The sequence below is a fragment of the Xenopus tropicalis genome, chromosome 5 (assembly GCF_000004195.4).
Source record: "Xenopus tropicalis strain Nigerian chromosome 5, UCB_Xtro_10.0, whole genome shotgun sequence".
In the NCBI taxonomy this organism is placed as follows: Eukaryota; Metazoa; Chordata; class Amphibia; order Anura; family Pipidae; genus Xenopus; species Xenopus tropicalis.
Genome location: NC_030681.2, coordinates 106,674,394 through 106,962,751, shown reverse-complemented (window position 1 = coordinate 106,962,751; position 288,358 = coordinate 106,674,394). Strand labels below are relative to the sequence as shown.

The 288,358-nt window shown below is 39.1% G+C and overlaps 7 protein-coding genes across 12 annotated transcripts; all 7 read right to left on the bottom strand.

Annotated features, from left to right (window-relative positions):
- Window positions 1-51,350: 51,350 nt before the first annotated feature.
- Window positions 51,351-59,322, bottom strand: LOC116410887 (leucine-rich repeat-containing protein 15-like). Its single transcript, XM_031902374.1, has 2 exons — window positions 58,889-59,322; window positions 51,351-56,644 (listed from the first exon to the last, which is right to left on the bottom strand). Exons 1-2 carry the CDS (start codon window positions 58,912-58,914, stop codon window positions 53,860-53,862), a joined length of 2,811 nt encoding a protein of 936 aa, XP_031758234.1. The 5' UTR covers window positions 58,915-59,322; the 3' UTR covers window positions 51,351-53,859.
- Window positions 59,323-67,897: 8,575 nt separating this feature from the next.
- On the bottom strand, window positions 67,898-70,244 carry cpn2.2 (carboxypeptidase N subunit 2 gene 2). Its single transcript, XM_031902376.1, has 2 exons — window positions 70,168-70,244; window positions 67,898-69,951 (listed from the first exon to the last, which is right to left on the bottom strand). The coding sequence occupies exons 1-2, from the start codon at window positions 70,240-70,242 to the stop codon at window positions 68,350-68,352; spliced, it is 1,677 nt and encodes a 558-aa protein (XP_031758236.1). The 5' UTR covers window positions 70,243-70,244; the 3' UTR covers window positions 67,898-68,349.
- Window positions 70,245-81,712: 11,468 nt separating this feature from the next.
- Window positions 81,713-97,332, bottom strand: lrrc15 (leucine rich repeat containing 15). Its single transcript, XM_031902375.1, has 2 exons — window positions 96,941-97,332; window positions 81,713-86,109 (listed from the first exon to the last, which is right to left on the bottom strand). Exon 2 carries the CDS (start codon window positions 86,102-86,104, stop codon window positions 84,338-84,340), a length of 1,767 nt encoding a protein of 588 aa, XP_031758235.1. The 5' UTR covers window positions 86,105-86,109; window positions 96,941-97,332; the 3' UTR covers window positions 81,713-84,337.
- Window positions 97,333-117,411: 20,079 nt separating this feature from the next.
- On the bottom strand, window positions 117,412-120,055 carry gp5 (glycoprotein V platelet). The gene has a single exon (XM_031903040.1). It carries the CDS (start codon window positions 119,768-119,770, stop codon window positions 117,923-117,925), a length of 1,848 nt encoding a protein of 615 aa, XP_031758900.1. The 5' UTR covers window positions 119,771-120,055; the 3' UTR covers window positions 117,412-117,922.
- Window positions 120,056-131,792: 11,737 nt separating this feature from the next.
- Window positions 131,793-209,690, bottom strand: atp13a3 (ATPase type 13A3). 3 transcript variants are annotated; one of them, XM_031902119.1, is made up of 33 exons: window positions 209,174-209,689; window positions 179,478-179,574; window positions 179,218-179,391; window positions 178,113-178,298; window positions 177,202-177,272; window positions 174,922-175,002; window positions 173,242-173,311; window positions 172,953-173,087; window positions 171,589-171,661; window positions 170,253-170,384; window positions 168,007-168,186; window positions 167,619-167,776; window positions 166,268-166,456; window positions 165,785-165,846; window positions 164,621-164,771; window positions 162,631-162,747; window positions 161,389-161,406; window positions 156,166-156,319; window positions 154,985-155,105; window positions 152,454-152,578; window positions 151,977-152,149; window positions 150,292-150,414; window positions 150,122-150,201; window positions 148,371-148,413; window positions 146,732-146,841; window positions 145,854-145,950; window positions 144,605-144,677; window positions 143,189-143,366; window positions 141,804-141,970; window positions 140,264-140,352; window positions 138,167-138,247; window positions 135,090-135,179; window positions 131,793-133,754 (listed from the first exon to the last, which is right to left on the bottom strand). In XM_031902119.1, the coding sequence occupies exons 2-33, from the start codon at window positions 179,520-179,522 to the stop codon at window positions 133,557-133,559; spliced, it is 3,744 nt and encodes a 1,247-aa protein (XP_031757979.1). In that variant the 5' UTR covers window positions 179,523-179,574; window positions 209,174-209,689; the 3' UTR covers window positions 131,793-133,556. The 3 variants fall into 3 exon arrangements, with proteins under 3 accessions (XP_031757979.1, XP_031757980.1, XP_031757981.1); XM_031902120.1 differs by lacking the exon at window positions 135,090-135,179 and having other exon boundaries at window positions 209,174-209,690; XM_031902121.1 differs by lacking the exons at window positions 177,202-177,272; window positions 179,218-179,391; window positions 179,478-179,574; window positions 209,174-209,689 and having other exon boundaries at window positions 178,113-178,225.
- A 27,825-nt stretch (window positions 209,691-237,515) lies between these two features.
- On the bottom strand, window positions 237,516-256,776 carry tmem44 (transmembrane protein 44). Of its 4 annotated transcripts, none has more exons than XM_031901524.1 (10): window positions 256,637-256,776; window positions 255,419-255,545; window positions 253,497-253,590; window positions 252,532-252,686; window positions 249,397-249,483; window positions 247,635-247,805; window positions 246,324-246,482; window positions 244,364-244,462; window positions 242,405-242,572; window positions 237,516-239,399 (listed from the first exon to the last, which is right to left on the bottom strand). In XM_031901524.1, the coding sequence occupies exons 2-10, from the start codon at window positions 255,464-255,466 to the stop codon at window positions 239,280-239,282; spliced, it is 1,101 nt and encodes a 366-aa protein (XP_031757384.1). In that variant the 5' UTR covers window positions 255,467-255,545; window positions 256,637-256,776; the 3' UTR covers window positions 237,516-239,279. The 4 variants fall into 4 exon arrangements, with proteins under 4 accessions (XP_031757384.1, XP_031757383.1, NP_001120479.1 ...); NM_001127007.1 differs by lacking the exon at window positions 256,637-256,776 and adding an exon at window positions 256,219-256,502 and having other exon boundaries at window positions 238,928-239,399; XM_031901523.1 differs by lacking the exons at window positions 242,405-242,572; window positions 256,637-256,776 and adding an exon at window positions 256,219-256,630.
- A 4,637-nt stretch (window positions 256,777-261,413) lies between these two features.
- Window positions 261,414-280,935, bottom strand: lsg1 (large 60S subunit nuclear export GTPase 1). The gene is made up of 14 exons (XM_002937834.5): window positions 280,659-280,935; window positions 279,595-279,721; window positions 276,915-277,035; window positions 275,316-275,402; window positions 274,399-274,485; window positions 274,192-274,252; window positions 270,928-271,104; window positions 269,896-270,252; window positions 268,991-269,092; window positions 268,137-268,280; window positions 267,567-267,690; window positions 267,332-267,411; window positions 265,417-265,590; window positions 261,414-264,783 (listed from the first exon to the last, which is right to left on the bottom strand). The coding sequence occupies exons 1-14, from the start codon at window positions 280,749-280,751 to the stop codon at window positions 264,604-264,606; spliced, it is 1,914 nt and encodes a 637-aa protein (XP_002937880.1). The 5' UTR covers window positions 280,752-280,935; the 3' UTR covers window positions 261,414-264,603.
- Between the last annotated feature and the right edge of the window lie 7,423 nt (window positions 280,936-288,358).

The window sequence follows — 288,358 nt, the reverse complement described above, 5'->3', positions numbered from 1 at the left end:
GCCTCTGTGCTACATGTCTCTACACCCTCATTCAGACATGCTTCCCTCACCTCTCATTCAGACATGCAAGTTATGGAGTGGTGACAGCCACAGGCCACAACAGTGTTCTGTCCTTACCGCCTGCAGTCTCCGGCACTGCACTCTGCACCTTGTACCAGATATTTCATCTGTTGCAATGTTAAAAAGTGGTTTGTGCAAGAGTACGTTGGCACTTCTGCTATAGTAAAGGCCCCCCCCCACACACAATGTTTTTGACTCACGCCACAGAATTCCTTCCCTTAAATTCAACTTAATTTGCACCAGATACTGGAGACACAATAATTCATGACAGTGTGCAATGTTGTGCAAATGGACACAAGCAGCCCTGGACTGGAAGATTGTGGATTCTGGCAAATGCCAGAGAGGCTGCTGTAAGAAGCCATAGACAGTCAATATTTATTGAGCTGGTGGGGGAGCTGTATATACAAATACAAATATGTATATGTAAGTAATGTAAGTAATGTACATGCATTGTGTCACAGATAGTTGCAATGTCACAATGTTTTACCAAAAGAGGTAATGAACATTCTCTACCTACATAAAATTCGCCAGTTAACTGTTTTAATAATGTTAATTTTTAAACATACAGTGCTTTCAGTTCTGCAGTGTATTGGTCAGAAATTATTAGAAATAGCTCAATATTCTCAGTGCTTTCTTTTTTTCATTGGCCTGTATTCAGCAAGGCATCTGTCACATAACTAGAGGATATAATGCTCTAATACAGTGCTTTCCATCTTCTGTGGTACCGAGGGCCGGAAATTTTCTGTCCTACATGGTGCAGGGCGGATAATGGAAGCCAGTTTTGACCACTCCCCTTTTTTAAACTGCACCCACTTCAAACCACACCCATGTTATCACAAGAGCTTTTAAAGGAGAAGGAAAAGCTAAGTCACTTGGGGGTGCCAAAATGTTAGGCACCCCCTAGTGACTTGAATCGCTTACCTTTTACCCCGGGCTGGTGCCCCTGTACGGAGAGAACAGCACCAGCCCGGGGTACCTGCAGCACTTCCTTCTTCGCCGTGCGCACATGCGCAGTAGAGTGAAAAGCCGAACTTTAACAGAGAAGTCGGCTTTTTCACTCTACTGTGCATGCGCCTGAGTCACAGTCAAGGCTTAACGAAGCCGGAAGGAGGAAGCGCTTTGCCCCAGGTGCCCCTGGCTGATGTGGTTTTCTCCTAATAGGGGCACCAGCCCGGGGTACAAGGTAAGCGATTCAAGTCACTTGGGGGTGCTTAACATTTTATCACCCCCAAGTGACTTAGCCTTTCCTTCCCCTTTAAGACCATAACCTCATTAATGGTGGTAGCACAGCAAACACCCAAATGGTTGGTTCATTCATATGTGAAAGAATTTTATCATGTCATATTAAGCCACATCCTTAAATCCATTTGCCTCATCTTCCCCTATGGATAGCACAGCAACCCCCAGCATATAATTACACACCTTGGGGACCATATAATGACTATTTTCAAATGCTAACAAACTTCCAGAACAAACCCCTGCTGGTTCCCCTCCCACAGGTAGCATAGGGCAGGCAGAGTATGACACACATAGGCAGGTTAGGGCAGGCAGAGTATGGCACACACAGGCAGTATAGGACAGGCAGAGTATGGCACACACAGGCAGCACAGGGCAGGCAGAGTATAGCACATACAGGCAGCATAGGACAGGCAAAGTATGGCACACACAGGCAGCACAGGGCAGGCAGAGTATAGCATACACAGGCAGCATGGGACAGGCAAAGTATGGCACACACAGGCAGCATAGGTAAGGCAAAGATCTGCCTGTGTGTGCCATCCTTTGCCTTCCCTACCCTGCCTGAATGTGCCATCCTCTGCCTGCCCTATGCTGTCAGTGTGTGCCATACTCTGCCTGTCCTACCTTGACTGTGGGTGCCATACCATGCCTGCCCTACAGCCTGTGTGTGCCATACCCTGCCTGCCATATGCTACCTGTCTATGCCATACTCTGCTTGCCCTACCTTGCCTGTGTGTGCCATACTCTGCCTGTCCTACCTTGTCTATGTGTGCCATACTCTGCCTGCCCTATGCTGCCCATGTGTGCCAAATTATGCCTGCCCTATGCTGCCTGTGTGTATGTCACACACAGGCAGCATAGGGGAGGCAGAGTATGGCACAGAGATGCAGCATACAGTGACACAATGCTGGGGGTGAACAGGTGAACAATGTGGGTGCTTACAGTCTGAGTCTGAGGTGTGAACAATGCAGGGATTAAAAAGTGTGAACAGTACAGGGTATTACATGTTTAAACAATACATGGGATTACAGTCTGAATCTGAGGTGAGAACAATGCAGGGGACCAGTTAATATAAGTACTGATACTGTTTAAAGTTTACACAAAGGTAAGCAGTCACAGCAGCCAGACAGGTGGGGGGGCCACACAGAGGGGGTCCACGGGCCACCAGTTGGACAGTCCTGCTCTAATATATGGCTTAAAGAGATACTAACACTAGAAATTAAACCTTTTTTTTATTTAATCTTTTGTAACATTGTCTCTGCATGCTCTTTATAATTGTGCCATGAAAGTACTTGCCCAAAGCTTTAACATTACCTATCTGTCACTATACCTAGTCCATTAGCATTAGAAGCATTAGAAGGATCAACATGTCTTATGTAACTTTTAATGTACTTTAATATTTTAAAAAGTCGTTTTTAGTGTCAATTTCACTTTAAAGACATTAGAAAAGGCCAACTTTGCATCACAATCTGTGTAGCTAAATCTCCCAGCTGCAAAACTGGGGCAATAATCAGTGCAAAAATAACAATTTATTTATCAAAGCACAGATTGCTCTTGAAAGCTGCAGGGGTCTCCCTTTGAACTTAAGGAAGTTATTTTTTGTGAAATGGCTGCTTCAGTTTATTTAAAGAAAATGTATGTGAAAATATCAGCATGGGTCAGGAATGATTTACAAAGTAAACCAAAGAATACAGTCAATTAAGTTCACATTTCTATGTTGCTAAACAACAGGCAATCTTAGGTTCAGTAACGCTGAAAAGAGGACAGAGTCCACCCCTTGAAATGGCCCTTTGAGACGGTTCAAAGAACCACAACAAAAAAGGTGGTCTTGGTGGTGTTTTCACTCTCCAGCCATTGTTCTCGATCCAACTTCTAAGCAACTTTGTGTAAGAGAAGGAGTGGTAAATGTGGCAAGTGGGAGTTTGTAGTTGTTCCAAGAAAACAATGCTGGCACATTTTGCCCTGACTCATTACAGAGTAATCTGAAATGCTTCAGGAACGTTCCCACTGATTATCATAAATAGCAGAAAGAGTCTTTCACAAATAAAGCAGGTTCCATCTGCCCATAGCATGTCTTTACCTTGACTTTAAATAAAGAGTCACTCCCCTTGTACAATAAAGCGACTTTGGTATCAAAACTTCAATACACTCACTCTTTCAGTGCATTGAGAGAAATATCAACAGAGAAACCTCCATGTTTATTCATTGCTCTGCCCACTTCTTTTCATCGAGACCTCATTTTATTGTATACTTCTCATTCCTCTATCACGTCAAAAAGAATGAATGAGAATAATTCTGTACCATTTTGATCAGATGGATGCACCACCTTGCACTTCCATGGATCTCCATAATTATGTTTGTTCTGCTTTAGAAACATAAGATTGTTACGTCAGAAGCCCAAATTAGATTACAAGGCCATTAATCACGAGTGCTTGTCACAGATAGATTGGTATTAAATACCCCCGCTATCCAAGTAAGAATTCTTAGAGGCTGAGAGATGATGACATGTTTGGCCAATTTCAATCCACATTCCCAAGCACTCATTATACAATGGAAATTACCATTTTGCTTTGGTACATAGTATCATATATTTCTAAAAGCTTTCATTTATCAAAGCCTGTGATTATTTCCATAACCTCACAATCCAGTAATTATTGCACCTGCTGTTACTGACTGCAGATATTTCCCACTGACATTGTTGGTCTGATGTTGCATGGTATAATACATGCTGATTGTTTGGTTACCTTTTTTAGGCCAGTCCCATGTGTGCAAATAGGTTAGTCTCTGACCAAATCTTGCTAGTTGATCCAATAGCATTGTTAAGCTGGCCATAAACTATAAGATCTGCTCGTTAGGTGCGGTCTCTGTAAGGACTGTATCAACAATACAATGCAGTCCTTGATCCTGCAGGAAAATCAAACCTCCCCAGTCAACATCTGACTGATTATTGGCCAGGTATTGGTCGGGTATGCCCATCAGCTGGCCCCATTAACAAATTGGACTGAAGATCCCCAATTGGCAGCTTAAATCTACCCCTGTATAGGCTTTTGTAGGGCAGTTGTGCAGCAGTTGATAGGACAGAATGTAATGCCAGGTTCACAAATGTATGGCCATCATTAGCCAAACCTGGACTGCAGGGCTGGTTAGATATACCGAAAGGCAAGCTTTATTTGTTAATGTAATTGCAGTTGAAGCAGCATTTGATTATCCCTTCATATTCTCTGTCCCTGTCTCTGATTCTTGAAACAAAGAAACAGAAGTCAGTTCTCCAACAGTTCTGTTAAGTGTCTGGCATCTAATACTTTTCTAGTTATGAGTGATTTTTTTCACCAGACATGGACTCGCAGCGAAATCCTGCATTTTGCCATTGGCGGGTTTTTTTGTGAAATTGCAGCATTTGCCAAGACAAAAATGATGCAGAGACAAAAAAGTTGCTTCAAAAAAAAAAAAAAAACACCCATTGACTAATGCATTTGGAGTAAGAAAAAAGGTGCACGTAAAAACTGTTGCAAAAATTTGTTGCATGTAAAAATTGTCACACATAAAAAAGTTTATGCATGACAATTTTTGCAATTTTTAGCAGTTGTGCTATTTTTTCTGAGAAGCGAAATGAAGCAGATTCGCTCATCATTATACATTGGTTTAGGAGTTACAACCTGAAGTGCAAATAATATAAACATACTGCTTTCAGTTGCAATTATATTTAATTATGCCACAGTTTTTGGGTGAAGGCCCCATTATTATTCACTGTGAAGAAAAATTCAAAGATGCCATGTAATGTACTATATCTAATAGACAGCTTTTCTACAGCACTGCCATTTATTTGTTCCTTCAGCCAACCTCGAAGGATATTGGTAATGTAACATTAAAATGGCACTTTATCTGAAAATGGTTTTTAAATTGTTCAACAATAACTTCACACAGTACTCATACAAGAGTGTCCATTCTGGGGACTTAACAATTTTTTATTATTTTTGATTGAAAGAGACTGATTTTTATAAATACATTGTTACTAACTACTAAACAGTTATGACATTATGACAGTCCCCCAAGTGCATTTTGTACAAGCTGAATACAGCATCTTGCAGTGTCATAATGTTCCCTGATTATACTTAACTTTATGTCCCACATATTTATGCAATCATAGTTGGAAGCTGATATTCAATAACATATAATAAGGGCGCACATACCCGGGCTATACCATTAGATTTGCAGAAACATGGGCTTAGTTCATGTGCATGTACTTAGTGCATGTGTTACTGACCCAAGGGCAGTTCATTGTACAGGTATGGGACCTGTTATCCAGAATGCTTGAGACCTGGGGTTTTCCAGATAAGGGGTCTTTCCATAATTTGGATCTCCTACCTTACGCAAGCTAATAAAATTGTTTAAACAGTAATTAAACCCAGTAGGATTGTTTTGGCTCCAATAAGGATTATGGGTTTCCGGATAAGGGGTCCGATACCTGTACCTTCTGGGAGAACTAGATTCTGAGCCAGCTGTCTTTTACACTACACCTAATGCGTTTAAAGGCACTATGTTTGCCCAGGAACAGTAACCCATAGCAACCAATCAGAAGATAGAAATTACTGGTCACCTGTTTGAAAGGTTGGTTGCTATGGATTACTGCTCCTGGGCAAACTTAGTGCATTTTATTACATATGGGAGTTAGTGGGTTCTTTTAGATCCTCGCTACCTTTATATTGTTATTTTTTAAAATGTGTTTTTCCATTTATGACTATTATTGCATTTTACTTTCATTATAATATTCTTTTGGGCTCAGTGGTGCAAGTTTTTCTGAAATATGGAAGTTCTGTGTTACAATTCTCCTGCCAGTTATAATATGGGTAGGTAAAGATACTTTGTACAGAGTGTGCCATGATGTGGACTGCATAAGGAGGCAGAGGTTTATTAGGGTGAAGAGAAGACACATGGAGCTACAAATTTTTGTAACACCTGTGTTTATAAGGACATGACTATACAGTCTGATATAAGAAAGTAGCCCCTCTAAAGAGGCAGTGCAGCCTATTGTGCATGTGCAAGAAAGGTACCAAGAGCACAGCCAATAATTAGTCACATATCTTCTTTTATTATCAGACTATATTAGATGGCACAAATACATGTTTGTTCTGTGAGGTATAACAAAAGCATTAGATTGGAAAACACTTATGGCTTAACGCCTTCCAAAGGCCCCAGTGTGATATTCTTGTCTCGGTCCAGAAGGTAAGTAGGGGAGACAAGTCAGTGAGGGATGAGATGAACATTATGGTTAAATAGAAGCTTTAAATGAACAACATGACTGAAAGAAAAGGGGAAGATTAATCATCTGTGCAGGAAAGTCAAATCTAATTGGTCAGGCAAAGAAATTGTGCCAAATGCTTGGAAGCAATGTGGGTCTAAACATCTGCACCTGCAAACAATTATAGAGAAGGTGCATTTTAGTAGATGATGGTGCAATAAGCACATGGAAAACATCAGTTACTGAATACATTTCAATCAAATTTTCTTTTATAATGCATTTTTGTACTTAACGGTTAGGTAGCTGAATAGTTCTCGGCAATCTTATACCTCATACCCAGCCTAAAACCTAATGCAATATGTTTGAATCCCACTTTTTTGCAATAAAGCCTTTGTCTTATTTATTTGAAATTATGTTTGCAGCCCTGCATGGGCTCTGTATATATAAAGCTAGCAGCAGCATTTGTCATCTGTCCTCTGGAGTAAGAAATCCACTTTAAATTATTTTGCTACTTGGCAAACTATGATGCTCCTGTCTCCTACCCTGACTTGTATGTCCTTGTAAAGTCCCACCTTTGTCATTGGATGGATGAGGCCTCAGATAGTATTGCAAAAGGGTGGGGTTTGCTGAGTTTCAAATATAGATAAGCTCTCTGAGTGTTTGGGGTTTGATTATTCTTTCTAAATAGTGGTTGTCTAATATTTCTATTTAAACTTCCCCACTGTTTTAGAGGTACAGTTTGAAAATATTGTGCTTTGGCTGATCACATTGAATTTGGGGGTAACCCTTACCCTGATTTATTTATTTAATGTAATTCATTCAACCCACCAAAAGTAAGTGGTGATTATCATTCATTTGGACTGCAGTCTTATTTTTTTTAATATTAGGACCCCAATCAGTAAGAAGAAATGGGCAGTTAAAGGGGCAATTTTTTATTCCCCCCAGCAGCCATAAATGCCAAATAATGTGCTGTAGGGAACATTACTAGATTTTATAAAATGTGTTTATGGAGGCGTGAGGTTTGTGAGTGCAATATTATTTTTGTCAGTTGGTTGTGATACATACTGCTAGAATACTAGGGAAATACTGTGCAATGTGCTTCAGGGGACTGTGCAGTTTATTACAGGATACTGACGGGTTGATAAATTGTTGTGGATATTGTAGGGGTATTCTGTAATATGACATAACCATTGAGAAGGATTGAACCATGTAGCTAACTTGAGGCCTGATCTGGGATTTCAAATAGGCTCTGGCATTTAAAGTACAGATCAGCCCAAATGGCAACGACTGGCATTTGCCAAACTTATCACTTCTCATTCAAGCCAAAAAGTTCTATTTTGATCTCATCTGTCCACAAAACACTCTTCCAATATTTTTTTGACTAATCCATGTGGTCTTTAGCAAACTGTAGATGGGCAGAAATGTTCTATTTGTATACTATTGGCTCTCACCTTGCAACTCCTAAATACCCAGAATCGTGCACAGTGCAGGGCCTAGGTAACTTGGCAACCTTCCCTTGCCCCCGTCGGACATGCGAACAAGTCTGTGCACATGCCTCTTTTGCCTACCAATAGTTCCGGCCCTGCATAAACACAGTTAGTTTTGTAACTTTTTGCCTAGTGAGCATCAATAACTATTATGTACAATCCATGACACAGTTCCATGAACCTATGTTGTTAAAGGAGAAGGAAAGGTAAAAACTAAGTAACCTTTATGAGACCACCATAGGCACTCACAGAAACACTGCACTGAATCCTCTATCAAAAGAAACATAGGATTTCTTGCCTCCTTTTTTGTAAACAAGTTGTTTGGGTGTCTGACTTCCTCTCTCAAAAAAATCCTTAATTTCCGTGGCTAGAGTCTGTGCATCTCTCTCCTCTCTGCCCTCTCCTGCTCCCCCCTCCCATAAGAATGCTAAGAACTCCCTCCCCCCTCCCTTAGGAATATGTGATCTGAGCTATAATGGCTAGACTGGAAACAGGAAGCTATTTAAAATGACAGCTGCTGTCTTAAAGGAACAGTAACACCAAAAAATGAAAGAGCTTTAAAGTAATAAAAATATATTGCACTGTTGCCCTGCACTGGTAAAACTGGTGTGTTTGCTACAGTAACACTACTATAATTTATATAATAAGCTGCTGTGTAGCCACGGGGGCAGCCATTCAAGCTGGAAAAAAGGAGAAAAGGCACAGGTTACATAGCAGATAACAGATAAGTTCTGTAGAATACAATAGTGTTTTATCTGTTATCTGCTATGTGCCTGTGCCTTTTCCCCTTTGAATGGCTGCCTCCATGGCTATATAGCAGCTTATTTATATAAATTATAGTAAACTTTCTGAAGTAAACACACAACTTTTACCAGTGCAGGGCAGCAGCACATTATATTTTAGTTACTTTTATACACTTTCATTTTTTGGTGTTACTGTTCCTTTAAGCAAACGGAGAAAGATTCTCAGATTTGGCAAAGCTTTCTGCAGAATAAATATATTGTGGCACTAATTTGGCGAAACTATTGGCAGTAAAATGCCAAAATGACTATCCTTCTCCTTTAAGATCAGATTTGGATAGTGAAGAGCCAGATTATATTCTTTTACACAAGGCAGGGCCTCCCACACTCACACCAGATTATCATCCCACAGATTGAAGTACCTGACTCTCATTTCCTCTTCAAATAAAGCAAGAATCCTGGAGGACTGCATAACTTTGACACACACATATATGTTACTTTGGATAGTTTATTTCTAAAGAGGATTATATTTTTGAATCATTAGTTTTAGGATTTGCATGAAAAGCAGATCACATATTTGGTCATATTCATGTAGAAATATTAAATTTGAAAGGTTTAATAACATTTCAAGCACAATTTCAAATAAAAATGCTTTGTTCAGCACAATTATCAGAGACAGACAGGGACATGGAGTATACCTCACATCACCCAAGTTTACTGGTGCAAGCCCACCAGGGGAACCATCAGACCCTGGTGTTTTATTGGGTGGACATTCATGCATCCTGTTAGTGAGATAGGGCCTCTGATACAAGTACAGAATATTAGGATTGAGATATTGATCTGGATTGTAAAAACCATGCAGTGAGATATGTGGAAGAATGCAGGGTTTATTAATTTTGTTCACTCTGCTAATCTTACATCATGGACCAAGACAGAAAAAGTAGCATTTATGGTGAGTAAGGCCTGTTCCCTTTCCAGGTATGTGTATAATAGGTGTTTCCATGTAATTATTTTCTAAGGGCATTCTGCATTGTCCTGTTACTCTCATTCTCCACAAAGAACTCATGTACCCACTTGCACTATATCTACCTAATGTCCTGCTCTAGGATGACACATACGTAAACTCAATCCCTACTGTTTACCAGCTTTCTTTAGCAATGAATGGAACTTTCAGCCAAATAGTTACATAGTTAGGTTGAGTTAAAAAAAGACTGAAATCCATCAAGTTCAGCCCTTCCAAGTGAACCCAGCACACATAAACCCATACTGACCTATCTACACACTCACATACATAAACCATATATGCCAACATCAGTACTAACTGTAGATTTTAGTATCATAATAGCTTTGGATACTATGCTTGTTCAAGAACTCATCCAGGCCCCTCTTAAAGGCATTAACAGAAAGGCACAACATAACTAGGAAGGGCATTCCACAACCTCACTGTCCTCACCGTGAAAAAAACACCCATGCTGCTTCAAATGAAAGTTTTGCTCCTATAATCCAGGGGTCCCCAACCTTTCTTACTCGTGAACTGTAGTCATATGCAAAAAGACTTGCAGAGCAAAACAAGCATCATAAAAGTTAATGGATGTGCCAAATAAGGGCTTAGATTGGCTATTAGGCAGCCTCTATGCACACTATCAACTTGCAGGAGGCTTTATTTGGTAGTAAATCTTGTTTTTATTCAACCAACTTGCCAACAAGTCAAGAATTAAAAAAATATCTGGTTTGGGGGCCCTGAGAGCAACATCCAAGGGGTGGGTGGGGCAACATGTTGCCCTTGAGCCACTGGTTGGGAATCACTGCTCTAATCTAAAGGGGTAGCCTCTGGTGTACTGATCAATTTTATGGGAAAAAAGAACACCCCCTATCTGCCTATAACCCCCCCTCTAATGTATTTGTACAGTAGTAATCATGTTCCCTTGCAAGCCCCTTTTTCCAGAGAAATCAACCTCAACCATAACAGTCTAACCTCATAGTTTAAATCTTCCATCCCCTTTACCAGTTTAGTTGCACGTCTCTGCACTCTCTCCAGCTCATTCATATCCTTCATAAGGACTGGAGGCCAAAACTGCACTGCATACTCAAGGTGAGGCCTTACCAGAGACCTATAAAGAGGCAAAATTATGTTTATATCCCTTGAGTCAATGCCCTTTTTTATGCAAGACAGCACTTTATTTACATTAGTAGCCACTGAATGACAATGCCTGTAATTAGACAACTTGTTATCTACAAAAATCCCCAGATCCTTCTCAATTAAGGATCCCCCCAACACACTACCATTTACTTTGCACTTTTCATCATTGAACCTCATTTTCTATTTTGCTGCCCAGTTTTCCAATTTTGTAAAATCACTCTGCAAAGCGGCAGCATCCTGCATGGGACTGCATGGGACAAATATTATGTTCCAGGCCAATATTCCTCAGATTTATCATTAACTTTCTTTGCAGTACTGTTTCAAATGCTTTAGCAAAGTCCAAATAAATGACATCCACTGCAATTCCAGCGTCGAGGACGCTGCTCGCCTCCTCATAAAAGGCAATTTAATTAGTCTGTTACAAAGATACTAAAGGTACCCATACACTATAAGATCCGCTCGCTTGGCGATGTCGCCAAGTGAGCGGATCTTCACCCGATATCCCCACCTACGGATTACATTTCAGCTTATGGGGCAGTCGGTTCGGGGACCGCATCAACGAGCCGATGCGGTCCCCGATTCGACCGGATTTTCTAACCTGGCCGATCGAGATCTGCCCAATTTCAGGCCAGATATCGGTCGGCCAGGCAGCTCTGTTCTGCCCATACACGGGCTGATTAGCTGCCGAATCGGTCCAAGGGACCGATATCGGCAGCTATAGTCGGCCCGTGTATGGGCACCTTTAGTCTGTGAACATGGAGCAAGTTATTGCTCAATTGCCCAATGTCAAATCCATATGCAATAAGAACTTATATGTATCTAAGTGGTAGGGAGAAGATCTTGGTTTCAGTGTATATCCAACACCATCTGTACCATGGAAAGATTTTGAATAAAAGCATCAAAAAATAAGCCCAACCAAACAGGAAGACAAAAACAAAACCTATTCTTACCCTTCACAGTCAAGGATAAAACTATTCATAAAAAAAATCTAATGTGCAAATCAGATTGCTGGCAGGTCTTTGAGCTCCAGATAAAGACATATGGGGTTTTAAAAAACGTTAAAAATGTCCGACTGATTATAGGACCAGGCATATACAAATGTGTAAGTCTTTGGAATTAGCTTGCCTGTATGAATATATATTTTTTTTTTTTGGTCATAATGTAATGGTAAAAGTGCATTTGTCAATAGCAGCAATAAGAAAATGAAAACAAAGGTGGGATTTGCTGGTTGGTATGGGTTACTGCCCTGGTGCAAATTAGCAATTTTGATTAACTAAATACTTGCTCAAATGTATAAGTCTTTTTGATGTTAGAGGAAACTATGAAAGAAAACTTACAAAACTTTTTGAAGTATCTGGGGCAGCAATCAGGACTTGGCAACGATCAATCCCCTAAATCACTCACACTTGCAAGAGATATTAATTTCATAAATATTAGAATTACGGATGTCAAATAGCAATGACACAAGGAAGTGACACATCTGTGACCTTTGAGTAGATACTTTATATCTCATGCTGCTTGGGGTCAGTTCCCAATTTAGATCATGCAAGATTAAAAGGCATGGCTCTACTGGAAGGGGTGATACTAAAGTAATAGCTGTTGAACCTACTAAACCTACAGTATCCCAGATGTGTAGGTCAAAAACACTCATTTTAAGTTCATAAGATCAAGATCAAAAGCAGCCTTTGCAAATCAAATGTAACATTTCCCACAGGCTTAAAAATTGCAATTTTATTAGAGCAGTTGTTTTTAGACATTTTAGGTTGTGAGCCTTTTGTGCAACAAACTTTGATCATAAGCTTTATGTGAAGGATACATATATACTGTATATATCACTCTACAAATGTTCCAGTGGAATAAAGGATAGAGATGTAGCGAACTGTTCGCCGGCGAACTAATTCGCGCGAACATCGGGTGTTCGCGAACGCGCAAGTTCGCGAACTTCCCGCGTATGTTCGCAATTTGGGTTCACCGCGTTTTTTTTCGCTGCGTTTTTTCTCAGCCTAAAAACAGCCTAGTACTGGTGTAAGCAAATCCCGTTTCCATGGTGCCAATAGCGCGAAATAGCAAAAAACGCAGCGTGTTTCCGCTAGGTCCTTGTAGATTGTAAGCTCTTTTGGGCAGGGCCCTCTTCACCTCTTGTATCGGTTATTGATTGCTTTATATGTTACTCTGTATGTCCAATGTATGTAACCCACTTATTGTACAGCGCTGCGGAATATGTTGGCGCTTTATAAATAAATGTTAATGTAATGTAGGTCTGCCCGTTTTTACGCAACGATTTTTCAACAAAGTATTTTTTAGAGAAATTTTTGCCCTTGATCCCCCTCCTGCATGCCCCTGTCCAGGTCGTGGCACCCTTTAAACAAATTTAAAATCAGTTTTCTGGCCAGAAATGGCTTTTCTAGGTTTTAAAGTTCGCCTTCCCATTGAAGTCTATGGGGTTCGCAAAGTTCGCGAATATTCGCTACATCCCTAATAAAGGACAACAAATAATTTTCCTGAAATATTATCCTAATCAACCCGTGGGCTGGGTCCCCCATAGTTCATACCAAGGTTACAGAATATCAAGCAGATCAAATAGGTCTTCACTTAAAATATCACAAAATATGTCCACTGCTGAGCTTCTAGGAATATCTAGAAAGCATGTAACCATTTATTCTAACTGGACCCCCACTATTCCACTGCGTTGCACCCACATAGGTAGCCAGCAACACAGTTTTCCAACCTAGGTATTACAAATTTCAAGTGTTAATAGGGATTTTTTATGTAGTGTACTGATGAGTCTCTTTTTCCTACATATAGTTAGATTTAACTTGGGAGAAAATAAAAAGAATCCATTAAACCCGTATTTCCTTGGTTTTTAATCAGGCCTCATTTCAGTGACGAAACAGAAGATTTTTTTTTAGTCATACACCATGAAGAAGCTCCATGAAGTTCTCTCTGCCACTATTCATCAGCCTTGATCTTTCCTCATGCATAATCTGTTTTTCCCAGTACATCACCCTCTGCATCTCTGCCACATAAAAGAAGTGACAGCCTTTACTGTATACTACACTTCCCACCCTCTGAGTATAGTTTGTTCTACCTTCTATCATATCTGCAAAGCTCCAATTTCACTTTCAAAATAAAATCAGTATTAACATGATTTAAGTGTCACTTTTCACTGACTATCGATAGCTAGTTTGATTTTGTGTATGTAACATGTATGCTTTAAATGATGCCCTCTGCAAATCTTACTGGCCTACAGGCCAGGAGAAGGCAACTACGTCAGAAATTTATTCATTTTGCAATCATGATGTACAAGCAAGATCCTCTCCAGCCTTGCAAGCATGCCTGGCAGGTAAGCCTCGCCCTAAGCTGTGTTTTCTATAAGATTTTGAATATTCAAATGTGTTTCTTCCCCCTATACAGACTGTATGCATTCTATAATGAAGGCTGAAGTTTTGGAAGCTCTGGAATGTACAGTATGTAGCAGGTATCCAAATGCTCATTGCCTCTAACATTTATTTTTCAATTAACATTCATTTTAATTTAACATTTAATTTTTAATGTTGTGGTCCCTTATTTTTATATCATCTTTTATTTACAGTATATAACACCAACATTATTAAGCAGCACATCAACTGAGATTATACATCATTTTCATGGGTCACTGCTGCAGTGGAGCTTACAGTCTAAGATCCCTATCAATTTCACACATTCTAGGGGCAGTTTTGGGGTCAACAGAATGATCGAATGTAAACCTAAACAGGGAACTTGATGATTAACCTCATGCTTTCTTCTGCAATAATAAACAATTAATAAAAAAAAACATTAAGCTGTCTTAAAAGCTATGTCTTGACATGTAGCAGGGGATCTTCAGCAAGATCTTCCTCACCCGCACAACCCAGCTGAATGTCCATTTTGTTTTATGGAGTGTTAAAGCTCAATGGCAGCTCCTACATACATCCAAATTATTATGTATGTATCATGCAAGCTGCAAGAAGATTCTAAATATTTGGACAACTTTTTTGTGTGCTGGAATAAATCTTTTCGGGGTGGACAGACTAATAAATCTGAAAGTACATGTATGTTTTTACCTAGCATACTGATCATTTGCCTGTCTACACCCAAATATTTTGTTCAACAAATTACAGGATATTGCTCATTAGATATTTATATTTATGTAGTGAATTCTTTACTAAGAAAATATATGTTTACTGTTTAACCAGTGTAATATAACTATAAAGACATAAACATGGAATATTTGACAGATATATTATATACAAGCAAATGAGTTAATAGCCACTCTTACATGTATTCAGTGTAGTTATTAACAGAAGGGGATGGGGAAAAAGAAAGCTGTGATTTAAATGAGAAACATGTTTCTGCAGCATTTACGAGGAATTAGGCTGGAAGCCAGACCCACCCTTTGGCCATTTGGGAAAATGATCTGGAGTTCTCTTGTCAGCTCCTGCTCAGTTGCACTAGCGGATGTGCCCTGGCTGTAGCACAGCTGGAGTTTAGCTGTTAAGCCCTCAGCAAAGACATCTGAGAAGGATGTGGAGAAGTGCAGACACAAGGCACAAGAACACATGCACAGCACAGAAAAGAACTAGGAGTATCTCAAGAACAACCCCCTGCCCTCTCCCTTACATGCAGTTTTCTTCACAAACTGGTAGACACTTGCTTTCTGAAGTTTAGAAAATTATGGATTCTAAAGTTTCTGGAATTATTATGCCTGTTCTGGATAAAACAAAAGTCCCCCCATGTTCAACAGATGCATATGTATGTAGTACTTTGTTGTCTTTGTATTTTACACTATGGTAAAAATCATTAGGGGGAAGACACACAGAGCTACTTAGTAGCAGCTATTTGTCACAGCTACTAAACCCCAGAAAATACCCTGCCATAGACAATACTGAGAATTGGCTCTAGTAAAACACATGTAGAGACTGTACTAGTAGCTCTGTGTGTCTTCACCCTTAGGAGTCAGTTAGAATTATCTGATGTATCCTTCAAGAGTGCTGGCAATACAGCTGGTGCAATAGGAGGGGGTGCGGCACTTGGCATGTTACATATATGGCATTGGCATGTTATATATATGCTACAGAGCACAGCAAAGAACATGTGTGATTATTTTTATACTCCTTTTTCAATGTTATTTTACACACACATACACCCCTTAGTTTTATACATGTTCAGTCCAAATGGAATCCAATGACATTAAAGGATTAAATGATCTATAAATATGGCCAAGAGAGGGACATACCAGCAATTATTTGCTTGGACAGTTTTACCAGTTAAACCTTATTGTCTAACCTTCAGGGCATGTGTTTGGCAATATACGAGGGAGTTTTGTCAGACCATCCTGCATTCCAAATGAAGCTCAGTTAATTGTCTTCACTAAAAATTTATCATGTTTCATACAGTATATTCATTTGAACGAGGTGTTAACAAATCTAGCAGCAATAGGGACCACAGTGAACTCTACTCAGGCATATTTGGGCCGATTCAGTCCCTTTAGACAGGTGTTAGGAGCTTATCTGCCTGTGTATGTGGCCCACCAATAGGTCTGACCAACTGATATATGGTTAAAAACATCCAGATATCAACCAACAGATCTGGCTATGTATATCCACCTTTACTTTTGTTATGATCTGCTTGTTCTGGTCCCCAGCTGAACAAACATATAAATGTAATTTATCTTTGTATTGGCAGCCAAACTGTACCAGTTCCAGCTGTCTGGCCAGCTAGTTGGATAGCAGCCAAATCAGCCTACATATGGCCAAAAGCATTCTTCTGTTAATAAACCCTATTCAACCAAGGGAATCTATGAAAACTGAAACCTGTGAAATTTGGCTAGTGTTATTAAAAAAATAAATGCATAGTCTGGTGATAGTTTTTTGACTTATGGTCCCCTGGCTTTTAACAAGCATGCATGGTAAATGATGTTCAGTATCCCTGATCTGTGATGTTCCAAAGCACGTACATAATATCTGTGTGATATTCCATATTTCAGTCTGGGTACCTGTTGAACTCCATAATCATAATCTGTGTTTATATTACACCCTGTTCGAATTGCTGACTACAAAAGGATATTTCCTGCCTTCTGATGCTATTGTTCATTACATACTTTGAAGTTTGGATTAATTACCCCATGTAAGCTCTCTTGTAATATTTTTAACTTTAAAATATAAACAAACTTTAAAAAGGTTTAAATGTTCAAGAAAATAAATGTTTTGTTTCAAATTTAAAAAAAAAGTCTCACTCACTACTACATTCTACAGAACACAAATGATTTGTATAGCACAACAGTGCATTATAGCACTACCAACCCTAACACTAATGCATCAGTGCTATTATTACACTCTCTTTAGCTCTAATCCAGTGTTTGTCCTTAACAGGATATAGTGTGGAACACATAAGTATACATTTAGGTAGATTATACTGAAAACCCCAATTTCCTGTAATCATTGTAATTAGACAAGCAGCATTTTTGATATCAATGCACTCCAACACCTTCTCTATGCCATTGGTATCTCACTGTATGTCCTTATTTAATTATCACACAAAACTCCACATATAACCCAAAAATTAAGTATTACATTTAACATTCAATATGGTTTTTGAGCAAAACAGCAGGATGGAGGTTTGGAATAAGGAATTTGGTTAATCCAGAATTTAAAATCCTAGCAGCCCTCATTCATGGCCATCACAGAAGACATGGTATTTGAAATTGGATTACATTGGTTTTACCTACTTTAGCCTTAGGAAATTGATTCACACTGAGTTAAAAGATGTATTAAAGATGGAGGGAACAGCCTGGGGAACAGAAATCCAGAGGGGAGCTGTGGGGAAACTTGCAGTGGGACATGACTGAGAATATACAGTTCTCGGGCTAGCACAAAGTTAAATAACGTGTCCTTATCTCATCTCCTTGCTTTCTTTAGAAATAGTAGTGACCTTTAATAGACTGGCCAGGTTCTCAGTGGGTTCCCTGGCTTTATTATGTGCTCTGCACTGAAAAGGGACTCACTGAGTGTCTTTAATAGCCATAATCCAAACTTGCTAACTGAAACCAGAACATTTTCTTTCTAAAGATGTGACAGTGACATTTTATGCAATGGTGTCATTCTGCACTATTGCTTAATATATGGGTTCCTAAGTGTTCCTACTCAAGGGGTCTCTGGTAACCCTAGATGGCTCTGTTATGAGTGGAGTTAAAACTTCTAGCAATCAGTATTTGGTTACTGTGTATGCAAAAGGGGTTTCCAGAAAAGTGCTGGAGCATCCTGACTTTAGACATTCAGTAGATAGTGTTATACATTTAAGCTGCAAGATAGTATTACCCTGCAGGTGTCCCATGAAAATGTGCAGAGGTTGGCAGTTTCACTGACCTCGTGCAGTGACACTAGGGTGAGATTAAGGCCTTGCCATCTGAATCTGAGTGGGCACAGTAGGGGGTTATGTTACAGCGTGAGTTATGTGAGCACATGGCATCTGCTGGGAGCAACGTGTGTGCGTGCCGTGCTGTTCTCCAGCCTGTAACTGAGAACTTTCTTCTGCAAGCTCCCCTTAACCCTGTGCCGTATAAACTCCCTTTTCTGCTAAAGGCGTGAGTAGGATTTATGCAGGCATGTAACTGGCTCATATACATTCATTTCTATATTATTGATATTATTATATAAACAGGACACCCTGGGTAGAAAAAGGTTTTTATAGGTCATATTTATTAGGATATTGATTTGTGAATTCACAGAATATTCTCTTTATATCTGCATTTTTAGGTATGGGTGGAAGCTTGCTAAGGTGGCAGTAAAACAAAATAATTTTTCATATGGAGCAATAGCAACTCTTACCACTAGGGGTCGAATGAATGTTTCTCTTTTCTGTAGACCCCAACCAACGGCTTGTGAGTAACATGTTGCTCCCCAACCCCTTGGATGTTGCTCCCTGTGGCCTCAAAGCAGGTGCTTATTATTGAATTTCTGGTTAGGAGACAAGCTTTGATTGCATAAAAACCCAGTGAAATTGCCAAACAGAGCCTTCTGTAGGCTGCCAGTCAACATAGGAGCTACCAAATAGCCAATTATAGCTTGTATTGGCACCTACAGGTTGTGTTGCTTGTGTTGCTCTCCAACACATTTTCCAATTGAATGGGGCTCACGGGTATAAAAGGTTGGGGATCCCTGCTGTAGACAGTAATCAGGGTTAGGTTATATCAAGATAAAGAATATGACAGCTCATACTCATATGTATAACAGGGGATAATGTAGAAGCAAGCTTCCATGCAAATACACTCACACTTATCCCAAATTATGAACCTGACAGTCCGATTTTTACTCCTGCCCAGTACAAAACTGCTTGAAACTGCTCAAAGCTTTAAAACTCAAACAGGACTTTTCCCTGAATGATGTGGTACCCAGCCAATCACCGGCTGCAATCAAAGCCCCACCATATGAAATCACTACCCACTCTGAAATGTCCATGTCTAGTTCCACAATGTTCTGTTCTCTACATTCACTCTGGTTTCTGACTCTTGAAACAATTTTTGTTAATCAGTCAGCTTCTTTTACATTGTTTCAGGAGTAACATTGTTACATTGGCCTGTTTTTGAGAGCGCCATAAAAGAATGGACAGATAATTCTTTTAGTAGAATAAACAACTCCTACTCCAGAAAAAAATGAATATTTTAGCCAATGTAGATTGAAAAGTTGCTTGTGAAATAATAATAGTTTTTAGTTGGGCATCCTCTGTAATTTGACTGAAATTGTATTTTGTTAATATTGTTCCTTTCATTTAGGAGCAGATTTACGAAAACTAAAAATTTGACTAAACTCGTTTACATGACAATTACAAAAAAATCTGAACTGAAAAAGTCAGTGCTGGAAAAAGTCACATAATCTGCAACTTTTTCTAATTGTTGCCCCAGAAACTCAAATTTTTCGAATTGTCGTACATAATTGTCATAAATCCAATAGATTCGAGGCAAAAGAAGGATCTTTCAGGAAAGGGAAGGGACTTCTGCCATTGACTTCTACATGAGCTTTGCAAGTTTTAGCTGGCAAATGTTGGGTTCAGATTTTTAGCTGTTTGGTTGCATAGTAAATCTTGAAGCACTAAAAATCTGAATCAGAAAAAAAAATCCAATGTTTAGTAAATGGCCCCCATAATGACAGTCTTGGACCACTCTTGACACTTATTAGGCAATTCCTCAGCCACTATACACTGAAAGAGGTATCACCCAAATGTTGCTATCTGTAAGTTATTTACCCACTTAGATTGTAAGTTCTGTGGGACACAGACCTCCTTTACTAAGCACTCAGTCTTGACTTTAGCTGTATTTTAGTATTGTTCCAATCTCTGTTTGCTTGCAGCATTATATACAGTAGATACAAATATACTGTATATACGTACATACTGCTGTGCCTTTGGGGAAAATGAGAGGATATATCAGCCACACTGTCACATTTGTAGTAAAAAATAACAGTAGCCAAAATTGCCCCATGTGACATTGCAATTAGAATCCATGCCTAGAACGTAATGTTTACTTGCTGTTTTAATTTGCTCACTCAGCTTGTACTTATTTTACTGATTATACTGGTTATTTTGCCACAACCCCCTCAATAACTTTCTTATAGTGTTATAATCCCCTTAGGGTAATGTCCCACAGAGCGATTTAGTCACCCGTGATCTGTCAGGTTAGACAGATGTGTATTATCCACATTTATTGTCCAGCACAATATTCATTCATATACATACGTTACATGACTGACATGTAACACTGAAAGATTGCCAGCCAGTCAAAACTAAAGGACTATGCCTCAAGGCACAAACTATAAATAACACATTCTAGAGTTTTAAGCACTGATTGGGAAATTACTTCTTTAGTGGGGAATGCGCCTCATGAAATATTTTTCTATACAGTATACTTGTACTGGCATTCTTTGCATTTTATTTTATTTTAATATGCTCTTATTTATTTTGTTATAATACACAAGAGCCATTAATATCCTATAAATTATATTCTTATAAATGGTGCTTGGTGATGTCATTAGTTCTAATTGGTGCTTAGTAATTTATCTCGCTGAAACCTGTGTATTATAATAAATAATATACTGTTGGATATTAGAAGTCACCTCAGAGTTCCATGGCCTGTATAAAAGCACTCAGCCTTTGGCCTTGTGTTTTATATAGTCATGGACCAAATGGTCATTAACAAGTTCTTTGGTTAATAATATTGCCAGATTGTATGGGTCCTGGCAGACTCAATTAACAACACTCATTTCTTATTTTAAGGATTTCAGGTTAGGCATGAATAAGTTCTTCCACAGAATGCTCTTAAAAATAAAGAGGACAAAGGAATAATTTGCTAAACCAAACTGATCCCATGTTATAATTCCATTGGACAGGCTGGTGTAAGTTCAGCATTGATCCTCACTGATCCCTCAATAGCGAATGAGTTTTAGAGGAAATAATGCCCTTTTATTGAATTTTCACTTGCTGGATGAAAGATTCACTTAAGAGCCGAGGACAGGAAAAGATGGCAACCTCAGATAATGACTTTTCCTTAACGACTGATAATTTGTTATCTCCTCCTTGTGGCAAATTACTTTCCACCTTTCACAAGCAGACAATCATTCCAAGACTATGCCCCGAGGGAACTGCTTTGTAATGAATCGCAGCACTACAGTACTACAATTCAAATAATGTGACTTAAGGTGGCCATACACGCACCGATATTATCGTACGAAACCTCGTTTCGTACGATAATCGGTGCGTGTATGGCATGTCGGCGAGTCGACCGATATCGCAGGAAGCTGCCGATATCGGACGACTCGCCGATCGGACAAGTTTGAAAATTTTGATCGGGCGCCATAGAAGGCGCCTGACCAAAATTCTCCCTTCAGAGCTGAATCGGCAGAAGGAGGTAGAAATCCTATTGTTTCTACCTCCTTACCTGCCGATTCAGCCCTGAATGGTGTGTGGCGGATCTTACGATGTTTCGTGCGACCGATGGTCGTACGAAACATCGTCAGATCGCCACGTGTATGGCCACCTTTACACACACTGGGTAAAGTTTATTATATTTCTGAATTCTTACAAATCTAATACCTTTTGCATTTAATGGCCTGTTTTTAAGTACAGTTTGTTTATCAGAGCCAAGCCTCAAAACTACCCTCGTGAACTGTACCCTGTAATATAATTTAAATTATTTTTAACAACTAATGTTGGTGGAAGATGCTTGGTCTGATGCAAAATGAGATGAAGTATATAAAATTCAGCATTTGGACTGACTTCTTTATAAGCACTGGTGATTTTTGGATTCTTAAAGGCAGCCACACTGCACCAGTATTTGTAGAACATTCCCATTCTTGGTGTCCATTCAGTAATTACTTTTTGTATGGATGTAATCTCATTAGCAATGCAGTTCAAAAATGCAATGGAGGCTTTACCAAAGACATGCAGGTGGTTTCACTGGCAGCTAGAATATGAAAAGGCAACACGTGCTCACCTGGCATGGAGCTGACCCCTTGCCCTCAGTCAACACTTCAGCCCTGAAGCACAAACCTTTCCACAAGCCCTTGTTTATCTTTTAACACTATGATAAAAAGGATTTAGGTATCAGGTAATGAGCACCCGCAGGCACAAGAGGCAGCCAGCCTTTCTTTGCTTGTTTAGTCTTAAAGGAAGAACTTTTTTGTTGGTTGAACTCTTGTCACTCAACACAGCTCCCAAAGCCTGGGTAGTATTACACCCTCTAACTATCTAAGCAGGCTGAAGTGTTGCCCCTTAAAAGATTTCCAGTTCAGTTCTGCTGTAACTTGGTAAAATTAGGCAATGGGAAGTGTTCCTTTTCTCAACTACTGAGCAAATTCATTGGAGTTTAGAATCAAATCTATAGATTTAGACAGAAATATCTGATTTTCAAGTACTTGGCACTCATTTGTTCTTATTTTCTTTGTCAGATTTACAAGATGCATTGTAAAACTTTAAAACAAAGCTCGTCATGTACTTTAGGACAAAGCATCATGTGATTTAGAGGCTCATGAAAACAAAGAAAAGATTGACTAATAAGCCTCATTATTTGTCTAAAAAGGGACAGATAAAGGGAATTTGGACTTTTGTGAAATAGCTTGCTAATCTAATGCAGAAGAGCCACAAAGGGCACGTTTCGGCAGGGTTTACAATGTCTTCATTAAAACTGAATTTTCTTTCTATCTATGTATCATCTATCTATCTGATTTGTAGATGTGTCACTTGGAATTTACACTAAAAAGTTCAATAAATAAAAAGAAAGTTTTATTTATCCAGTGTTTCAGATCCACACATAAAACTTTATCAAGGAAAAAATCTGTTTTACATTTGTCTTTTGCACTTTTCTTGTGTGTGGGTATATAAAGAAAATGGTGTAAAAAAACCCATATATATATATATATATAAACATGATAAAGTGGTAGTATCGAGAGGCACAGAAAACAAGGTAAGGGATTTCACAATGACTTTACAATATATGGATCTATTACATTGGCCTCTGATAAAATTATATATGTATATAATTAATCATAACCCCTAAGTACAATTTATCTTTTTTAGGATAACAACTAACATATGCATGCAGAGGAAATTACAAGAAAGTTCAATGCAAGCCTAGACCTTAATGCATGCTGTTGGTGGCTTTAACTGTTAGTAAAAATGTAAAGACCAAGCATTATTTTTATAGAAAGAAATCCAGGGACAACCCTGAAAATTAGAGTGGCTCAGCCCTATGCATGATTAGCCAAGAATGCGCCACACTTAAGTCTTGGAAAAACTACCACTGCTCCTAATTATCAGATCGCAACAAGACAATGATTTTCCACTCCCCTGATTCATTCAGATAAGAAGCTAGCTGTCTCGCTGGTTTTCTATTCACAAGTGGATCATGTAGGCAGGAACAAAAGATGTTTTAGCGAGGAGAGTACAAGTGAATGTTTAGAGAAGAGTAACCAAGCACCTACTTAGTATTTTTAGGATTTGCAGAAATTACTTTTAGATGCATCTACTAGTTTATTATTCCCAGTTTTGAAAACTAATAAATAAGATTATATCAAAACTATAAGTTCCATGCAGGATGCTGCCGCTTTGCAGAGTGATTTGACAAAATTGGAAAACTGGGCAGCAAACTGGAAAATGAGGTTCAATGTTGATAAGTGCAAAGTTATGCACTTTGGTAGAAATAATATAAACGCAAACTATCTACTGAATGGTAGTGTGTTGGGGGTTTCCTTAACCCTTTTAGTGCCATGGGACGTAGATTCTACGTCCTGGGTAGCAAAGGACCAAAGTGCCACAGGACGTAGAATCTACGTCCTACAGCACTATCAGGTTTACAAGCGCTGCGCTCGCTTTTAAAGCAGCGCAGCGCTTGTAAACCCTTCACAACCCCCTAGGCAACGAGCAGAGACAGTCATACTCACCGATCCGGTCCCACGATCGCGTCGCCAGCCAATGACAGCAGTGGACACGCGATGATGACGTGTCCACTGCTGTCCCTTTAAATAGCGCCGCCTACTGTCGGCTCCTCATTCCTGCTGCGCACTTCGGACCTGATGGAGCTCCCCTGCTGCCTTCCTGCTGCCTTCCTGCCAGATTGGTCGCCCCTGATCGCCTGCCTGCCTTGGGTAAGCTGAACTACAACTCTCTACCACTGTTTATTTTGCTTATTTCGATCTCAACTGTCTAAAAATTTTTTTTTTTTTTTTTTCAATTTTTTCTTCTATCTTTGTCATTATTACACTTTTGTACACATACACACTTATTTACAACTTTCCCAAGCACACACAGACACTCACACACACACTTACACTTACACTTTTTTTTTTTTTTTTTTTTTTTTTTTCTATCTTTCTTTTCTTTTCTTTCTTTCTTTGCTTTCTTTGGCAGTCTTTTTTTTTACTAAAACTTTATTTCTGATCTTGCTCTATAATTATCTGATTTATTTGGTTGCATTTTAGTGTTTTTTTGGCATTTTCATAATTGATTTCTGTTTTTTATTATTCTATTGCACTGTAACTTTTTTTATTGCTATTGGGTGCTGAATTTGCAGTGACGTTGGTGGATCCAGGGCTCTGACCACCAATTTCATTGCAATTATTGTTCTTCTGTTGGTTTAGGTGGTTTTATTGGATTTTACTGATTTTATGGTGTTTTATCTTTGCATTGTTCTTTATTGTGTGTTTAGTGCCCCCAAAAAGGTTGCTTTTGCAGTGACATTGGTGGATCCAGGGCTCTGACCACCGATTTCATTGCAATTATTGTTCTTTGATTGCTTTTAGTGGTTTTATTCCATTTTAACTTCATTTGATTTCAGTTGTTCTAGAAAGGCTAAGATTGTTCTGGTAGTTTCTATTGCCAAGGGTTAGGCTGATGCCACACATGGCGTAGGGCTGATTTTTTTCAGCAAGTGGAAAAACGCTTGCCGAAAATTCAGCCCTACGCCTGCTACTTGTGCCTGCACCCGAATGAATGGAATACGCTCGGGTGCAGGCACATGTAGCCGATATACGCATGAAAACGCGAGACTTTGCATTCTCACGCGTTTTCATGCGTATATCGGCTACATGTGCCTGCACCCGAGCGTATTCCATTCATTCGGGTGCAGGCAAAAAAAAAAGGGGTGCATAGAGTGCAGCCCCAATATTATGCATTTTCAGGTTTGGCGGCCATGTACTTATGTGCAACCAGACATAGGTATCGTTTTATTCAGGGGAACTTGCAGATTGATGTTTAGTAAGTTTTTGGTAGTTGCCATGGAAATTTTGGAGAGAAATCTAGGTTTGTATCTGGTTTTTCCTTGATTTCTGACCAAAGCGCTGACTTCTGCAAGGGACTGCGGCCACAATTTTCCATGTAGAAAGAGAAGAGTGGCGTCTCTGAATAGCTGAAGGTGTGCACTTTTCGTAAATATATAGTTTGCGGGGGTTATTTCACAGGTATGGGGGTGTTTAGACTAAATAACTGCAGGTAGAGCACATAGAGCACATACCCCCCTTATGCATTGCCCCTGTTTGGGGGCATTTGGTGGCCACGTCTTTATGTGCACCCATACATATGGGGTATCGTTTTATTCAGGGGAACTTGCAAATTGAGGTTTAGTAAGTTTTTGGTAGTTGCCATGGAGATTTTGGGGAGAAATCTAGGTTTTTATCTGGTTCTTCCTTGATTTCTGACCAAAATCTAGGTTTGTATCTGGTTTTTCCTTGATTTCTGACCAAAGCGCTGACTTCTGCGATGGACTGCAGCCACAATTTTCCATGTAGAAAGAGAAGAGTGGCGTCTCTGAATAGCAGAAGGTGTGCACTTTTCGTAAATATATTGATTGTGGGGGTTATCTCACAGGTAGGGGGGGTTAACACTGAAAAGCTGCAGGTAGTGCACATAGAGCGCAGCCCCCAAAATTTCAACTGAAATTGCCCTTATACATTGCCCCTGTTTTGGGGCATTTGGTGGCCACGTCTTTATGTGCACCCCTACATATGGGGTATTGTTTTATTCAGGGGAACTTGCAGATTGATGGTTAGTAAGTTTTTGGTAGTTGCCATGGAGATTTTGGGGAGAAATCTAGGTTTGTATCTGGTTTTTCCTTGATTTCTGACCAAAGCGCTGACTTCTGCAAGGGACTGCGGCCACAATTTTCCATGTAGAAAGAGAAGAGTGGTGTCTCTGAATAGCTGAAGGTGTGCACTTTTCGTAAATATATAGATTGTGGGGGTTATCTCACAGGTAGGGGGGGTTAACACTGAAAAACTGCAGGTAGTGCACATAGAGCGCAGCCCCCAAAATTTCAACTGAAATTGCCCTTATGCATTGCCCCTGTTTTGGGGCATTTGGTGGCCACGTCTTTATGTGCTCCCATACATATGGGGTATCGTTTTATTCAGGGGAACTTGCAGATTGATGGTTAGTAAGTTTTTGGTAGTTGCCATGGAGATTTTGGGGAGAAATCTAGGTTTTTTATCTGGTTTTTCCTTGATTTCTGACCAAAATCTAGGTTTGTATCTGGTTTTTCCTTGATTTCTGACCAAAGCGCTGACTACTGCAAGGGACTGCGGCCACAATTTGTCATGTAGAAAGAGAAGAGTGGTGTCTCTGAATAGCTGAAGGTGTGCACTTTTTGTAAATATATAGTTTGCGGGGGTTATTTCACAGGTATGGGGGTGTTTAGACTATATAACTGCAGGTAGAGCACATAGAGCACAGCCCCCCCTTATGTATTGCCCCTGTTTGGGGGCATTTGGTGGCCACGTCTTTATGTGCACCCATACATATGGGGTATCGTTTTATTCAGGGGAACTTGCAGATTGATGTTTAGTAAGTTTTTAGTAGTTGCCATGGAGATTTTGGGGAGAAATATAGGTTTGTATCTGGTTTTTCCTTGATTTCTGACCAAAGCGCTGACTACTGCAAGGGACTGCGGCCACAATTTGTCATGTAGAAAGAGAAGAGTGGTGTCTCTGAATAGCTGAAGGTGTGCACTTTTTGTAAATATATAGTTTGCGGGGGTTATTTCACAGGTATGGGGGTGTTTAGACTATATAACTGCAGGTAGAGCACATAGAGCACAGCCCCCCCTTATGTATTGCCCCTGTTTGGGGGCATTTGGTGGCCACGTCTTTATGTGCACCCATACATATGGGGTATCGTTTTATTCAGGGGAACTTGCAGATTGATGGTTAGTAAGTTTTTGGTAGTTGCCATGGAGATTTTGGGGAGAAATCTAGGTTTTTTATCTGGTTTTTCCTTGATTTCTGACCAAAATCTAGGTTTGTATCTGGTTTTTCCTTGATTTCTGACCAAAGCGCTGACTTCTGCAAGGGACTGCGGCCACAATTTGTCATGTAGAAAGAGAAGAGTGGTGTCTCTGAATAGCTGAAGGTGTGCACTTTTTGTAAATATATAGTTTGCGGGGGTTATTTCACAGGTATGGGGGTGTTTAGACTATATAACTGCAGGTAGAGCACATAGAGCACAGCCCCCCCTTATGCATTGCCCCTGTTTGGTGGCCACGTCTTTATGTGCACCCATACATATGGGGTATCGTTTTATTCAGGGGAACTTGCAGATTGATGTTTAGTAAGTTTTTGGTAGTTGCCATGGAGATTTTGGGGAGAAATCTAGGTTTGTATCTGGTTTTTCCTTGATTTCTGACCAAAGCGCTGACTTCTGCAAGGGACTGGGGCCACAATTTTTCATGTAGAAAGAGAAGAGTGGTGTCTCTGAATAGCTGAAGGTGTGCACTTTTTGGAAATATATAGTTTGCGGGGGTTATTTCACAGGTATGGGGGTGTTTAGACTATATAACTGCAGGTAGAGCACATAGAGCACAGCCCCCCCTTATGCATTGCCCCTGTTTGGGGGCATTTGGTGGCCACGTCTTTATGTGCACCCATACATATGGGGTATCGTTTTATTCAGGGGAACTTGCAGATTGATGTTTAGTAAGTTTTTGGTAGTTGCCATGGAGATTTTGGGGAGAAATCTAGGTTTGTATCTGGTTTTTCCTTGATTTCTGACCAAAGCGCTGACTTCTGCAAGGGACTGCGGCCACAATTTTCCATGTAGAAAGAGAAGAGTGGTGTCTCTGAATAGCTGAAGGTGTGCACTTTTCGTAAATATATAGATTTTGGGGGTTATTTCACAGGTAGGGGGGGTTAACACTGAAAAACTGCAGGTAGTGCACATAGAGCGTAGCCCCCAAAATTTCAACTGAAATTGCCCTTATGCATTGCCCCTGTTTTGGGGCATTTGGTGGCCACGTCTTTATGTGCTCCCATACATATGGGGTATCGTTTTACTCAGGGGAACTTGCAGATTGATTGTTAGTAAGATTTTGGTAGTTGCCATGGAGATTTTGGGGAGAAATCTAGGTTTGTATCTGGTTTTTCCTTGATTTCTGACCAAAGCGCTGACTTCTGCAAGGGACTGCGGCCACAATTTTCCATGTAGAAAGAGAAGAGTGGTGTCTCTGAATAGCTGAAGGTGTGCACTTTTCGTAAATATATAGATTGTGGGGGTTATCTCACAGGTAGGGGGGGTTAACACTGAAAAACTGCAGGTAGTGCACATAGAGCGCAGCCCCCAAAATTTTAGCTGTAATTGCCCTTATGCATTGCCCCTGTTTTGGGGCATTTGGTGGCCACGTCTTTATGTGCACCCATACATATGGGGTATCGTTTTATTCAGGGGAACTTGCAAATTGAGGTTTAGTAAGTTTTTGGTAGTTGCCATGGAGATTTTGGGGAGAAATCTAGGTTTTTTATCTGGTTTTTCCTTGATTTCTGACCAAAATCTAGGTTTGTATCTGGTTTTTCCTTGATTTCTGACCAAAGCGCTGACTTCTGCAAGGGACTGCAGCCACAATTTTCCATGTAGAAAGAGAAGAGTGGTGTCTCTGAATAGCTGAAGGTGTGCACTTTTCGTAAATATATAGATTTTGGGGGTTATTTCACAGGTAGGGGGGGTTAACACTGAAAAACTGCAGGTAGTGCACATAGAGCGCAGCCCCCAAAATTTCAACTGAAATTGCCCTTATGCATTGCCCCTGTTTTGGGGCATTTGGTGGCCACGTCTTTATGTGCACCCATACATATGGGGTATCGTTTTATTCAGGGGAACTTGCAGATTGATGGTTAGTAAGATTTCGGTAGTTGCCATGGGGATTTTGGGGAGAAATCTAGGTTTGTATCTGGTTTTTCCTTGATTTCTGACCAAAGCGCTGACTTCTGCAAGGGACTGCGGCCACAATTTTCCATGTAGAAAGAGAAGAGTGGTGTCTCTGAATAGCTGAAGGTGTGCACTTTTCGTAAATATATAGATTGTGGGGGTTATCTCACAGGTAGGGGGGGTTAACACTGAAAAACTGCAGGTAGTGCACATAGAGCGCAGCCCCCAAAATTTCAACTGAAATTGCCCTTATGCATTGCCCCTGTTTGGGGGCATTTGGTGGCCACGTCTTTATGTGCACCCATACATATGGGGTATCGTTTTATTCAGGGGAACTTGCAGATTGATGTTTAGTAAGTTTTTGGTAGTTGCCATGGAGATTTTGGGGAGAAATCTAGGTTTGTATCTGTTTTTTTCCTTGATTTCTGACCAAAGCGCTGACTTCTGCAAGGGACTGCATCCACAATTTTCCATGTAGAAAGAGAAGAGTGGTGTCTCTGAATAGCTGAAGGTGTGCACTTTTCAGAAATATATAGTTTGTGGGGGTTATTTCACAGGTAGGGGGGGTTAACACTGAAAAACTGCAGGTAGTGCACATAGAGCGCAGCCCCCAAATTTTTAGCTGTAATTGCCTTTATGCATTGCCCCTGCTTTGGAGTGTTTGGTGCCCATGTCTTTATGTGCACCCATACATATGGGGCATCATTTTATTCAGGAGAAGTTTGTCTTTCAAATTTGCCTTTGTTAGAAAATTTTTATGAGATTTTTTTTGTCAAATCCACATTTGATCATGCGTCCAAGTTTACGTTTTAGAAAAAAAAAAAAATGTCAAAAAAAGCTCCAAATTGCACAATGCACTGACAAAAAGTATTTGGCTTTTGAGAGAAAACTACATTGCACCTAGAAACCTGAAGGTCTGTAGTTTCTAAAGATACCGAACATGAGGGGATATTTTAGATTTACATATAAGTTATGCTGCATCAACTGTTACAAGCGCTTTTCCGCTTTGTTCTGGTGTGATATTGTACTAAGTATTGCTTTAGTTTGGGGGTTACTTCTGGACAGGAACTGTGGGGTACCACCACATATTTGGTATCGTTGGACTTGGGAGTATCAGGGCTTTTACAAACGACAAAAAAAAGTGTGTAAAATTAACTTTTCTATGGAAAAAAACCTCAAAATATACAGAAATTTTTCATAATTTTTTTTTTTTTTACATATTTCACCCAAAATACACATCATATCTCCAGAAAAGTTATAAAATTTGATATGTATGTCGAAGCCCAATTAGTGACGAAAAAAACGATATATAATTTCCCTAGTTTCATGGAGGTTTTCCTACCAAAAAACATTGTTAAAGTGAATGAGTACAAAATGCTTAAAAAACGTCTGGCACTGGGGGGAACCGAAATGACGAATTCGGCTGGCACTTAAAGGGTTAATGGAGAAGGATCTAGGGGTTTTTGTTGATAACAAGTTGTCTAATTCCAGGCAGTGTCATTCTGTGGCTACTAAAGCAAATAAAGTGCTGTCTTGTATAAAAAAGGGCATTGACTCAAGGGATGAAAACATAATTTTGCCTCTTTATAGGTCCCTGGTAAGGCCTCACCTTGAGTATGCGGTGCAGTTTTGGGCTCCAGGAGATTTAAATTATGAGGTGAGACTGTCGAGGTTGGGGTTGTTTTCTCTGGAAAAGAGGCACTTGCGAGGGGACATGATTACTCTGTACAAGTACATTAGAGGGGATTATAGGCAGTTGGGGGATGTTCTTTTTTCCCATAAAAACAATCAACGCACCAGAGGCCACCCCTTTAGATTAGAGGAACGGAGCTTCCATTTGAAGCAGCGTAGGGGGGTTTTCACGCTAAGGGCAGTGAGGTTGGGGAATGCCCTTCCTAGTGATGTGGTAATGGCAGATTCTGTTAATGCCTTTAAGAGGGGCCTGGATGAGTTCTTGAACAATCAGAATATCCAAGGCTATTGTGATACTAATATCTACAGTTAGTACTAGTGGTTGTATATATAGTTTATGTATGTAAGTGTATAGATTGGTAAGTGTGGGTTAGGTGTGCTGGGTTTACTTGGATGGGTTGAACTTGATGGACACTGGTCTTTTTTCAACCCTGTGTAACTATGTAACTATCTTTAATAAATTAAATTTACTTTAGTAAATAAGCTCTTCTTTATCTCAGCAGAACTTCTAGTAAGTGATGATACATGTGTGAATTTGCAGCACTGAAAGCAACTTTTTTGTGCTTTGGGAACTAAGACCCTGGAACCTTTCTAAACATTAAACATTTTTCTCATACACAAACATTAACACTATTTTGGATTATAGTTTCCATTAATTTGGCCTCACAATGAGTAGTTTCTGTTTAACAAGGTCACGCCTGTTATTATTAATTATAGGTACAAATGAACAGTATTATGACCTCAATGAAATAGTAACATACTGAGTAGTTTCATGATAGATACTGTACGCTATCTATGATACGCTATAGATACTCTAAGGATCCGGATAGTCCTGACTTAACAAGTAGGTAACTGTTTAGGTGTATGAGCTACTTCTCATATACTGTAGGGTTTCACTCTCAAGATCTCCCTGACTGGCCCTCGGCAAACATCTTTATTGTTGGCATTGTGCTGGCCCAGTCTGTGGCAGAAAGTTTTTTGGTGGACATATGGCCAAACATAATAAAGACAGGTAATTACAACAGTAGATTTACCCAGAGTTAATACTAACTTAAGAATTTCTCTTAGCTTTAATGTTACTATTGCTTTAAACTGATTTTTGATGGTTTTGAACAGATTGATTAGAAGTTCTTCCAGGGACCTCCTCTTAGAAACACCAGGCACATTTTACATTATGATCCGAAGGCACTTAAAAGCTTACTCAACATATGAAATAAAATTCACAATTCACCATTGCTAACCCTAACTTTCCTTTCAAACAGTCCCTCCATCACTTTGGCCCCAGGCCTGACCCACTGCCATGCCTCATACTCCCCACCCCCATGGAGCGTCTCACAAGGTTGCGTCATTTTACCAACCAATAAGCCATCTCTCTTCCCCCACTACCACCTTTTTTTGTGGGGGGGAGGTGGGCAGGAGATGTTTAAGGTGATTTTCTTCCTCTTTTAACCCCTTGTGACTCCTCCCTTCCTACCAGATTGTACAAACTGCAATACCTATAATTCCAATCTCTTAACCTAAACAATTCCCTACTTCCTAACCCCGTCATGACCCTTTTGTTCCCTAGTTCCTGGCTCACTCCCTATGGCCATATTTTATACAGAAAACCCCAGGACCCAGTGTTCTGTAATAGCGGCAAATGTAATGCATGATGCCTATAACTATTTTTTACCATACTTACTCCTCATCATTGTGTCAGGAAGTCAATTTGTAACTAACAAAGTGTATGTCTTGGGGCCCCACTGACTGCCTACTACAGCCTTTGATATATCCCTAGAGTGGCCAGACCTTCAAGTTATACTGCACTGTCTGGTGTTAGTAGGTGTGTGTCACAATTACAAGTAATGGATACTTAAATTCAGATGCATTGCTCTTCTACATCCCTTAAAGAACAGTTGCTTACTTTTTTGTATTAAAATTCTGTTTCTTATTAACAGCTATAGAAGAAAATAAAAGCAGACGGGCCTTCCTGGCCATCGTTTTGTTGAAACATGTAGACATTGGCATTAAGAGGATTACATCTACTTGAACCACGACCCATAGGAATCTAGTAGAATAAAGTCTGATTACAAAGTATGTCCTGTTCCAGCAAATTACTCTTGCTTTTGACCACCGAGTGCAGATATCTATATGCTTCTTAAGTCTGCTGTTCTTAAGAATTACTCCAAAATAATCCCTTCATGCTGTTTCTGATTTCAAAATAAAAGCAGGAGCTGGACACTAATGTTTTGTTCAAGAGCATTAGAAGAAAGAAGGGCACATGCGTAAAAAAAAATCTCTCTGCTTCCATAACAAAAATGTTCCCCTTCTATACAAATGTGAATGCCTTTTGGGGAATGTATTCATTAGCACTCTCGTTTGTTTGGATAGAAAAGTCCACAGATGTTGACATTTTTTCATTGCAAGGTTAAGATGTCTTCTAAAGGGCTTTATTCCCAGTCTGTTATTTCTTTATTATCCGAGAGCTTTTTTTCTTAAAGGCTTGAGTCAGCTGTATGAAGAGAGCAGCAGCAGAGGGACCATTATTATTTTGGCCCCTTTTATTATCTCAGGAGGCAGGCTCTGGAACTCGGCCTCATTGTATTTAGCAGCAGGTAGCTGTTGCTGGCTGGGTCAGTGACCATCTTTAGCCTGCATTGTACTTCATCCATTGCACACTGCAAGCCCATCTACCCTTGTGAAAGGTCATCCCCACACTCAGCTCCCTACCTGAGCTTTTGTTTCTAGCGGCTGGCCAACTCATACAGAAATCATTTGTTAGGAGAATAAAAGAATAGGTTTGAAACCCCAGGCAGAGTTAGGTATAACTAGTCTGGCAATGTATTTCAGTGCATAAAGCAGATTTCATTTCAATGTCTTGAACAAAATGCTGAGCATTGTTCCAAAACTTTGATATCTTTCTTGGAATGATATTTCCAAGGCTTATCTTGTATTACAGCTACACCATGGCATTTATCACTGTCCAAATATTCTCAGTTTATTTTTAAATTCATCATTTAACCATTGTAAAAACTAAATTGAAATATTTTTCACTGTATGGTATCTATTGGTCGATTCTGATAATCATTACCCCTTTGCCCCCCAATACATTTAACATTTATTTTTTTCGTTACATTAATGACCACATGACCACATTTTCTTAAAGCACCCCCTGTAGGCATTATTAAAAGGAGGTTAAGTTTTAAAAATAGGATTTTCTATTACAGTCATCTGGTGAAATTTTAACTGACCATGCAACTGAAAGATATATCATCTAACAGCAGGAGAGTGCCCTGTCAAATTAGAGGCAACAGAATCAGCCTAAGACAGATAGCTATATTGTAGTCATTGACTTCATGTATTATGTACAGACAAATAATTGACTTCTTATTCAAAGAACTGCCTAGCTTTTCCCAGGCTCATAACAGCCTCAAGAGCCAGCATGGTGCTGTGCCGCAGTGAACTCCCAGCATGACACAGAGGCAAGGTTGGAGAGAGGTTACAGGTACTCTTTATCTTGCTTCCCAGGAAAGCCTCAACTTCCTGCTGCTAGAAATTTGTCTGCAAATTTTCCTCATTGAAATGGCTGATTGAGAAGCTGAGAGATGGGCTGATATGATAACTTGATTAGTGTACATGGCGCAGAGCAGCAGCTCAAAGGATCATTAACCTCTCTTTAGGAGGCTACAAATTTTATGTAGTAATTGAGCTATTGTGCTTCTGCCAACAAATGTACAGGCCACAGTATTACCATATATCACAGGTTTAATAAAATGGTTCCAACTACAGTAGCTTTGTAATTCCTTTTGAGTGTTCAGCAAGGGAACTTTACTTATCAACCAATATCTAGAAGATACTGGTTGATAAGATACTGTTTTGTTTTATTATTACAGAGAAGGGGAATCATTTTTAATAATGCAAATTATTTGATTAAAATGAAGTCTAGGGGAGATGGCCTTCTTGTAACTCTGAGCGCTCTGGATTACAGGTTTCCAGATTAGGGACCCCATAGCTGTACTGTATACAGATGCTCTAATTATTTAGACTTGGTAGTTTTGAAGTAAACCCGTCACCAGTTTTACTTTTTGTCACTGACGCAGCTCAGAATAAAGTTTTGTCTGCTGTTGTAGGTACATAATATTCATGTTTCCATTTTTAGCATGAAAAAACTAAATATTTATATCAGTATTTTTAGAACCAATTAACAAGCAGGGATTACAGTGAATGTAAGCAACATTAACCCTATCATAGGAAACAGGAAGGCAAAGGCCATGTTAAAGATTGATTTGCTAATATGTTTTAATAGTGTCTGAAGATAAAATGCTGCATGCTATTAGTAAGTGCTTAAAAGTCGAAAAGTCTATGCAATGTTTAAACTTTTGTTTGTATGCAGTTAAACATGCAGAAACATGCAGAAATTAGGGATGTTCTCTTTCTGTCTAAGTAGGTTTCCACTCTGGAATCTTCCCACCCTCCAAAAACATACAGACTTTAGTTATTAGGATCCTGATAAGACTGACCCTTCTGAGTATGTGACAGGGACTGTGGGGTGTCCCCAACCCACCACCCCCAAACCACCATTGTGCAGAAGCAATGAATAGTTTCAAGGTATTAGGTTAGTGCCACACAGGCTGATTCTCGGTCTGAGGGAAAACGCAGCCCAAGAATCAGCACCTGTGCTGGTACAAGCCTGCTGCCTTGCCCGCACCCAGAAGCATTATCTCCACCTGGGTACAGGCAGATGTGGCAGAACCCGATATCCACCGCATCTGCCTGCACCTGGGCAGAGACAATGCTTCTGTGCACAGGAAAGGCAGCAGGCTTGTGCCAGCACTGATTCTTGGGCTGTGTTTTTCCTCAGGCCGAGAATCAGCCTGTGTGGCTCTCACCTTAGTCTGAGGGAGAGAAGGACAACCCATGGCAATGTGGTTTTTATTGGAGGAGAGCCCCAAACACTTGGAAAGAGGCAGATGGCAGAAAACCATTAAGAAAATTGTTCCCTACACACAAATTCACATCTAGGGTACTCTCTCATGTGAAAATGATTTGGCCTGACCAGATCATGTCTGAACAGTCAACACAGAAGAGAAAAAATACAGGAGTGGCAATGCAATAGTTAGAGAAGAGTTACATAACTAGTAGGAATAAACCAAGGGTTATGGGAGAATGAGCTCTAGAGAGAACAGTGGAACAAGGAAAGAGACAGTACAAAAGAATACAAAGAAGGAAATGAATACATGACTGAAGGCAGATAGGATGTAAAGTAGTGCTTAAAGATCGAAGTTAACTGGTTTGATCTTCCTCCAGCGAGTGCCACAGTAATAAGATTCATTACTGCCAAAATGTTCTGAATTACCCAGTTCAGGCCTTTTGACCAGTTGTTGGCTAACTTTTTTCATGACAAATTACATAAACGTTTCCAACCAGATTAATGCAATGCACAAAATATAGTTATACTTGGTAGTATAACCAGGCAGTCAACTGCAATCATGCATCTTATTTCTTTGTACCACAGCAAAATATAACAACATTCTGCTTTGGGCAAAAAGATATTTAAATAGGCTTAAAAGAAACAACTTTTTCAATAGGATCTTTCATTTGCCTTTCCAAATATAAATGGGCAAACTAGCTTTTGCCATAAGGAAAATTGTCGTATTCAGCAAGTCTCAGGTCCCACAAGGATTCTAGATGCAGGGTACATTACCTGTAACCATGTTTATCATTGCTCTTTGGTAGATTATTATTTCTTTGAATAAAAATAAGACAAAATTGTGTATAAAAGAATTTGTGCCCAAAATCCTTACACAGTGTTCACATCAACAACCTTGAGTGATGACTAAGTTTTATAACCCAGAAAATCACAGTTTAAAAGACCTTTAAAGACATAAGAATAGGGTATTCTCATCTGTGAATAAAAATGCTTGCTCATTGTGTCTTTTCATCTGGCAAAGCAGTGGCTCTAAAAGAAACTGGTTGCAAAGAGACAATTTTGTGGTTTGGCTAGAACAAAGCAGGCGGATTTTACACAGCTTCATTTCTCTCTCAGCCCAAATGCTTCCGAAATGACTTCTCGCTAATTATCATAAATAGCAGAAACAAATCTTTCATTCGCAAAGCAGGTTCCATCTGCCCTCAATGTTCCTAAGTTGACTTCCAAAGGCTGGATCCTCCCCTTGCACAATATAGAAAGTTTATATAGTCTGCACTTCTATAACTCCCTTCTAAAGTAATACAAACAGGACGAGGATTAACATCATTTACTTGTACCTTAAACAAACAGGCTGCATGTGACAGTGGGCCAGAATCGCTTTGTTTGATGTTTTCCAAGCAGAGCATGATTCTATTGCTAAAGACAGAAACTGTGCCAAGCTTTGGAAAGGAGGACTTATTTCTGTAGGCCAATCTTACTGCGCTAGATATGGGGGCATTCACCCTATACAGGTGTGCTGGTCATTGGGGCTGCACTTCTGGAATTATATATATAAATATTTGTATATCTGTAGCAACAAGTTACATATTTGGTGTATAAGAAATAGAATTGAACATAATCATAGATTTGAGGACATTTTTATTTGTCCTAAACAAAAAGAAACACACCTTATATATGTTTTTAAAAGTAGAATCTCACCAGTACAAACATTGGGTTTGGGTGCCAAGCCCCAAACCATCAGCCAGGGGGAGCAGAACACTGTATTCGTATATAGTCTTGAACTAAACAAAAACTTTTCCACTATTTAACTTTATTTAAATAAAATGTAACAAGACAGGCTTACGGCTAAATAACACAACACACAAAAAGGTATTTAAATGCAAAACTACCAATCAAGATGTACAATAAATTAACTAATATGGAAGTAAAAAAATAAAAACAGGTTGCATTAAAGGGCTTGTTTGCATTTAAAGTAATTTTTAGTATGATGTAGAGAGTGATATTCTGACAACTTTTGCAATTGGTATTCATTTTCTATTATTTGTAGTGTTTTAATGATTTAGCTTTTTGTTCAGCAGCTTTATAGTTTGAATTTCAGCAGCTATCTTGTTGCTAGGGTTTACAACCTAGCAACCAGGCACTAATTTGAACAAGAGACTAGAATATGAATAGGACAGTACAGGAATAGAAAGACAGAAGTAATAAAAATGACAATAACAATAGCATTGTTGTTTCACAGAGCAATAGTTTATGTGCTGCATTTGAAAGCTGGAAAGAGTCAGAAGAAGGCAAATAGTTCAAAAATTCTGTTGAAATTCTAGTTTGAAAATAGAAAATCCAGTATACTTTTGTAAAAGGAGGCAAGCCATACCTCTTCCTCTTGATCTAATGTTTACCCTTTCTACACCAGTTACTAGCAAACAATGTAGATCTCCTTTGGAGCAAACAGAAAGCTGCTTGGTTATACAGTATTTGCTGGGTTGTTTGATTTATACATCTTACACATGTCCATGTATCCATTCCTTAAAGGAGAAGGAAAGGTAAAAACTAAGTAAGCTTTATCAGAAAGGTCTATGTAAATACAGCCATAAGCACTCACAGAAATGCTGCACTGACTTCTCTGTCGAAAGATTTGTTGTGTCTGTAATTCCTGTGCCACAGACACACAGCTTTCTGTTCTCTGCTCTCTCCTGCTCCCCCCTCCCTCAAGAATGCTAAGAACTCACTCCCCCCTCCCCCTTAGGAATGTGGATCTGAGCCAATCAGCAGGAAGCTGACTCATAGTCTAACTGAGCATGTACACTTGGTCTCGGTGCAGGAGTAAGGCATTATGGGAACTTTCTTTACACAGCTCAGTGTTTTTTCTTCCTGTCTGGCTTCTGATCTTCTGAACAGGTGAAATATGGGGAGACTTAAGGGCACTATTGAGACAACTGAAGGTATGCCTGCAGCTTGAGGTTAACTCTTTACTAGCCTTTCCTTCTCCTTTAAGAATGGACATCTAGTGCTAGTTTATAGATATATAACATTTCTGTAGTTTCAGTTGTATTGTATATGAAAACAAATATTACCAGTGGTATAACAAGTAAACTAATCTGTCCTCTGTACAAATAAACATGTGATACAATATCCTGATCCTCACTTATACATGCCATTGTGGGCTAGCCAGGTGGGTTCATTATCAGTATCCTTCCTCAATAGTAAAGGCAGGCCAGGCGGGCCAGGCGCCCTAGGCCACCTCACCCCCACTGCTGCTTCCCACAGTTGCATGAACCCACACATACGTGTCATTGGGGGGGGGAACACAGCGAATAAAGCTTGCATTCGCCATGCAGAGGGTGGAGCACCATGAAATCAGCGGTGGGGGTAAGAGATCCCGGACTAGGGGTTGGTAACAGAGGTACCTGTCTAGCGCCCCCTCACTGTTGTGCCCCAGGCAAGTGCCTCTTCTGCCTACCTCTAGTTCTGGCCCTGCTCAATAGACATGGGGAAAGTATATTACCCATAGTTCTCAGTCTCCTTAAAGGGGTTGTTCATCTTTAAATTAACTTTTAGTATATTGTAGAATGTCCTATTCCTAGCAACTTTGCAGTTGGTTTTCATTATTTATTTTTTCTAGGTTTTGAATTATTTATTTTCCTCTTCTATGCTTTTCCAGCTTTCTCAAATTAGGGTCACTGACCCCGACAACCAGAATCTATTGATCTGTAACTTACATCTTTATTGTTATTGTTACTTTGTATTCCTTATCTTTCTAGTTCATCTCCTATTCATATTCCAGTCTCTCATTCAAACCACTGCCTAGTTGCTAAGGTAAGCAAGACCCTAGAAACCAGATAGCTGCTAAAACTTCAAACTGGAGAGCTGCTGAACAAAAAGCTAAGTAACTGAAAAACCACAAAAAATAAAAAATTTAAACCAATTACAAATTGCCTTAGTATATCAATGTCTATGTCTTACTAAATTTTACTTTAAAGGTGAACAGCCCTTCTAGGATAGAATAACAACCCCATTCTAAAATATTATTGAGGATTAGATCGGTCCATACAATTAAAAGCTTCCTCTGTATAATATTTCTAATATGACAAACCTGGGATATACAGTTTAGGTGTGATGTATAGGACAAGGAGTCAAAAGAAGGCTGAGTACTCCAACTTTAAAGAGATACTGACACCAAAAATGAAACCCTTTTTAAATCTATTATAACATTGTCTTTGTATGAACTTTATAATTTTGCCATAAAAGAATTTCCTGATGCTTTTACATTCCCTATCTGATCCCCCATGTTCTCCTATAAGGGGGCTGCCATATTTGTGCAGCAGGAGCCCGTTAGCATTAGAAGCTATAACTGACAGGCTGAGAGGGGACAGTCAGGTTGCTAAAACAGTCAGGTTTAAGAACTTCAAGTAACAGTTACTTACAAATGCAGCCCTATCAGCGAAAAATGATCAACATGACCTATAGGTAACTTTTTATGTAGATTCATAATTTATAAAGTAGTTTTTCGTGTTAGTATCACTTTAAGACTGCTTGTCATGGTATGAAGATCTGTACTTATTATGTGCCCCTGTTATGGAAAACATTAAACAGTTCTGAAATGGAAAACCACCTCAATCTGCATAATACCCATATAATAAAGTCAAAACTGAGCAAGTTACACAGAATACTAAGTTGCTGTTGTGGCACAAACTTTATTCTGACCTGCTACACCCTATTACCCTGTAGAACAGATATCTCTCTCATTTTGCAAATAACAATTCCAAACCTATGAATTTCTACCTGTCCATAAAAGGGGAAGGTCACCATGGCAGTGTTAACTTCTATGGCATATATTTGCCTGTTGGGGGCAGTATTTTAAATACAAGGTGTTGGGAGGACTACGGGCCTAGTAAGATGCTTTCATGTCCTACAGAACTTCAATTGCTTCCATCAAGTTGGGATAGGTTAGGATTGTAGCAAGTTTGTATTAATCTCATTGGTAAATGTACCCAATATTGACAGTCTTGCTGGTAGAGAAGAGGGTAGAGATAGAATATTTGAGAGAAAAATATTAGCACAAGCACAGAAGATGCAGAATGTAACATTGGTGTTTTTATAGCTACAGTGTGCTATATAATTTAGCTGGAAAATTACACTCCCCAGAAGGTCCATTTGCAAACAAAGAAAACCACCCACAGGATAAATAGCCAAGTAAATGCAAACAGTGCTTCGTAGGAAACCATCTGACATCCAGGCAAAGCACCACAACAGATGATAGGTTGAGTTGAAGAAGTCATACAGTGTGTGGCTACAATGTTATGGGCTGGTGATGCTTTACTCATACAGGTCAGCTGCTATTTGTCTTTATATGTTAAATATTGTTTTACTGTGAACCTGAGCCTAACCTGCCTGTTTACAATCCAAATTTAGGCTGTTCCAAAGTGTGCAGGCATTCAAACTTGAACCAAACCCGCCAGTATTATACAGAAGTCAATGCCCGCAAAAGTGTCAGCAGCTAAGTGGGACTTTTTTTTAATCTGTTCCAAGGTGGTCCAAGATCTCACCACCCTGCACACCACTTTCCCCGGTGGTGGGAATCCTAGAAAAATTCTGTTTTATACTGGTAGTTTAAATGAAAGAGAAGTTAAAGGAGAAGTTCATCTTTAAAGTTACCTTCAATATGATGTAGTAGACAATTATATTCTAAAACAATTCTACAATTGCCCATCAGTTATTATTTTTGTGTTATCTGAATGATCTTTTTAATTATTTTTGATTTGGAATTTCAGCAGCTATTTGGTTGCTGTGGTCCAATTTACCCTAGCAACCAGACAGTGGTTTGAACAAGAGACTGTAAAATGAATGAGCGGACCTTAATAGAAAGATAAGCAAAAAGAGTAGCACAATTGCAGGATCACAGAGCAAAATATTTGTGGCTGCCAGCTGACCAGCATTTGATAGTTGGAAAGAGGAAGAAGAAGAAGGCATATTATTAAAAAAAAATCTAAAAAGAAGACCAACTAAAATGTTGTTTAGAAAAGGACATTCTCTAACATATTACAATTGAAGTTAATGGTGAACTGCCTGTGTAAGAGAAATTCTGGAAATAAAAAAAGTGGTCTGGAATGATTGATTTTATCTTAAACTTATGGATTTTACTCTCCCAACATTCCCACATTTAGACCATACCCTCAATTCATTCTGATCAGACATGCCCAAATGCATTAAAATAATTATTTTTATTAGATAATCTAGATCTAATTCACATTGACTCATTTACACAGTGCTTTACAGGGATTGTTCATCATCCACATCAGTCCCTGCCCCAATGAAGCTTATAGTCTAATGTCCCTATCACACGTCGCACACACTAAGGTCAGTTGTATTGGGAGCCAGTTAACGTTCCTGTATGTTTTTGGGGTGTGGGAGGAAACCAGAGTACTAGTGCTACAAGGCAAAAGTGCTACTTACTGATCCACCCATTCAGAGATAAGGCCTGTCCCTTTGTGGGGCTTGGCAAATTGGCACCGTCCCATTTATATAGTTGCAATTGGGCCTATAGTAGTTGCTGTCTCTTTAGGCAGGGGCAATTCGCCACTTGCAGGCTGCTGCCTGAGGCAAGTTTCCCGGCTTGCCCATTGGCAGCAGTGCCCCTGTCTTTAGGTCCTCTTCATACAGCCTACTAAATCCCGTAAGGGAAAACTAGACTTTTTAGTGGAATTTCTGTGGATCGAAAACTAACTATGGATAAACAAATCTGCAGTGGTATAAAAGTTGTCATTTTGGTTATATTCATAACATCAAATGTAATTCTATGAGTAGATATTTCTCATATTATACAGTTTACACACCACAATGGGGTAAAAAAACACAGCTTGATTTCAGATGGTTGCAATAATGAACAATGGCTATTTGACTATAGGATTCCCATAGTCATAAAGTAGAAACCAACATGGTAGAACATGAAGAACTTGAAGAGCAGAACTTGAAGTAATTAGACATCTAGGCAACTGCTAATAAAATATTCAAGGCCAGCGCTAATAACAGCCTCCTACACATGCTGCACTTGGTAGGGATTCTGAGGTGCAAGGTAAGGGTGGGTAGGAGCGGGAGTGGAGGACACCTACATGCCTCCCCCGATAGGGCTGTCACTTTTTTTCGTCAACAATACCAGCCTTCAGGTTGGGGGTGGTAGTGACATCACTTGGGGGGGGTGAGGAAATAGGCAGCATGGGTGGAGGATGGGTGGATGGGGCAGGGAAATGGGCAGGTCAGCGACAGCCTTTGCTTAAAAGAGGGTGATTAGCCATGGAGAGTCTCAGGAAAGGGAGGGATTTATAGGTAGGTGTGCCAACCTTACAAATTTACTGGCAAGTATCTTGGAATCTTGGTTATTTTCATTTCTTTTTTTTTTCTATTCAAGGCTTTATTTAAGTAATATCATTACAGAAAGGCACATCATGGAAAGGCACATGTTATGCAAAGATTAAACATTCTATACATACATTTCCCATTAGTACCGGTAAACCTTGTTTTATATCGTCATAAACAAACCTTACAATTTTTATACATTTCAACTGTATATTTTCATTTCTTTACCTTTTTTTTTTTTTCTTGTGGTTTACCATTTTGTCATTTTGGGTGGCACACCCGGGGATCATGTCTACTATATTAAATTTCTGTGTTTGGGACTTATTCTATCACAAATTTCCTGGGGCAGTGGGGGCCCACCAATTAAATTTTGCCCAGGGCCTGCTGGTACCCTAAAGCAGCCCTGATGGCCACCCCCAGTTTAAGTCTATAAAGAGAATTATATGCCAACTTCCTAACCAACCAACTTTATAACCCTGTGGAATAATGTTTTCTGAGGGTAGCAACTCTGAGAATGGAGATGTGGTTATCCGAAAGCATAAGAGTCCTGTGTGTATGTAAGTTAAAGGTTTCTTCTTTAACTTTGTACTTAAACCAATAGTTTAGACGTATCGGACTTTCTGTGTACCTATTTGCAGGTGTTGCTCTTACCAGTGGCAACCACATTAAAGGCCATGCTACTCCCTCATGGTTTGGGTGTAAGAAGCCTGCAGCGGCAGGTCTGGAGCAAGCAGGATGCAGGTGTTGTAAATACATGCTGGCAGGTATTCTGCAGTCTATCTTCAGCATTAGTACAGGGCCTTTGTCTCAAACATACCCTTTGTCTGTGCCTTGTGATATGGAACGGGGAGAAGTTCAGTCCAACCACATCTATCAAACAAAACCCTGACTACATCAGTTTTCAGTGTGAAAATATGGCTGCAAGTACATCTGGGCTCGTGTCTATTAGTATTATAACATTATAACAAATTATAACAGCTTTTAGTATTGCATCTGTGCAACGCTATGTAGGATTAAAGCATGGAAGATACTTTTAAATAACAGTAGCCACCAAAATGTATTCATTTCTTTAAAAAAAAGATGTATTTATGTGCTTAGACCCAATCCTATTCAATAAACCTTCAAGTAACTTTTCTTTAACTTACTCTTTAATATCTTCCATTCATTACATAGCAAAATAGGTTTGGGCATTGGTGCTGAACAACTCTCCCTGTTTTTCATCTTTTTAAACATCACTTGTGCATACATTTATCCTCTTGTTTGGTGTCAACACTAAATAAAGGATCTTTTGCTCCACACATGGGTGGCCAAATTAGGTTCATCCGATGACTGACCCCTGGGCCTATGGGGACTCATTTACCAAGGACCATATCAAACCTGCCTGATTAATATCTACAGTAGCTTATTATAAGCCATATATTGGACAGGTAGGAATCACCCCATACATTGGTCAATAAACTACCAACATCTGGAGGGGCCAAGTGGGCATTTTAAATCAGCCCATATATGACCAGCTTTACTTAATGGACAAAAGGTGGGGGCTAAGCAAATGTTGGGTGACAATGAGGGACTTCAGACCAAGACATATGGAACCAATGCAATCAATACAGTTATGTGTCTGTTATATATATATATGATATGAAAAAAGTATATGAGAATTAAGAGGACCCAGGGGCATATGTTCATACAAACATGCTGAAGACTATGTCGTTTTATTCAATGAGCATTTCTGATCCAATAAGGCAGAATTTATTTAATGTGAAAAAAACACCATATATAATATTGCCCTTATTTATGAGCATGAATTCTGGATGGATCTTGTAAATTTTGTAGACTACAATGCCCAAAATATGTGTCTAATACATAGTACAGGTCATACATAAATAGTAGCATACATATTAGATGAGGTAAAAAAAAGACACATTATCAAGTTCAACTCCTTGAAGCATTTTCATACCTACCAAGAGTCCCTACACAGGTAGTACCGTCTCCATCTGTGGCCCAGAAAATGGCCCTGGATACCATTGAGAGGGTAGAGTTGGTTGTTATTGGGCCATTTTGGTCCTTCTGTACTGCAACGTGATATATGGATAGATAAGAACACAAATATTAGATATGTCCTTGCTGGTGTGTGCTTACAATTTAGATCAGTAGTTCCTATTCTGAGGCTCTCCAGCTGTTGCAACTATGTCACCCAGGGCTACGAGCTATAGTTCAGCAACAGCTAAAAAGCTGCAGGTTGTGAATTGTTTGTCTAGATAATTCCTCAGTAGAGTTCTCCCCTACCCTGAGAAGCCACACTATGCTATCTACATGTCTACACTGTTTAACTGCTTCTTAGATATAGTTCTAGGTATATTTAAGAGCCCCTGGACAATACTGCCTCTAAAAAGGACACAGCAGATGTTATACAGGTATGGGGCCTGTTATCCAGAATGCCCAGGGACCTGGGGTTTTCTGGATAAGTGATCATTCTTTAATTTGGATCTCCATAACTTAAGTCTACTAAAAAATCATTTAAACATTAAATAAACCCAATAGGGTTGTTTTGCCCCCAATAAGGATTAATTATATCTTTGACGGGATCAAGTACAAGGTACTGTTTTATTATTACAGAGAATCATATTTAAAAATTAGTTTTGGGAGATGGCCTTCTAGCAATTCAGAAACTTCTGGATCATGGATTGCATACCTGTATATGGCAGTAAAACTGAAGCAAGGAAACTATTTAAAAGGCAAGTTTTTCTAAGTAGTTACAGATGAAGGAAGTCAAAGCAGCTTTGCAGCTAATCTTTATTTAATTTTCATTATTATATCCCCAAAATGATGTTGTTGTTTAGTTATGTGACCATCTCAGTGTGATAGCCAGATTAGAGCTTTATAATTATTATATTTATTTATGACTATCAAACCTTTTCTAGTTAGTGTTCTGTTTAGTAAACCGGCTGTGGCTTTTTTTTGATGCAAGATATAAGGGCTGATTCACTAAGGTGCGATAAAACGAGCGCTATTTATAGCATGCGTTAAAAATGTTATCACGTCTTATTTTCCGCGACTTAACACACGATTCACTAAAAGGATACTTGTGTTAATTTAGACACGATGCTGTTTGCGTTATTTAAGTCGCGAAGACTATTTTCGTTCGGTATTTGGCGCAACGTGCGCGCTACTTGTCGCATGCAAGCTAATTAATGCACGATTTAACGCACGTAACCGTTACGTTCATAAACCTACATTGCAAATGACCATTTCCCTGCAAACTGGAGGCTGCATCACTCTAGGGCCAACACAGACTTGAATAAATCCCACTGCAAAGTCCATATTTTATTGCCAAAAGCTCATGATCTGTACTTTTCTACAGTTACCGCCTGCCCCAAGTAGGTCTTAATTTTCACACAGACTAATGCGATATTTAGCGCGTCTAAGTGTTTGTGAATTATGTTATTAGTATTATTTCTGCGCGAAAATTAAAGGAACAGTAACACCAAAAAATTTAAGTGTTCTAAAGTAATTGAAATATAACATACTGTTGCCCTGCACTGGTAAAACTGGGGTGTTTGCTTCAGGAACACTACTATAGTTTATATAAATAAGCTGCTGTGTAGCCACGGAGGCAGCCATTCAAGCTGGAAAAAAGGAGAAAGGGCACAGGTTACACAGCAGATAACAGATAAGACACCATTGTATTCTATGGGGTTTATCTGTTAGCTGCTATATAACCTGTGCCTTTTCTTCTTGGCTACACAGCAGGGTTTATATAAACTCTAGTAATGTTTCTGAAGCAAACACACAATTTTTACCAGTGCAGGGCAGCAGTACATTATAGTTTAATTTCTTTAAAATATATACATTTTTTGGTGTTACTGTTCCTTTAACACACGTGATATGCGACTTAACGCATGCGATAATACTTTAGCGAATCACGCGGGATTTTTTTGCATCAATTTTTATGCAAAAAAGCATGCGATAACTCTTTTCAACCTTTAGTGAATCAACCCCATAATCTTCATATATCACATTTTGTAAACTGATGCTCTAGCTCAGACTACAGGTTAAATGCCAAACTGGAGGTCTACAGCAGTGTTTTTCAACCTTTTTTGGGCAAAGGCACACTTGTTTCATGAAAAAAATCACGAGGCACACCACCATTAGAAAATGTTAAAAAATTTAACTCTGTGCCCAGCAGCAGTGCCCCCCTAGTACATTGGTACCAAGAGCAGTGCCCCCCTAGTACATTGGTGCCCAGCAGCAGTGCCCCCCTAGTACATTGGTGCCAAGAGCAGTGCCCCCCTAGTACATTGGTGCCAAGAGCAGTGCCCCCCTAGTACACTGGTGCCCAGCAGCAGTGCCCCCCTAGTACATTGGTGCCAAGAGCAGTGCCCCCCTAGTACACTGGTGCCTAGCAGCAGTGCCCCCCTAGTACATTGGTGCCAAGAGCAGTGCCCCCCTAGTACATTGGTGCCCAGCAGCAGTGCCCCCCTAGTACATTGGTGCCAAGAGCAGTGCCCCCCTGGTACATTGGTGCCAAGAGCAGTGCCCCCCTAATACATTGGTGCCCAGCAGCAGTGCCCCCCAGTACATTGGTGCCAAGAGCCAGCCCCCCTAGTACATTGGTGCCCCCATAAGTCAGTGTGCCCCGTGGCCCCCCTAATACATTGGTGCCCAGCAGCATTTTACTTCTGCTGTTCGGCGGCTTCAGCAGCATCTTCCCCTCACGCGCGCCGCCTCTGCACTTCTGCCTACACGCGACCGCACACAGGCCCTTTTATAACGTTGCGCCCCATGTGTACTGACGTCACCCGTACACACGGGGCGCAACCAATGACAGGGCCCGGATTTTATTAAAGGGGAAAGTAAAAATTGCGGCCCTGCCTACGGCACACCAGGCAACATCTCGCGGCACACTAGTGTGCCCCGGAACAGCGGTTGAAAAACGCTGGTCTACAGAACAAATTCTTAACTTTAAAAGCAACAAAAAGCAATGCATGTTGTTATAGGTTGCTGCAGTATAAATCATGAACACAGCTAATTAGGAAATGCAGTGAGGGTTTGTTTAGTACATAATTAGGCACCCTGGCATTTATTTAGAATTTGTGTTCCTAAATAGCCCCTGTTATCTCCCTACTCCTTACACATATAGCCCCTGCCCTGTATGGCGTGCACACAATAGCCACCTCTGTGTAATGAACAGGTGATAAACACAGGGCTTAGCGTTCCTCCAGGATGTGTGCACAGAGGGGAATCCTGCTCCCAGCATCACATGGGCACCGGGGCAAGCTGTTATTTGGCATTTTAGCACAACACCAAGCATTTATATGGGGCTAAGCACAAGCACTGAAATGTATATTTATTTTATCTAAATGATTACTTGGAAGTTGACAGTTAAAATCATTGGTAACAACCAGAGGACCTTGTTAATGCCCCAGAATCTCCCCATTCCCTGCTGTCCATGTGCCGTCCTCAGCTTGCACCTCCCTGTTTGCATACATCCTGCAAGGCATTCTGCGTTGTTCTTGAGCAGCATCTGCTGTTTTCTTATTAAGATAAGGAAAAGGAAACACTTAAATGGCTTTTACTGAGAGACAGGCATTTAAATACATCAGAATAAAAGTAAAGCCTTCCTCCAGACTATCTTGGCTGCTGTGCAGTACACACAATAGGTTCTGTGCTGGTGCTGAAATATTCATTATAAAGTGGCTCCCCTCTATCAGCTAGTAGTCATTAAGCAAGTCACCACGAGGGACCTTTGACCTTCTGAAATGAACCCTGCTGCTTCTGAAGTGCAGTGCTTAACCCAGGTTACAGAGACATGAAAGATTTCTCTAGTCCAAGGAAAACTGCAGTTTGAAATATCGGCAAAGATAAAACTGTGACAATTCCGCAGCTTTAACTGTTCCATATGTTTCCAAATACACATTAGGGATTATTTACAATTAAAACACACAATATGCAAAGTTTAAAAATAGGCCACAATCATCCATTTTTTTTGTACACTGCTTTGTGCCAGCGCAGAATGGCCACAGAGACTTATGGCTAGCCCCTTGCATAGAGCACTGCCTGCAGCTGGTCACACTATACCCAGGGCCGCTCCTGCCATGAGGCATGGTGAGAACCTTTCTTCAGGTGGCAGCAAGCAGCCAGGGGCAGCAAATATTGCTCTCTGCACTAGTGATGTGGCTCCCCCTTTACCCACTCAGATACTAACGTGGCAAGAGCAGAGTGGGTAAGTATGGGGGGGGGCTGTCTTAAGCAGCAGTGGCCCCAGAAACAGCCCTCAGGAGAAGAGGGTAAGAGGAGGCACAGAGTCACCTTGCTGCTCACTTACCAAACACTTTCCAGGATTGCTTCTCTCTGCCAAGCACCAAGCACCGGATCACAAATAAAAGCCCTTGGTATCAGAAAGTGTAGCCAAGCCCTGTACTTAGTGTCTGGATAAGTACCAGATAAATGACACACCAGTTAGAGGAGAGATTGCGGGCAGGAGAAGGCATGCCAAATGTCACCCCCACTTGGTCCCCTTGGATAGAGCAGGCAGAGTTGTATTCAAGGGGACGGCTGCAGGTTTCAGTGCTCCAGAGCAGAGGGCAGAGGACAGTGGCAATTCCATACTTTATTTTATAAATAAATGTTTATGTAATGTAATGTAAAATACTGGCAAAATGCAGTATGCAAAGTGCAAAAAATGGCTATTTGGAGCTTTCTTTGCACTTTGCACTCTGTATATTTATTGTAAGTGAATCCTAATGAAGAGAATTTCCGCTTCTCCATTTCAATAAATATGCTCCTTGCAGTGTCCTAATTAGTATATAAACTTAGCCAACTGACTATAATACAATCAGCAACTTGGCAGCTTTATGCACAAGCAATGGCACTTATTGCTAATAGGTGCAAAATGCAAAATCTGAAAAACTAGAAAACTCTAAAAGCAAGTTGCCTAAAGCTCAGCCCAGCTGTCAAATACTTGGGCAGCTTCAAGCATAAACTTTAGGGTTCATGATGATACTCGTGGGTGCTCCAAACTTGCTTTGTACTTGAATCAAAAGGTACAAAGCCAGAGTGGAAAGGGTTACACTAGTGGAAAAATGTCTAATATCCAATGTATCTGACAGTTGCATGAGACCATGTGATGTACTCTATGAAGATATCTAATTCTGTTCCGCTTTCTGTTCATATTTTGTTTTAGTAGAATTATACATGGTTTATGGTTTTTTCCAGTTTAATACACATAATACACATTTGCTTTACAGAATGCAGTGTGCAAAAAGGCCACAATTGACACTTTTTTTTTGCATTCTGAGATTTTGTGTTAGGACATTTCAGTGCTTTATACAGTAAATATATTAGGCCTCCTAACCAGAAATTCAAAAATGAGCACCTACTTTGGGGCCACTGGGAGCAACATCCAAGGGGTTGGGGAGCAACATGTTACTCACGTGCCACTGGTTGGGGATCACTGGTTTACACTATAGTATCCAATGCTTACACTGTATGTTACATAGTTACATAGGGTTGAAAAAAGACCAGTGTCCATCAAGTTCAACCCATCCAAGTAAACCCAGCACACCTAACCCACACCTACCAATCTATACACTCACATACATAAACTATAAATACAACCACTAGTACTAACTGTAGATATTAGTATCACAATAGCCTTGGATATTCTGATTGGATATTCTTGGATAGCCTTGTATGTGCTTTAAACTGGAGTGTTACTGAGAAATGTTGGCCTGTGCAACAGCGTCACCTTGTGGTAATGTTTAATAATCAAAGGAATAATAAAGCCCACACCACCATTTTTAAAGAGTTCAATTATTGTTATTAAATGTTTAAAAAATATATATTACATTCTTAAAACACAGATATATGGATAAAAAATGACATCATACTAATTACAAATACTGTCAAAATAATATGTAATGTGCTAAAAAAAAGCTTTTGCAGTGTCATTATACTGTATTATAAATATTGTTATAATCTTTCAGTCACACATGAAATATTTGCAATAGTGCTATGTTCATGCTAGGACATCCCCTGTACTAATCAATAATATGCCCGCAGATAAAGGACCTTTTTGTAATCTGGATCACCTTTAAATCTACAAAAGTACATTTAAAAAAAAAAAAAGAAAAGCAACAGGATTGTTTTGCCACCGATATAGATTTATGGAGCTTTGTTATGATCACTTACAAGGTACTGTTTTATTATTACTAAAATAATAATTACAAAACAAAAATGATTTGTTTAAAAGAACTCTACTGATATATTGACCTTCCAGTATATCTGAGCTTATGATTAACTGCCCCAATCAGGCATGAAATGCAAAAGGATTATTCCTCTTAGATTCGGGATGATGATTCCCTAAATAAAACGTTCACTTTATTAATATGTTGTGGTCCAGTTTTAAGTGCCTGATGGTTTGTTTGTTTTCTATTTTGTCTTTCAACACTTATTTTAATATTTGTTTTATCTCTGCACCAAGCTTGGGTTTCCTTGCTCTTTCTCTTTGTCAGTGCAGTTTACTCTGTCTGTCTATCTATCTGCCTGTTTGTCTTTCTAGCTGATGTTCAGGGAGATGCTCAGGGGCAGGCCAAGCCCTAGGCAACCCGGTCGGCCACCTCGCCCCTGCATCTTCCCCCCCCTCCTGTGTTTAGGCGCATGCGCAGTTCCGTCAATCGCAAGGGGGGTCATTGACAAGGTAGTGCGGACTAGGGGTAGGCAGGAGAGGTTCCTGCTTGGCACCCCCCAATCATTGAGCCCTAGGCAGCTGCCTCTTCTGCCTACCCTTAGTTCCGGCCCTGGTGATGCTACACTCCACCTTCCAGAATGTGTTTTAAATTAAAGGCGGTCACTGCTGTGTAACCACTCATGTATTTGGAGATCACTGCTACACTGGGTCTGAACATTTGCAATTATATTTTGTTCAGTGGTTCGTACTTAAAGTATATGCCCTTGTTCAACATAAGCTCAATGAATAGGGCTTGTGCTGAACATACTTTTTGCCTATTGTTTTTAGTTAAGAAAATTCTGTGGTTTGTGGTCTATGTTTTGAAATAAAGTTGAGCAGTTTTCCTTAGTAAACACCCACAGAAGGGATTTACCAAGAAATAGTTTCAATGCGAGTTTAACTTTTGTTATGGAACTTTAATAGTATGTTCCATTTATTGATACTTGAATTGTCTTAAAAAATAAAAGGGACCTTTCACTGTTCCTTTAAAGGCACTGACTTTATAAACAGGTGCAGGAGCTCTTTCCTTCAGTTTTACTTGAAAACCACAAGTAGAACCAACTTTCCTGTAATGGGCAGAGTTCCTGTTTATAATGCATAGATTAGATTTGCCTAAAAACCACAAGCACAAGAAGGGTCTGTTTTTGCAATTATTATGTGTCAGTGCCAGCACACAGAGAAACCTTTCCGCTTTCCTGTGAGAGCCTTGTTCTTTGGAGTGAAAACACGTTCAAGTGTCTCGTTTGATCCCAATTCAAAAGATTTGTTGCGTTTCAGTTTTATAGTGGTTCCATTTGTATAAATTGGACAACAGATGTGAAGAAAAGCAAATAAATGAATATGCTGAAAAGTCTTAACCACTGTTCCTTTTTATGGTCATGGAACCCATATACAAAGTTAGATATTTTATAATTCATGCTGTTTGCCATATTATCAGTTACAGAAATAACTGTGATCTATAGTACAAAAAATGCACTAGATGTATAGGTTCCCTGATTCTAAAGGAGGGAATGTTAAGCTATGGATTGGAACCGAATGTTGGGTCCCAGTGCGTTTTTAGACAGGTTTTCCCCCTTTAATCAAGCAAAATACCCTACTATAATAGGCAAGAGTAATTCTAGTAAAAATGCATAATGAATGCTAAACCATACTTAATTTTGGTCCCCTGAAAAGAAGGCTAAAACACGGAATGTCAGTAAGTTGTTAGGTAGTAAAACTGTCAGTTTTTAATTTTTATTCTGTATGAGCTGAGTGGCTCAGAGTAGCAATATGCACTAATAACTCTAGGCCAGGTCCTAATGGGTTGTGGTGCCTAGTTCTTTGGATGTTTGTTTTGGGGAAAAAAACATCACTTTCAACTAGTGAGTGATATCTGTAGTGATTGGCTAGGACGATACCCATTATTAAGAAGCTGAAAGCTGACTGGCTGAGGATTTAAGGACGTGTTATTACTGGTAGTTGCCCTGATATGTTGGCATCACTGTCCGTGTCTGGAGGGACATTCTGGCTTTGCTGTAAAGCAGAGAAATAGCAGTAGTAACCAAATAAAGTGTATGCAATAGATATATACTATACACACACATTTTACCTAGGTTTTATCTTTTTTCATGTACATATACACAAGCCTCACAGGACGTGTTGGCATTTTCACAGACTTTAAGGATTTGTGGAGCTTGTATGTAAATATCAGTAAAATGACAGTTGAGCAGATTTCTATACACATCAGAGCTAAATATGAGACAAAAAGTACACGGCAGGGATGCATCTTTGTTCCATAAAGGTTGCCTCCGACCTGAGACTGGGTTAGAATTAACAGTGAGTCTGTGGTGTTTCCTTCTTCTCTGTGTGAAGTTACTTTGGAAATGGAGGGGCTTGATATTTCCACTAAGGATTGTGCCATACTTATGGCAGATGTAGTTTGAGGTATGGAGGGCTCTGAGGAAGTCAGGAGGAGCAGGACTGTAGGGGTAGTAATCAGGACTGTAGAACTAATTGTTGGATCTGAAGGAGAAGGGGTCAGTATGGAGGTGCTGGAGCTTATTGAATCTGCTACCAGCAGCTGTGGGTCACTTGTTGTTGCTATCAGTTTAGGTGTAGTTATAATTAAAGGTGCTGTGGTTTGTGTTGTAGGTATATGAACTGTAATTTCTTGAGGTGTGGTAATGGTTGTTGCTATAAAAGTTGTCATTTGTTTTGTTGTGGTTTGTGTTGTTGTGGGTATAAGAGTTGTAATTTGTTGTGTTGGGGTATTTGTTGTAATGGGTATAAGAGTTGTAATTTTTTGTGTTGGGGTATTTGTTGTAGTGGGTATATCAGTTGTAATTTGTTGTGTTGGGGTATATGTTGTAGTGGGTATACCAGTTGTAATTTGTTGTGTTGGGGTATATGTTGTAGTGGGTATATCAGTTGTAATTTGTTGTGTTGGGGTATATGTTGTAGTGGGTATACCAGTTGTAATTTGTTGTGTTGGGGTATATGTTGTAGTGGGTATACCAGTTGTAATTTGTTGTGTTGGGGTATTTTTTGTAGTTGGTATACCAGTTGTAATTTGTTGTGTTGGGGTATTTGTTGTAGTGGGTATACCAGTGGTGATTTGTTGTGTTGGGGTATTTGTTGTAGTTGGTACACCAGTTGTAATTTGTTGTGCTGTGGCCTTAAAAGTTGTGGATTCCTTGATCGGTTGGGTTGTTAGTAGTCTAGTTGTAGCTTGCGTTGTTGTTGCAATAGTTGTCATTAGCTGACTTGTTGCTTCACTGGTGAGAGATGGAAGGAAGGTTGTTGAAATAGATGTGGTTTCTTGGGGAGTTGTAATCCATATAGTCGTTTGCTTTGTGCTCATTGCCATCATAGTGGATGTGATCTGAGTAGTGACTGCTTTGGTTGTAATGAGTGGGAGTATTGTGGGCAAAATAGTGGTCATCTTCATAGTTGTGGCTTCAAAACGTGTTGTGTGGGAGGGTGTTGTCACTGTGGGAGGGCTTGTGATACAGACAGTAGATGGCTTTACTGTGATACTGGGGGTTGTGAAACAAATTAATTTGTCTGTGGTTAAAGATGCGATCTCTGTTCCACTGAGATGACTCGGGCTAGCACATTTAACTTTATTTGTTTCTTTAGCTTTGCCTTTATTATTTTGTATCCAGTTATGAAGATTCTGTAGATGGCAGTCACACACCCATGGGTTATCTTTTAAATAAAGAGCAGAGAGCGAAGACAAGGGGTGCAGAAAGTCCACAGGCAAATTTCTAAACTGGTTGCCACCAAGTCTCAGAATCCTTAAATTCTGTATCAAGGAGAAAGTATCATCTTGCAGAGACCTGAGGTCATTCTTTTCTAAATTCAGCTCTTTTAGTTGATGAATCCCAGAAAACATTTCCTTATTGAGCGAGTCAATTCTATTGGAAGAAAGAATCAGCTTGTTTAAAGATTTCAGGTTTTTAAATGCCCCATGTGGAATTGATTTGATTGCATTATTGTTCAAATCAAGCTCAGAGAGGAGGGGCATATGATCTGTCAGCTGATCTGGAAGTGTGTGAAGTTTATTCTCAGATAGTTTTAGCTGCTTAATTCCCTTTAGACCAGAGAATGGACTGCTGGGCAATTCTTCAATTTCATTTCCATCCAAGAAGAGTTTCTCCAGGTCGAGTGATTTGGAAAGAAGTCTTTGGGGCCACAACTGTATTTTGTTTTTAGCCACATTGAATTCGGTCAGGGCAGGATTGTTGTCTAGCATACTTTCTGGGAGATCAGTAAGCTGATTCTCATACAAACGCAGGGTTTTTAGTTTGGGAAGTCTGCTGAATGCATCTTTGGATATCACACTCAATTTGTTTTTGGCAAGATGCAATACTGTAACATTAATAAGTGAATCAAACACATGTTCTGGAAGCAAAGAAATATCATTACTATTCAAGAAAAGTTCTTCTAAATTCTCCAGATCATCAAATATTCCATTTCCCACATTTTTTATCTTATTGGTTTTAAGGACAAGTTTTTTAAGCTTGTCGAGATTCCGGAAGATTCCCGGCACCAGATCCTTCAGTTCCTCATGGCCAGATATCTCCAGTTCCTTGAGGTTGTGCAAGTTATCAAAGGCCCCAATTTCAATTGATTTGATCTTATTGCCAATAAAAAATAACTTCTCCAAATTAGGCATGTATTGAAAGGCATCCTTCCTGATTACAGAGATTCCAGTTTCCACAAAGAAAATCTCGGTTGTTTTTGGTTTTACAGACTTGGGTATCTCAGTTAGACTGGGATCTGTGTAGACTTCCTGGTAATCTTTGGGGCACTTATATTTATTGTTACATGTGGTGACAGATTCAGTGGCTTTGATTAGTACCAGGAGAAATATACAGTGTACCAGCATCTTCCTAAATAGAAAACAAAAACAGTTCTTACATTTGGGTTTTTCCTTCACTACTTAATTTGCTACAGTTGATAGAGGTACAGTATGAAGGCAAGGGGGACATATAAAGTTCACCAATATAATTTATACAATGCACAGAGCTACTAAGGCAGCAGAAACTCTCTTCAAGTGGCAAAAGAGCCATTACCAAACCCAGTGGTGTTTACTTTCAACACCCCATTGTGCCCCCTGATGGGTTCTGAACGTTAGGAAAGAAACCTAAGAAAGGTACACCTATATGGATTCACAAACACTTTACGTGTAATAGCACGTTTGCAATTTACTGTATGTGATAAAATGTCTGTGTGGCAAACTAGGTCACACTACACGTATTGGCAAATTTATCAAAATGTGAGTTAAGAGTTAAATACAAAAAAAACTCACCCATGTTCTATTCATTCTTATGGGATTTTTAGAAGTGTAATTATCACTTGGTGAAAGTGAGAACACACCATTTAATAAATATGTTTCTTAAAATCCTATAGGAATGAATAGAACATGGGTAAGTTTTTATGTTTTAAGCTCCAAACTCACATTTTAATAAATCTGCCCTGTAGTGTTGCGAGACTGTATAAGGGAGCACAAATCAGCTCTGGAAAATTAGAACAGACGGTTTTAGGTCATTTTTTGGAGTACAATCATGGAGTTAATCATTTAAATTTTCAAATATTTGACACAGTGGGAAAATTTCTCTGTGGAGGAGACAGGGTTAAAGAGCTCCTACACCAAGAGGCAATGAGGATTTGGAGGCTTGAGAACCTTGTCCCCCAGAGTATAAATAAAGAATACAATTTAACGCCAATTTCTAGATAAATTATTTTTAATGATAATAAAGTAAAAGATTGTCATATATTTACTTTTAGGCGAAGAAAGCAGTAGCAAGGAAGTTCTCCTACAAGCTAAGTAGACTTTTTACAAAATATAAAAAGAGAGCTGCTGTGTGTTCTGTTAACGGCTTTTTCTATTTTTTGCTATTTGTAACCTTGCATTGACTTGTCTCTAATGAATGGCCACTAGATGGTAGTAAGTTACAGACTATAAAAAGTTGCAACACGTGTGTTAGCTTGACAAAGGGTCAATGTAGATTTGAAACATTTGCTATCCTGGTCTGTGCCAATTATGTGAATAAAAGCATTTTCAAGAAGATTGAATTTGGAGTGCTGTTCATAACTGGATGACTGATGGGTTCTGTGCCTTGCCTAGTCCAAGCATACACAGAGAATGGATTGGGTAAGGTTATAGGTACATAGCACATTAGTGAGTGTGGAGGTAAAAAGGCAAGAGCATTTGATGGCAATAAAAAAGGGAAATTTCCTGCATAATTTAACTTAACTTGCTGGGCTCATTTACTAGGAAGTGGCAACCACACACAACTGACTGCACATTAGCTGCATTTATGTTATGCTGTATTGATCATGAACAATTACAATTCTTTCACTGACCGCTTGCCTCTGAGCAGACATATAGTAGAACTACGTTCATATCATGCATGGACGCTTTAAAATTCAGCATGCTTGGGATAAGAGATGTCAACTACTAAATCTTTTGCTTTTGTTATTGGATGGAGAAAATGTGATCCTGCCATACAATTAAGCACATATATTTTTGCCTACCATTCTTTAGTCTTTTCAAGTTTGCACAGAAATTTGCTTGCATATTTTGTTGTATATGTTAAATGTAACTCAATTGTGTGTGCCAGAAAGTTATTTTTGGCTAACCTAAAGTGAAAAATGGGAACCCCGATTTCACTGTCACCACCTAAGGTAGAGGAGGTAGAGAGATTAGACTCCTTGTAGCTGCCTTATACACTAGGAGATTAGTAAATCTGCGCTTAAAAGGCCCTTAAAGTTAAAGATGAAGTTATGAACCTGTGAGAGGCCCAAGACTAACTAGGTGTCCCTAAAATAAGGTTCTGTTTGTTGTCATAGGGTCTGGGAATCAAGGATTTAAACAGAGGTTGTTGCATTATAAAGTCTGATCAGGCACAATAACTGGCATTAGGATCTGCTCTGGATAAAAGAAGGGATCTGAGAGCACCTTTAAGACTCATGGATAATGGTGGTCAGACTGGCCATTATTTTCCCCCTTCAAGATCTGAGAGAGCCCTGGGTATGAGTGCTTACTGGGAATGGATAATGAGGCATTTCTAGCAGTGGAGAAGCTTCAGGTAATCACACAATATTTTGAAGGAGCAAACCATCCCCGGTACCTTAGTGTAGGTGAAGAAAGCATCATTCTCTTGGGTTTCCCATTTGGTTGAGGAGGGATTGGTTCTGCTTAGAGCATGGAGCAGAGATCCACAATGGACAAGGAATATTGTAGAAATAACTCGATCATACATTTCAGTGTGCTCTAGGATAGAAAACAGCTCCAATGAGAAGATATTCAACAGACTACAGGTCTCAAATGGTTACCCATCTGAATACAGAAATACAGGGTTCTCAAAAGCAGAGTGGTTCCTCAAAATGCTTCTCCTCAGTGGTACCTGTCTACTAGATAAATGCCCTGTAGTGTCATGATCTAAGAGTCATCTGTACCAAAGAATTACCTTGAGTTAACTAACAATAGCCCTTAGGTAAGTACACTATATAAACTAAGGGCAAGTACTAAATGCTTACTATAAACACTGTGTGTATCCTTTCTGTGCTGTGTTATGTTTTGTATTCTTACCCTTTACTGTCAAGTGCTCCTGAATCTGTTCAACTGGCTGCTGTACTAAATAAGGTTTGTTGGCTGAAACTCTGGTGCTTAACCTATGTTTATGTATGGGTTCAGCTGAGGTTTAATGTAAAACACTGTTTCACACAATAGCACATCATAATAGCAAGTTTCAAGTACATGATGGTGCCAACTCTTCCCAGACGTCAGAGTCATTTTAAATATCACTGGCTTCTATGTCTGTACATAGAGAATGTTATGTCCATGTCCCCTGGCTCAAAACTACCGTGGTCAAAACGCCTCTGTCCTCCTAGCTATGCTCATTATGCTATTGAATGAAAAGTGCCCTGTCCAACGCCCATAGAGCAATCAAAGGCAGACCTTCACACACGACCAAGTAAACATTTTTAGCACAGAGGTCTATCTGGCTGGACACTTGTTATATAATAATGTTGCAGGGGGTGACAGGTGGACATGACGCATAAGCCTTTAGTGGAATATCCTTGTGTCTTTTGACAGAACAGTGAACAAAAGTACAAGCCTCTCACCTCAAGCTGCTCTATATGCTGCTGGGTAGTAGGCATATAGAGCAAAAGGAGAATAAAGGAGTAAATATATAAATTCTTACCTTATTCCATGCCAGTATTATTCAGCTGAGAAGCAGCAGTGATCGTACTAACACACATATTTTCCTTTAGAGCTGGTGGTGTTTCGTTTTGCTGTCTCACATGCCTGATTAACAAACTTACCTTAAAACTATGCAGAATGGCTGGGCCAAGTAGATAAGGTAGCCTGGAGTGGTCCTAGAAGCCTGGAAACATATGCATGTTGCATATCAATATTTACATTCAAAATAAAGATCCAAACATAATTATTATTTAAGTGCTTGGAGGTTATTCCCCAATTCCACTGTTCGACCCCAGTCAGGGTAACAAAATATAATACACAGGGTTATATATAAATGTAAACAAACATTATGTTGTTCTCCATGTATTGTTTGGATTGTCCACATGATGGAGCCATAGTTCATAAGATCATTTCCCCCACCCCAAATTTTTGAGCAGATGTTAGTTTTCAAATGTTAGTAGATGTATAAATGAATAAGTGACAGACTTCTGATGAAGCTGACCTTGCATGTGTGTGTGTGCAAATCAGATTAAAAGTTAAGTAGTTAGTATTTAGCTGCACCTACTCCTGTGCAATACATGGTTGTGCTGAGTCTCAGAAACCCAATTAATGTCAGCCAGTGCCATAAAGCAAGAAATAGTATTACCGCCCACTGTGCAAAAGGGCGCTTACCCTATGTTACTTTGTATGGATGCATAAAGTGAATCTTAAAATGAAGGATAACATACCAGCCAAGTCCCTCTAATTCTCAGAAATAGACCAATGCCCTTCCAATCTGTGATATCCAAGGTACAGCATGCAAAACAAGTCGCAGCAATCAAAATATAGCACATTGCTGCGCATACAAGGGGAGATAAGCTGCCAAATCAGTCTGAAAGACCTGAATCAGCAGCTGAAATCTGCCCGTGTATGGCCACCTTAAGGCAAGCAGTTACTTGGTGCTCAGAAATATTACCCATGCTGCTTGCTATGGTAGGAAGGCAGTGGGGGCTTATGAAGATTAATACATGGCTAAAAAAAACTTGGTGATGCTTTTATATCGGCTACAGGCTCCATGGCAGTGACTCAATTAATAATGGTGATTTGTGAGAGAGGATAGCTACAGGTAGATGGTTGGAGATACTCTGGTCAGTTGAAGATTTTTGCATAGTAGGGTCAATAGGTATACATTTTCAATGTATACACCAATTAGACAATGTAATCCATTTACATTGGCCAGAAAGTTATGAAACAATAGTGTAATACAAGGAAGTCTATGGGTCCCCAGACTGTGGGCAATAAGAATACTTTACAGGGCTACAGCTGGCCTGCAGCCTTCCAGATGGAAAGTCTTGCATTACTGTACCCAGTGACAGACCTCTAAATAAGGGACCAGAATTCTTAACTTGTTTATGGCATTGGCAGAGAGATGTCTTATGATGATGTTTGAATTTGTGCACATGCAGAAAGCCCAGCAAGCCTGGAGGGTTTAGATAATGTACTACAGGATGCACTGTGCGAGTTCTAGATAAGTTTCTCTTGTCTATTTCAGACAAGAGTGAAGAGTGAACTGATAATTGGTGATTATTCCCTCTAGTGTTTATGTACCCTTTCTCACGCTATGTATAAGTGCACTGCCGCTATGACTTTGCAATGTGCACTATATTTATAGTTAGTTCTGGAATGAGCCAATAATTGTGTTACAGTTCATTGTAGTATGTGCTAAATATGATCATTTGTTCTTTGCTGGCATTTGAACTTATATATGGGCAATACCAAGAGGATTATCCAAGGGTTCAACCATCTACTTCACATGTGCACATGGAATAACTGGCATTAATTAAACATTAGGCACACAGAACCATCCTTTTCTTCCCATAGGAATGAATGTTATATAGTATGTATTGTGTGAATCACTTAATAATACAGAAAGGAGCTATTCTCCTATGTCTCTTTTTACAGAATGGTATATAGATAAAGAACTAGGGTCTTTCCTGCTGAACTGAACAGGTACACTTTGCATATGTGGCACAGACCAGTGGGCATTCTCTCTTACAAGTATTTTATGTTCAGCCATATTCAGCTGGTTTCACCTACCCAGAAAATGTTAAGTGCCTACATTACATTACATTACATTAACAGTTATTTATAAAGCTCCAACATATTCCGCAGCGCTGTACAATAAGTGGGTTACATACATTGGACATACAGAGTAACATATAAAGCAATCAATAACCGATACAAGAGGTGAAGAGGGCCCTGCCCAAAGGAGCTTACAATCTACAGCTACTTTGTCCTCTGGTGACAAAGCCAGTTAGTTTTGGGGGGAAATACAGGACATCAAATACTTTAAAAATAAAAGTGTTAAAGTCCAAACTGACCTTTTTGCAGCTAAACTAGCAAAGCGGCACATTGTCACCACAAACCTCTCTGAACATGTACCAAAAAGTATAGCAATTTAAAGAAAATGAGAAAGTGGTGCAGTTCTTAAACTGTCCTTTGGGTGGAACCAGCACATAAAGAACTTTGACAAGCACCATGATTATCTTGTTACAAATTAAACTATTTTGGTTTATCAACAACTGAACACAGCCAGGCAACATCCAACATCCAAACAAAGTTTTGTTTGTTCCATTCTGTCACTTTGTTGCCCTCCATTTGTTTTTCCATTTCCATTTTCTCTTTTAGTTAACATTCTGTATCCTATCCTTGCTCCTTTGTGCCTCCATGTATTTATGGTCAAACTCTATGGTCACATTACTGTATTTTTGCATAAAAATGTGATTCCATTGACACTCCAATTCCAATTCCAAAAGGATACATGACATGTAACCTGCTTGTACTCCTTGTTTACTGGACTTCTATTCCTTGATATAGTGCAGCGTTTTTCAACCACTGTTCCGCGGCACACTAGTGTGCCGCGAGATGTTGCCTGGTGTGCCGTAGGCAGGGCACCAATGTACTAGGGGGGCACTGCTCTTGGCACCAATGTACTAGGGGGGCACTGCTGCTGGGCACCAATGTACTAGGGGGGCACTGCTCTTGGCACCAATGTACTAGGGGGGCACTGCTGCTGGGCACCAGTGTACTAGGGGGGCACTGCTGCTGGGCACAGAGTTAAATTTTTTAACATTTTCTAATGGTGGTGTGCCTCGTGATTTTTTTCATGAAACAAGTGTGCCTTTGCCCAAAAAAGGTTGAAAAACACTGATATAGTGAATTGTGTACCCCCACCCCATTGAAAAATAGGAGGAGAAGTTCAATGACCATATAAAGGTATGAGGTTGAGGGCAAAGTGCTTTTATACAGGTCAAGAAACTCTGACGTGCCTTTTAATATCCTTATATTTTACAATGTAGGGCACATTATTTATTATAATACACAAGTTTCTGTGAGTTATGTGACAGAAATTACATCACTAGGCAACAATTATAACTGATGACATGGCTAAGATATATTCATGGCTCTTGTGTATTAGATATATATATATGTATAAGGCATGTTACTAAGCCCTCTGGATGTCACATGAGATTGTGACCAAAGATATGAATTGATTGGATCATTATGCCTAGAAATAACCAACACCAGATTATGAAAGGCTGTAGCTAAAACTTTATTAATAGCATTTAACCAGTTGTCAGTATTACTCAAATTCATCATATGAAGACCAGACAATCTGTCTGGTAAATCCATACCATTACCCTGGCTCTCATAACCACTGGAGCCCACCATTGGACTTGTTCCACCTGTGCCACTGACCAGAACTGCTATCCAGCACCTCCATTTCTGAATCAGTGACATTAAATTATAACAAGTCAAGAACTTAGCTGCAATATTAGTGTGTAGGCAGCCATCGGAGTGCATTGTGCCTTATCCTGAAGGAGCCAGCACTACACAATGGAACTGCTTTCAGATAGGCTATGGATTCCCCTACTCAATGTACTTTCGATATGACAAGGGCCAGAATACCCACTACGTGGCCTAGGGCTTGCTGAGTTTTAGGGGCCCTGTCCATCGAAAAATTGTGGTGGCACTGGAACTGGCTGGCACTTGCCAGATCTAATCGCATGATCCATGATCCAGCTCTGCAGCTGCACACCATCACTCTCCCTCCCTCACAAAGGGGAACTTGGCTTGCTGGGGGAGGGACAGACACAGCAGGCCAAATAAAAGGGGCTGCTAAAGCATCAGTAAAAGCTAGCTCTGCTCTACAGTCCTACAGCGCCAGTGGTGCCACTGCTACCTATGGCCTGCATTGTCTGCCATGTGCCACTGCCAGTGCCACCCATGATCTAGTCTCATCTGCCAGTGCAGGCTGCTGTGCAAATTGCAAAAGGGGTCGTAATGTGGCCATACACATACCAATAATGATCTTTCATGTGACTAATGGATTGTTTGTTCCCTCCATTGACCTAAATGCAGATTTTGCTGAGGCTTCTTCAATGGCGCCCAATCAAAATCTTTTGGCCTGCCTGATCGATGAGTCGATATCCGAAGCTTTTGCGATATCGGCCATCTCGACGATCTGCCATACACCATACATTACACTGGATATCGTGCAAACTACATTTTGTATGATACTATTGTATGTGTCAGCCTTATCCAAGACTTGGTTTGATCTGGGAGTGGGACTGGGAGGGGAGTGAGGGCAGGCAGCAGCTGCTGGAGACAGGAGTGGATCAAGGGCCTGGCTATAGTTGAACTGAGTCTCACTTACTAGTGATAGTCTCTAGTTATCTCATTTTATCTGGGACTGTCTGACTGTGTCTGGGAAGGAGTGAGGACAGGCTGCAGGACCAAGGCTACAGCTGAGCTGAGCAAAACTTTCTTTGCTACTCTCTAGTCATCTCATCTAGCTGAAAAATAATTGTAAGAGACAGGGCTGTCTGTGTGACTGATTGGTTGTGTGGGAGCTGACTGAGACTGATCTTACAGATTTATTTAGTGATCTTACTGACTAGTCTGGGGTTAATGGAGTGTTCTTTGGCCTTTTCTGCAATGATTGGTCATGAAATGCAGGTGCCACAGTGTCATGAAATGCTTTGGGCCACAATATGTCATGAAATGGCCACTGTGTCTGTTTTCTATAGTCTGGGCTTCTAATGCTGTCATTCCAGAGAAAATGGAAATAGAAATGGATATGTTTTTTTAAACGTGCTCACATTTATAAATGCAAATGATTTCTGAATTAATTTGATCTCTACAAGGTTAAAATCTTATCCAGCATTCAGGAAACCTGCTTTTTGAAAAGGTAATGGGGTATGGGATGTCAGAAATGATTGCCTCTCATTGTATGTAATGTATTTGTGGCTGAAGTTCCCACCAATGCTCCCTATGATTCCTTCTCATCTGTGAGGGCACAAAAACTAATTTTTTAAAACTGTACAGAATAAATGCAACATTTTGTGTATTCATACAAAATTCTTTGTGTGCACCACAATTTGTTTTGTGCACTGGTCTCAAAATTTGTGTGCACGCATGAGCGCACACCTTAGAGGGAACATTGGTTCTCACTGTATTTAAAAGAGAAGTAAAGATAAAAACTAAGTAAGCTTTATGAGAAAGGTCTATGTAAATACAGCCATAAGCACTCACAGAAAAGCTGCACTGAGTTCTCTATCAAAAGAAACACAGGATTTCTTGTCTTCTTTTGTGTAAACATGTTCTTCGGTATCTGACTTCCTTTCCTTTAGGGCTCCTTCAGGTTTAGGACAGGAGTCTGCACAGCTGTCTCCTCTCTGCCTCGCCCATCCCTTTATTTGCTCCCCCTCCCATTAGAATTCATAAGAATTCACTCCCCCTCCCTACAGAATGTGTGATCTGACCTATCAGCAGCTAGAGCTGCAACAAAGAAACTACTGAGACCCAGCTAAAATGGAAGCTGCTATCTTAAACATGGAGGGAGATTCTAGGGCTCTTTACGCAGGTATGGTAAAGCTTTCTGCAGAATAAAGCATTCTAGCTTGCACTAATGTGGCAAATCTATTGGCAGTAAAATGCCAAAATGCCTTTCCTTCTCCTTTAATGTATTTGTAGCTAAAGTTCCCACTTCCTCTCACTGTATTAATTCTATGTTGGTGCCACCACCCAATGTCTCTCACTGTATTTAATTTATTTTAGGTGCCAATACTTCGGCCCCTCACTTTATAATGTATTTATGATCTGGAGTTATTGTTTATAGAAGGCAATGTACTATTATTTACTAGTGCATATTGTGTGTATATATCTGTATATCCAGTACCAGCTATTGAAGGCAGTATCACTCAGTTCAGGCAGCTGAATCCTTCAGCAGAAGTGTTAGGGAACTGTTATGATGTTACCTGCCTATTATCCTGCTCATTGGCTGCTGGGGGGTGGGGGGAATAAGGGAATGCTAGTGATATCTCTCCAACGTGCAGCGCAGCAATAAAATGTGGCTGAAGTTTGTCAGAGCATGGCTGTGGAAATGGCTCGCCTTGAGTCAAATTTCAAAATTAAATATTTAAAATTAAATTTATAATTAAGTCATTTTTAAAATTGTGTCATTTTTAAAATATGGGTATCAGTGCAGCACTATTATCTGATGCATTTTAAAAAAAAAAACCTGTTTTCATGTAACAGTATTCCTTTAAAGAAAAAGCACATTTTTGGCCAGGGGATTTATAGTTTAAATAAAAACACAGATGGGATAATTCTAAAATGTTTTCACTAAGTAGCCCTAATGCTTTTTATTTATGTTTAATATCAACCTTTTTAACAGTTATTTCTAAAAAAGCTTTCACTAAAGTTCCATTTAAGTAATGACTTTTTCTAACAGAAAATACCTATAAATGTTATGTTTCAATCTCAGTCCCTAAGCATGGGTAAAGGATATATTCTAAAAAAAATCTTTGCCTTGGCCGGTTTAGTTGCTCATCACCATGAAAAAGGATTTTTATGCGATAAAACATTTAAAAATTTACATGATGTTCCTTCCTTTAGAGCTGGACGGTCAAGCAAAGAACTGAAAAACTGAATATTGTGATTGCTTTCCCTTGTATACTGATATTCACTGTGGCAAGTCAATAGTTTCCAATTCATACCTGCTTGTTGGCAATAACAGTGCTCAGCACCATTTGTGTCTTAAGGGGGGCCCTGGGGCTGCCTTCCCCCCGGCTATCAGTCATCTGCAGGATCAGTCAGGGAGGGCAGAGCTGTAGTACCTGCTTCTGGGGCCCATGATGGAGGCCCTGTCACTGTGGCACTTACACAGATGTTTTGGCATATGCAGATAATAGTGACTTCCAGCACCTACTTGATAAGAAAAAACAGCCCATATAGAATGACATATTTTGATTCCTGAATATAATTCATGATTATTTTTTTTTAATTCATGATTAAAAATATATTTATAATGTAACTAACACATTTTTAAACTTCACTGTTTCAAATGTCCAAGTTTTATCATGCTGCCATACAATAACAGGGACAATTCCTTCTCCCCAAAACCAGGGGTGCAGGTTAAGTAGGGCCAGTTGCATAATATTTTACACCAAAAAACTTTGGGGGTGATGTCCTGTTTCTCAACGCTTGTGCTTTTTATGTTATTTTATATTTAGCTGCTATTACATTTTAATAGTTAAAAATATTCTTTCAGCCTTCAGATTTAGCACAAGATTGCTTTCAGTTTAATTGTAGCAATAGCATTACATTACAGTGCTCTTGGCAGTCGACATAAAAGGAACAAATTCTTCCTGACAGACCTAGCCGTGGAATATCGGGCCAAGCGGAGAGTATTGTTTTACTGAGAGGGTTTTTGCAAGCCAAGCATATTACTAGTAATCAAACCTGCTTTTATGATCACATATACACGCATATATTTGCGTTCAGCAAACCCTAACAGCCATAGTTATCAGAAGAGTTGAAAAAAAATGGGATTTTCTGCAAATAATAATTGCTAGTTTTGATCAAACCTTATGTCACAGATTCAAAGAAATACGATTTGGTTATTTTTATTGTTTATTCCAAAAATAACAGATTGTAATGAAGGCAGATTATATACCAAATAGCTTGCTGTTATATAAAAGATTGTTGCCATAGACAATCATACAACATTAAGCCTAAGGAAGAAAACAGACAGCAGCAGTGCATACACATGCTTATAAACTAATACACGATACAGCGCATCTTGGGCTGATGCAAGCATGTTAATAATAGTCTGCCTTATGGAGCAGTACTCTGTGACTTGGTTGTGAGTTGGCAGTAGTGATGATAAGATCACATGAGAACCCATTGGTTGAGATCCAAAAATAGTTTTCCCTGTTTATAGTACTCTTCAATAAGATTCCATTTTCAAATCCCTCTTATAAACCTTTGCTCCTCCACCTCAGAAACTCAGAAAGAGATGCAACTTTCTAGTGATCTTTAGAAAATACAGTAGAAGACCTTCTAATTAATAGTAATATTGAAAATTACGTCAGTGCAATGAGGCTGAAAGTTGCCGAAATCACGCACGAAGGTGGTTGTATTTGATTCACGCTGTAGAGAGACATGAATCCTCATACTTTTGCAAACATTGACTTTACAGGTCAAATGCAAATCACCATTAGTGGTTAGGTAACATGGGCTTAAAGGGGCGTTCTTCATGACTCTTTGGTCATTGGTGGATGGAATATCTGGTACGTGAATTCTGGTGTTTGTCGGACAACTAAGATCTTGTTTTCTCAGAAGTGACAAAGCTTTTTCCTTGAGATGCTGAGGCTTTTCACATTGCATTTCAGAGACCTGAGTAAAATCACTGTTCTCTTTTATCCATTTTAGAAGATACATAAATGAGCAGTCACATAACCATGGATTACTATGAAGGACCAAGGATGCTACGTTAAACAGTGGATCAAAAGTTCCATCCAAAATCGTTGTCAGATTGTTGTGATGGAGAGTAAGCATTTTAAGATCATTCAAATCTTTAAATACATTGTTTTCAATAAAAGTTAGGTTATTATTGTCAAGGTGAAGGTGAGTGAGGGAGTGAAGCCCTTGGAAAGTAGAATTTTGTAGCTTTTCCAAAAGGTTGCTACACAAGTCTAATTTTTTAACATGATGAAGTCTAGAAAATATGCCTTCCGGAATTGCCTGCAGTCTGTTTCCATTTATTGACAGTATATGCAAACTGGTAGTTTCATTAAAGATCCCAAAAGGAAGATATTCAAGCCGATTCCAGTCTAGTCTCAGTATGGTAAGGTTAACCAATGCGGAAAAAATGCCGTCAGACAGCATTTTAATGGAGTTTGACATAAGCATCAGTTTCTTTAAAGAAGTTAATTTCTCAAAAGTATGCCCTGGAATTGTGGTTAAACCATTTCCATTCAAATATAGCTCAGAAAGTTCTTTTAAGCAATCAAATATGCCTGGCGGGAGCTTGGATAGCTTGTTGTTGCTGAGCTTAAGAACTCTGAGTTTTTGCAGAGGTTTGAACAGGTCCACAGGAAGATGCATGATTCCATTGGAGTCAAGACTGAGTTCCACCAGGTTTTTGATGGAGGAAAACATTTCACTGCAGAGGGCTGAAATATTATTTCCTTGTAAAATTAGGATTTGTAAATTCTGTGTCTTTTGAAGAAGCTCACATGGAAGTTCCTCTATATAATTAAAGGTCACGGTGAGTTTTAGAAGTTCTGGTAAATTGTCAAATGTACCTGGGTGTATCTCCGATAAGGGATTGGCTGTTATTTCCAGGTCTGTCAGTTTAGGGAACCAGTGCAATGCTCCCACATCTATAGATTTGATCTGGTTGCTTATAAAAACCAGCTTCTTTAGCCGATCCTTCCCCATGAAAGTGGTGTTACCTATGGTGCCTATATGAGTTTCCAAAAACACAAGTTCAGTAACAGTAACAGAGATGTTGCTGGGAACCTCTTTGATTGCAGAACTGGTACAAAAAATCTTCACCCTCCTAAAGCAATCACATGAATCGGGGCAACTCCAAGCAAACCATGAATGAACTGTAAGCCACCAGGCAAAGGTAAGAACACTCCATGGGATGTTGCTCACCTAACAAATAAACAACAGCTTAGTGTAATGCATCCAGCTATTGGAAAACCCTCTTATGGACTCTTATGGACACAAAAATGTGATTTTGAATATGAAGAACAATGATGGCATGACTGGGCATTTTAATTGGTCAATGTAAACGATATGTATTGACTGTGCTGACAGTTATACTCAAATATTTCTTGTGAAAAACAGAAAAACAATAAAAACACATACCATTTTAAGTGTGAGGTCGGAATGGAATCCACACGCCTTATCAGTCAACAAGACACTGAACATCTCCAAGGACATAATATTGCTAAATACACTTGGTGTTTGGCAGGATCTGATCCAGCATTTTGCTAGGAAGGATGGGGGGGGGGGGGGGTATGGGCTTTGTTTTTTCCAAGAAGCAAAAAAATAACAGGCTACGCGTGGTAACAGAGAGTGGGGGCATCCTTTAAAAGCAATCAGCAATGAGCAATTTGAAATAATATGGTAATTTTTGAAGATACTGTATGTCAGGACCTTCTTTCTCCATGTGTAGTAACTCTGGAGTACATATTCAACTAGAAAGGGAAGTTTGAGAACAAACTTCATGTTGGGGTGAAAAATGTGAAATCACTGAATGAAATCTGATTGGCTGTTGTTGACTCTGCCCACTTTTTCTAACCTTGGACCACAGTTATACAGTAAAACCTCTGTGCAAAGTTTGGGGACCCTGGTTTTAATAGTGTCTGAATGGCAGCAATTTAAATTTGCCCACTGAAAGTCAATGAGTGAAATCTGATTGGCTGTTGGTGGCTCTGCCCACTTTTTCAGAACTAAAACTGCAGTCCCCTAGTGACCAACTCTGAAAAGTTTGGGGACCCTGGTGTTAATTCTGTGAGGCAGCAGGTTGAATTTCCGCCAAATCAATAGGTAAAATCTGATTGGCTGTTCACAGCTCCGCCACTTTTGGGCATCCAGCAATCATCATATTTTCATTCAGGCTGAGCCCATGACTATGTGATTCAAGTTTGGGGAGAGTAGCCTCAAAGCTGTAAGATTGGCAGCAGTTTCAATTTCCCCATTAGAGTCAATGGGTAAAATTTGATTGACTATTTTTGGCCCCTTCCACTTTGAGGTCATCCAACAAATGTTGCTGTTTTATTCAGGTGACCCCATGATTATGTTATTCAAGTTTGGGGGCTGTAGCTTCAAAGCTGTAAGTGCGGCAGCAGTTTGAAAATCTTCCCTGTGAAAGTCAATGGGAAAATTGGGGTGTTCGCTTAGAAAAGCACAAGCAACCTGCTCCCCTATAGGGCGAAGAAGTGTGGGGAGTTTTGGTGTTGTACCCCTGAAACTGTAGGAGGAGTAGCGTTTAGAAAATGGGGGGCGCTAAGAATAAGAAGAAAAAGCAGAAGAATAAGCCAAAGTCGAAGAACAGTAAGTTGGGTTTTTCAGCCCAACATAATAAATATATTACAGGAGTAATATGAGATCATGATATTTTTTTAAACATCTAATTGAGGCTAATGGTAATGGGCATTTTGACAAGCAACTGTGGATAATAATAATAAAGTTCTATAGACCTTAAACTTAGAGGCAGATTTATCAAAATGTGGGATTAGAGCTCACCACAGGAAAATGTACCCACTTTCTATTCATTACAATGTCCTGTCCCCAGTGCACTGTATGTCAGCAAATTGTACGTGCAGCTGGGCGGCATGCCACCCTAGGCCTCGCCACAAATCCGAGCCTGACCACTGTTCTACTGCACTCTCCTGGGACCTTCTAACTACCCCCTGTTTAGCATTCAGCTCCAGCATCATCCAGCCTTTCTTAATGAAGCATTACAGATATTTCTCCATATCTCTCATGGGAGCTGACAAAGCAGATGTAAATTTCCCTCTTTGGATCTTAGTGACCCAAAACATTGTGTAAGCCCTGATAAGGGAATACTAAAAAAACCAATCTGAGCATTGCCCTCTATTTGTTCAAGGCCTCTGCAGCATAATTCATCGCAACCAGATTAAAATATCCCTTTCATGAATACAGTGGTCATACTGTGGTTAACTGAACTGAGCTTCTTGAAAAAGTATATTTACATTATTATGTCAATCTGATTTTTTACTATTGTGTACAGTAGCTTTTTGTCTCATACATCCTTCCTAGCCCTATAACCACCGGCTTTGTTGTATTTCACTGCATTATTATTATTCTCTTCTCTATGCATTTCTGTTTAAATATCTGCATTTATATATATTGTTGGAAGTATACTACGACACACACAGCTTTGTACAGATATAAAGCCAGACAAATAAATGCTGAGAACTTGTGATAACAATGGAGAGAAAATGGCTAAAAACAGTCTAAAAACCTTACATGCCCATAGTGCTTTGAAGAGAAAAGGCTGAGAAGTGTTTTCATTTCCAAATACTGAAAGCAGGAGTTTCCCAAGTGCCATGAGGTGAGTTAAGAAATTTGCCTCAGGCAGCTCCCCTCAAGTTACCAGGGGTAACTAGGTGCCAAAAGCCCCTGATTGAAAGTTAAAGCAGCCTGATATTCCAGCTAGAATACAGTAGAAGGGACAGCAGAGAAACTACTCTGAGCTTGGCTCCCCTGCAAATAAAATCTTAGGATGGGCCCGGCTCAGAGTAGCAAACTCTACTGCATCCCCCGCCCTGCTCATGTATAAATCCCTGCTCTCTGCCCCACTATCTAAGAGTTGGTGGGGACAGGGGATTTACAGGCAACAATAGAAGAAGCAGACCCCGTGGTCCAGGCCCCTCTGTCTCTTGCCCCCTCTATTATTATGCCACTGAGAAGGGGCATACCATAGCCTGAATTGGGTGCTGATGTTTATTACGAGTGACTCCTGTGCCAATTCCTCTAAAAGTACCAAAATAAGAAAAACACCCATTTTCACTCCAGAAGATTTGTTAAGTCACCATTTAGTAAAACATCTATTAAACATTTTAGTAAACAGACACTGGAAAGTTTCTTGCCAGTAATATTCTATTCCAGGTGTACAGTATGTTGTAGGAAATTGAAAAACACTCACAAGTTTATTTTAGCATTTTAACAAATCACCCATGGTTTTGTCTCCATAGGAAAGAAGTTTGGGTGCATTTGATATGCCCTGCGTAAAAGCTAATTCATGGGGATTAATGTGTCCCTTTAGGCCTCAATAGATTTGCCAGAGGCAAAGGTCCCGGAGCTTCCCAGTGATGTGACGGCTGCAGCCTCCACAGCTGATCAGTTAATGTACACAAAACATGAAAAATGCTGAGGTTTTTACACTGACGCATACTGTCTCCCTTGCCCACGTCTTCTCCTAGAAAACATAAATGTGTTGTAATCTCATGTTGATGTTAATGCAAAGATACAGTAAATATCAGCTTTATATGGACTGCACGGCTGTATGAGGTGGATGTGAGTTGCATAAATTGGTTAATGCATTTATATGCTGTGAACCTAATTTTCTACCCCACAACGCTCCATGGGGAGAGAACTAAACCTCAGTCCTGTGCTTTGGTTAAAGGAAAAGTAACACCAAAAAATAAAAGTCTTTCAGTGTGACAATGCAATTAAAATATGATGTACTGTTGCCCTGTATTCCTGTACTGGTAGAAATTGTGTGCTTGTTTCAGAAAGACGACTATAGTTCACATAAATAAGTTGCTGTGCAGCCATGGGGGCAGCCATTCAGTCTGAAAGATAGTTATGCACCAAATCCAGCTAAACCCTGAATTCTGCTTGAAAGATTTGGGCAAATCCCAAACCAAATATGAATCCTGTGAGTCCTGTGCTGTGCACCCGGGGAAAAAATGTCAACTTCTGTGTTCGTGTGACGAAAAGTCATGGATTTGCCCAAATCCGAATCCTGCTGAAAAAGGCTAAATCGTGGCTGAAATCAAACAGAATCCTCGATTCAATCCTGGATTCCCTACTGAAAAGAAGACAAGGCAAAGGTTACTTAACAGATGAGCTCTATAGAATACAATTGGTTTAGTTCTTACATAGGAAAATAAACAGGAGTCAAACACCATTCATGCATCACTACACAACTATAATGAATACCTCCTTCAACATTTGTTCTGATCTAGATCAGGGATCTCCAATATTTTTTACATGTGAGCAACATTCAGATGTAAAAAGAGTTGGGGAGCAACACAAACATAAAAAGTTCATTGGGTGCCAAATAAGGGCCACAATTGGTTATTTGGTATTCCCTATATAGACTGACAACCTACAGGAAGCTATTCTTGTCAGTACACCTAGTTTGTATGCAACCAAAACTTGCCTCCTTACCAGAAATTCAAAAATGAGCATCTGCTTTGAGGCCACTGGGAGCAACACCCAAGGGGTTGGGGAGCAACATGTTGCACACGAGCCACTGGTTGGGGATCACTGTTCTAGATCAACATATAAAAACTTTAAGGGTGAAGACAGTTGGTGCAATTAAAATCCAGTCACGGCAACTAATCATCACCAATAAAAGTCATGGTGCCTAGCACAATGTGATTAGTCGCCACAGGTTTCATTAAAGGTCGCAGCAACTTATCCGCCCGTCTGTCTTCGGCCTAAATGTAGAAAAAACATTTTTACTTTTTGACAATTCATGGACATTTAACTGCCTTGGAGTGCAGGGGTTGGTGGTGAGGCTATGTACCACTTTCCTGCACCAAGCCCCCTTACCATGAAAGCTGAACTTCACCCAACCCTGACCAACATTATCTCTAGTTACAGTTGTACTTTCCTCTTTCTTATTTTAGACTCTTATTTTTAATGCATGAATAAATGGTAAAGGGACTTGCAATGAAATGCAAGTGGCTCAGGAGCAATATGTTGCTCACCAACCCCTTGGATGTTGCTCTCAGTGCCCCCAAACCAGGGAGTTATTATTGAATTAATGACTTGGGGGCAAGTTTACTACCAAATAAAGCCCCCTGTAAGCTGATAGTGTGCATAGAGGCTGCCTAATACCCAATGTCTGTGTCATTTTTTGTCTCAGCAACATTTCTGTCTTGCCGCAGTGAAAATTTCACAGTGAATCCATGCCTGGTGAAAAATTTGCTTATCACTAGTTATGCCCTGAGCTGGTCCACTGTATAGGAATAATTGTTTTGCTCATTAAAAGCCTACCAATCATTTCATTATAACCTAACAAAGAAAACACATATTGTCGGGTGTTGTAGGTGTGTTTAAACATTAGTAGGGTAGAATGGGGGCAAAAGAAAGGAAGACATTCTGGTAAGGAGAAAATTATAGAATAAAACTGAACTGCTCACTGATGGATGCAAAAATTACTTCTCTCTTCTACCACATAAAGGCAATTCCAACACCAGAGGCCTCAGCAAGCTCTACATCTATGAAACCATGATAGCCAAATTGCATTTGTGCTTTGAGGTTTCCCCTATTCTTATGAAATAAGCATTGCTACAACAGATGTTCTTTTACCAGCCAATATTATTAATAGGGAATAAAAAGGTGGCAACTCTATGTGGAATAGGAATCCTTGTCATCTGTACTGAATGAGGCAAACAGTAACACTGCCTATCCCATAGGAAATAATCTGAGACTCATTAGACTCCATAAAATAATAATGTTATTGAAGATAGCTTGCATGTCTAAGAAATAGCAGATGCAATTGGATGCCTTGGACTGAGGACCAAAGACATGCAAGTTCACAGACTTTTAAGGGGCATGTGAAAATATGTGACTTCAAATACAAATTTACAGTTCTGCAAGTATGCAGGGCATTTGGAAAATGTCAAGTGGGTAACTGCAGCCTCTTGATGTATATTCTGAACCTTCCAAACAAGACTGAATTACAGCAGGATACCCTGAATATGAAACAATTAATTATTTTCTCTATTGCACCAAACTTTATACTGAATATTAGATTTCTAAAGATGTCCAATCAAATTTAAAATATATTATTTAGTTATTTAAAACTACTAGACAAAAGATAAAATAAATTATAACCTTGCATTAAAGTAAGCTTTATTCTAGTCTCCTTTTTTGTAAACATGTTGTTTGGGTGTCTGACTTCCTCTAGGTGGCAATAATGTGGCAAATCTACTGGCAGTAAAAGGTCAAAATGACTTTCATTCTCCTTGAAATATATTTAGCCACCAAGTTTATGGATTGATCATGATCACATTTAGTCACAGCAAACTAAGCAATCACAATTTGCATTTTTTCACTCATGACTTATAGAGAAAAGAAAACTTGCTGAATACACACATTACATTGACTTCATCTAAGCAAGTTTTAGGTGGTGTAGTTTTTATTCTTATCACTTTCTTTTTAATAAAATTCTACTAATAATTATTAAAAATTCTATTAATAATTATAAAAAATAAAGGTTGTGAAAATATTATAATGAATGATAATGAATATTAATTAATTGGCCCTTATGTTGTACCACGACCCGTAACCTGTGGATGCACAGTGTGTCCCACCATCACTTTTGGTGCAGGACTAGTGGCCACACAGAATAATTAGGCTGGAATTCCATCACATTTGAGTGGGAAATGAGAATTGTCAACTCACCTGGAATTTTGGGGAGTTACCCTCACCCTGTTACTCCCAGTACAACCAATTCAACTGATGTCAGTAGTTTGCACCTGAATCCTTTGCTTAACCTGCCGTTAAAAAGCATAGAAGTTGCACCTGAAATCCTCTGAAGCAGCTGGAGCAGGAAGAGTAATTTGGTGGGTGGCAACTGGGTGCATCTGGGGTAAAGTAGGTAAAGTATGGAGTGGTTGGGGTGAAGTTTGTGTGGCCACTTCCCCATGGATCAGGGTTGGCATCTCTGAAAGTGAAAAGTGGCATCTCTGAAAGTGAGCAGCCTCCCACAGGCTCAATAAAAAAAGCCAAAGAATAGAAAATATTATTATTATTAGACTAATATAAGACCCCACTTTCCTTTGTATATTTTCTAAACCTGCACTCGCATTCAACTGTTTGACCCCTAACAACTTGGGACTGTATGTATGAGTTAGGGTTTTGCAGAAATTCATTTTTTGTTTCAAGCACTGAGATTAAAGGATATAAATATCTTTGAGCAAAAGGGCTTTACTCTGGGATTTACTGTTGTTTAATGTTGTATGTGTGGAAATCCTTATATATTTACATTTACATATCATTGGCGATGCACCAAGTATAGGATTCAGTCCAGGATTCAACCAGATCTCAGCATTCAAATAAAACATAATTCTAAGTGTAAAGGCTACTGCCAGACATGGCAAATATTCAGTCTGTGGATAAACACAAGCTGAGATCCTGCCCCTACGCTCCAAAAAGCTTCTTGATGTGCCTGCACCCGGAGCCTTATAATCACGGAATGGGACAACTACCAATCAAAACACCGAACAACTGAAAGTCACCATTCTTTTCCCGATTTGTGGAAAAATGTGCTGCTTTGTTCAGAAACAGAATATAAGCAAATCTGAGGACTGATGTTGAAGAATTTGTTTTACATTTATTTGATTTTATTTTTCTATCTTGTGTTTATAATCACTTGTTTTGTTTTCTTTCCCTTTCTTTTTAAAAGGGGGGAAAAGTATTTGGAAAATGTCCAGATTTAAAAGAATAATCTGCGTTGGTATGGGATTATCGAGATTTACTCCTTGTTTGCTAGGACAGAATGTTCTGTAGCCTCAGATCTCCTGTTCGGCCATTCATTGTGCTCATTATCTCATTACCGTCAGTAAATATCATTTAAATATCCTGTTAAGTAAATTATTATATTAAGTGAAATACATTTTCCCACAATGTCCATCCGTCAAAATAAATGATTGTAAAGGAGAAACAAATGAAAACTATAGGGATGCTATACCTTGTTTTTTTTCTTATATTTGCCTGATATATCAAGAGCAGAATTTCCATTTTCTTTATTCCATGGACATTTGTGAGGGTAATACTGGTTTAGCCTGCAGGTTTAGCAGGGACGATTCTAGCCCCTGAGCTGCCCTTGGGCAATTACGCTCTCTGCTCTAGAAGAGTCAAATTTCTCTTTTGTTGCCCCTGGTAACTTGCAGGGCACTGCTGCCTGAGTTAGCATTACTAGAGCACCCCTAAAGTTTTAGCCTCATCTATGGAGCTACTGTTTTACTTACCAGCTGGCCACACCTTCAACATGGTTACTATTGTGTTTATATTGCCATTACATGACGTCAGAGGGGGGCATGGCATGACATCACTAGGAGTGCGGCTAGCCAAACTGACTAGCATAAATGACATTCTGCAAAGCAGGGACAACTTGCTGGGTTTTCTAATAGCATAAAATAAAGATATAAAAGATTCTGGTTCTCCCCTGTACTAAACCCAATTCTGCCCATTTACTGTGAATTTAAGCAGCTAATTCATGTTATCGGCTGTTATTTTCGTATTGTATTTTTGTACTATTTGGAGCTGCAAATTGTAATCCAGTTTCTGTAATGACATATCTTTTTATCATAGATAGCTGCTTATATGTTATAATTTGGTATCTTTGAAAGAGTTTCTGCCACTTAGTCTTTAGTAGTGTATATCAGAAAGGCTGCCCCTCATAGCCTGGCACACCTGATTGTCAGTCTCATTGTCAAACATGTAACCATATTGCCTAGACACTGTCCTTTGCATATTGTCCGGAGTCATATTTATCCATACTTTTTGATCAGCCTGAGCATAAAAGAAAGTGAATACTGTGATTTCCTGTGCTTTCCCTGAAACACCCATGAAAAGAATTTCACATAAATCTCGGCATATGTTTTTTGTTATGGAAAATGTCCAGAAATCTGTTATACCGATGGAGTGACGAAAATTAGAACTGCATTTAAAAATACTGTACAAAAGCTCAATGGCAGTAAAGTTGTTGTTAGTTTCCATATCCTGTGTCACATAGACTGTTCTTCTGCACTCAGGCTTTGATTCCTTCCTTGAGCTGCCAGTAAAGCTGTGACTTGGTTGGTACTGGAAGCCAACGATGCTTGTCCAAATGCTGATCATAACATTATGTGCATACACCTACAGAGTCACAAGCAGGGACAGTGTCCATATTTTTTTACACACCTAATGGAATATTAATGAATTTATAAGAGAACTCTTTGAAGGGCTTCCCTAGGTGTTTTGTCCATTCTCTTTCCTTACGTGTCATTATTGCAACTATTTAACCCCACTGCTCCTTCCAAGTTAAACAACTGCAGGAAAAAAAACCTTGATGTTTTCCCATATCCTGTATAGAAAAATATAAGTATTCCTTTGAACAACTCAACAAGAAGACTACAGAGTTTAGTGTATCTTTAAAACTGAGGATTTCTGGGTTAAAAGGTAATCTTGGAGGACCCTGGCTTAGTTGCCATAGAGCCGCCTTTCCTTCAGACTTGCATAGCATATATACATTATAGAAAAGTATAATGTCACTAAAATACAGATCAAATTTTGAAGGGGCCTATAGTTTTAACAGTGCCTGAAATGGAAGGAAATCCCTTTTCTGGTAGTTACCGGTAGGCAGAAAATATCTTATTTTCATGTCTTTGTCATTGGCCTATAGATTTGGTGACCATGTCCTGTTACACTTTAATATAGTGAATGGAAAGGGATTGTTCTTCCCTTTTGGCCTCCATGTCCTGACCCAGGTTGATGTGTCTGAGCAGCCTGGTGTCAATGGGACTAGCATTTATGAGCAGTATGTTCTAGGAATGTAAGATACTAGGCCATTGCTAGAAAGAACAGCCTTGTGCTCCATCAAAGGACTGTGGCTGGAGGTATCTCCCTTAGGCATAATTGTCCAAAAGTGAAGGCACACGTTTGGCACAAGGAACCATTTTTGTGCTCAGTTCTTGTAAGGCAGTTCCCACCGTCAACATTTTGTGGGAAGCATTTGAAGGAGGTGGAGTGATTGCTGAATACCTGAATGTATGTAGTTTCTTTTTTTTTTTTCTTTTTTTTTTTAATAGTCAGCTTTTATTGATTTTGTTATAAACAAAGTATGATCAGAGTATTTTAGATAGCAGTTGCTGGAGACTCCAGCCATGGGTTCCATATCCTCTCAAACTTTAATGGTGTATGCAGTATCTTTAAGCATCATCATGCAGAAACCTACTAGGTACCATTCCTTCTCTATTAAGCAGTACATTAGTGATTGTTCCTGTGACTCATCATCCTGGGAGGAAGTCTATGCTCTGGAGGGAGCATGCCAGCAAGGCCTCAAGGACATCTAGTGCTGCCGTTCTCTGTCGAAGCTGGGGCAGCCATCTACAGCTAACCCCTCAGTAGTAGGTGGACTTAAGGACAATGCTCCCTCAGTCAAAGAGTCCACTTTAGGTTGGGAGAAGATTGATAATTATCCAAAGTCCAGTACCTTAGTGTCAGCACCTAAAAGTGTACTTGTGGAGACTTTTTTGGGTGTCACCAGGTCGACCTGACCGTGTCAAACTGAGAACCATGTCCAGGTCATAAACCAGCAAATTCTCGTTTCTGGGGCTTCTACATGCCCTATGCCCCATAGTAAATCTAACACCATTGGGGAGCTGTTGACAAAGACCCATATGGGTCCAGGAGAACTTTTTCATAGTGACCCTAAAAAGAGGCAGGACTTGGACTTTCTATTTGACACAGTTGGTGAAAGGTCCTAAAGTACCAGGACAGTATGAGGTTGACAAAAGGGGGGAGGATTGATGAACCACACTCCTCCTATTAGCTATCCTACAAGGACACACTGGTCAAGTCTGGTGTGAAAAAGTAAATCTTCCAAGTGGTTCTCTTAAGGTGGCCATACATGTTAAGATCCCTGGGGCCAAATGATCGAATTATAGTGTCGCTAATGGGCGCAGTCAGTTCGACTAAATCTTTTAACCTGCCCGATCGATATCTGGCCAATTTCAGGCCAGATATAAGTCAGGCATGCCTGTCGTTCCTGCTTCTACATGGGCCGATAAGCTGCTGAATCAGTCTAAGGGACAAATATCAGCAGCTACAATCGGCCTGTGTATGGCCACCTTTAGAATTTGTTTAATTCCAGCAGTCCAGCATTCTAGTATTGTAGGTCTCCCTTCAGAATGCTTGCACCCACAGCACCTCCACAGTTGTTCCTGGACTCCCTCTATGACACTTGTACCCAAGACAACCTGTTTGGGTAGGCCCCTTTTCTTTTATGCCCCCTTCCATTCTGAGTGCATTGTAGCCCACAGACACTGGGATTGGGTGATATGATGGACTAATAATGTAATGTTGCACACCTGGGTTTATAAATGCTGAAGTGCCTGGGGTGTCTGGGGACAAGGGCAGAAGCCTTTGTATCTAAAGGTCCCCATACGCGGTCCCTTGGACCGATTCGGCAGCTTATCGGCCTGGCCAACCAATATCTGGCCTAAAATTGGCCAGATATCGATCAGCCAGGTTACAAAATTCAGTCGGCATCAGCTCGTTGATGCGGTCCCCGAACCGACTGCCCCATTGCCGCCCACATAATCCAATCGTTTGGCCCCAGGGCCAAACGATCGAATTATTTTTTTTTACCTAAACGCTCCCCGATATCGCCCACCCGTAGGTGGGGATATCAGGTGAAGATCCGCTCGCTTGGCGACACGGATCTGCTCGTGTATGGGGACCTTTAGTTGTCTTATTTTCATGCATTTGTCATTGGCCCATAGATTTAGTGACCACGTCCTGTTGCACATTTTGGCTAAGATAGGGTTACACTTTCATAATTATCGTGATTTAAATAATAAATATTTATATGTTGTATTTTGATTATTGTATTACACCCAGTTCTCAAGTAGTGGTAAAAATAATTAGATCAATAAAATATGAAAAATTCAGACTTTTATTTAAAAACAAAAGTAATAAAACGTATGACTAATAAATTCAGTTGCTGCACAATATTTACATAAATGTAGTAGAAAGTAGAAACATTTGTATTTAATTCACAAAAGACATATCTAGCAAAGGGACAAGAAAAATGCCATTTAAAAAAGACCTGCAAATACAAAGAGGGTAATGGTTTTACCACGTATGCATGTGTAGGAAGTTGTATAAAAGGCAGCAATTAACCCCTTTTGGCACAACCACCCCTGCAATGTAAAGGCTGAGTAAAGGCTGAGTAAAGGTTTCCAACCCTTCTTTTTTGATTTAGCCTTTCCCTCCCAGCCTTGCTTCCCTACACCCCTGTGCAAGTTAAATCCTTTAATGTACTTCTACTTCATTTGTTCCTTCATCCCCTAGGATGCCTGCAGTAGGAAATGCTCTCCTGGTATGCCCACAGCCTCAGATTATGTGTGGGGATAAGGAATACTAAGCCTAACATTGGCATCAAACAAAAATATGCATTTTGTTTCATAAGAACTTATAAATATATATTACATATGTTATTCTTTTTGTAAATAGTCTCAGTGTCTTTAAGCAAAAGTGGATAAATGCAAGACTGTGCCCGTGGTGTGAGTCTGTGCAGCCTGCAGTGTGCCTGATAGCTACGGACACTTCTTTTCATAATTTGCTTGAAATAAAGCACTACTATGTAACACCATAGTGCGAGTGTTATTGTCAGAATATAGATTCATCCTTAGTTTGAAATACAGTTTGCACAGAGTTGGTGTACATTTAACACATCCAAACACCTCATTTACCATTCAGAGTGCTTTTGTGCTCATTAGTTACTACTAGATGCAGAGCCGGAAATAGGAGAAGAGGCACCTGGCTAGGGCCCAATGACTGGGGGTCGCCAGGAAAGAACCTCTCCTGCTTACCCCTAGTCTGCGCTGCATTGTCATTGCCCATGCCACGTATCATTACGCGGTGAGGGCAATGACCCCTCCCGCACATGAGAAGGGGGGAGAGGAAGGTGCAGGGGCGAGGTGGCCGGTCGCCTTGGTCCGCCTCTGACTAGATGTCCCATAATCAGGGGCACTGCCATATGAAGCTTCTTTGGGGGTTTTGAGCATCCTGAGAAATGACCAACATAATGACATTTGAGATGTCATGACACTTTTAAAGCCAAGTGCACACTTGGTTAGCAGAGAAGTGGGTGAGTCCTATAAAAGAATGTGTTTCCTAACAAAATTCTTTTGCATATTATAGATTGTCATGTGTGCTTGCCTTAGAATTTCTGTGCACGCTCTTGAGTGTATGTCTGAGAGGTAACTGGCTGCAAGTGGCATTTTCCCATACTGACAGTACTAAGCCACCATCACAATACATCCATTGCTGTTGTTGGTATAATTAATTCATGAAGGAATTGTTGAGTACAAAACTGGATCAGAACTTCTTCCAAAAAATAATACAGTCATGTGCAAATGATGGGGTGTATAAGGTTAATATGCTACTGACAATATTTACAAAACTAGGTGTAATATAATACAAGGAGCACAGTTTGTTAGGCACTTATTTGTATAGGCACTTATAGCAGTCAATTATTGCTTGCACTTTTCATAAATCCTAGTTGAAAGCAAACATCTTAGTTGAAATGGGTCATAAGACCTGGGCAAACTTTGCACCTTTTATTACATGAATCCAATGGGTTATCATAAATTTTGTTAACTGCAGAGAAATCAGAAGATACCCTAGATATATATTTTAGCAAAGAATATCTAACAGTGCCTTCATGCCAATGAATATATTATAACTAAATGCAAATACAATATATATATATAATATAGTATGTGTCATTTCCACAGTTAGCACTTCCCAGAGTTAATGTTTCCTCCTCTAAAGTAGCTTCACACAATGGGCAATACGTTCAAATTAGCACCAAGCTTCTTAACCCGTTGATTGCATTTGGAGCTAGATTAACGCAGTTAATGGTGTTATTGAAAAAAATGTCCAGTGCCAACAATTTTACCTCTTCCCACAGTTAAGCTATGTAACATTGTGACTTAACCACCAATGGAAAAAAGAAAAAAATATTTTATTCAAAAGAGCAGTGAATGTAATATAGCAGAAAAATAAGTAATTAAAAATGCGCAGTGCTCAATTAAAATTCACAATGTAATTAACTCTGTAGAGAACAGTAATGCATTGCAAAATGCATTATTTTATCCTTATCTTTGTAAACTTTTATTCCATTTACATCTTTTATTACATATCACCATTAGACTCTTTTATTTTGCGGTCCAAATTAAAAACCGGAACAAGATGATGGCAGATGATATAGTTTTGTAATTGCTAATTCTGCATATGTTCAAATGCATAGGCATATGCAATAAAATACACTTATATATTTCATTGTTCTATAGGCATCTTGGACTTTTTTTGGACAGAAAATATACAGTACCCTTGCTGTCACACAAACCAGAGCCCACTATCAACAATTGTAAAACAGAGAATAAAAGGAAATTCTCATTTCCTAGTGTAATTGTTCATTTGTTTCGTAATATACCAAAACACAAGGCCTTGCCATGTTGTTTCCTTAAGGAAACAGCAGACTAACAGTGTATTGTTAACATTCACCATTTTTATTTGACTGGTTTTGTTGTTTCATTCTCATGAGAATCACATGGCTTTTCTTCCTTCTGTTGAATAGTATACAAGCAATGGCAGCAGCCACCAGGGCAATGCAGCACAAAACTATTATTGCAATTACAACACCGCCCACCATGTTACCTCTATCATGGTCTTTTGTGTCATCATCTGGCACAAGTGTTTCATCCATCATGGAAACATCCTCTAAATCATGGATCATTGTGGTATCTGTAGGCCTGGGGGTACTGGCAGTAGGATATGTTTTGTCAGGACTACTTGTATCATAGTTGAATGTGGAGTGGAACAAATCTGGTTCCACTGTAAAATCCTGATATGTTAATTGCTCATCACTTAATTCAGAAATGGGTATACCATTAAAAGGTGAATTGGTGCAGACTAATTGACTGAGGTTGCCAAGTTTATTCATGTTTTCCGATAACCAGTTTTTTAAAGAGAGGAGATTGTGGTCACATTTCCATGGATTTTCATAAAGTTTGACTTCATTTAGCTGTACCAACGAGTCAAAAAAGTCATGTGGAATATCCTCCAATGAGTTGTTTTGCAGCTGTATGTTCATTACAGTGTCCATGTTTTTAAAGAGGTCACCTGGGAGATATTGAATCTTATTGCTATGAAGGGAAATATTCTGCAGCTTAGGTAAACATTTGAGAACATCTTGATCCAAAGTTGTAAGAAGATTCGTGTGCAGTGAAAGCTCTTGAAGTTCTTCCAGTCCACAAAAAGCGTGAGTAGAGATGGAGCGGATTTTGTTCTTACTTATAACCAGCAGCACTGTTTCTGTAAGGTTACTAAATACATTATCTGTAAGTTGTTCAAGTTGGTTGTCATAAAGCCAGAGTTCTTTTAGCTTTGGCATAGGACCAAATACTCCCGTGGTTAGCTCTCTTAATGCATTTCCATAAAGTGTTAGTTTGGTGATCTCAGGTAAATTCAGAAATATACCCCGTGGCAATGAATCAATCTCATTGTTTGATAAGAACACTTTCTGTAAATATGGATTGCCAGAGAAGGTATCTGTAGAGAGTTCAATGAGTTTATTGCTATGTAGCGCAACTTCCTGAAGGCTGCTAAGTTTTTTTAAGAATCCTGCTGGAATATCTTGCAGCTGATTTTCATACAGACGAAGTGTTTGAAGTTTAGCAAGTTTGTCAAAAGCCTGGGGAGGTAAGTATTTGATACTGTTTTTAGCTAAATTTAGTTTAAGGAGCCCGCTCATCTGGTCAAAAGCTCCTACTGGTATGGACTCCAGATTGTTTCCTACCATCTGAAGATCTTTTACATTACTGAGTGCTGTAAATAGTGATGGATGGATCTGGTTGATTTGATTGTTGGACAAAATAAGGGTCTCCAGTTTTGCCAAGTCTTTAAACAAATTGCCATGAAGTTCTTGCAGTTTATTGTTTGCCAGACTGAGATATCGGAGAGATATTAGGTTGTGAAATGCTGTGGATCCCACGGTAGACAGTTCATTTTTTTCAATCCTTAAAATCAGTAAGGCAGTCATATTCTGAAGAATGCCATTTGGTAGCTCTGTAACCTCAGTGTTGACTATCTGCAGTGTTCTGATGTTCTGAGGAATGTTATCTGGAATCACTAAGACTTCTGGTCCAGAACAATCCACCTGGCCAGGCCTAGGGCATATGCAGTCACTCGGACACTGCCCATAAACCAAAGTTATTGCAAATAAAGAGAAAATTTGAATGCTGAATGAATTCCACTTCATGGTTCCTATAAAACAAAGAAAAACAATTGTACTAGTTATGCTTAAGTAAATATTCAAACCCAAATTCTCATAAAGATTCTCAAATCAACCTAGAGACTAAAACAGCAGTCCTATTCAGGTATTGAGCCTATTTTATCAGTAAGGTAAAATATGTAGATAACATATTGGGGCGCAGCCGCCATGCTCAGATAAAATTTTCATGCAATCAAAAGTTAAACAAAAGTGTGTAATATTACTCAGATATTAGAAAAAATTTACAAACTATTGTCTGTCTTTGGAGGGCCAGGAAGGAGCAGACGAAGCAGCTTATGACTTTCCCAAAGTGACTTTCATTGACACATTCTCATCACTACATGTTTTGGCTTAACCAGCTCTCCTCAGGTGTATGTATACAAAGTTATAGCTATGAAAGTGCTATCACTTTGTATAAATTCACCTGAAGAAGGCTGGTTAAGCTGAAACATGTAGTGCTGAGAATACTGCAATAAAAGCCACTTTAGGAAAGTCATAAGCTGCTTCTTCTGCTCTCTGGGTTATCTTTTTCTAAGAACTTGGAAGTTTTACAACCAGCACAAGGTTGTAGCCAGTGGAGGGCCATGATGACCAGGTGTCCAAGGGAACCCAGCTAGCCACATCACCTTGCATCCATCCCCCCACATACAAATGTGCAGTGACGTCGCACAGGCGGGGGGGGGTTGGGTGCCGCGCAATGATGCAAGGGGTACCATAAAGAAATTCATCATCCTGTAGCCTGACAGAAAGATAATGTCCATCTATATTCATGCTTCTGAGTCTATTACTTTTGGCTACTTTTTCAGACTATCGATACATTTTTTAAAAACGACTTCCAAAGCACCATCCATTAAATTTCCTCCTTTTTTCAGCATGGTGATTGGTCCCGTACTGTTTGTGTTTCTCTCAAATTGGGCCTGGGAAGGATCAAATTCTCACATCATTTTGGATATTTGTGGTAAATTGGAAGCAGAGCAACAACAGTGGGAGCAGAAATCGGGGCTGTGGGTATTGATCCTTGGGTTTGCAAAACTGTAGACTGGTAAACACATAGGCATTAAAAATTTGTTATGCTAATGGTTCTTTGTGAGATTCAGATGGGCACAATAAATATACATAGAGAAAGACAGAGCGAAAGAAAATAGTATAATATGTAATGGACTTGTATAATTTAAATGGAATCCAGAGCAGTGCTGGAAGTTCCTGTGGGACAAAGTATGTTTAGACCACACCAGAGCTTACTGTGAGGTCAGGAACATAACAAATCTAAAGAGAAGCTGTACAACTCATGGGAAGCAAACTTAATGACTGCAACCAGTGATGTTTCCATTCCATAATTACGGGTTATATTTCTCTAATTGCAGGGTCTCATGAACCTTAAGTTTTCTTGAACATTGTTATATTTTTTGGAGAAAATACACACACAAATCTCACATTATACTGGCTTATGTAAGACATCAACAGCTACATACATCATTTACCTTATGAGCAAAGTACTCCACCCAACAATGTGCTAATCGATAGAAAGACAGCAAAGTTGCTATCGCATCATCCACTACATATCTCTTAAGACCACTGGGCCATTCCCCAAACTTATCGCATTACATGCACTAAACCATGGCCGTGACCAGGCGAGTGCCTTATTAGATCATCCAAAAAAGTAATAGTTCTTTATTGCAAGAATGTACTTGAACTCTCACATCAAGCTAAAATGTAGTGTTTTACACTGAAAAAACAGAGAATATGAGATTTTAACCCACATGTATGTGCAGTAGTAGATGGTGTGCAACTGACATCTATATATCTGCTTGCTGAACTGATGCTGTAACAGAATTCAATACCCACGCACAAATAGCTTGGCTATTTTGGCCCCATTCAGTCTTTGCAGTATCAAATATTAATGTGACTCTTGCCCACTGTTGAGCAAACATTTGTTGTAGATTAGTATTTAGAAGGTAGATATTGCATATTACAGTATTTAGGAGAATTGAAGTTATGATCATTTTTGTTGTGTAGGTCAACATGTACTAACCCCCACTTCCAGCACTGCACTGGTTGTCTACTCTTTCTGTTCAAGTTTTTTGTACTCCAAATATAACACAATAGTTTTACAGGGCCCCTGTTTTCCCCAGTTGCATGCTGCTTTCACTTGGGTGGGCCCTTGCTGTTGTATTGGAGGAACGGGTTTTTGTGCTGGGTGTTGTCAAGGGGTAAAAAAAAAGGTCACATTTGATAGCTATTGAATAAAGAACTGCTGCGTTCTCTACTGGTGAACTGTGGTGAACTATATTTTTACCCTTTGATAAACATGCTTCATAACTTCATGGAAGGCTGGCAGATTAAAGGTAGTAATACTTTCAAGGCTAAAATTAATAAGATTAGCTGTAATACGTGAGCAGTACAGCAAATTGTTTTCCCCTGTCATTTAGAGAAGACCATGGAAGGTATAGAGTTCATTAATACAGAAATTTCACCTTGCCACGAGTAACCCATTTTTTTTAGCATTATTGTGAAAAAACAAACAAAAAAATGCTCCTTTAGTAATAGACCATAGGAGTTTATAGGAGTGTCTATAGGAGTTTTTCTTGGATAAAAAATAAAGTTTACATAAAGCCAAAGTAGTGATATCACTTGATTCTGTTTATTACTATAGATATATATATATATCTGAGTGTGAGTGTTTTTCTTTGATTATTACATTCGTAACCTAAATGTTTCTGTTATGAGCAGGGTTATGAAATGAGCCAAGGTTTAGGCTAAGCTGAGATGCAGCTAAGTAAAACCACATGCTACCTTAGCTCTTCCAAAACAGTCATCCATGTTCTTTTAAGATATAAATAGAAATGAGAGCAACTAGGTTTGGACCTTTGACAGGGATTAGGTGTTCTTAATAGGCAGTACCATCTATTGTTTGTTCTAATATTCTATGTGCATATAGCTCCTAGACAAGGAGAACAGCACCTGAGCTTTTAACCCCTGGCACATGAGGGCAAACAATACTACTAAGAGTACAACAGGACCGATGCTACAAGGATGCCACATCTTGGATAGAATGAAATGGGCTGCAGAGTTTTTTGTCATCTGCAAACACTGATACATTACCCATAATACCCTCCGCAAAGTCATTATTAAACAAGTTGAACAAAAGTGGACCCAGTACAGAACCCTGAGGGACCCCACTGAGAACCTTACTCCAAGTAGAGAATGTACCATTAACAACCACCCTCTGCAGACAGTTTCTATGTGCAAACGACTTCACTAAGACCAATAGACCTTAGCTTAGAAAGCAGTCGTTTGTGGGGAACGGTATCAAAAGCTTTGGCAAAATCCAAATAGATGATATCTACTGCATCCCCACTGTCCAGCTTCTTACTTACCTCATCATAAAAAGCAATTAAATTGGTCTGACATGACCTGTCCTTCATAAAGCCATGCTGATTACTGCTCATAATGCCATTCTCCACTACATCATTTTGTATGTGATCCCTTAACAAGCTTTCAAATAACTTGCCCACCACGGATGTCAAACTTACAGGCCTATAACTGGAGATCGTAATCCCTTTTTAAATATAAGAATTATATCAGCTTTCCCCCAAACCATAAGTACCATACTTATGCGCTACATAAGCCACCATCTTCTTTTGCTGGAAAACACATTTATAATCACTCCAGCATGTGACCCAGGCATTCTGCCACCAGATTAGTTTGTCTGTAACTCCTTTAGTCTGATTACTAATAATTTGAATATGTGTTTTCTGGACACCCTGTTTACCAGGCAGTGATCCAGTGAACTAAATTAAATTTGGCTGACTAAGCTTCAGATGGAGCGTGGGAGGCTCCCTATTGTCCTCTGAACTGCGAATCCACCAGTCCCTGTCCATTTTTTTGTCCATTTAAAAATTTTTTTAGTATCTATTGTATGATATATTATAGTTTGATATATAGTAGACTGGCCAGTCACTAATGGTTGAATGTATTGAATATTAAAGTGTCTGATCACACTTATGATTAAATTATCCTGTCCGTTTCTGCTTGCCAATAAAGCTTATACTTTAACGTCTACAAAGGTTTAGTAGATATGTTTTAGAGTAGGCAAGACTTCCATCACCACCAAACATCTGTATTGTTTGTCTGAGCTGAATGGTTAGAATTAAGAACTGTGCCAAGCAGCACAAAAATAGCTGCCAGACGGAAAACTGCCACCAGTTGTAATAAAATGTACAAGAAGCAGGAATTCCAGTCTAGAGCTCTACTGCAGCTGGAAAGTCTCTTAAGACTTCCCAGTTATATCCTGGATGCGTATCAACAAGCACTGACAAGCATATGTATGATGCTGAAGACACTTTTTTTTTGTCCCAGAAAGTTTGGAATCAAATGGCTGCTAGCTTGTTCTTGTCAAGATAGCCTGACAGCTAAAGACAAACAATTACATTTTATCTGTCAATGTACTTTGAATGTGAAATCAGATCCCATCCTTATCTTGAAAAGATAACAAGCTAAGGAAGTACAAGGATGCACATGTCAGTCTACAATATCATCAAAAAAGTTACATGGAACATAAATTTATTTGTGCACCAAATGTATTACTTCTGGTGAATTAAGATCCATTCCAGACCAGTGGAGGGTGGGTAGGGGTCAGCCATGTGCAGGAGTGCCCAGCGGACTGAGACCTAGTCATTTTTGGTGCCTGCTGAATGCTAAATTCTGGAATAATGTGTTTTTGTTTTTTTTTTAAAGGAGAAGTAAACAAAGTTTCAGATGAAAGCAGAATCTGTTATATGCTTTGCTATATACTGGCCCACAGATATACCACAGAAACAACATAGCAGTGGTCAGTTCTCCTCCAGCCAAGACTTCAATTTGGGTAGAGAGACCACACTAGCAATTAGGTAGGTAAGCATACCCAATTAATTGTGCCAGGGAAAAACCACAAACTCCACTCCACATGTTGGGGGGACAACCAACCATTCTGCCAGCACTGTGGGAAGCTAGGGCTTGGCTGCAGAGGAGCTAACTACTGCCACATTTATTCAGTTTTATATGTAGTTGGGTCCAATGGTGAATAGCAAGGGACACTGCTTTCAATAAAAATTACATTTACATAACTTTAAAATTAAGCTTATTTCTACAGTACTGTTAATTGCAAATAATATCGGAAATTTGCCTACAATGAAATATGCTATTATTATTATGCAGACTTTTTTTGGATTTAATACCCCAACTGGCATGCTGAAAGTTGCAGTTCAGCCATAGCTATTAAGCAATGAAAAAATAGTATTCTCAGCCAACCATGTAACCCAGTGACAGGAAAAGGTGGGTTACTGCAACTGCTGTTAACTATGTTCACTCAAGGGGGTGCTGGGTAATGTAGTTACCACAGCTGGAGACACTTCGATTAGATCTCTGTTTATTCATCAGCTTAGTTCATTTCTGCAGATTCAGAGCAAAAATAGATGAAACTTGAGGCTCTGCTGCCTCTTATCCTCATCTGCCCTCCCATCCTAAGGGTCCACTTTCACTTAGATTTGCTGACGCTGCTCCTTTATAAAGCACTGGAGCCAGCGCTTCTCTGCTGTCATCTTATCAATGGAAACCAGTGAAAGGTCTAGCCAGAAATCAAACAGCAGGGATGGTACAATATAAACCACAAGTGCTCACATCTGTCCCCTGCCAGCTCTCCCATTGCCCCAATCCCTTAATGCAGTCACTGAGCTTTCTACCAGTTTTCGAGGAACATGGAAGTAAGCACATTCCTCTGTGTGCTACTCACACCACAAGCATTTGTAACAGCCCTGTTCTGCCAGATACAAAGGCAGCCAGGTCGCTCTTACAACTTGATGAATGAAACCAATTTCAGGAATAACTAAACATTCAGTTGCCTTAAATGTCCCTAAATAACCATTTAAGACAAAATAAGAAATGAAAGATCTGAACTCCAGATAGATTGGCTTTAGAGCATGGGGTACATAGAACTCTACACATGAGATGGGCTTTCGCTATGCGGAAATATCCTTGGGGTGTAGTGCAACTACAACTAAAAGAATGAGCGCCAGAAGCTTCTTTGTGGTAAACCAGAACTTAACTTGATTATTGTCCAAGACAAATGATCCACAGGGTTATAGCAATACTCTCACAGAGGAGGTATCAGATAGTTGCACAGAAGGTAAAAAAATTTGATGTCCACCGGTTTAGCCCACCTCAGCCGAGGATGGAGAAGGTAAGGACCAGCAACCAGCATGACCTCCCTGCAGAGAGTAGCCTGTCCAAGTATCTTTATCCTTAGGGTGTCCCTTAGCAGTCAAGGACCCCTCACAGCCCTCACAACTACAGATGAGCGATAGATACCGACCTTATACCTGCATCTTAACCGTGGTCCTACTCTAAGCCAACAGTGCCTGTAGGGAAGAGTACTTCCTGCTAATCTCTCCTGGTTGGAACAAGAAACTGCTCTTTCTAACTAATCTCACATTCCTAGAAAGTGCTCTTATAAATTAATCAGACACTTACTATTCCTCATTCACCGGGTCCCTGTTCCCTGACTTCCTAGAGCTAGTTGTAGCCTCTAGGGTAGATAGCTTTACTAGGGCCCTGTTGATCCCAGGCTCAGTGGAACTTCCACCTGGGTCAACAGATGCAGCCAAAGAGAAAGACCCACCCCTTTACACAAAACTATATTAGAGTGAAAAGGGAGTGGTCTACCTATAAACCAATAAGGCACAAATGCTAATGGCAAACTAGATACATGGACATCTGCCCAGTAACAGGAAAAAGAAGCAAATGGTACATGGTTGCAAAATCTACTGGAAAGCCTTGCCAGAAAAATAGTGAGTAAAAACTGTTTTATTAGCAAAGGGAGAACCCACTTTATATTAATACATTTGGTTTTGGAATGAGATTTTGGAAAGGCAGGTGGCTACATACAAGAGTGTGCACCTACCACCGATGCCGTACACATTGTGCCTGTTCCTGTTACTGATGCGCTAGGCTAAGCACAGAGAAGCACAAGGTACCAATGTATTTTCAATATATTTTACACCTTCCCATTGTGTCTTGTGTCCAGAAAATTGAGTGCATTTTATCATGGTTGCACCTAAATGTCATTTGTGCAGCATTTACTAACCAGTCCAATATGATGCATCTATATTTACAGCAAAAACATTGCTTTAATATGTGGGTATGTTGATCTGTTATTCTGCTACAATATTTGGAAAAATCTTGACAAACTGCAGGGTTTTTTTTAACTTTATACTTAGTAAATGGCCAAAGTTCAATAGAGTCACATGTTTTAAAGCTATGTCATGTTTTCTGCCCACCTTTTTATGGTATCCTATTCAAAGCACTCTGCTAATTCATTCTTTGTAGGGTTTTAAACCCTAATCCTTGTGTATATTTGGGTTGCATAGGAGCAGAAGCCAATATTGGTCACATGTTCCCCATAAGGCACAATGAACCTTGTGAAAGAACATTGAACCACTTTACTTGCAATGGAGTGAGCTTCTTCTTGTACCTGATGTGCTAAGCTAGGAACAACTGCACCACAGTGAACAAGTAGGTGCAAGAACATAGCAGCACCTGTTATTAGTGCTGTATCTGAAAGATACATGACCCTTACTGAAACCATGTATATAACAAATAGCAAAAATTGACCTATTTTCTGTGATGCCACTGTATATTAATAATAGGGGAACTTACTGCTTTGTAACCATGCGAGTTCTATTCACCTCCCACGCAGGAAGCCCAATAAGTTGCATTTTTGTATGTAGAAATCCACCTCTGCTTATGTATATGCAACACATATAATAATGCAATTGCTATTCTAGGCGAGTGTTACAGACTCACATGGGAGATTTCAAAATCACCTCTTACCCTTGGATCTTGGACCTGCCCATCTAGTGACATCATTGGCGATGTCTATGGTTAATTTGTCATGTCACAAGAGAGGCCTGTTCCTCTTCATCACAGGGTAGGTCCAAATCTCTCACGTGACTAAATAACTGCCAGCTAAAGAGCAAATTGAAATGCTTGTAGTTTTCATCCTTAAAGGAGAGCAGCGTTTGCTGAACTCCTGGTTATTACTTTCTAAACAATGTTGCATAGGGCAGACTCCTCCAGCAAGACAGGTCTGTCAAACTGCTTGTGTTACAATGTTTCAACTGCCAGAGCCACCAGGGCAGGGGATAAACAGAACAGGAAGACAGTGCTTGTAATAGCAATTATATATACAAATAACTAAAAAACCATTACAAGTTTGTAATGAATGTATATTGCAGAGTTGCTTAGAATTAAGTTTTCTTTTATTAGGCAAAAAAATATTTTTGGGGTTGATATGTCTTTAATATTTTATAATATCCAAGGATTTTGTGATGCTAAAATCTACAGTTAGTATTGATGTTGGTATATAGGGTTTATGTATGTGAGTGTATAGATAGGTCAGTATAGGTTTGTGTGTGCTGGTTTTACTTGGAAGGGTTGAACTTGATGGACTTGATGGTCTTTTTTCAACCCTTTGTAACTATGTAACTATCTATTATGATAAAAATGAATTACACCATTCATCTTAAATATTACCAGGATTGTTGGCTGTTTTTATTGTACCTGCATTTATTTCCTACAATGTATCCTGTAGATACTTCCTCAGTTCTGCTCTTTTGGGTACTTTTGTACCCAGAACATGGGGTCTGCTTCCTCTATAGCAATAGAAATCCCCCTCCCCAACCATTCTCGGTGGGGAGCAGGCAGGTGTAGTAATCACTGTGTGGCCCCTTTTCACGGTATGGGGCGTATCAAGTTATGCCACTGCTTTTGGTAGGGTACATTGCCCTAACTGTGTTGCGGTTGTGAGAGAGTCTCTTATTGGGTAATAAAAGGTTAACAAGTTTGTCAAGCCCTTAGCAACCAATCTGGATTATGATTACTAGCAGTTAATAAGTAAAAATACCTGATCTGTAGGCGACAACACCTGAAGCAAACTTTGCTAACCCACTTTCCTGGACACCACAAATATGCAATAAATATTGAACCCTTAACTTTAAAATCATGATTTCTACTTTACTGTGCATGCACACTATCTTCACACTATCTACAGCATAGAATATCTCTAGGGCATCAGGAAATAATGTTGATTTGGCAGAAATAGTACCCCGGGTCAGTGCCCTTTTTAGTGGACAGGAATGTCGGCCCAAGGTCTAATTATATTCACAATTATATTCACAATTAAATATCACTGTACTACTTGTTCTTTAAGTGACTCGCCCAAGCCTTCAGGCAATGGAAACAGGGACTGATGCCAGACCTACACGGGTGTCTGTCATATAGCCTCAGTAATTAACATCACACTTAAGCGTAGTTTCCCCTCATCAGACTGTTTGATCTATTGGGCAACCACTGTGCCCCACTGCTCTGAGCGCACCAAAGAAGGCATCACCTCAAATACCCTGATCTTTCTGCCAGAAGCCAAAGATTAGATGTAGTTCAATTGTTGGCTATGAGAAAAGTATTTTCCACACTGACTCTGTTATGGATTTAAACAGTCCCATTGCACCATGAAGCAGAAAACAGTAGTGAAATCTGAATAGAAGAAAATATCAACCCCTCAGCTGCTTCTAGAGTTTGCAGTCTGTGTGCAACAGCAAAAAATATACAAATCCCCTTTTTAATGTTGCTTCAGTGTTTATGTAACTGATGAATTAAGAGTCATTCTGTCTGTCTGTATCCCATAAACTGACCAATTATCTCTTTCCAGTGAGATGTGCTCATTGTTATAATTGTCTCATACCCAGAGCATGGCAGCACCAGCACCAGCACCAAAATAGAGAAGAGAAAGGTTAGACAGACATGAAGAACATAAAGCTTTACCATTTGTATTCTTTAACTTCATACTGGGAATCATTTCATAAATTGCATTTTTGTGGTTAGTGTGCCTTTAAGATACATATGCCTCAGTGGTAGTGCTGGCAGGGAATGTTTGTACATGTAGCTATACAAAAGCTGTAGCACTACATTCTGCCTATCCCTGATGTAGATCATTATATGTACATGTTACACATTGTTGTGGCTCAGTAAAACACTGACTGCAGCCAAAACTTGAACAATACTCGTTAAAGGAAATCCTGCACAGAATATATTCATGTGGTCCTAATATTAATCTCTGTGTGCCTTTCCAAAGTGTAGCATCACTTTTTTCTGCTATTAATTGCTTTGGCTTCCATAGAGGCAAACAGTCTGTTCTGGATATTCTATTAACAATGAGTCAGTGGTTACAGATAAATCTGCTGTTCATTTACCTACAAGTATTTTTGTCTCAATTTAGAAACATCTCAGGGAAACAAATTCTAATGAAGGCCAGTAATGAAGGTTCTTATTATAACATTAGTATTATTATAATGACCACACAGCAAAACAATATAATTTTAATACAACCATATATAACCATAATGTTTCTATTCTATTCAGATGCCCTGTACAATTTTAGTATAATTAAACCTCTAATGTATTTTCCATAATCATTTAAGTAATAACACATGTTATTTCACATGTTATAGTTCCTCTATTTCCCCAAATTATCACTGTTTTAATATTGTATTGATCCTTATAGAGTCTAAAGTAAGTCATTTGTGTACTTAGATAATAATTTTGGTACAATTTACATTACCTGTGCTCATAATGGTCAGCAAGGTTATCTATAATTATCAATACCTACACACAAAGAGTAATGTTGGAGTGTGCTGCCTTGCAAGCCAGAATTATTCTGCTAATAAAGTGATTTGCTATGCACTGAGTCAGGTCAGAAGAGCTGAAGAGAATACAAATCCAGATGTTACCCACCTTGGTCGTTTCTTACAATCCTGAAGCTCTACTGTGCACTGTTCTGCAGCTGGAGACTGGAAGTTTTTGCTTCCTTCCCTCTGTTTAAAAGCAGATCAATGAATCAGCAAAGGGGACGTGTCAATGGGTTAGAGCTCCATCAGTCTCTCCATAAGCACACAAGCTAAAGAATGTTATTGTACAGTATTCCTGCTCTTGGTGTAAGCACTGCCCTCCTCACGGATGCTTGCTTTGCAGTGGAATGTAGATTTCCTGATGAGTAAGTTAATATTCCATGAGAAACATCATTCTTTCTGACCCACTCTATAATTCCCTTATTAGCTGTAAAGTGCAGAGGAACAGACCATGAAGCAAAGTGCTCATATCAGTCCTTATGGAATCAATGGAGTTGTTAAATCCTGTGCTACTTTGGACATAAAAGGGGCAGAGCTATAGCAAATCCTAGGAATGTTGCTAGGCTGGGGAGAACTGGTGCTATTGGCCTAGCCCAGTGATCCCCAACCAGTGACTCATGAACATCATGTTGTTTACCAACCCCTTGGATGTTGCTCCCAGTGGCCTCAGAGTAGGTGCCCATTTTTACATTTATTATTATTATTAGTATTATTAATATTTATTTATAAAGCACCAACATATTCTGCAGCGCTGTACAATAAGTGGGTTTCATACATTGGACATACAGAGTAACATATAAAGCAATCAATAACCGATACAAGAGGTGGAAGCATAGAGACATGATTTTACTCCAAGCTATCATTCCTCATGGCGCTATCAAATAGCCAATCACAGCCCTTATTTGGTATCCCCAAAGAACTCTTTTCATGCTTGTGTGACTCAGCAATAGTGATAAGCGAATTTTTTCACCAGGCATGGATTCGCTATGAAATTCTATAACTTGCCATTGCCGATTTTTTTCACAAAACTGCCGGTAAAATGCCCCACAACAAAAAAGTGAGGAAAAAGTCACTTTCGCATCAAAAAGATTATGGTCACAAGGAATAAGTCACGTCAAATCAGCCTCATAAAAAAACTCACGTTCCTGTCAAAAAAAGTCATACACGTCAAAAAAGTTGTGCAATAGCAGCATTTTGCAATTTAGCAGCAATTTTTTAGCAGTTTTACAAACTTGGGACAGATTCGCTCATCTCTATTCACCAATACTTTTTACGTCTGAGTGTGGCTCACAAGTAAAAATATTGGGGATCCCAGGTCTAACCTAATGTACAAAGAGAAAGAAATTTGCTTGCAAATAGTGATGCCATCTAATGGGCACATCCTATAGTTAAACAGTCCTATATATACTTCGTGTATATATATATATATATTAATAGTACATTTTTATCTGAATGTTGTTTTTTAAGTGGTACATGAAATAAACAAAAAACAATAAAATAGATATTTAGTGAAAGGGCTACAGCAGGTTTTTTTTTACCTATGGGTTCTAATGGTGGGTCACCATGATCCCCCTGAATACAGCGACAATAAAAACTGCACTTAAAACAAGCCGTATATCAGATTTTAAGCCTGAGCTTAATAATAGTCCCCTGAAAAAAGTTTAAGAAGCTCTGGGCTAGTAGCTGGCACTGTCTCCAGTGTGACTTCCATCTGTTCTTTATCTAAAAAAAGTTAATGATTCTAATGGTATGCTCATAAGAAAGTGGGTTAGATAATTATCAAATAAAGCAGTAATTATCAGCTAGTTGCAAATTTTGTCTGGGAAAGAAAAGTTCCAACTGCTGGGAACAATTTTTAAGTTTGGAAATTATTAGAAGTTTTTGGGTTTTTTTATCAGCGCCCAGCAAAATCCTCAGTCATTCACTCAAGTACAGGATGTGTTTGCGCCACTTAGTCAGCCTCTACCACACTGAAGTGTTACTTTTCTGCCACAGTCACTCTTATTTGACTTTAAAGACATGGCTGCACAGATGATTAAGGAGTTGAGGATGTTTAAGAATTAGAGAGTTTGGGGGCGATCAGGGTTTAAAAGTATATGACTCCCAGAATGCAGCACTGATAAGAGCTCCCCAGACTAAATCATCCGCCAGAACTGCACACTATCAGTGCAAGGCACCTCTGAATGAAATGATACATAAGGTACATAGAACAAATGCTCACAAGTGGGTGTACATATAATAAATTAGTAGGTCAGGTGGAAAAAAGATACCAATTGCCTAATATTAACCTTATACTGCATTTACTATTGCCCATTAAAGCAAATGAGTAAAAGCTGAAAACAAGTCATTTGATAAAAATAAAGAAAAAACAATTTTTTTTAAATGCAGATTTCGAATCACTTGCTGCTTAAACCATTAACAAGCAGTCCCACAACATTGGTTACACTGCTGCACAGATGCAGTTCATTAGCTAGCCTCAGACTGAAGCAATCCTTGGAAACAAATCAAAGTCTAAGGTGTATTTGCCACACAGTAATCATATTGTTTCAAACATATCTTTCAGTCTCGCACCCAGGATAGGATTCCATAAGCTTTGGCAAATGCAGCCAGACATTGCTGGCTTAGTATATTGCATATTAGTATGTATTGATACTGAAGGTTTGTAATGTGCATTGTGGGCAAAAATATGGTGTTTTGCCCCTGTTTTTCCCAATTTGCAAATTTCAACCTTTTAGTAACTGGGTACTATTATAAACTGCAAATCTTTGCAGTTTATAGCTTGTGGGCTGTGTATAGGGTTAGTTCCTTGTTCCATTCAAGCAGAGCATATCAAGTTATCAACTTAGCACTAGCCATGTTTTCTAATATGTCTATTAATTACTGTAGGAGGTGTTGTACATAAGCATTTCACATTTCAGCTGCTTCTAAATGTATTACAGTAAAACGGAACGTGTTGTTTATACAAAACAACATACACATTTACAGCACCCAAATGTATACAGTTAGAAGGACGTCCTGCCCATCACCAACAAAAGGAAACACAGAATCCTGCCGTGGAAGTGGCGCTGACAGCGAGCGTCTGATGATGCTGTCTGGCTTCATTGTCTATCTGAAGACTATGATTTGGAATTGCTGCCGTAGTGAAGAAATAAATACAGTAATACTAGGTTGTACTGTTGCATGTTAACTTTTAAGAGGTGGTCCCAAGCAGAAATTATTCTTTCAAACAAGTCCAAAAAAATGTCTCTCTGGGATAAAATCTGGAATGAATAAGAACACATCTGGATAAGTGAAGTCATATAAATAGCACAAGTAAAAATGTCTACTCTGCAGAAAAAAACGAAGAAGAGAAAAGAAAAGAAATAGACTAACTAGATCCAGAGTCTGTAGTAAAGCAGAAGCGTGAAAGAACACACTAGTGTAGCATTCAAGTAGTACAAAGCAATGTGTAGAAAACGAAATATCTTAGCAAATGTCCCACAGTGCAGCAAGGACTTCCATTGTTCCATATAACTATGTTACTGCGTCAGACTGAGGTAGTTGGGCCCACTGGGAATCCAACCACTTTAGCAGATAAGTCTATGAATTAAAATATGCCCCCAGTAGATTCCCATTTGCTACTGTCAGTTACTGAATTTAAGGGCCGACTCACAATATACTGTATATATGGAATATAAATGTCACAATATAAGGCTGATTAGTAATTAGGGAGCTTAAAAACCAGTGCAATTATCATCAGAATTTTATAATCAGCCCTGTTGCATCAGGTTCTATGACATGTAAAGTGATGTTTGTTAAAAGGAAATTTAAAAATCCCATAAATTTGCCATTAACATGATACCAGTACCCAAACTTTTTTTTATTAGAACCACCTTTAATAACCAATTTGTAGTAAGTATGTACCAGCTTTGCATTTTTTCCAATATTCTCCAAGTTATATTATTATGAAATAGTGCCACGTAGTGCATCATCCAATAGTGCCACAGATTTACAGTTGGGTTGAGATTAAGGCTTTGGCTGGGTCATTATATGACATTCACCTTGTGTTTGGATCATTGTTCATTGATCATTGTTTTTAACCCTCTCACTGCCAGCCAATTTGGTCATTTGCGGAACATTTATTGGCAGGCAGTTTTTGAACATTTTGCGCTTTTCACTTTAGGGGCCTTTCGTTGGAGAGACCTTTAGTTCAACCAGGAAAGTAATATATCATTTTTTGGGACAAACTAAGCTTTCAAAATATGCTTGAATATTTTTGTAATTCCACTTCTGTAACCAGATATAGGCTTCTAAATGTCTAATAAATAAATAAAAATCATTTTTTTTCATAATATAAAACATATATCAGAAACATTGAAAGAAAAAGTATTTTATGCATGAAAATACAACAGATTTGGAAAGTTCCAAGTTGCCTGAATGCACCAATACCAAATATATATAGTTTTATGGAGAGTTCTCACTTGTATAGGTACCAAGATAAAACACCCTAAATTTGAATGCCAGGGGTTAACTGAATAGTTAGATACCCAACGTGCATAGGTTTACCTAAGTATGTGGCATTTTGATTTATGATTTCTGTTTCTATTTTTTCTGTCATTTTAGTAACTGCAAAATCAACACAGATAGCATTTTATGTGGGGAAAACCTACAAAAAAGTATATTCACTCTAGAAAGACATATATTTTTGCAAAGTACAGATTCCCCCAAATTCAAAATGGGTACCCATATTTCTACTCCAAAGTACCAAGCCGCAAAGCTTTCCTAAACTGTAGATTTTTATGACATTTCTGAAAATCACTGCCAATCTGCAGAATCTTATCTTCTACAGGTCATTACGTAACCATATCAAACACCCTAAATATGAACCCCAGATGTATACTGAACAGTTTGATGGCCACTGTACATAGGTTTATCAAAGACCCCAAAATATACCTTGTGCATATTAATTGAATTGCTTATATTTATCTAATTCATAAACACACAGGCAGTTTTATGTGGGGTAAAAGCTGCAAAAAAAGTAGGGTGACCCCTGAAAAACACATATTTTTGGAAAGAACACATTCAGACAAATCCAAAATGGCTAAATATTTCTTTTGACTTCAAACTGCCAAATGGCAAAGCTTTCCTAAATTTAGCTGCATTTTATGAAAAGCGCCTAAAAATGTTGCAATTCGCCTCATTTATCTCATACATTTTTGTGCATACAAAGGCACAGCGCCACAAATATGAACACCAGAGGTCTACCGCACAGTTTGATGTCAAATATGCATAGATATACCAAAGTCTGTGGTGTGTACTGACCCCAAAATGAAAATCTACAAAGCTTTCCTAAAGTTAGTGGTTTTTATGATATTTCTGAAAATTATCTAAAATTGTGTCTCACAGAGTATTTTATATATGTAACCCCTTTTTGGCTGTAATACAGACAAGTCCAGTTAGTGATAGGTTAAAGCAGTGCTGTCCAACTTCCGTGGTGCCGAGGGCCAGAATTTCACTAGCATACATAGTGCAGGGCCGCTAATAAAAGCCAGTTTTGACCACTCCCTATTTTTAAACTGCACCCACCTCAAACCACACCCATGTTATCACAATGGTGGTAGCACAGCAAAAACCCAAATGCTTGGTTCTCTCTGCTGGGATATCAACCATCATTCATATGTGAAAGAATTATATTATGTCATATTAAGACACACTGTTAAATCCCAATGCCTCCTCCTCCCCTGTGGATAGCACAGCAACCCCCAGCACATAATTATACACCTTAGGGACCATTGAATGGCTATTTCCAACTGCTAACAAACTCCCAGAACAAACCCCTGCCAGGTTCACCTCCCACAGGCAGCATAGGGCAGGCAGAGTATGGCACACACAGGCAGTACTCTGCTACCCTATGCTTCCTGTGTGTGCCATACTCTGCCTGTCCTATGCTGCCTGTGGGTGCCATACTCTGCCTGCCCTATGCTGCCTGTGCGTGCCATACTCTGCCTGCCCTACCCTGCCTGTGTGTGCCATACTTTGCCTGGCCTATGCTGCATGAGTGTGCCATACTCTGCCTGCCCTATGCTGCCTGTATGTGCTATTCTCTGCCTGCCCTATGCTGCCTGTGTGTGCCATACTCTGCCTGCACTATGCTGCTTATGTGCCATACTCTGCCTGCCCTATGCTGCCTGTGTGTGCCATGCTCTGTCTGCCATATGCTGCCTGTGTGTACCATACTCTGTCTGCCCTATGCTGCCTGTGTGTGCCATATATGTACATACAGTGACACAATGCTGGCACTGCTCCTACAGTCTGAGGTGTGAACAGGTGAACAATGTGGGTAATTACAGCCTGAGTCTGAGGTGTGAACAATGCAGTTGGTGAACAATGCAGCGGTGTTAAAAGGTGTGTACAGTACAAGGGATTACATGTTTAAACAATACAGGATGATTGCACCCTGAATCTGAGGTGTGAACAATGTAGGGGGACAGTTAATATCAGTACTGATACCGTTCAAAGCTTACACAAAGGTAAGTCATCAATGAAGCCAGACAGTTGTGGGGGGCCACACAGAGGGGGGTCACGGGCCTCCAGTTGGACAGCGCTGTGTTAGTGCATGTGGTACCCAAAGGATGGGTCTTCACTAAGGGGTAGGATCATTACAGATGGCATTGTTGAACTACATCTCCTACTTCCAGATGTAATAAAGTAAATGTAAAAGTAAAAATAAGGATGCCAGAAGCTCTTTATGCAGCAAAACAGAACAGAACTGGGTTTATTGTCCAAGACAAATGATCCAAGTGCAGGGTTATTAATACTCACAAAGCAGATGGTAAAGGCAGAGTACTGGTGCACCAATGTAAAGAGTAGTTGGTAAGAAATTCTTTATCCTTAGGGTTTTAACCTTCTTGGACCAGATCCCCTACAGCAGATGGGGATCAGGGAGAAGACTATGCCTGATACCCTTGTCAGTACTGCGGTCCCTACAATTAGGCGGTATAGCCTGTAAAGGAGAATACTACCAACTATCTCTCCTAGTTGGAGCCAGAAAGCTCACTTTCCTAGTAAGTGCTATAACAAGATAAATCTTGCACTTACTCAATCCTCATTCAATCCTCATTCTCTGCTCCCCAACTTCACTAGAGTTTGATGGCTTCTCTAGGGCAGTTGAGGCTAATCGCTACCTAAAAATGCAGAGAAGCACAGCAGCATACCTGGCCTACATCTTCTTACCAACTGAAGACTCTTCGGGTCTCACTGCCAACACCTAACCTGCTTGTGCATGCGCAGTTGAAGAGGATTTCCTGCTGCCTCCAACTGCACATGTGCAAGCAGGTTTGTATCGGCAGAGAACCAAAGTGTCTTCAGGCGGTAAGAAGATGTTGCGTGGTACGCGGCTGCGCTTCTCTGCATTTTTAGGTATTGGTTAGTGATAAGGACAGCGTTTAAACTTCAAAACTATGCAATAAGGGAGAGGTGAGGGGGGTCTAGACAGTGATAGTTAAGGGGGATTTTAGCGCCCCAGGGTATAGTTCTCCTTTAAGAATGTAAACGCATGAAAGGAAAGTCCCTGAATCTCATCATCCTCATTCTGTGTATTTTGGTACTGAAGGTACTAATCATTATTATCACCGATGTCCCTAATATAATTTCTTATAACGAGCGATCTTCCAGGTTCTTCCTTCACTTCTTCTTGGTTTTTGATGTACTGAAAATTATTGTTGCTAAGATACAATCATTTATGAAGTGACTATGACAGTGTAAAGACAAAATACATTACCTAGTTACCCAAGAGCTAACAGATGGGAAGCTCACCATAAACAACGCACACTGCAGCTGCTTAGTCTACAGGAATAAATAGAATGTGGCGTGTATTCATATTATAAACTACATTCATTAAAAGTAATTAAACAAAACAGAACATTGTTTAATATTTTACAGTCCCAAGTAATATAAGCTGCTTGGATACATCCTGAAAGAAAACAATATTAGCAGTGATAACATAATTTTAATCTAAAGTTTATTTTTTAAAAAAGCATGATTTTGAAAAACATTGGCACAAATGTCTTCATGAGATGTCTGGGAAGATCCGGGATGTCTTATCTATAAAACAGCTTCCTGAACTCTCTAGAGACTTATCTGACTGGAATGAAATTTACAGTAGGATTTTAGTGCCTTTGATAAAGTTGCAAAGAGCTGACATAGAAATGATCAAGGTTTCCTTTCTACAGAGTTCAGGGTCTGAGCCAAGAGAGCCACTTCTTATGCCATAATGGGAATGGTCAGGAAGTCTTTGCGCCTCTCTGCAACAAACATGATCTTAAGCTGCTGCATAATGTTCAGTCTCAAGTTACCCCCCCCACCCCCCAATTTTCTATACTCTGTTTTCTCACCTTCAAATGCTCTCTATTTCTCTTTCTCTTCCCCCTTCCCAGTGTGCTTTTGTTCATTAATCTTTTCGCTCTTACTGCTCCTCCTGATAGAATCAAACCCACTTGTACAGACGTTAGCATCTGTCACCATCTTTCTTCCAATCCCATTTATCCTTCTTGGAGCAGGAGTTTGACTTTTTACCAGTGCCTCCTACTGAAGCACATTCTACCAACCCTATAATCTGCCATCTACTGTAACCCCTTCATAGAATAAACTTTCTCAATTTATGTCAAATGTACATCTTTAACACCTTCTAGTCATTTTGCATATACTGTATATATGGCACAGATTATACTGTGCACTTGGTTGCATGTCTGGACTGGGCTTTCAAATAGGCCTTGGCATTTCAAGTACTCAAACAGCCCCTCCCCACCAGCCCAATAAATAGTGATTGTCTATGGCATCTCACAGCAGCCCTTCTGGCATTTGCCAGAATCTGCAGGTTGCCAGTCCAGTCCTGCTTGGTTCTGTTTTATTCAACTAATAAATCTGAATTTACTACTGTAAAAGAGAGAATTGCACTCATGGCTGGATTTATCACGAGGTGGATGGGCCCAAAACTCAGCCTCAAATTGAAAAATGTGTCCGATTAGCCCTGCGCCAGTCATGCAGCATTTCTCATACTATGCATCGTGTATTAGGGATATTAAGTTGCATGATCATACCATAGATCATGCAACAGAAATATAATTACAAAAAGTATCCAAATGTCCTAATAATGAGCAATTTAAAGTGTAAATGATGTACTCCAGTGCTTCATGCACAAAGAATTTCCTTACGTATGCAAAGGCTGCTGGGTTTGTAGCACAGATCTGCCACTTTATGAACCTATATTTGATTCATTTGGGTGTATTTTATACATTCTGTTAACACAGGGAGTTTAAGTATGTGGATATGTTTCCTTCGAGTTATCTTTAATAAGTCCAACAGGAGACTGAGCTATGGTCCAGCAGATACAGACCTGCCCCTCCTTCCCACAAGTGCTGCAGTAAATCTTTTTATTGTCCACAAAATAATAACAATTCCTTCAAATATTGTTCTTAGTTGCATTCAATTGTATACAACTTCAATTAGGATTTATCTAGCACCAATAAAAGAACATCTACCAAGCATAATTTGGAGCCACCATTTTAAACATAGCTCTACATTTAGTTTAGAATGGGTATATGTGTATATATATTTATATATAGGTGAGTTTATTGATAGGTCTGTATATGTATTAGTGTGTGTATTCCCTGATGAAAGTCCCAGTATAGGACTGAAACGTCGGAATCAATAAACTTCACCTTCTGTATTTGATAGAGATTCTTTTTTTACTTTATTTCTGTTGTATAAATTCCTATTAGTGCCAACAATCTCTGCTGCTGTTAGTGTGTGTGTGTATATATATATATATATATATATATATATATATATATATATATATATATATATATATATATATATATATAAATGAACTGGAGGTAATTTGGAAAGGTTGGACTGGACAGACTTTTGTCTTTTTTCAAATCTGTAACTATGTGTTTAATTATCTAAACATCTCCCTGATTTAGCAAATTGAGCATATCCTTGGCGATAATTGTACCTATTAGATGTTTCCGCATGTGTCTATAAAACAAAGAGATTAAGCTTTAGGCCACTTCAGCATGTGGCCAGAATATACAGCATTCAGACACTGCTGCATAGACAGAATTTCTTTCTCACAACTAGGATCTGTCTTTGATTCTTATATTAAAGCCTTTGGGGTTTGGCCCACTCTAGTGTGTAGTAATGACAAACAGCTGGACTCATTTAGAATCATCATTTCCAGAAATGAAATCTTGTTTGGCCTGCCAGAGACAAAATAGCCTGAGACTATGCTATACTGCAACTACGAGTCTTCATCTTTGGGCACCCAGCAAACCAACCTAAATGCCAATTGCTACTGACTATCAGCAGCCCACAAAATGATTCAGATTATGAAGCCATGTCATTACACTAATGGGGTGATGTGGGGGTGCTTTTTGATAGAAGCTAAGATTAATTAGAGATCTTAATTAAGGAATTTGGGTTATATAAATATCCCAAAAAAACAAGCAAGAGGAAATATGCTGGAGTTTATTAATCAAGATGACTAGCTTCAGCAGTAAATATGTATGTCCTGCCTAATGTAATGCAATAAAAGTTTACATATAGAGCAACTTGCTTGTATTTGATTGTGATGCAGCATACTAAGCTGTCACGCTTAGCTACAAAAATCACATGCTAACAGTAAATGAAAACCAAAAAGGCAAACTGATACTATACCTTTGTCACCTAAAAACCTGTATCCAGTGTTCATCTAATGCAGGGGCTCCTTAATAGCCCCTATGTGGACTGGCAGCCTACAGACATGCCCAGATTTGTGGCAAGATCACAAAGGCCCAGGCCTAGGGCGGCACAAACATAGGGACGTTCAACATTGGAGTATGCGCACAGCAAGGGGGGGGTAGGGTTGTTCACGCATGTGCGTTTGCGTGGCGGCGGGGGGATAGCGGGGTGCCTGTTCTAGGGGCAGCCTCGGGGCGCCCCAAGAACAAATCCGGCGCTGTCAACAGAAGGTTCTGTTTGGCATTATACTTGGTTTTTATGCAACCAAAACTTGTTTCCTTACCAGGAATTCAAAAATAAGCACCTGCTTTGAGGCCACTGGGAGCAACACCCAAGGGGTTGGGGAGCAACATGTTGCTCGTGAGCCACTGGTTGGATAATATAACACTGCTCTAATGCATAAGCTCGTTCACAGCTCAAGGCAACTGCAGGAGCACTAATGAGCAGGCCCTACACATGCTAATTTTTGATGGTCTCCATACAGAACACATCAGATATAGTGTGCAGTTCGGGCACTCATAGGTATGTAATTGTAGTGATCCAATAGGTTCATTAGTCAGTGAGATAGTTCACTCTTGGACAACCAGGTTTATCTTTTTTGGTAATTAAGATCCCAAACCCTATTAAATGATAATTTTGCTCTTAATAATGTAAATATATCTAAATTAACCTCCTAATTATTATATCTGTTAGTATCATCATGCCATGCCTCTCTACAGCCAGTTCAGTACTTATTGTCAACCCCAGCGCTGGAGGCCCAACTACAACCTAAGATGGGGCCACAATTCTACTTGCTGGCAGAAACCTCCACCCAGGTGATTAATGGGTTAATAATTAGGGCTCCCTGGGGGGAGGCCCTGCTAACTTAGTAGTATGGGGCCCCATGATTCCTAAGGGCAGCCCTGGCCACACCAAAAAGTACAAATGTGCCATATATATCCTTACAAATAATCCACAATTTTTTTCAACAAAGCAACAATGGTTTTCTGAGGGGATAAACTATTCTTGCAGATTGGCTGTCTCTCATCTTGGAAACCGTTTTGACTTCCTGACACAGATGAATATTTACTGATCCGTGTGACAGCGAAGTTCTGAAAAGGTCCCACTTATAGCGAGTGAGTAAAAAAAAAAACGACCCAGACAAAGCAAACAGCTATGGTTTTTGAATGTGTCTGCAGAATGTTTGAAATCCCTAGCCGACAGCCAAAAGGGCCAAACACAACTGAATCCTTGTGTCAGGTTTTCTGAAAAGGCAATTAGATAAAAATGGAATTCTTCATTACTGCCATTTATTTTTCTTCTACAAACGTATAATGGCAAAAATCATTAGCAATTTTTTATTGATTAAGTAAATTTTTTAATATAGGGACCTACAAAATTATTGCGGTTGACATGGGGGAGAGACTGGATGAAAATCAAGGAAGCAGCTGGACTTGGGTTTACAGGACTGCTATGCCTCATGTCCAGCCATACACCAATAGGATTTTATATATATATATATATATATATATATATATATATATATATATATATATATATATAGTGAGAGTGAATTTTCGCATCCAATCCGAATTTTTCCCATTCGGGATTCGAACTCGTGTTTTAATGAATCGGCCCCTAGATGTGTTATGTGTTTTATAAAGTCCCTATGTGTGCGGCGCTCTGTTCTTCATTTACATAAACTGACCTCCAGAAATGTTCCCCAGCTTTCACAATGGGGTCATTCGCAGAGGTTCTAGGCTGGGGTTTGCTCTAGGCAACCTCCAGCCAGCCACCTCGCTCCCCCTCTAACATAGGGAGGTGAGCACATGGCAACTAATGCCGGTGGGGCAAGGGAGCCTCTTCTGCCTGCCCCTAGTTACAGCCCTGGTGTTCTGCCTTACACGCAACAGGAAGGTGATTAATGCAATGTGTCAGTGAGTGGGGCAGGGTGCATAATAGCCAAACAAACTTGTGTAACAGTACGGAGCTAGTTCCCTTTTCATGGCCTTAGGAATCAGTCACACAACTTGTTAGCAGTGATTTTAATATGTGTATGGAGTTTTTCACAAACATTGAATATTTGTTACTGCCAAGCTGGACAAAGCTCAGACATGGCAAAAGTGAAATGAAAAAAGACAACCTTTTTGGTCCCAGCTAAACAAACAGAGTAGTTTAAATCACATAATCTTCCTGAGCCAGCTGCTAAACACTTGTTTGGAATTCATAAAGCAGAGTGCATGAGGTATAGCTTCCCTGTCACCCTCTGAGAGATCGGAGACGCCTTCCAGATGTTTCCCCTTAACTTGCACCTGGGCTGCACACTGTAGCACCTTGGGTTTGGAGCGGATTTCATTTTAGAGGTACATGATTCCTGTAATGAAGCATATTGTCAGTAGCAAGTATTTTAAGTATTCAACTTAACAGCATGACTTTATTTAATAGCAAAATATTTGTATTAATTAAGCATGGAATCATACAAAAGTTACAGGTTTTTGTAAAATCTATCCTAACATTTCTGGCATATTTGTGTCAAGCCACACTCTCTTGTCTAACAATACACAGATGTTGTACCTGCTGTATGAAAGTTCAGCCAATAGTCAGGGATATATAGAGAATATAAAGAGAATAGCTGGGGATTCAGATGGACATAAGATAGAGATAGTAAGGTTGCCATCTTGGAAGCTCCATTCCAAGTCTCAGTTGTCTTTTGTGAGGCAATTGTTCATGTCTCTGCAATTATAACCACCCCATGGAAACGGACTCTATGGGAGATGGCCTTCCTGTAAATCAGAGCTTTCTAAATAATGGGTTTCCAAACAAATCCCATACCTGTTCCTGCTTTTAAATTTAGTGAGTTGTGTTTTGAGCTTGCTGTTGTTTTTGTAAATGTTGCAGCTTTCAGAATACTTTCATGAATCAGTGCAAGATGCTATAAGTATGCCATTTCGTTCTTCTGCTTAGGGTCTGCCGCAAGAAAGTAAGTTTATGATATATTTATACTATACATTATATTAGATTAACCTGCAACATCATTCCTGTATATTTGAATATATGTACACTTTCATTCTCTGCACTGGACTGGGCCCACCCGGGCTGCAACCTTAAGGACCCCCTCCCAATGTCCACCTGCAGTAAACAGGGGGAGTAGCATCAGTAGCGTGCATGGAGAGCAGGTCTTGGTTGTGGGGAGGGGGGCCCATGAAATCACAGTCCACTGTTTTTTTTTTTCCCTGTGCCCTGCCAACCCAGTCTGACCCTGTTCAATTCTGAGGGGTTTTCTGAGCAAAAACACTACTGCAATAATGCAATCTTAACTGTTTTGAGATGAGAAATGCCTGGCATGAAGAAGCAGATGAACAGAAACCATTACACTTCATCAGAACTTTACAAATACATTTTAACAAAAATTGTGAATTCCACAATGATGAATTTATGAATTTCAATGACTATTTTTTATGTTATTGGTTAATAAATATCTTCATACCTAAACAATATCCTTCTCTAAGTGATTTAAAGTGGCTAAAGAAGCATTTTGCATTTGGTCATACTATCTTTGCAAAGTCCCTTATCACTTACCAATTTTTTCTTCACTGAAATGGACATTAGGAGTGTCCCAGCAATATGCTAGGCCTGATAAGGAGCAGTACCTATCAGATGAAGTGCAGGGGAGGGGAATGCATCCCACTAGTAATGCTTAAGCTGTGCATGCCTCAAACATATGCATTAAACAGAATACATATTTACTATTATTATACTGTATACAACAAAGCACAAAAATGGCACAAATAATTAGGACAGAAATGTTGAAATGCAATGTAGCTAAAAGAATATTTGCATATATAAAATAAACATTTTTCATAAAAGGCAGAGCACAATTTTTGGCACGAAAAAACACTGTGCACTGCCACTATAAAATGGCAATTTTTTCACACTGTCAGATAATTTGCTAATTACTTTGACAAACTTATAATAAATTCAGGTGTAAGTGACTTTTATTATATTCCACCAAATAAGAGAAACCTAATAAGTTACATAGTGCACAAATAGTTAAGGAAGACATGATTCTGTTTAGTCCAGACCTTACACACAGGAAAGAATAATTCTGCTGCTGGAATTTCCCAATATCAGGAAAATAGGAAACCCATTATTTGCACATTCTCATTCTCTTCTGTACTAGATATGACTAGAAAGCAAATAACTGTAAGCAGCCTGTTTGGTCATAGAGGACTCATATGAAAGAAAATGCCGGGGTCTCTGAAATAACCTGTTATTGAAAGACTTTCGGAAAGCATGCGTTATTCCTGTTTCACAAGAGTGAGAATTGTGCTGTTACTAAGAGCACAAAGCAGTATTAGGAAACCGGACTGGGATAGAGACGGGATGGCAATACTCCAGCCACATGTCCAGAATGAAAGGAATGGTCGAGGCTGGCCAGCTCCTGTTAGAAGAGGTCGAGTTGAGTCCCACTTGGCAAACAAAGAAGTGCTAGGGTCTCCACCCATCATTCATCTCTCTTAAAAGCTGGGAAAATCTTCATTGCCAGTGTTTAATACGATATATTTTCTTTAACTTTTCCTCTAAAATATTTGGTCAGGAATTCGTCATTGGCATTTGTCCAACAACGTTAGATTCCCATCAAATATTTGCATTAAAGCCTTTTCTGTGTCCAGATATGGAAATATTGCACCGGGCAAAGAAAAAGTTTAACTTGCTTGTGAAACAACACTTTCCAGCATGAACTGTTTAATCTAAAATAAAAAAATATAGGTTAGAAAATGGCATCTGCGGATGCTATACTGAACTCATGGTTTGGGTTGGACTTTGTGATGGTTTTTCCAGGCAGCCAATGCAATAGAGCTGGGGACAGGGCAGGCTGGAAGCATTTGTTCAAAAGAAAAAATGTAAACACACATGTACATACTATATGGCAGCGCTAAATGCAAGTCTTAGTCATGGTACATATTCATACAAACTAAACTTGACAAGAGTAAGAGCTTAACTTCACGGGAGATTTTCAGCAGATTTTGTGGGTCAGATTTAATGGATTTAATGTGATCCTTCATGCAACACCACACAGCAGCACGAGATCTTGTAGGATCCTACAAAGCTGACCTCCATAGGCAATAATGTACATTTGGATCAGATAAGGTGTGTTTTGTTCCTGCATCTCCATCCAACAATCAATGTATTTCAACTAGGAAAAAAAGTCTCTCAAAAACACCATCAGATTTTATCTTATTGGATGAAGATGCAGCATGCAACGTTCCCTTCCAACAGGCGTGTCGTGTTGGATGGCAAATCTTCTGTGTAGATTTTTCTATCAGTTCCATTATATTTTAGCCGATGCGACTACATCTGACTTGTAGGATGCATTTTGTCTGTCTGACAAATTGGCTCAAGTGTGACAGATAAAAATATGCCTTTTATGGAGCCCTGAGCCAGCAAGTCATTTGGGATTTGTGACTCTAGGAAAGGTACTAAATATTTCAAGGATGATGGGCACTTTTAACCTTATCCTACTGCCCAATGGCTCACCAGGGTTAAGAGGGAGTGTAGTAAAAGGGGAGGCCAGGTTGCAAATGAAAAAGAGGGGGACTGTCTGTGAGGACAGCAGGGAGAAGGGTTTCTAGTAGCTTGAATTTGATTTACCTTCACTGGCTGCAACAATTTCCTTAATGTGTCAGAGTAATAAACTCAATATTAGCCCTATGAAAAAAACTGGCTTATAAAGACAACAGATGCTACAAAAAGGCAGGTGCTTCTAATACAAATCTTGTTGGTTCAGATATTTAACAAAAGAAGCAAGGATCTCTACAAGGAAATGTTTTCAGCAATGTCATGCTACATCCCAATGCAATTTAATTAAGCAGCAGTTTAGTGTTCTGTTTGGCTACCTTGCTATACCACATATCCCATTTCATGCATCACACAAGTGTTTCCACTGCAAATATCCTGCCATATACTGTATACCACTGCATTCTGCACCGTTTGTGTCATTCTGTTTGGGGTTCATTTATCATCATCACACAGTTCAGCTCCCTTTTTCATTTATGAAATTAAAGCACTTTATCTGGAGAGGTGCTTTATTTGCTTTCCAAATGAGCCATCCCACAATATGTTTTTAATGTTGTTTTGAATGTTGTAGTAACACTAATCACACTTTCACAACCAACAGGAAACAGCAAATGCTTTCCTAATTACTCAGCTCCCAGAATTAGAAACAAAGAAGAGATAACGGGAAGTTTAAAAAGAAACCCAGAAACCTTTTTTGAGAAATAGATATTAGCAATGTTTCTAGAAAAATGCTTACTTACCAACTGCCATTATCACCTCATACTGTACAACATTCCATCAAATACATTCACAGTCTTTCCACCTAATCTTAATTTTGTTTAAAAAATGTGTAAATTATCCCCATTTAATTGTTCCACAGATATACCTGTAAAGCAGACAACCAGCAAGACTGAAGGCTGGCAAATTATACAGGGTGCAAATGTTCTGTTAACTTAGTGGAAATTTTCTATAAGATCCTAAGCCATTAGTAACATTTCTTCTCACAGGGGAATAGGATGAGTCCTGTGCATTTCAGGATCTGCCAAGAAGAGGGCTAAGTGTCCAGTATTTGTTGGAAGTGCATAAGTTAAGCATTCCTGGTTCCAAGTAATACTTAGGGTTATTTAATAAAACGCACTAAGTTTTAGTGGCAACCAATCAGCAGATAGAATTTACTAGTCATCCGTTTAAAAGCAAACATTTTATTGGTTGCTATGAGTTACTGCTTCTGGGCAAACTTAGTGCCTTTTATTACATATGGGGGGAAAGAGTCTTATGTTTGCCCACATCTAGTAACCCATAGCAACCAGATGTTTTCACTAGGGATGCACCAAATCCCGGATTCAGTTCAGGATTCGGATTGTTTTGGCCGAATCCACTGTCCCAGCCGAACCGAATCCAAATCAGGGTGGGTTAGGCCAAACCCAAAAAAGTGGGTTTAGTGCATCCCTAGTTTTCACACAGCTGCCCAGTAGATGCAACCACTGATTGGTTGCTATGGGTTACTAGAGTGTGGAGATTTCTACTCCTTTTATTTCTGCACTACCTGCACTTCCCAGCCCAAAAAAAGAACACCAGATACCAGAATATTTGTGGGTAAGGGTCAGCCACAAACCCTCAAAGAATACACCCAATTCAGTAAAATTTCTATATATATATTACACACACATTATATATATATATATATATATATATATATATATATATATATACAGTGTGCTAACACAGTTTAATTAGACAATTTATAAAAGGGGTCAAAGTTAAAGACAAAAATCTTTACCTAAAACAGGTGTTGACCTGGGTGTATATACCCCAGGTCCCTCGCCAAATATTTCAAATGCTAGTACACATGCAGTGAAGATCACTCACCGATGCCGAAATTTGGTTCGGGTGCTTGGAGCCCCGAACCCGTAGCCCAAGGGAGCAAACTCAAATCTCTGAAGAAAGCGGCTCGCAAAGCACCATGGTCAGCCAGAGAATGGATAAAACTCGAACTTTATTTACATTCTTAAAAACCCAGAATGCCGAAGGGTCAGCCACAGCTTTATTATAACCAGATATCTTAGTCCTTGCCATCAGTTTCCCATGTATAACTTTATCACTTGGAATATACATAACACAGATAAACATTATTAACTGTAATACTCAATTTTCCTAATGCAAGACAATGCATAAGCACTGAGCATGTTTCCATGGCTACTACCAAAACTACCAGGCAAGGACTAAGGGTCCTGGCAGACAGGGAGATGCCAGTATAAATGCCCGCAATAAATCTTCACTAATCTCACCTTCATTTTTCTGAAGTTGTACAAAGTTTTCTCAAGAGGCAACTTTGGGCAACATCAGATATATGAAGCACAGTGTATACTTTCCCACCAGTGATTTACATTATTGCCAGTGGGAAAGCATTTCAGCAGATTAGTTGCTCACGGATGCGAAGATTAATCATGGGCGACTAATCTCTCCATATGCCAATACCCTAAGGGACCTTCCACTGGCTGTGACAAATAAGCAAAAGGTTATATCCAAAAAAAGTAAGGGAGCAGGAAGAAGTTTACCCTGCTGTAATTACTCTGTTCAAGCTGAAGGGGCAAGAAATGAAGGGCAACCTTTGTTGGCATATTAATAAACTGAAATAAGCGACACAGAAGCCATATTATTGAGTTAAATTTTCCATTTTGCAGCTTCTGTTTATGGTTAAACACGAATAATAGGAAACTATTACAAATTATGTCAGCAAATACTTTCTATTGTCATTAAAAAAGATTTCAGAATGCAAAAATATAAATAAAACTCTGAAAGCAAAACTGAGATTTAAGGGCGTAATTTGGCATGAAATTGCCCAAGCCACAGAAGAGCTTGTGCCCAAAATCATGCTGGCCATGGCCACTTCTTATAAGCAACTACTACTGGAATGCTGTAAAATACATGCTTTCCAGCTCCTGTTAGTGAGCTTTTCCAATTATATGATATTCATTTCTGAAAAATGAAAAGAACTTGATATACACACTGAGGATCAAATACTGTAACTCCTGGTTTCCCCTCTCAGGCTTAGAAGCCACAGCTACTTATTCTCAGAGTTTGCTATCCACATGTTTTTAGGTAAGTGAGTAGCAGTGCAGATGAGAGACAGATCCTGGCCTGCTCAATCACAGCAAAGGGACGCTGATATAATTAAATCACGGCCTGTTTGCTCCCGGTGCCAAACTAAATCTCCGACGTCTCTCTTGTAAAACCCTTATAATAAAAAGCAGTTGTTTCCAAACCGTCTCAAACTATTCAGATAAAGCAGATAGGCTAAACAGGTATTGTATAAAATATTAGGTCCCCTTAGAGTAAAATTTAGTTAGATTCAGTTTACTACTGGGAACAGAAAATGCCCACCCACATGACAATGTACAATGTAATGTCTGCCGATATGCAACAGATGCAGTTATAGTGGTTTTCTGTGAAAAAATATTGCAATATGGGAAAAATGTGTCACACTGTGGTGATTATTTGCACTTTGTAAAGCTTAGTAAATGAGACCCAGACACGTTACTAGCACAGATCGCACTACACTGTTGCACAACTGTGGATGCGGTACAAATTTGGGCAGCATTCCCAACAATTGTTATAAATAAGAAGCTTTTGTTTACAATATCTGGTCTCACATCACAACAGCAGAATTTCAGACCTCTTTTTCAGGTGTTTGTTCAAGGTTGATAAAAGAGAAGAGATTTAAAACTTAGCTGCTATTGCCTGAGCCAGTATTTATAAAGGCTTTTTATTAGCAAGAATCGCATTGCACGATGTAACATTCTTTGAGTTATTCAAGTATTTTTCCGTAAGAAGTGTAATTACATGCACTGCTGCAAATAGAATTCACAATCTTACATCCACTGACGGAAGCAATCACTAAGTACTTTCCAGGTTCTCAAAAGCTATGTTATGCAAAAGAATCATTATTGGCATTGTTAAAGACTGACTAGCAGGGCTGACTAGCAATTTTGTAGGCAAGACAATACACTTCAAAAAGTGCTGATTTTACCAAAGTATGACCATAGTGTTGTTCCATACCTGCTATAAATTGCCTCAGGCAGTTACTTTTACCTGTCATTCAGCACTTCATAGATGTCACTGCACTTCCCTCATTCCTCACTATAATTGTGTATTCTGTGCATGGATTGGGTCCCCCATTTTGGTGCATTAACATTTTGGGATAATGCAAAGTGTGCCTTAAAATGGCACCTGCTGTTTGCTGCGATTATGAATTCCAAGATGAAGGAAACAAACTTTATATAACATATATAATGTAAGTAACATTTATTTTGCTTTACAAACCCAACAAATAAGAATTTCAAATTTCTTAAGGTGATTGGTACCCTGTAACTCATGCTAGAACTAGCCAGTAAGAGCATCTGAAATGCCACAGTATGACTGTGCAGGCTGCAGCCTGAAAATATTAGGTTAATTAATTTATAAACAAGAAAAAACAGTGGATTATTATTATAGCAAGACATACACCTTTTAATGAAATTCTTGAAAAGTAAGCTTTCGAAGTTAGCTACAAAACTAAAATGAAAGGCCTAGTTACAGTAAATATGAGCTATTTTAATTACACAACTAACCACGCTGGTAAAAGAAACTGTAGTCTTTGCAAGAAAACTGTCTACTGCCAAATGGCTTCTCCAGCTGAAGTGTATTGGACCTGCCACATTTTTCAAAGTTTAACAAAATATTTTTGTAATTATTTCTCTTTGTTGTTGGAAATATTAGGCTTTGAAAGGAACCTTTGCTACCTCAGCAGATCTTAGGGTACTGGATCCAATGGTATTAGTATGCGTAATAAAACCACAGGTTCTGTCAAACCCTCAAAGTAATTATTGAGCCTCCTCATCAAGACCAACAAAACAGAACACAAAAATAGAGCAAACATTTGCAATACAGTATTAAAAAGATGCAGAAAAAAAATAATTTTGTTATAAGGAACATTAGACACGTAGGGTATGGGTTTGAGTACACCTGCATTGAGGTCTTGTATAGCGGTGGTGGGAATCATCACAAAGAAGACTGTGTTTTTTATGGTTCTGGTCTCCCATGTGGTTGCAGTTGGAGATGTGGTGTAGCTAATAGGTTGTGTTTTAACATTAGTAAATTCTATGTTATTATAGGAGTAAGTGCTTTGGATGTTGCTGGTTGTCTGTGAGTTTGCAGTTGTATCAAGGTTGTTCTGTTTGGCTGTTGTATAGTGGCATATAGATTCACCAGCAGCCAGGACAGATATATTGCTCAGTGTAAATGGGGTATCACAAACAAGTGACATTGGATTATATACTTTATTTTGGTTTTGCTGAAACCACATCTTAAAATCTGTAAGCTCACAGTAACATGCCCAGGGATTACTGTGGAGATAGACCATTTGCAGACTGGGTAATTCTTGAAATATCTGCCCTGGGAGGGTGTGCAGATTGCTGTTATTCAGGTGAAGAATTTGAAGTTTAGTAAGATTGTAAAACATATTCTCCGAAAGAACCTTAAGGTTGTTACTGTAAAGAGAAAGTTTTTCAAGTAGTTGAAGATTTTGGAAGACATCGTTGTCAATGGATGATAGATTATTTGAATGTAAGGATAGTTCCAAGAGATTATTCAGACCACTGAATGCTTCCTTTGGGAGACTGTCAAGCTGTGCATTTCTAGTCAGCACCAGTAGCTGCAAATTAGTCAGATTGCAGAAAACAAAGTTTGGAATGGTTGTAAGGTGGGTATTATACAGCCACAAAGAAGTCAGATTTTCCATTTTACCAAAGAGCACATCAGGGAGTTCTTTGAGAGGATTATCATAGAGTGTCAATGTAGACAACTGAGGCAAATGCAGAAAGAGTCCATAAGGCAATAACTGCAACTTATTTTTGGAGAGTTTTAATGACTGCAGTTTAGGAAGATGATAAAATGCATCTTGAGCAACGAACTGGATAGAATTTGAGTAAAGAGCAAGATCTAACAGTTCCCCTAGTTTATTGAATGCTGAAGAAGTGATGGTTACCAGCTGATTATCATAGAGGAACAGTTTTTTGAGTTTAGTCAAGGAGCTGAAAATGCTCATAGGCAAATGTGATATTTTATTCCTGGACAGATTTAAACTTATAAGCTTTGTGAGATTCTTTAATAGCTCATCTGGCAAACTGGTTAGCTGGTTCCTGTTCAAGATAAGTTCTTCTAGATGCTGCAAACAGCAAAACAGGTTTGGATGAAGGCTAGACAAACAATTCTTATCAAGAAACAACTGCTCCAGGCTAATTAATGAATCAAACATACCAGCGGGCAAGGTCTTTAACTTGTTGTCTGTAAGTTTCAGGCTTTTTAAATGAGGAAAACTTTTAAATGCATTTCTGGTTATGGAAGTCAAGTGATTGGCCTCCAAGCGAAGACGTAACGTGACCGGCATGTTACCAAAGCTTTTATCTGTTATCTCTGTTGCAAGGGTTTCCATTATATGAATGTATGTAAAGTTAGATGGAAGAAGTAATGAGCCAATGTCTTTAATAGATGTTCCTCTGCAAATAATTGCATCTTTCAAATCACAGTTACACAGAGTAGGACAAGTGGCACCCACAAACAGAAGGTGGGTAGCAATCAGCAGGTATATGAAAGTCACCATTGCTAGGACCTAGATAGGAAAAAACAAAAAAACAAAAAACAAAATCCAGATGAACCAACAGACGAAAATGTACATGCTCATTTAATCATACGTGTTTGTGTCCAAACATATTGATATTAATCAGTACATGAGCTTCATGCCATATAGATAAAAGAACAGCTTATCAGTATATTGTTCCAAATAATTCAACACACAATAGACTTAACAACTGATGTGAAATGTATTTTGTAAGTCATTCTTCTGGCCTGCACAGCAGAGAGACAAATAGAGCCAGTGTCGGACTGGCCCACAGGGATACCAGGAAAATTCCCGGTGGGCCCAGGTGTCAGTGGGCCCTCCTGCCTCTTACCATTTGGCCTAATTTATGGTCATTCCCTATTTCTCTATGGAAGACAATTTTAAGAAGAATAGATTATAGTATGCAAAGAAAAAAGACTAGGAAAATATAGAGGTTGAGTGATTAGTGGAAGAAAAATAGTTTGGAGAAAGATCCCATGATCAACAGTTTTCTGGTGGGCCCCTGTAATCCCAGTCCGACACTGAATAGAGCTTGCAGTAAGTTTAAATTGCTTGTATTGTAGGTGTGGGTTTACCAGTGAGGTCACCCCTAACATTAATCATGAGTGCCCAATGTTGTCCAAACAGAAATGGTATGAAGAGACGGAAGTGGAAGTACTTGACTTACGTGAGCCTTGGCCTGAACATCAGTGTTCAGCCACATGTATGTAAGGAAGCAAATCCTTCCAACAATCTTTCCTAGAAGGCTAGAGAGGAAAGAGCTATTGTAGCAGTAAAATGTGTCTGACAAAGAGTGCCTGACATGAGAAACCACTGCAGAATGAAGCATACCTCAAACAATATTTATTTTAAAATGTAGAAAAAGGAACACATTGCCCTTATGGCATAAATATCTGTACAGGCTGTAGGCAAAACAGTTATGGACTATATGACACTATAACTGGAAAGACTGAAGCTGTTTTAAAGAGACAGCACCTCTACTAAGCACAATTAAATGTTTAGTACAGTGGCACTTTGCTACAACAGGGTTTAACAAATGTACTACTGTTCCTGGATGTGATATTTTATCTATAATATTTGCAGCCAATATTATCAATGCCTATGCACATCAGCAGGCTGAAATTAAAAAGAATATCCACACACAAAAAAAGAAACGATCTAAAAAAAAAAAAATTCAAGTTATTTTAAAGTAAATTTTAAATGTAATTGCTACTGACAGTATTGTTCGTCTGTTACAATTGCTGTCAACTGCTTATAAAACTGAAACATTGCAGGCCAGCTCCCCTCTAGTCAACATTCCAGCTCCCACAACGCCTTGTACTGTACATTTTGTGATTACAGACAAACAGTGTGCGAGGTATTTTTCACTGAGGAGAGTCCAAATGTCAAACTGCTTGCAATTACAGCATTAGATTTAATCTGTGAAAGTTATTATTTATCCAGGTCATGGTATATCTGTATCAGTAAGTCAGATCAACTGGAATAAATAACCTTGAATGTTGCTCCAATCAGAATAATCTTTTTATGATAAGCAACATGGAGTCAGAGATCTCATGAAGGTAAGGTGTTGATTGCATTAACCTTCCAGGGAGCGCTGTTGGACTCCCACCATTCATAAGATCACAAAGAGCAGACAAGATCTCCACCAGCACAGAGGCTTAGAAAAAAACAAAGGAAACATCTCAGATGGGCTCAAATCTTGTGGCTAATGAGTTTAGGCCTTTGTTAAATCTGGGAGAAGGAGAAGCAATAACACCAAAACTATTGGGAAGTTGAAAAGCATGATAGTCAAATGAACTTGGTCCTCCCAAAAGTAACTGGGTGTCTGAAAAAGATGTGCAAAACTGAAAAAATAAATACAATGCTGTTTTGGCACTCTGACAGGGTTAATAACACCTCATCTCATAGATCTAATGCTAATTGCTAATACAATCACCTCACATTCATGAGATCCCTGACCCCATGCTGCTTGTGATAACCAGATTATGCTGATTGGAGCAACATTATTCCAGGAAGATCTTTGTACAAGTTAAAGTGGCCACACACGTGGCGATCTGCGATCTTTTGTGCGACCATCGGTCGCACGAAAGATCATACAATTCGCCACTAACCTTCAGGGCTGAAACGGCAGATAAGGAGGTAGAAACAATAGGATTTCTACCTCCTTCTGGTGATTCAGCCCTGATGGCAGATTTTGCTCAGGCGCCTTCTATGGCGCCCAATCAAAATCTTTTAACCTGGGCGATCGGCAAGTCAACTGATATCAGCAGCTTCCTGCGATATCGGTCAACTCACCAACTTGCCATACACGCACTGAATAGCGTACGAAACGAGGTTTCGTGCGATATTATTGGTGCGTGCATGGCCAGCTTTATTCTGAATTGAGAAAGCCAAATGGACTACTGGCGAAACATCTTCAAGAAATGTACAGCATGTCCAGTTGATTTGACTTATTACTACAGATGTAGCATTAGATTTTCTTTCATAAACCCATGATATTTATATATATATATAGATATATATATATATAGATATATATATATTTTAACGTAATTGTAAAGCATTTTGGAATAATCATGTTTATATAGCATTTCCTGTCCTAAAAAAGCTGTTTAAAAGTGAAAGTGACCAATTCAGTCCAAATCTATTTCTTTAAAAATACTCACATTTATTGATCAAATTTAAAAGCAGCAAAGATTGGTACAGTATTAATCATGAAAAAGGTGTAGATAGCCTTAGCACCTAACTCATTTCATTCCTTCCTGGGAACTTCACCCAAGTAAGCACAAATCCAAAGATCAACACATGACTGTAATCAAGTGACACAAACCACATCCTCATATATAATGTATACTGAATACTAATAGTCTCCAATAGTTAGCCATGTGTGACTTATACCATACATTTCTGTGCTTTATATAAACAAAAGGCACTTTCTCCTTATATATTCATCTGGGTATAGAACATGTAAAGTTGGGGTCCAGATGAAGAGATGTTAATAGATTATTAGATAAGATAGAGGCCTCCTGGATCTACTGTATGCCTTGTAAACTAAAGTACCAGTGGGTTTGATTGGAAAGTTTCTTGTTTTAATTAATGGAAGTTTCATTATATATGCCCTACCCTAGACAGATTTAAACACAGATAAATATGATGCATACATGTTAAATACATTATTTTTTGTGGTCTATATAAAGAGAGAGTACTCTTGTTTTTATAAAGCACAGAAATGTATGGTGTAAGGCACACATGGTTTACTATTGGAGACCGTTATTTAACATTATGGGGCCCATTCATTAAAGCAGGATTGACCGCGAATGAGAAAAATTCGTAATTTTTCTAGTTGTTAGAACTTTTCGTATTGACCATAATAATATTGTTAAAATAGTACAACTTTTCTGTGGTTTTTTAAATTCCATGAAAAAGTCGTATTTTTCACAAAGACTACGACTATTTCGGAATTCATTCACGCTTTGGTATCATGACATTTGACACATCTTTTGGCCAGGTTGGAGCTGCAGAGTGCCATTGAGCCCTATGGGAGACTTTCCTTGGGCCAGGTTGGAGCTGCAGAGTGCCATTGAGCCCTATGGGAGACTTTCCTTGGGCCAGGTTGGAGCTGCAGAATGCCATTGAGTCCTATGGGAGACTTTCCTTGGGCCAGGTTGGAGCTGCAGAGTGCCATTGAGTCCTATGGGAGACTTTCCTTGGGCCAGGTTGGAGCTGCAGAGTGCCATTGAGCCCTATGGGAGACTTTCCTTGGGCCGGGTTGGAGCTGCAGAGTGCCATTGAGTCCTATGGGAGACTTTCCTTGGGCCAGGTTGGAGCTGCAGAGTGCCATTGAGCCCTATGGGAGACTTTCCTTGGGCCAGGTTGGAGCTGCAGAGTGCCATTGAGCCCTATGGGAGACTTTCCTTGGGCCAGGTTGGAGCTGCAGAATGCCATTGAGCCCTATGGGAGACTTTCCTTGGGCCAGGTTGGAGCTGCAGAGTGCCATTGAGCCCTATGGGAGGCTTTCCTTGGGCCAGGTTGGAGCTGCAGAGTGCCATTGAGTCCTATGGGAGGCTTCCAAAATCATGCACAGAAGGATCAAAGTCAGAAAGGTTTTCGTGCCGTTTCCGTCTGTTCAGATACGCAAATTTCATGACTTTCGGATCGCAACCACAACATTTTCGTATGACCAAGAAAATCATTTTTGCATATCAGAAATTATAGTGGTTACTTAAAATTTTTTCCAATCTCGCACTTTTTAGTAGCGAAAAATTTGTGCTTTAATAAATTAATTAAGTATGATGATGTGGTTTGTGTCACTTAAAGGCTGGGGTCCCCAACCTATTTAACCCATGGGCCACATTTAAATATTAAAAAAAAGTTAAAGAATGACACAATTATGCAAAAAGTACCAAATATGGGCTGTGATAGGCTACTGGTACCCCTGGCAGCCTACAGAAGGCTATGTATGGAAGTACACATTTATTTTTGCAACCAAAGTATGCCTTTAAGCCAGAAACGCAAAGATAAGCACCTGCTTTGAGGACACTGGGAGCAAAGTCCAAGGGGTAGGGGGATCACTGGTTTAAGGTAAGAAGTTTTGATTAACATCATGGGTGGATCTTTGGATATATAAGTGCTTACTTAGGAGGGGGCATTTCACGTCTGATGAAGTTCCACAGAGGAAATTCGTTAGGGGCTAAGGGTAAGCACTTTGTCCACTATTTATATTGTACAGATCTTAACTGATTTCAAAGGAGAAGAAAGTGTACAATCACTTGGGGTGCCAAATGTTAGGCAAGTGATTGCAATCACTGGGGGGGGGGGGGTCTGATACCCTGGGCAGGTGCTCCTGTTAGCAGAAAATTGCATTGGCCCGGGTTACCTGCAAGCAATACTTTTCCTTCCATCTTCTTTCTTCATGATCCCGGGGCCGACGCATGCATAATAGAGTGAAAAGGGCAGCTTTTTTTTGTTAAAGGAACAGTAACACCAAAAAATTAAAGTGTATAAAAATAATTAATATATTATATACTATTGCTCTGCACTGGTAAAAGTTGTGTGTTTTCTTCATAAACACTACTACAGCCATTTAAATTGAAAAAAGGAGAAAAGGCACAGGTTACTAAGCAGATAACAGATAAGTAGCAGATTCCCATTGTATTCTACACAGTTTATCTGGTATCTTCTTATGTAACCTGTACCTTTTCTCCTTTTTTCAATTTAAATGGCTGCCCCTATGGCTACACAGCAACTTATTTATATAAACTATAGTAGTCTTTCTGAAGCAAACACACAACTTTTACCAGTGCAGGGCAACAGTACATTATATTTTAATTATTTTAAAACATTTTTATTTTTTAGTGTTACTGTTCCTTTAAAGTTCAGCTTTTCACTCTACTGCCCATGCACAAGCGGCAGAAAGAAAGAGCATTGCTCACTCGCACATACCAGTAACTGGAGCATCAGACCTACTCCTTTAAATTTGATCAATGTGTTTTTAAAGAAACAGATTTAAACTGAATTGACCGCTTTCACTTTAAATTTGCAGAGAGGTGAGCCCACTAGTGTGGATCTATAGTCACTGACTTACCAATCAAATGTCACCCACAAAAAGAGAGAGATATAGATTATAGAAAAACAAATTTCGAGGGATTTCCCAAACAGTTACAAAATGCATTTTTATTTGGTACTTTCCAATTGGTCTTCAAAAATTAATTCACCAGTTTTTGAAAGTTATTTGCCTTTTTATTCTGCCTCTTTTCCATTTTATTACTAATATTTTGTTCAGTCCCTCTCCTGCACATCTTCCAGTCTCTCATTCAAGCCATTGCGGTTGGGTAAAGTGGACCCTAGCAATGAGACAACTGCTAAAACGAAAAAACTAGCACAAAAATAGAACACTAATTGCATATCTTTTGAGAATATCAATGCTTACGGCCTACTAATGGGTCATTTAAATAAATATAGATAGCTAGCCATTTAATGAAAGAGATCAGTATAAAATTGGACATTAGACATATTAGACACTTTTAGCCCGAACAGCCCTGTTCTAAAATACTGTACATACGTAACAGATTTATTTCTATAAAGATCAGTGGTTCTTACAAAAATGTGAGATATTGGAATCTATTTGTAATATTACAGCAATACAAATGAGCAGATGGAAAATGGGCTACGTACCTCTCAAGATGATGCAGGGATAATGGTCTGTTTTTCTATATGAGCATTAGGAGAGTGCATTAGTGGATGGTGTTTAATATCCATTGCATCCTGAAGATAACAAGCACTCACACCACAGCCCCTAGCATACAGGAAACAGGAGTGTGCAATATATTGCCATATCTTTAGTTCTAATGATCTATACAAACTGGACTGCTCTAATATACAGCAGGCAGTATATACATTTAAAGGGGTAGTTCAGCTATAAGTTATCTTTTAGTATGTTATAAAATGCCTTATTCTTAGCAACTTTGCAGTTTATTCATTATTTATTTTTTATATATTTTTTTTGCCTTTCTCTTCTGCCTCATTTCAGCTTTCAAAGGGGGTCACTGACCCCAGCAGCAACTATTGCTCTGTAAGGCTATAGTTTTATTGCTGTTGCTAATTTTTATTACTTATATTTCTTTTCATTTGTTAGCCTGTTCATATTCCATTCTCTCGTTCAAGCCACTACCTGGTTGCTAGGGTAAATATGAACCTAGCAACCAGATAGTTGCTAAAATACTAAAATGGAGAGCTGAACAAAAATCTTAAACTAAAAAAAAAACACAAGTAAATAAAGACTAATTGCAAATTAAATATCAATGCCTGCATCATACTAAAATTACATTTATAGGTGAACTACCCCTTTAAAGATTCCAGATAATGTCCGTTCAGCCAACTATTCAGCTTTTATATTCTACAACATGCAACTTTCCAACTTCTCACTTGCTATTATGTTGCAATTACACTTTTGCCTTATTTATAACAGTATCACATATGAAATAGCTGACTGCTCATGTAGGAAAGCAATTGAAGTACTTAAATAGGCACAAACATTATGACTGCTCCTGCATATCAAGTAAAGGTATGAATGGGGCCTGAAGCATGAAGAGTAGAGTGAATTATTTTATTTTGTATCAATACATTTTTATAGCACTTATCCCTTGGTATATCAAAGTTTTATTATCTTTTAGGTTAGATTTAGCAATGTACTTGCCTGCTTGTGTTGAGAGTGAGCCATTAGCTGAAACATATTATACAGGTATGGTACTCATTATTCAGAAAGTTCCAAATTATAGGAAGGCCACCTCCCATAGACTTGTTTAATATTAATTCAAATTTTTAAAAATGATTTTCTTTTTTCTTTGTAATAATAAAACAGTATCATGTACTTGGTCCCAACTAACATATAATTAATTCTTATTTGATGCAATGTTTAAACTATATTTAATAGAGCCAAGTTAAGGAATTCTCAGGTTGAGCATTCTGGTAACAGGTCCCATACCTGTACTCTACATGGTAGGCCATCTATGAACATTAATCTAAAGGTAGCCATACACGGGCTGATTGTAGCTGCTAATATCTGTCCCTTAGAACGATTTGGCAGGTTAAAAAATGTAGTTGGATCATGGACCACATCAGCTCGTTGATGCAGACCCCAAACCGATTGCGCCTATTACCGGTGTTCTAATTCGAATTAGCCTGAATGCACCCGATATCACCCACCCGTAGGTGGGGGATATCGGGAGAAGATCAGCTCTCTTGGTGGCAATTATAGCAAAGATTTTAGCTAAACAAGTTGTGAATCAGTGAATTGTGAGTTTGCACATTTAACTGCATGGGGAAATAGAAATAAGTGAGTAAAAACGGTACCACAGAGCCAACCAAAAAGGAAAGAAGTAGGCACCACCATCAGTTCATTTGTATTTTTATTTAAAAGGGCTTTAATCACAAAATGATTTTCACAGCTATATACAGATGTTATATTTACAGCTCTTAATGTATACTCTTTTCCTTTACAGTAGGGTACCGTCAACAGCAGCAATTTGTTTATTTAAAGATGCAGCATCCATTTCCTTACAGGCAAGGGTAATGGCAGGGAGCAAAGCACAAAGGATGGAGATGCAAGGCACAAATAACATTATCATTCCCTTCACGCCTTCAACTTTAAAGCAACTGGAATGTTGAGCAACTGTAACTATTCCAAACACAGAGCGGATATGCAGATATCTAATATACTTTTGCTATAGTGTGGGCAACAAGATATTCTCAGGTAGATGAATATAGAAGCTGCTTGGACTCTAACATGATGGTTGGGGAAAAACAAAAAGACAGGCTGAACAATTAAATGATATGCAACTGCATCCACTGACTGCTGGTATAAATGGATGCATGTTCTAAACACCCTCTCACTATCAATTCTGACTCAAACTCCCAACTCAAAGCCACAGCCAGCCTGCTCATGTTCACTTCAATTTTTTCTAAAGTTGGGGTGGAGAGGTTGGTAATGTGAATTATTACTATTGATGGTAAATTATAAATTTAGGGGAGGTTTTAAAAAAAAAACAAAAAAAAAAACAAACAAACATGATGCAGTTCGGGCTTCTACCCAATGCAACTCTTGGCTGATCCCTTATTTGTGTGCATCCATGATTGTTTAGATCTGTACTGATCACTTTATTGTGGTAGTTCAAATGCAACATGCCCTTTTTTGTGCATTTCATGCCAGTTCAAATTATAATTAAAGTGTATAGGAACTTTTTCAAATACATGAACCAGTGTTTTTGGAATGTACAAGGCAACTACCACCGTACATTCTCCAACTGTGAGGGGAAATCTCAGATTACCCCTCAGATCATAACAATATTCTTCTGCCTCTGAAAGTGGTGCCTAAGGAGTGGGCAACCCTTTTGGTTGCCTTTGAGGTACTCTGGACCTCTTCAAAATGTATATAACTGCCTTTTCATTCTCCCAGTAGAAGAATCTGAACTGAACACAGAGGTAAAGCAGCCTTATCAGAGTGGAGTTATGTCTCCAAATGTGTCCCTGTAGCTCTTTATTGTTTTAATGTAAGAAAGTACTTTTCCTTGTCTCACTGCATATGGTTAGTGGGCTCTGGGATGATCTAACTGCTTACTAAGAATGCTGCTTGTCAAAAGCTTCAGTGGACAACATGGCTCTTCAGAGGGATCCTATTCTTCAATATTAGTCCAAGTATTTTGCATCCAACATACACATTTAATCTAGGGCTCTAGTTGCCCTTCTGTTTTTCTAGGTAAGAATGTGCACTTTTTTCAAAGAGTAGCTAAAAATAAGCAATGTCACAAATTTGTACTATGCATCTTCAATAAGTTATGAAATATGTGCTTTAAAATAGGTTCTCATTCTCTACAGTGCAAACAGATTGAAGGTGAAACTAAAGCCAACACAGAAAGACTTGCGCCATACAAAAAGGATACTGCATCACTGAACCCAATACACTCTACAAAAACACAAAGTACAATAAAGCACAGAATAGGGAAATAAATAAAATAAATTATTGCAATAATTATAAAATAAGTTTGCGATAAAAAAAAAAAAAAGAAAGAAATTGCATGTTTAACTCCTTCGCCGCTGGACGTATTCAGCAAAATAGCAGCGAACGCGGTAATAATAAAAAGTAGGTTATATAAAAGCCCTCTTGTATGTGACTTATACCTTTTAATCAAGCATTATTTGCAGCATTCTTTACAGACATATAAAATAGTTTCCCCAAATCTAACATTAGCAATAGTCACTTGTGGAGACAAGGTCACTAGCAGGACTAGAAGAAACCAGTGGCATTTACTTAGAAATGAAGCAATGCTTCAGTGTTATTTATAGAAATTCGTAGTCATATTATTGGCAAAACACAAACTGCCTTTGTTCATTTTCTCACCTTTGACAACAAAACTAGGAGTTACTGGGTCATATTCTTTTGTAATATTAAAAATGAACAGATACTTCTTTCATTACAAGGGCCCACTGTGGTTTGCTGTTGTTGTGGGGGATATAGCGATGATATAAGAAGTAGTACAAACCTGGAGAGCAACACTTTCACATTCCTACTGTAAGCAAATAAAAATAGAATGTCTAACTGTACTACTAACCATAATTTTGACATTCTGGGGTGATGTGAAACACAAACACATGCCAGTTTCAATAACTGAGTATATGTCACTGGAGAAATAGCCCTTGTGCTAAGTGGGGAGTTCACCTTGACTGCACTTAGTGTTAGGATCATTAAGCAGTACTACTGCAATGGGGATCATTATTCTGCTCTATAGTAAAGAAAATATAAATTAAAAACCCTGAGGGATACTTCTATTCATTACAAATGTATCCAATAATACAAAAAGCAAAATCATTCATATATATATATATATATATTTAATAATTATATACTAATCAATTTGTTTTCCTGTGAAAGCCAGATATTATTTTACAATTGTGCGCTCCTTTAACCAGCAGTATGTACAAACATAGCTCAACACGCAGTAGGAAAAACAAGGAACTCTTGTATAGCTGGTGAATAAAGAGATAATTTAGGCAAAGTATCAGCAGTTTACAGGTGGCAAAAAAAAAATCTATATTTGTATCTTAGGAAAACAAGTATTTACAGGACTTGCTTACTTTTGGGGGAAAAAAAGCATTATAGGGTTAAAGGCCACAATTAAAAGCCCTTAGGAGCAAAGTGGAAAAGCTGCCGTTTCTTCTCAGTACAAGGGCAAGCAGGTTACCTTGTGCTGAAGTTGGAAGAAAGCTTTAGTCCATCAAAAGCCAATTAAAACGAAACATTCCAGGCACATAAAGGGTTAAGTAAAAATGCAGCAGCATATTAAACTTCCCAGTTGATCTAGAATTGAAATTTTGTTAACTGTTAAATGTCAACAGTTTTACACACAGCTAATTTGAGAACCATCAATTTTACTATAAAATAAAAAGGAGGGGTCAGTGTCAGACTGGGCCACCCAAAAATCTGATATCCTGGGCCAACTATTAAAACACTTAGCTGCACACAAAGGTAAATGTTTTAGATGTTATTAAAAGCCTATGGTAATATGTGCTATGATGAATATAACAAAGGGTGATGTACACATACAGAGAAGGCCGGCCCAACCATCAATGGGGACTGTTAAAGTTTGTGTGTCTTCTGTAAGAGATGCGGATATAAACATGCTTACAACACCCCAATCATTCTTGGTCCATCTTGTGCTATTTCATTTGATGAATGCCCAAACACCAGAATACTATGGTTACAGTATCCAACAGGCATTCATGTTAAAGGAGAAGGAAAGGCATTTTGGCATTTTATTGCCAATAGATTAGCCACAATAGTGCAAGCTAGAACGCTATATTTATTCTGCTGAATGCCTTACCATACCTGAGTAAACAGCCATAGAAGCTCTCTCTGTTTAAGGTAGCAGCTGCCATTTTAGCTTGGTCTGACTTCACTTCCAGGCAGCAGCCTGCAGGCAGTGAACAGCTCTCAGCTCAGATTCAGCAGAGAGGGAAGGGAGAGAGAAGCAAACTGAGCAGACTTGTGCCGTGCCCTGAAGACCAGGAAGTCTGACACAGAAGATCATGTATACAGAATGAAAGGGTATAAATGTGGTATTTTCATTGAGGACTAAGCAGTTCTGTAAGTTTTTATGGCTGTATTTACCTTTTCTTCTCCTTTAATGGAGAATACATGGATATCAGACAAAGTAACAAATAACTTCAGTAAAAACATTTTCACACACACTCACACTCTCAAAGAACTGCTGAAAGATTATACTGATATTGATGTGTTGCGAGAACCCCTGCATCCTTCTGTACAATGCATACTGTATTTATACAGTAGATAGCTAAAGACACGTCTACTACAACAAGAAAACTTACTCACTAGGCCAAACCCTGGCAAGACTACTTCTTTGGGTATGAAGCAGGTACAGTGCATGACTGGCTATTTATGTACAGTGATATTGATACACTGAGAAATCAGCAACGATTTCAGACATTGTTAGGCTGACAGTAACAGTAAATCCTAGATATCGAATATTGTGAGATTCAACATTTAAAATGTCAGGAAACTGCTCATGAATCTAAAATCTTGCCACAGATGTTGGCCTAAATCAACTTCTCCAGATGAAGGCTTTCTGATAAACTGCCCTGCAGTTCACTAACCAGAAGCCTTCACCCCACAAAACCATATCTCATAGGTCATCGAGCTTTAAAGGGTTTTAAAGTGACCTTTAACCCTCTAGTGCCTGGAAAGAATAAAATGGTTTGCTTAATGGTCAGTGGTAAGACTGAACCCACATCAATTTGTTGTCATAGAATTCACAGCTCTAAGGTCCAAAATGCATAGATATAGCAAAGAAACAAATAAGGAACATAAAGTTCAGGTTGTGTTTTATAAAGACACACCTACAGAATTAGAACTTGTACTGGGAATCGTTTTACAGAGGGATCAGATGTTTCATGCACAAACACTTTACATGTTTAGTTTATGGACAAAAAAATACAACTTAAAAGCTTCTACTGCCAGGGCAAGATCTACATGTCACTTCTTATGGCCTATAAAAATGGAAAATAAACCCTATTTATAGACCGATTATTTTGTTTTCAATTTGTTTTCTCTTAGATACTCCGTAAAGAATAAATGATAAAGTTATTGCTTGCATTTTCTCTATAGTTGTATTAGTCGGAGGGGCTAGCATTTTGCTTGCTTTGCCACAGACCAAACTAACACTAATTTAATGTAATTATGAAATCTGAGGCAAGCTATACATACTGAAACCTTTATACTTTACTTAACTATTTAAAGGAAAGCAAACATAGGACAGAGGAAATGTTCCCTCTAAGCCGTGCTGGTGCACACATTTTATGGCCAGCATACACAGCAAATTTTGTGGCTTGCACAAAAACTGCATGACGTGGAAACATGTAAATTTTGTACTTATTCTGACCCACTTACTTCTGTGTGTGAGTTTTAAAAGCAAACATATCAAATAATATTTACGCACCCAAAAAGACATTAGAGGGAACATTGGCCAAAAGGTATTGTAACCTTTAAAATGGGAAGGAATGCGATAAGAAGTGCAAAAAGTATGATTAATGCCACCATTATGTTTGTGCTCTGCTTGATGCAGCTGTGAAAGTACAAGTTAGCTTCAAGTACTGAATACAGTGCAGCCCCTTCAGGGTTGCTACTAAATCCCATTAGTAAGAATACTGTTTGCGCCAATACTTTAAAACAAGATTTTACCTCAGAGTGGTCAGTGTTACGAAAGAACTGCAGCAAAAACTAGAAGCTTACAGACGCTGTCACCAAACAGCACAGAAACAAACAGCACCAGGCAGCATGTCATTGGCCCAAATGGCAGGAGAAACTTTTCATGAAATACTGATTTTCTTTTTGTTATGAAAATGATGTAAAAGCAAAAACCAATATTGCTTCCAGGAGGAACTGTTATGTGATTCCTTGGTTCTACTGAAAGGCAGGGGGAAAGAAATGCTGTGTTGGTAGTTATTTTTGTTGCCAAGCAAAAAAGTGCTGCACAGATTTTATTTCTGGAGATCCACTCGGGTGACAGTGGGAGATATATTCATGGCCACATCCAGTTCCTGGACAGAAGCACTCCAAAGCTTCAATTACTGTTTAGAAAAATTCATCAATGGTCAATTGGATTGAACAGAACTCTAAAAGATTCATCTGGAATTAAGGGTACACAAAGGGGGAAAAAACGCAATAAATATGTAAATACAGGGACGCCGACAATCACTGCTACGTCATAGTGATGATTTGGTAATCGCCATTTGCTTGTGTTGTCGCTTTCGCTTCCGTTGTTGTTCTTGGCTTTGGTGGCCAGTCTGGATCAACTAATAGTTTCTGTGCTAAGTGCATGTATTTGGCTTTGGGTGTCTTCTTTCTACAGGAACAAAGCCAGGAGAAAACCCCCCCGGCGAACCGGTCAATGCCACCCTATAAGAAGAAAGGAAGCTTTAGTTCAGTGTAAATTATAAGGTCCCTCCTCATGTCTTGCTTCATGTCTAACACTTGGGGGCACATTTACAAAAGCACGAACGCTCCGAACGTATTTTCGCCGATTTTTTCGGGCGTCCGCACAACTTTTTCGGACGTTTGCACGAAAAAATCGGAAAGGTTTTACCGCTGTTTACAATTGTTCGGTACGAAAATTTCGTGACTTTCGGATCGCCAATAAGATATTATCGTGACTAATACGATTTTTTCGTAAGCATTTTCGTGATATTTGCGATCTTACGAAATTTTCGTTTCCAATACGATTTTTTCCCATTCGTGAATCGGATTTGTGGATTAGTAAATGTTATCAAAGTGTTAAAATGAGAGCTCACCGCAGAAACATTTACCCACCCACTATTTGTAAGGGATTTTTAGAAATGTATTTATCAAATGGTGAACCCTAACTTTCACCCATTGATAAATACACCTCTAAAAATCCTATAGGAAGTGGGGCAATTTTGCTGTGGTGAGCTTTAATAAATCTGCCCCTTAAAGGCTAAATACCCCTGAAATGACTGTATAAGTACATTGTTATATACATGCATTTTAATAATTTATTGATATTAAATTATTTCTTTCTATTCAGTCAAACCCGAGACCGTGTTGTCTGAATAGAAAGAAATCAGTTGCAGTGCAGAAGCAGCAATGAAAGGAGTGCCGATTCTGGAAAGCATGGGGGTGGAGGTAAGTTAAAGCAAAATATCTTTTTGCTTTAACTTAAAATACATTACATTTATCTCAAAATACATTACATTTAAAGACAAAATTCGAAGTATTTCATTGCCAGTATATGTAAAGTTATGATACTCCAACTTTAAAGTTCAGATTATAATAACTTTTCATACCATAGAGAGTGCAATACTGTAGTATTCAGCATTTCTTTGTAAAAGTGTTTTTTTTTTTTTTTTTTTTTAAACAATTTGCCTTTGACTCTACTTTTGGAAGCACACCCTCCAAGTCATATTTTATATGTACTATGCAATATGCCATAAAGGCCCTGTGCTATATACACTAAAGGCCCTGTATGATCAATCATACAATTATTAAAAAATTGGTTAATAAAACAAGAGACATGTTTGTAGATTTAGGGGACATGAAAACATGCAGGATCACAACAGGCACAAAAGCGTCCCAGCAAATGCCTCCACACATGTTATAGAGGCAGAAGTTCTCAAACAGAGATAACAGAAGACAAGGCACAGTAGCTGATGCAAGTCACAATGAGGAACGCAGTGAGAAAACTGTCCTAATGCGTATGAACAGTGGCTTTCCAACCTGTGGGGGGTGGGTGATCATGAGCTGGGTTTCTCCTTGCTTGTCTCGGCTGAACACAAGCTTCCCCAATAGCATGTCAAGGACGAAATTCTGTGAGAAATTATGGGTGGTGGGAACAATTAAAAGGACCAGTTCATCATTGAAGAAAAAAAAAAAAACATGCAAATTATATGAGAATTGAAAGGCTAGCATTCAGAGAGCACCATCTCACTGCTCTCATTATCTGGAATTAAACACACAATGTTCAGTGCATATGCATACGTAAGGATTTTAAAATTCGATACAAACAATTTATGCAGTGAGGGAGATTGGAAGGGAAATGTGATATTTATGATTAAAAGCAGCTGTGAAATGTGCATTCTTGGTTAACAGCAAACTTGAGGACAACTTTTGGAGTGTGTCTAATACAACATGTGCATGCATATTATACCAAGTGTATACCAATAAAAGTGTGCTTGTACTTTCATATAACACTGAAAGCGCCTTCCAACACAGAGCAAGAAGTCTATTTCAGAAGTGCTGACAAATGAAGGCAGCACCAGGATAACACGGGTGGATTTTGTGTGTTTTTAGGTAAGCTCATGGGTCAGGCAATTATCACTCAAAAATGCTGGCTAATGCAATAAAACCATAACCTGCAAGTGCACCCAAAAGTGTGTGAAATGAATGGGGGGCTATTCCAAGCCTAGCCTACTCACTGAGCTGGAAATACTTGGATTCACCCCTGTGACATTGCCCTAAGGCAGTGCTGTCCAACTTCTACGGTGCCGAGGGCCGGAATTTCTCTAGCATACATGGTGGAGGGCCGCTAATGGAAGCCAGTTTTGACCACTCCCCTTTTTGAAACCACACCCACTTCAAACCACACCTATTTTATCACAATGGTGGTAGCACAGCAAAATCCCAAATGCTTGGTCCTTACTGTGGGGATATCAACCATCATTCATATGTGAAAGAATTATGTCATATTAAGATATACCCTTAAATTCCATATGCCTCCTCCTCCCCTGTGGATAGCAGAGCAACCCCCAGTACATAATTACACACCTTTGGGACCATTTAATGGCTATTTCCAACTGCTAACAAACTCCCACAACAAACCCCTGCCAGGTTCACCTCCCACAAGCAGCATAGGGCAAGCAGAGTATGGCACACACAGGCAGCACTCTGCCTGTCCTATGCTGTCTGTGTGTGCCATACTCTGCCTGTCCTATGCTGTCTGTGTGTGCCATACTCTGCCTTCCCTACCCTGCCTGTGTGTGCCATACTCTGCCTGCCCTACCCTGCCTGTGTGTGCCATACTCTGCCTTCCCTACCCTGCCTGTGTGTGCCATACTCTGCCTGCCCTACCCTGCCTGTGTATGCCATATTCTGTCTTCCCTATGCTGTCTGTGTGTGCCATACTCTGCCTGCCCTACCCTGCCTGTGTGTGCCATACTCTGCCTGCCCTACCCTTCCTGTGTGTGCCATACTCTGCCTGCCCTACCCTTCCTGTTTGTGCCATACTCTGCCTGCCCTACCCTTCCTGTGTGTGCCATACCCTCCCTGACCTATGCTGCCTGTGTGTGCCATACTCTACCTGCCCTATGCTGGCTGTATGTGCCATACTCTACCTGCCCTATGCTGGCTGTATGTGCCTACAGTACCTGTCTGAGGTGTGAAGAAGTGAACAATGGGAGTGATTACAGCCTGAGCCTGAGGTGTGAACACTGCAGGGGATGAACAATGCAGGTATTAAAAGGTGTGAAAAACACAGGGGATTACATTTTTAAACAATACAGGGGGATTACAGCCTGAATCTGAGGTGAGAACCATGGAGGGGGCCAGTTAATCTCAGTACTGATACCATTTAATGCTTACTCAAAGGTAAGTCATCAAAGCAGCCAGACAGGTGGGGGGCCACACAGAGGGGGGTCGCGGGCCGCATGCGGCCCGCGGGCCGCCAGTTGGACAGCACTGCCCTAAGGTAAGGAGCACATGGGGCAAATCCACTATTCTCCACCTGCATTTTGTAGGATAGCAGATCCACTCCTATTCACTCCTTTGTGTAGTGCCAGTTACAGGCATGGCGTAGTTATCAATATGAATCTATGTACTGAGTGTATACTAATTAACCGAAAAGGTTAGGAAGGGAAAAGGACAGAAATGAAAGAAAGTAAATGCTAGAAGACAGATACTAAAATCTTTTGCATGAAAGTCAGTAAGGAGATGCAGATGAATACAGAGGGAATTGATGGAAAGCAATGTAGTGGAACTTAAAAATAATGTACACACACATTTTAACTTTTAAAATCCTCCGTAAGAGATATAATTTAAAAGTTCTTGACACAAAATATGAAAATTTAATGCTGCTGAAGAAGTGATCAGTAAATTAATTCAAGCCAAATTAAATTGTACTGTGCATATATAAAAAACAAAATTAAGCCATGACATAAAACATAATGCACCTATACAAAAGCAGATTTTTTTAGTGGCTCTCATTTTGAGCCACAAAAGACGACAAGAGTACAGGTGTGCATTATAAAAAGTGAAAAAAGCAACTTTTGGCATAATATAGACTAGGACCGTGCTGTTTTCTTAATAAAGGTGTATAATTAAAATTACAATTTATGTATTTTGATAGGTCATCCCCAATGCTAAACAAGTTATTACAAGAGACTGGTGCACAAATTATTTAGCAAGGCAACAATTAAATGGTTTTATGAATGGAAAGCAGCAATGCACTACTGGAAGAAAAAACAAATAAGCTGTTTATAGCTGCCATGGCAGTAGCACTGCAGTTCTTGCACATACAACCCATACTTTTGGCGTTGGTAAATGCAGCATGCTAAAGTAGTTGTAAACATGAAGTCATGTGCTATTAAAGCATTTCCAGTTAAAGGATAAGATCAAATGCATATATCTGTGATGCTATGTTCGGTTCCAAGACATAGAATTGGGCCTATGCATCAAACCCAGTACCTACAGCAGTTGCAAAATGTAACAAAGCAGACACAGGCCAAAAATACCATTTCTATTCTGGTTCTTAACAAGTGTCTATAGCCCTCAACTAACCACAAGAATAGACAATTTCTTACCTCTACCAAAATTGATACAGCAGCATTGATAACAATAATGATGAGCATTTTAATACGCCACTCAAAGGGAACACAGACCAACTAGAAAAGAAAGAAATAAAAAATTCAGTGCATAAGGATACATTTTAACAAGTGGGCCTGCTCTTTTAAGGAGTTGGGCTTAATCTTGATTCATAGACTGACTCTGCAATTCAGGGTACCATAATATATTGCAGGGCTGTGGAGTCGGAGTCGAGGAGTCGGAGGCAATTTTGGGTACCTGGAGTCGGAAAAAAATGAACCGACTCCGACTCAATTTAAATGGGAATAAAAAAAAAAAATAAAGCAAGTTTAAATGTCCCAATTCACAACCAGTCATAATTAATTACTTCTCTGCTATAAGAATAAAGCCCAATGCACGCAGTGCATAAACGAACACGTTGAGCGACCTTGAAGCTTTTCATTGACTGTATGCTTCACTAAATGGGACCTAACGCACAGTTAAGGTGCGGCAGCTCCACTGCGTCGTGCGTTAAGTAAAAAAAATTTGCAGGACTAGAAATACTTGTATACATGAATGGAATGGGTAGTCAATAGTTTAAAGGAACAGTAACACAAAAGAATGAAAGTGTATAAAAGTAACTAAAATATAATCTGCTCCTCTGCAGTGTGTTTACTTCAGAAAATCTACTTTAGTTTATATAAATAAGCTGCTGCTGTGTAGTATGGGGGCAGCCATTCCTGCACCGGTACAGCTGGGGTGTTTGCTACAGAAACCCTACTATAGTTTATATAAATACCCCGCTGTGTAGCCCCGGGGGCAGCCATTCCTGCACTGGTACAGCTGGGGTGTTTGCTACAGTAACCCTACTATAGTTTATATAAATACCCCACTGTGTAGCCCCGGGGGCAGCCATTCCTGCACCAGTCAGCTGGGGTGTTTGCTACAGAAACCCCCGGGGCTACACAACGGGGTATTTATATAAACTATAGTAGGGTTTCTGTAGCAAACACCCCAGCTGTACCAGTGCAGGAATGGCTGCCCCCGGGGCTACACAGCGGGGTATTTATATAAACTATAGTAGGGTTTCTGTAGCAAACACCCCAGCTGTACCAGTGCAGGAATGGCTGCCCCCGGGGCTGCACAGCAACTTATTATATAAATTATAGTAGTGTTACCGTAGCAAACACACCAGTTTTACCAGTGCAGGGCAACAGTGCATTATATTTTTATTACTTTAAAGCTCTTTTATTTTTTGGTGTTATTGTTCCTTTAAGACTGAAGCTTTAAAACATTTGAAAAACTGCTGTAATTCAGCTGTAATGTTAGCTTAAACTTTAAACATGACTATGGGATTCGAGGGAAATCATTAGAAGTAGGAGTATAGATAAAATTGTCTATCAGTTTATTATCAGTTCAGTTGTGTTTTAAGTGCCCCTTCCCCTTCCTGGATGTATAAAATACATTAGCATATTAAAAACAGAGGAGTCGGAGTCGTGGAGTCGGAAGTATCAGAAACTGAGGAGTCTGAGAATTTATCTACCGACTCCACAGCCCTGATATATTGTGACTTATTGTATGTTTGGGTTGGCTCAACTTAAGGACAGACTACCTAGGACACTAAAGATGTAGAAGTACAACTCTCAGAAACTCACACAGGAAGGTTGCAATGGAACACTGGGGCTTGTCCCAAATATATAGTACAAGCAGTAATGCAGTCCACTCAGAAAGGCTTACTATATTAGCAGATAAAACATTTCTTCCTAAAACTAGCTACCAATTTGTAATTCATTTCTAGGTAAGTATGGACCAGGTATTTCCCATTCAGACAAAAAGGGAATGTAATGGTCAGTGGATATAAGTGTTTTGATCACTGCATCGTATACTCTGAGCAGTCCAGTGATCTGAGCAATCAATTCTGAGCAAACATTATAGCTATAACTGCTGCATGATATAGACCTAAAGAAATGAAATAGGAGAAGAATTTCAACTACACATTACTAGCTTTTATTGAGTACAGCAATGCACATGTATGTTACAGTATGTTACCGTATGTTTGTTATTTATTTATTTTTTTTGTAATATGTTTAGCCCTACATATACACATAAACACTAACCTCAAAGAAATCATCAACCGGTGTAATGGGATACAGCATGAAGAATAATATTAGGATGTACAGACCCAACACAGATACAACAAAAAACCCTGTAAGAGAGAGAGGGAGAGAGAGAGAGAGAGAGAGAGAAAAATGAGATACACAAGATGAATAAACTTGCTGCCCAGACATTCATTTTTTAAGCCATTATGTGCAGCAACAGAGTGGATTAAAGGATACCTGTTAGACCTGAAACTCAAAAACCAGGAAAAGCAAACAAAAGGGCACAAGAATCGTTTTGTTAATCAAAAGAAACAATTAAACTGGCTATAAATGGATATGTCCACTTGATCTGTTAGTTTGCCAAACTAGAGAATCTGCCCAAATTCTCGATTCAGGTGGTGGGTCAAACCTGGCTGATTATTTTTAACGAGGGCTGCATTCACAGCCCAAGTTGTGACAAAGTCAGCAAATAGTACTGATCCCTCAGTCTTATCTATAGGTATGAGGAATACTTTGAAAAATATTTAGCACCAAAGCTAATGTTAATGCTGCTTAGCATATAGTTAAAAAAGCTGGATCAAAGAAACAACAAGGCAACACTACTAGAACTGTTCTAGCACACCTTGAGTCAACTGAGACCGTAGGCTGTTCAGTCCTAGGACCTCTTTCTTAACATGTGGCACTTAATCTTTGTCAAGGTGCATATTTTTTTTTATTGTAATATTTGTACGATGGTTGCAATATTAATGTATTTGAGAAAGTGTACAGTACCAATACACACTACATTAAATTATATGATATATACCAAACATTAAATACAACATAGTACCATTTATTTAAAGGAATACTGTCATGGAAAAACATGTTTTTTTTTTCCAAAACGCATCAGTTAATAGAGATTCTCCAACAGAATCCTGCATTGAAATTTGTTTTTCAAAAACAGATTTTTTATTTTTTTTTATATTTAATTTTGAAAGTTCACATGGGGCTAGCCATATTCTTCATTTCTCAGGGTGCCACAGCCATGTGAACGTGGCTTTGGTAAACTTCAGTCACACTTTACTGCTGAGCTGCAAGTTGGACTGATGTCACCCCACTCCCAGCAGCCAATCAGCAAAACAATGGGAAGGAAGCAAGGTAGCAGCTCCCAGTAGATATCAGAATAGCCCTCAATAGTTAGAAATTGCGACTCCTCCAGTTACATGGGAGTAGGAAAAAAATAAGTTACTTGAAAGCAGTTCTATTGTGTAGCACTGCCTCCTTCTGAAAGCTCAGACTCAGGCACAATGCACTGAGATGGTGCCTGCACACCAATATTACAACTAAAAAAACAGTGTAATTTAGAAATAAAAATGATACCATAAAAATCATGACAGAATCCCTTTAAAGAAGAAACAAAAACGTCTGCATTCTTCTTTACAAGCATCTTATTGCGAGTTTAAACCTCTCTCAGCAAACATTTTACAATGAAGAGGCTTTGTATACAGTGGGCCCTCAAAGAAAGAGGCAGTATGACTATAAGGTATATAATTATCAGTGAATAACATTAGAAACATACAGTTTTTGTAGCTGGGCTGTCTAAATGGCTTTCCTTTGGAAAACACGATTGCCACTATGAGGTACTGGAAGCTGGAGACATAGAAAAGTGTTGTGTTTTCGTAATTCTTGATGTTGTGCTCATCAGTATGGTTGTCATAGTGTAGATCAGCAGACACATTGCACACACTGTCGAAAGAAAAAAAAAAAAAATCACACTGGAGATTTGCATTTACAATAGAAACAGAGGACAGATAAGCATATTCAAATCACTGTAGAGCTTTGCCAGAGATCATAGAATCTATGACCTGTGGATAAATGGACCAAATCAACATAGATAGTAGCTCTGAGGCATTTCTGGGTGTAAAAGCATAAAACTCATAAAGCAGGGTTCTTGTTAAGCATAAGGCAAAGCGTCAGCCATAAAAATACACCTTGCACAATTTTCATTTTGGGGTCTTTACATGCCACATACTTTTGTAAGCCTTTGCACATGGCGAATCAAATTTTTAAGAAGACCTTTGGCATTCTTAGATAACATGCAGTAAAACTCTGAGTCAATATGTACCCATTTTTAATTTGTTAGTAAAGTTAGTCTACCCCCCCCCCCCCCCATCAAAATAAGGGTTTCTAAGGTCAATTTACTGCTTGTTTTGGTTACTTCCAAATTTTGCTTATTTCTGATGGGGTGCTTTTGAAAATATGCTATGTTTTTAGGTATTTACATAAAACTATACATACTTAGTGTGACACACAGACAAAAAAAAGTTTGTTTATGTGTTTATATTTACAAAACATTACACAGAAATCAATAGATAACGTCTGCGTATTAGTGTACTGATAGCACCATTTCAGTGAGATTTCGGAGACCTCTGGCCCCTTAATCAAGCCTTGGGTATAAATTCACTTAATAGACTAGGTCATTAGATAGGTTAAGCAATACAGGAAACTATATGAAGCATTATCAGTTATTAAGTTACCATAAACATTTAACAATCACCCCTATTGGTAATAAAACAATTTACAACTAAATCATAATACTAATTTTCACATATCTAATTTTCACCAATAACCTCTATCATTCACGATTATTCAAATTAAAAGAGATACAAAACATAGAAAAATAAGGGAAAAGTCAACACAATTTGTTCACGATCATATTTGTGTTTCAGGGTTTAGTTCTCTTTAAACAAACTTTAGACAACCTGAGAACAGAAGCTGGCCTTTTTTCACATGCTTAAATTGTTTATATGCAAGTTATGTTTCAGGTATAGTTCGGGATTTAGCTGAAATCTGGAATATTAAGTATTAGGTTGAATCTGAAAAAAAGTTAATTTGGTGCATCCCTATGTATATATTACAAGTTTAGGTCAGTTTAAGACAATGGGAATCTGATTGGTGACTTACTTTGAATTAGGAATCCACACTTCATACCAGGGCTGTTCTTTGACCCAAAGGAAAGCCCAGGTCTGAAACCCAAGGCAGATGAGGATTTGAGATAAGACAGAAAAAAGCAGGGGTCCTGAGATAAGACCAGAGGGAGGTCTTTGTGCCACCAGTACCTTCCAGGCAGGGTTCAAACTCACTGCAATTAAAGTTCATAAAAAATTTAAAAAAAAAAAAATTTTTTTTAGGAAGGTAATGTTAGTCGGTAAAGTTTCTCACAATCTTATCCCATGGGACAAGCAATCCTGAAACAACATTTTCAAGAAATGCAACAGAATGTATTGTGCACTCAGTCCTTTTAAAACAAATTACTTTGTAGCTACACAGAGTAAATAAATTCTGAATGTTCCCATAAAGATGCTATGTGAATGTTATGTGTTATGGTCCTGGTAGCAAGGTGATATAAAGGAAAAATGTGCTCATAAACAGCTGTAAATTCTGAAGCTTAAATAAAAGGCTGCACGCACACTGCCAGCACCATACCACATGAAGGGAAAAAGAGAAAATAAGCATGAAAGACAAGTATGGTATACTTTAAATGTGAAGAATGTTAAAGCTCTGTTAGTGTGGCACTACACAGATAATGACGATATATTTCTATCTCATTACATATCTCATTACATTCCCAGCATTAAACTAAAGACTAGGGACGCACCAAATTCGGTTCGGTATTCAGCCAGGATTCAGCTATTTTTGGTTGGGTTCAGTTTTGGCCGAATCCACAGTCCTGGCCAAACCAAATCCGAATTAGCATATGCTAATTAGCATCCAGAAGGGTAAAATGATAGGGGAAACATTTTCACCACGTGCGTCGATTTTTAACCCTTCCTGGTCCTAATTATCATTATGCTAATTAGGATTCGGTCCGGTATGCATCCGAATCCGTTGGGTTGGGTTCGGCTGAACCCAAAAAAGTGGGTTCGGTGCATCTCTACTAAAGACAACTATGACCTTGCACTTTTCTGCAGAATTGTGCCTGCTTTAGAGAGATACTTATGTTGGCATAGATTCGTGTTATCACACTGAACAGATTATGAAAAAATCTAGGGAGTTTTCTGGCTATAACCGACTATGCCCAAAAGACATCCCATACTGACTCATCCCCTCACCTAATGAGTGGATATGTATGGGCACCATTATTTGTGACCAGAAAGCCAACCAAACTACAGTGGCTTAGGCAAACTGCAGCCCAAAAATATCGTCAAGAGCCCAGTCAATTAAGAATTATTCAGCTCTTGGGGAAATAAAACAATGAATACATGGAAATTAACATACAGAAGTGGAAAGCCTGTGAAATCAACCATGTAGGCGCTCATGACAAGTTAATGTATTAGAACATGGATTTATCAAGATCCAGTCTATTTATTGAACACTTACTTGTAAAGACAACAATAAGTATGATTGCCAGGTCAATAAAGAGAAACTGGAAGTCCCCTAAGTTGCTGAGGATCTAGAAGGCAGGAAAATGGCACACGCTTTTAATAACATAACAGTGCTGAACACATTATCAATGTATTATTCTAGTATCTGCACTATGAAGTTTTATTTAAAGTTCAGCAACATCAAAAAAAACAAAAAACATTTTTATTCATTAAAATATAATGTTACCTTTGCTGGATGTTAACTTCATAGGCTCGAACACAGTTTAAATAAAGCCATTAAAGTTTAAAAAGGGAAATATGGCACACATTTACATAGAAAATAGAATTACAGAGCTAAAATCTCTTAAATAAAACAGAACATTTATTGCAGAGAAATTATTTTATATATTCTTTTAAAAAGAAAATGTTTTTCAACACGCTTTAAATATAGCATATACACATAAAAACTCGCTTGAAATATGGTTGTATTTAGGTCTATACAAGTCTCTCTTATGTGTATTTTCCAGCTATATATATATATATACCTTGAGGTCACACTGCATTTTACATGGTACGACACAGGCTATGTTTGGCAGGTGCTACTTGTTACAGCAAACAAAATATATATATATACTTCACGGCCCTGATCAGTTCCCGATCAGTTAAGTGGAAAGCCCAATGGAATTGAAGTAATTATTAAACTATTAAAGTAACGGAGATTGACCCCTGGATGCCTGGCCAGGAAGCAAAGTCCACTAGCAATAATACCCTAAGCTAGACCAACAGGTACTGCAAATATGGTACGATACATATATGTGTTACAGCAGCACCCCTATCCCAAACAATATGGATGTATTATGGATATAATTGACCAAGGAATCTGGCAGGTTAAAAATACTGTATCTGCCAGTGCACTATATCTACTATTTTATGGTGCTTTGGCAGAAGCCATAGCTCCCTTTCCCTTCCTCCATGCAGTATATGGTACATGGTATCTGTCCTCTTTAGCCAGCGTGCTGATCAGTCAAATACCTACATGTATGGTCACAATTACTCAGACCACATAATTTATAAATCTATCACTTGTACAGGTTTAAAGCAGTAGCTTTGATAATAGGTAATAGATTAAGTAGGAAATACAGTAGTAGCTATTTTTCATAGCAAATGTTAATATGATATTCAATGGAGGATCTGCAAGTTGTGCAGATGTACACATAAAACATCACTATCACACACCATTAATATAAACGGATGGATTTACTTACAGAATAGAGCAGGGTAACTGAAAAGTACTGGATGAGACTGTACAGAGCCATAAATTTAAACACACAGAAAGATGTAATTAAAGCTGCACGCCCTTCCCTGTAAAACAAAGAACAGCCTCACATCAAACATTCCCACAAGACATCACTGTGCTCACACATATTTATGTCCCATTGTATTTTCCTGACTGACCCTTGAAAAAGTAACTATAGGCACACAATTATCCACAAGAATACCATTTTAAATCAGACCCTACTGCTCAAAGAATCTTGTAAAGGAAACCCAGTTTCCCTGCTACTATTTCCACTTTCAAGGAATAACCTACGGCCTATAGCTTAGCCACTGGAGTTTAAAGCACAACAATGGAAGTCACTGGTCACATCCCAACTACTGATTTTACCCTTATTGAGGCGGTGTTGTGCAGGGCCATCTAAGTAGCCTAGAAAGAGGCAGGGAATGAAGCCACAAAAAAGCCTGTAGAAATCCTGTCATTGGCATGGAAAGCATATGGTGTGCAAAGTTTAAGTATTTTGTGAGCAGAACTTTTGTATTAGCAGCATAAACACCAAAGAAAAATCCTCAGTATATATAAATATAAAAATTCCTAAAATGAGAAAAGTTGGTACAAATAAAAAGAGTTCTAGCCGTTTCCCTATAAGCCTCTATGTTTAATTGTGAATTCTGAAATTCTTCAGACGTTTAGCATTTACTGCAGATTTACTCAGCTATGCGGCTTTTTTTGCTATTCCAAAAGCATGTTAAAACTGAAATGAAGTCTTTAACTGTAGCAGCACAGGAAAATAAAGCAGCACGGCTGTAAATGCAGAATTTATGAAGAGCCATTAGGGAAATACATTTGCAGAGAGAGAATATACAATACCGGATAAGGTTTGGCACACAGGAAATGCTGGGAGTCCTAGAAGTGAAAGGTGACGCCACAGATGCTTCTAGCTCAGACAGTGATATTCCCCCATGGGCTCTCTTCAGTGCCTGCCAAGACACACAATTCATGTTATTCGACTGCCAATGGGTGAACTGGGAACTTTACCACAAACAGCTAATCTGGAATAAGGACCTAGTATGCAGATGTATACACAAAACAGTATCACACAAAAACAGTCCTATCAGTGTCCAGTCACAGCTGGGGGCCCTGAAAGAAGCAATGGTCCAGAATAAAAAACAAAAGGGTTTAGACTAAATGGGTGGGCACCTAGGCAGATCAGGACAGTGACATATTATTTGAGTAGGTTTTTTTTTCCAACTTGTGGCCCCACTTTACTTAGTTGGCAGGGAAGGCTGCAAGGCAGTGGGCTAATAACCTAGCCTCCCTGGGGAGGAGAAAACTGCAACTAAGTATGAGGCCCCATTATATTTTTATTTTTAATAGTGGCCCTGCTGCAGCCATAATCTCTTCAATGAATTACAATCCACAACTACTGCTGGCAGCCCCAGAAATCTTGAACTGTGGTTGATGATCCATGGGCATATAAAAAGTGACTAGTAAAGTCATTTCATAGCACATCACTTTCAGCTTGAATAGATTCTGTTCACCAATAATCAATTGCAGTGGAAATTAAGTATGGTGCAGACAATATTTAAATAAAGACACTGCAATCTAAACAACACTGCAACTGTGCACATGAACAAAGTGGTAAAAAAACAAAGGAAAACTAATGGATAATGGCCCAGGTGACCTAGAAAAACACATACTACTGTTATTAGTGCTACTTTGAGACAGACCAGTTGTAGCACCACAGAAGTTGAAGATAATGATTCTGGTTGGTACAGATAAGGTTAATAAGGTCCGGTCAGCAGCAGAGTAACCAAATGATCTCTAGAATTTGAGACAAAGGAAATATGGCACATTCCTTAGCACATTTTCCTTCCATAGGGCTAGGGATGGTCTCTTCTCCGGATAAGAGATACGACAAAGTAAATGAGGAGGAGGAAAATAACTATAAACTGCAAAAGAATTGGGAATATATTTCTCTTTGGATCCTGGCCTCCTACAATGCTAATATTTGGTAACCATACAGGTAAAGTTATTAAGCCTTAGGTGTCAGATGCACTATCCAGTACTTTATGTATTGATGTTGTGTATATTATGCCTTATTTAATACAGTAGCAGTTGCAGAAAGCAAGTGTGAATTCAGTCTCTACACTCATTTTTGGGTTAAAGAAACATAACTATGTGGTTTCACATATTTTACCTCTATTTTAAATTGCAGATGTTGGAATAAAATGCAAACAATCAAGTCTAAGCACTATGTGGTCAAGATATTTTTTATATTAAAGAAAACACACACTCAATATTAAAACAGTACCTTGTGCAGGGGATGGGGTGGAGGTTATTTTGGCTCTTCTGTGGAACTAAGTTTTGGTATACAGGTATGGCATCTCTTTTCCACAAATCCAGAAAGGTCTGAATTATGGGAAGGCCATCTCCCCTACTGTCCATTACTATATACACATAGTTACAGCAGATACAAACACAATTTTTTGTAAAGTAAAATACTTACACCACAATCATTTGCTCCATCTCCGCACATCCCAACATAATAACTATAACAGGAAACAAAGTTATTTTAGAACTTTCTATAGTAATACTGTAAATAAATAAAAAAAGAGAAGGACATTAAAAAACAAATCTCCTGCTCCTTTCCTTTGCTTTCTTGTGCAGAGTGAAGCCTCGCCCCCACTTCCTGTTCAGTTCCCTCATCACTTGGCCTACTGTAGTTGAAGTGGAGAGCCTTCTACGCATGCCTGGAGGTAGCAGCAGCCAGTCTGTGAATGGGCAGGTTGTTTTTTTTTTTTTTGATGAGGACACTGAACAGGAAGTGGGGGCAGGGCTTCACTCTGCACAAGGAAGCAAAGGAAACAAGCAGGAGATTTCAACTTGTAACTCAGGAGCCAGGTCTGACTGAATGCAGGGACAAAGGTAGGTAATTCTGGAGGCTGTTTAGAGTAATTTTACAGATCGAAGAAAAAAAAAAAAAGGTTTACTTATTATTAAACTACCTTAAAGGACATGGAAAGGCAAAGTCACTTGGGGGAGCCAAAATGTTAGGCACCCCCAAGTGACTTTAATCACCTACCTTTTAACCCAGGCTGGTGCCCCTGTTGGGAGAGAACAGCACCAGCCCGGGGTACCTGCATCGCTTCCTCCTTCCTGTATTGCCGCGCGCGCATGCACAGTAGAGTGAAAAGCCGAACTTTAACAGAGAAGTCGGCTTTTCACTTTAATGCGCATGCGCCTAACTCGCAGTCACAGCTTAACGAAGCAGGAAGGAGGAAGCGATGTGCTACAGGTACCCCGGGCTGGTGCTGTTTTCTCCTAACAGGGTCACCTGCCCGGAGTACAAGGTAAGCAATTAAAGTCACTTGGGGGTGCCTAACATTTTGGCACCCCCAAGTGACTTTGCCTTTCCTTGTCCTTTAAAGGGATTCGGTCTTGATTTTTATGGTGTACTTTTATTTCTAAATTACACTTTTCATATAGCAAAAAAAAAAAAAAACACTCTACCTGTTTTTTTTTTTTTTAGTTGTAATAGTGGTGTGTAAGCAGCCATCTCAGTGAATTGTGAGTCTGAGCTTTCAGAAGAAGTCAGTGCTACACATTAAAACGGCCTTCAGATAACCTATTGTTTTTTCTACTCCCATGTAACTGGAGGAGTCATGAGCAGGACTTGGATTTTTTACTATTGAGAGCTATTTGATCTATCACTTGTAGAAAAACAGGTGTCAGGAAGCTGCTATCTTGCTATCTTCCCATTGTTCTGCTGATCGTCTGCTGGGGGGGAAAGGGAGGGGGTGATATCTCTCCGACTTGCAGAGCAGCAGTAAAGTGTGACTGAAGTTTATCAGAGTACAAGTCACATGGCTGTGGCACCCTGGCAAATGAAGAACACGGCTAGCCCCATGTGGAATTTTAAAATTAAATAGAAAAAAACTGTTAGCACTTTAAAAAAAAAAAAAACGATTTCCATACAGGATTTCCAACTGATGCATTTTGGGAAAAAAAAAAAAAAAATGTTTTCCCATGACAGTATTCCTTTGACGTAGGTGTTCACCATAATCAATTCAGGCCCCACATTTTTACACTGTGTACCTACCCTAATGCAGTTATCAGGGCTTTTTTTTTTTTTTTTTTTTTTTAAAGATTCTTAAAAAAACCCACTTAGATAGACCTGCAGTGTTTCAGATAGCAAAAAGCAGTACGCTGAGCATGCATGAAATGCATCATAGATTTGCAATAAATGGTTATACTCACTCAACATTCTGCAACTCTTCTACCAACTGGGTTTTTTGATCAGGTGCCATACGTGCAAAAACCGTACCATGTAATACCAACTAAAAGAAAATTACAGGAGTAAGGAAAATGTGCACAGTTTCAAGAGCCACAAAAAAAAAAAAAAAAAACAACAAAGAAATGGCATTTACCTTGGGAACCAGATCAGGAAAATGCTCCAAGATGACTCCAAATGATTTGCCATTCATTGCAAAGTGATAATTGGCCACATAGTTGTCCTCTAGACTATCACTCACCACCTTAACAGGAATATCCTAAAACATGGGAAACAGACGATAAATTTCTTCATAAAACGTTGAATCCATTAGCTTGTAATTCATCCTACCAGACATAAAACACATTCACATACAAAGTACACCTACTATGCAGTTTGGAAAATTCAGCATAGAAAGTGATATAAGTATAATATAGGAGTATGTCTTTGCTGTAGATGAATTCCATTTGACATAAAGCAGCATATAAGTAAACAATATGAAATAAAAACAAATTTGTGTATTTTTGCAATTGTGTTTGTGCACACATATATGTATATTATTAGCCCAATGTATAACAATGTACACACAAGTTGCATCTAAGAAGCTTGCCTCACAGTGTGCGAAATGGTCATTTTCCTACAACACTCTTCATTTGCTATTGAATTAGTGTGGAGCTAAAGGCACATATAAGTACAGGGCTATATTAATACTAGGCAATACAGTGGCAAATCATAAGTCACCTATGTGTGGGTGGGATTTTAAGGATCCACTGCACCTATGCTTCCCAAATTAGGACCTATGTAAACCTGAAGCCAAAACTGCAAAATTTTGACTTTTTGGGGGGAATTTTTGCACAAAAATAAAGAAAATAGAAGTCATGATGAGAACTGACATCATCTCATTGTGACTTAATCTTAGTAGCCAGTAGGTACGCTTTTCAGTTAAAAAATTAAGGACTGAGTTTATTGAAGGAAATATATAAGTGTACTGAGTTATATTTAGTGCCTGTGTTCTTAGTGCACAGAAAGCTTTCAACTAAGGTTAATATTTGCCCCAGGTCAGCACTGGTTCTGGGAGGACCCAGGACCCATCAGGCTGCTGCATAACTTCAGCCACAACTTCTTTTTGTTTCTGAATTACACTGTTTACATAGCAAATAATTCACTCTAACATTTAAAATGTTATTCTTGAATCAACAAATGTATTTTTTTAGTTGTAATATTGGTGTGTAGGCAGCCTTCTCAGTGCATTGAGCCTGACTCTGAGCTTTCAGTAAGAGCCAGCGCTACACATTAGAACTGCTTTCAGGTAACCTATTGTTTCTCCTACTCCCATGTAACTGGAGGAGTCCCAAGCCAGACTTGGATTTCTTACTATTGAGTGCTATTCTGATATCTACTGGGAGCTGCTATCTTGATCCCTTTCCCATTGTTTTGCTGATCAGCAGCTGGGAGGGGAGGTGATATTGCACCAACTTGCAGCTCAGCAGCAAAGTGTGACTGACGTTTATCAGAGCACAGGTCACATGGTTGTGGTAATGAAAAACATGGCAAGCCCCATGTGAAATTTCAAAATTAAATATAAAAATAAATCTGTATGTGTTTTTGAAAAACGATTTCACTGCAGGATTCTGCTGGAGAAGCTCTATGAACTGATGCATTTTAAAGAAAAAAAACCAAACATATTGTCCCATGACAGTATTCCTTTAATCCTCATGAACTTTTGTGTCTGGCCCTAAAAGAATTCTACAGGAAAATGTCACTATTACTTTTATACAACCATTGATTTCCCTCTGCAATTGTTTCACTGCTGAAAAATCAAAAAGAAAGACATTAAAATACCTCTGAGTCAATAGTGTTTAAGCTGCTTCTTGGCAAGGAGTCTGCATAATGCCAGCTTATCGTGGCAACCCTGCCATCTTTGGGAGGTAGTGCTTCAGCTACAATGACCTTTTCCTGAGGTAGAATCATCCCACAGTCTCGTGCAACAGAAATTGCAGTCAACATGTTATCGCCTACGGGTCAAAGGAGGAAGAACATGCTTTTTGTTTTAATACTTTCTATGGTATTCATGTCCAAGTATTTGCTAAAGGAACATTACATGTAATAGCTTTTACACCAAAGCATTTGGTGTTACTAGTCTAAGTCCTCAACCTACAAAGTATTAACTGAAACAAATGTCATTGCTGTGATCACAAATAACAATATCAGCCTTTAACATGGCTTGTAATGGAACAAGATTAGCTCAACATTTATTTATTATATTTTTTTTTTTAAAAACATGGTCAATAGCAAAAATTTGGTCTTTTGTAGACTCACCTGTGACCATGACCGTACGGATGTTGGCGTTGCGTAGGTCTTCCAAAACCGATGGAGTTTCTTCTTTAAGTTTATTTTGCATAATTATTAACCCCAGAAAAGTCATGTTGCTTTCAATGGCATCTCTGTTATAAGAGTTTAAACCATGAAAGAGGGTTAAGTTGAAATGGTTCTTTAACAGAAAAGAATAGTTACCCACAAACAATACCTATGAAAACCTTAAGGGTCTTTTTGCCTTTGTGAGCATGTACGCTATACTATCACATATGAAGATGTAATTTGTGCATACTCCTTACATACAAAGGCTTACTGTTAAGTTCCCACTAAACACATTAAAAGGAGTTTTCCATAAAAACTTAGTATGCTGAAAACAGCAGTCTGTTAGTGTGCTGACATACAGCAGCTGAGCATACAGCAGCAAATCATTTATACGCACTAGCCAAAGAGGCATGGTTTGCATAATACATTATATAGAAAACTACTATCTCAGCCATTAAGAGTGACTCTAAGAAAACGAAGAAGGCACGTCAATCGAGATCTCATGGTCTGAATTTTAATTCATGATGAGATGTCATTCGTGCACATTGTATGCTGTACACAGCAGAATTCTAACAACAACTGCAACTTGCCTTCAGTTCTAGCTTTGTATTTTTTAAATTATCGAAGCTTTTTTGTCCTGTGTGTTCTAAGCTTGAAAACAATACAAGTTAAGCAGCAACCTCAGCCACTAGGAGTTGCTTTGAGAAGGAAAAAGAAGGGTACTTTATCAGGATCCCTATGCAAATGTAAATAATTTTTAACAATTTATAACTCCAGATTTTCCAACAAAACACAATTTTTTTAATATTAAAAATAGGACCCAATTAAACAAACGAGTCAAAAATATAATGTATGTTCATTTATTTATTGGGAAATGATCACATACATATTTGTATATGGCAAAAGTATGTGCAAATTTTCTATAGTAAGCAATGACTAATAACTGGTGTGACCCCCCCCCCCCCCCCCCCTGGACAGCATTAACCAACTAAATGTTAACTGTTGATCAGTCCTGCACATCAGCTTCAAGGACTTTTAGGCCATTCCATGCTGCTTTCCCACAATGTTCAGCACTTACATGAGCCCTGAGAGTACAGGCACATATGTAAGTATAAAATGCGCTTAATTCTGCACTTCCCTGAGATAGAATGCAGGAGAACGTCACCAAAGGGGAACGCTAAACAAATGCATGTGAGTACGAGCCCTTAGCACTCGGACATTAGGCTGGGTTTCTTTTAGACCTCCAGAAATATTTTTATACCTTTTCCAGACTACTTGCTCTATCTGTCCATTAATTGGCTGGTGTGACCTAATATGTATGTGTGCCTTGGCTTGTTTGCGTGCACTGTGAATTGTATGATCCGGGGGGTGGACCTTAGTACTTAAAATGGCAAATTTCTATTTAGGATTAGCCAATGGCACATACTGCTAAAAAGTACATTTTTATGAAAATGGTTTATTTAGATGAAGCAGGCCTTTGCATATAAGCTGCTTTATGCAATATTTTTTAAGAGACCTACATTGTTTGATTGTATAGATTGATTGAATAATATCAGACTTGGATAGTGAAAAGCCAGAAAACTAGCAGGGCCACACCTGATTATCATCCCACTGACTCTCTTTTCCCCTTAAAATCAACTGAGAATCCTAGGAGGTCACATCCTTTTGCTCAGCACAAATATGTAACTGGATCATTTTCCTCATATAAAAGAACAAGTATGATGTTTATGTAGAGCTGGGCGGTATGACCAAAAATTTATATCACGGTATTTTTCAAAATTATATCGGTATCGCGGTATTTGACGGTATATAAATAAAAAAAAATAAATAATAAATATTGGTGGCCCCCCACCCCCCCAACACCAACCCCCCCAACAACCCCAGCCCCCCCCAACACCAACCCCAACCCCCCCCAACACCAACCCCAACCCCCCCAACCCCAACCCCCCCAACACCAACCCCAACCCCAACCCCCCCCAACCCCAACCCCCCCCAACCCCAGCCACAACCCCCCAGCCCCCCCAACCCCAACCACCACAACCCCCCCAACCACAACCCCCCCAGCAGAACTTACCCAACTTGTGGTTCCTCCAGCTCCAGCGATGCGTCCTAGCGACGTCGCGTGCGCGCTGACGTCACATGCGCCCCGACGTCACGTACGCACGGGCGCAACCCGGAAGTAATAGGAGAAAAACAGCAGGAGGCGCGCATACCGGTATAGCGGTATGTTTAAAACTCATACCGTTTTTTTTTGTTTTTTTTAAACCGGTATACCGGTTAAACCGGTATACCGCCCAGCACTATGTTTATGACTCAATTGTTTAATTGGGTTCTCATTATCTTTTGGCCTTGCATGAATAACATCATTTTAGATGATACTTATGCAGAAATATTGAAAATTCTAAAGGGTTCACAAATTTTCAAATGCATCTGATAACCTCTCATGAACAGCCTAACACAAACAGCTTGACACACATCAATAATTTGCATACCTACTAATATTTTGGACTTTGTGCCATGAAATTTTAGACTCTAATTTTCGGTGTGCAAGTGCGATGACACGATATCCCTGCTTGGTGTATTCTTCTAATACACTAGCAAAATCATGCGGAACTGCAATTAAAAATAAAATTCTTAACACAATACAGAAGTTCTGCTAGGTTTGATGTTATGTAACTGCTACTGCTTTCTCATTCTAGCCCACATGCAAAAAGTTTGTGTACAGTGAAAAACATTATTTCAGTGTTGATAAACAAATATGACTACACAATTAATGGTAATGGGCAAGCTAGTTGTGGTCTTGTTCAACAAATATAACAAAGCAATATATGACAGCTACCTCTATTGTTACAGAGTAGAACAGCTATCATTATAGTGTTGAGTCTTTTGAACAAATTTTAAATGAAAATTTTCAGAAGGCGGGGCTGCCTATATATGCTGCCATATACAAGAAGAGTTTCCCCTCCAAATACTTTTTATGGTACTATTTCTTGCTATCTTTAAACCATGGTCCTACAAGTGAGGGTACAGCTTTGAGTATCAAACTTTTACACCAGTATTGTTATGTATTATATTAAACATTTTAACCTTTAAGTTTTTAACTAGCTAACACAGTACTACCAACCATTACCCGAGCACCCAGATGCAGGATGTTGCAAATTAGAAACAGAGAAGCTACGTACTGATCATCATTGCATTAAACAATTTTCTATTCAAGACTAGAAATATCAACTATTATACCCCTTTAAAAGTAATATATAAGGATTTTGGCATTTACATAAGAAATCCCTTACCACATAAGGGCAGACTTTTACAGTTGAGTAAAGTCTGCAGTGACATAATAATTTTTTTGCAAGTTTCAGTGAGAAATGTGACTAAAGTAACATTACAAAGCACCAATTAAGTGATGACATGAATAATAATAAATGTGACCAACATAGCCTGACTCATAGCAGCTAATGCAGGGCACTTACAGCAAGCTAAGTTAGCATCACCTTAACAACAACATGGGATGGCACAAAAAAAAGAAGATAATCCTATATGCACCTCTAAAGTAGACCTCCAGAGAAATACTGACAAATTACTGGTAAACATTAATGAAAGATACAATTTGTCATGTCACATTTGAAACAAATTACTGTGAGTGTGTGTATACAGAGTTTCACCTCCTCACCAGTTTCCTGTTTGCACAGACTGGCTATCACTTCAGGGGCCCCTTTCACATATGCATCCATCTTCTTTTCTCCCAGAATTCGAGCAACAACTGCCATGCGCTGCAGTGCTGAAGAGAAAGGAAACTGACGTACTATTCCAATTTCGTAAGTTGTCTGCAAAAGATAAAATACTTTATTAATATTATATATATATCTCCACTAACATAAAAGTAATTCATAATGTGTACAACATACAAGATGAAACTAAAAGCAGCTGCACTTTTACTTCTAGCTAATGTGATTTGATAACAGGCACAAACAAAAAATTGTGGAAAATATTCCCCATTTCTGCAGAACCACAGGCTTTCCGTACTCTTAAATAAGTATTCAAGGGAAATAAAAAATGACTGATAGTGCTCTAGCCGACAACAAAATGTAAATAGCAAACAACCTGCCCTGTACGTCTACATACTTCCTTTATTGCCAAATGAAGGATATCAAGGAGAACTAAAGAATTAAAAACAAAAAAATGGTTGTATTTTATACACAGAACATATAAAATCAGCACAGTAATTCAGTAGCCCTATATCCTCCATGTCAAATTTGTCCACAGGAGCTCCCCATCTTTGGTAACTGCATGTGCTCAAGTGTGCTCTGGGATGCTGTAAACCAAAGCTTTAAGGGTCCACAAAAAGGTAAAACCATTACAAGAAAATTACATCTGTCACAGCAGCTGATGTTTAGCTGCTTTGTTGTCCTCAAAGCAGCTAAAAGCAAGCCAGAATAGAAAAGAAGAAGGGGGGGATACTTGGGCATCTACTGAGGCAGAGGTCATCACTAAAGAGCTGCAGTAGCCGTGGGCTAGTACTGAAACCCAAATAAACATGTTGTAACTGTGAGTTTATAGACCATAAGCTTTTGTCTGTTTAAGTTTTTGTTTCTTAAAGCCAGTGATCCCCCAACCAGTGGCTCGTGAGCAACATCAACCCCTTGGATGTTGCTATCAGTGCCCCCCAAACCAGGTAGTTATTTTTGAATTCCTGACTTGGTGGCAAGTTTTGGTTGAATAAAAACAAGATTTACTATCAAATAAAGCCCCCTGTAAGCTGATAGTGTGCATTGAGGCTGCCTAACATTTATGATGCTTGTGTTGCTCTCCAAGTCTTTTTACATTTGACTGTGGCTCACGAGTAAGAAAGGTTGGGGACCCCTGCTTTAAGCTAAGCTGAACAGTTACCAACAAAACAGAATACATCTTCCCTGCCTCGTTCCAACATCCTATTAGCTATTATATGGGCTCTAGCATGTGCCCCAGGTCTGAAAGCAAGTATTGCACTGCTCAATGATTGCCCTCAGCCATACGAATTATTCTTATATTTTTTTCCTCCTGCTGAGCCCGCTACAGTTACACAAATACACAACAGCAGATTTGGATAGAGAACTTCTCTGTATATGTTGTTCAGCCATGTGGTGAAACTGGACAGCAGCATGCAGGGGCCAGTTCAACTTCCTGCACATTGTCCAGTCCTTCTGAATGGCTTGCAAACTGTTCAAAGAAAAGTTAAGTGCAAATCAGCTGCTGATTGAGGTAGACTCAACAGCAGGATAATACTTAATCAATGTATTAGTGTGGCACACAGGAGGACACTGATATGTTGCATTATAAAGGCAAAGGGAAAAGGAACAGTTATTAAAGTTGAAAGAAAGGTAAAAACTCAGTAAGCTTCATCAGAAAGGTCTATGTAAATACAGCCATAAGCACTCACAGAAATGCTGCACTGACTTCTCTAAAAAAAGATAAGTTGTGTCTGTTTTCCTCTGCCAGAAACACGCAGCTTTCAGCTCTCTCCTCTCTGCTGCTCCCCCCTCCCTCAAGAATGCTAACAACTCACTCCCCCGCTTAGGAATGTGGATCTAAACCAATCAGCAGGAAGCTGACTCATAGTCTTACTAACTGAGCATGTACACTGGCCTGGGTGTCTGTGCAGGAGTGAGGCATTATGGGAACTTTCTTTACGCAGCTCACTGTTTTTTCTTCCTGTTTGGCTACTGATCTTCTGAACGGGAGAAATATGGGGAGACTTAAGGGCACTATTGAGACAACTGAAGGTATGCCTGCAGCTTGAGATTAACTCTTTACTAGCCTTTCCTTCTCCTTTAAGGGGGAAGAGAGACAGAACAGCCAATGAAAAAGAGACAGAATAATAGAAAAGTATGAAGGGAGAGATTGCAGCATGTAAAAAGGTAAAAACAAAGGAAGATTTTTTTTTTTATAAAGAGAGAAGAAACAAGCATCTGAAATTGCAAGGTACATACAGATTATAAGTGGGAAGGCATGTGTCGGGCATATATTAGTTGTACTAAATATGGCCGAGAATATTGTGAAAATGTTTTACTAAGCTGTTTAAATAATCAGAATAATGGGTGTAAACAAAATGCATAAGTAGCTTTTTACCTTTTGGTGGGTAAGGTACACGCTCACCTGCGTGCACCCCAGGCTGGCACAATGGGGGGGCCTAACATTTTGGCATCCCCCAATGATTCCACCTTTCCTTCTTCTTTAAGTTAGGGTTTCCTTATTGCTATGAAATGTTTTCACTTTTAATTTATTTTTTTTAATTACTAATAGGGAAAGCAAATGACTGCACACCGATATGTAATATATTTATTACAATAAACCATCTGGAAGTGTGTTGCACACATACTGCGTAATCATGGAGACTGTTTACAGCTCATTTCCTTTCCAGCTGCTCTTGCCCAGAGCTTGCTGAACACTTAAGCCATGAACACACCCAGACCTATCAATATTGTTATCAAACCCCTCGTTCATTGGGATTTCTTGAAAAGCAGGTAGTCAAAAGGTTCTTTGCTATATTTTGGTTTGATTGGCTGCAAACAAACATTTTACTTTTGTACAATTTGAGGGAACCCTTAGGGCTAAGTCACAAGAGCTTCTCTCTCAGCCCAGTGTTTTTTCCATCAGGCTAAGAGAAGCAGATCCGCTTTCCTACGCTGCCGTGTGCCTGCACTGAAAACTACAGAATCCGCCTCACGTGGCGGAGCACAGAAACCAGTGCAATTAGCATCAGAAAATAATAATCAGCCCTGTAGCATCAGCTTATATGACAGATAAACCCTATTTTCTGCTTGATAATTTGCTATAACCCCTAAGCTTAGCAACAGCTGCTCAGAGCACTCTGACTATGAGTGTCACAGACACTTTCCAAGATGGGGAGCCCCAGTGGCAACTATAAAGACCTGGATCAGTACTGCTATTGAGATTCTGAAACTTTAGGCTGGTGCAGTATGCACAGTATATAAAATATGGTATTTTTAGCCATATTCATTTTTAGGGTTTAGTTCTTTAAGCTACAATAAGTTTTAAAAAGGCATATCAGAGGGCAATTTCGAAAATAATTTCTATTAATAACTGAACTGCTGAGCAATCCTGGACTATCTCTATTGCTGTGCCAGATCAGCGACTCTCCAGAGATCCTCAGATAAACTGATGAACTCACTCTCTGCAACCGTCCAGCAGTTCTTTGGCCCAAAAACAGCACCAGTGGTTACTGAAAGATTGCATGTGGGTGACCAAATGGGAAGGGAAAAAACAACTCTGCTCTTTACCAGTGCGGAATGTTTCTCCTATTAGATCATTACTTTTTCAGTGACATAAGTGCTTTTGCACAGAAAAAGGCTCTGCTGGTTTACAGGAAAACAGGCACGATTACAATATTCGTATGAAACAACAGGAAATGATCACAAGTCCATTGGCAGGTCATTTAGTACCAGAACACACAATGACTTTTACTGGTCGAAATAAAAGCTGTGGCAAAAGGCTAAGCATATTAGGGATTATCCATTATACACTGTTGTAGAATATGCTGGCATCATAATAATAAAATTATATCCTAGAAGGACTGTGCTCAAAACTTTAACCAGAAGAAACTTCAGTCTGGGCTGCATTACAGACACTCCTTGCCAACTTGCTTAAGCCACATGTAACAGCAGACCCATGTAACAGGCAGTGTACGCATACCAAACTGCTTTAACTTCTGCTGCCATCTGCTGGCCACTGTAACTACTGCAACTGTGCAGAGAGTGTAAATGTTTCATATAATGCATCATTAAAATGGCAAAACAAAGTAAAACTGAAGAAATCATTGTGTTCCTCTAGAATACGACAATCTTAATTTAATCCGCTTTGCAATAATAAATGAGAGAGTTCCATGGATTACACATGAGTCTGAAAACACCCCCAACCCCCCCCCCCCCCCCCCACCTTCCTGACAAGAAACCATAAAGCACCTATTGCTGGAACACACCATAGCAGATATTAATGCATAATTAAACATACCTTTATTGATTCACCAAAGAAAACGGGTATTAAAACCAAAGACCACATTAAGAATTTGTAATTATCTGGAGTTGAAATCAAAAAGCTTAGCCTGTTAATGAATATCAAATTTCAAAACTGACTGATATGACAGATGTGTGGTTGGGTACATGCGTATGTCATATAACTATAATGTCCACAACTCCTTGACAGTACAAAAATCAATGGTATGGGGAAAAAATAATAAGACAATATAACTACTGTGGGGGAATTGCTCCATATTTAAATTACAAAAATCAACAATACATCACAAATCCAGAAATTCTGTTATACAATGCCATCAAACCTATATGTGTAATCTGCATCCATAGAGGCACCTTCCAATGCTTGTGTGCCCAATGCACATTGCAAAAGACTACAGTACAGTATAAGTACAAATACTTTCTACCCACGTGCGATACAAACAGGGAACAAGGATTTTGCCATGCTACATTACCAGCAAGCATTAGCACATAAGTGGTCAGAATGGTATGCAACTGCATTTATCATAAATAAACTTCTCTATTTATTATCAGGAAAATATGTCCATTATGTCAGGGAAACCGTTCCAGAAAAGTTTTGATAAATAGGAAAATATTAAAATGCTAGCAAACCTAATAAGAGCCCGATTGTGAGCTCCATTATGAGGAAGTTCAGAAAAAATAAGTAGGATTATTTGTCTGCAGAAAAGGTTGTACTGCAAAGGTGCTGCAATGGAGGTGCCATGTGAATCACAAAAAAAAAAAAAAAAAGAAGACGACTGCCCTCGCCAACAGCTTTTACAGAAATCTCAAATGACAAACGTTTGTAAGTCTGTATTATAGAGGAGTCAATTTGAACAAGATAAAAAAAAAAAAATGCCACTCACCGGAATCTCAAACAGCTCCTGTGAAGTATACAAAAGGAAGAGTTATATGTGCTCAAAAATTGATCTGAAAGTGATACCAACTCCAATAACACTTAGATTCACCATACATGATTAACCTTGTTATGTATAGTTGTAAACGCGTTCTCCCCTTTTTCCTTCCTCAGCGACATGCAGAATCAACAGAACATGTAACAAACAATGGCATATGGCACATAAAAGAAAGAAGTATTCCATGGCCACTTACTGCTCGTCATAGCACAGGAAAAAGGGGATCCCAAATTGTGAGTAGGCCATAAAATTTCCATGTGGAAAACAGAGGAGTAACCTCTTGTTTACAATTCTATCAAGCAGATAAGTTCTACTTGTGTCAAATATATACTCAGCCTGTATAATATGCAGTCCCACTTGTGAAGTCTGCTCATCTGACAGATTTTTTAGTTTTTCTTCAGAATTGAGAAGATGAACCGGTTCTAAATTAATGCCTCCTCAAAAGTAAGAGAACTGCTTGCTATTGTGTCTCTTGAACCCACAAATATATATTTTTAGTTGTAATATTGGTGTGTAGGCAGCCATTTCAGTGCACTGTGCCTAAGCCTGAGCTTTCAGAAGGAGCCAGCGCTATACATTAGCTGTTTTTTTTTGGGGTTTTTTTCGTACTCCATGTCACTGGAGGGAGTCATGAGTCAGACGTGGATTCTTATTATTGAGTGCTATTATGATATTTACCACTAGGTGGGGTATGGGAGCACTTTTAGCAAAACAGGTGTCAGGTAGCTGCTATCTTGCTACCTTTGTAAAAATCCAAGTCTGGCTTAAGCACAGGCCAAGAAGGCCTAAGCTTTAAAAATCTGAAAATCGTGCCTGCACCCTGAAGCTTTGGCCCAAGTTCAGGCACACACAGCGTATTTCAGCCAGAAACTGCTCAAGTAAGCAGTTTCGGGCGGATGTAGATTGTGTGCACTTACACCCAGCTGAAGTAATACTTTTGGGTGCAGGCACAACTTTTCAACAGATTTTTAAAGCGGCAGGGCAGATTCTCAGCCTGCAGATAGAATCTGCCCTGTGTGGCACTAGCCTATGGGTAACAAATTGCCTTCTCTGGAGAGAACAAGCTGTAAGACAGGCAAAATTTTTCACACCAACATCTTGTGTCTTGTGGCAATCAGACTACAGGAATAAGAAACAGGAATAGTTTGTCCCCTTTGGCACTTAAAACTAATTCAAAGATGCAAATAAAAGTACCATTTCCTGACTTGCAGCAGGTTTTTGGTCAGTCACTGGCTGCTTTGGAGGCTGAACAACAGTTGGCATCATTTTGTTGTGAAGTGCAGTCTCCTCCTCAGTAGCTTCCTCTAGAATCTAGATAAAATATAACAAATAAACACATGTCATACAAAGATATTAAAAACATTTTTCAGTCTTTTTACCCACAATATTTTTCTGTCAAATGAAGCATTTTGTAAGGGTTGTAAGCACGCCATATATAGCACAAAGCAAAGGGATAAATCTCAGCTATATACTTTATTGCATTGTGCAATTATAAATACTACATTGGCTGTCTGATTATCACAGATAAAAGGTGTTGAAAAGCCACTTAATGTAAATCATCCAGATAACATTTGCTCAGTAAGTATTTTATTTACATTATATGCCACCACTAGAAGAGTTAACAACAATGAGTCAAAAGGCAGTAGATGACAAAACACAAGCTATGAATACAACCATATGAAAACTGAATACATATTTGGGAATCAAGCTCTCTAAGGTTAATGTCCCACGGAGAGATTAATCATCCGCGACAGAACTCTGCTACCCATGTGACTAATCTTTCCCGGGTAGTTACACCAGCAATAAAGGAAATCGCCTGTGGAAAGGCCTACACAAAGCTCTGGTTTTCCGAAGTCGAGAAAACTTTCCTCCAGCAGACAACTCATGCGACTTCAGAAAACCACAGGCAAATCTCTTTGTTGCTGGTGGAAAGGCATTTCAAAGAGATTAGTTGCCCACGGTAGCAGAGATCATACTATATCTGGTGCGTGTATGGAGGATCAGCGAGACGACAGATATCGCAAAACCTTCGGATATCGGTTGTCTCGTCTGTCGGGTGGGCCAAAAGATTTTGATCGGGCGCCGTTAAAGGCACCCAAGCAAAATCTGCGTTAGAGGTAGAATCCCTGTTGTTTCTACCTCCATATCTGACCATTCCCTCCTGAACATCAGTGGAGGCTGGGAACATAGTTGTAAGGTGTATGGCCACCTTAACTGATTTACTAAGAGGTTCCTGAGGACTATGTTAAATAGAATGTAATACACATTCAAATATTAGCACAAAAGAAATGCAAGAGGCCAACAGCAAATCAACTCACACAGCTTACCTATCAGTCAGCCCTAGAGTATTACATTTACAATCTCTAAAAAAACTGCTTGGATAAAGGCATTCAAATCTTGAATTAAAAATTGTGTCATGCAGCTCTTCCCCAATGCAGCTCTTCCCCAAAGTAATCTTGTACAACAAAACCACCAATGGACATTTGAAAATTGTACCACCCAGGAGGAATGAAAGCTAGCTCATTATGTTATAAAATGCCAGTGAAGATATAATTCTACTAAAATTAACCACAATAAATTTTTATGGGCCATGATTCTATATTTTTAACAGTTGATTCCCTAATGTCTTATGAAGACAACATTATCTTATCATGATTGATTTCATCCAATCACAAATAAAAATTGCAATTATAAAGAACAAGCCTTTCAGTTTTACTAAAACATTATGAACTGTGAAACGTTTGTTTTGATACCAGAACTAAAGCCTATAATAAAATATGGCCAGTAAAACTGTAATTTATATCCTGAACTTTCTGTATCAGCCCACAGACTCAGCAGCTCACTATCTTTTGTCACTGACAATGCAGTCAGTGTGCACTGGGCTGCTGTTGAGAAGCTAAGATTAGGGGCCAGCAACAAAAGCATTTATATTGTATATACACTGCAGCCCCTAAGTTCTGTTAATTGACAGTAGTTCAGGATGCAATATATCAGCAAAAAAGTTGATGGGGTGCTACTGTGGGCATTTTTAAAGGAATCATCACTGCAAAGGAGCTGTGTTAGTTTTGGACTAGTACAGAAGCGCAAAACATAAGGTATAGCATTCCTAGTCTAATTTATTGGGAGTTTTTAAAACCATGGTTATGATTGAAAAAAACACATAAATGGTAAATTATAAACTTACCCATCCTATAGCTTCAAACATCTTGAGATCAAGAGGATCACCTGAAAGTACCCCATCAATTTTTGTAAGTGAATGGCAGGTGGCCATACAGGCAACAAACTGAGACTTAACCAAGCTCTCACTGCATGCTTTTTCCTCAGGTAAAAGAAACCTAAGAGGAAATGCTGGGAATTAGTTTTAGAATCCAATTTCGCATCATCTGGATTAGTGATACAAAAAGGTTTTATGTAAATTTATTATTTTTTCTGTTGTAGATGTTATGCTGCACATAGTAAACAAGGGGCTAACTAAGTGAAAATGTAAAATCATATAAGAGGGTCCATAGCCAATTAACTGACAGTATCTTAACATACACCAGCAAGAATATGTAGGTAGATGAAAGCAGCTACATCCTGAAGAAAATGTAACAAATGGAGTATTCTGTCACTCTAGAAAGTATTTTTATTAATGTATTTCTCTCATCTAACTGCAGGGGAAATCATAACACCCACTTAATGCTGATCGGTGCTAAAGGAAGGAACTAGTTACAAAGAAGGCAAAGTGGAATCTGTTAGCTAAATACAACTATAGTTTCACTTGCTGTCTAAAAGCTTGTATGATGTACTGAAAGCTAAATCAATTAATAAGCTGAAAACATGGACTAGTCGGTCCAAGCTACAGTGCTTCCAAAAACAGATTTCCTGCTGCACGCATTAACTGCTCACAAAAACACTCCACTCCACTAAGTGGACTTAATGAAGTCATCACTGAAGGTCGCAGCCTTACTTACATCATTTGAGGTAATTATAGCTTTACCTACCCACATAATCAACATTAATTTAGGTAAAAATTTTACACTCCAAGCCAAAACCATGTCTGAGCCAGGATAAATTCTTTGGAATGAGTACCCCTATGTCATTTAGAAGCTGAATTTCTTTATAAATCTCCACAAAACTACCAGAAAATTAAAATGTTTTTAAATGAGCTAAGAGAAGGACAAAAAGAAAACATTATTTTACACTTAACTACTTGGTTAGATTTAGTTAATGGTCACTGCTTATTTAAAATGTAAAAAGCAGTACACATGTACAAAAGATTGCTTTTTGATGTGCCATTGGCTAACAGTGATGTTGGGTTAGTCCTTAGGACTAACATATATTTACAGTGAACATAAGAGCTTCTTACCGAGCATCCTCTACTCTCTGAATGCCCCAGAGATCTAGTCCATCTTCTGTAAGAGTGCCAGTCTGAAAGACAATATCACATATAAAAAAAAATATTTTTCTAGCTAATACTGTTAAGAATGACAGAATAACATACAATACATATAATATACAATAACATGTCACAAATCAATAAAACCCTTTCAGTATGTTTTTTGGGTGCAAGGTCAATAACCCCAACAAGAAGGAATACGTTTAATCTGCAGGCTGGGAAAAGGCAGAATACGAGGATAACATGAAAAATCATATGCAATTAAAAAAAAAAAAAAAGATATATATATATATATAGCAACTGAAACATAGCTTAGTACTTCTATATGCTGAAATTTAATTTTATGTAAACTTCATCTTTTAGTTCCAAGCCTGCACCCTAATAAGTCAAGGCTACAAAACTTGTATAGAATTATACATCCATATAGAGTTAACTGTACACAGAAATATTTACCTTATCAAAGCAGATAAGATTTAGCTGCCCACAAATGTTTATTCTCTGTGGACTGATACAAAAGATGCCAAGATTTTTTAATCGTTTCTGTGCGTACACAATGCCAGCAGTCATGGCAGCAGGGAGGGCAGGAGGTACTGTTATGGTTATTATATCAAGCGATTCAATGATTATGATGCCTGCTGGTACCTAAAAGTAAAATCACAATTGTAAGTCAGGTGCAGTAAAGAACACATGCATGCAAAGATTCACTAAACTAAAATTAATCTTTATTAACAAAGTCGAGTTTAGGGGCTTAATTATAACAGGATAAAAATAATTCTCTGTTGATGCTCTAAAAATATTACTGAACAGTTTGATGCCCATTGTGCATTGGATTACCAAAGTATCTGAGACCCCAAAAGGAAGTTCATACAAATTGCCCTGGAGATCACTTCAGCTACTTAAAATTCAACACATTTATGACATTTTTTGTGGGGGTAAAAACAGAAAAAATACATTGACCCCCCAAAATTATAGATTTTTGGAAAGTACACATTAAGGCAAAATCAAAATTGGTACCCATGACTTTCTACTCCAAACTAGAGTCGCAGTGCTTTCCCAAAATTGGTTTTGATGAAATACCTGAAAATCTCATCAAACCTTCCACATTGAAGCATTTTAACTCCCACATAACATTAGGTACCAAGAAAAAACATACTAAATATGAAAGCCAAGTGTCCACTGAACAATTTGATGCCCACTGTGCATAAGTATCTGGAATTTAGAGACCCCAAAAGGAAGTTAGTGCATACATATTTCATGGTATATAAATTAGGCAGTGTGTTTTTTGGTAGTAGAAATAAATGTGGGAAATAAGTAAGTTGACCCCAGAAAACCTCATATTTTCAGAAAATACTTATTCTGCCAAATGTAAAATGGGTAAATATGTCTTTGTGTGGCAAAGCACCAAACAGCAAAGCTAAGCTAAATGTAGCAATTTTTACGTAATTTCTGAAAATCGTCACAAAGCTTGCATTTTACCTCATTATGTACCTCCACATTTTGTAACGTATCAACATAAAACTTTCTAAATATGACTGCCAGGGGCCTAAAAACTGTTAAGTAGACCCCTGACGTTCATATTTAGATTGTTTTTATGTTGATATGTTACAAAATGTGGGGTACATAATGGGATAAAATACAAACTTTGCGATGATTTTCAGAAATTTCATAAAAACCCTTTAGCATAGCTTTGTAGTTTGCAGTAGAAAGATGTATTTCAGAATATGAACTTTTGGAAAATATATGGTTTAATTTACTCCTTCAAAATGTATTTTTTTTTAGATAGTAATACTCCAAATATACACACCTTATTTAGAATACTGTTAATAATAGTGTAAAGGAATCCAATTCCAGCCACTGCTACAAGACACAGCAAGAAGAGATAGGCATCTCTGTAAAGCTTGAAGTCTGTTGGCTTTGGATAAAGTATGGCACGAATAAGCTGCCCTTTAGAAGTGCTGAAACCTGTGGATAGAAGACAAAACAAACAGATTAGCATGAGTGAATGCAAGCTCATTCTTTCTTTCCAGATGCAATGAAACGTCAGCTGAAATTACTGTTACAAATTTATAACCTAGTAAGAATGATAAGAGGGCAAGAGAGTCAATATCCCCTCATTCAAACTGCTAGAAAACTGGTAATTCATTCTGATAAATTTTGCTGCTTGTGTATTTTACAGTAAGTAGCAGTAGTACCTGTCCGAACAATTATGGCTTTGACAGACTCTCCAGCATAAAATCTGGTCTGGATAACATTCGTCCCACAAAATAAAGTGTGCCGCTTATGAATTTCAGTACTATATATCTCATTTTCAGGTGCTCTGGAATCTGTCGTAGGATCTGGCAAATTTGTTTTTGTTACTGGAACACTCTCTCCTAAAAAGGGAAGAAAAAAATATTACTGAACAGTTTGATGCCCATTGTGCATTGGATTACCAAAGTATCTGAGACCCCAAAAGGCCTTTAGCAGGGGAAGGGCCTGAACTCTCCTGGATGAGAGGAGAATTCTGGCAGCAGTGTTTAATATAGACTGTAGGGGGGAAAGATGGGAGTTAGGGAGGCCGGTTAATAGCAGGTTGCAGTAGTCCAGTCGTGACAGGATGAGAGCATGCATGAGCAGCTTAGCTGTTGCAGTAGAAAGAAAGGGACGAATTTTGGCAATATTGCGTAAGAAAAAGTGACAGGTTTTGACAGTGGTGTTAATGTGGTTAGAAAAGGAGAGACTGGAGTCAAAGATCACCCCCAAACAACGCGCCGAATCAACGGGGTTGATGAGGGTGCCATCAATAGAGATAGAAAAGGGGGGGGGGGGTAGGACCAGGCTTAGGCGGAAAGATCATTAGTTCAGTTTTTGTTAGGTTGAGTTTAAGGTGGTGTTGGTTCATCCAGTTAGAGATGGCCAGGAGGCAGTTAGGGATTTGAGTCACAGTTTCAACTGTTAACGAAGGGGTCGACAGATAAATTTGGATATCATCAGCATTCAGATGGTATTTAAAGCCAAATGAACGGATAAGATCTCCCAAAGACAGCGTGTAAAGGGAGAACAACAACGGCCCAAGTACAGAGCCTTGAGGTACCCCCACATTAAGAGGAACTTGAGATGAGGTTTTATTAGAGTAGGAGACAGTGAATGAACGGTTAGAGAGATAAGAAGAGATCCAGGATGCAGCCTGACTACGGAGACCAATCGAATGCAGAATTTGCATCAGGAGGGAGTGGTCAACCGTATCAAACGCAGCCGATAGATCTAGGAGGATTAGTATGGAAAAGTGACCTTTGGCTTTGGCAACCTGAAGATCGTTTGTAACTCTGCACAGGGCAGTTTCAGTAGAGTGCGCAGGCCGAAAACCAGATTACAGAGGGTCTAATAAATTATGGGCATTAAGAAAGTTAGTGATACGGGAGAAGACAATACGCTCTAAGATTTTGGAGGCGAGCAGTAGAAGTGAGACAGGGCGGTAGTTAGAGAGACAGGACTGGTCTAGCAGGGCCTTTTTTAGGATGGGCTTGACACAGGCCTGTTTGAAGGAAGAGGGAAAGCGTCCAGAGGTCAGAGAAGAGTTAAAGATGTGAGTAAGAGCCGGAGTAAGTTCAGGAATGCAGTGTTTTAGCAGAGAAGAAGGCATAGGGTCAAGAGAGCAAGTGGTGAGCGGAGCTGACAAAAGAAGGTGGGAGACTTCAGAGACAGTTACGGGACCAAAAGAGTTAAGACATGCAGAGGGGGGCTGAGGAAGGAGGAGCTGGTTAGCATTAGTAGAGGGGGGAATCTGATTGCGGATGGACTCCACTTTGTTCATGAAGAACTCAGCAAAGTCCTGGGGAGAGTGCATAGGGTGAGGTAATGGGGTCTGTGAGGGACGCAGAAGGGTATTGAAAATAGAAAACAGGCGTTGCGGGTTGGATTTATTGTTATTTATAAGGGTGTTATAGTATTCCTGTTTAGCCTTTGACAGGGCAGAATTGAGGCAGGCCAATAGGAATTTATAATGGATAAAGTCTGCTTGCGTACGGGATTTCCTCCACATACGTTCCACAGACCTCGTACAGGAGAGTAAGAATTTGGTGCTCACATTCAGCCAGGGGCGTGGGTTTTGCACCTGAGTACACTTAGTGATACAGAACCTACATGAGAATGGGTGCAGGGAGAAAGGTATGTTATTCTGGAGTCAAGAGTAGAGTTAAAAATGTATATTGATAAAGAAATATGATATAGAGAGACTGAACTATGATGGACGCTGCCATTAGTAAATATTGTTAAAATCAATACAATTTAAAATTTAAAAAAAATTTAAACACAATTAAAACACATAATCAGCTTTAAAAGCTAATTATGCTAAAAGCTAATTTCAGAGAGCTTTGTTGAAAAACTTAGATCCCAGCCTATAATATCCCAAACCAATACCTACTGCAATGTTCTCAACAAGTAAAAAAAAAAAAACTACCTGTTAGCATGCTTTCATTTACAATGCACGTTCCACTGATAAGAACAGCATCACAAGGCATAATTGTTCCATTAGGGGGTATCAGCATGATGTCTCCAGGCACCAGGTCAGTTGACAGAATCTCTTCTGCTTCTGGATTAAGAACAGTGAAATACAGTGAAAAGAGAGGAAAAAAATGTTTATTCCCAAAGGGATTAATACATACATACAATTGTCTCGAACAACTTTATTCATTTTCCCAGTTTATTAAAACATGGATTTTTTAGCATCACTGAAAGTGAATGTAACAATTTAATTCTCAGAGTGCAGGAATATTGTCACGTTTTTTTCTTAAACAAGCAAGCACTCAAGAAATAAAAATGCACAAGATTTATAATTTGTTTTTTACAGCCACTTTTTTATTTACAAACTCAAATTTTGATAAATCTGCCCCTATATCTCAGAATATGCACTCACAAAGGGGCAAATTTATTAAAATTGATTTTTTCCATGATTTTAGAAAAAAATGCAGCGAAAAGACAGAAACTGCAAATATTTGAGAGGCCGAGTTCTTTAGAAGTCAATAGAGTCTCTGAAGATTTCAAGTCTGAATTTGTCTTTTTTCCAAGCACAGATCTGATAGCCTCACTTAAAGTAATTGTAAAAATGTGAAGTTTGTTTACGAGTGACAAAACGTGTACATTTTTTCTTACACATGCTAGTGCTCGAAAACAAAAAACTTGGAAAAGTTGCATACATTTTGTCATGATTACCCTCCAACATTTTTCATATTTCTTAAAAGAGAGTTGAGGCTATCCAGAAATCAGCTTCAGCTGCGCATGCTCAAGCTGGGTCCGTGTCAGCGGTGAGACCTGAAGCATATCCAAATGAACAAAAGATGGTGCCCAGGTACACTGCTACACTTCCCTGCTTTTTTTAGGTTGGGTTTTTTGACAGGGCTAGTTTTTAAAGTTATCCACAATGCGAGAAGGGAGAGGTGAGAGGGGACTATGCAGGCCAGTAATATTGTATTGCTAAAATCTTAAAGTAGGAAAGATAAGTCAAAATCACTCTGGGGTCATTCTAAATGCTAATGTGGGACCCATGGGCCAGTGCTCCTCTTCTTTAAAATGTCACTGTGCCTGTGTCTGTTTTTCAGAGGGCAATGTAGCATATTTAACTTTTTCCTGAGTGAGGGCATGTGTAGACACAAATTACACCCCCCTAATGATTTTTGGTTGCATTATCCTTTAACCAATTAAGCAAATAAGCTAAAACAAGTAACCATAGAACAAAAAAAAAAAGATCACAGCTGCTGAAAATGTGATGTAAAAGAAAACAGAATTCGTAATATTACCCTTTTTTCCTCGGTACACGGACACCCTGACAATACTGTGAGCAGAAACCATGTCGTGTAGCATTATATATTGCTGGGGAAAAAAAGGATATTTATATGTCACTACAATAAATTTGCAAAAGATCATCTTTTAGGACTAATAAAAAATGGTTTAACATCTGGGAAAATGCATTATATATTGGTAGACCACAAAAAACATTGAAAAATGAGGGAAAACTTAAAATCAGGGTATGTAAAATTAAGGTTTCACTGTAATCAGATGACCATTTTAATAGACCTAAAACATGAAGGCATACTTGGTACACTGCAAGTTTGCAAGGTTATCAACCCAGTACATACTCAATTAACAGAGTTGCAGGTGGCATGCTAAACATTGAGCTATAAAGTACTAATGTGCTTACCTGCTAAAGCACATAAGCCTATTCTAGATAAACTACCCAGCAAGCTGGATACTGAAGGTATTACAGACAATTCTATGGTCAGAATTGTTTGCAAATAAGCCTTGGATTTCTACCTTAAAGGAACAGTAACACCAAAAAATTAAAGAGCTTTAAAGTAATAAAAATATATTATATAATGCACTGTTGCCTTGCACTGGTAAAACTGGTGTGTTTGCAACAGTAACACTACTATAATTTATATAATAAGCTGCTGTGTAGCCACAGGGGCAGCCATTCAAGCTGGGGAAAAAGGAGAAAAGGCACAGGTTACATAGCAGATAACAGGTAAGTTCTGTAGAATACAATAGTGTTTTATCTGTTATCTGCTATGTGCCTGTGCCTTTCCTCCTTTGAATGGCTGCCTCCATGGCTACATAGCAGCTTATTTATATAAATTATAGTAGACTTTCTGAAGTAAACACACAACTTTTACCAGTGCAGGGCAGCAGCACATTATATTTTAGCTACTTTTATACACTTTCATTTTTTGGTGTTACTGTTCCTTTAAAAAGAAGAAGTAAAGGCTAAATCACTGGGGGGTGCCAGATGTTAGGCATCCCACAGTGATTGTAATTCACTTAACCGATACTCCTGGCTGGTGCTCCTGTTAGGAGAAAACTGCACCAACCCGGGGTATGTGCCAGCATTCCTCTTCCTCCCGTCTTGTTTAGAATCCCAGGGCCAATGCATGCGCAGTTGAGAAAGAGAGCAGACGTTTCACTGTACTGCGCATGCACAAAGACCAAAGCAGGAAGAAGGATTGTTAGCTTGCATACACTCTGGCTGGTGGAGTTTTCTCCTAACAGGAGCACCAGCCAGGAGTTTCAGGTAAGTGATTACAGTCACCTAACCTTTTGGCACCCCCCAGTGATTGTAACTTTTCTTCTCCTTTAAGTAAGATAATGTACAGCACTGGTCACTTACCTTTTTAATGGTATACAGCGAGCTGATAATGGATATCACAGACATTAGCAAAATGGCTGATGCATAGTAGTAGTATTCATCTGTGCACCACAAAATAACACTGAACAACTGAAAAATGTAAAAAGGATTGAGGACCTGGAACAAAAAAAAAAAGATAATATTAAACAGGCAACATTTACACAACCCGGCATTACTTTGGAATCACCAATAACTACACCCTTCTAAATTATAATTTCCTTAGCCCTCCTGTCTTCTATGCTGTATTATTTATAAACATTGTTGAACCTACCTCCTTAACCAGAAGTTTAAAAAGAGAAGGCACTTTAACAGTGATTTCATTTATTCCATAAAATAATTTTCTGAATAATAAAAAGAAAAACAAATCGATTAATATACTTCGTAGTTACATAGTTCATGCAGATAAAAATACCAAATGCGCAAAAAAGGGAAAGGCATGTAGATTTGTGGTGTTAGCCCATGATAGCTGCACATGGTTTTTTTTTCCATTTATAATTAATTGCAAATCCTATGCAGTTGGATTTTTTGCAGTGGCATATTTGCTTATTTTTAATAATATATGAAGAAAAAAAGGAACAATGTATAACCATCCAGTTAAAATGTTTTTAAACATGTGTACCTCTAGTATGATTGCTATATTTTTATTTCCTGTTCTTTATATAGCGCTGACACATTTCCGCAGCACTTTACAGTCCCTGCCCCAGAGGAGCTTACCATATAGCAGTGATGTCCAACTGGCGGCCCGCGACCCCCCTCTTTGTGGCCCCCACCTGTCTGACTGCTTTGATGGCTTAATTTTGTAATCCCCTGTACTGTTCACACCTTTTAATCTCTGTATTGTTCACCCCCTGCATTGTTCACACCTCAGGCTCAGGCTGTAATCACCCACATTGTTCTCCTGTTCACACCAGACATTGTATGTACTGCCTGGCCTATGCTGCCTTTGTGTATGCAGCATAGGGCAGGCAGAGTATGGCACATAGTCAGCATAGGGCAGGGAGGGTATGGCACACACCAGCAGCATAGGCCAGGGAGGATATTGCACACACAGGCAGGGTAGGGCAGGCAGAGTATGGCACACACAGGCAGGGTAGGGCAGGCAGAGTATGGCACACACAGGTAGGGTAGGGCAGGCAGAGTGCTGCCTGTGTGTGCCATACTCTGCCTACCCTATGCTGCCTGTGGGAGGTGAACCTGGCAGGGGTTTGCTTTGGGAGTTTGCTAGCAGTTGGAAATAGCGATTAAATGGTCCCTAAGGTGTGTAATTATATGTTGGGGGTTGCTGTGCTACAGACAAGGGAGGAGAAGGCATATGGATTTAAGGGTACGTCTTAATATGACATAATATAATTCTTTCACGTATGAATGATGGTTGATATCCCTGCAGTGAGGACGAAGCATTTGGGTTTTTGCTGCACTACCACCATTGTGATAAAATGGGTGTGGTTTGAAGTGGGTGTGGTTTAAAGGGGGGAGTGGTCAAAACTGGCTTCCATTAGCGGCCATCCACCATGTATACTAGAGAAATTCCTGCCCTCTGCACCGCAGAAGTTGGACAGCACTGCCATACAGTATAAGGTCCCTATGGCATTCCCACACACTATGATCAATTTAGTCAGAAACCAATTAACCTACCTGTATATTTTTGGAGTGGAAACCCATACAGACATGAGGAGAACATACAAAATCCTTGCAGACTGTACCCTGGCTGGGACTGAACTTAGGACCCCAGCAATGCATGGCAGAAACGCTACTCACTGAGGCACTGTGCTGCCACTTCTATGTATATTTCCTTACCATGCTGGTTATGTATGTATACAATGATATTATTACAACACACACCTATATACATTTCAGGGTTGCACCCTTTGTTACCCTTCAGGTCAGAAATGGGCTTAAATGGTCTAAACAAATCCTTCCTAATAGAAAACAATTTCTAACATCCACATACCTGTAATCGTGTATTTCTTTACATAATCCCTGGCTGTGCTCACGATGCATTGCAGAACACTGGATACCTTCATCCAAGCCCCTGAGGAGGAGAGATATGTACATCAGTAACCAACTGCAAGCTCTTAAGAAGCTAGATATCTGATTGTGCATATGTATATGCATTTTTTTTTAATTTATTTATTTATTTTAAATACTCACTCTGCAGTAACTCTACACATATTGCAACAATATTTAACTATAGTTTTTCTACAGCTTATATATTCACGAAGACACACATGTGATTCCACATATTCATAGAAAACAATGATAGTCTGCCTGTGCTCAGGAGACAGTTTTCTAGATGGATCAGACCCCTCCCTCACCTTGTTGAAAAGTGATGGATTCTGGGACTTGAAGTTTCTCTGCTTTCCAGAGATCTGTGAACCATCCACTATGGAAAGCAGAGGTATTTTAAGTCCCAGACTGCATTACATTGTGAGCCTGAAGGGGGTTGTGAAATGGTTATTATATTAAAAAAAAAAAAAAAAAAAAAAAAAAAAAAAAATTATATATATTATATATATATATATATATATATATATATATATATATATATATATATATATATATATATATATATATATATATATATATATATATATATATATTTATTTATTTCTAGAAGTTCCAGTAGCATTAATGCACCCTTTCTATGTGGACCTAACTGCTCGTGTAGGTATATTTTCCCTTTACTCTCCTGGTGCTAATCTTTCAGAGGCCAATGGTAATACATAAAAGAATATCTGTGCAAGGATCTTTATCAGAGCTCAGCGCAGGAGTTATACAACGCAAGAGATTACTTGTTGCACTGGGCAACTCAGATTGGAAAAATGTACTGAAGCCTTTTATATTGATGCAGACTAAAAATGCAAGTTGTTCTCCTATAAATGAGAGCACTTGTACATGGGCAACATTTTTCCCTCTCAGATGTAGAATATTAAATAATCAGTATAGACCAGCAACAGTATGAAAGTAAAAAGCCAACTGAGCAATACTTGTTTGAAACATGTAAAGGCAGGCCAATTCTTTCCTTTATATAAGATATCTCAGAACATGACCTTATTTTACAATAGCCCATATTAAATTAATATTTCCTTCTAGTTTATTCACCCATGTAAGAAGTTTTTATTTATCTGATCTGAAAGCACAGGCCGCATAGAAAAGAAGCTTTTTACAAAGTTCACTACCACTCATTCATTACCTCCCTGTACCTATACTAAAAGTATATAAAACAAAATTTTGTAGAAAATTTTCATGTGTATTTTCACTTCATGAAATAAATATGACTGATTCAGATTTAAAAATAATTTTTCTTTGCCATGAAGAATCAGTACAAGAAAATGTATCAATTTGGCAAATTGTGCTATTTAAAATTTTTGGTGTTCTATTAAGCACTTCTGTATATTTAAGTAGTATATTTAAGTAGAATAAATAAAGGTTTAGGAAGGAAGCACATTTTATGAAAATTAGGCCTTAAGTTTCTTAAATATCCAGGTTGTGATGTTAAGGTACAAAACAGTATTATATGCTCAGCCAAACTATGTATTATTATTATTTAGTGCTGGGCGGTATACCGGTTTTAAAAAAAAACGGTATGAGTTTTAAACATACCGCTATACCGGTATGCACGCCTCCTGCTGTTTTTCTCCAATCACATCCGGGTTGCGCCCGTGCGTACGTGACGTCGGCGCGCATGTGACGTCAGCGCGCACGCTACGTCGCTAGGACGCATCGCTGGAGCTACCACAAGTTGGGTAAGTTCTGCTGGGGGGTTGTGGCTGGGGTTGGGGGGGCTGGGGGGGTTGTGGCTGGGGTTGGGGGGGCTGGGGTTGGGGTTGGTGTTGGGGTTGTTGGGGGGGGTGGGGGGCCACCAATATTTATTATTTATTTTTTATTTATATACCGTCAAATACCGTGATACCGATATAATTTTGAAAAATACCGTGATATAAATTTTTGGTCATACCGCCCAGCTCTATTATTATTATGAATTACATTTTTTTCTAAGCTACAATATGATTTTGTTACATATTACTCAAAAATGTTTAAATAAATGGATAAACAATAACTGATTTGCTACTCTATTAAGTGAAAAGGACATTGTATAATCACCTGGGGCAGACTTTACACTGAATAGCTGTAACTTGGTATGCAAAAATGACAAACCATGAATGTTACCAGCGGGTCAGAACTGCTTGACTCACCCAGATTGGGAAGTGCAAAATATACACACACTTACTTAAACAAGCTGAATGTTTGGTGAACATCATTCCAGTAGTAAGTCAAACTGTGATGCACGAAATAACGTACCTACAAAACAAGAGTTTTAGAGTTCTTGTAACACTCACAAAGTTTGAAACAAGGTATAATAGCTGTATTCTATATTTTAAACTAAATAGTTGTTACTGGCTGTCCAACTAACCTCCCCATGAAGAATTTAAAGTCAACAACAATATGCTGCCATGTCTATGATGGGACAACAGCATCAGTTTGAGGACTATTTATAGGGCCACTAAATTTCCCCAAAAACATTTCAAATTAATTTGCTCAGAATGTTCTTCTGAGCACTTTTTAATTTTTAGCCGTTTTAAGGATATTTTTAGTTTTACACACTTTTTTTTTTTTTTTTTTTTTAAATTAAAAGCATAGGCAACACATTTTCAGTACAAACTCAATTTATTTGGTTCACATTGAACTTGGGTTCAATTCAGCAGTTCACATGAAAGAAGAGGGTATAACCTCACAATTCAGAATTTGCTAGGTACAAGAAGCCTGCAGAAACACACGGGCAGATTTATGAATATTCATTTCAGGAATTCTGCTGCTCTTCTGTGCTACAGGCTAAAAAAAGCTACTGATTCCTAGGTTGTTTTGCTGACACTACATCGACTACTAAAGACTGTGGATAGGGAACACTCTGACTGATCAGTCTATGGGCCAAACACACAATCAGCATACGAGCGCCACACGGCATACCTACTGCTTCAGAAACTAAAGGAAAAATCACTGGGAGCAGAAACTAAGAAATAATGCTCTGTCTATCATACAAATTCAAGTTACAACTTAATCTGTATTGAGAAATTATGATATCTTTTTTTTTTTTTAAAGAAGGAAATGTAAATAAAAAATTAACTAAACAAAATACTTTACCTCATGTAATGGAACTGTTGCATTATTCATTGGATGGTCTTCATGGTGCTCTGTGTGGCTCTCTGGAAGGTGTCCTATGTGCCCATTTGTCACTTTGCCTGCTACGGATTCAGGAATCTGGAATGGATGAGTCACCGGAGACAAGAGAATGCGCACCTTTGCACAAAACCATTGCCTGAATTCATCCTTCAAAATGAAAAAAAGAAGACACATTCCATGAAAAAGTCTACATAAAACATGCTTAATAAAAAAACATGAAAATAAGATGAGGGCAAAATAAGTAGGTGAACGCAAAGTCACTGGTTGTGGTACAGTTCTTTGAGTGCTCTGCCGCCATCTCTCCAGATGTCAAAGAAAGCTACTGCACTGTTCTAAACAGCACACATGAACAACAGAATAAAAATACAGAGCTTAACACTACTACACTTGCTGACTGTCTGGAACAATGCCAAAGATCACACAGAAATGGAGACCCTGGGTCAGGGCATTTTTCAACAGGAATGTCAGCCTGTGGCCTGTAGTAAGTAGAATATCAAATATTCTAACCTATGAGACTGGTAAACATAACGAATAGTAACCAATAAGATGTTTGCTTTTAAATAGTAAATGCATCCTGTCGATTGGTTGCTCTGGGTTACTGCTCCTGGGCAAACTTAGTACCTTTAGTCTCTTACAAATAGGTAATACGGCAACAGGGAATAGGGGAAGGGAGGCATTCATTATGCAGAGCAGCGTGGCCAATAAACCGGGACATGCAGCAGCCAAAATGCTCTTTATCTGCCCTGTAGCCATATAGATGAATGGGAGATATGCCGCTTATGGCAGCCACAGGTATTTGCAAAACAGGGATCAACTAGGAATTCAGGCATGTGTGCGCACAGATCAAAAACAAAGAACAGTAAGCAAGCAAAATGGAAACATACACAAAAATTCCTCCAAAGAGTGTTAAGAGTGTTATTTTTTCAGTATATGCTATAGTATAGTGCTTCTATGCAAAATTGAATAGGAATGCTGCAATAAACATTGTAAGCTCAGAGGCAGCAGATAATGTGCACATGTGCCAGTTCTAGCCAGATTTCATTCCACAAGTATTTCACAGACTTACAGTTGTTCTCAACAGCACAACATCACAGTCTTTCAGTGTCACTCGAGTACATGTTGCCTTGACACGCCACTTAGGCATCCAATACAGGAGGAGGAGGAGGAAGCCACCACTACACAACACTCCTATAGCTACAAGAGCTAGCTTCCAGCGGCACAGATTATATCCATCAATCTCCTGCAAGAACACACATAAATATTTACATATTTTATTTATAAGAATTTAAAGAGCAATATTCAGAGAGAGTTTTAACACAGACTTACCATTTCATCCTCCTCCCCCTTATTAATTTTTTCTCCTTTCTCCATACTTTCTGGACTCCTCAGACTGTCTTACAATCTTCAGAACACCAGCTATATGCTGAAATGCAACAAATAAAATTAATTCAGTATTAAACGTTTCAATTTTCCAAAATCTCTTATCTTACACGAAATACATACTTAGGAAACCTTAGGGCTGATTCACTAAGGTACGTTAAAACAAGCGCTATTTATACTATGCAGTAAAAATTTTATTGTGTCTTAACGCACGATTCACTAAAAGGATATTTGCGTTAATTTAGGCGCAATGTTGCGAATTAATGCACGTGTGCTACTTTAGCCATATACACTTTTGTGTGGGCAACGTTGGAAGATAGATCCTAATCAGATCTAGATCTAGAGATAATAAATATATATATATAAGGTGCTTGAGAGAGGGTCAGCACTCACAGGACTTATACAAACAAATTATTTTTATTAAAGAGGAGATTAACGTTTCGGCTAGCACTCTAGCTTTTATCAAACTGGTGAATACAACAAACACAGTGTCTAAAAAGCACAAAGTGGAAATAATAAGTACAAGCAAGTAATCAAAAGGTCTAAGCAGCAGCTTAAACAGAAACAAAAGTATCATAATTAACATGCTACTGTAGCAAGCTGTTAGAGGTGGGCAGAGAAAGTAACAAGTTTGTATCAATACAGTTCTGTTTCACATAAGCCCCATGAGTTGAAATAGACTCATAATCAAGAAAACTTGGTCAGTCAATGGAAACTTAAATAGGACTAAAACGGGTTGCTATGGTAACTGGTTGCCTTGGTAACACTACAATTTTTACACCACTCCCCATTGGGACAGTAGGGGTAAAGTATTAGTAATCAGAGGTTCATCACAATAAGTTCATTTGATTACAAATCCATGTATGTGGGGTGTGAATATACATACAAGGAATAGGTTGCTAGGTTGCCGGCATCATAGTAACCAGAGTCAAGTAGGTTAAAATGCCAGGTTAATCATCAAAAACGCTTGTTGTGGTTCATAAAACATCGGATTTTTGCAGGGGATAACATATCCCTGTCTAAAGTAGGAGATAATACACAGATGTGATTTGATATGGAAAGAAAGTGACATGTTGAAAGCTATCTCAAAGTAGAGCAGCACACCGTGAGAAAAGTAGAGATAAAATAAAGGTAAGTGGCTAAGGAGAGGAACCTCTGATTGAAAAGGACAAAGAAGAGTATTGTTGGAGTGTCGCAGTCTACGGCAGAGGGTTAAGGGCACCCATTGGAGGGTTTCAGACTCAGGTGGGTACTACACACAACACAGTTGTCATGGTCAGTTGGTCAATTGTGGAGGCATCTTGTCACCAATGAGTATAATAGATGGTGCAAAGAACCAAAAGGACGCTGGATACTAGGTGTGGTCCACCACCTGTCAAAACCCATACAGGAATTAGGGAGTAACCAGGGGCAAGGGACACACCACCCATCCAATAAAGCATCCAGTGGTGACGAACAGGTGTACCCAAATGTGGTTAGGCAGAGTATAATCAACCCTTTAGTGTGAGGGTACTTGCTGGTGAGTAAAAGGTTAGCAGAAAACATTGTAGACCAGACCAGACAGAGAATTTGGGGCCCATAATTAGCCATACTGCGTAATACAATGAGAAGAAACCTCTCTTCTCCTTGTCATTATGCAAAGGGGACCTCAGCGGATACCTGAACACTACGAGGTATATAATTATTTCTGTAGCCAGTTACCAAAGAAGCTCAGGGTTCGGAGCCCAAGAAGAAACTAGAAAGGGAAGTTTGAGAACAAACTTCATGTTGGGTTGAAAAACATCACTGAATGGGTAGTAAAAACCACTGTGCAAAGTCTGGGGACCCTGGTTTTAATAGTATTTGAATGGCAGCAACTTAAATTTCCCCACTGAAAGTCAACAAGTGATATCCGATTGGCGGTTGGTGGCTCCACCCCCTTTTTCTAACCTGGAACTGCAGTTACCCAGTGACTAATTCTGCAAAGTTTATGGACCCTAGGATTTATAGTTAAAGAACGGCAGCAGTTAAAATTTAAACCAATAAAAAGTCAATAGGTGAATTGTGGTTGGTGGGTGTGCCCCCTTTTTCTAACCTTGAGTCGAAGTCACCCAGTGACAAACAGTGGGCACCCTGGCATAAATAGTGTGAGAATGGTAGCATTTTAAATTTAAACCAATAAAATTCAGTGGATGAAATCTGATTGGCTGTTAGTGGCCCAACCCACTTTTCCTATTTTTGAACTGCAGTCCCCCAGTGACCAACTTTGCAAATTTTGGGGACTCGGGCATAAAAATTGTGAGACTGACAGCATTTTACACTTCACCATTGAAAGTAAATAGGTGAAATGTGATTGGCTGTTGGTGGCCCCGCCCAATTTTTTTTCAAACTTTGAACGGAAAATACCCAGTGACTAACTCTGGAAACTTTTAACAACCCTGAAACCAATATTTAAATAATGGAATCAGTTTAAATATAAACCAATTAAATCTAATAGGTGGAAATGGATTTGCTGTTGGTGGCTCCTCCCACTTGTTCTAACCTTGAATATGTAGTCATCTAGTGACTAACTGTGCAAAGTTTGGGAACCCTAACATAAATAGTGTGAGAAAAGCAGCATTTTAAATTTAAACAAAAAAATTCAATAGGTGAAGTCTGATTGGCTGTTGGTGGCTCCACCCACTTTTTAAAACCTAAAAATGCAGTCCCCTAGTGACCCTGGTGTTAATACTGTGAGAATGGCAGCAGGTTGAATTTCCCCATTGAAAATCAATAGTTAAAATCTGATTGGCTGTTGGTAGGCTCCACCCACTTTTTCTAACTCTGAACCGCAGTTACCTGGTGACTAGCTCTGCAAAGTTTGGAGACCTTAGTATTAATATTTAAAGAATGGCAGCAGTTTAAATGTAAACATATGAATTCTATAGGTGAAATATGATAGGTTGTTGGCCCTGCCCACTTTTCTAAACTTGAAACATAGTCACCCAGTGACAAACTGTGCAAAGTTTGGGGACCCTGACATTAACCATGTGAGAATGGCAGCAGTTAAAATTTCCCCACTGAAAACAATGAAAGAAATGCGATTGGCTTTTGGTGGCCCCGCCCACTTTTACTAACCTTGAGTACGAAGTCACGCAGTGACTGTGCAAATTTTGCGAACCCTAGCATCAAACCAATAAAATTCAATAGGTGAAATCTGATTGGCTGTTGGTGGCCCCGCCCACTTTTTCAAAACTAAAACTGCAGTCCCCTAGTGTCCAACTGTGAAAAGTTTGGGGACCCTGGTGTTGATTCTGTGAGAATGGCAGCAGGTTGAATTTCCCCATTTAGAGTCAATACGCAAAATCTGATTGGCTGTTGGTGGCTCCACCCACTTGCAAAAATACAAAAACCCTTAAATGCGTAGTCACCCAGTGTCTGACTATGCAAAGTTTGGGAACCCTGAACCCTGGAACAAACCAATAAAAATCAGTAGGTGAAATCTGATTGGTTGTTGGTGGCTCCTCCCACTTTCAAAACTAAAGCTGCAGTCCCCTAGTGACCAACTGTGAAAAGTTTGGGGACCCCGGTGTTACTACAGTCAGAATGGCAGCAGATTGTATTTCCCCATTGAAAGTCAATAGGTAAACTCTGACTGGCTGTTGGTGGCTCCATCCACTTTTTCTTACCTTGAACCACAGTTACCTGGTGCCTAACCCTGCAAAGTTTGGGGACCCTGGTGTTATTACTGTGAGAATGGCAGCAGGTTGGATTTCCACCAAGTCAATAGGTAACATCTGATTGGCTGTTCACAGCTCCGCCCACTTTTGGGCATCCAACAATCATCATATTTTCATTCAGGCTGAGCCCATGACTATGTGATTCAAGTTTGGGGAGTGAAGCCTCAAAGCTGTAAGATTGGCAGCAGTTTCAATTTCCCCATTAAAGTCAATGGGTGAAATGTGGTTGGCTGTTGTTGGCCCCTCCCACATTGGGGTCATCCAACAAATGTCGCTGTTTCATTCGGGGTAACCCCATGATTATGTTACTTAAGTTTGGGGGGTGTAGCTTCAAAGCTGCAAGTGCGGCAGCAGTTTGAAAATCTTCCCTGTCAAAGTCAATGGAAAAATTGGGGTGTTCGCTTAGAAAAGCACAAGCAACCTGCTCCGCTATAGGGCAAAGAAGTGTGGAGAGTTTGGGTGCTGTACCCCTAAAACTTTAGGAGGAGTAGCGTTTAGAGAATGGGGGGCGCTAAGAATAAGAAGTGGAAGAATAAGCCAAAGTCGAAGAACGGTATGTTGGGATTTTCAACCCAACATAATAAAGTATTATACCCAGTGGGGGCTGAAGTATAGAAAGTGTAAAGGACACAAAGATAAATAGGAGGATGAGTGCTAGTGCCAGGGAAAGAGTGAAAATACACATGTGGGGGCTATTGAATTAATAATACGGAGTGTGAGGGATACATAAATTCAAACATTATATGCATGTTGTTAATAATATGGAGAATAAGAGACAAGTTCATTGAGTCCTCGTGGGCTGATAGTGTCTAACTTATGTATCCATCTTAGTTCAGTTCTGAGTAAGTTTCTCTCGGTCACCCCCTCTTGGAGGGCTAGGGACAAAATCTATGATCATACTCCTCATACTGGCCAGTGTGTGCTTAAGTTCTAGAAAGTGTTTGGTCACCGGTGTATCCCCTTTACCTGTAGTGAGAGCTGTCCGTATTGCCGATCGATGATTGGCCATCCTGTCCCTGAAATTGGTGATGGTTTTACACACATAAACCAAACCACAGGGACACTTGATGATGTAGATTATAAATTTTGATGTACATGTGACCCTGTGCTTGATGTGGATAATCCTACCAAAATGAGGGTGGTTAAATGTGGCCCCTGTTGTCATCTGTCGGCATGTAGTGCAGTCTGTGCATCGGTAGCAACCTGCTTTTGTGGAGGGTAGCCACGTCGAGGTTTCCGTTCGTTGGTAGCAATGTGTGGGGTCACTCTTAACCAGTAGGTCCCTTAGGTTCCGTCCTCTTTTGTAGGCTATCCTTGGGGACACCTTAAACACAGGAGGTAAGGTTTTATCTTTTTGTAATACTGACCAGTGATTGTGGATTGCCTCAGTGATCTTTCTCGTGGAGGGGGTGTATGTTGTCAAGAAAGTTAGTCGGTCATCCTGTGCCTTATTGCTGGTTTTCATAGTCCTTATGAGCATAGAGTCCTGTGAAGAAAGAATAGCCTTTTCTTTGCTGGCTAGCAATTCATGCAGGGGGTAGCCTCTGTATGAAAACCGTTCCACCAGTTCATCAAGTTGAATCATCAGAGTATTACGACTGGAATTGTTGCGGACCATCCTCAGGATTTGTGAATATGGAATACTCCATAGAAGATGTGGGGAGTGAAATGACGTGTGATGTAATAAGGTGTTCCTATCTGTGGGCTTTCTGTATGTTTTAGTGCTGATGGTGGTACCAGTGATGCAGAGCTGTAAATCCAGAAATGGTAGATCAGTGGAACTGCAACAAGCTTAAAGCGTATAGGGGAGGGTAAGGAATTTAATTCATTAACCATCACATGGAACTGCTCGGTGGTGCCTGTCCACAGGAGAAACAGATCATCTATGAAACGCCACATTCTGTAAATGTAATCATTATAAGCAGAAAAACTATGTTGTTGCTCAAATTCAGTCATATACAGGTTGGCGAAAGCTGGAGCCACATTAGAACCCATACCTGTACCACTTAGTTGTAGATAGTAGCTGAGTTCAAATTTAAAATAATTCAGTTATAAACATAATTCAAGTAAATCAATCAAGAATTCTGTTTTGGGTCTAATACGGTTCTCAGCTTGTATTAGAAACTTGCGAACAACATCAATTCCTTGGTCTGTAGGGATGACAGTGTAGAGTGATGTGACATCCATCGTGGCGAGTAGTGTGTTGGGAGGTAGTGGAAAGGAAAAACAATGGGTTGAAGATAATAATCAACATATATAGCCAGAGGTTGTAGTACTGAATCACGGGCACAGACTATTGGTCTCCCCGGAGGGGTCACGTCATTCTTATGAATCTTTGGTAATGTGTACAGAACTGGGCACACTGGATGGTCTTGTGTAAGGAAGGAGTGTGTAGATTCTGAGATGAGACCCTGTAGAAGTGCACATTGTAGGACAGAATCCACCCGTTTTTTGTATTGGGCAGTGGGGTCCCCGTCAAGACATTTGTATACAGTGATGTCACTCAGTTGTCTAAGTACTTCTTTTCTATAGTCACAGTAATTGAGTACCACTACAGCCCCTCCCTTGTCTGCTGGTCGTATGACTATGTTGGGGTTATTGGAAAGTGTGGAGATTGCTACTTTTTCAGCATATGTGAGATTATTGCGAGGACTTTTGGATATGGGTTTCAGGGACTCGTCAATCAAAAGACGTGTAAATGCAGCTATTGATTTAGGGGTGTTAGGGGGCTCGTAATCACTTTTTGTGTGAAAGGGTGTAGATTTGGTTGTGGTTTGGGCTCTGAAGTGTTCTTTTAATTCCATTGTTCTCTGAAATTTGTGAATGTCAATCATAAGGTCAAGGGAATTACTTGTAGTTGTAGGTACAAATGAGAGTCCTTTAGTAAGGACCTGTTTCTCAGCGTCTGTTAATGTGTGGGAACTTAAAGGCTACCTCCTCCTTGGGGGATTGGCCCCTGGTGTGCGCTCGTTTAGACCCACCCCGTCTTTTGTGCGGTCTCCCCTGGTTCTTGACCTGGTGGTGGAACCTAAAAAAAGGGAGCCAGGGGTAGAGGAGGTTGAGTAATTAGCTAAGCTGGTAGTCGTATTGGATCTACCCCTAGCCCAGCCCCTACCTCTAATAAAGGAGTCAGAGTGTGAAGAGGAATAAGGAGAAGAGTCAACTGTGCTGGTTCTAAAGTGTACCCTGTTCTGTCTGTGTTGTCTTTAAGTTGGTTGTTCACCCCCAGTAAGCCACCTGTACACACGCCTATTCTGATAGTCAGCTGTAACAATCTGGACTTAGTTTCTTTTAAATTTGTGTAATTCAGCAGTATAGTGGATCAGCTGTTGGTCTAGCTTGTCCAGCCACTTTGTTTGCTTGTCAGAGCGTAGAGTGGTGAGGTTAGCCTGTTCAAAAGCCGCAATTTCAGTGTGAACCACGTTTAGATTTTTTGATACCTCCTCAATAACCAATAGCATTAGGTCCAGTGAACATTTGTTCAATATCTGGCACCAGCGTTTACAAAAATCAGTATTATTACGTCCAATGGTGGGTATATTTCTAACTCTGAAGCCACGGGGTATGTGCTGCTTCTTATAAAAGTCTGAAAGATAAATACCATGCAGTTCCAGGTCTATTTCTCTTTCTTTCAGTCTTAGCAGGTTGTGATAAATGTCATTAAAGGATGCAGTAGGAACAATATCATCGGCAGTTTCCTCAAACAAAATGCTAGCTGCTTCAGCATCTGAGAATTGCAATCCTGAAAGTGGAATATCTATATATATCTATAAGTAGAAAACCACTGGCACTCACGTATACAGAGTTAAGATTGCCTGGGTGCAGCCTTCAAAATAGGAAACAGAAGATGAACACGAAGAAGTCGCTCTCACAGGTCTTATGTGCAAAAATAAAGTATCTTTTTTATTGTATGTGAACTGACGTTTCGGCTGAACACCTCAGCCTTTCTCAAACTTTGAGAAAGGCTGAGGTGTTCAGCCGAAACGTCAGTTCACCATACAATAAAAAAAGATACTTTATTTTTGCACATAAGACCTGTGAGAGCGACTTCTTCGTGTTCATCATATATATCTATATATCTATATTTATATATCTATATATCTATATTTATATATCTATATCTATATATCTATATCTATCTATATATCTATATATCTATAGAGAGAGAGAGAGAGAGAGAGAGAGAGAGAAATATAGATATAGATATATATATATATATATATATATATATATATACACACACACACACACACACACACACACAGGTATCGGACCCCTTATCCGGAAACCCGTTATCCAGAAAGCTCCGAATTACGGAATGCCCGTCTCCCATAGACTCCATTTTAATCAAATAATTCAGAATTTTAAAACTGATTTTCATTTTTCTATGTAGAAATAAAACAGAACCTTGTAATTGATTCCAACTAAGATATAATTAATCCTTATTGGATGCAAAACAATCCTATTGGGTTTAATTAATGTTTTATTGATTTTTTAGTAGACTTAAGGTATGGAGATCCAAATTACGGAAAGACCCCTTATCCGGAATACCCTTGGTCCCGAGCATTCTGGATAATGGGTCCTATACCTGTATATATATATATATATAGATAGATAGATAGATAGATAGATAGATAGATAGATAGATAGAGAGAGCGAGCGAGCGAGCGAGAGCGAGTTTTGTAGTTGGACATGGGAGTGTGTCCTTGCAAGTCTTTGCTGGCATTAGCGGGTGACTCCAGTACTGCACACATCTCTATATATTGATGACTATATTGAGTGCTGCTTGCTGTGTTCTACAACAGTTCTCTCCAGCGATTCCTACTCATCTGGATAAAGCTTAGCTGCCACTACAGGATAAAAGAGCAAGGCACTTGCCTGTGACGGAGCTAAAAAGCACTATACAATTGTTGCTTATTTTGCCCAAGTCTAAGGTTGATGGTACAGTGGGTGTTATACATCCGACATTGGTGCACCTTCTACCTTTGCAAGTATTCCCATGCCCTTTCCTTCAGCTAAAGTAGGGTGCTTTATATGCAACAATCTTTTCGGGGCTAGCTCCTTATACAGGCAATGTACTTCCCATGCAACTAAAGTTTATAAATAAGGTCATACATAAGCAGATATTGGCTGAAAAGTTTTGATTTGGTAGCCTATTCGCAAAATGAAAAATACTGTTATCCAAGAACTGCATCTGACAAGAGCCAACAAATCTTGTTTGGTTATCAAGCTAAACTTATGTAACTAGGTATGCGCAGCCAACTTAACCCACAGAACCAATTAGCAGGAATCACAAGGTCAGCTATTGCTTAAAGGAGAAGGAAAGGCTAAGTCACTTGGGAGTGCTAAAATGTTAAGCACCCCCAAGTGATTTTAATCGCTTACCGCGTACCCAGGGCTGGTGCCCCTGTTACGAGAAAACAGCACCAGCCCAGGGTACCTGGAGGGGTACCAGCCCAGGGTCAAAGTTAAGCAATTCAAGTCACTTGGGGGTGCCTAACATTTTGGCACCCCCAAGTGACTTTGCCTTTCCTTCTCCTTTAATGAGAATTTGTAAAGTTATGCCCATGGACTGTTAGGAATAAAACAAAATATGAATGGGTTACAGTTACATGTACCTTACTTGCATTAGTTGGTCATACAAGTTAAGATGTTTCCCTGGAATACTCACCTTGATCAGGCTGTTAAGCTCACAGTAAAAGCAAGCTCCCAGGGCTAGGACTGTACCTACAGCTCTGCACACTAAGAGGGAATGAGCCAACTATATGAAAAGCTCTGCACACAGAGGGGATGAGTCAACCATATAAAATCTGTGGTCTTTATGCAAGTGTGGCAAGAAGCCATTACTGAAAAAGAACCATGCTAAAGAACATCTTTAGCAAAAAATCTAACACTACCTATACCACAAAAACATACCATTCCTACAAAAATATTGTGGCGGCGGCAGCATCATTATAGAGGGACTATTAGGTCAGTGGCACATGGAGTATTTATTATGCTGCTGTCATCCAGCACCTGTCACAGCTCTGTGTAGGATGCTTTACATTCAACAGTATTAAAATATTGTTCAAATATAATGTCAAAACTGATTTGTGTAGAATTTGTTGTTCATTAAACAGATAAGTGGTCAGGTGTTCAGACAATTTAGCAAGGTATTTATATACGTTATGTGTGTGTACACCAACAGTTATAAGACAATGACATGCATTCCTAAAGTTATTTCCATTACACTGTTAAACAAACACAATAGGTCATTTACATTACTTTCTGCCCAAAACCAGCAGTCTCAGCTAAGCAACGGAGCAACAAACAACTATTTATCCTATTTTTACTCTTCAAAAACAGTTCATGTTCTCTTACATAATGACTTAATTGCCCAACTTAGTAAATTCAGTCATTAAAAAACAAACCACATAAAGTGCAAAGAATCAAGTAAGCTAGGAGCACCAGAGTATCCATAGTAGAGGTTAGATAAAATTAGAAATAAATTAAAATTACTTTGCAAACTACGAGGCACATTTATAAAAATGGCAAACTAACTTTCACACATTGATAAATATGCTTGTAAAAATCCCACAGGAATAAATAGAAAGTGGGTGAAGTTTTCTGTGCTGAGCTCTAATCTAACGTTTTACAAGTCATTCCAGAAATATGCCTAAAAATGTCACTAATCGGTCCCATTTAGGAGAGTATGTGGCATATTGCCAAGGCACCAAAATCGTCTGAAGCCCTCTTGGTATCTGAGAATGGGGATTTCCACAGCAAGCAGCCCTGAGTCACATGTGATGCCCTGTAATTCACATTGAGTGGATTATACACAAGGGTGGCTGTGGAAACACAGAACTCTGCTAATGTGACTCAGTGTTTATAGCAAATAGCGCCGTGCACAGCAACAAGATGTCACACATTGAAGTTCAGCCTGAAGGAAAGAAATTAAAAGAAACTGCAAATGTTAAAGTTACAACACAGTTCAAAAAAGACATAGTAACTGCAGTTTTGAACACAATAACATTTTATTGCTGATAATATTATTGGAATAGTGTCATTCAAGCTGTTGCACAACTTGCTGCTTCCCTCTGGGGGAAGGTAGGAGAAGCTGGAAGTTATAGCTGCACATGCAATTTCTTTCCCTGAATGACCACTTTAGTCATTCCATTAGAACAGCACCCACCCCCTTACAGAGAAAGATGACTCTATAACAGTTGGATGAATAAGGATGTACTGCCTTGCTGCAAGGCTGACTTCACCACCAGTCTAGATTTTCAGCCAGAGGAGAAGCTCCAAAAACATCCCTGTTGCCTCCCATTTTCTTGAAAAGCACAATGTAATATCACAGATACTGGTGATTTTAGTCTCAAACTGCACTGCCTGTGCCATCGTTATATATTTTCCATTCAACTGAAGATGACAGTGGCAGATAGGGGTGCTCCTTAGTTGGCAGCGAGAACGCCCTATGCGCCATAGTCCTAAAACTATTTAAACATTAATTATAAAGAAAAATAATGATACAAACACACAGTAAATATACAGTTATGAATGCTCCTGCTTCAAAAGCATTTGCAGGATTTACAAAGTATGCAAATGTTTTCATTATCTGTATATTAATTTGTGCACTCCTCAGACAAGAAGGGCAGGGTGCAAAGTAAATGACTTTCCTGCCCATCAGCTGAAGCCACTAATCCAGGCAGATATAAAATAAATTATTTTTATTATAAAGGAGTTTTCTTTTGTCATTTCCCAACCTTTTTGGAAAGTAGGGCTAAATCCAATAAAGCCTTTAGAAGTTTTGCAACAGAGCCAAACCAATGAAAGTCACTTCAGTATGAGAAATGATTCACCCAGCTTGCTAAGAAGGGGAGCCATTTGTAATTATTCATAATAAAAAACAAAACTGTAAGCAATGTTGACTCCAAGCCACATACACTGAACACTATACACTGAACCAACTGTGGTGCACTTCATACATTTAGAAACACATAATTTTGTACTTATTCTGACTCACTTAGAGCCTGTTAAAAAAAAAAAAAAAAAACACAGCACACATGGTTTTCAAAAGTGTAAATGAAGGACCATTTTTTGGGCACATAGCCAAAAAATATAGGAGGGAACATTGATGTATCTATGTCACATAATTCATTTATCTTATTCTTACTTTAAGCAAGACTATTTAAAAGCAAACTTTTTTTTTTATATTTCAGCTGAATGGCTCCAACCAGGTAACATTCTACAATTATGTGTTTTGTATAATTAAAAGTATAATTATTAGTGAAATATTTACGTAAACGTGTAAAAGTAAACAAATGCATTACGCAAGAATAAAATAAAAAAAAAACACATGAAAAGAGTAAAAAAAAGACACATTTGAGAAGATTACCTCTTTCTAGCTGGGGTTGATCAACCTCTCGTTCTGATTCCTTGGGTTATCAATGGCCAAATGAGGCAGGTCTTATTAACTTACAGTATATCAAGAAGGGAAGTCCTGTTACACAACTATTTTGTCTAAAAATCTAAAAAAAGGTCTCGGAGGGCCTTTCAGACCTCTTTATCTGAAGATTACAGTATCAAACAAATTTGGCACTGTTTGTTTATTTGGAACAATTGCAAGCTCTAATCGGACCCTCTTAGAGGATATGCCTTCAGAACCCAGACAAGTGCTGTGGCTCATTCTATTCAACTCTAACAGACAGCTCACAAAGTTCTAGGACAGAGTTCCATGTGCATGCATGAGTCTTGATGTTATCTCCGCGGCTAAAATACTATAGGATATTATGCTGCTGACCAAACCCTTCCTTTCATTTACAATGAAAAGATCTTTGTAGAGCAATACCAGCAATGGAAAAAAAAACCCATAAAAATGTAAACCTCCAAAGTAACCATGCAATGCCAACAGTATATTGGGGGGGATCACATATTAAATCAAGGATCTATCACGTCCTTCAAAGGTTAAAGACTTACAGATAACTTATATGTTATATATGTCAGGTAACAGCCCTTTCTTGTTTTTCCAAAGTAGTTAAAAAGCACCTTTTATTATGAATCAAAAGTGACAAGCTACACAGGCTATGCAGTGTGTCTTACAGTTTCTATACATGGTTCATCTGTCACATGTATTTAAGCATGAATATGGACAAGGGAGACATGAAAAAAGTAGTTCATAAGAAAATTTTAAATTTAAACCCTCAGCATTTAAATACTCTGTGGATTAAAGTTTCTATTTTATTAGAGATAATTATGTTGGGTTGAAAAACCAAACATGCTGTTCATCTACTTCAGCTTATTCTTCTGCTTTTTCTTCTTCTTCTTAGCACCCCCCCCCCCCCGGTTTCTAAACGCTACTCCTCGTACAGTTTTAGGGGTACAACACCCAAACTCGCCACACATCTTCGCCCTACAGTGGAGCAGGTTGCTTGTGCTTTTTTAAGCGATTCCGCCCCCCATTTTTTTGTGGTGCCGCTTCCAAACAGCCCAATTTTCCCATTGACTTTGACAGGGAAGTTTTTCAAACTGCTGCCACTCTTAGGGCAGTGACACCCGCACCGCAACAAATCTCCATCGTCACGGGTGACTAATCCCCCCACAATGCCAACCCACCGGTTAGAATGTAAATCGTCTGTGGGATGGCATTTGTGTCGCTGTGATCTCCCGCAGTCACCCAAAGTTTCCTCTGAAGAAAACTTCAGGCGACTCGGGAGATCCCACTGGCAATTTACATTCTAGCATTACATTTATGGCATTGCGGGGAGATTAGTCGCCCACGACAACAGAGATTTGTCATGGCACGACAAATCTCCCCGTGTGTCACTGCCCTGCAACAACATTTGTTGGATGACCCTAAAGTGGGAGGGGCCAACAACAGCCAACCAAATTTCACCTATTGACTTTTATGGGGAAATTGAAACTGCTGCCAATCTTACAGCTTTGAGGCTACACTCCCCAAACTTGAATCACATAGTCATGGGGTCAGCCTGAATGAAAATACGATGATTGTTGGATGACCAAAAGTGGGCGGAGCTGTGAACAGCCAGTCACTGGGTGACTTTGTACTCAAGGTTAGAAAAAGTGGGCTTTACATATTAATTACGCCGGGGTCCCCAAACCTTGCAGAGTTAGTCACCAGGTAACTGCAGTTCAAGGTTATAAATAAGTGGGTTGGAGCCACCAAAATCAGATTTTACCTACTGACTTTCAATAGGGAAGTTCAACCTGCTACCATTCTCACAGAATTAACACCAGGGTCCCCAAACTTTTCACAATTGGTCACTGGGGGACTGCAGTTTTCGTTTTGAAAAGTGGGCAGAGCCAACAACAGCCAATCAGATTTCACCTATTGATTTTTATTGGTTTGATGCCAGGTTTCCCAAACTTTTCACAGTCAGTCACTGGGTGACTTTGTACTCAAGGTTAGAAAAAGTGGGCTTGGCCTACAACAGCCAATCAGAGGATCGGGTACAGAGGGTGGTTGTTAATGGTACATTCTCTACTTGGAATAAGGTCCTCAGTGGGGTCCCTCAGGGTTCTGTACTGGGTCCACTTTTGTTTAATTTGTTCATAAATGACTTAGGGGAGGGTATTATGAGTAATGTATCAGTGTTTGCAGATGACACAAAACTCTGCAGACCAGTCAATTCTATCCAGGATGTGACATCCCTGCAGCAGGATCTTGACCAACTGGCAATCTGGGCAGCTAAGTGGCAGATGAGATTTAATGAGGATAAATGTAAGGTCATGCACCTGGGATGTAAAAACATGCAAGCCCCGTATACCCTTAATGGGACTGCACTAGGCAAATCCATAATGGAGAAGGACCTTGGAGTCCTTGTAGATAATAAACTTGGCTGTAGCAAGCAATGCCAGGCAGCAGCTGCAAGGGGAAACAAGGTTTTGAGCTGTATTAAAAGGGGTATAGATTCACGGGAGGAGGGGGTTATTCTTCCCCTTTACAGAGCGCTGGTAAGGCCCCATCTAGAATATGCTGTTCAGTTTTGGTCTCCAGTGCTCAAACGGGACATTACTGAGTTAGAGAGGGTCCAGAGAAGGGCAACTAAGCTGGTAAAGGGTATGGAAAGTCTCAGTTATGAAGAAAGACTGGCCAAGTTGGGTCTGTTTACACTGGAGAAGAGGTGCTTAAGAGGTGACATGATAACTATGTATAAATATATAAAGGGATCATATAATAACCTTTCTAATGTTTTATTTACCAGTAGGTCCTTCCAACGGACACGAGGGCACCCACTCCGTTTAGAAGAAGGGAGGTTCCATTTAAACATTCGGAAAGGATTTTTTACAGTGAGAGCTGTGAAGTTGTGGAATTCCCTCCCCGAATCAGTCGTGCTGGCTGATACATTATATAACTTTAAGAAGGGGCTGGATGGATTCTTAGCAAGTGAGGGAATACAGGGTTATGGGAGATAGCTCTTAGTACTAGTTGATCCAGGGACTGGTCCGATTGCCATCTTGGAGTCAGGAAGGAATTTTTTCCCCTCTGTGGCAAATTAGTGAGGCTTCAGATGGGGTTTTTTGCCTTCCTCTGGATCAACTAGTAGTTAGGCAGGTTATATATAGGCATTATGGTTGAACTTGATGGACGTATGTCTTTTTTCAACCCAACTTACTATGTTACTATGTTACTATGTAGATTTAATATGTTTAAAGTTAAACTGCTGCCATTCTTTATATATTAAGTTGGTCACTGGGGGACTGCAGTTCAAAAATAAGAAAAGTGGGTTGGGCTACTAACAGCCAATCAGATTTAATCAATTGAATTTTCATTTGGTTTAAATGTAAAATGCTGTCATTTTCACACTATTTATGCCAGAGTGCCCACTGTTTGACTTCGATTCAAGTTAAGAAAAAGTGGGCACACCCACCAATCACAATTTACCTATTGACTTTTATTGGTTTAAAATTCAAACTGCTGCTGTTCTTTAACTATTAATCCTAGGGTCCATAAACTTTGCAGAGTTAGTCACTGGGTAACTGAAGTGCCAGGTTAGAAAAAGGGGGTGGAGCCACCAACCACCAATCAGATGTCACTGGTTGACTTTCAGTGGGGAAATTTAAATTGCTGCCATTCAGACAGTATTAAAACCAGGGGCCCCAAAAATTGCACAGTGGTTTTTACTATATAACTGTGGTCCAAGGTTAGAAAAAGTGGGCGAAGCCAACAACAGATCAGATTTCACTCAGTGACTTCACGTTTTTCAACCCAACATGATGTTTGTTCTTAAACTTCCCTTTCTAGTTTACCATTTGCTTCTCTATTTCAAGACCATTTCTGGAAACAAAAGATTGATTTACCGTTCGACCATTACTTCCCAAAACTGGCCAGCATTCCATGGCAATATATGTTTTCACAATATCCTCATAATATATTGGCAATTCTGCACTAAGGGATACATAGAAAATATATAAAGCTATGTAAGTCAGCATATTGACTTTTCATATTCATTACATATCCTCAGCAGAGATTTCCAAAGCTTGTATAATAAAATAGCAAAATAGTTCATAATAAGGAAACTAAGAACGTGAAGTTTCGCTCAGCAATAGAAGTTGCCAACAATAGGAATGACATAATAGCAGCATGAATACATGGAAAATGAACACAAAGCTCTATACTCCCTCGTTTTAATCACTTCCTATCTTAAGAATTTGGGTTTTGAGGCTCGCTTTTGTTTAGTGTTTAGACTTTAGGAAGACTATTGTGTGTTAGCAAATGCAGGCACATATTTACATTTCTGGAATGCTGAATACTTAAAGTATTCTATTTTGGTACGGACCGCTAAATATATAGAATGCATATGGGAACCTAAACACTTGCAGGTACACTAATAGATCCCTCATAAAACCAACTCAGACTAACATATCATAAAACTTTTGTTACTATTTTCTGCAGAAGCTTGATTAGTAGGGGTTGCATCTCTGTTGGAAATACCTTTATGTTCTCTGTACTGCCTATGTATTAATTCAATGGGTTATTTCTACCAATGAAATTCCAATGAATAACCTTATCTGTTCATTACTAGGCCAAATCCCTGCTACAATATTTAAAGGGCAATGGTACATGGTACAATTTGACCGCCACTGTGCTCTGGCAGAGAACAGCATCAGTCAAAAAGCCCCTTTGTGCCCAACACTGGTGTTATACAATAAGAAGTGCACTGGCTGACACACATGAAGTGGTGACAGAGAGACCTCTACACCAAAACACTAGTTGGGTGCACATGGCCAGATCTGCTTGTTTGGAGAGACAGCCAAAATAGCAGGTTTTTGCCCAATGTGGCAGCACAATGGGCCAAATTGGGATGACTGAATTGCTTGGCTGCCAGGAAGAAGATCGCATTGACACACTTTAACCTGTCTGTAAGTCATCAGCTCATGTATTTCCACTTTAATATTGGTTAAGCAAACAGGCCTCAGGGATGTCATTGATGCTTTAAAGGTATGTTGCAGAATGGCCTTTGCAACTGGTCTTTATTATTTATTTTTTTATAGTTTTTTAATTATTTTCCTTCTTTTTCTAACTCTTTGCAGCATTGAAATGGGGGTCACTGACCCCGGCAGCCAGAAAACTAGTGCTCTGTGAGGTAAAAGTTTTATTGTTACTGTTTCTTATTATTACTTATCTTGCTATTCAGGCCTTTATTCAGACATTCCTTTGTAGCACTTCATACATTGTATAAATTGTCATCATCCAATACAATGTGTCTGAGCCTCACATTCAGCTGAGGACAATCTATTCACTCATTACACTCACCTCTAATAATGCCTGAAATTTTAAAAAATTCCTTTGTTGGTTTTAACACAATACAAATACCCACAATAAGTAAGCCCTAGGGCCACACGATCGAATTACAATGAGAATATAAACCATCAGATTGAGGAGCGCATCAACTCACTGATCTTGCGTTAAAAGTCTAATCTGTCTGATTTTCAGCCAAATTTTGGTCTGGTAGGCCCACCGAAGGGCCCCATACACAGGACAGATGATATTGAATCATCACTGATTCCTACCCGAAGGCATGGACTCCAATGCTCATGTCTCTAAGGCACCAGCCAACAGACAGCATGGGCGTGTGGGTCCACCTTCGCCGAAACTAGGGTGAGCCCCAACAGTTCGTTGGACTCCCCTTTGCCTTGCAACTAGGAGGAGCCTCATCTACCCTGGGTTCTGCCAGTCCGAAGGACCCAAATCAACAGCTTTAATCCGCCCATGTATGGCCACCTATAATCCATACTCTGATTTCTTTAGGAGAGCAATCTCTTTCCAGTTGTGATCATTCTTGTACCAATGCAAAGAGTATTACCTTACCAAACACCTGTGCAAGCTTTACCTTCTCCAATCTCTGTAGTCATCCCATGGAAATGCTGTATTTACATATGCAAAGCATGCACAACTGCTTGTGTCATAAAAAGAAGAGTCTGAATACTCAAAAGTTCTCTAATTTTTATAGATGACAAGAGGACAGAACCATCATGTAAATATATATTAACAGATTGTGCCAAGGATCTGTCTGTCCAACAGTCCTTGGAGGAATTTTACTCTATTTTTACTTACATAAGTTTTTTTTTTGACAACCTAAGCTTTCTAAATCTGCCTTTTTTTGTGTAATTCCACTTTTGCAACAAAATGTCACTTACGGTAAATTAATCAGTCACAGTATATTTTGGAAATTAGATATTCAGAAATAGTCTATTTCAAACTAACCAACAATAAACAACTAAAGCTGATATTTCTAAATATCAATATAAAAGCCTGCCTCAAAGCCTACATTTCACAGTACCATATCTCCCACGTCAGTAGTCATAACTATTTATGGACAAAAACATTTGCCAAAGATGAATTTGCAGCAAAATCTCCAACATTTCCTGTGATTTTTTTTTTTCTTGCAAATCTGCTACAAAACACCCCAGCAAAAATTGCTAAAGCAGCTCGAGCAGGAAATGCCAATTATGTCTGCAACGCCTTTGCCAAGCAAGAGATCTCTCCTGCTTGGCACAGGCATTGAGGACAGAAATTACAGCAATGTCTGTACCAAAAAGAAGCGATCCTCCACTTGGCACAAGCATTGCATGTGAGAGGAGGTCCGAGGGAGTTCAACCTGAAAGGACTGAGCATTGTCAACCTGGTATTGAGAAACATATACTGTTGGAACTTTATAATGGGTGATGCAGATACAGCTAAATTGTGGGTTAATAAAAAGTAAATAAAAGAACACCTGGTATCAAACAATTTTTAAATCTTCGGAGGCAATATTAAAAAGGTAAGAGAGGACAGGCCAAACAAGTACAGGTATAGGATCTTGAAACCCATTATTCAGAAAGTTCCGAATTACAGAAAGGCCATCTCCCATACCCTCCATTTTAAACAAATGATTTTTAGAAATTATTTCCTTTTTCTCTGTAATATTAAAACAGTACCCTGTACTTGATCCCAACTAAGATATGATTAATCCTTATTCCATGCAAAACAATCCTATTGGATTTAGCTAATGTTTAAATGATTTTTTAGTAAACTTAAAGCATGGAGATCCAAACTATGTTAAGATCCCTTATCCGGAAGACCCCAAGTCCCAAGCATTCTGGATAACAGATCTCATACCTGTAGTATACACTACAAATTAAATAAGTAACATAGTGCTTCCCTTAGCTCTCTCCCACCTCCCAGCCCCCAAGATCTTCTCATTGTTCATTGCAGAGGAGATGTAAATAAAAAACAAGCAACCTGCATGAATTTTGTGTGTCAAAAGAGCCCCGAGAAGCAATGTAAGTATACATTCTGCTGAATCCAAAATGGGTAAATATGTATTTTTGCTTCAACTACCAAAATGCAACATTTTGCTAAAAAGTTGACAGTTTTTATGAAATATTGGAGAACCCGTTCATCTTATGCCCCATGTCAATAGGTATATAGGTACACAGGAGAAAAGCTCAAAAATATGAACTTCAGGAAATTTATATCTATAGTAACAAGTCAAATCAACTGGACTTGCTGCATTTTTTTTTAGATTCCAAAGAAAATTACAAAGTTGAACATCAAATTTAGATTTGTTTTGGAAATGTACAATGCATTTTAGTCTCACCATATGGAGCTACAGAGTAAGAATATTGTCTTTATAAAAAGTGTTTGCATTGTATCATGTCTGTAGTAAGAATAAGAGCGAATTCCAAGATATTGCCTTTTTTTCCCACTGTTTCAACACACACCATCCACAGTGTGATAACAATTGCACAATGAGATTTAGAAACAACTTACAAACATAGAAACCGCAGTACTAAATACTGATGTTTTGGTACCTCACCCCCACCAGAATACACAAACTATTCCCGAACAACCCTAGCCAATGTTGGAGATGCAACGACACCCGAGGGGACCTACCCCACATATTCTGGTTCTGCCCACACATCCAGCCACTTTGGGACGAAACCCAAATTTTGCTGACAAATCTCTTTCATGGCATGGTTACTAAAGAAATTAAGAAAAAATATAAATTGAGCAGAAAAACTTAAGTTAATTTCACCAAAAGGTCCTGAATATTAAATAATTTAAATCAACACAAAAGTTTTTTAGTGAAAAAAACAGACATTTATTGGCTCAGAAGATTTAACACAAATTCAAAAAAACATAAGCCATACTATACCACAGTGGAAAGGAAAACCCAGTGCCTCATGGTACCCACTCTCCTTCCTAACGCGTTTCGCACCATTAGGTGCTTCATCAGAGGAAGTGTGGTGTGAACATGTCACTTCCTTTTTATACCCTAAAGGTGTTAATTTTATACAAATTCCAGGGCCACCATTAGAGCCCTGCAGCAAGCACATACTATATATAACCTTTATGAATACATCACACAGGGTTCACAAAGTGGCCTAAATTCAGCATAATTAATAACAAATGATTAAAAAAGTGAAACACCTAACAAAATGTGTGTCAAAAAATATTAAGCAAAAAAGAATTTTTATAAATACATAAACTAAATTAAAATAAACATACATATACTAATGCATCTAAACAGTTCTAAGCCCGTAAACGTGTGTATAATCACACAATTGGATTATATAGCATATATAAATATATACCCAAATCACTATCACAAACTTTTTTATTATCATTATTTATGTTTTATCATTGCGCGTCAGAAACATCCAACTGTGATAACAGTTGAATATCCTCATACCATTCTTTATATCTGCTTACTGCTAATCACACAATCAGATATTACTGAGGCGCAACAAATTCCCATACATTAAAATGCAACAATACAATCTTTAATACAAAATTAAAACCGTTCATCAATTAAAACTAAGGTATGTAATACCTTATTCCATGAGAAAGACCCTGACCAGTAAGGAACTATATAGTCCATGCAGATCTATTTCATACAATATATCAAAAAATTCCATTTGTAGCCTATTTCCAAGTTGAAACCAGGAATGGTTTCAATTCAAATTTTGTGTTCATTCCCCTCGGTATAACAGTGTCTAGTGTGAATATCCATTTGGACTCTAATCTCAGAAGTTTAGTGACAGGATTCCCCTCACCTTTCTCATCAATTTTATCTATTCCGAACATATTGAATTTTGACACACATTTTGTTAGGTGTTTCACTTTTTTAATCATTTGTTATTAATTATGCTGAATTTAGGCCACTTTGTGAACCCTGTGTGATGTATTCATAAAGGTTATATATAGTATGTGCTTGCTGCAGGGCTCTAATGGTGGCCCTGGAATTTGTATAAAATTAACACCTTTAGGGTATAAAAAGGAAGTGACATGTTCATACCACACTTCCTCTGATGAAGCACCTAATGGTGCGAAACGCGTTAGGAAGGAGAGTGGGTACCATGAGGCACTGGGTTTTCCTTTCCACTGTGGTATAGTATGGCTTATGTTTTTTTGAATTTGTGTTAAATCTTCTGAGCCAATAAATGTCTGTTTTTTTCACTAAAAAACTTTTGTGTTGATTTAAATTACTAAAGAAATTACTACATTTTTACTGGGCAAACCAATTGAAGGCCTCACCCACCCACAGCAGAAATTAGCAAATCATATCCTGACCATAATAAAAACAGCAATAGCATCTAAATGGAAAACAGCTGCCACACCCAGCTGGGCAGAGATCTACCGCAAAATAAATAGCAATATGGAATTTGAATATAGAATTGCTTACATACAAAACAGAGTACCCCAATTTCTCAAGGTCTGGACCCCATGGGAACTGTTCCTACCGGCACAAGGATAACTCAACAAACAGGCACATCAACCCAACCCCATACACCTAATGTGACATATAGTTACAATACTTGGAATTGTATAGTTGTTTTCTTTTTTCTTCTCCTTTTCTTTTCTAAGTTAAATATGTTAACCTCCTTTTTACTAATCTTAACTTCCATTGAGAAAGACCCTCACACACACAATACCTTTTGACCATCTGCCCTCAGGAATTAAGGCGACCCAACGAAAATCCATGTTTTGTGTGTCTTGCTACTACTCCATGTTTGCAAATGACATAAATAACTCTGGATAACTGTCAGAACACTTACAACCAAAATGCATAAACTGTGCCGTATTTCCTGAACCATAATGTATAAAACTGCGAACATTTTCTGCTCTGTTTGTACTAAACTTCAATAAAATATGAGTTACAAAAAAAAAGAAACCGCAGTACTTCAGTCTGCAATTCTCCTTTTATTGCTGCATATCACAACATGTTTCGTGAAGTTGCATATATTTGTTTTTCAGGACAGCTAAGATTTTTAAACTTGAAACACTGAATGTTTGAGAAATACTAATTCTGTAACAAGATATGGCACATTTTTATTACACGCATGAAAACACATTTGAAAAGCCCTGTGTATCCTGAGCATGCCAATACCCAATATATGTGGTGTTATGAAGATTACCGATTGTATAAATAAAACACAGCAGTCACAACTTTCCCAAGCACCACATCATACTTTATACTGCAAGCAAAATGTGCCACTAACATTAAGATTATCCAGGAAAACCATATATTTTTAGGTAGTTCACGCTGTAATGTATTTAAAGTCCGTAAATGACTCTCTATGCCAAACTAGCAACTGCTAGTAACACCAAAATATTAAAGTGTATAAAAGTAATTACAGTATAATGCACTGTTGCAAGCGGTGTATTTGCCCCAGAAACACTACTATAGTTTATATAAACAAAGCTGCTGTGTAGCCCCTGGGGCAACCATTAAAAGGAAAAAAGGCACAGGTTACTTAGCAGGTAACAGATAAAGCCCCACCCATTATATTCTACAGAGCTTATCTGTTATCTGCTATGTAACTCGGTGCCTTTTCTCCTTTTTCCAACATAAATGGCTGCCCCCGCGGCTACACAGCAGGGTATTTATATAAACTATAGTAGTGTTTCTGAGCAAACACACCAGTTTTACCAGTGCATGGCAACACTACATTATATTTTAATTACTGTAAAACACATTTTTTTTTTATGTTAATGTTCTTTTAAGAACAAATATAAAGCATTCAAAATATGAATGATATAGACCAGTGTTGGCAAACTGGCCTACAGGTATATGTCTTCTGGTCCCTGAAGCTTCATGGAATAAATGCAGATTAAATAAAGCATATTCTTTTAAAGAGGACCTATATATAAAATAAAAATCTTGTTTCCTTCCGTATTGGAATTAATCAATCAAAGCCAGCAGACAGGCACCATTTTGTGGACACTGTTACGAAGGCAAGCTGTGTATCATGCCAAAATCTAATTTATGTGCCAGAATGGGGGACCAGGTGCCCATGCCCATGCACTGGCTACACAGTTAGATGAGGAGGAGGGAGGGGAAAAGTGAGATGTGCAGTGACATCTACGTAGTGCTGAATGGAAAGCTAAAGTTATTGTCTGCCCCGCCTCTATGCCTAAGGCATAGAGGTGGCGCAACCAATATATGATTGACAGCTGGGATTTTTAAATGCCTTTACAATGGGTTTGGATGTGTTAATATAAAAATGAATTTGGGTTTCATGTTTAATTTGAAAAGGGCTTTTATTATACAGCTTTTTATGTCTGGGTGACAGGTCCTCTTTGAAGAGGTGCCCTATCCGACTTGGCAAGTTTTGTCGTTATGAAGTCAGCATGAAGGTCATGAAATGAGGCATGGAGCAGGAGAGCAGAGCCAGTGTAACAGATGGGGCAGGGGGATCAGAGTGAGCAACAGCGTGTGGTGTGTGCTTGAAAAGCAAGAGAAGCAAAGATAACTAAGTTAAGGGTGAAGACACACAGAGCCAATAGTAGCAGCTTCTTGTCACGGCAACAAAAATAGACAGTGCTGATCATTTACTGATAACTGTCTCTACGTGTGATTTAGCAGAAGCAATTCTCGGTATTGTCTATGGCAGGGCATTTTCTGGTAGCCATGACAAGTAGCTGCTATGAAGTAGCTCCATGTCTTTACCCTACGATATGACGTAGAGATAAAAGTATCAAGTTACAAACAAGTATTTGAAAATATGGAGGTTAGCAGAATAAAGCATAGCAAGAAATAATGTAATTGCAGAAAAGTGAGGTGATTGTATAACAAAGTTGCAAAGAAATATGGAGGTTAAAAAGGGGAGTAATTTGAGAGAGAATGAAGGGGGAAGAAGGATTTAGCATCTTATCTGGCCATGTATGGGCACCCCTGACAGGCCTACCTGACTGATATCTGGCCTAAAACTCGATCGAGCAGGTTTGATTTCCCAATCAGACTGGGGACCTTATCAGTTCATTGATGTGGTCCTCAGTCCAACTATATATAATATATATATATATATATATAGTTTATGTATGCAAGTGTATAGATTGGCAAGTATAGGTTGTGTGTGCTGGGTTTGCTTGGAAGGGTTGAAATCCACGGGGGATTGACTGGTGGACCGTGATCAACGTCTTGGCCACCCCTGGTTTAGGTTGTCCAGCTCGTATGGCTGTTTTAATCACTACACAGAAGCTCTTGTTGAAATCCACAACTCACCTTGTTACTAAGCATGTAGATATTTGTATTGCAAACTTGCATCAGGGAAAACAAAAAAATAAATAAACTACAAAGTACTATAGAGAAGACTATATCAATTTTAATTTTGCTTTAAAAGCAAAATATTTTACAAAACCAGCATCACAATGAACGTATCACATGATGAGCTCTTCACACGTGAGGAGTAACACTGCAAGAACACCAAGCAAGCAGCAAAAGGATCACTTATATTGACATTACAATACAAATATTCAGACACCAGCCTCCATAGCAAGGTCACCAACTTCACAAAAGCAACATTAAATCTGGTTATAATGTCAAATTTCTTACAATATAGTGAAATGTGTTTCACCTCAAGTATAGTCTTCCTGTGCTCTCTTTTTGGATGTCAGTAATCAGCAGTCCTGTTTTAATTTTAATTCTACAATGTAGCAATTTAACTAATACGGTTACATTTAACATATCAAGCAGAATAAAGCCCAAAAAGTGTCAGAAATGTGGACAGTCTGAATTACTCCAACATTTCTTGCACACAGCCTTTGTCATACTCCCTTTTATAAGGACTGTATGCCAAAACATTGACATCATTTGTACTTTTGGCCTTAAAGGACAAGGAAAGGCTAAGTCACTTGGGGGTGCCAAAATGTTAGGCACCCCCAAGTGACTTGAATCGCTTACCTTGTACCCCGGGCTGGTGCCCCTGTTAGGAGAAAACCGCACCAGCCCGGGGTACCTGTAGCGAGCGCTTCCTCCTTCCTGCTTCATTTTGCGGGCGAATTCCCGGGACCGGCGCATGCGCATTAGAGTGAAAAGCCGACTTCTCTGTTAAAGTTCTGCTTTTTCACTCTACTGCGCATGCGCGTGTGAGCGAAGCAGGAAGGAGGAAGCGCTGCAGCTACCCCGGACTGGTGCTGTTCTCTCCGTACAGGGGCACTAGCCCGGGGTAAAAGGTAGGCGATTTAAGTCACTTGGTGGTGCCTAACATTTTGGCACCCTCAAGTGATTTTGCCTTTCCTTCTCCTTTAAAGATGAAGACACATGGAGCTACTAGTAGCAACTACTTTTTCATGGCTACTGAAAATACCCTGCCATAGAAAATACTGAGAATTGCTTCTGCTAAAACATATATAGAGACTGTCATCAGTAAATGATCAGCATTGTCTAAGTAGCTGCTACTAGTAGTGTGTGTCTTCACCATTATGCTGTGTGGTATGCATGTGTGTATTATTTAGGAATTACTTGCTATGTATCAGTTAGGTCAGGGTGATCAAAGGGAAACTCCTTTAAAGGAGAAGAAAGGTAAAAACTAAGTAAGCTTTATCAGAAAGGTCTATGTAAATACAGCCATAAGCACTCACAGAAAAGCTGCAGAGTCCTCTATCAAAAGAAACACACAATTTCTTGTCTCCTTTTTGGTAAACATGTTCTTTGGTATCTGACTTCCTCTCTCGGAAACAGACAGAAACTGCTTCAGCAATTACACTTACAAAAATTTTTAAATCCAATGAAAATTTCCAGTTAATGTATGGGATCTTTGAATATTTTCAACCCTATATTCAAAAATCTCCAAATAATGTTAGTCCATTTTAACTAAAGTTAATTTTAAGCAAATAATTATAATTATTTTAGGTTATTTTCTTTACAATAAGACAGCAACGGAACAATAACAAATACCATTGGTAAAAAATATTCACTGCACTATATCTTTACTGATATATTTTTCCTGAGGTGATCATTATTACAGGCAACTTGTCACCTATGGCTGACAAATTGCCATCTGCCCTCCTCACCCAAGGCAAAGCATAAACGCCTTTTTAAGGTAGGCTTAATTAAATGGTGATTGAATGTAATTAAATTTGTTACTGCTGTAGAAGCACCATGGGCAGCACCGCCAGTTTGTTCAACTAGTAGATGGGGTCTATAAATTCCATTATACATTACCTTCATAGATACAAGTTTGGAAAGGGTGGAATAGTTTTGCCATTCTAATGGAAGTAGAGAAATGTCAGGACAATATATTTCTAAACATACACTGATTACACTTACAGATTTTAGAAGCTATTATGATGGTGTTCCAAATGCTTTTATACAGATTATGGTGGCTACTAATATTTTCAAAGTTTTGAGTCACACGACACAAGTGATCACTAAGAACCATTCATAATATATTTTACAGGTTATTCAAGTCCTGACATGTAGAAAAATACAGCTCAGCCTACAGATCCTCAAATGACCTGTGATCTGTTTCCTGCAAAACCATAAATTCAGTTACAAAAGTCTGTAAAATAGCTTAATTATTTATTAGCACCTCTGGCTCAATATGCAACCTGGGGCTAAGGTACAGAAGATAGAAATAAAGTGCAGAGCAGGAAGAAATGCCAAGCACATATTTACTAACCAGTGTCACTGCCCAAACTGTAGAGGTCTAATGCTGGTATAAAGGTACAGATTTTTATTTTATTAAATGATTCAGCACTTTAAAGATTTAAACAATCTGAGCACAACAATAATATAAAAGCAATGCTATGCTGTAGGAGTAAAATAAATATCAGAATCAGAGGAAGTCTTATGTTGGGACACATCAAATTTACTACTTACACAAGAGAAGTGGGCATCCTAACAGCCAAACAGAGTGTTTCTTGTCATGTAGAAGACATGGGTTAACTGTAACTAACACTGATGTTGGGATCTTTGTGGTTATTGGGAAATCATGGACTTAAGATGACAATACAAAGGCAGACTTTGGGGTTAACTAACTAAAATGACCAACAGGCACAGTTTTCGGATACATTATGCTATTATACATGATGGGCGTTTTGTGGTGCGTTGGAAATTAGATTTCCCATGGTGACAAACTACTCCATCTGTCAAGGCCATAAAGCCGTGTCCAATATTTTACACCAAAACACTGTGTAAACTCATTGTCAGATAAATCAATGATGGATTGAAAGGAAGCCATTTCACTTGTAAGAAACATTTTCCAACTTCCCCTTATGCTGAAGATGGCCAAACACTAAGATTAGTTTGGCGAAGGCTTCTCCAATATGCCCACATTGAGCTAGCTGGTACTGAGCTGATCCGAGGGCCAAACAATTGGACCACAATTAAAGTAACCCAGGCTGTCAGAAAGCAAATTCGGTCCTTGCTTTTTAAACCTGCCCAATAGATATCTGGCCAATTTTAGGCTAGATATCTGTCAGGCAGGCCCCATAAACAGGACAATAAGCTGTAGACTCTGTCCAGGAGGCACCTGTTTAACAGAAAACATCTAATTGGTTGCTATGGGTTACTGCATTTTAATGAACTTTATGTGAATTTTATTACATTTAGGGGGTTAGAGCATAATGCAACCAGACTATAATATTCCTTTTAAACTGCGGAATCAGGAATATCTGTGTAGAAAGAAGAAAAAAAAAACACAATACATTTATACTTATTATTAAAGGAGAAGGAAAACTACTCAGGTATTTTATTTCCAATAGAGTAACCACAATAGTGCAAGCCGGAACACTATATTTAATCTGCAAAATGATTTACAGCCCTAGAAGCTACCTCTGTGTCTAAGGTAGCAGCTGCCATTTGAGCTTGGTCTGACTTCCCTTCCAGGTAGGAAACAGCTCTCTGCTCAGATTACAGCACCAAACTGAGCAGGCCCTGCCCCAAAGAATTTTTCTGAGATCAGGAAGTCTGACACAGAAGATCATGTACACAGGACAGAAGGAAATAAATGTGGTGTTTCTTTTCATTAAGGACTAAGAGCAGCAGTTCTGTGAGTGCTTATGGTTGTATTTACATAGACCTTTCTGATAAAGCTTGGTTTTTTTCCTTACCTTCTTCTTTATTTAAAGTTCAGGAAGTGTTTATGCAACCTTTCTACATAAGCCCAACTGAACAAGCAAGCCAAAAAGAGGGGGTATATCCTCCCTTTAATAAATCTGCAAATACTTACAATAAACCTGTATTAGGTTATAAGAACAATGCAGTCCCCTAACTTACAGCAAGCAGCAAATGAAGGGAGTCTGTGGGTTTCAGTAAACCAACCCCACACATTTCACAGCACTAAACTGTGAAAAAAATATATATCCTTTCATTTGTACTTGCAGATTTGGTCTATTATAAAGGGAAAACAAACCCCACAGCCAGAGTTAAACTACAGAAGAAGCAGACCCTGCAGCTGTGGGAACCCTTTCCCTTGGGGTCCAATCTCATGTAGTTATATAATGCTGGTAAACACAAGGTTTGTTCAGAGAAGGACAAGTTGGTTGGTCTTTTTCCGGGGGAAGCTTATTTATCATAGTCCAGGCATGCCCAGCATACAGCGCTGCCACTGGCAGGGAATTGCTCTAGTTGGTTTCTAGCTCACTAATAAGCACTCTGTGTTACTAGGTAGGGGGAATAAACAGAGCGCCACTCTGTACTCGCCTACACCCCTGGGCATACTTGGGCCCCACAAGAACGACACACAAAGTAGCGTCTCATGTAGCCCAGGCAGAGGGCGGACCGTAGGACAACACGGCACTGTCGCAGCGCATGTAGAAGCGTGACAAGAAAGACACCACGTGCGACGCAGCGACCATGGGAGACGCGGCCAAAGCGCTGACAGTCTGCGCAGATGTGAGAGACACAAACGGGATTTAATAACCGAGGCAACAGAGCATTTCTCTGGCAATATTCAAGCTGGCACTATCTAGGTGTTGTTACACTATAACTCCCAGCATCCCACGAAAGCCAACTAAAAAGAGTAGCCGTGAAAAGGAAGCAGCTGGAGAGCCGGGGACTAAAGGTTAGAGAAGGAAAGAAGGGGGGGCACCGAGGCAAACTGGATGACAGCCCAGCATGGTGAGCCGGTGCGGGAGGAGCCACGATTTGCCTCTATCTATTAAACCGTAACCCTCCGCCTCTAACAGACAGAAGCTACGTACGGGCTTAGCAAGGAAGCTGTATGGAGACATACCCGGTGAGTGAGGCCCCCGGTGCGGGCGGTCAGGCCCGATCTTCTTTAGCTCTGTTCCCCGCCCGCTGTATCCGGCGGACCTGTCGGTAGTATCACCTGAGGCCCATGTTGTGTGCGAGGCCGGGAGCCTGAATGCGACAGCGGCAGAGTGACAGGAGGCGAAGGCACCGACACAGGCGGGAGAGAGTAAGAGGAGGAGGCGAAAATGATGGAGATACACTGGGCGACTGGAGGGGAGGAGAGATGGGGGAGGAGTTCGCTAGGCCAACAGAGTGAGAGACAGGGGGGTGTAGGGGAGGAGGAGACATGCCAGATAGGTAGTTCTCCAGCCAAATTGCGCTACATTTCAAACTTAGTGGCGAGTTGTAAAAGTCCAAACCCGCCAGTGTACAGATTTGGGTTAGTTTTAGAACTTGCTGCGGGTTTGGGCTTTAAAAACCCGCCAACATTTATTTATTTAATAATTCATGCAAACTACAAGCGTGACAGCACGTTCTCAGGCTCAGCCCTACCTGGCCCGCCTCTCCCTTTTCCCTGACGAATTGCCTACTGCATGATGGGTAATGTAGTTCTTATTGTAGCTGTCGCTTTCTGCTGCTCGCTAAATAAAACTAAAATACGCAGCATGCACTGGGGCCGGGTGTAATTGAAGCTGGAGTGTAGACTCTATTTGGTGCTCTCCTCCATTGGGGATTCGCCGAGCAGCTGTAGGAGGGCTGTGTGCGCAGGTCGCTGTGGGTATGATGTACATGTACGGACTGCCCATACTGCTGCCCAGCATCTGGATTTAGCATGACAGGGGTCGCAGGCTCTCCGACTGCTGCAAAGTCCTATGCGTTATTTTGCACTAATGTGGAGGGGTTTGTTTGTGCTGTACACTGCTGAGTTATGTATAATTTTGCAATATTATCAATACCTAGGGGCCGATTCATTAAAACACGAGTTCGAATTACGAATGGGAAAAATTCGGATTGGATACGATAATTTCTCAAGATCGCGACTTTTTTGTCACTGTCACGACTTTTTTGTATCTTGCGCGACTTTTTCATCACCGTCGCAACTTTTTCGTATTGAATGATCGTAAACGGTGGGAAAACCTTTCCGACTTTGATCCTACTGTGCACAATTTTGGAAGCCTCCCATAGGACTCAATGGCACTCTGCAGCTCCAACCCGGCCCAAGGAAAGTCTCCCATAGGACTCAATGGCACTCTGCAGCTCCAACCTGGCCCAAGGAAAGTCTCCCATAGGGCTCAATGGAACTCTGCAGCTCCAACCTGGCCCAAGGAAAGTCTCCCATAGGACTCAATGGCACTCTGCAGCTCCAACCCGGCCCAAGGAAAGTCTCCCATAGGGCTCAATGGCACTCTGCAGCTCCAACCTGGCCCAAGGAAAGTCTCCCATAGGGCTCAATGGCACTCTGCAGCTCCAACCTGGCCCAAGGAAAGCCTCCCATAGGACTCAATGGCACTCTGCAGCTCCAACCTGGCCCAAGGAAAGCCTCCCATAGGGCTCAATGGCACTCTGCAGCTCCAACCTGGCCCAAGGAAAGTCTCCCATAGGGCTCAATGGCACTCTGCAGCTCCAACCCGGCCCAAGGAAAGTCTCCCATAGGGCTCAATGGCACTCTGCAGCTCCAACCCGGCCCAAGGAAAGTCTCCCATAGGGCTCAATGGCACTCTGCAGCTCCAACCTGGCCCAAGGAAAGTCTCCCATAGGGCTCAATGGCACTCTGCAACTCCAACCTGGCCCAAGGAAAGTCTCCCATAGGGCTCAATGGCACTCTGCAGCTCCAACCTGGCCCAAGGTAAGTCTCCCATAGGGCTCAATGGCACTCTGCAGCTCCAACCCGGCCCAAGGAAAGTCTCCCATAGGGCTCAATGGCACTCTGCAGCTCCAACCTGTCCCATGGAAAGTCTCCCATAGGGCTCAATGGCACTCTGCAGCTCCAACCTGGCCCAAGGAAAGTCTCCCATAGGGCTCAATGGCACTCTGCAGCTCCAACCCGGCCCAAGGAAAGCCTCCCATAGGGCTCAATGGCACTCTGCAGCTCCAACCTGGCCCAAGGAAAGCCTCCCATAGGGCTCAATGGCACTCTGCAGCTCCAACCTGGCCCAAGGAAAGTCTCCCATAGGGCTCAATGGCACTCTACAGCTCCAACCTGGCCCAAGGAAAGTCACGATACCGAAGCTTGAATGAATGCGAAACTTTCGTACTCGGCGCGACAATATGAATTTGTTGCAAATTTTTTTCGCAAAGTACGAAAAAGTCGCAACGGCGACGAAAAATCTGCGCAAGATACGAAAAAGTCGTGACGGCGACAAAATTGTTGAAAAAACCGCATTTGGAGCGTTCGTGCCTTAGTAAATCTCCCCCCTAGCGTTTTTAAGATCCAGCTGTTGGAAATCATACAGTGAAAGGTTTAATCTTTTAACCCTTTCACTGCCAGCCGTTTTGGTCAAAGCGGAACTTCTACTGCCAGACAGTTTTTGAACATTTTGCACTATTTCACTTTAGGGGCCTTTCCTCGGGGGGCTTTTAGTTTACCCAGGAAAACAATATATTGTTTTTTTCAGGACAACCTAAGCTTTCAAAATATGGTAGAATTTTGGTGTTTTTCCATTTGTGAAATTTTTAAAAAAATTACTTCAAAGCTTCCAGTCTATAGTATCTTATTTCCTATATGTCAAAAAGTAACCAAATAAAACACTCTAAATATGAATGCCAGGGGTCCACTGAACAGTTTGATGCCCAATATGTATAGGTTTACCTAAGTATGTGGCATGTAGGGGCCCCAATGTGAACATACCCCCATATAATCTGTCATTTCAGCTCCTGCAAAATCAACACATTTACATCATTATATGTGGGATAAAGCTAGTAAAATGTACACTCACCCCAGAAAGTCATATATTTTTGGAAAGTACACATTCCCTTGAATCTAAAATGGGTACTCATGTCTTTCTACTCCAAAGTAACAAGCCGCAAAGCTTTTCTAAATGTAGCAATTTTGATGACATTTCCAAAAATCCCCTCAAAGCTTCCATTTTGCAGCATTTTATCTCCCACATAGCATTCGGTACCAAGATAAAACACCCTACATTTGAACACCTGGGATCCACTGAACAGTTTGATACCTAATATGTATAGGTTTACCCAAATATGTGGCATGTAGGGGCCCCAATGGGAAGATACCCCCATATGATCTGTCATTTCAGCTCCTGCAAAATCAACACATTTACATCCTTTATGTGGGATAATGGTACAAAAAAAGAACACTCACCCTAGAAAGCCATATATTTTTGGAAAGTACACATCCCCCCGAATTTATAATGGATACCCATTTCTTTTTACTCCAAAGTACTAAGCTGTAAAGCTTTCCTGTTTGCCGATTTTTATGACATTTCAGAAAATCGCCTAAAAATTTAGCAATTTGACGCATTTATTTCACACAATTTCTTGCATACAAAGGCAAATCACCCCAAATAGAAACACCTAAGGTCTACTGAACAGTTTGATGCCCAATATGCATAGATATCCCAAAGTCTGTGGTATGTACTGACCCCAAAATAAAAATAGCGCATATGGATTTCTCGCCTGCCAACTCAGCTTTTGCACAGAGCCCCCTGACAGTGTATTATGTGCCATAACACTCCCTAACTATACAGAGACCCCCAGAAAACCAAATATTTTTGGGAAGTACACATTCTGATGAATTAAAAATAGGTAAAGTAATTTTTCTACACCAAAGTTACACATGGCAAAGCTATGCTAAAAACAGATCAGGAATACTAATACAGGGATAAAAATGCAATAAAACCACAAAAATTGTGCAAATTAGTGAAACGACAAAATAAGTCACACAACAGTGTAATTAGTGGTCAGAATATCTAATCCAATAGTCACACTATAAAATATAGTTTTTAGGGAAAAGAAAGTTTGTGTGTACATGTGTAAAAGTTGTGTGACAGTGTGTAAGTGTGTATATTAGTGTATATAAGTGCAAAATGAAAAAAAACAAGAAACAAAAAAAAAAAAACCTGCTAAATTGTGTACAGTAAGTGTGTGTGAGTGTGTGTAAGTGCAAAAAAAAAAAAAAACAACCTTACCTGTCCTGAAGCAGGGATCGCAGTCCTGGTCCTCCTGCTGCAGTGTTCATCCGTGGGCGGCGCTTGGGGGGGGGGAAGCAGGAAGGAGGAAGTGAAGGAAGACCAAGCAGCAGACGCAGCTCGTTGCCCAGGGGGCACATGCCGCTTCTGCAGAGAGTACCTTTATCTGCCAAACAACGTACGGCACACATTGTTGGCAGATAAAGCCTTTTGCTGCAACAACGTACGCCGTACGTTGTTGGCAGTAAAAGGGTTAAATAAATAGTGCCATGGGAAAACATGTTTACAAAATGCATAAGTTAATAGAGCTTTTCCAGCCGATATCCGCTGAAAAAAGCGAAGTCTTGTGTTTTTTTGGCAGATATCGGCTTCATGTGCCTGCACTCGAGCGTATTCAATGCTTCCTGGTGCAGGCACAAGTAGAAGTATTTTCAAGTGCAGGGGCGTATTCTCACCAAGTGTTTTTAGGCTTGCTGAGAATATTCTACGTGTTGCATTAGCCTAAGAAACAACATATATGATGTAATTTCCTTTGCATTATAACCTGTATGCCACCTCCTTGGATCAGTATGTAATTTCCTGTATGAGTGCACAATGCTTGCCTTTTTTGGTAACTACATGATAATATAATACAGTTCATTACATTGTTGTAGCTGTGTTCTATTTTTAATATTTCTTAAGCAGTATAGTGTTACATTCAGCTGTAACCATGAGGCCACTGTATAACCAATAAAAAGTGCTACAGGTTATTTTGTATTGGATGTCACGGCACCATCTGAAACTGAATCTTTCAGAATTCATTATTTTTCCTCCAACATCCTTTCCTGTCCCTCAGGTTTCACTGTCAATAACATCACCTTTCAATCAAGCACTCAGACACACTGCCTAGGAATTATCTTAGACTCCCAACTCTCTTTTACACCATACATCCAATCACTTGCCAAATCTTGCCGTTTCACCTGTGCAACATTGCCCGAATATGCCCTTAGTTTAGACACAACTAAAGCACTCATCCAGTTGCTCATCGTTTCCCAACTTGATTACTGTAACCTACTCCTTACAGGCATCACAACACATCACCTTTCCCAACTCCAATCTGTTCTAAACACTGCTGCCAGACTCATTCATCTATCTCGTTGTTCCACATCTGTTGCTCCACTATGCATATCTCTTCACTGGGTCCCAATCTCCTCTAGAATTATATTCAAATTACTAACACTTACATATAAGGCCCTTACTAATGAAGCCCCTCCCTATATCTCAGCTCTGATCCAAAAATACACTCCTTCACACAATTTACGTTCTGCCTCTGACCTTTGCCTCTATTCTCCTCTCATCACCTCTTCCCATTCCTGACTGCAAGACTTCTCCTGGGCTTCTGTCTGTCTCTGGAATTCTCTGCCTTGGCCCATCAGACTCTCCCCTTCCTTCCAAACCTTCAAACGCTCCCTAAGGACCCATCTGTCTAGGGAAGCATATGCAATGTATATTAGCTGATCAGACATTTATATATGTATCATAAATCATCAATCAACATCCACACTCTTTTTGTTTCTAACCCCTGTAGATTGTAAGTTCTTGTGAGCAGGGCCCTCTGATCCTATTGCTACTTGTTTGTTAAACCTTTAAGATCCCTGTTTGTTTAAATTTATTGTGAAGCGCTGAGTAATTTGCTGGCACCATATAAATAAATGAAGACCTGGGGTTTTCCGGATAAGGGGTCTTTCTGTAATTTGGATCTCCATACTTTAAGTCTACTTAAATCATTTAAATATTGATTAAGCCCAATAGGCTTGTTTTGTCTCCAATAAGGATTAATTATATCTCAGGATCAATTACAAGATGGCCCATTCCATAATTCAGAACTTTTTGGATAACGGGTTTCCGGATAAGGGATCCCATACCTGTACTAAGAAAAACAAGTTACCCAGGGATAATAAAGATTATTACAATGTAAAATACACAAATGGACACATGATACTTTATACACTGAAGACAACCCTAAAAGGGTTAGGGGTAAGGTTCTGAGTGGTAAAAATACCAGCAATAAAATGGACCTAGATTATCCTATTTTTACAGGGAATCCAGTGAGGTCAAGATATGCCCCAAAAAAACAGAGAAGGAAGGAATAAAAGTAATACAACACATTAATGTGCTAAGTTTTATTTTTTTTCATTTTCTGCTGCATATTAAACAGGCACTTTTGAAATAATAATAATAGGCAGATTATTATTCTATATATGTATAACATTTGTGCTCACAACTACATTTTAAACCTTTAGGCAGTCAATGATGTTGTGACCGCAAAATTCACTCTGCATTCACCCATTCCAATACGCTAAGGATAGTAAGACAATTTGTTCAATAAGCAAAACAGGAATTGTTTATCCATATATTTCAACCATTTGGGAGTTTTAACCTTGAAAGCAAGTAAGGTAAAACTTAACGAATAAGATAAAAGTGAGTGTATGATGGGACAGACCGAGGATGACTGAAATAGTTGGCCAGCTTGACTATATTGCAATATATGCACAGACAATCTGTGGACATAGAGGACAGATTTTGGCAGATAAATACTGGAGGGTCCTATTAGAGGACCCACCATTATACCGGATATACTCGAGTATAAGTCAAGTTTTCCAGCACTCAAAATGTGCTAAAAAAGGAATCCTCGTCGCGCCTCGCAACCCCCCTCCCACCGTGTGCGCGGCATGCGCTTGTACTTGCCATATTATTAGTGTGTGTTGGGTCCCTGTGCTTGCCATATCACCAAGGGGTGTGGGTGACATGATGTGGGAGTTATGTAATAAAATATGATTAAAAAATGTAGCAATTAAATTGAGATATTAACCTGTACAACCTTGCATGTGGTTATCTTATGTTGGATGCGCCTGATTTTCCAGCCCATACCTTGTGTTTATTAATATGGTAGTCATGTAAGCACATATGAGTGTCCTTTTATTAAATAATTTGATTATTGAAATTTAGCAGTAGCTGCACATTTCCCACCCTAGGCTTATACTTGAGTCAATAAGTTTTTCCACTTTTCTTAGGTAAAATTAGGTACCTCGGCTTATATTCTGATCAGCTTATACTCTAGTATATAAGGTAATCATTTTACCTAAGAAAGTATGTCACAGAAGGAGTCCACATCTGAAGTATTTTTAACTCACAGTCATTTTTTTGCCCCCACGAATAAAATATGAATAAGTGCTAGGAAAGACACAGGTGAGATTCTACGGCCTTGGCCGCCCTGAGGCCTGAGGTGGACTTTCCAATGACTCCGCCCCCCCGCCTACAGAGCTTCAGCACAGGTCGAAAGGGGGCCACATCGCTAGCACAGAGAGAGCAATTGCACTCTCTGCACTAGAAGAGCCAGATTCTGATGAAAAAAAAACTGAATTTTGTCTCTTAAAAGTTACCAACCCCTGGTAATCTGACCACAGTAATTATAAGGGTATTTCTAAAACATTTTTAAAAAGACTGTGCACATTTATAAAATAATGAACTGACCCACAAAAGTTATAGCCTTATGCTTTTAACTGTGCCCAAATCATTCATATCACACTGCAGCATAAAGTTGTTGTTTTGCTATAACTCCCATAACCCAGATGACCTAAGATGCATAATATGTGTTTTAGTCTAACAACAACTAAAAACTGCAGGTTAGCTCATAAACAATGGGTATAGAGCATTTTGCCTTGGGCCCTACATCTACAAGGGCAGCTATATATGATTTTGTATAAAGCAAGGTAAGTATTTGAAATGAAACAAAGTGTTACATAATGCACTGGGGTTGCCGTGCAAAGTACTGGAATTTTGTCAGGCATGTTAAATAGGGTCAAAGATGCATTTGTGGTAGAACAAAGAATGTATGACCCAGGTTTTCCTGGTATTATTTGATATTTTTATTCAGAATAAGTGATATATTATATTGACATGAAGGGGTTACAAAAGCCAAACATGGAAGGCGGTAGCTGTAGCTATATATAGGTATATTTTCCCAAGATGAGTTTATTATCCTTTAAACTGAAAGTAACATTTGAATGTATGGCTTGATCTATATCAGGCACATTTTAATTGCTTATCTTTCTTTTTAAGCTTTCTCTTGATTCTCCACCTATGGTTTTAAGGTGAACAACCCCTTTAAAACTTTAGCCACATTAATGTATGAAAGAGGCAGTTGAAACTTTAGGTGACTTTGGAAAAACAAAATGGAATTACAAAAATGTAATCTATAAAGGTTGGAATGAGCAGATGTCTAACATAATAGCCAGAACTCCTTCCTGCTTTCAGCTCTCTAACCACTTAGTCAATTACTTTAGGGGGGAGCACATGGGATATAACTGTTCAGTTTATTTTCAAGCATGCAGGTCAGATTTAAAAGCAATCTAACTGAACAGTTATGTCCCATATGCCCCAACCCTCAAGTCACTGATTGGTTTCTGACTGCTAACAGCTTAGAGAGCTGTAAAGGAGGAAATTGAGTTCTGGCTATTATGTTCGCTATTATGCATCCGTCCACTCCAGCCATAGATTACATTTTTGCCTAACTATATGGAAAAAATTATTTTTCACAGTCTATTTTACCCAGTTTAATTTTTACACTGAACTGTTCCTTTAAAGCCCTTTAGGCTAATGCTTACGTTTATGCTCAGGCTAAGTATCCGCCACATGTGGCAGTAGCCTAACTTTGGAATACTATCTGCAAATTTCCTCATATGGAACCCTCCCTCATCCTCTTCAAAACTGAACTTATTTCCTACCTCTTGGAGCACTAGTACAGTATCCAGTCTTGGCATATAATGGCCCAAGGCTTCAACCCTTGTGACACTTTTCCACTTTTATCAGAAATGTGTCACTATCTGTTTAATAAACACTCCATGCCCCCCTGCCAACCCAAATATCCCCGTTATGGACCTGTGTTGGAGTCTGACTTAGCTCTTTTCCTAGATGTCCTAGCAGTTGATGCTTTATTTGGCGTGTAGGCCATATTCCTGATAGGATGGGGGTATTGTTTACAGTTGTCCTCAGCCTTTTGGAACTTGCATCACCAAGCCTGACATCACACATGTGAAAGACAGTACCCTTACAATGTAGCCATATATAATGTCATTAAGTGGCCCTTATTTTGCTTGAAGATTGTCTTGGTAAGGGCCTTGCAAACCACTGGTATCGTAGTGCTTGTGTAGATAGGTTTTTGCATTATTCTTCCAGGCTCCAGCTGATGCAGTCTAACACTTTAGTGTTTAGTGTTAATAGTATGCTGAGTACTTTCTCTGAATACCACAAATTTTGCCAATACAGGTATCAGAAAACTCCGAATTACAGGAAGGTCATCTGCCATAGACTGCACTTTAATCAAATAATTTAAATTTAAAAAAAATATTTCCTTTTTCTCTGTAATAATAAAAAATAAATGTGTACTTGATCCTAACTAAAATATTGTTCATCCTTATTGGTGGCAAAACAATCCTGTTGGGTTTATTTAATGTTTAAATGATTTCTAGTGGATAAAAAGTTATGGAGATCCAAATTACAGAAAGACCACTTATCTGTAGAGCCCCAGGTCCCAAGCATTCTGGATAATGGGTCCTATACCTGTCTTAAAAGAGTAACTTCTCTTTGTAGCTGCACTGCCGCAGAGTAGATTAGAATCACTGGTCAAAACAAACAAAACACAAGGTACTGACCAAGGTATCAGTTTTAATACGTGTCACTTTGTTAAAAAAAAAAAAAAACGCTCCTGAATTTCTTGAAAATATTGCTGACAGTAATGTCTAAATGCTGGAAACTCTTCAGTATTCCCCACTTCGATATTTGATTACTTTGCCCCAAAGTCTCTAAAGCAGGGGTGGGCAAACTACAGCCCGCGGGCCACATCCGGCCCCTTGGCCTTTTTAATCCGGCCCGCCGACGACGCCAAGTCTCATCACGCGAGACTTGGTGTCATTGGCGGGCCGGAATTAAAGAGACGAAGGAGGGCTTAACGCTGGCCTGGCCCTGACCGCCCTGGTCCGGCCCAGCCTGGGGGTAAGTAAATGTGGCCCGTGAGCCCAAAAGTTTGCCCACCCCTGCTCTAAAGGGTAACCCACTGTACCAAACTGAAATCAAAAAGAAAATATTTATTTTTGTTTGTTTAATAAAAAATGGAAAAAAATGGAAAAATGTTCAGTTTGTTTCCTGTGTGTAATAAGGAACAAGTGACGACAGTACCCAAGTGACAGGCAGTATTTGTAATGATAGTTGCTATCATATGTCAGAATGTTATCTAATCAGCTGCGTGTCATAATAGAAGGTCATGCAAAGGGAAGGCTTATGACAGGGATATCTCTTCAACATGTGCATAAAACTCATAAATACTTCTGTGCATATTTTCTGTAAGAGACATTACAAATTTACTTTTCCCACAAGCCAAAAAAGCATTGAAGGGATTCTGTCATGATTTTTATGGTGTACTTTTTATTTCTAAATCACACTGTTTACACAGCAAATCATTCACTCTACCATTTAAAATGTTATTTTTGAACCAACAAATGTATTTTTTTATAGTTACAATATTGGTGTGTAGGCAGCCATCTAAGTGCACTGTGCCTGAGCTTTCAGAAGCAGCCAGTGCTACACATTAGAACTGCATTTAGGTAACCTGCTGTTTCTCCTACTCCCATGTAACTTGAGTCCCAAGTCGGACTTGCATTTCTTACTATTGAGTGCTATTCTGATATCTACCACTTTCTAGCAATACAGCTGTCAGGGAGCTGCTATCTTGTTACCTTCCCATTGTTCTGCTGGGAGGGGGTGGGTGATATTACTCCAACTTGCAGCTTGGCAGTAGTGTGGCCGAAGTTTATCAGAGCACAAGTCATGTGACTGTGGCACCCTGAGAAATGAAGAATATGGCTAGCCCCATGTGAAATTGTAAAATTAGATATAAAAAAAATCTAGATATTACATTTTTACCCATAGTAATGGTAAAGCTATAATTCTGCTTGCAAAACAATTTAATCCGCATTGCATCTTGTGTTGTAGAGATGGCTTTGATGGCCATCCATGCCAGACATTTTCATATTTTAGTGGAAATCCTTTAAGCATGCATGTGAGCTGGGATAGTTACAGTCTTTGGATGTTTTTTAATTGTGGTGCCCTATTCTTCCCACTTTGCTAATGTCTAAAAAATATCTCTGCCAGACTATCTGGCCAATGGCAATGTGGTTGTAGATGGAAGATTGCCACACACTTTGGTGACAATAGTAGAAAATCTCATCACATGCACACTATTACTATGCGCTCCTATTATTTTCGCCTGGGGCTCAGTACTTATGGGGGATGGCACCCCCTAACCAATATGGATTCACAATAAATTTTCTGGCACAATGTGGCAATTCTGTGCAGGGTATCCACCCATATATTATTTCTGCAATAAAGCTGCAAGGGTGGATACCCTGTACAGAATCAACACGTTGTGCCGGTAATTTTGTTGTGAATTCACTTTGGTGACCATTCTTCTTGAGGTTGGGCTTTAAAATTGAATTTTAAAAGGAACTTAGACTTAACAGTGGAGAACTGGTGCAGGGACCAATGTTAATGCTAACTGACTGATGATGAATGATATCTGGAAAGCCATTATACATTAAATATACAGTATGGAGATCATACCAACTTTAAAGAAAACCTATTTCAAAAGCTTTACCTTAATAGATAAGCTGTGGGTGCAAGTAAAGCTGGCCATACACGCACCGATAATATCGTACAAAACCTTGTTTTGTACGATATTCGGTGCGTGTATGGCAAGTCGGCGAGTCGACCGATATCGCAGGAGGCTGCTGTCGACTCGCCGATCGGCCAGGTTAAAAGATTTTGATTGGGCGCCATAGAAGGCGCCAGAGCAAAATCTGCTGTCAGGGCTGAATCGGCAGAAGGAGGTAGAAATCCTATTGTTTCTACCTCCTTATCTGCCGTTTCAGCCCTGAAGGTTAGTGGCAGATTGTACGATCTTTCGTGCGACCGATGGTCGCACGAAAGATCGCAAATCGCCACGTGTGTGGCCACCTTTAAGGAAGTCATCAATATGAATTGCTGAAAAACTTAAAAAAAATGAAAAAGATGAAGACATTTAAAGTAGATGACAGAAGACACAATGGTAATAGCAGCGGAAATAGTGGGAAAAAACAACAGAAGCCAAAATAAAGAAGGATAAAGATCTTTTCAAGAAATAATTCCAAAGACCCGCCAGGAAAGACAATGACCAATATTAAGCCATCTGAAAAAAACACTGAAGATGAAAACAAAGATCAAGCAAAAATGCAAGGAATACAGGAAAGCCATCAATAACAAAAAGGAAATATTACAAGCAGCTGTAAAAGAATTATTAAAACTGCTGGCTCAATGAAGCAGCTATGTCTGGAAAATGATTCAATAGCCAGTAGATTTGAAGAGGTCAGTTTATATTCCAAATAAAAAAAATGTGGAAACGGTCAATTTACCGGTCAGTAAGATTATTCTAATGACGACTGAATGCAGGGTAGGGCCTTACATTGAAAGAGAAATGCCAGACATATGAGAATGATTCAAGTAAGGCAGAGAAACAAGCTATATTATTACTGATCCGCACTGAATATCTGAAAAAGCAAGGAACTCAAGGCAACTTCTGCGATTTTGGGAAATCGCGTTGCCGCATATGCCATCTCACCGGCAATTTACATTCAAGCCAGTGGGATGGCATATTGGGGAGATTAGTCGCCCGCAACAAGGGAGATTTGTTGTGGGCGACTAATCTCCCCGTCTACCACGGCCCTAAAGATAATTGCTTGCTTTTTTTTAGCTAACATTATTTATCCTACCATTCTACTAAATGCCAGTTAATTATCTCTTTCTTGAGATAACCGTTTAAGTGAACCAGTTGGGTATAAGCATGAAGGAGCCAATTGGCTGGGTAACACAAGTAGACCACTGCCTCAGGAGTCTGTTTAAATGGCAAATAATAGATGCTCGTGGTAAGCTGGTGACTGGTAAAGACAAGTCTGCTAACAGGTTTTAGGTGAATGGCATTCAGATAACAGGCCAGTACTCAACACCAGAAAATCCTTACAAAAGGAATCTTATCGGCATTAAGCTTAGTAATAAGAACTGAGCAAGGAATAGGCTGTCTTGATTGATAGATGAAGAAAAATCTGATCAAATCAGAATCAGAGACAAACAACAGCATGTGCCAGAGTTTGAAACTGGGCATACCATGATTCTGAAAGAAATCTGCATGGGCAACAAAATAATATCCTTAGTTTCTGTTTCTACAAATTTTTGAAAGGAAAGTACAAGTGCAAATAGAGTACTGACTGGTTACTTTAACTTCAACAGTGTTTCACTACCTTATCCCTAGCTAAACTTGAATTCCTCCTTGGCAGTTTTACAAATAGCCATTGACTCTGACCCAAAGATTAATGCTTTCTAAAACACATAGGCCATAGCTAGCATTCTTAGTAAGCTGCCTTATTGTGTGAAAATAAATTAAGTCCCGCCACTATCTTATCTTAATGGGAAAAGGCAATACAGCTAAAGCATTTCCTTCTATTGTGTTCTTATATCTGTCTATTGTCTCGTTTTCCATATTTTAACTTACCAGGGGTAATCGATCTTCCTTCAGTCTCATAGCAAGTCACTGAAAAGGAAGCCATTTTTGCTAATCAAAAATATCTGTTGCAAATGGTATTTCTTAGAAGTGACAAACACACTAGATTCAGTATTTCTTTATGGACTGAATTATTACTGCTGGTTAACCTGTTTGTGGTATATAAAAATATTGCAAGAAAGCTAGTATTAAAATACATATATTTGCAACAGGAGTATATCAAGATAATACACAGCACACCTGCATTAGAAACTGATATCTACACTGAGGGCTAAGAAGAATGAGGTGCTTTTGATAATAAACTGTATTATAATTGTTCTGGTCTTCCAGGTCAAATGATGGATGAATGAAAATCTTCATAGTCAATTGTTCTGGTTCTTCCACTTATAGTCTACCTGTTTGGCGACCTCTTGTGTTCCCAATCTGTTATTACTAGTTCAGCTGTTGAATGAGACAGGAAGTCAATGTAACAGGAAGGGAGAGTATTAGAACAGTTGCTCACCAACCCCTTGGATGTTGCTCTCAGTGGCCTCAAAATAGCTGCCCATTATTAAATATTTCGCTTAAAGACAAGTTTTGAAAGCACAAAGACACAGTTTTACTCCAAGCAGAGCATCCTGCAGGCTAGCAGTCTACATGGGACTACCAAACAGCCAACCACAGTCCTTATTTTCCATCCCCAAATAACTTTTTTCATGCTTGTGTGGCTCACCAACACTTCTTATATCTGAGTGTGGCTCAAGAGTAAAAAGGTTGGGGATCCATGATATTACAGAGTAAAGACAGCATTGGCAGATAAAGGCTTAGTCTGCTGGGGCACACTGAGCAGTTCATCCACTTTCCTCAGCTTAGTGGTGTCATGTAGCCCCCATTGACAGGCAAAATATTGGCTTGTGTGGAGCTACACTGAGTGGATTTTGGTGCGAAAATTCAAATTATTGGGCCAGATTAAATTCAGCGAGAAAAGGTTATCTCATGGTTTATTACGTGAAAACTTATGGACCTGATTCAATTTGAGAAAGAAAAACTTTTCTCCCAATTCAATTCAAGTTTTTTTCCTATAGACTTTAATAGAGTTGCCATGTGATAATCAGCGAGATTTTTTTTTTTAATTGAATTGCATCTCAAATTGAATCAAGTTTTCACATGATAAATATTTTTCTAGGCCGATGCCTTGCTTGTCAATAGGGCTACACGAAAGAGCATCCACTCTTCTCTACCTACTTACAAAATGCAGGAAGTGGACGATCCACTCAGTGTGCCCCTGCCCTGAGTCTTCCTAAATTACCCCACTGAAGGCACTCCCTGTTAGTTATCCTGTTTTGTAGTTATACAAAGCTTGATAAATGAAAATGTTAATCTTGAGTTTAGAAAGGGTTTATTGTGCATCCAGCTAGTTAGATGTTGCTTATGGTAGTTAGCCATGTCTAGGGTCAAACTGGCCCACAAGGCATACCAGGAAAAATCCCAGTGGTCCTCGTTCTGAGGGGCCCTGGCTTGTCTGTTGATTGTTGCTATATTACATTGTTTTGCTGCATTTGTGCTGCTAACTGAAGACTCTCTCTGTTAAATGCACCACCAGTTGTTTTCAACCAGCCGAACATTTCTGGTCCTTTATTCTTTCCCAATTTGCAAGTCAAGTTAGACTTAGATACCCACGACGCCATCAGCTGGTTGTATTCTTCACGTGTCGGGAGAGGAGTGTAAGGGTGAGTAACGGGCGGAATTGGCCAAGGCCACTCCAAGCCCATTGCTACCTTCTGTTCTGATATCAAAAACGCCTATTGTTTGCTCTGTTTAGTTTGCTGGATTGAAATGCAATTATTAGTTAATAAAATAAATGAGATGCAGTTAATTCATTAATCCGGGTCCAGGTTTCCACAGAAACCCTGGTGGGCTACACTACCCCGGCCAGCTGCATACCCTCTGAGGTTAGCAGAGACCAGTTGGTTTGTGGCACAGGGTGTATGGGTGTTACCAGAAGCCAAAGTAGTGGGCCATTGAGGTCAGGTTTTCCAGTGGGCCCCAGGTAACCCAGTCTGACAGTAACAGGTCCACAATACTGCTATTATTTTACAAAAGTATCTGCGCAGTCCAATTGCTATTTTGGTGTCAGGAAGTAATTTCTTCCCTCTTGTGAGGCTGATCTGGTGGCTGCTAAAGGGAATTGTGTGCCATCTTCTGGATATGTTTGTATAGTGTTTTGACAGGGGTTGAATGAACTAAAGGTGACCATACATGGGCCGATTCTAGCTGCTGATATCATTTCATTGATGCGGCCCCTGAACCAACTGCGCCAATACCCACCATTTTAATTTGATAATTTGGCCCTAGGGACATACAACCAAATTAGCCCAATATCACCCACTCATAGTGACCCTTGGTGACCTCACCAAGCAAGCAGATCTTACCATGTATGGCCAGCTTAAAGGAGAACTATACCCCCGGGTGCTAAAAGCCCCCTTAACTATCACTTCCTTGACCCCCCTCGCCTATCCCTTATCACATAGTTCCTAGGTTTAAACGTTGTCCCTATCGCTAAACCCCTAACTAAAAATGCAAAGTAGCGCAGCAGCGTAACTGGCCGACATCTTACCAACTGAAGACACTTGGGGTCTGTCCGCCAATACGAAACCTACTTGCACATGTGCAGTTGGAGGTAGCAGGAAATCAGCTTTAACTGTGCATGTGCAAGCAGAGTCCGTGTCGGCGGTGAGACTTGAAGAGTCTTCAGTTGGTAAGAAGATGTCAAAATTTATTTCAAATTTTGTTGATGTACCAGACTCATTTAGACAGACCCTCTGAGCTTTCTGTGAGACACCTACTTCATAACCTTAGAGACAACCAGCACACTTAAATGCAACAGTGTCACTCAGTTCCACAAAATGTGCTGGTCACTGTCACTGAACTTTTACACTGATAAAACCATATTAAGATGGCTGCATATATCAACATGCCTATTTTAGTATTAATTTAAATATTCAAATGAGGATACATGAAAGTTCTTAGGAATTCATCTATAGTAACTGGCACAGATGCATATGATACATTCAAATGTAAATAAGTCAAAATTCACTCCAAAATATGTACAGTGCACTAAGAATGATGGGAGCAGGGATTGGCACATTTCTGGCATTCTGGCCGACCCTGCACCATCATCACAGAAAGTAGAACATAATGTTTTAAAATAATCTTTGTTTTATTTGGCTTTGTTAAACAAGATAACAATCAAAAAGAGATATAGGAAATGAACAGGTAGGAAAAGCAGTGTTTTACAATTCACTTTTACTGCTTTTTTTTAAAATTTTCAACTAAACAAAAAGTTTTATTACTGCTTCAACAAAGGCATAAAGTAGCAGTTCTTCCTTTGCTTTTCTCCCATTCTTTTAAGCATTCAACTCATAACAGCAAAGGTTCCTTCAGGGCCCTGGGCCTGCTTGTACTTTAAAGCAGCCTTGGGTTCCTTAGATGTACAAAAGGTATTGGCAGAGACTGCAGTAGTGAGCAGTAGTATGGCAGGCAGCAGGGGTTCCTTTGTACAAAAAAAGATAGCAATAGCAAGTTAGTAAGTAATAAATACCAGGGTAAATCTCTTAGATAACTAACAAGAGGTGAACCTCAGCATGATCTAGACCAGGGCTCAGGCCCGCATTTGTGGAGAGGCCACAAAGGCCCGGGCCTAGGGCGGCAGAAGTTTAGGGGCGGCATGCCGCCCCGCCGCAAAAAAATTTTTAAATTTGGCTCCCATACGGAGCAGTCGGGACCTCTCCCCTCTGCTCCGTATGGGAATTTAAAGGACGCATGCGCACTGGTGGGGTCGCTTTCGCGCATGCGCACGGGGGGCGCGATTTCGCGCATGCGCACGGGTGGGGAGGGGGCGACCGACAGGGGCGGCCTCGGGGCGTCCAAAACAGAAATCCGGCCCTGCCAGGGCTGTCCAACCACAATCCCCCCCTGTGTGGCCCCCCCACCTGTCTGGCTGTTTTGATGGCTTACCTTTGTGTAAGATTTACATGGTATCAATACTGAGATTAACTGGCCCCCTGCATTGCTCACACCTCAGATCCAGGCTGTAATCCCCCTGTATTGTTTAATAATGTAATCCTCTCTACTGTTCACACCTTTTAATGCCTTCATTGTTTTCCCCCTGCAGGGTTCACACCTCAGGGTCAGGCTGTAATCACCCACATTGTTCACCTGTTCACACCTCAGACATTCCCTCTGACACATCCAGCATTGTGTCTCTGTATGCTGCCTGTGTGTGCCATAGGGCAGGCATAGTGTGGCACACATAGGCAGGGGAGGGCAGGAATAGTATGGCACACATAGGCAGGGGAGGGCAGGCAGAGTATGGCACACACAGGCAGGGTAGGGCAAGCAGTACTCTGCCTGCTCTATGCCTCCCTTATGCTGCCTGTGTGTGCCATACTCTGCCTTCCCTATGCTGCCTGTGTGTGCCATACTCTGCCTGCTCTATGCTGCCCGTGTGCCATACTCTGCCTTTTCTTATGTTGCCTGTGTGTGCCTTACACTCCCTGCCCTATGCTGCCTGTGGGAGGTGAACCTGGCAAGGGTTTGTTCTGGGAGTTTGTTAGCATTTGGAAATAATCATTATATGGTCCCTAAAGTGTGTAATTATATGCTGGTGGTTGCTGTGCTATCCACAGAAGAGGAGGAGACATATGGATTTAAGTGTATGTCTTAATATGACATAATATAATTCTTTCACATATGAATGAAGGGTGATATACCTACACCAACCATTGGGTTTTTGCTGTGTTGCCACCATTAATGTGGGGATGGTCTTAAAAGCTCTTGTGATAACATGGGTGTAGTTTGAAGTGGGTGCAGTTTAAAAAAGGGGAGTGGTCAAAACTGGCTTCCATTATCGGCCCTCCACTATGTAGGCCAGAAAAATTGCAGCCCTCTGTACCACAGAAGTTGGACAGCACTGCTCTAGACAATTAGTTACAAAATGGAAGCAAACAGCAAGGTAATATGCATTTTCACTTATGCAGTACTAGTAGTCCCATACAATACTACCAATAGGTAGTGCTTTATCCAATGCAAAAAACACAGCTCACACAGAAATTGTATAAGAAATCAGACAGCAATGAAATAGCAAACACTACAGGTTAGGGGAATGGATAGAGGGGTATGTACACCAGCAAGCAGGCATACAGTTCCAGAGAAGGTGCTATTGCACTCACGCTGTACATTTTTATTTGCTCCTTACCATGTTTGAAAGTTTTTCTTTATATTAGGATTATTCTTCTGATTCATCTTTCTCATGATTTATTTTTCCTAGATAAGAGCAGATTTAGTAAGTATTCATCAGTCTTTATGCAAACAGCAATAAATATGATTTATCTTTCCCTTACACACTTACCTTCTTCAGCTTTTCTTAATTCATCTTTAGAACTGTCAAAAAAGTCAAACAAATTAAATTATTAAATTGTGAAAAAGAAAGGTGATAAAAATATGTAGATAAATAAAATACATACGCATTCAAACGAAAAACGAAACAGGCACAGCAACATGGTAACACAATAAGCAGAAGGCATCCACTGCCCAAAAGAGAACCAATGATAATTAGGTTTTTTCTTTCTGAAAAGAAATGAGATAGGAAACAGTTAATTCTTGTACAGTACAGAAGGTAGCAATGAGGCTTGCATTCATGGCAAAATATAGCTGGGATTTTAGCTGAGTACAGTGTTTATAATATAGTGTGACATACAGTAATATAACAATGGCTTTACCTTTTGCTGCTGCTGTGTCTGTAGCAGTAGAATTGTTAGCCTGAGTAGTGGCTGTGGGAAAAAAAAGAAGGAAAATAATATTTATTACTAAAATAAGCTAAATACATTTCCAGGTAATATTCTTTGATACAATATGAATCATACCATTCAGGATTCTGCTGCTTTTAGATTTATCTTCGTTAATGTCATTATACATTTCATCTGCAAGGTCATTAACTGGTGTGTCTTCCTTTTCATCCTTCTCATCATCCTCCATATCTGTAACATCAGTTATTTCTGCTCAGAAAATAAAAACATATATACCTTGAAGATATCTCAAGTTTGTTCTGGTTTCTGAGAAAAACCAGGGGCCATTTACAATTTAAAACACCTTGGGGCTGATTTACTTACCCACGAACGGGTCGAATGGAGTCCGATTGCGTTTTTTTCGTAATGATCGGTACTTTGCGATTTTTTCGTATGTTTTGCGATTTTTTCGGATTCTTTACGAATTTTTCGGATCCAATACGATTTTTGCGTAAAAACGCGAGTTTTCCTATCCATTACGAAAGTTGCGTAAAAAGTTGCGCATTTTGCGTAGCGCTAAAACTTACGCGAAAAATGCGCAACTTTTCACGTAAATTTTAACGCTACGAAAAATGCGCAACTTTTTACGCAACTTTCGTAATGGATACGAAAAACTCGCGTTTTTACGCAAAAATCGTATTGGTAACGAAAAATTCGTACAGAATCCGAAAAAATCGCAAAACATACGAAAAAGTCGCAAAATGTTCGTTTTCAAGTCGGAACTTTTCCAATTCGGGTCGGATTCGTGGGTTAGTAAATCAGCCCCCTTGTGTAGGTTGCTGCAGGTCTCTGTGCTCCATGTTGGAGTGCAGAGGCCTGTGGCAGCGCCCTATTCAAGAGGGATGGTCAGAGTGAGGTACATAGGCGTGTTGGATTTTTGATCCTGCACTTGGTGTAGAAAGTAGCATTACCCAGGGAGCAAGTGCTCAGTAAATGAGCACTAAGGAGTGCACTCTTGCACTGGGGCAAAATAAGTGACTCCTCATGCTTTAGTAAATCAAGAGCGTTTTGCTGGACAAAAAAGGTACATTTAGGGGCACATTCATGAAAACGTGAGTTCGAATCCCGAATGGGACAAATTCGGATTGGATACGAAAATTTGTGATGATCGCAAATATCATGAAAATGCTTACGAAAATCGTATTAGTCACGATAATATCGTATTGGCAATTCTAAAGTCACTAAATTTTTGTACCAAACAATTGTAAACAGTGAGAAAACCTTTCCAATTTTTTCACGCAAGCGTCCGAAAAAGTCGCACGGGTGTCGGAAAAGTCGCGCAAGACACGAAAAATTTGGCGAAAATACGCTCGGAGGGTTCGTGTCTTAATAAATCTGCCCCTTAGAGTGTACAGGAAAAAAATGATCGAATAACTATTTCAGTGATACAAGAAAGCCATCTACATGTAATTCATCACTAAGGCCCTGAATAAATAATATTGAACAACAAGCAAATCAGCAGTGTTACATAAAAAAACATTTTATGGTTACAGATACTTAAATTTAGTAAATCAGATTTGTGCATACTATACCAAATGACCTACAGGTGCATCCCAGTGCCACATAAGTGTTTCCTGCTATTGAGTGCTGCATCAGGGGTGCCCAATGATTTATTTGGTATGATATGCACAATGTTGATTTACTAAATTTGATTATCTGTAAGCTGGTTTCATTGTTATTTAAAAAAAATAATAATTTGAATGCAAAGTGTATTAAGGTTGTTAGCACCTGGTTTTGTTCTAGTTGGTTGATAATAACGGGTTGAGGCCTATATTTAGCATCATTTACAGAAAGGAAGAGTTTGACATTATTTAAAACAAAATCCTTACCTTCATCAGGAGCTGTGACTGGAGATGATTGAGTGGTACTGACATAGGTGGTGATTTCTATAGAATGACCAAAGAAAAACATTACTTATTAAAATATAAAAAAATCAGGTGTAAAATGTATATGAACCAAAAAAAACATAATTAATAATAATTCAAATGGAACAAGTATAAAAAAAAATCTTACCTGAGACTGGTTTATCCAGAATTGTAGTAGCCACAGTGTCCTCATCGACATAATCTAAAAAGATGTTCTCTGAATCTGTAGGAAGAGAAGATATGACATCAAGCATCTATTCATTCATATTAGTCTGGTAGCTTTGTGTTCTTCTGACAGAGACAAATTCACTGGGTACATGTTAAATGGTCATCTGCAGACAAGGCCTTTGCCTAATATAACATGGTCACCCTTGGCATTGTCTATGGGCTCCTCAAGCCCAGAGAACACAATAAGGCAAAGTCTGTAGCACGCAAAGCTCTTTTTATCAGTGTATTTTACTTGACCTATCTGCCTCCCAATGGCTCAAACTGACTTTCATGGGAAATATGTTCAAGTAAACATGTGAGTATATTTTCATGGCCTGACTTATGAACACATAAGGGCATATTTATCAAACTTTGAAGTTAGAGCTCACCATAGCCTGTCAGAGTGAATTTCTGCCATTCTCTATGAAGAGTGGAGGAATTTTACTCTGTTGGACATTGGTGAGCTCTGACCTCACTCTTTGATAAATATGCCCCTTAGTGAGAAAATGAAAGCAAAGACATGATTGGCTGATATGGACAACTGCACTTTGCAGTTTAAAACCTTTGTTTGTCAATCAGCAATGATGTCTGAAAATGCTCTGTTGAGAGTTTTTAGGTTGGAAGGCACTCACACCTGCATGTTGTACTTTTCCCAATCATAGCAAAGATACCTATGGAGCCAGTCCTGGGTACTTTTCTACCAGTTTAAATTTACCAGCTCAAAGCAATTATGTGTTACCTTATTGTCCTAATTCTGGAGACAGGATTCAGCTGGCCATACACGCACCAATAATATCGTACAAAACCTCGTTTCGTGCGATAGTCGGTGCGTGTATGGCAAGTCGGCGAGTCGACCGATATCGCAGGAGGCTGCTGATATCGGTCGACTCGCCGATCGGCCAGGTTAAAAGATTTTGATCCGGTGCCATAGAAGGCGCCTGAGCAAAATCTGCCTTTAGGGCTGAATCGGCAAAAGAAGGTAAAAATTCTATTGTTTCTACCTCCTTATCTGCTGTTTCAGCCCTGAAGGTTAGTGGCGGATTTAACGATCTTTCGTGCGACCGATGGTCGCATGAAAGATCGCAAATCCCCACGTGTGTGGCCACATTAAGGCTAATGCTGCAAGGGGCATATGGAGCGTATTTTCGGCAAGCCGAAAAACACATGCCAAGAATACGCTCCATACACTCAAAAATGCCACTACCCGTGCCTGCACCTGAATGAATGGAATACAACTGGGTGCAGGCACATGTAGCTGATATCTGCTGAAAATGCAAAGTCTTGCGTTTTTAGGAGGATATCGGCTACATGTGCCTGCACCCGAGTGTATTCCATTCATTCAGGTGCAGGCACAGGTAGGCCAAATTTACAGTAGTGGGGCGTATTCTCAGCAAGCGTTTTTCGGCTTGCCAAGGATACGCCCCGTGTGGCATTAGCAGAAATATATAACGGGACAATATATTAAAGTGGGGAGTCATAAAAGTTTCTCAGCAGTCTGGAATGTGTTAAGGCTGATGCCACACGTGGCGTTTTTACGCTGCGTATTTTCTAATTCTCTCAGCGGCTGAAAAACGCTTGATATCATCATCCATAGAAATAACTTGAAAAGACTCGAAGCAAACCACACAAAGCGTAAATACGCTAGAAAACGCCTTAGCACGGATTTTTCAAGCGTTGGCTGAAATACGCCAGTATTTGCAAAGCAAACTATTCCTATGTATACACAAAGGCAGCTGCCAGACCTAGCTGAAATACGCGGCGTTTTTTACTATTTTGCACTATTAGCACCATGGAAACGGGATTTGCTACGTCACCAGTACTAGGCTGAAAAACGCCATAGCTAGGGGCTGTGTGGCTTGTGCTGCGTTTTTAGGCTGAGAAAAAACGCAGCGTAAAAACGCCACGTGTGGCATCAGCCTAAAGAACTGACACATTTGTCATGCAGAACAGAACAGTCATTTTGTCAGAATTTTGTCTTTTAAACAAAATTCAAGTGAAGTGAAGTAGAAATTGGGGGGAAAGAGAAAGTGAACACTCTCTTAGCAAGATTAAACGGTTACCTTGACTGGCACAAAGATTGGCTGAAAATATTAAGATCAATAGTAAAATAAATAAAAGTATTTTCTTGTGTCTCTCCATTGCTATTATGGTGAGAAATGAACAAGCAAGTGAATAACTCTTTGCTAACAGCCTACTGCACATGTGATGTCAGGCATTGTGACATCATCAGGCATTGCGACACAGAGTGACTGGCCAATTCTAACTGTATAACTGTAGTGATATAAATCAGCATTCACCAAACATTGTGGCACATATGAGTGAGTGGCCAATCCGCACATCATAATGTAATACTTACAGGTGTAAATAAAGACAAAAGGGCTGTTACCAGTTGAATACTGCAAAGGATTTCCCAGTTTTTATGAGATCCTAGCAGGAACACTAAAAATATGGCATAAGCAGATATAGATATATATACTGCTCTGTGCACCCCCCTGTCTAAACTGACCCCACTTCAACACTGCTGCCAGACTCATACACCTCTGCTTCTTCTCCATGAGTGTTGCATGTCTTTGTCAGTCCCTGAACTGGCTGCCTGTCATAGACAGAGTCCTTGTACTTATTTACAGAGCCCTCAACAATGTCACACCACCATACATCACCTCTCTCATTACTAATTACATCCCTAGACATAACCTTTAGTTAATATATGGCCTCCTTCTCTCCTCTTAACGCATTACTTTTTCACATCCTCAACTTTTCATGTGCCGCACTCATCCTCTGGAACTCCATCCTCATGTCATAAGATACCCCAGAGTCCCCAGAACTTGAAATGATAACTTAAAACCCACCTTTTTATTTAAGCCTATAAGATCAGTCCTACGCAACTTAACCGCTTGCCTAACATCTCAACTCTTCAGTCACACATTCACTACTGGTTTTTCCATTTTCACTATGCACTTACCGGTAATATACTAAACGAAAAGTGAAGAGACTTCACTGGATACAGAAGTCTACTAAACGCCGGTCTTTATTATTCCATGTAAAAACAAAGCGACTGACGCATTTCGTGCGCTTGCGGAATATATACCGGTAATATCCTAACCAACATCCTAACAAATGCAGCTGTAACTTTGCAATAAATCCAGTGAAATGTATATCAGTACAGCTATGGGACCTGGGGTTTTGTGTAGGGATCTTTCTGCAATTTGGATTTTTTAGTTAGTCTACTAAAAAATAATTTAAACATTAAATAAACCCAATAGGATTGCTTTGCCTCCAATACTTTTTATTACTCATCTTTCCTTTCATGTCCTCTCCTAGTCATCTGACATGCTGTCATTAAACCACTACTCAACAGACTGTTCTTTGACTTCAGCTTATTTTTCCGCTTTTTGTTATTATTATTATTCTTAGCGCCCCCCATTTTCTAAACACTACTCCTCCTACAGTTTAAGGGGTACAACACCCAAACTCTCCAAACTTTTTCGCCCCATAGCAGAGCAGGTTGCTTGTGCTTTTCTAAGCGATCCCGCCCCGTCTTTTTGTGGCGCCGCTCTGAACACCTCAATTTTCCCATTGACTTTGACAGGGAAGATTTTCAAACTGCTGTTATGAAACTTGCATAACATAATCATGGGGTCACCCCGAATGAAACAGCAACATTTGTTGGATGACCCAAAGTGGTTTAAGGACAACAACAGCCAATCAAATTTCACCCATTGACTTTAATGGGGCAACTGAAACTGCTGCCAATCTTACAGCTTTGAGGCTACACCCCCCAAACTTGAATCACATAGTCATGGGGTCAGCATGAATGAAAATATGATGATTGTTTGATGCCCAAAAGTGGGCGGAGCTGTGACCAGCCAATCAGATTTTACCTATTGACTTTCAATGGGGAAATTCAACCTGCTGCCATTCTCACAGTATAAACACCAGGGTTCCCAAACTTTGCACAGTCACTAGGTGACTATGTACTAGAAAAAGTGGGTGGGGCTGCCAAAAGCCAGTCGCATTTCTTTTATTATTTTCAGTGTGGAAATTTTAACTGCTGCCATTCTCACATGTTTAATGTCAGAGTCCCCAAACTTATAGTTTGCGTAGTTTGTCACTGGGTTACTAGGTTCCAAGTTTAGACAAGTGGGCATGGCCAACAACAGCCAATCAGATTTCACCTATAGATTTCAAACGTTTAAATTTAAACTGCTGCCATTCTTAAAATATTAATACTAAGGGCCCCAAACTTTGCAGAGCTAGTCACCAGGTAACTGTGGTTCAGAGTTAGAAAAAGTGGGTGGAGCCACCAACAGCCAGTCAGATTTTACCTATTGAATTTCAATGGGGAGATTCAACCTGCTGCCATTCTCACAGTATTAACACCAGCATTTTTAGATTTTAAAAAGTGGGTGGAGCCACCAACAGCCAATCTGACTTTTTTTTAATTTAAATTTAAAATGCTGCCTTTCTCACACTATTTATGTACAGGTTCCCAAACTTTGCACAGTTCTAATGTTGTTAAACTTTGCAGAGATAGTCACTGGGTATTTGCAGCTCAAAGTTAGAAATAGTGGGCGGAGCCACCAACAGCCAATCACATTTTACCTATTTACTTTCAATGGTGAAATGTAAAATGCTGTCAGTCCCACAATTTTTATGCCTCAGACTTTGCAGAGCTGGTCACTGGGGGGCTGCAGTTCAAAAATAGGAAAAGTGGGTAGGGCCACTAACATCCAATCAGATTGCATTCATTGAATTTCATTGACTTAAATATAAAATGCTGTAATTCTCACAATATTTATGCCAGAATACCCAAACTTTGAAGTTTGTCACTGGGTGACTTCGACTCAAGGTTAGAAAAAGTGGGTGGGCCACCAACCACAATTCACCTATTGACTTTTACTGGTTTAAATTTAAACTGCTGCCATTCTTTAACTATTAATCCTAGGGTCCCTAAACTTTGCAGTTAGTAACTGGGTAACTGCAGTTCCAGGTTAGAAAAAGTGGGCAGAGCCACCAACCGTCAATCAAATGTCACCCATTGACTTTCAGTGGGAAGTTAAATTGCTGTATAACAGCTTCCACCCGCTTGGCACTGCAGTTAGTTTACTAAATACCCAGCTGATGAGATGTAAGTGTGTTATTTAAAATAAAATGATTTATGAACAAATAAGCCAGGCAGTTTTTAAAATATTTCATGAATAAGGATTCCATGACCATTTATTATCTTAAAGGAGAATGCAAGTCAAAATGTAAAAAGCATACTGCCCAATAGTCCTCCTATTGTTTAGTAAAAACACCACACTTTTGGCTCACCTAATCAAATATTTACTCAGTCACACTTACTTCACATTTTCTAGAACAGGCACCCATCTCTAAAAAGGTATTCTCCCTTCCTTTCCCTCCTTGCTTCATACTGCACATGTGTTTCATTCCCTCCCCCCCTCCCTCTGCCAGATCTGCTTCTGATTGGCTGGTGGGCATGTGTAGCTCAGAACAGGAGACAGGATCAAGTTACACACATGCTCAGAGAATAGGAAGGCTGCCGCTGGCACCTACAGGAAGGGGAGAGAGATTACAGTGATGTCACTGTAGTCTTCACACTGCTGTAGGCTGCCAGCACCATATCTCAGAGAAGCAAGCAGGGATCTGGGAATTTAGATATGCAGTAAGTACTTAAAAAGAATGCCTTTAGACTTACTTTTAATTTGTATTAACCTTTCATTGTCCTTTAAAGCTAAGAGCGAGGTAGACAATATAACAAGTGACACAGTCTTAAGTTTGATCCAAAGAAACTCCATTATGGATAAAATCCTAGTTACCACCATAGCCGTTATAAGGAAATACACAGAATTATAAAGCAGTATTGGCCATTTTTGGTAAATTATCCATCCACTTATTTTTTGTTTCATATGGGCCCTTAATTCAACAAGTGGTCATAGATATTTTTTTTTGGTCATAAATATTTTTGGGTAAACCACAGACTTCACAGACCCTTCAGAGCCTGTCATACTGCCAAAATTGCAGTAACATCATTAAGGGTGCCACTGTTAACCATCTCACACAGGGCATATAAACAAAACTGAAAAGGTACAATATGTACATGTCCACAAATGTACTATACCTTTTGAATGTGCTTTTATCAACAGTTTTATACCGTAAAGGAATAATTTATTCATTGTATGTGAGTTAATCAGTATACCGTGTCTATTATGATAATGCTATCTAGCATACTGTTTATTTTTAAATATTTCCCATTAAATTAAAAAATCTATATATCATGGGATTTAATCCTAACAGGTACTCACATCAATAGGACATTTTAAAAAAGAAAAAGTAAACCCTTTTTAACTTGAGATTTAGCATTTACATACATTTTTGCTACATATGAAGATGATGGCAATTAATGAAATTGAAACAGTTTTGCCATTCTTTTCTGGGGTTTCCTTTCGGATATTTTCTCTCTACTGTCAGTAGACGGTCGGTATCAGCAGTGTAAAAATCACTATTATATCAAAATATAGAGAAAAAAACTATGAGATTTGCAAATTCTGAGCATTAGGGTTTACAATCCCTTTAACAATTGTTTTGGACAGATGTAGGTATCTAGTTTTGGAATATTTGAACATATAATTTACCAAGCTACTTAAATTTCTGGCGTTTTTTCTGTATGTATTGTGTAATGTAGTTGCAAGAATATACCACAGAGTGTCACTTCATTTTTTTAACCAGTACTTTATGAAGAAAGAGAGTACAGACAGAGTTTCCATTCAGATTATAATAAGCAGATTCATATGATACAAATACTGTTGTTTATATCAGCATTAGTAACCATTAAATCTATTATCAGTTTCCATCATATGTCTATGCTGCATGTACATCCATTAAACTGTTATTTAAAAATCTAAAGTTTACAATAGTAAATAAAACATAAACTGTGCATTGCTTTTTTCCCTATAGGATTACTATTAGACACCAGGCCATTCATGTTTAGCAGTTGTTGGGGCATATTGGGGCTGATGTGCTGGTGCTAACCTTACATATTGTGTTTGTACAGCGAGGATAATATTTTTTCACATTTTGTGGGGTACCCGCTCTTACTATATAACAGTTTATACATGGGTAGTACTTTACCTGGTTCCTCCAAAACATTATGGTTGGGCTGTATGCGCCTTCCATTTCAATGTTATAGACACTGAAGCATTTGCAAATAGAATACAAATAAGCGCTTTCAGCTTTGTAGGGCTTAGATCAGTAACTTGGTTGTCACTAATTTGTATGCACAGGTATGGGAACTCAAATCAGTGGATTCATCAACAATATTATCAATAAAAGACTTGAAATCTTCCCAGCTAAGATAGTTTATTTCTTCAGGGGCTGAAGTGTTAGCCATGGCAATCTGAATGTGCTAGTCAATACAGTCCAACTGTATAGGTAAAAATGTGCATATCCTACAAATAGTTAGTAACAAACTGTAAAAGACCTGAGCTTTATGATGTTTTGTCTTTGTACTCAAGAACATATGGGAAATGAGATGATTTTTTTGAGTCCTTTTTGGAAATAACGTAAATTGCAGGTAGTTTGGGGTATAAAGTAAGTATTGATCCATGCTGACTTTTTCATAAATGTGTATTTTGCAAAAATATTAGTTTAAAGTCTTGTTTTGTCAAAATGTGCTTTTCGCACTTCCCTAGAGTTACACTCTGTGCCACTGAGTCCTTTGGGCACTGCTGAGTCTACTGCCACAAGGGGAATAGAGCTACCAAAATTGCACTTTGCATACTGCATCAAGGTAAGTGAATGTGCCCTTTCGTCTCTGTACAGAAGGCCAAGCTGGAAATGTCTAAATCAATTTATCAGTTAAAAATGTGTTCTCAGTTTACTCAATAGTTTCACAGCTTCTGTATATTGGAATTCTCTCTATATGTGGTCACTTTAACCAAGGATTTTAAACTACTGTGCATGCACAAGCAATATGCTTGGGACCTGGGGTTTTCCGGATAAGGGATCTTTCCATAATTTGGATCATCATACCATAAACCTGCTAAGAGTCATTTAACCATTAAATGAACCAAACAGGATTGTTTTACCACCAATATGGATTCATGCAGCTTATTTACCATCAAATACAAAGTACTGTTTTATTATTCAAGCTCTGTATAACATGTGTTCATATTTATTTCAAAAACCTTCCAAAAGCCACTCTATAATTATACAGTTTCCAGATAATTGTATTCAGTTCTGAAACACAATAACAGTACAACATTTGCTCTAATGACCTCTATAGAACCTCCTGCTGCTGCAGTCCATTCCCAGTTGCAAAGAAACACAGTCACAAGTGAAAGAAATATTCCCCTATAGTTGTTGAGGCAACATTTGCATTTTCAGTGCTTATCTGAAGTCTTCTCAATTGATGGCCGCCTGTACTGACAGCCTTGCAGTTTGTTGTTTTATTGGTTGTAAAATCCTTGCTGATTGCTCACAACAAATGGGCAAGTTGCTGTTCAGTACCAGTGCTCAATACAGAGCTGTCTTTGGGATGAATACTTGGTATGTGAGAGTTGTTACTCCACTGTGGATTAATATCTTCAAAGTCCCACTGAAAAAATGACATAAAACAATAAAATGAACCCATCACTGATTGCACATTATATGACAGTATAATAGAAGTATTGGAAGCATCAATATTATCAGGCAAGTTATGCACAGATATAGGAACCCTAGTGATTATTGTCAACAGCCAGAAGTGCAAGTAGCACGGTTACCATGCTGGGTGATCAGTAACCCATTTCAGATATCCAGAATAGACCCTCCAACCTAAAAAATGTTTAAATTAACATCTGAACCATAAAAATGACAAAGGCTTTTTTTTTTTCAATATTAAGACTCAATGGGAAATATGTGTGCACTGATATCAGTCTTTCTTCCTGGAGCATCCAGTAACCAATAGGCTAATGTCACACACAATGTTTTTCAAGTAGCAGAGATATAGGTTATGGTTACCACATGTAAAGTGGTTCACCCTGTTAAAGGAGAAGGAAAGGCTAATGAAGAGTTAATCTCAACCTTCAGTTGTCTCAATAGTGCCCTTAAGTCTCCCCCATATTTCGCCTGTTCAGATGATCAGAAGCATCATAGGAAAAAAAAACGCTGAGCTTTGTACAAAATTCCCATAATGCCACGCTCCTGCACCAAGACCAAGACCCCTGTACATGCGCAGTTTGTAAGACTATGAGGAAGCTTCCAGCTGTATGGCTCAGATCCACATTCCTAAAGGGTGGGGGAGTTCTTAGCATTCTTATGGGAGAGGGAAGAGAGGTGAGAGCTGGCACAGGAAAAAAGGAGACGAGAAATCCTGTGTGTCTTTTGATAGAGGACTCAGTGCAGCGTTTTTTGTGAGTGCTTATGGCTGTATTTACATAGACCTTTTGTAATGCACGGGAGGCCAAAACCCAGAACAAAAGCCAAGGTCCCTGGTCTGAGCTCACTCTTCTGCCTATAACAGCCACCTATCGCTTCTGGAGGAGCCCTCCGCTACTTGGGTGCCGCGAGAGAACCAGGGCAAATGTTCTGGACAGGCAAGGGAACCAAAGCGTACAAAATCAGAGGAAGGAGGCTTAGTCAAAAACAGGCAAATGGTCAAAACCATACTGGCAGCGAGGTACAAATTCAGGATCCAAAAGCGTCAAAATCAGGCAAAGAGATCAGGTCAGGCAGCAATCGTCAGAAAAACAGGTTCAGGCTAGGTCAAACACGAAAATTCAGATAGGAAACACACCCAGGAACGTTAGAGCAGCTGAACCTACGTTGGGTAAAGGAAACATGCGCAAGCAGGCTTTAAATATTTCCATTTTCGCGGTGTGTGATTGTCACTTAAAAGGGACGCGGGTGCCGAGTGCGCATCCATGAGAAGTCGGCAGGCGTCCCTGCCGGGAAGACGGCGGGGACCACCAGGGGTAAGTATTGTTACACCTTTCTGATAAAGCTTACTTAGTTTTTACATTTCCTTCTCCTTTAAAGGTATGAGCCATTTCTACATTAGTCATCGTTGCTGAATTATTTTCTGTGCACGCTTAAAACACAAATGTCTTTTACTACATCCACCGGTTTCCTCTCACAGAATTTCCCAAGCTTTGACAATTTCCTCACTCATTGAACTCTTTGCTTTCTCACACAAAGTCCCTTCCTTACTTTTATAATTCAGCAACTGGTGCACAGGGTATGTGAGGAGTGCACCATATAAATCATAGAGGCCACTTATAGCCAAAAAATGAAGTAAGGTGCTAGGTGTTGTGAGTTAGTTCAAACCAATAGGTATATCAGCATAGAGTTGAATGAGTTTTTAGGACTATAATATTTTGGCAAGCCAACATTGGCGAGAGGAGAAAAGCTTTTTGCGCTTAAGTGCGACATTAGCATGATTCTGTGAATAAATTTACCCTTGAAACTCTGTATAAAAAATTTCCATAAAGAAGTGTAGGTAGGAAATGCAAGAACTAAGATCTGGGCATTCTATAACATACTAAAAGATAACTTGAAGTTGAACCACCACTTTAAAGAGATACTGACACCAGAAATTAAATCATTTTTTAATCTATTATAACACGCACGCTATTTAGAATTTTGCCTTAAAAGTATTTGCCTGATGCCGTTATGTTACCTATCTAATCCCCCATGTTCCTCTATGAGGGGGCTGCCATATTTGTGCTGCAGGAGTCTGTTAGCATTAGAAGCTATAACTGACAGGCTGAGAGGGGACAGTCAGGTTGGCAAACAGTCAGGTTTAGGAACTTCAAGTAACAATTACTTACAAAAGTTGACCTTTCAGTGAAAAATGATTAACATGACCTATAGGTAACTTTTAGGGGCACATTTACTAACCCACGAACGGGCCGAATGCGTCCGATTGCGTTTTTTTCGTAATGATCGGTAATTTTGCGATTTTTTCGGCGTCTTTACGATTTTTGCGTAAAAACGCGAGTTTTTCGTAGCCATTACGAAAGTTTCGCAAAGTCGTGATTTTTTCGTAGCGTTAAAACTTGCGCGAAACGTTGCGCCTTTTAAGTTTTAATGCTACGAAAAAGGCGCGACTTTGCGCGCAAGTGTTAACGCTACGAAAAAATCGCGACTTTGTGCAACTTTCGTAATGGCTACGAAAAACTCGTGTTTTTACGCAAAAATCGTAAAGACGCCGAAAAACTCGCGTTTTTACGCAAAAATCGTAAAGACTGCGAAAAAAATCGCAAAAAATACGAAAAAGTCGCAAAATGTTCGTTTCCAATCGGAATTTTTCCAATTCGGATTCGAAATCGTGTCTTAGTAAATCAGCCCCCAAATGTACATTAATATTTTGAAGAGCAGTTTTTTAAAGTATCACTTTAAGTCACACACTATTCCATTCACTCCCCAAAAAAGTGACTACAAACAGAAGGGAAAGTAAATTTTTTATCTTGACTATTTTTCCTTCTACTTTTTTTCCCCAATAAACTGTGATTTATGTAAGTTTTAATTTGTTTTTAAAACTTTCATTGAGACCAATCCATTCATGCCCTCTTCATAGATAAAGAAAGCAAAAAGGGAATTGGAGAAGGAAATACCACATACCTCCAGTTCATTGTTAGAAGAAGAGACCTCAGAAGAACTGGTAGAGCACAGCTTAGCTAAGGTAACATGATCCGGTGGATACAGAGGTAGGTCTAGGTAACAAATAGGCTCATTGTTGGTCCCAGTATTATTCTCTCCATCACCGGGTAACCTCACTTCACTCCCTACCTAAACATTGAAGGAAACTAAACAAATTAAAAAGACCAGGGCAAAGAGAATAAGAAATACTATTTGTCAAATATAACAGCCACAAAGTTCATACATTTTTTTGTGTTGCACAAGCATATGAAGTTTAATTGAATAATGAATAGGTATAGGATTCAGCAAACTTGTTCTGCATTGTCAGTTACATAACTGTAAACACCAAATTAGTCTGATGTGTGGCGATAGCAAAGCAAAGAAAGCTTTGTATTATAGTAATACCATAGTGTCCTATTTAAACCAATGGTGAAACAACCCTATTGGTTTATAGTTAGTTATATTTAAAAAGTGACAGGTTGTTTACCATTTAAATATAATGGCCCTAATAATTATTTTCCCAGAATACATCTTAAAATAAATTACTCTCTCACTACACATTCAGAATACAATGCAATTGGTTCTGTCATAAGGTGGCCATACATGCCAGCTTTGGTTGGGTAGTTTGGCTATTTATGCCCTTACTGCCTTGCCATATGGGAATGCTTTTGTTTTGACAGGACATCCATCTGCCCAAACTGAAAATCTACTTTGCCAGTGCCTCATCTTGGCAAACTGGTGAGAATCACCAGTTTTGGAAGTGAAAAGAGATACAATTTGGTCTCACTCCTGCTTGTTCCAGCTGTGTAGATGTCCAAATTACACAATATATAACAGTAGTTTTCTTTCTGCACAGCTAGATTAAAAGAAGCATGTTTATCTTCATTTTACAGACATTAATAAAGTGACCCTGACACCAGAAATAACTGTGCACTGCACAATTATGCACCATATAACTGTACTGAAAAACGGTCTTTAGCTTATGTTAACCATTTCCCTAGTAATTACTTTTAAGTACACGTATCAGAGGAATACAAAAATTAAACCAACAAAACGCAGGAGCAGCTGGCTGGGTCAGTAGCTGGATCTTCTCTCTCTCAGCCAGCATTGAGTAGGGGGGTGTTCCTGCAAGCAGACAATTCCTATCAAAGAACAAATATTGCCAACAATGCAGATAAAAAAACCCAAATAACCCAATGCAAATAAAAAAAACCCAATACAAGCTGCCTCCATGAAGTGTTTATTTTCAGTCATATATCTGAAACACAAGGCTCAGCAAAACACTCCTGTTAAACTCTGGCATAGAGGCAAGGTTTGTGCCAAATTCTTTCAAAACCTCGTCCTCCAAACAAGAGGAAACATATCTTGCACTGAATATACAGCATAACTGATTCTACAAGTCGTTATTTTCATCAGTGTCCCACCAAACCCCTTTTTCCTTGAAGCCGGCTAAAGGTTTTAGTCACCAATCCAGCCAGCTGCTTCTGTGTGTTTATTCTTTTATATCTGTGATAACTGCTAATTTAAGCATATTACAGGGAAAGGGATAACATATTTACATCTTAAACAAAGACCCTGCTGTAAATCTTCATCTAAATTTTAAATTGGGTTTAAGCTTCAGTAAAGGGATAAAGACACAGGAAAGTGTGGAAGAAAAGTACAATGTGATTGATCAGTCAGGCTAAACTAGTGGGAAATAACTGCACAATCTTATATTAAAATGTGGTTTTGTTGAATTATGCTTTTTTCATCAGTTTATATTCTAATTACCCTACGGGACTGAACCCTTATTCTGTAGTGGCTGTGCCCAATCCATATTATTACTATGGCATCTTTAGGTTATAAATCAAATTGCAATAACATTAAATGTAGAATGTTCCATTATTAATACATGTAGCTGTGTGGGTAAAGTCTCCCCTTTTCAAAGTGCTCAGGCCTTACCTCCTGCACCTGTTCAATGCTTAGTCTCACGTACCGTCCGAGTGCTTTCTTAATGTTCTGCCCTCTGTCAGGAATCATATTTAATGGAGTCCAACTTTTCTACAAACATATGATATAAAATATTGGTTTAGAAATATTTATAAGGTATCTATGTGGAAGTTTATATGCATTAACTGTAAATGTAATGACCAACTATTGTCTGAAGGTGATGAGCCCCTGTCAGAAAAAAACAGTTTTGTAATTCTTTAAAATTTCATTCCATTTAAAATGGTTAGTTTTGAAGCTAAAGACCAGGATCAGCACTGCTCTTTCCTCTCCTCTCTCTTTGGAAGGGATTGCCAACACCACCTTGCATTCTACCCAAACAGGAAGCTGAAACTGAACTGGTTACTGTGTAGCCTTCCATCTCCTACTTCATTTGCATTTCATTAATTTTCTGAATCTTGTCAGCCAATGGTATTAAAGATACACAAATGAAGAGGGAGAGGGAAGGCAGTAACCATTTCAGTGTGAACCAAGTCCTGGTCTGGGAAATCCCCTACAGAGAGCAGAGGAGAGACAGATTTAGCAGCACTGACCATGATTTATAGCTTCAAAACTAAACATTTTAAATAATAAAGATGATTTACAAAAATGTTTTTTCTGACAGGGGCTGTTCAAAATCACACTATTGTCTGTGAATATCTACTTTAAGTACTAAAATACTGCTGCTAGTCTAGAGTAGATATATGTACAGCAAAAGAATGTTGTAATGCATATTTATTGCTCAATATGTTTTGGAACAACATCCAATAAGTTGAGCAGGTCTGCTCCTGCCCACACCACACTCACCCTAACAGAACACTTTTTATAGAAACCTGTTTGACTGTGTTTGCTGAAGGGCACAATCCTATCAGCTTATATAAAAATGTGTCCTAGTGTGGCAGGCAATGGAGGGGTGATCTGTTCCAGTTCAAGCTGGATGCATTTTTTGCTCCAAATACGCTCTGGTGCAACCAATCGCACCCTCTGCACCCCCAGTAGTTCTGCCGAAGAGTCTCTCACATATGCCAAGGAGCAGTCAAGTCAAGGCCATTTAAAGAGAGCAAGTATACTAGTTATAGTACACTATGGGGACAAGTGTACAACCCACACCCGACCCAACCTGCCAAGCCTCCGGTATTTATAGATCCTATAGGCATAAGTCTTTAAATATTGGGCAGGGTAGACAGACACTTAAAGTTAGGCCCAAACCGACTCACGACCAGCAAAGGTTGCGTGGATGCTGGCCCAAATCCACCCGACCTGCATGTAAACCTGTGGGTCTTGGGCTGGCCTGTGCAACACTACTAGCTAGGTACCTCTAGCTTTTTATTTGCAACCTATCATAGTACTGGGGTGAGAAACTGTAATATACTGCTTATATGAAATATGAAACATTAGAAATAAGTTAAGGCGAAAGATGGTGCCCTTCAATAGTTGGTTAATGTGGGTCTGAGAAAGGCGATTTGGAAGAACTCATTTATGAAAGGAGATGCAAATACAGGGAAACCCAACACCTGATAGCAAAGTATGAAAAACTTGCAGAAAATAAGACTACATATTTCATAGAAGTTGATGTTATACAGGGCTGATAATTCTGATGTATAATTCACTAGTGTCTATGCTGCACTGTAATGTGAACCTGAATTAGTCAGGCTTATATTATGAATTTTACATTGTACTGTAAGGTAATGGCACGCGTGCTATAAATCAACAGAAAAAAGTGACCTGGGGATCCTGGGGGATCTTTTGCAGCACAGATATTCACCGCTAAAGGGCTGTGGTGGCCTTGGGTATGTCTAGTCTAATTTTTTGTTAATCTTTCATTTTTCCTTTAATGTTGCAAAATTGATAAATCTCTATGTTATGCAAAAGATTCACCAGTAGTGGATGGAATAAGGAAGCACACTGCATGATACACATTATATTCTCTGCATACCCGTTTCTTCTCTGCAGGATTGTGCTTTCCATCTGTTTCTTCCCCATGTTCTTCATCCTGTGCAAGCAACTCAGTTTGGTCTGAAATGTCCGCTGGCATAGAAACCAATGTCATTGGAAGTATAAACTTATGTTTCATTAGGCAGGACAAGAACATAAGCTACAGAATCAGTATGTTAAGTACTAAACCACAACAAATTACAGCATAGTGTAGCATAGGTTTTCAAAAGAACTTAACCTGGAGTATGTGGTGCTATTATGAGGGCTGTATAAAAAGAGAGACCAATACATTAAAATGTTTTGTTACACTCACCATACTAAGAAACATAAACAGCACTAAAATAAGGCATATCTACTTAGACTGGTTAATATTCATCCTTGCTTTTCAACCATCCACTGGGCCTTTTTATTTCAGGTTTTAAAGGGGTCCTTCACCTTTTGAAAGTGATATTCTGAGACAACTTGCAACTGGCCTTCATTTTTTTATTATTTGTGGGATTCTAAATTATTTAGCTTTTTGTCTAGCAGTTCTCCAGTTTGGAATTTCAGAAGCTATCTGGTTGCTAGGATCCAAATGACCACAGCAACCATGCAGTGGTTTGAATGAAAGACATGGGAATATAAATAGGAGAGGCCTGAACAGAAAGATAAATAATAAAACGTTACAATACAACTGTAGCCTCACAGAGCAATAGTTTTTTGGCTGCTGGGGTCTGTGACCCCAATTTAAAGAATGGCAGAAGAAGGTGACAAATAATTGTGGTATGAAAAATTAAAAATTTGCTATGATATGGTCACTCTATATCATACTAAAAATTTAGCTAAAAGGTTAAAAATCTGTTCAAAAGCATACATTATCGGATTGTACAAAATTGCTTTTATTATAAAGAATATAAATTGGCATTTTAAAGAGAAACTCAAACAGGTGTAACTCTGACTCAGCCCTAAACTAAACCTGAACTGGGAACTGTGGTGTTATCAGTTCTCTCTAAACAATTAAACTGATAACATCCCACAACAGGATGTCCTTATCCTGTGTCTGAATGCCCTGAATGGCTACAGGCTGGCTCTTGCCATGTCAAATTCAAAGCTGCTTATATAGAGACAACATATTTACAGAAGTGCGTAGGGTTTTCGAGAAAGAGCCAAAATAACAAACCATACAAATGTGACTGTAAGAATTCAGAATGGGGGTAGATCCAGCAATAAGCATGTGCCACAGGGAAAGGCACTTTTTCACACAACACTTTTTACCACACAAAATTGTCACAAGGCCAATGATGTCTTATTGGTGACATTTAGATAAGGATACGGCAACATCTAGAGCAGCAGCTCCCAAAGAGATGAGAAACCAAGGAATGGCCCTTATAAAGTATGCAGGATGGCGATCATGAGACATGACAGAAATTGCATACATAATGCTGGCGAGAGAGGAAAAGAAGATAGCCCAGATATGCAGAACTGGGAATACCTTCCCCTTACACTGCAAACAAAAACGTGCTTATGGTTAGTTAGCATTTAAACAATCAGGTAAATACCTTGAACGACTAACTGGACAGATAACTGATGCAAACCTTTAGGATACTAAATCCCAATCTATGCTGAAGATAGTTATCTAGTCAGGTAATTTGCTATAGTATGGATCTTATGAAAGTGCATGCTGCTAGCATTTTAGTCTAAACAATTTATATCAGAATCATTTCTGCAGTCAAAGCTATAGAGATTATTTTATGAAATGACTGAGAAAATATTGAAATCGCACAAAAATATTCCATCATTTAAACCAGTGCTGTCCAAGTGGTGGCCTGCAACCCCCCTCTGTGTGGCCCCTCACCTGTCTGGCTGCTGTGACTGCTTACCTCTGTGTAAACTTTAAATGGTATCCTTAAACCCCTTTATTGTTTATACATGTAATCCCTGTACACCTTGCAGTACCTGCATTGTTCACACCTCAGGAGCAGTGCCAGCACTGTGTCTCTGTATGTATTGCCTGCCCTATGCTGCTTGTGTGTAAGGCACACACAGACAGCATAGGGCAGGCAGAGTATGGCACACACAGACAGCATAGGGCAGGCAGAGTATGGCACACACAGACAAGGTACGGCAGGAAGAGTATGGCTCACACAGGCAGCATAGGGCAAGCAGAGTATGGCACACACAGGCAGCATAGGGCAGACAGAATATGGTCAATATAAATTAAAAGTCCTGCAGTAGCCTTCAATGTTATCAGTAGGTACTCCTTAACAGGTTACAGAACCCGTGCTGGCTGTACAACATTTCCAAATCAGATATCAATGACCCAGAGAGTACACATTTTCTCAGTGGATTTGTGTAATTTTACCAAGACATCGTGTGGTGATGTCTCAATAAAATTGCACTAATCCACTAAGAAAATATGTACTCTCTGGGTCATTGATATCTGATCAGGCAGAATATGGCACACACAGGCAGGGTAGGGCAGGCAAGTATGGCACACACAGGCAGCATAGGGCAGGCAGAGTATGGCACACACAGGCAAAGTATGGCACACACAAGCAGCATAGGGCAAGCAGAGTATGGCACACACATTGTACTCTGTCTGCCCTATGCTGCCTGTGGGAGTTGAACCTGGCAATGGTTTGTTTTGGGAGTTTGTTAGCAGTTGGAAATAGTCAATAAATGGTCCCTAAGGTGTATAATTATGTGCTGAGGATTGCTGTGCTATCTACAGGGGAGGAGGCATATGGATTTAAGGGTATGTCTTAATATGACATACCGGTAATATAATTCTTTCACATATGAATGATGGGTGATATCCCCACAGTGAGCACCAACCATTTGGGTTTTTGCTGCGCTACCACCATTAATGTGGTTATGGTTTTAAAAGCTCTTGTGATAACATAGGTGTGGTTTGAAGTGGGTGCAGTTTAAAAAAGGGGAGTGGTAGTGGCTCTTTACCATGTAGACCAGAAAAATTCCAGCCCTCCGGTACCACAGAAGTTGGACTGCACTGATTTAAACAGTTAATAAAAAGTTATTTTACATTTTATATAATAATTACCACTCTCAAAATGAAGGTTTTTCTTTGCACTTACTACTTTTGTTAAAAGGGGTACCCTGGCTGTCCATGAAACAATAACAGCGATAATTCCCAGCATGAAGCCCACAATGTCGGTGCGTTCCTGGAAAAGGAAACATTGTGTCTTGGCACTTCAATTACAAATAAAAGGAACATCTAATAAAATGAATTACAACAAGACAGCTTAAAAGGGCATGTTCACCATTGGACAAATTTCTGAAAGTGAACAGCTATTAGAAAACTTTTTTAATCTATATAGATTTTTTTTTTTTTTTAAATGAAGCAATACTAAGATTTTTTGCTTTGCAGCTCATCTTTGCCAGTCCTAAACAAATCTCCAATTCCCCTGACCCTTTGCTTGCGACAATGGATCCTACCCATCAAATGATGAAGTAGTAAGTTCAGGAATCCAGCATTACTGTGCACACCCCTTTAATTTAAATGTTATTGCTCTGGTTGGCAGAACTGTGCCAACCATCAGATCATTGACATACAAAATAACTGGAAGTAAAGCACATGCACAATAGCACTTTGGGTTTTCGGCACTCTGCAGGCGACAGAAACAGGAAACCTCAACAGGGAATTGGGGGTTGGTTCAAGACTGGCAAAGACCGACAAAGAGAAGCCGCAGAACTAAATATCTTGGAAATTCTTCATTTTATGTTATTAATTTCACGGGCTATTCACTTTCAAAATTTTTTTTTTTTTTTTTTATTAAATGTATTTCTTCATACTAAATCTTAAAATGTCTAATATGTTTATTCAAAGAGAAGTTACAGAGGTGAAAAACTAAGAAAATATTAGTTTTTTGGTGTATTAGCAAAAAATGAAGAAGCCTATTCTGTAGGGCAGAACAGCACAGCATGCAAATATCTGCCATCTGGAATTAGGCTGGACAAGACAAAAACACCCTCCAGGCACAAAATCTTGCTGATCTGGTCTTTCACAAAAAAAAATAATAAGTATTGAACTGGAAGGGTTGAACTTGATGAATTTTTGGTCTTTTCTCAACCCTATGTAACTATGTAAAAAGTAATTATTGAGTCTCTATGTAGGTCTACTACCCTGGCTGAGGGCCTAGGGCTGGTGCACCTGGACCAGCTCTCCCTTTTGGCAAGTTTTTACTTTTGCACATGTTACAGTCTTGTCTTTTGGCATAATTTATTAGAAATACACCTTGTAACAGAATAATGTAAACATTCATACATGCAATAAGAGGCACAATGTTGACTGCTACAGGTGACTAACCCTGTAGCAAACTTTGTGCCTTACATTATATTACTCCCATTTTACTCTCCAGTGCTAATGAAATCAAACACCTTAATAATCATTATTATTTTGGCCATCAACATGCTTGCGTCATACTTTTATATGGTCATGAAACTCACCTTGTGGCCTCACATGTCTACATGGTCATGAAACTCTTCATATTTTTAATGTCATTTTATTTTAAAATGGGACTACAGTACCTCCTATATAGTAAAAAATGAAATCTGGCATACATTAACAAGACAGACTTTAAAGGGTGATGGAGATCCCAAAGTATTAATTGCTTAATAATGAAAGTTTAAAGGTCATCTATTAAAGCGAAGCTTGGGATTACAATCACATAGATCATAATATCTGAAGGTTCATTCTTAAGAAGCATCTGAAGGCATATTCATTACAAGCAGTTAATTAAACCACACTGACATATGCAGTAACTGAGCGGTTCCTTCTGAATAAACAATAAGAGCACCTGGGTTCCTACTGTATAATGAAATCTTTTCCTGTGGAATGTTAATGTTCTGCAAAAACAGAGATGTTATTGTGTAGTCCATAAATGGTCTCTACTACCAGACAATGTTCTTACTACTTTCTATACCTTGGATTATGTTTACTTGTTAAATGAATATGACTCTGTCTTGTGAGTTTTAGCAACCACTGCCTGAGTAGTAAAAACAGGTAACAGATTAGATTTGCCACAATCCAAAAAAGGGGCTTGTGCATTCTCCGATACCTACAGTGTTTCTTTTTGGGAAATACACTCTAGAACTCCCTCTAGTAGCTGCCACTGTGTCATGCAAAAAAAAAATCCCAAGAGGTCCAAAGGACAAACGTGAATTTGGGCTTTGTCACACAAGTGACTTGGTAGGAAATATCTTTTCCAACAGGTGATTAAGCACCCAACAATACCTGCCCCATCGCATTAGCTGGAATTGCTGCGTGTAATATGTTTTACATGCAACAATCACAACTAATGGGAATGGCCAGGTATAGTCAGGTGCTTCCATCCACTGCAGGAGAAGAGATTTCCCAGTGGGTGATAAAAAACTTAGTGCGGCTAGGCCATTAAGATCAGGGTAGTTAGTGAGCAGTCTGGTGTTCCAAGGAATAAAGTGGAAGAATTAGTAATCCTGGTGAGATCTATGGGTATTGGACCTTCAGTCAGGCCTACCTGACATCTGCCCCAAAAACATCCAGCTGTTGATTGGGCAGGTTTAGAAATTCGGGTGGGGCAAGGAGCACATGTTGATTTGTTGATGTGGTCCTTGCCCCAACATCCCATCAATGTAATTTAATATCGCCCACCTCAAGGCAACCTTGCCAAACTAGCTTATCTTTCAGTGCATGGCCAGATTTATAGATAGAGGTAACAGTTACTTGTAACTTGATACATAACAGCTTGTGCCCAACTGATTTATTCAACCCGAGAGTTGTAGACCAACTATTCCACCTTTTCTCCAATAACACAGAGAGGGCCCATCCTTGTGCTGGGAGTTGTCCCTCACCCAGCTGTGTGAGGGCAGGTAAAATGAGTGTCACCTGCCTAAGGGTAACAGAGTACAGCACTGCACCCATACCGTTATGCTTTTTTCATATAAAAAAAAAGAGTTTATTGGCAACTTAAAATAGATGATAAAAAGGTAAATAATTTATATTACTAGAATTTTATTTACTCTTTTAGCTTGATGAGCGAGTTTATAAAACATTTTCAAACTCTTATTAAGTGCAGATGGTAAATAAATTCTCTCAGCTCCGAAATGAGAATAGATTTATATTAAGAAATAGAAATAACAAGAAAAACCTTAAATGCTAGCCTGGATTAAATTATCCTTATTATCAACTTCATAATAAATGATTGGTCAGGCATGCTAACCAATTTACTTACTTGTAGTGCAGACTCAAGCAGCCTTCTTTGTGGAATATACGACACATCATAGGATGCAAAATTATGGGCATTCAGTAAGTTATACCCAACAACTGCAAATAATGTGACTGACAAAGCAGACAGAATTGACTTTTTCCTTGTCCGAGAACGATGGTCTAAATGTCACAAAAATAAATGGTTTTTAACATAGGTTCTACTTAAATTGTTTTTTTTGGTATGTATTTATAAGCACTGGGCATTATTTGGAGGAGCTGAACTTCATGGGCTTTGGTATTTTTTCACCCAAAATTAACTATAAAACTATGTCATGTCATGTTGCAGGGACAAAGATCTTAAATGCTTATCTACAGAAATTACTTGTGTAAAAATGTATCATGAGATACTTATTTTTGGTATAGTTGAATCTTGTATGAGGAATTCACTATTTGGCCAAACCCAAAATTTGTGGATTTAATGGACCAGTGTGTGACACATCTGTAAAGAATTCACTTATACCACACCAACAGAAAAGTGCTTGCATCAAAGTACATGACACATACCTACAAGAAGGTGAGGTCTAGAACCATTACAGGACATAAGGCAAATAAGCCACAGGTATAGCAGAAATATTACCTAAAAAGATACTATTATGTGCCTACAGTTTACCCTGTGGGTGAAGTTTGGATGTCATTATTGCACATTGTACAGCCAGGGATTCAGACTGACAACGCACATGCCCAACTGCCAATGTCAGGGAAGAGGGATGGGGGCAGGGAATGAGCTGCCAAACACCTGGAAACGCAGATGAAGAGTGGGCACATATTGGCATAGGGTTGCTATACATGGGAAGCTGTAGATTAGCCATGTAAAAAGATTATTCAGTAGAACTCTGTGACTTGGTTTCCATTTAATAATTTTACCTAACTAATCCTCATTAATGAGTTGCCAATGATAAATGGAACATCTGTTTACCAACTTTTACTTACTAGATCGGGGTCTATCTTTGTAGGTGCAAACAGGGAAAAGGGTTAATAAAAAGTGTACAACATCTGTTAAGGCCATATAGAATCCAGTAATGACCTGCAAGAAATCAAAAGGAAAAAATACCAAATTACAATCATTTGTTTTAACAACTTAATTGTAAATGCAACTTCTGGCAAAGAAGGGATCCTTTTTTTTCCATGTACAGGTATGGGACCTGTTATCCGAAATACCCCAGGTCCCGAGCATTCTGGATAAGGGGTCTTTCCGTAATTCTGATCTCCTACCATAAGTCTGCTAAAAAAATTATTTAAACTGCAATTAAACCGAGTAGGATTGTTTTGACCCAAATAAAAAGTAATTATATCTTAGTTGGGATCAAGTACCAGGTACTGTTTTATTATTACAGAGAAGAAGGGAATCATTTTTAAAAATTGGGATTATTTGCTTATAATGGAGTCTATGGGAGATGGCCTTTCCGTAATTCAGAACTTTCTGCATAATGGGTATCCCGATAAGGGGTCCGATACCTGTACTATAAACCAAATTAACTAGTTAGCAGACACCTGAAGAGAGAACAGTAAATGAAAGCAAATCAGGAGATGAGCAAAGACTAAATTTTCAACAAGGATTACACTGCAGTAGAACAGACCCATTTAAAATAATGTTCTCTCCACACGGATGTAATCTTATTTCTATCCAAATGCATTACCTTGCCTATGTTTTTACACCTTTAAAAAGTATTGCAAATGATACAATACAATACAACAATACACAGAATTAAAATTCCACTGCCCGGAAGCTGTCCCATTTATGTGGTGGCCTACTTGAAGTTAGAAGACTTGGTTAAGTTCATGCTGGACTGCCAGAAAATCTCAACTTCCTGAAAATGTTTCTATTGAACACTGATGGTAAAGGGACAATGCCCCCCAAGCCATGAAAACATGCACTTGAAGTGGAGTAAACCAATCCCCATCGCTCTGGAGATTAACCTCTATAGCTCCTTTTCAAATAAGCAAGAGTTAGGGTTGCCACCTCTTGACTGGGCCCTTACCGGCAGGGGCGGGACTCAGAAGGGGTGAGGATGTGCCATTGGTGGCAGAAGCAGACAGAGAACTGGTGAGGAGACAGGGTTAAAGAGATAATAGGCGATGCGAAGGGGAGCAAGTAGGCCGAATGGGGTGGATCTGGGGGGCTAGAGAAAGAAGAACTAGGGATTACAAATTCACCGGCAATGTAATTAGTTTGTGCTCAAAAATAATGCTAGCTATTATATATTATTAATATTATTATATAATAATATATTAATATTATTATATTAATTTTATAGCTAACATTAAAACAACAAACACATGTTAAAACCAACTATAAAAGGTACCTAGCTTATAATCATCTCCAATAGCAGTTCTTAAACTACATTGTACACTGTGGCTGCCAGAAACTCAATTAGTATTTTATACACTTTAAAAATGAAGCATTCTTAGTAAACAAAGCAAAAAGAATGTAAAATCTGTGCCAGAGGAATCATATGACCATAAGTATACAGCAGTCATGACAGAAATATCAACTCTTGAATCATTGAACATTCTTCTACCAGCCAGCTCTGGTGTGATGGCAGCCCTGCTCCGGAGCTTTGCTTTTTGGCTTGCCTCCAGGATATAAATATGCATGCTCAGTTGCGGAACAAAGCACTCACTCAAAGCATACACAGAGGCACTCCAAGAAAAAATCCACTGGGAAATATTTACTGTCCTAGAGCTGCTGTGTCTCTAGATCCTACAGCAGCTTAATTAAATTTATACTTACCATAACCTATAGCTTGCTTTTTATGCCCTTTACACAAATACCTTTAAAGATTATGTTTTTCTTTAAATAAGTTTGCGATGAATAGCCACTCTATAGACAAAGTGTGTTTCCCATAACATACCTGGATAGTGAGTTGCTTGGACAGCAGTGCTCCAATAGTGTTACACATGGAGCCAAAAAATCTATATATATCCCAAAACACGGTTGCCTCATGACTGGATTTCCTTGTACATCGCAAGTTAATTTGTCTGAAGGAGAGAAAATATGACAGCCTTTCAGTTTGCTAGAGGAATACTTTCATGCAAATAAAAAAGTTTTTTTGGTCATACAATAAAGCAGTGTACAGGTAAAGGATCTTTTATCCAGAATGTTCGGGACCAAGGGTTTTCTGGATAAAGGATCTTTCCATAATTTGGATCTCCATACTTTAAGACTGCTAAAAATCATATGAAAATGTAATAAATCCTTTAGGGTTATTTTAACACCAACATGGATTATCCAGAATGCCACAGGGCTGCAAGGCAGTATTGCTGAACACTAAGCCACCCAGATTATGCTTGGCGCCTAACTGTACTTTATTTTAATATAATACACATGCCATGAACAACCTATAGAATTTATCCTTAAAAACATTTAGGGATGCCATCAGTCCTAATCTGTGCTCAGCGATGTCACTCATGTCATATGACATTACAATGGCAATAAATGTCCTCAGTAGCTTCTAATATTCTTATATTTGTACAATTATTGTCTATTACGTTTTCAATTCTCTCACTCTCTCTGAAAGCATGATACAAGGACAGACTGTATGTTCCTGCTGGAGGCAATGAGTGGCCACTGTGGCACAAAGACAAGTGCACCACAGAACAAATGGTTTCTGTATACACCCCCCAAAAAAACTAAGAGAGCAAGCTGCGTTACATGGAGCAGGAGGTGAGCCAGAAGATGCAGGAAAGGAGCCACAGCACGAAGGACACGCAAACTTTTTCCTCAGCGAAGCAGGCGATCATATAGTCCCAGCTCCATACTCCGACTCCCCCCGCGCTATCGGCGCTTCCATTCTTGGTCTCGTCCATTTATACTGACTGGCACCCATTCCACCTGTCCATTCTAGGAATCACATGCTGCTTTATTTAACAAAGCAGTGAGCTGCTGTATTGGCGACTGTAGATTTGAGCAGCGCACAGAACTGCCACTCTTGCGATTTGTCGCCGCTACTCAGTCTCCCCGCCGAATTGAGTAGTTGAGAGCAGCAGAAATCTGTGTAACACGTAATTGTGTGTGAGCTGTTGCGGCTTCCCCAACAGACCTGCCCTGCAAAGCAGGAAGTCTGCCTCACCTGCACTACGTCTCCCTCCTCACAGCCCAAACGCTCCTTCGTTTTATTATGCCGCATTGTTGCTTTCACTCACTCTAGTACACATAAAAGTGATTGGGCATTCTTCATATGTGGATTCCAGCATCTTCTTTGGGTGCATTAGGGGAATGTTAAAAAAAAATGTCTAGAGGGGTGCAGGGTTAGGGTTGCAGCCGCAGGTACAGTGCAGTGAATTGTGGGTTGCTAATTTGTTCTTCCCTGGTAATCTTTTGTACAGAGCATGCCTCCATTTTTTTCAGCACTCACATGTATCCCCCAGGTTTACAAATCAAATAACTCATTCGGCCATTTAAATTTTATTCTTGAACCAACAAATGTAGTTTTTTTTAGTTGTAATATTGGTGTGTAGGCGCTATCCCAGTGTAATATGCCAGAGTCTGAGCTTTCAGAAGGAGCCAGCGCTACACATTAGAACTGCTTTCAGATAACCTATTGTTTCTCCTACTCCCATGTAACTGGAGGAGTCCCAAGCTGGACTTGGATTTCTTACTATTGAGTGCTATTCTGATATTTACTGGGAGCTGCTATCTGGCTCCCTTCCCATTGTTCTGATCAGCTGGTGGGAGGGGGGTGATATCATTCCAACTTGCAGCTCAGCAGTAAAGTGTGACTGAAGTTTATCAGACCATTGATCACATGGCTGTGGTACCCTGGGGAATGAAAGGTATGGCTAGCCCCATGTGAAATTTCAGAATTAAATATAAAAAAAATCTGTTTGTGTATTTAAAAAAAGGAATGTCAATGCAGGATTCTGCTGGAGAAGCTCTATTAACTGATTTTTTTATATTTAATTTTGAAATTTCACATAGGCTAGCCATATTCTAGATTTTTCAGGGTGCCACAGCCATTTGACCTGTGCTCTGATAAACTTCAGTCACACTTTGATCCATTGATAAATACACTCAAAAAAATCTCATAGAAATTAATATGACCATGGGTGAGTTTTTATATATTAAGCTCTAAACATTTTAATAAATTTGCCCCACAGTGTTGCATGCTTTACCCAACTCAAAATTGTGTGTGTAATTGTCATGCCTGCCTATTATAATCAGGGGCAAAATAAACTGGGCGATACTGATGTAGTCCCCGAAGTCAGAATTTTATTACAGTTATTGAATTTAACATTTTTCTGACAGTCATTAAACTGTTTTAATAAACTGACAGCTTTCCTGATTTGATTGTCAGAATGTATTCAACTGCATTTAGCAGTTGAACCCCATTTTTATGCTATGAATAAAGACATTCTCAGGTGCTTAAAATCATCAAGCACAGTGTATAAACAAATATAGTGCATATTGATCAGAGGCTTGATGACTTAGAAAAGCCCTGAATAGTTACAGCTCAGTAAAAGGTTTTGTAAATTTACAGGTATTATTTCTGTGTGTGGTAGCCATCATTACTGCTGTACGTATGCCATACCAAACCTCTGTTTGCCAGTTGTCTAAACAAGCACTGCCCTGTAGTTTTATTCCACTCAGCCAGCGGCAGTGCATGTGTTAAAAATATGTCCACAGCAAGTGCATGTTAAAATGGAACCTTAGAAAATAGGGGTATGTGAAATACAGTTGTATTTTTATAACCGAGACCGTGTGAAGCATGTTTGTTATTTAGGTGTGTCACATTATAATCCCTTTTACATAGTTCTCTTGTATCACATTAGCCCTCTGGCAAATGTCCCTAATAATCATTTTAAATAAACAGACTTGTATGTCATATTTTGTGCTATCCTGTAACCTTTACTGCTTTTTGGGGTTTTACCACTAATTTTACAACAGGCTATTATTATTATTATGTATTTATGAAGTGCCAACATATTCCGCTGCACTGAACAATAAGTGGGTTCATACATTAGACAAACAGAGTAACATATATAGCAACCAATAACCAATACAAGAGGTGAAGTGGGCCCTGTCCAAAAGAGCTTACAATCTACAAGGAGAAAGGTTTGAGACACAAGGTGTGGGAGTGGGCAAGATCAGAATTAAGCACTGTGAGAGGTGTGGCACAGGTTATTGCTTTTAGCAGACTACTGAGGTTATCTTTAACTAAATGAGGGCAAGTTTCTCTAAATAAATGCATTTTTAGAGATCTCTTGAAGGCAGAGAGATTGGGAGAAAGTCTGACAGATTGTGTGAGCGAATTCCAGAGAAGGGGGGCAGGCCCTGCAAAGTCTTGAATGCGAGTGTGTGAGGAGGGAATGAGAGAGGAGGTGAGAAGTAGGTCAGTAGAGGAGTGTTGGTATCTAGAGATAAGTTCAGAGATGTAGGGTGGGGCAGAACTGCTTTAAATGTGCAGGTCACAAGTTTGAATTTTATTCTGGATGGTAGTGGAAGCCAGTGCAGGGATTGGCAGAGTGGCACGGCAGAGGAGGAGCGGTTGGAGAGGCGTAGGAACCTGGCAGCCGTATTCATTATGGACTGAAGAGGGGACAGTCTCTAAGGGCTGTGGCACACGGGGAGATTAGTTGCGTCACCGGTGGGATGGCATTTCGGGGAGACTAATCTCCCCGTGTGCCACAGCCCTAAAGGGGAAGGCCAATTAGCAGAGAGTTACAGTAGCCCAGGCGTGATATGATAAGAGATTGGATAAGAATTTTGGCAGCATCTTGGGTGATAAATGATCGTATTCAGGAAATATTTTTTGGGTGAAAATGACATTTTGTGACTGGATATGAGGAGTGAAGGACAGGACAGAATCGAAGATAACCCCAATGCACCTGGCCTGAGAAGATGGGGTGATAGTGGAATAGTTAACTAATAGATACCTCAGGAACAATGTGGGTGTTGGATAGGGGAAAGAAGTTTAATTTAAGGTAACGTTGGGACATCCAAGTAGAGATAGCAGACTTCTGATGGTGTAAATTGTTCTTAAAGTGCTCGGCAATAACTTGAGAAGTGACTGAAGCACACAGAGTGGGGAAGGGGACAGCAGAGAGTTAAAGTTAGATATAAGTTGGCAGGTTTTTTAGAGAGGGAGTTAATGAGTGCAGTGAAGTAGGTTTGTTTAGCTTGGTAGAGGGTCGTATTATAGGAGAGCAGAGCAGAATTGTAGCTGCACAAATCTAATTCTGACCTGGAATTGCGCCAGCAGCGCTTGAGTGTACATGACTGTCTTTGGAGAGCTTTGGTATGAGCAGTGTGCCAAGGTTGGAATGGTTTGGGCCTTATGCATTTTGTCCTGGCGGGAGCAAGTTCATTAAGGGTAGTGGTGAGTGTGCTGTAATAAACAGAGATGGCCTAATTAAGACAAGAGATGTTATCAGATTGTGATCAGATAGGGAAAAAAGGGGAGTTAGTAAAGTTGGATATTGAACAGAATCTTGTAAATATAACATCCAGGGAGTTTCCACTGGAGTGAGAGGGGGAATCAGAGCACAGAGATAACCCAAAGGAGAAGAGCCTAATTGAGTGAAACGAAAACTAAAGAGAAGTTAAAAGAGGTGCAAGGTGGGTTTGGAGAACGTGGCCCTGACAAAACAGGGATGGGGCAAGGGCCAGGGCTGGAGGAAATGTCACCAGCTGCAAGTAACAGATAGGAGAGGAATGCAAGGTGATAGTGGAATTTGTATGTTCTTGTTTTATGTGAAGAGAAAGAGTTAACTAGGAACTATGGAACAAAGCAAAGGGAAGGACAGGAGAGAGGCAGTGATTTCTATACCTTTTTGACTTGTTGCAGGAAGTGGCAGGAAATGTTTTAAGAAACATGAAAGTGCAAAGAGGAGGAATAAAGGACAAAACATTTTTTAAGGTTAGCCCACATTCATAAATGTTTTCAGCATTAGAGAATTCAGGCAGTTTTAGTGCTTGGTTAATGGTTGTACCCTGCGGTGCGTTCCAACTCTCATAAGTACAACCCCTAACTGATGTTAGAAAATACTGTAATCTTAAAGCAAAGCTAACAACCCATGCGAGGGCTAATTTGTAAGGTATCCCCACTCACCCCAGTTGCTAAACTTTAATCCCAATTAATCTATAAAAATATTAACTCTTAGGGGCCTATTTATTATGCTGTGTAAAATGAAAAAAGTCCACCATCTGAACAGCAGATTTTACACTGTTATTTTACATAAGTTCCAGCAGAGGAAGAAACGAATACGCTGATTTTACACATTTTTTACACGGTGAAGTCTGCTGATGGGTGGCGAATTTTGCTACCGTTTCTTACACAGCATAATAAATATGCCCCTCAGTGCAGAATGTGTCAAGTGCACAAAAAATACTTATGGAATAAAGAAACATAATATGAACTTGGGTAAAGAACGTTAAAATACACACACAAAGGTGACACCAAGGCAAACCAGGGCCGGAGTTCCAGCATAAAGTCTGAAAGAAAATGGGTCCTCCACCCAAAACCTGTTTTTGCTTTATTACAGAAAATACAATGCCAAGCAATAAATTAAGATTGTATATGTATACCAGTTCAACAAATGCTCGGCGCTAAAACGTGACCTTCAACAAGTGAATTAGTGAATTGCTGCTTCCTGAATCCTCCTCTCTGTATAGGAGTCCAAAATCTATTTTATGTGCACTTCCTTGTAGTTTTACTACTTTTGCATCACATTTAACGATTTTCAGTGGTTTTTATATCATTTGTAAATGTAATTCAGTGTTCAGTGTTTGGTGGTCACTTTCTTTTCTCTGGGCCTGACTCTTAAAACATGTAACAGGAGTGATTTCTACTTTAGGTCTTTTAATCAGCTGGATTCCGACATTGATTCAAGAGACGAGTGCAGAGGATGTAAAGTCAGGCATATATTGCCTTTAATAGCAATTACATTTTCAATAGGCACATGTTACTGCAGAACAGAGGTGGAACGCTACATAGAAATGTATATGAACATAGGAAGAATGGCATGCATTTCTTCCTGCACTCCCCTGCACAGGAACACAGGAGATGCCACCGCAGGGGAACACAGTAAGAAAATGCTTGTGAGTATGAGCTGTAAGGTTTACAAATTAGCACGCTGGTAAAGTACATAGTTATGTCCATGTGAACCTTGCCTTACCTTTAAGGCATTTTATAATTGCTACGAGGAAGAGCAGCATAGTTTAGCACAATTTGACTAGACACTCCCTAAAGAGAACACTCATCAAGAAAAACAGTAGATGTTTGGTATAGTAGAACATTGGCAGAAACAACTGTATGTGGATCCAGTTACCTTAAAAATAGCAATACCTGGGCTTATGTCTGGTGACCTATCCCACATAAGTTTAAAAAGAGGTAGGGTGCGGCTACCTGTATATCTCTTTAATCCCTATTTTGTGTGTGCCTTTTGTTTTCTGCAGGGTAGTTTCTAGATAGTACAGAAGCCACTTTTTTAAAGTGACATCTGGTGACTCCAGTTGCTGATTTATGCAATCTAAGGAAACAAGAATAAGAATTTGTCAAAGGGCAATGATGCATGTTTAAAAATTGCTACCGCAGGCGACAAATCTTCCTGAAAATGCCTTTCCCTATGCTAACATTGGAATCGCTGTAAGTAAATTACATTACTTGTGGTGATTCAGGCTTAATCGTGGAAAAATGTGAAAGCAGGTATTTTCCTGTGATTAAGCTGAATCACAAGCAATATAATTTACTTGCAGCGATTCCCATGTTAGCATAGGGCAAGGCATTTTCAGGAATAATTATCCCCAACGGTAGTATTTTTTTTACGCAGTCAACAAATCTCCCAGTTTATCATTGGTCTTTGTTGAGCAGATACTACTGCATCTGAAGAAGCAAGTCATCAATCCAAATCAGGATAGAAAAGGAGCATTGGCAGAATGACCTAAACCATCATATTTTGTGTGCTGCAGTATATTTATTCATAGGCTCTAGTAAATTTAATTTTTCTCCAAAGTAATACAATTTCAATAGAATATAATAGAAGATGGCTGCTAGCAGTTCCAAACATTTTGTTTAGGATTTTGCAGCAAACACTGCAGTCATGAAACATTGTGCCATTGTTTCAAACCACACATTCCCTGTTAATGGTGAAGCATGCAGACTAATGGTACTACAATGAAAATAGAAAATCAAGTGTACGAAAGGTATGGTGGTAGCTAATATGTTGTATGTGGGCTCTACCTTTAATTATCCATTAATATCATACCATGTTTCATTGAGCCTACCGCAAGTTGTTGGGAATGGGAACAGCAGTGGGGACAAAGGTGAAGGAAACCAGGCCAAAAGTCAGCCCCTCCATTGGCATCAGCCTCCTACCTTACCTTCACCCAGGACCATTTCAGCCAAGGTGGATATCAGCTCTGAAATGCAAACTCTTCTGTTTCTTTCAGCCTTAATTCTCAGCTCAGATTTATCAACTGGTCTTGAACCTGGATTTCAAACAGCTATTTCGTCGTTTTGGAGCCTAACCTGGGGTTTAACAGTAAGGTAAGCACTCAAGGAATGGGCCCAGGAAGCTAGAGGGCCCACACATGGACAGATAATACATGAGGTCTATGTGTATGTGTGTATGTATATAAAAAAGAAAAAAATATATATATACATTGATATATACATTGATATATATATTGATATATACATTGATATATATATATATATATATATATATATATATATATATATATATATATATATATGTACATTTTTATTTTTAGCAGGAGATTGTAGGGCTCACTTTTTAAAAAATGCACAGTACAACTCTGGGAATGTACAGTATATTTTTAGCCAGCAAACATTTTTGCCAGATTTGGGGTGCACAAAGATTTTTGACAGTTGGTGAATTGCATGCACAAGTAGTTGGTATACAATTCATTAATAGTTCCAATAATATTTAGGGCAAGAAATAAGTGTTTACTCAAAATGTCACCATACTCGAGTGTCTAACTAGGTTTTCAGGGGTACAGTGAAACCTCAATTTTATATCCCCTAATTTTAAGTTTTCCTTCATTTTACATTTTCTCTTGTGGTCCTACCAGTAAATAACACATAAAACATTCCCTGGTTTTACATTTTCCCCAATTTTACACCGTTGTTCTGCTCCTCTGAAACACTTAAAATAGAGTTTCTACTCTAGGACAGCAAATAGGCATTCTTCCCAAATATTACTCTATTGGGCCATCAGTCTGTGACCCCTGGTGGGGGGCAGCCCCACAGTTAGGGAACCACTATATTAAATGGTTATTCTCACAAAATAAAGATGAATTTGGCACATGACATTAAGTTATATGTTTAAAAAGTAGGCACACCAACAGCATTGCAGTGGTGGAACATGAGCTGGCACCAATGTTTCCTCTAAGCTGTGCTTAGACACATTTTGAGTCCAGCACACACAACAAATCATGGTGCACAAAGCTTATTCAGTAAAAATTTAATTTTGTACTTTTCTGATCCTCCAACTTCTCTGTGCACTCAGTTCTAAAGTTTGCACAAAAGGTGATTTTTGTGCACAAAGTAAATATTAAATTAGAGGGGAAATTATCTGGCATTGTTATTTCTGCATCTCCAGAACTCTCTATCATTTCCTTTAGTCTAGGAAACTTGTTTGTATCCATCATATAAGCACAGGCAAGAAAAAAATATTAAACCTTGGAGCATTGTGTCTGCTTATTTGGGTTGTTAAAATGTAGCGAAGAAACAATTTTATCTATAGAACTTTTATAGTTATAGCATGATTAGTCTGGAAACACACCTAAGGCGGTACCAAGAGTTTGGGAAAAAGGGTTTCTTATCCTTGAAATATGACATTTCACAATTTAAGGCGAATGCAATAAGAATCCAGAATCGCTTAGGATGCCTGTCCTGCTAGTTCACCAGAGATCTGTTTCAGCCTTTGAACAGCTGTATTATTATTCCCAATCCATCACATTTTGCATCTGAATTGTATGTTTCATGGAAAGGTAAAGTGTAATGATAAAAAACACAGATATCTGCAGAATGAAAACACATTATTATGAAGTTTTTGCTTCCTTATTAGCCATTGTTCATGCATCCAAGTGCTTGTTGAGTCGCCGAATTTTCTCTTTCTTGTTTTTGTTCCCATGCTTTTTCCAGGGTTTTCCTGCTACTGTGTCTAAGCTGGTGGCATATAAAGGTACTGGGCCACTGCCTGGCTTGTATCCCATTACTGATTGCACGCCTTTGGTCAAAGCACGAACATTCTCCTGAAAAGTGAAAAATAATGTAAGTAACATTAAAGGGCCCAGTGTTTATTGTGGTGCAAATATATATGTTCCCCCCTCTCCCCCCCATATGAATACAGCACTGCCAAGAACAGGTAGCATTTTATGCATAGTGGCAGCCATAGGTCTCTGTGCTGCAAAATGCTGTAATTCATTTAACAGGATGTCAGTGTGCAAATACTTAGCCATAACTTGCAGTTAAGTTTCTAAGAATCAAAACTATATCACCATGCTTTAAAAATAAAATCAAATTATTCTACAAATTAAACTGTCCTTTATATTTTATGTAGGAGAGAGGTAGAACAGAATTGGCAGTCATTTAAAATCCACAACAAATGAAATGGTTTAAAGGTGTCAGGGGAACTCTCCCTTTAAGTATCTTTCGACCATAAACAAAAAATTCCCTCACATTTAAATATAAATAAATAAAATAGAAAATTAACTCTTAACTGAGAGACTCAATACCCCAGAGCTTTTTACTGACACGTTCAAACTCTGTCTGGAGCTTGCAGTTTCCATTTAAACCACTTTATCCGAATTTATTTTTGGTCAATAAAAAAATTTGGATTTTTTTTCATCAAAGTCATTTTGACAATGGTATGTCAGATACATTACCTGATGGAAAAAGTTTGTGTCCACAACATTTTCTATCTGTCTTGTTTTCTTGCCCCTGTGAGCTTGTGATTCACCACTTATCTTCAAGCCTTTCTTTTCTTCATACTTGACAAACTGTGGTTGAAACTCTGCAGGTTCAATTCCAGGGGGAGGATGACAATACAACAGCTTTCCCTATAATTACAATATAATCACGTGACTAACAATGCATTGTGTGGCAATTCATAAAATATTTTCTTAGGGAGAAATAACTGAAGACAAGTAGTCATTATCTAAGGCTCTACTGGAGTGCCATTTTAGCATCAGCATACCTACACAGAAAAGTCAAGGGGAATATTGTGCATTGGATCAACTTGTAGAGAGTCTACAAAGTATCTGAAACTACTCAAACACATATTAGCAACATAAACAGATAAGAGAGCTCCACAATAAAAAAGGTTTGTGTAAGAACAGAATCTGCCTATTAAAGGACATGTAAACCCCACACACAAAAATGTAATCAGTAAACAGCCTCTTTGAAATCTTTCAATACCTGCCACTCTGGTTGCCCAGAGGTTAATAGTAAGGCTGCAACATCTCCTTAATCACTTAGATTTCCTCCTCCTCCTCCTGTAACCCACTCGCCCCCCCCCTCAGGAATTTACTTTGGCTGTTGGCTTGTGGGCATACTCAGTTGTTCTAAGCTCAGATTACTAAACAACGCCACCCTAGTCTAGCAGCCAATGAAGAGATGGCATTGCTGGTTCCCATAGAAACTCAGCTCTATCTGTCAGCTTCAGTTTTTTTTCTCCCAACCAACTCTCCTGAGCTCAGCTCAAACAAAGAACTTTTATCAAAGACATTTGTGCCTGTGTGAGCCTGTATTCTTGATGAAATGTATGCTGAATAAGGGTCTGTGTGTGTGTATATGCTGTTTGCAGATTTAAATGTAACTGATTATGTATCAGAGGAAAAATGGCCACCAGGTGAAAGCTGCTATTTGCTTTAGGAAAATGGGATGGTGCTGGCAAGCGGATATATGCAATACAAATAATGCCATTTGGGTGGGGGAGACATGCCCAGCTGATGTACATTGTAGGCAAATGTAGTCTTTACATGTCCTTTAATGTAAGTATTAAAAAGTAATTTTTTAAAATTATTACTGAACAGTGGCTATGTTTAATTCCAATCACATTTATATTAATTTGTGGTAACTTGACCATATATACTGCTTAATTTGGTCAGCAACAGGGATTTTACTAGGGATGCACCGAATTCAGGATCTGGACAAGATTCAGCTTTTTTTCTGCATGATTTGGCCGAAACCAAATCCTTAAAATCATGTGTCTTATTGTCAAGGAAGTTGAAATTTATTTTAATTTTTGAGAACATTCTCTTTTAAACCCTTCCTTTTCCTAATTTAAAAACGCACATTAGAATTTGAATTCAGTTCTGTATTCGTCCGAATCTTTCACAAAGGATTTTTGGGTTCAGCAGAATCCCAAAATAATGAATTCGGTGCATCCCTAGATTTTACATAGCATTTATCCATTTGTTTGGAACAATGGAAGATCTGAATGTTAGAGGGGGCCATTCTCATTTCTGCATCTGCTGATACCAAATCATAAGATGGTATGGTAAAAAAAATAACCATGCACTTGGATGCTTTAGGATGCACCCAAGTGCAAGAGGCACAGTGTTTCTCCTGCTTTTCCATGCGCCCTACCACATTTTTGTAATGTGGTAGGGCAATGCAATGCCATGAGATTTAATATGACCCAAGTTGCCAGAGCAAAAAAGATTGTTATAGTTTTTGCTGCACATGTTAATGGACAGCTATTGTTTCTGGTGGTCATTACAGCAACTTCACAGAAAGTATCTATTGTCTAATAATTTTATGAAAACTAACTTCTACTGCTAGCCTGAGATAACTTACACTGACATAATCCTTCAGTACATAACGGGCAGATCTTGGCTGATCTGGCTGGCCATGAGCAGTCATGAATCCTCTCATATCTATAAGAAGAATTATATCAAAATTACATGAAAACATAAGTAAAGTTCCTCTTTATGCTATACAAAAATTGTACTTGTAAACTGATTAACAACATGTTAGATGCAAGTACTGAATAAGCAATCCTCAGAGCATGTGAAAGGTGGACATGACTTACACCCATAGGCACATAAAAATTCTTCGGATGTTGGAGGACGGTCTTGATCCTCATCTTCTCTTGGTCGAATGATATTTATTCCATATATGGTTTCTAGAGCATGACGTGGGATACGCTGAGCAATGTAAGTTGGTCAAGGAAAGTGCACAGAACAAGCTTCACTGAGCTAGTGTTTAATGAAGTGAGAAAAATTTTAAAAAGTCGGACAAACACTGATCAAGGGTAAATTAGTTTGTGACCCAAATTATAAGTGAAGTTTAATAAACAATGTTTGTAAAATATCCACTATAGGTTTGTGGAATAGACAGACTTCATGGTCAAAGTCAGAGTGGTAAACAGCCCTAGGCCACATACTGTGCTGAAACACAACACAGTGAAATACCTATTACTTGCTCCCAGTGTGTAAAAAATGCTGAAGAAAAACCAGATATTGTCTCCAGGAAACTGGCCAATCACTGTGGGTCTGGCATTCACTTCAATGTGTGTAATAATACTTTATAATTATTTTTACTAAAACTACTAATAAAAAAAAATTCAGAAGCAGTGAGCTGCACAGTATTTCAAGGATATAAGGGAGATAGGTGGGACATGGTCTCGCATCTGATCTATTGGTAGAATGCCACTGCATATCATCTCTGCTTTTGTGGAGACAAATGAAGGCATCACTAGTCCAGGGCAATCACAAAGACAGAGCTCCTGTTCCACATACAGAGTCTGCAATAAAAATAAAGCCTTCAATTGCACTGTAGCTGAAAAAAAACTAATAAAGCCAAATATGCCTTATCCAGGGCTTCCAAACAATCTGTATAGCCACCAATCACCCAAGACTCCTAACAGCATTTTAACTAGAAAAAGGCATCACTCATAAATATAGTTAAAAAATGTAGTGTATATTCACTGGTATACAATTAAAATCACCAGAAATGCATTATTTTACTTCCAAGTTGATTTCAAGAAATGAGTTTAGTATGATATATTAAACATCACCTCTGGTACATACTAAAAAAAAACCCTTCAAGAATATAATATATATAATTATATATATATAATATAATATTCAGAAACTATATTTGCTTCCCCCTATTCAAAACCATTTTGACATTCCAACTATATGTACATGAAAATAATGTTTACATAAGGAAATAAGGTAACTCCAACCACATTTTATACTTATTTAACGTTTGTAATTTATTACAGACCACTCTAAATGCTAAAGGCTTAGCCTAGCTACTTACCACTGTGGGGTAATTTAATCCTTTTAACCCAACAGCAGGAGGAATGCTCCTCCTGATATTGGAACTCGTCTATTACGATATTTATACCTAGCTAATCCCTATGCACATAAACTGTTTATCTTAAGTTATACAGTATTACACTTGAGGAGCAAGTATAAAATTAACATTTTAAACAACCAATTTGCATACCTGAAAGTGCTTTGTGTGACCTGGTGTTGCTGAAACAGATACCTTCTTGTTCCCCAGTATAGTGTTTATAGTTGAACTCTTACCAACATTAGGGTAACCCACCTAAAAAAGGGGGCAGCGAATAAAACGGTCAAGGTGTTTATAGCAACAACACAATGGTTACAGCAGCCCCATTTTATAATAGTAAGTAAAACTAAAAAACAACCCTTCAAGAAACCCTAAGACTGTACATGTGCATAATTATGTTTAGGGAATGAGTCCAGTAATCCTAAAAGAAAAAGTGGTAAGATAAGAAAGAAAATACTAAAAACTATATTTTAAAGGACAATGAAAGGTTAATATAAATTAAAAGTAAGTCTAAAGGCATTCTTTTTAAGTACTTACTGCATATCTAAATTCCCAGATCCCTGCTTGCTTCTCTGAGATATGGTGCTGGCAGCCTACAGCAGTGTGAAGCCTACAGTGACATCACTGAAATCTCTCTCCCCTTCCTGTAGGTGCCAGCGGCAGCCTTCCTATTCTCTAAGCATGTGTGTAACTAGATCCTGTCTCCTGGTCTGAGCTACACATGCCCACCAGCCAATCAGAAGCGGATCTGCCGGGGGGGGAGGGAATGAAACACATGTGCAGTATGAAGCAAGGAGGGAAAGGAAGGGAGAATACCTTTTTAGAGATGGCTGCCTGTTCTAGAAAATGTGAATTAAGTGTGAGTATTATATTTGATTAGGTGAGCTAAAAGTGTGGCGTTTTTACTAAACGATAGGAGGACTATTTGGCAGTATGCTTTTTAAATTTTGACTTGCATTCTCCTTTAGTTAGTTTAGAATTAGATTACTTTCATTAGTTTTTTTCAATGGACATCCCCTTTAATGCAAAAGGGTACAACACTTCAAACACATGCTTACCAGCCCCACTGTGATCTGTCCTTCTTTGATCCTCTGCCCTGCATGTACGGACTTAAAGATCTCTAGTAACTCATCTCTTTCCACTAGGTGGCTTTGGTTAGTAATAAGTTTATCCCCCACTGTCCTTGTGTGGTCTTTATCTTGAGAAATGATATCATCATCATCTGCATCTTCAGAGCAAGTCTGCCAACCTTCATCTTCCTCGCAGTCTTCATACTCCTCACTTGTGTCATTATCAAGCCCTGAATTCCCCCTAGTATGAAGGTTTTCACCCTGTGTCTCTTCACTCTCACTTTCACTTTCTTCCTCATCTGTAAAATCTCCTTCATTCTCTTTTATTTCATCCAGATGCTCAACCTGTTATCAAGCAACAACCATTTTTCAAATGTAGGTAAAAAACACACATACAAAATACTCTGACAAGGAAAAAGCTTATCATTAAATAGCATAATACTTGTCTAGAATATATTTACACTGAAGCAAACTAAAAGTAGTGGTTTTATGTAATAATTCAAAAAAACAGGCTGTTTTTACACTGGACTATCAACCTGTTGCTCAACATTTGCCAGTATTAAAAGCAATGGCTATTCCCAGTTCCCAGATCTATTTTCTGCCCAAAGAATAGACTTTAAAGAAGACAATATAAAAGTTTCAGGCAGATAAGCTATTGCCAAAAAATACTTGCTCGCAAGCAGCAGAGTTGCCCTGTCGTTTATTTACCATTTTTTTTTTAAAAAAAAAACCCCTATAACATAAATGTTCTATAACTTGTCCTTCAGGGTGGCATATGACATGTACATCACCTGCTATGGTATGACAAAACTATAGAATATATTCATGTTATGCAGTTGCTGTCACCAATAACCCTAAATGAATAGAAAAAGATGTATATTTCAATATTTATAACTGGATAGTGTACCCCTAAACAAGAAATACATACAACAAAAAAACCCAACAAACCAATACATAGTAATATGTATTTATGTTTATATCATTTTATGTAATACTTAGTAAAGATATTGAGTGCCATACCTTCCCTTCAGCAGTTAACCTCTGTCCTTCTGCCAACGCAGACCAGAATACGACTTTCACACCCTCCTTCTCAAAGAACTCTGCCCATGACTGCCGTTGCTGTGCTGTTAATAGGTCAGCCTTGTTTATGAGGATAATATTCTCTTTGTCCTTGTCTATTTCTTTTACATAACACTCCTGGCAGAGGTGAAAAAAATTAAATGGAGTTTTAGGATATACAGTCAGAGATTTCCCAATTCTAATTCACACAAAAAAATTACTAAAAACATAAATTTATGCAATGCACTAAAACCAGACTAAAATATGATATCATCACAACAGTACTACTTTTTTATAACTGTAAATTACATTTAAGTCACAGTAACTTAAAAAAAAAAAAAAAATTGAATCGCTGCAACAATTTGAATTCAAACATTGATAAATCAGCCGCTTAGTTTGCTCTTTGTTAATAAAGTGTGTGTTATCACTATCCCTACATTAAAACAGCTGTAGGAGGCATTTAGAAAGGATGTTTTAGAAGCCTATGAATCTGGGAAGGGATTTAAAAGAATTGCCAAACAACTGGACATTAATCACTGCACTGTCCAGGTTATCTACATGTGGAAAATATTTCCAAGAACTGCCAACTTGCCTAGGCAATCCTAACAAGATGCTTAAAGTGATACTGACAGCCAATTTATTATTTTTTTTTTTTTTTTAACACCTGTTGTTGTGTTTTAATTTGTATCAGCTTTAAATTCCTTATAAACTAAATCTGCAAAGTTTTTTCGCTTTATAATTATGGTAGCACGAATTACAGACCCACAGAGCAGCCATGTTTGTTCCCCTCTTACGGGTTTTAATTTAAATGCCTCCCAAGGGAATAAATATGCCCAATCACAAACCTGCAATGCCCCTTCTGCTTTCAGCCGGTGTGTGACAAGCTCAGCTCCGTTGTCTATGTGTAATGGGGAGGGTGGGAGAGCTTAAGCTGGCCTGCTATTTAATTCTTTGTGGGAAGAGCAGAGAAGGGGGCAGCCCTTTGAAGTAGGCAGGCAATGGAAAGATCAAGCCTGTCTGCTATCTAGTTCACAATGCGATGTGAGGAGCGAGGGAGCCCTTTAAGCAAATGGCAAGCTAAATCCTCCCAGTTTATTATGGAAAGATCCTTTATCTGGAAAAACCCAGGTCCCGAGCATTCTGGATAACAGGTCCCATACCTGTATTTAGGCAAAAATGTAATCTATAAAAAGGCTGAAGTGAGCAGATGTCTAACATCATGGCCAGAACTCAGCTTCCTGCTTTCAGCTCTCTAACCTCTTAGTTAGACAGTGACTTTAGGGGAGGCCCTATGGGACAGAACGGTTCAGTTAGTTTGTGAGCATGCAGGTCAGATTCAAATGCAAACTAACTGAACAGTTATGTCCCATATGCCCCCCCCCCCCATCAAGTCACTGATTAGTTACTGACTCAGCCCTTTGAAGTAGGCAGGCAATGGAAAGATCAAGCCTGTCTGCTATCTAGTTCACAATGCGATGTGAGGAGCGAGGGAGCCCTTTAAGCAAATGGCAAGCTAAATCCTCCCAGTTTATGACGTAGGCCTTTTTGACAGATTGAGAAGCTACAGTCGGGTTGCCAGACAGTCGGGTTCAGGATCTTCAGTAAGATTTATGTAGAGAAACAGGACGTTTAGGATAAAACAGTCAACATAACCTATAGGTAGGTTTGGAAGTAGGTTCATATTTGTAAAAGAAATTTTTTGGTGTCAGTATCACTTTAAAGAACACTCTAAAAACAACAGGTAACTCTCACTACTATTAATGCCAAAGTAAATGCCATAGTTGTATAAATAAGAGGTCTCACCTTACACAGAAAAAATATCAAAGGGGTGGAGAAAAGGCCTCTAGTGGAAGCCCAAATTGCTAAATATTGCAAAAAGTATTTAAAAGTAAAAATACTGAAATTGTTTCCTAGTTTCAGCAAATTGTGAGTAATTGTACAGTCATGTAAATGCAACTAGGAACACGAGTCACAAACAAAGATTCAAAACATGTTACTAGTTACTCATTTAGTGCCTAAAATTACAATGTACTGCTGCAAAACACCTCTCTCTTTTACATCTCCAGAACACAAATCCACTTTATCCTCAAATACTCACTATGGTTATTGTACTCTGTCTATAACAGTGGAGCCAAGGAGACAACAGCAGAGAAACTGGGTAAAATAGTTACGTGCAAAATAAAAAATATTTCTTATATAGGTACAGGTATGGGATCCCTTATCCGGAAACCCGTTATCCAGAAAGTTCCTAATTACGGAATGGCCATCTCTCATAGACTCCATTATAAGCAAATAATTCTAATTTATAAAAATGATTTTCTTTTTCTCTGTAATTATAAAACAGTACCCTGTACTTGATTCTAACTAAGACATAATTAATCCTTATTGGAGGCAAAACAATCCTATCGGGTTTATTCAATATTTAAATGATTTTTAGCAGACTTAAGTTATGAAGATCCAAATTATGGAAAGATCCTTTATCTGGAAAAACCCAGGTCCCGAGCATTCTGGATAACAGGTCCCATACCTGTATTTAGGCAAAAATGTAATCTATAAAAAGGCTGAAGTGAGCAGATGTCTAACATCATGGCCAGAACTCAGCTTCCTGCTTTCAGCTCTCTAACCTCTTAGTTAGACAGTGACTTTAGGGGAGGCCCTATGGGACAGAACGGTTCAGTTAGTTTGTGAGCATGCAGGTCAGATTCAAATGCAAACTAACTGAACAGTTATGTCCCATATGCCCCCCCCCCCCCCCATCAAGTCACTGATTAGTTACTGACTCTCTGTAAGGGCTCTGGCACACAGGGAGATTTGTCGCGGGCACGACAAATCTCCCTGTTCGCGGGCGACTAATCTCCCCGAATTGCCATCCCACCGGCGAAAATGTAAGTCGCCGGTGGGATGGCACACGCTGCGCAGGCGATTCCGGCAAATCGGCGAAGTTGCCTCGCGAGGCATTTTCAGCGATTTGCCGAAATCGCGCTGCCGCGTGTGCCATCCCACTGGCGACTTACATTTTCGCCGGTGGGATGGCAACTCGGGGAGATTAGTCGCCCGCGAACAGGGAGATTTGTCGTGGACGACTAATCTCCACGTGTGCCACAGCCCTAAAGTAGAAAGTTGTGTTCTGGTTTTAAGACATCCATTCACTCCAGCCTTTTTCTGTTTTGAGCAGTAACCCAGTTTCATTTTTAACACTGCAAAATATTGGACACCATATCTTACCAAATCTTGGCACCTGAACAGAAGAGGGTTCCTAGCATCAACAATCTGTACCACTACGTCACTGTAAAATAAAGTTTCCCACCATTAGCACACCTTACAAAGGTTTTAAATATAGTATATAATTAAGAAAAGATTATAAAATACCCAAGCAGTATACAAATATTTTTCAATGCATTATGACCATTATTGCAAAAAAAAGTGTGTTACCTTCTTTCTATAACTCTCCATAGCTGGCGCCAAAAATCCAAATTCCGTTCAAATGGGGTCAAAATCAGCTTCTTCTCCTCCTCCAACCTGTCATTCATTTAACAGCAGAAGTTTAAACCAGCTGTGCAAAAGTTGTGCCTTAAATCAGGGATGTGTGAATTCAGGATTCAACTGAATTTGAGAACTTTTTGCAAAAATTGACAAAGTGTTCCTAAGTGTTCAGCTAATTTAAAGGAGAAGGAAAGGCATCTTGGCATTTTACTGCAAATTGATTGGCTAATAGTGCCACCTAGAATGCTATATTTATTCTGCAGAAACAGCCCTAGAAGGTCCCTCCGTATGTTTAAGATAGCAGCTGCCATTTTATCTTGGTCTTCATAGCTTCCTGCTGCAGCTCTAGCCATTGGTAGCTCAGATCACACATTCTTATAAAAGGGGGAGTAAATGCTTATGAGAGGGGGAGCAAAAAATGGAGGGGGAAGAGAGCTGCACAGACTAGTGCCCAAAACCTGAAGGAGCCCTAAACGAAAGGAAGTCTGGTACTGAAGAACATGTTTACATAAAAGAAGACAAGAAATCCTGTGTTTCTTTTGATAGAGGACTCAACAGCTTTTCTGTGAGTGCTTATGGCTGTATTTACATAGACCTTTTTGATAAAGCTTACTTAGTTTTTACCTTTACTTCTCCTTTAATTACAGAACCTTAAATTCCTGCAACTTTTTTCTGGACAATGCAACGTATACATTTTTGTTCAAAGCTGACACAACTGTTTTTTTGTTCATAAATCTCAACATGCAAATTAGTGTTATGATTCAGTTTGTTGTATGTCTTTTTTGGAGGTATATAGCTAAATCCAATAAAAATATGGATTCAGACCATCCCTACCTTATGCTATTACATAAGTCTAGTATACATACTGAGCAAGCTGGCGTCTCCACTGTAAGAAGGTCTCTCTCTCAGTCTCCCTGAGAACTTCTGCACTGGTGCTTTCATCCCAGTGAGGCCTAGAAATGTACAAGTTAAAAATAATAGCTAGAAAAGTATCTTAATTAAGCAAATGGAAAATATTTAAATAAAAGGTTAAAATAATCTAACTACTATGTGCTGTACCCGAAACAGCAGCAGAAAGTGGGTGGGCGCCCAGAGACAAAAAGGCCCATTGTAGTGCTTAGTCATTTGTGAAACTTTTATATATATTTTAACTTTCCCCTCACAGAAAAGGTAGTGACAAACTTTCACTTAATTACAATTCTCTGTATTCATGCAACAAGGAGAAAACTTTATCAAATTATTATTAACCGATCCCTCCCATTGAATGAAGTGGTGCTTTTATATTTAATAACATGTTGGAACAGACAGAATTTCCATAATTTGACAACACCTTTACTTTTATAAATCAGTCCTACTAGTTTTCCACTGTCTTTTACTAAACCCAGACAGATAATATATTTATATACCCTGGGATGCCAGATGACTTGTCCAGGGTCACAAGGAGTTGTCAAAGGGAATTAAACCAAGATGCCTGATGTATTCTATATAGGAAGAAGCGTCATTGAAATGTTTGCTTAAAAGGGGTTGTCTACCTTTGATTTAACTTTTAGTATGATGTAGAGACTAATATTCTGAAACAATTATTTGTCGCTTGATAATTTGCTATGCCCCCTTCTCAACAGCTGCTCAGAGCACACTAAGCATGTGAGTGTCACTGACACTTCTAATAAAATCCAATATGGGGAACTTTAAAGTACTAGATCATTACTACTATAGAGATGCTAAACCTTTAGATTGGCTCAGTATATAAAATACGGCATTTCTAGCCATATTCATTTTTAGGATTTAGTTCTCCTTTGCATGCGAAATACACACTATAATATACTAAAAGTTAATTTAAAAGTAAACTTTCCCTTTCATCCATGGCATTAACTCCAAAGAAAAGCCCTGAGTAAGGTGAAATGAAAAGAAAGAAACCTCAAAGAAATCTAAGGGACTGTGCTTCCTTCATCTTGGAAGTAAATTTTAACATATTCATAACATTAACTACGTTTAAGACTACTGCAACCGTGTCAATTTCCTAGGTGCTACACCTTTCCCTTTCTCAGTCCACCTTACAATTGTGGGCCAGCACCTTCATCGCTCTGATCAGCTGAGATTTTTCAACTTGTGTCTGAAAGTCACACGCCCAGTTATAATTTAAGTTTCCTCTTTCTCCTGTATTTCATTGTTACAAACAAGTACTGTCTGATCTATACTAGGGATGCACCCAATCCCGGATTTTGTTCGGGATTTGGGCCGAATCCAGCATTTTTTTCATTTTTTTTTCAGGATTTGGGCCGAATCCAGCATTTTTTTTTCAGGATTTGGCCTGAATCCAGCATTTTTTTTAGCATATACTAATTAGAATTCAGATTCAGTTCGGTATTCAGCAGAATCCATCAGGGTGGGTTTGGTGCATCCCTAATCTATACACATGATTTATTACTAGATGACTAAGATGAAAAGGCAAAAACATGCTATACCTTCTTGGAATACACAAAAATTGTTTGTTTTCCTCTTGGAGTTTATGAATCCTCTTGGTCTCCTCACTTGTAAGCAATTCCGTTCTTGCCTCAGCAGAGACAAACTTAATATTAAGTTTCTCTAAATAAAGTAAAAGCAAACTGGTATTTGTATAAGCCTTTTAGTGTGTGCAAAAAACAATCATGTAGCAGACACCCATAAATAGACTTGCCCTTTGCAAAGTAAGTAAAGCCTTGGGAATTAAGTACTAATTCAGTAGTTATGGAAACTAATTGGGTTCTGAAACATCTCCCTACAAACAGTAAGGCTAGTGTCAACTGGGTTGGACTGAGGAAAGCCAATTCACTTCCTTCCACTGCCTGAAGGTGTGTGCTATCAGGCACAGCATCAATCTATCAGTGGACACTCAGAGCAGATTTCAGCGTGAGAATGCATACTTTCGTGTTTCCACACTAAAATCTGCTCCGTGTCTGTAAATGCTTACCTCAAAACCTGGGTCAGTTGCTATTATTTGCTGAAAAACTCACAGGCCTGCAGTAGTATTCTACTGAATCATCTGTTCCAGGGATCCCTTGTGGCTGCCCAGGCTGTGGGTATGCGCAATGCAGTAAATGTGGATGTGAAAAGTAAAACTTTTGCTCTACTGCATATGCACACAGCCTAGGAAGTTGGCAGAGATCCAAGGGACAGGAAAGAAAATGGCACTGTTCACTAGAATAGCACCCTGGGCTGATGATTTTTTTTCAGCAAAGAGGAGTAGTGAACTAGGTCTAGATCCTAACAAATGGTGCCACCCTGGTGATTAACTATTTCCTTTTCCTCGAAAAAGTTTTTATTCAGATTATCTAGAAAACAGCAACCAAATATCTCATTATCTAGTATCCATCGAGTGTGAAGTAAATGTAAAATGATGAGGCATTTATTCACCTATGCCAGTGCAACGCATCCATAATTTTGGAAATGGCTTTAAAGGCGATGTTTGTCTGTGGTGAACTGCTTTCCATATATTTTTTTATAATCTATTTATTTAACAAGTTTTATATACATATTGTTAATATCATCGGTAACATCAGTGTTCAATTCAGCATGGTAAAGACAGGTGAAAAAAGATAAAGATAATATTACGCAGCAAATCATAAGTAGAGTTGGGAAATATGATTGATCTGTAAGAAAATTTATATGGTTGGGTTTGATATTCTCTTGGCAAGACTCAATTTATATCAAGTAGCCTGTTGGAGTTCTGGTGTTCAAAATGAGGTCCACAGGTCCCACATTCCCTTATGCTTTGTAGCAGAGAGATAATGCCTTGTGTGAATAAAGTCCAGCCAGTGTGAATAAAGCCAGTTTATTCTGAATTTTAGAAAGTGTTTTAGAGGGAAGTGATAATAATGCACTCTGGATCAGATAAAGTTTAAATTTGGAACAGTTGTGTGAAAGTTTGGGTCCAAAAGTTATGTACTATGGGACATGTCCATCAAGAACGAAAATAGTCTCTTTGAGTTTGACAACCTCGGAAGATGATGCATAGGAGGGAGTAAATTTATTTTTTAGGGCTGGTGTAACATACCATCTGGGGAGAAGCTTATACGCTGTTTCTTTAATACTCATGCATAAATTCCTTTCACAGATTTTTTCCTATTACTGATGTGAGAAAAAGATGTGCATATCTGATTCCCAAGCTTGCATATAACTGCAAGGGATATCTGGTTATTGATATTAATTGGGTATATATCTGAGAGAAAGATCCTGAAAGATGCAAGGGAGACTTGCAACAGAATTCAAACACAGAAGTTTCAAGTGTAGGACGTTGTGGGCCTTGTGAGAGATAAAATGAAGGCTTTGGGTAAAGTGAAAGTGTCGTGAGAGAGGAATTTTATCATTTTCCCTTAGGGTTTCGTGAGATTTCAGGCCTTGAGATGTGATGAGGTTTAGTAGCTTATGATAGTTATGCTGTGTTCACCAAGAGAAAGTCTTATCCTTTTTTATAAATTGACCTAAGAGCTTATCTGATCCTTAGGTTCAGTGCTATCCTGCTGCATATTTACTGAAATGATTATCCTCACTCATTTGCATAGCATTAATGGTACTGGCGACCATTACCATTAATAGTGTATAAATTATTAAAGTACAAGATGGGCCATGCACAATGGCACTTGATGCAAGCACCAGCCTGGCCAAACAAGTGACCTATTGAATGTAACCGAGCAGGGGGTCTGAGGGCACTTAACTTAGAAATGGGGTGAATAGTTAACAGACAAATATATAGACAAGTAGCCATTTTTCAAAACAAGTCTCGAATAACAAAATATATATTTTGGCAATTCATGAAGCATGGCAAACAACCTTTTAATTGAAACATCCACCACAATGCACCTTATTCTAGCCAGCATCAAAAACGTATAACCCACATTCTGAGAGCCCAGTGTAGCTTTAGTATACTAATGTAAAACAGCCTAACTTTTGTCTGAGAACCTTAAAATATTTTTGTTTCTGGGCCTTGTAACAGAACTACATGTTGATCCGCCACACAAATATGTGAATTTTATCAACAGCCCTGCATTTATTTCTAAATTACTGCAATTATAGTATTATATGGCACTTTGTACAACATTTTTTAAACTTGTTTTACTTCCCCTTCAATGTACAGTTTTTCTGTGGCTGAATCAATAAATCTCTTACCTGCAACAAACTCTGTCCCTGCAAGTTCTGCTGTTGCAAGAAAGTCATCAATAGAGCTTTGCTCAGTCACAGACTGCAAATTCAACCGACCCCAGTCATATCCATCATTTAATTCACTGGTGTGGAGCTGGACCCCAAAAAAAAAAAAAAATTAAGCGACCACATAAGAAATAACTGGCTCGTATAAATAATAGATTACTACTTCCAATAATTTTTATTTAAATTTACCCTTATTGTAAAATATAAAGATATAAAAAGTTCCACGTCTATAGGAAAACACAGGACTGAAAGGAGAGTGTTTTTATACAGATCATGGAACACCAAGGTGACTTTCCTTATCCTTATATTTTACACAGCAACATCAAGGTGGGTACATTATTTTTCTTTAATTATTATTTCTTTTACTATTACACAAGTTTCCTAAGTCATGTGTTAAAAATGACATCAATAAGCAGTTTATAACTGATAACATCAATAAGCACTGTTTAAGGATATATTTTACAGGATATTCGTAGATCTTGTGTATTATAATATAGAGCTTTTCTCAGACTCAGTCTAGCCAGTAAGAAATGTGTGATTCGGGCTAGTTTATTTCCAATGAATGATTTAATGAAACAAAACAATAAGATCATTCACTCAGCTAATAACATTTTATCTATGATATATAGTGTTATAGACACAACAAGGGTCAGAAACTGGCACACCTATTTAAGTTAAAATGTAACTTTTACTTCTAAATGGTTAAAATACTTCTAAAAATAGATAGAAAAGTGAAGAAAAAAGAAATTAAAATTCCAAATCAGGGTGTGAGTTAGAATTTTAATTTCTTTTTTCTTCACTTTTCTATCTATTTTTAGAAGTATTTTAACCATTTAGAAGTAAAAGTTACATTTTAACTTAAATAGGTGTGCCAGTTTCTGACCCTTGTTGTGTCTATAACACTATATATCATATTTGAGATTTCTGAAATACTGTGCACCCTAAAATCATTGTAGTGCGAGGTTCATCACACTCACAATAACATTTTATCGTCAACTTTTTATCTGAGTTCTATGCTTTATTACCCATGAATCTTTCGCCCTCAGTCCACGTTGGCTCTGGGCTCTTTCTTTGATTAGTGCTCTTCCAAGGCCGCACGTTGCTTTTTTCTTCCCCATAACACGCTTTGGACAGCGGAAGCGAGAATATGGGGACTAGAATTTTTGACGCGCTGGAAGCCGTCAGCTGTACGAAACACATGTGCGTGAATTTGTGAGCATTCGCATTATCACCCGGGTAGAACTGTGGTCTGCTGAGGAATGGTTCCGCCACTAAACGGTGCAAATGAGCGATTCCACTACTGCTAGGGTTGCCAGTCACCTAGCTGATAAAAAAATTATGCTTGATGCTATATTTTAATAGGGAAGAAAGAAGGGGGCGGGGTAGGTAGTAGGTTTATATGTTTAGCGGATAGGATTCACAAACACTTAAACGCCTGTTTATTGCTTTAATAAACAGGCGTTTAAGTGTAAAAAAAAAATAATAAAGAATTGTATAAAGAATACACGACACAACGCTATGCTACAATGTGAAAATCACATTAAGCTGTGTAATAAATGGTGTAAAAAGCAGTGTAAGGTTGAACTGCTTGTCACATCAAAAATTGATTTTAATAACAGGTGGAGTAAAATTATAGCAAAATGCATAGTACTCCGCAAAAATAAACTATTATTTGATTTAGAAGAGCCACATAACTAAGTTAATAGCTAAATATTGATTTAACTACCTATATACAAACTACCATCTCTACAGAGAAGATTTGTTCAATTAAATACTATAATAGCAAACCAGAAAAAAGGATTTCATTTACCTATTCCAGTTAGACCTGAACTTATATCTTTTGTCCATATGTAAAAGCAATTCATCAAATTATTTTTTACTGGCCCTAATGTGTCATTTTTATAAAATTTTTACACCCCTGTAGATGTTTCTCTGTCTTCCCTAATATTTTTTATATAATGCACAATATAGATACATGCATATATATCATTATATTTGTTAATAATGCGCAGTAAAAGCAGCAAACTTCTGATTGGTTGCCATGTGTTGTAAAGTGCAATTTAGAATGCAATAGGCGTGTTATTTGGACGATAATTTGGAGCCCACACATGGTCTAAAAATCATACGATATTATGTTTTGTACGATTATATATGTGTATATATGGCCAACTTAAGGTTGCATAGAGTTACGTCTGTTATCCACAATAATCCCTAAAGCCATTTGAACTAAGGAGCTCCAGACACAATTCCATGTAGAGCATTGCATAACTGGCTTTCATGTTTCCCAACACATGAATTTTATGAGCATTTGCCATGTAGTTGCCCAGTTCAGATAGCTTTTTACAATTTGTTAAAAAATACAAGGACATGCCAACCTCAAAGTAATTACTGTTAAAATAACTAATACAACTGCAAATTAACTCAAGTTTTTCTCATATTCTGTTTTAAACTGTTATTACTGGGGTCTGTCAAGTGTTGTGGTAAGGTGGAGTAACTGTAGGTCAGTAAGCACTAATGCTGTGTGGGCTGGGCCCAAAGCATGGTATGTTGGGTTCTGACAAACTATTACTCCATTGGGTTGCAGGTAGGCATATATGCCCCAACCCCACAGTTCTCTCAGTGTTTCTCTAACTGTGATAAATCCCTCTGGCCAAATGCATTACAGATGTTAAGCCACTGAACACAATCAACTTTACTTTAAATAAAGTTTTTTTTTTCTCAGTTGGCAGACAACAACCATATCAACAGATCCAGAGTGGCTATTTCAAGGTATACTGTATGTGCATCTAGCTATAATAAGACTATAAATATTGTAGAACCATCAGCTCAATACTTTAATGTTATTTCCAAAGGTAATCAGCCATTATTCTATACTCAGAAGAAATATTTGTCTATATAGGACAACTCTGAGCCTTCTTACAGAAATGTGTCAGTTTTAGCTTACAGCTCCCAAAGTGTGCAGATAAAACATATCATGTACAAGACTGTCTATTTTACAAACAAATACCATTAATAAAATAAAACAGTTACCTGTAGAGTGCAAATATTAGCTCACATTTTGCTCTCCAAGTTTGGCAGAAAGTCGTGAGAAACCAAAGAATTTGTACGTGACTCATTCTGGCATGTTTAAAAGCAAACTAACATTTTTTTGTCACTGCTAAAAATACCTTCACCTTTTTTAGTCATCAATAAGACCTGTTTGACATATATACTGTAATCCTCTTGTCATTGTGTGTTGAAAACAATATGGTATGTGAAACAGGATGCATGTTAAAAGAAACTTATCTGCAATGTCAGTGTAAATACTGTAACAAAGTAAAGCATTTTTTTTAAATGTTACAGTGAGAGTATACACTGTTTTGAGTTAGATGACTATTCAAAAGCCTAAAAAGGGGTTAAGACATATTTTCCTCCTAGAAACTAGGAAACCTTTAGTCATAAATTTGGATTTTGACATATTCTGCTACCATTAAATGACCATGGGTAACAGAGAACCATGGGGCTATAGTTGCAACACTGGCACTAACATTATATGTATGACATGTTATTTTATTCTCTCTTCATTGAGGATGGCAGGATGTTGACTGTAGTAACTTTCCCTTGTTGGTTCTTTTTTATGGTTTTGGTTGGAGCCAAAGCAGACAACAACAATAAAATATTTCATACTAGCAACTGCTAGGAATTCTATAAATTATTACCTCATCAGCAGTAAAGGATGGGTGCTGTTGAAAGGTGGCAAATCTGTCCCTGGACCATTTTATCAATAGAGTCCTACAAACACATGACATCTTGCATCAGCATCAATGGTAGAGTACCCTGCACTTAGGATTTGCTTTTATGAAGAAAACTTTCTCCATTTTAGCAGGGATGTTTAAAGGCCTTGATGTGTCAATGGCAAAGATCTAACAGATGGGTCCAAATTATCCTGGCACATGCAGTGTATCAAAAATTTTTGAATGGTGCCCACTTTTTGGCCACACCCCTAAATACCACATGCATTTTACCAAAACATATCCCAGACATGCCAGTATAATTACTACAGAAAATGCTCGAGGAGCGTATTAACCCCAAATGTGCCAATATAATCCCTAAGTTATACAGATGTGCTAGTATCATTAATAGAAAAAATTAATAATAAGCATATTAACCCAAGCTGTGTAATCACTGTAGAAATGCCGAGTAAGCACTCCATTAATCCCAGATAGGCAAGTAAGACCACTGAAAAATGGTAAATGAAAAATCCATTAACTCCAGACATGCTAGTAAGACCACTGAAAAATGACCAATAAGCACTCCATTAATTAAACACATGCCAGTAAGATCACAGGAAAATAGCCAATAGGCACCAGTACCAACGTTTTTTCTTCCCTTGTATCCCAGTCCCACACTGCTTGACATGCTCTCTTTCTCTGCTTGCATAAACGCCCATAAATATGGCCATCTTGGATTTTTTACAAAGAACAGTCAACGTGGCCAGGGTGAGGAGGGCAGCAGCATCAGCAAGGAGAGTAGGGAGGTAGGGGAAAAAATAATTAAAAATGAAATTAAAGATATTGTTGCACTGTGGGCCCCTAAATCAATGGGCCCTGGGCTGATGCCCCTTTTGCCCATTTAGTAAAGCAGCCCTGTGTATGGCTGTTAAAATGCAAATATTGTTTCTTTCAATATGGCTGTAAATGGAAATGACAGAAACATCTGCCCTAGAACAATAGGCAATATGACTTTGCTGAATGTATATTGAAGCAGTATAATTCTTAATGAATCGGATAAAAGTGAGTGTTAATGTCCAAGTGTAAGTGAATGTGTTAATATCCTATATATAATGGGTGAGGGAAAAGGACCTCTTATTGCTGTCAACATGAATTTTGGGGTCCAAGCCTTATTGCGCCCCTGCCTAATGGTTCAAAATGTTATGGTGAACACATTACCCTTTTTTGCTGTAGTTTATACAGGAGCAGTGGCCAGCTCCCATCCTTCCCAGACAGTCAGGTGATCCCAGTGGAGCCAATAAAAGGGCAACCATTTGGGGGTTTTAACCTTGAAAGCAATTAATGTGCAGGTAAAACTCAGTCCCTTTGTTAAATTTATATTGAAGCAGTAGAATTCTTAAGGAATTGGATAAAAGTGAGTGTAGGACTGGCCATACTGTTAAAGTATATTGCAATATATGGATAAACAATCCCTGTTTTGCATAAGGGGAGGGCATTTTTGGTAGCTTAATGCACAGAATGTGATAATATCCTATATATAATGGGTGAGGGTGGAGGACCTCTTGTTGCTGTCTACATTGCACCCCCACCTAATGGTTTAAAACGTATGGTGAGCACAACCGCTTTCTTGCGACTCTAAGCCATGTCTGTGAAGATCACAAAGAAGAGGGCAGGAAATTTGCAGAAAAAAACAATGATTTTAGTTCACAAGACAAAAACTCCAGGGGTCATGAAATGAATGATCTAAAAAAATAGTTTTAAAACTTTAAGGTGCAGAAAATATTCTTCCAAATGTAAAAATCACCATCATGCCATCAGAGCCACGTAGTGAGCTTCACTTTCTCAATAAAAGTATACTGCATACAGATAATTTTTACTTTCTATAAATCAGGGGTGTAACTACAGAGAAAGCAGACCCTAAGGTTACAGGGGGAGGGGGTCCAGGCTTGTAAGGTGCCCAATAAGGCCCTAATTAATGATCAATTCCGAGATATCTTGGTAGAATTGGTCAATTTACGAATTTTTGCAGCCCAGAAAAACATATAGTTAGGTTTTCCAACCTTATGTATGGTCACTGCTCTAAGTGGTGTGAATTACCATGCAAGGTGATCAGCTTATTGCAGTCCTGAAAAAAAACAGTAGATGGCAGCATACAGCAGTTTTTTTACTGCCATTGTAGTTCATGAGTTGTCACCTGTATGTTTATGTATTTATGTAAAATGTATTAGTGGCAACAATACACATTAAAGCTGGCCATACACGCACCGTTTATAATCAGTGTGTATATGGTGGATCGAAGAGACGACTGATATCGCAAAGGCTGCGGATATCTCTCGTCTCGCCGATTGGCCAAGTTAAAAGATTTTGAAGGCGCCCGAACAAAATCTGCATTCAGGGCTGAATCCAAAGGTGGAGGTAGATATCCTATTGTTTCTACCTCTACATCTGATGATTCAGTCCTGAACGTAAGTGGGGATAATGAAGGATCTTTCCTGCGATCAGAATTGCTACTACGTGTATGGCCACCTTAACCAGATACATGTTATATAAGGGGATCATATGATAATCTCTCTAATACTTTATTTATCAGTAGGTCCTTCCAGCAGACACAAGGGCACCCATTCCGATTAGATGAAAGGAGGCCCCATCTAAATATTCAGAAAGGATTCTTTACTGTGAGAGCTGTGAAATTGTGGAATTCTCTCCATGAATCAGTTGTACTGGCTGATCAGGGCCAGAACTAGGGGTAGGCAGAAGAGTCACCTGCCTAGGGCGCAACAGTAAGGGGGCACTGTTGCCAACCCCTAGTCCGGGATCTCTTACCCCCACTGCCGATTTCCATGGCGAATGCACGCTTTACCCTCTGTGCTCCCGCTTCAATGATGCGCATGTGTGCGTTCGTGTGCCTGTTAGTATGCACAAGGAGGGAGGGGTGGCCGTCCGGCTTGGCCCACCTCTGTGGCGGATATGTTAGATAGCTTCAAGAAGGGGTTGGATGGCTTTTTAGCAAGTAAGGAAATACAGGGCTACTGAAAATAGATCTTAGTACGAGTTGAACAGGGACTGGTCTGATTACCATCTTGGAGTCAGGAAGGAATTTTTTCCCCTCTGAGAGGCTTTATAAGGTTTTTTTTTGCCTTTCTCTGGGTCAGCTAGTAGGCAGGTTTTATATAGACATAAAATGTTACTGTTAATGTTATGGGTTTCTTTAGCCTAACTTACTATGCATGAACAGGTATGTTTGAAGTGTCTTTTTCTATTTCTGTTCATTAAAAGTAATAAGCCGATTGTTGTGGTTTTTTACTAGAACTAGAATTTATTGATATATATATATAGATTGGTTGCTATGTGACTTTATTGCACTTCCCCAAATAAAGCAAGTTTAAGATGTACGTGTAGATATGTTCAGCTTCAAATGTTATGTACATGAATATATTATTAATTGGGACTGGCACAGAGAGGAACACACCGGGGCTCATTTACCAACAGCAACCCTTTGCAATCAATTAGCCATCTGGTTTCATTGTTTACCTGCATTACACAGAGCTTATCCAACTGCTGATTGGTTGCAATTGGTTTCTGCAAAATGGCAATATTACCAGTGTTACTAAATAAACAACATTAACAATACTCTAGGATGGATGCATAAAAGGGATAGTATACCCTATTGCATTCTAGCACCATATGGTAGATAAGTAATCAGCCCTACAACATGCAGGCTTTATAACTAATGTTAATAACTACCTTTAATATAAAAATGTCAGGGTTGGATAGATGCATCGACTGTGTACCTAGAATTTTAAAGCGCCACATATTAAAGGGGCTTGGCTGTACTCCTAAACAACCCTCCACTCCTGCTCTTCTGCTGTCATTGCCATGGATCAATACGGTGCAGCTGTATTTTTAATGTCGGATTGCCCATTACTAAAAATGTGCAGTGATGTAATTTCTTTGACAAATAATGGTCTGGCAGTAGTGTTTTTTAACCAGCCACAAGGTGGCCCTTCCTACCCAGCCAGAATCTGTACTTAATGAAAACAATCCAGTGCTGCATCTGCTTTCTGTTAGCAACACTCTGTATAAATCCACATTCATTTCATTTAACAAAGTGCACTTTGTGCCCAAACCTGGAGAGGGTAAGTGGCATCTTAGAAGGAGCAGGTTAGTTTACAGAAAATCCAGGTCAAGCTATATCTGGCTCAGGCTGCTCCCAGTAGATCTGTGAGCCTTCACTACAAGTGCAATGAATTATTTAATTAGCTTGCAGCAGGCAAGCCCATTAACTACTTGGCAGCCGGGTTCACTTGGATAAAGAGAAGCAGGCAGAGCTATGAATTGATGTACTTGTCTCTTTAGGCAGGGAGTGGTGATTTTAATACGGGCTTAGTAAACATACCTAGTATGAAGTGCCCTGCTTCTTGCTTTCAGAGCCTCTGTATAGGGATTTTGGTTAGGTCTGGTTATTTTATCTGTGTGACCTTAGATGTGCTAACTGATTAATCAACAAGTGCAACAAGTCCCAAAACGATCCAGCTTGCTTCCAGATAAATCTCTGAAGTGGTTTATATTGATTGAAAAAGCAAATGATTAATCATTGCCTTTATCTACAGTATTCAGATACAGTATGTGCCATTTTCCCAGCATACAGTCATGTTAGATATTAGCCAGCCATTTAGATATGAGTCACCTGTCATGAGCAGCATTTACCTGCATGGTCATATAAAAAGCTGCATTATGTCTAGTATTTGCCCAGTAAATGGGGAAGTAGTTAAACTGGGCATTGAAACAGCACATATTTTGTTAATATGTTGGGAAGAAGTTGAAAGGTATCAATGGCATTGTTATGCAGTTTAGATAATCTTTGTAACAAGTGTGATAAGGGGAAAAATATTCCCACTTTGTATCTTAGTTTCACTTAAACTGTGCAGTATGGTAGTATTTGTTGGGAGTATTTTGTTTGAAATCAAGCAGAGTATTTATATGCTGTGAGTGGGCACCTTGCCAGCCCTTCACTT

What these genes read in the sequence shown, in the direction of transcription:
- LOC116410887 (XM_031902374.1), bottom strand. Translation starts at nt 58,914, where the DNA reads ATGATGCTTTCTTCACCTACACTAAG. An exon ending in CTTTCTTCACCTACACTAAG is followed by an intron (nt 56,645 to 58,888) that starts GTACCGGGGATG and finishes TTTTCTATTTAG; the next exon opens with GAAGATGCTGGTACACTGTA.
- cpn2.2 (XM_031902376.1), bottom strand. Translation starts at nt 70,242, where the DNA reads ATGTCCTTGGAGATGTTCAGTGTCTTGTTGACTGATAAGGCGTGTGGA. An exon ending in CCGACCTCACACTTAAAATG is followed by an intron (nt 69,952 to 70,167) that starts GTATGTGTTTTT and finishes TTTATTTGTTAG; the next exon opens with GTGAGCAACATCCCATGGAG.
- lrrc15 (XM_031902375.1), bottom strand. Translation starts at nt 86,104, where the DNA reads ATGAAGTGGAATTCATTCAGCATTCAAATTTTCTCTTTATTTGCAATA.
- gp5 (XM_031903040.1), bottom strand. Translation starts at nt 119,770, where the DNA reads ATGGTGACTTTCATATACCTGCTGATTGCTACCCACCTTCTGTTTGTG.
- atp13a3 (XM_031902119.1), bottom strand. Translation starts at nt 179,522, where the DNA reads ATGGAGAAAGGAGAAAAAATTAATAAGGGGGAGGAGGATGAAATG. An exon ending in AAATGAAAGCATGCTAACAG is followed by an intron (nt 168,187 to 170,252) that starts GTAGTTTTTTTT and finishes TTCCCTTTTTAG; the next exon opens with GAGAGAGTGTTCCAGTAACA. An exon ending in TCTGTGCAAACAGGAAACTG is followed by an intron (nt 155,106 to 156,165) that starts GTGAGGAGGTGA and finishes TTTTAATTGCAG; the next exon opens with TTCCGCATGATTTTGCTAGT.
- tmem44 (NM_001127007.1), bottom strand. Translation starts at nt 256,373, where the DNA reads ATGGACGAGACCAAGAATGGAAGCGCCGATAGCGCGGGGGGAGTCGGA. An exon ending in TGGCTCACCTCCTGCTCCAT is followed by an intron (nt 255,546 to 256,218) that starts GTAACGCAGCTT and finishes TCTCTCCTTCAG; the next exon opens with ACAAATTAACTTGCGATGTA. An exon ending in ATCCTGCAGAGAAGAAACGG is followed by an intron (nt 244,463 to 246,323) that starts GTATGCAGAGAA and finishes ATATGTTTGTAG; the next exon opens with AAAAGTTGGACTCCATTAAA.
- lsg1 (XM_002937834.5), bottom strand. Translation starts at nt 280,751, where the DNA reads ATGGGGAAGAAAAAAGCAACGTGCGGCCTTGGAAGAGCACTAATCAAA. An exon ending in TTTTTGTGTATTCCAAGAAG is followed by an intron (nt 275,403 to 276,914) that starts GTATAGCATGTT and finishes GTACATTTCTAG; the next exon opens with GCCTCACTGGGATGAAAGCA. An exon ending in GACAGATCACAGTGGGGCTG is followed by an intron (nt 269,093 to 269,895) that starts GTAAGCATGTGT and finishes CCCCTTTTTTAG; the next exon opens with GTGGGTTACCCTAATGTTGG.